Raw genomic sequence first — 243,793 nt, forward strand, 5'->3', positions numbered from 1 at the left:
CACGGCATAATTGAAATTTTAAATGATTTTTTTTCACATTGACATCTCATAAGCGCTAATACAGTAACAGAACTGACACATGACTGACAATCGCCCGTGGTGAAGGTGAGTGAAGCCAAAGATAGATACTTATAACTCCGTAATAGATGGATACAGTCTAAGGAAAAACCGGCCAAGTGCGAGTCGGACTCGCGCACCGAGGGTTCCGTACATTGCATAATTTTAACAATGTATTTTTTATGTGAAACGTGAGTGAAACCGCAATTTACGGTTTAAAATTTATGACGTATTAAAAAAAAACTACTTACCAGATCTTGTTCAAACTAATTTCCGGTGGAAGTTTGCATGGTAATGTAACATCATATATTTTTTTCAGTTTAATCATTCTCTTATTTTAGAAGTTACAGGGCGGGACACACATTTTACCACTTTGGAAGTGTCTCTCGCGCAAACTGTTCAGTTTAGAAAAAAAATATATTAGAAACCTCAATATCATTTTTGAAGACCTACCCCACACGAAACACACGGGTTTGATGAAAAAAAAATTTTTGAGTTTCAGTTCCAAGTATGGGGAATCCCCAAAATTTATTGTTTTTTTTTTTCTATTTTTGTGTGAAAATCTTAATGTGGTTCACAGAATAAAGGGTTCCGTTTTTTGCCATTTGGCTACGGAACCCTAAAAACGTGCCTCGAAAATAAAGAAAATTTGATTCTCGATCAGGTGGCGCCACTACCTTTGGCCTACTCTCGGATAATGAAAATGAAAATGAAATTTTATTGATAACAATCGTTACAGGTCTGTTTATGTTTTATACATATTAAACCTACAATCTACATACATCGATAGATGGCGGTACCGGTTTCGTTTGTTATTCCTTGAAGTAGCAGGAACCGCCTCGCGGACAAGAAAATCGATACCCCACACGAGAGACAATAAAGCTAAATTTAATGATGTTTAAGCATAATTATGCAGGGTTTAAGGGTAGCTTTAGGTACGCTGCCTCAAAAATATGGAACAATATACCACCACCGATTAGATATAAACGTTGTTTGATTACATTTAAAAAACACTGCAAACGCTTAATATTTAATAAACAACTGGAAACGGCAAATCTGCGTACCTAGGTAAAAATAAAATAAATAAATAAATAAAAATAGATGAGTAGTCTTAGAGATTTTCAGCACTTTGTTATTTATATAAATTGAAGTTTGAGATTTGGCTAAGTGAGAATTGTATTTGTGTTGTGTAGTTAAATACGGAGCTAATTTAACTTATTTTAATTGGTATCTTGGTCTGGGCTGAAAAACAGCGCTGCAGTGTCACTCACGCTGAGTTGATGCTGGCAGCATTATGCTGACGCCCAAACCATTTGTCACAGCAAATGTTTAGTTATTAAGTTACAGATATTAGGTTAAGATTATAGGTTATAGATATAATGTTTATAGGTTAAGTAACTTTTTGATTTTGTTTTCTGTATTCGCTGTTGTGATAATAAATACATATTCATTCATTCAATTAACGTCATTTAAATTTGGAATGTGATTAATTAAAATAAAATCGAAATTCCTTCAACTCAAAAATGACGTATGCCACTTGAAAGGATATTTAACTATTTTAACGCATATCAGTGAAAGAACATGGGTCAAAATCATATAAAAATAATAAATGCAAATAAAAAAATCATTTATCCATATATATATATATATATGATGGATTTAATGGTATTTACTGCGGCTACAAAATTTACTATGACGGTACCGCTCTATCCTATTATATCCTCTTTGGTGAAGCTAATCATAATGATGCCACACGCTTTACACGTACGTTTCATTTCTATTACTTCTTTGTTTTGTGGTCGTGCCCAGTCTACAAGTTTCAAATACAACAATGGGGTTGGCAACTGTCAAAGGTTTGCAGAGATGGCGCCATCATAGCTTGCCCCTTTTTCTATGAGATTTGGCTTAGAGCCACATTCGGAATTTTGATTATTGATTAACTTCAAATTAATATCAAATCGAGTTGAGCTTTTTAAAGTATACTCGTAAGTATACCCAATTCTAGAAAAGCTAAAGGGACCAATTAGGGGTATGCGATAAATCTAGCTTTCCCGCGAACATAGGGCCTTGAAAATAAGAATATGTTTACTATCTGTCCAGATGTGTCACTAATTAGCATCTACAAACGTCACGGAACAGTTACAGTTACCAGCGATGGACAAAGTCAATTATAATGTCGATGTCCTGCGCGACTAAGCCAGTCTCGCACGCCATTCAAAACACCGCTGCCGATGCGCCAACCGCGTCAAATATTCCAAAAACAAAAATCGATTTGGGATCCATCGCGTTTCGGAGTCCGGGCACGCACAGCGCCCTAGGCCGGCCGCCGCGACGCGCCACTGACACATTTCTGCGGTTACGCGCGCCGTTTGAATTTAGAATCACGCTTTTAGTTTTCGAATTGTTTATTTTTTATCGGTGAAGTGCCTGTGAGTTTGGTTTTTGGTGTTTTTTTTTGCGAGGTAAGTAGATATAGTTAATCAAACCAAATTGGCAGTAAATAAGAACAAAAAAAACTATACTCATCCTTTTCTTTCGGGTGCTAGTACTAGTGTAAGATAAGATAGTATGATTCTCTCTGTCTATGTTTGAAATAAGACAGTCCTTTGACAAACTATATTTGTGTGTATTCTTCTAATGAAACGTAGTGTATTACTGTATTTTTTTGGAAATACCTAATCACAAGGTTTAAGTGATATTTAGAGCAAGTTTTTAGTGTGCCAATTTCTCAATTTCATTTTCTTACATATTTTATTTTAGCTTAGAATATATAGTTGGTTAAAGTAAATTGTCAGTAAATAAGACAAAAAAAAAACTATACTCATCCTTTTTTTGGGTGATAGTACTAGTGTAAGACAAAGATAGTATGATTCTCTCTGTTTATGTTTGAAATGAGTCTTTTGACAAACTATACCTAATTACAAGGTTTAATTTTTTTTTCACAAGGTAAGTGATATTTAGAGCAAGTATTTAGTGTGCCAATTTCCCAATTTCATTTTCATACATATTTTATTTTAGTTTAGAATAAGTATATATATTTTTTTATACCTGTGATAAATTTCAGTGATAATTTTCCATTTTACAAGAATTTCGAGCAAATTAAGCAAAATATTCTGTAACTTCAGCTTGGCGGCTAAAATGCGTTTATTTTTGTAGGATGTGTTGTACGATAAATAGCTTTAAAAATACTTTAGCCGACAAGTACACGTCATTAACGCATCTTATCAAAGCTTTTAAAAATTTTGCTGGCATTTACGCTACATCTAGGCAGAGACCACAGGCCGAGTTAAGGCTTACAGACGTTGCAACGCTTGCAACAAATGGCATGAATATTTAGATAATTGCTGGCTAAGTAGGAGCAACGAATTCAATCCATCGAGCAAATACTACAATGTATTGCAAATCGCATGCGATTATCGCTGACAGTTTGAGAGGCCTTAATGCTCTTGTAGAGTATAAAGGCGGTTCATGTTATGTTTACTGCGTAAATGTGACGTTTTCAACCAAAAGGTACCACATTGTCGCTTGTCGATAAGGTTGATTTCTAATTGAAGCTGTATGGAAATAGCGCCTTACTCACAAGCGACAATAAGTACCCTTTTGATTGAAAATGGCACAAATATATACTTGTCGTCGAGAAAGCTAATAGTCTGTGCGGAAACAGAAGAGTGAAATATACTCGTACGGGAACCAATACATTTTATTACTTATATTTTCTTTTCGGACAAATTCTAAACCACATTAGCAACTTTGAATACCTAACCAAATAGACGAAATAGGAAGTGTCATTATAAATAATCAATAAACACTCAAACCGGTTAATAAAATAGTTTATAGTCTGTGACATTTTCAATTAAAAACCGGACTAGTGCGAGTCGGACTCGCCCACCGAGGGTTCCGTACTTTTTTGTATTTGTTGTTATAGCGGCAACAGAAATACATCATCTGTAAAAGTTTCAACTGTCTATTGTTTATAACGCAAAAACCGGCCAAGTGTGAGTCGGACTCGTGCACGTTTGTTGTATGGGAGCCCCACTTAAATATTTATTTTATTCTGTTTTTAGTATTTGTTGTTATAGCGGCAACAGAAATACATCTGTGAAAATTTCAACTGTCTAGCTATCACGGTTCATGAGATACAGTCTGGTGACAGAGAGAGGGACAGTGGAGTCTTAGTAATAGGGTCCCATTTTTGGGTAATTTTTACCCAAGTTTTGAAATTTTCACAGATGTATATTTTTCTGTTGCGGCTTGTTGTTGTTTCTGGGTTTTGGGTACGGAACCCTAAAAAAGATCAAGTAGCGGGGAGAGTGGCAGACGGTCTACGCTTTATAAAATGTAAAATACGATTACCTTGACTGTCAGTATATTAAATTTGTATGATGTTATTGCGGCTATTATTTAATAAATGCACATAAAAAGCTCTCATAGCCTGATGCTGATGACAGTGATGACTTTTCCATTAAATAAAATTGAGCCCTGTCAACTCTTCATGCATACATTTTGAATTGGAAGAAGATTACCGGATCGAAGGCCGATCTTCCAAAAGGTTAACGTCTACCCGCTGTGATAGGCAACACAAAAAAGAACCATGAAATTTACATTGTTGATATTCACGCTATACATCAAAAATCACTTGCGTTTCTATGTGTGAACGGCACGTCTGTTTCTGTACACGCGGCATGCGTCATTGTGTGAGTAAGTTGCTTAAAAATAGTACTGAGCGGCCGGCAAACGGCCGTCAATCTGCTGTTGCGGGGCGAGGTAATTCGAGTCGGGGCGGGGCGGTGCGTGGCCGTTCTGTATGATAATACTATTACTTATTGTGGTATCACTAGACTAAATTATGCTAAGGCGCATCACACTAAGGGGATCCTATGCCCCAATCTTTCTTCAATATTTCTTGTAATGGTAATTACAAGATGTTAAAGTTTGTAAAAAGTATCTCATGGACCCGGAACGGGTATGGCAGTTAAAATGGTATGATAGTTAAATCTAGGAGGTACTGGATTTAACCAAACGGAGTAGCCATTAACCGGCGTTCCCCTCTGTCGAAAATAGTCGGCCAATGGTCATACACAATGTACGGACTGACGTTTAATCTGACATGGCTATTTTGACGTTACGTATACATTTGACGTTCCCCTCCTCGCCAAAAATTGGCAGACTTTTTTGTACAGCAAATTACGGAGCGTTCCCCTCTGTCGAAAATAGTCGGCCAGTGGTCATACACAATGTACGGACTGACGTTTATCTGACATGGCTATTTTGACGTTACGTATAAACATAGAGTAACTTATACTAGAGCGGTACTGTCATAGTAAATTTTGTAACCCCAGTAAATTCACTGCCATCTGTCGACACACTTTAAAACTAAAAATAAATATTTATAAAAATACGATAAAATGTATTTAAATATGGATAAATGATTTTTTTTATTTGCATTAATTATTTTTATGATTTTGACCCATTTTCTTTCACTGATATGCGTTAAAATTATAAATAACAAACGAAACCGTCAACGCCCTCTATACGAGTGTAGGCCAAAACTAGTGGCGCCCTCTGATCGAGAATCAAATTTTCGTGATTTTCGAGGCACGTTTTTTTCCTTAGACTGTATCCATCTATTACGGAGTTATATCTATCTTTGGTATAAATTTGACGTTCCTCTCCCCCTCAAAAATTGGCAGACTTTTTTGTACAGCAAATTACGTAGCGTTCCCCTTTGTCGAAAATAGTCAGCCAATGGTCATACACAATGTATGGACTGACGTTTATCAGACATGGCTATCTTGACGTTACTACATTTGACGTTCCCCTCCCCCGCAAAAATTGGCAGACTTTTTTGTACAGCAAATTAGAGACGTGGCGGCTCCGTTGGTTGTATCCTCCTAGGATATACTAGACATATATCATTTGTGTAGGTATTTGACTAAATTAAGTGCTACTTAGTTTTTTTTTTCAACTTTGTACCTATTTAGCATACTTTTTTTTACATTCAGGATGTGTCAATATTTCTCTTATTGTTATTATTTACGCGTTCAAAAAACTAAACTTAGGGAAAGTGTAGTTAGGTACGAAAATATAAATATAAGCCTCTTATAACTGACTAAAATTAAAACGATATAATATGAATAGAAAAACTATAAAAAACTATAAAAATAACAAAATGAAGATAACGGTAGATTTCGGCCGCCGATCTTGGAGGCCGATTTTGATATAACAATATGTTACAGTTTTGTTCGTTTTGATAAGATCTTTAAGATCTCTCACGTTGGTGGATGCGAAATTAAATGAACGAGATGCGCACCAATCAGCACGACGCTGGTCAAGATTGTATCAAAATAAAATCAAAACCTTCACAAATTCTTGAATCAGAATCAGTCACACATTAACAAGTTAATCACCCCAAACATAAATATGAATGAAGCCATACAAAATATATACATTATTAAATATTTATTGAAGTAATAAATCCTTTCTTTATACATGAACACGGGTTGTCATAATCAGAAGTATCGAAATGGAATATAAAACATCTTTTATTGCGTGCGAAATGCCACAGCCCTTGTTTGCGATCTTGAATAACGGGATTTAATTTAACTACCTGTAGGCAGTGATATTACAACTAGAGATGCCACGAATATTCGACAACTATTCGATATTCGGCCACTTTGCCGAATTTCGGTATTCGGCCGAATACCTAATATCTGTTACACCTACCTAAAAAGTAAAATTACACAATAAAAATAACCAAACACTAGGTTTATATAATTTAATATTCAAAATGTATTCTTGGAAAGTTGTTAAAAACGAGATTTTTTGAGCATTCGTTTATTACAAAATATTTTATTTATATCATGGGTCTTATTTGATTGGCTCTAACTACATTCATAAATTTTGTTCAACAAAAAATTGTATTATATGGCAATCGAAATTTTCCATTTCCAAATGAAACTTTCCTTAAATTCCTATTAAAGTTATCTGATATTTCCAAAAAGTTTTAAACTTTCCACAAGGTGCATATCTGTAGATTCTTATCTCCCTTTTTTCCCAGTCTATGAAAATATTTTGCTTCGGAATTGCGACATTCATATAATATTCACACCTGAATGAAGATATTCTTCATATTTTAGTTCATTTTGGACCATAACTTAGGAGCTTTTGGACTATAGTTTGTGGGTTTTACACATAGAAATAGTATATACAAGTAGTTATAGACGCGCCACCGAGCGACCGGGGGTAAGAGAAAGAAGTGGGTGGTTTGAAAATGTGATGTCTACCTCGAACTTTAAATGCACTTTTCGTGGGGTAGCCACACAAATCTCTGTTTTGACATTTTGCTGGGACGTCAGTTAGCCGCGACCACGACCAGTGAAACCTGTGTCGAAACGTCGGTAAATAAAGGTAAAAAAATAAATTCGCGATAGACCCGTTTCTAAATGTGATTTAATAAGAGAAAGAATATTCATATAAAATTTGGCCAGCATAGGATTTTTTCTCTTTCACTCTTATAAATTTCGGTATTTCGCCATCGCCTGCTACCTATGATGCCACCCGGTCGGTGATAAGGACAAAGCACGGCACTATTTTCTCTTTCCTCTTATAGGAATCGCATAAGACTATCTTTCTCTATTAAAGAGTGTCAGGCCCTTGAGGATAGAAGAAGAAGGCCCTAGGTTTTACAGTATATATTTTCTAAAATCTGACACATTTAAAAACAATGTTGTTTGTCATACAGAGCAGCATATAAACAAAATAGGATGATCTTGAATAGGATGATCTTGAGAAAGTGTCCATGCTAACAGCATTCCTTCTAGCTGGCTGATGATTATAATAATTATCATTTACACCTTCACTGCGGTAGGGGGTCTAAAAGACCTTTTATGAAGTGTGGTTAATTACGAGCTAAGCTAATTGCCGCTGCGAAGGTCTTAGCATTGAAGAAGATATGGAAAGACGGCGTATCAGAAATATGTTGGAAGACCTCGCGTTTTGAAGAAAATTATACATGTCGACTATGGTGGGTCTAGGTGGGTTTGTGAAAGATATTGCCCTATTTATTTTATTTATAGGGCTCTACAGTCCCTGCAAGACATCGAACGCCATTTCTATACATTGATCGTTCGATTGAATTCATTACACCTGCGTAGTTGGTAATGTTATCAATATCTTACGATTTGTCACAAAATCGTAAATCATACTAATTTGAAAATTAACAAAAAGTGTTTCCTTTATAATGGTTTTTTTGCCCTACACTACACACAAAACACACATAACATAAACATATCCTCAAATAATAAACAATCTATTAGATTATTTTAAATCGGGTCACTCACGTATTATTAAGTCGAATAGCTCGACATGTTGCGGTCCAATTCGGTTTGAGTGACCCGATTTAAAATAATCTAATATGTTTGAGTCTCACGGGAGTTTTATAGTTAAAATAAACAATCTGGTCTCAATTAAGGATTACTCACGGTAGACACTTCTTTTTCTATGACAGGTGACGGTGATCATATGATGCTTTATAGGAAACTGAAGTGTCGGACGCCCCGGCGCGGGCCCGAACCGTTGTAGAGTGAGTCAACCTAATGCCTCTATCAGACATGAGCACGAAATAAATAATAGTACTACCGTACAGAAAGGAAACTTCCTACAAAACCGAAGTTTGACAGCGGTTCAGGGTCGAATCATGCTGTCCCTTTCTAATTTATGGCTTTATCCCTTTTCTGCTACTTCGGGTTATCAACAACAACCAGCAACATGCTGAGGTGAGACCATTTTGTGGCACTTTTTCTATTTGTGTGTGCTAACGAATAAATTATTTCTATTCTATTCTATTCAAAATTCAAGTCATTATCTTATCTGTGGTCGTGCACGCAAAGGGAAGTCAAGTTGTGCCAAACCTAATTGCTCGGAGCAATGCTGAGCCGAACGGGGCCGAAGCGAGGAGTTTCGCACCCCTGCCATGAGCTTAAATTTCAATAAAAAAGTTGAAGTTTTTTAAACCATAAATCTGTTTCGACATGACGTCACGCAGGATTTACGGTTGTTTCCGTGTAACTTAATAGCCGAAAGTAATAGTTTTAAAGACGCAAATACCAAGGGATCGAATTAACTCGCACGACGAGCAATACGGGATATTTATAAGTTGTTAACCGACTACTAAATTTAAAAAAGGTTCTGAAATCGGTTAAAAATTTGAACGAAATTGCTTATCGTTTTTTTATAACCACTTATTTCTCTGTACCCAGGATCATTTAGGTAATCAGACCGCATTTTTTTATAATCATGGCCTGGATACAACTCCTTTAAGCCAAGATCTTAAGTAAGTTACTAAATATTCTTATATTGCTCCAATAACAATATATTTTACATGTAAATTTACAATGAAAATCTTATTGTTATACGTTAAAAAGTATTCCAACTCTTCATTCTATTCATACTTATTTTTCTATAGTAAGTTATTGGTCTTGTTAAAAAAAAACTTTTTCACCTCAGCAGCTCGAACAAGCCTACTTTCACTCCCTGGAGTGCGACTTTCCTCACTCCAGGGAGTGAAACAATGTAGCTTTTTAATTTAGTGAAGGCCATGAACTTCATACTTTTACTACATTTTTTTATGGTATGGTACGGTACGGTACGGTACGGTCCGGTCCCGTACCGTATCGTATCGTATCGTACATATTATAATACTTTTTTTTTCTGTTTATTCTGTGTAATTCGAAATACATTTTAACCTTTAATATGTTCTCACTACTGAGGTGAAAAATTATGTGTGCAACACGAGAGCAAAGTTATTTTACATCTCGTGTTTTTGAGTCCCTCGCTACGCTCAAGATTCTACCTTAGAATCTCTCGCATTCTCGGGACTCAAAATAAACACTCGCAAGAAAAAGCAACTTTCCTCTCTTGTTGCACAAATAACTATATATATAGAGTTTTGAGGTGAAGATGATTTCAATATGTCTCCAGAATAAGCAGTGTCCTTAAAAATAAAAATAAATAAAAATTATACCTGTATACAATTTTAAAGAAGTCTTATTTACTGGCAATATGATGGTAATGTAGTCTAAAGACTTTAAAGGGATCGTATATTGTGCTTGAAGCTATTATAATGTTCCTGCTCGTCTTTAGTTCAAGGGAATGCATAACAGAGGCCGCTTGTTGAATCACGGTTGGCAGTTGACATATTGTTGTTGACGGAACTTGATCTCTCTATCGCTCTTGCATATTCGAGCGATAGAGAGGAAAATAACGAAATAGTTACCCCATTTAACATTTTGTTAACATCTGTGAAGCCGCTGTAATCGAACCGAACAACGTTACCTTCCCTTCTGTACTTGGCCATATTGAGCTATAATAATTTTTCAAACTCGGTAGGATGACGCGTCATCTAATCTCGTAAGAGCTCTCGTCACTATAAGTGACGTTTTCAACCAAAAGGTACCACATTGTCGGTTGTCGATAAGGTTAATTGATTTTAAGGTTAAGGTTGAAGCTATATGGAAATAGCGCCTTACTGATAAGCGACAATAAGTACCCTTTTGATTGAAAATGGCACATAAGCTTTCATAGAGAGTAGGTACTTAGTAACGTTCTTGTTTTTTGCAAGCATCCGAATCCTACAACAGCCTTCAACTTTTATTTATGAAGATGCCAGTTTATAGCATAATCACTCGAACAATTACGTAATTATACAATTAAATTGTAAAGGGAACATATTACTTAAGGAATACCTATAAAATTAAGGAAATATCAACACGAAAACAGTTTTTTTTATTAAATTTCGTTAACGTGAATAATTTCGCCAAATTGACGATGTTCCGTTGACAGGTTAAATTGTATAGCTCAGACCGAAGGCACAGCATCCATTGATGTTTTAACTTTAAGCCTAATGTTCCTGTTTTTAGAAAAGCATCAATGTATGACGTGTTTTTTCAATTTACCTTCACCCTGGGAGGTCCAATGTCTGTAATTTGGTAATAACCGTGTTCAAAACGCAATGTAAATGTTTAAATAGACAACATAATTCGAGTCTTGTTTGATATATAAATTATGCCACTTGTTTGACTTGAAAATTGAATTCGCTTTAAAAAAGTCAGGAAGAGCAGGCGCTTTATTAATTTGTCTCGTCTGAACAAGTAGGTAAAGTAACAAACATCGAGCAAGTAGGGACTCAAGAATTTTGTAATTTTCGTACAGTCGCTCTCAGATATATCGGAGCGACCAAGGTGCTTACAAATATCACGCCTCTACTGTCAAGACGTTAGAGCGGTTAGAGTGCGGTTTCAGATATTTTTGAGCACATTGGCAGCTCCGATATATTTATCTGATGGCGATTGTACAAAAAATACTTAGCGATTCCTTTTCATTTTGCATATGAAATATATATATTATTGTTTCTAAACTAAATAGATACATAATTAAGAGGCCGGTGTCGATTTTAGTCGCAAAAATGTAAAGTTGATAGATTTAGTCGGTGAAATTGTACACCTTTTATTACCTATGAAATAACAAGTACTGGTTTCTATTAGCACGTCTTCTTATCTTACCTTTTATCAGATCAATTTTTTTTAAAACAGAAAGTACTAAGTACACTAGTAATGTTTGCTTTTCTGATGGACGTTTAGGTAAACGCGCGTAAAGTACTGATTTTTTCGCTCTTATTTGTAAATTTCGTAAAGTTTGGATGGCTAAACATGGTAATTTTGTATTACACATATCCTGTACTTGACGTTTATCAGACTACATTTTTATTATTATGACTTTGAAGTAGTGTAAATGAAAGTTAGACGAAATCAATTTTCATCAGAAATTACTTCAAAACAAGTGACAATTTCTCTGAAAATCGACTTAATTTCAACGTAATTTTGATACTTAAATAATCTACAACATTTGCTAAAACTATTCTTATATATTAATTTGTATAATTTACCACCATAAATTTTTGATGAATTTTTAAAAACTGTCCCTTCTTTTCATATTTTACCGGTGACGCACCCTTGCGACCTCATTATTAAAAGGCAAGATGAGAAGACGTGCTAATAGAAACCAATACTTGTTATTTAGATATTACGTAACAAAACGTGTATAATTTCAACGACTAAATCTATCAATTTTAAATTTTTGCTCCAAAATCGACTGCGGCCTCTTAATGTCATTAAGATTAACGCGATTAAATTTCATTATTTTACTTTTTTCTTCCGACGTTAAAAGAAAAAGAAAGGTAAAATAATGAAATTTAGCCGCGTTGTACGTGTTGTAGAAGTGCCAATAATAACATTAATTATGGGTACAAAACGCGAGAGTTTAGTGTTAAATAGATACCTACATCTAGTAATAAGAAAGAGTAAGACACAACTTAGAAATATACTCTATGACTCTACTAGTCTACTAGCTTTTGACTTCGTGGTGGAATGATGATGATTATTGTAAAAAAAACTATCCTATGGCCTTCCCCGGGCCTGAAATTATCTGTTATCGTGATGTAAAATGAATTAATAATCAATCTATGCAGATGAAAAAATATTTTCACATAAATGAAATAAATAGGTACCGCTGCTGGAGAGACGAAGTGCAGAAAGAACTTGGCGAACTCGGCTTTGGACAGAGTAGCATCATGGCGGTCTTTGGTGTCGGAGGCCAAGATTCACTTCGGGTCGTCGCGCCACAGCAGCAGAAATGAAATAAAATTTAATATAACCTCAAAGAGGAATTTCAGTGTCAGCTATTCTTTAAAGGATTTCCGCAATTTGTCAACATCAGGATACTTTATGAACAATTAGCTATTAATTTACCATGTACGAGTAACAGTAAGCATTAAAAAGTTAATTACGCAATTATAATTTATTAATTGAGACATTTAGTTCTTTTCTGACCCAGTAATTAAACTAATTAACTCATTAAATCGTGAAACGCCGCAGAGCCAGTGCAAAATTATTCTTATGGACCACATTTTATTATGTGTATTATTTATTATGACATTTTAAGATCATATATTGAAACCGTTCGTCTTCTGTCTGGGATTTTTTAAAGTTGTATGTTAAATCGACCGAGCGAATTGTAGTCTTATATGAACATAGTGACTACTTCACGGCACTTCAAACTTCAACATTTGGGGCATTTTCTATGAAAAGGGACCTTATTGTCGATGGCGCTTACGCCGCACAGCGTCGCGCGGCATTGTATTTATATCGGAGCATCGTTAATAATGGCGTAAGCGCCATCGACAATAAGGTCCCTTTTTATAGAAAATACCACATTTATTCAGCGAATAGGCCACAAGGTCACTTTCACACTTCAACATGGAATTAACATACAAAGAAAAAAAAAAAAACTACAAAAAAAAAAAAAAACTACAAAACACTTTTCACGATATACTAGTACTGATGTTCATGAAATTTGGCAGTCACAAACTTAGCATTTTTAGGGTTCCGTACCTAGGTTTAGAGACTATAGCTTAAACTCTGTATCCATATAGAGCAGCATATGATGAAGTTTTGAGTCTAGAAGAGGAAAGTGTACCTATAGGCTGATGATGCTTACATAAGTATACGGTGAATTTAAACAAACTTATACAATACGGTAAGTATATATGGTACACAAGTTCAAAAAGTACTTAATTAAGTATCGATACTAATGTTATTTTTAGTTATGTATGAGTGTTTATTTCCATTTGTAAAACTAATTTGACTTACAGCTTAAAACCGACGGACAGAGTCGCACGTATAAGGGTTCCTTTTATACCTTTTTGCTACGGAACCCTAAAATCAAACACTCCTCTGTCCGTCTGTCCGTCTGTCTGTCATGAACCGTGATAGCTAGACAGTTGAAATTTTCACAGATGATGTATTTATGTTGCCGCTATAACAACAAATACTAAAAAGTACGGAACCCTTGGTGGGCGAGTCCGACTCGCACTTGTCAGGTTTTTAATTGTTTACTCTCAATTGCTCAAAGGTTGACTGGAAGAGATCCCTTACAGAGATAAGTTCGCCTTCGTACATTGTATATTTTCTGTTTAATTCTATATCTTAACCTGTCTTATGTGCAATAAAGTGTTTACATACATACATACATACATATTAGAGTTAAATTTGGACCATAGTTCGGAGCTTTTGGACTATAGAGTGTCCATGGGCGGCGGTAATCGCTTACCATCAGGTGATCCGTCTGCTCGTTTGCCTCCTATATCATAAAAACAAAAAAATATGTGGGAGGTTTTACGGTAAGTACCTAATGAGTTTTAATGTCGAGAAACAAGTAGGTAACAAAATATGTATAATGAGATAATTGTTTATCAATTTCAATTTCAATGAATTGTTCGTTTATCGTACATATACCTATAACTTCTTGTTCTCACTGGTTTGAACTTAATGAAATCCTACTTGAACCATACATTACACACAACTAAAAGCTCTTTGCCGTATAATTGTTTAAATTTAATACTTAATTGTAGTCATCTTCCTGCTATAACACGCTACACGTTACGACTTAAAACGGGGGCGGGCTATTAAAAAAACTGTTCTTGTAAGGTAATAAAATAATACGTTTTAAAATGTTCGTTATGGCTAAAGAGTAAGGTTTTAATTCCTCTGACAAATAGGTTTATAGATCTGTCAAGTAAAATGTGAACTAAAATGCTTGTGGTAGAAGAGCCGGCAGTAAAGTTTCGAACCAACGTGATACCGCGATGAGATGCACAATGGTTTCCCATAAAACTGATGCTAAGTCCGAATTTGATAGTCTGCCACGGCGGAACTAGCCGAAAGTACAAAAAAAATAGCCACTTCCGGTGCGAAAAAGGGGGGGTCATTTAACCCATCTGATACTGCAATAAAAGCTATGGCATCAGTTAGAAATTTACTGGTAGATACAGGAAAGCGAAATCTGCCAGTATGATTCCTGCCGGAAGTGCTTGGCATACGCTCTCAAAGGTGACCATCGGGACCCCTAAATTAACCCATCTGATACCAGCATGAAACCAATTCCAGTCGGTAGATATGAACCTTCTCTTCAGGAATATATAAGTCTGCCAGGGCGCTTTCAGCCGAAACACCTTGACATACGAGATTATGTGAGCAACATCCGTGGAACCCGTATTTTGGAATTGTACAGATTACAGACATTTTAATTATTGCAGGCTTATGATTTATTACCTAATGCTTATATTTGTATATTTTTATGCCATTAATAACATATATTTCAAATTTATTAATATACACAATATAATTTGGGCATTAATTTAATACCTGCTCACGGCTTTGTACTTCTTTGTTTGCCTTATAAAGGTACTAACAAATTAGCTACCGATATCTTTACAGTTGATAGTACTCGGCTCCTGAAGTATATGTAAGTATGAAACATTATAGGTTTTATGATATTATTTTGAGAAAATTGGAAAACAAATTTGCTTTGTAAAAAAACTCTGTTAATGAGATAATTAAATGAGACCTCATTGAACAGATTCTAAAACCTCTTTTAAATATAAAACTTAACTGGCCACTTCACGCTGATAAATCAAATGACACGTTGACAATGACATTTAAGACAAACAAGCAGTTAAATACATAATGATTATTTTTTAGATAGAATTATAGTTTATTTATTTTGTTCGGTAAATAAAACAAAAATTATGAGAAACTTTCTTAATTTCTATTAAAAGTTAATTGTTCTAGTGTAAAGTACCAACCATCTCGTAAAATTTCTGTAGCTAATTTGTTAGCACCTTATATATAAATAATACAATAATTTCAAATTACAATATCCTTTATTTACCAAAATGAACAAAATTATTATTATTACATACTTATTGTAAACGGGTGTAAAAAGACAGGATTTTCAACGTCAAGGACGATTTTTACCAATAATCCAAATATGAACATTTTAAATCATTTTTAGGGTTCCGTACCCAAAGGGTAAAAACGGGACCCTATTACTAAGACTCCAATAGATTATATTCTGTTTTTTATTCCGTAATCCGTAGACTAAAATGACATTTCATGTGGTACTAAGAAATGTCATGTCTTACATATGAAACGTCATTTTAGTCTACGGAATAAAAAAACAGACCTTAGTTATCTCAATTTGTAGTGTTATAAAACAACACCCTGAATGTTAAACTACGTCAGTTTTGCGTCAACGTCAAGAAATATAGGGGAGAGGTTGGCATGACGGGATACTTAACGTTTCAAGTCCAATAAAACTGAAAATGCTATTTTTTAAGTTTTTGTTATTTTTATTTTTATCTTTGGTAATCAGTCTTTCATAATCAACACTTACTAGGAACTCTCTAGTTAGATAATAAAATTAAAAATAAATTAAAATGGCCAAAAGTGCCTTCTCTCCATCTTGCCCCCCAAGTATGGTAAGATGGGGAACCCCTACGGGACAAGATAAGAATGATTCATATAAATACTATATTTAGGGCCTAAACAAAACTTAAATTTTTGGCTTTTGGGTCCATCGTCTGATAACTTCTCACGAACTGTTTTACTTTTATTTCTTAAGTCGTCTGAGAGACAGAAAATGTGTTTACAGCTAACATGTACCCCATCTTCCCTTGTTAATTTTATTGTTTGTTGGGTTAATTTTATTGTTTGTAAAAATTGACATGTAAAAGTGCCCCTGTGGCCTATTTGCTGAATAAATGTTTGAATGTTTGTTGATGTTGAAGAATAAATAAATTCAAATCCGCAATTCTTCATCAGTTTATCACTTTAAAACTACGACCGTCAAGATGTACCCCATCTTGCCCCACGTGCCTAATGAAATTCGAAAGTTTTTTGTAAAATAAACCGTACTTGAAACCAAACAAGTCCTTAGCTGTTGGCGTGATTGCTGGGCCATAGGAATAAATTAACAGTATATATGTGCTGGTGATAATAAGGAAACAAACGCAAACCAAATAAAACACAAAAACCGGCCAAGTGCGAGTCGGACTCGCGCACGTAAGGTTCCGTACCATAATACCATTACGCAAAAAATGGCAAAAAAGTCACGTTTGTTGTATGGGAACCCCAGTTAAATATTTATTTTATAATGTTTTTAGAATCATTTATTCATCAATTGTGCATTACAGGTAATGAATACAGGTGTTATAAACAATTAGTTATAGTTTGTTATAACGGCAACAGAAATACATCATCTGTGAAAATTTCATCTGTCTAGCTATCACGGTTGATGAGATACAGCCTGGTGACAGACGGACAGACAGACAGACAGACAGAAAGCGGAGTCTTAGTTATAGGGTCCCGTTTTTACCCTTTGGGTACGGAACCCTAAAAATAACAAGGAATATGGCAAAAACAGTTTTTTTGCAAATAAATAATTAACGACACCATTTGTCTAGCCGGTCACTGTGCGAACTGATTGCTATGATGGCGACGCATCGTCATGCGTTAACGGGATTCTGATGGTTGGTCAGTCGTGTCGCCATATAAAGCCGCTACCCCGTCTTACTCGTCTTGCCCCTCTCTCCCCTACATAAGATAGTGATTAGATACACCAAATAGGTGAAAAAACGCCTCAAGCGTAAAAGAAACCACCAAAAATCATTTTATGTCGCATTACAAGCTTGATTTAGCTATGAATACTAATACCCCCTTATTCCTAAAACTTTACGAGCCTGAATTAGTTAAATTATGTTTTATCCTTTTCTTACAAATACATAAGTCAAAATGACAGACAAAGACAAACGATTCATATAGCTAATTCAATGACTATTAATCATATTAATCACATTATTTAATTTATTTTAACTTAATTTATTATAAATATGTGTTATTAATAACGCAATAATATACAAATATAAGCATAGAGTAATAAATTAATAAGCCTGCAGTATTTGAAATGTCCGTAATATGTACAATTCCAAAATACGGGTTATACGGGTACCACGGATGTTGCGCCACATAATCTCGTATGTCAAGGTGTTTCGGCTGAAAGCGCCCTGGCAGACTTATATATTCCTGAAGAGAAGGTTCATATCTACCGACTGGAATTGGTTTCATGCTGGTATCAGATGGGTTAATTTAGGGGTCCTGATGGTCACCTTTGAGAGCGTATGCCAAGCACTTCCGGCAGGAATCATACTGGCAGATTTCGCTTTTCTGTATCTACCAGTAAATTTCTAACTGATGCCATAGCTTTTATTGCAGTATCAGATGGGTTAAATGACCCCCCCTTTTTCGCACCGGAAGTGGCTATTTTTTTGTACTTTCGGCTAGTTCCGCCGTGGCAGACTATCAAATTCGGACTTAGCATCAGTTTTATGGGAAACCATTGTGCATCTCATCGCGGTATCACGTTGGTTCGAAACTTTACTGCCGGCTCTCCAACCATTGCTCCAATGCAATGAACATTCTTGTTCGCACATTGATTTGTGTTTTTAGGGTTCCGTACCCAAAAAAACGGGACCCTATTACTAAGACTCCGCTATCCGTCTGTCCGGCTGTCCTTCTCTTCGTCTGTCTGTCACCAGGCTGTATCTCATGAACCGTGATAGCTAGACAGCTGAAATTTTCACAGATGATGTATTTCTGTTGCCGCTACAACAACAAATACTAAAAAGTACGGAACCCTCGGTGGGCGAGTCCGACTCGCACTTGGCCTGTTTTTTAAAGTTTATAAAACAAAAAAAAAAAACTGCTACCGGGTGTATCTTCAAATAGTAACGAAAATTCTTTACTGTCGTAAGATTAAAAGCTGTATTGAATTGGAAAGGTCAATTTATTACGATGTATAATTACGTAATTACAATTCCGCGCTTCGGACGATTTAGTTAGTGGGTAAGAATGGTAAGATAATTTATAGACATAAGATATTCTATATTTTGAAAATGATCCATAAATTTATTTATTCCATATTGTTGATATACATAGTTACAAAATCTATATAATCTGCTCACAAAATTTCACAAATGCGACCTGTAGAGGAGAACAACCGCACATATGATAGTCATTTTTGCTCAAACTGAAATGTAGACGTTCGGTACGCTCGGTCAATAAAACAATAATATTATTCTCAAAACTTTCTTGAGATAAAATTACTTTCTAGAATTAAAAAAAAAACCGGCCAAGTGCGAGTCGGACTGCGCACGAAGGGTTCCGTACCATTACGAAAAAAAAACAGCAAAAAAAATCACGTTGGTTGTATGGGAGCCCCATTTAAATATTTATATTATTCCGTTTTTAGTATTTGTTGTTATAGCGGCAACAGAAATACATCATCTGTGAAAATTTCAACTGTCTAGCTATCACGGTTCATGAGATACAGCCTGGTGACAGACGTCTGTCTGACAGACAGACGGACAGACGGACGGACGGACAGACGGACAGCGGAGTCTTAGTAATAGGGTCCCGTTTTTACCCTTTGGGTACGGAACTCTAAAAAGCACTGACGGGACATACATTATTTTTAGACACATTAATTTAAATTATTTAGAATTCATTACCGACCATGAATCTAAATGAAATAATCGCTTATTTTAAAGTTAATATGCAGGCATAATGCTTCGATTATATAATAATTATTTTGTCAAATTATTCTTAAAAAATCACTTTCAGATTTCAATCGCAACGAAAACAATTATTTACGAACTTGTCTATGTATGCCATTTCGGTTTAAAGAAACTTTATTGTCTAAGAAATTACAGAAATTTCACGTATAACCTTAGACAACTTATAAATAGCTAACTTCCAGTAATTATTTACAACATTATTTACATTTTATCGCGATATGTTAATTTTGCCACTTAGTTACAATTAAGAGTTTTTCAAAAGGTGTATGACTAAATGCCAGTTGATATGATATTTAGAATTATTATTAATGATGAAGTTGTGAGATGGGAATGATGGGATCAAGTGGCAGGGTCAATAAATCAGTAATGTAGGCATACTTAGCACTTAAAGTGATAACCTTTTTATATTACAAAAAGTAAATAAATGTATTAAATGCTAAAAGTGTTGTGTTAAATGTTCCCAAAGAATTGTTGTTTTCAATTTGAAACAAAATATCTTGTGAGAAAGAAAGATGAAAAAAAAAAACCGGCCTAAGTGCGAGTTCGACTCGCGCACGAAGGGCTCCGTACTATTACGAAAAAAAAACAGCACAAAAATCACGTTTGTTGTATGGGAGCCCCATTTAAATATTTATATTATTCTGTTTTTAGTATTTGTTGTTATAGCGGCAACAGAAATACATCATCTGTGAAAATTTCAACTATCTAGCTATCACGGTTCATGAGATACAGCCTGGTGACAGACAGACGGACAGACGGACAGACGGACGGACAGATGGACAGACGGACAGCGGAGTCTTAGTAATAGGGCCCGTTTTTACCCTAAAAAGATCAAAAATTATGTCATGTGTCATGTATAATTAAAGCCTGACCAGTAATATATGATTATTGTCAAGAGGGCGCTGTTATTCTCATGTATAGGATGACAGTTCAGTATAGTATGAAAAAATTAGTTCCAGTGAAGTTCCGCAACATGGCGCGTGATCATATATTCCTGGTCAGGCTTTAACCTATTGCGAATTAGGGACACTTGCGCGTTCCAGGCTGTAATTGCCAGGGTTAGCCAACTAACTCGGAGTTAACCGTTTTATACAGTAGCTATACAGTTTAACCACGTATAAACGTTTAACTCAAAGTTAGTTGGCTAGCCCTAGAACGCGCAAGAGGCCCTTACAATAGTTATTTGTTATACAAGGGTGCAAAGTTGTATTTTACCCGCGAGTGTAGAATTGAAACACGAGCAAGCGAAAGGATTCTATAGGTGAACCACGAGCGAAGCGAGTGGTTCTAAAATAGAATCCTGAGCGTAGCGAGTGTTTCAACACACGAGAAGTAAAATACATTTGCGCCCGTGTGTAACAAAAAACTTTTCACCTCACTATAGCGAGGAAAGTGCAACATCCACAGGCGTTAGATCATCTTCATCACTGGAATCACTCATTTCTTTACGATATTATAACAGAAAACTCTGGAAGTTGTGTATTTTTACGCGAGTCGGTAAGAAAAGGTTTTAAGTAAAAAATTTGTTGACAATGTTGACATTTCTGACGTATGAAATGTCAACGATGCGTTTTGAAATTGCATCGACTCAACTTGTGCGTTCAGAATTATATTTAACATCATTATAAAATAAAAAAAATAAACGTTTCTTATGGAGTTTTAAGGTTTATGACTTAAAATCATTAAATAAAGCTAAATTTGGTATTTTTTATTAGATTCTCAAACCATTTATTTAATGATAATTAATATCGAACGAACCATTATCATGAGCGTTTTACGTTTTGTTATCTGTCAAGCTACTTAAACACGCACCATCCAAGGTCAAATTACTTTCCCCACTAGTGGATAAAACGCGTTTTTCCCCGCTTGTATTGATGGATAAACGACAACTTTCCGAGCTAGTGAGGGGAAAAGGACTTTTTACGTAAGTACTATGTTCGAATCCTAGACTATACACTATTTATCATATAAAAACAACATTTTTGCGTTAAGGACAACATAACACTCTGATGATGATGTATTATAGGTATTCTCTGTTTACTTCTCTGCTTGTAAACGGTTTCAAGATAAGCAAAGTTTTAAGTATTAATCAATTTGAACAGAAGTCGAAATAAAACCCGCATATGACATTATCCGATTGCAACATAATAAATAATGCTCGTACTCGTGTCTCGATCCCTTTATTAACTTTATTTATTGCGTTCGCGCATGCTATCCAAAGGTTCACAACACATATCATATCCACTATAAGATGGAGGATATAAAGCATGACTTACTCTAGAACGGTTCGGGTCCGGGTCGAGGCGTCCGACACTTCAGTTTAAGAAAGCATCACGTGATCATCGATCGCCCATCAATCATCATAGAAAACGAAGTGTCGAAAGGCTCGGCTCAGACCGGGAGCGTTCTAATAGAGTCACTCATCCTTTATATTGAAGATAGATATAACTCCGTAATAGATGGATACAGTCTAAGGAAAAAACGTGGCTCGAAAATCAAGAAAATTTGATTATCTATGAGATGGCCTTTGGCCTACTCTCCCCATTTTACGTATATCAGTGAAAGAACATGGGTCAAAATAATATATAAATCGTTAATGCAAATTAAATAAATCATTTATCCATATATAAATATATTTTTTTGATATTTTTATTTTTAATCGTGTGTCGATAGATGGCAGTGAATTTACTGTGGCTACAAAATTTACTATAACTACCACTCTATCCTATTATATTATCCTCTTTGTTTATATCCTCCATCTTATAGTGGATATGATATGTGTTGTGAATTGTGAACCTTTGGATAGCATGCGCGAACGCAATAAATAAAGTTAGTAAAGGGTCTAACTTGAGTCATCACACATAGGCGCTGTAATACTGGTTCAGTATAGAAGCGTGACGGCTTATTTCAGAAGAGCTAGCAATGATAACAATCTTTGATAGAAAATGCCAATCACAACTTAAATAATGGAAATTATTAGTACTTTTGGCATAAATTGTATGAAAATGGGTCCCAGCGCGCACAAGTTTTCAGAAGTCGCGAAGTGTCTGGTTGACGTAACGGTGACCGAAGAGCTGGCGGTTTCCTCGCACAACGTATCAGCATTGCGATACAACGAAGAAATGCCGCCAGCATCCTTGGTAAAATGCCTCAAGGGCTCAAGAGCCTATTTTAGATTTCAGCTAGTTATTAATTAAGTTTAGTAGTAAGTACCACTGTATATATAAAACAAGTCTGGTGGCTACCTACCTATATCTACGTAACCACGAGTAGGTATGAATTATCCATTCGTATTCAAGAAATTACCCTACTCCATTGATCCAGAATTTATCGATAGTGGATCAATTAAATAGTGAGGTCAATAACAATAGCGCTTTCATATCATTATTGAATGAATCATTGTCACGTTTCATAGCAACGGGCGAGGAAAAAATCATTAACGAAATGCCGAGAATTTAAAGAAGGTCAGTCCATCGTCCATCATCAATTTATCGTAGTCTGGCAAATCCAATACGAGCAAAATAAGCAGAAAATATATACTCATCCCTTTCTTTCGGGTGCTAGTACTAGCGTAAAGACAAAGACAGTATGATTATGTCTATGTTTGAAATGAAATGTCTCTGATAAAAAAGTGACTTCCTCAGAATGTGGTGTTCTCAGAAAGTGACGTAACTACTCAGAATGTGACGAACTCAGAAAGTGACAAACTCAGAATGTGACGTCCTCAGAAAGTGACCTAACGAAAGTGACCTAACTCGAAAATGACCTCCTAAGAATGTGACATACTCCGCCTCAGCCGTCGAAAAGCAGTTTTAATTAAATGCATTGGCAATAGCAACACGTTTTGTCAGTCCAAAATGCTGCAGTGCAATAAAAATGCACTGTTATTGTGTGTTGGGTGATCGATAACGGTGCATTTTACGCAGTGTTGTTGGTTGTAGAAGAGGAGTACAGTATGCGCGGTCACGAATGCTGATTAAAACAAAATACGTATCGATGTCGTCTCTCCTAGTCTCCTCTTGTCTCTGTCAATAATTTCTAATAGATGGCGCTAGTCGAACTACTTCTATACAAACTCTTTGGGGGGTCGCTATAGTGGGGGGCAGGGGGGGGGGGGCAGCTTCTTTAGCTTTTAGGTACCTACACCTCTTTTACTATATAACTGTTTGACTCTAAAGCAGTCGCTTTATGAGCGTGCATACTAATTGTTGACCTGTTTGCTTTGTATCTGTACCACCATACTTGGCGGAAATGTGAATTGAATATTTTCGTCCAAAAGCCCGATTCAGACATAAAAACTTGTTATGGTTTTGATCTTATTTTGCGCGCCGATTACGAAGATGATCGTCAAGTTCGTATCAAAACCATAACATATTATAAACTGAAATAGATGTCATATATTAAAGAAAAAGTGACGAAGCCGAGCAGTACGCGCTTGCACCTCCTATACGAGTAAGGAATTCGTAGAGGAGGTGCAAAGCATGTACTGATTGCTCTTAGAGTTGGTCAAAGACGCCTAGTCTAAGGCACGTATAGCGTCACGCCGGACGCGACCTACGGCGTTTGTTGCAGACCGGCCTTAGACTATCGTATCAAAACCATAACATATTGTCAATTCTCTAGACCAGCCTAAGGTGCAGGCGGTGGTTAGAACTTTGTCCATTTGTGCATTATTTACTGGACACCTGTAGTTATGAGTCACCTTACTAACCAATGGATTTAACCGAAAGCAGGTAAAGGCTATAAACGCGTACAATCGAGAGTACCCTACGCTCGCCGCATGTTAATGACATTACGACATTGTTACGGCATTTTAAGTCTTCTTCTATCCTCAAGGGCCTGACACTTTGATAGAGAAAGATAGTCTTATTGCGATTCCTATAAGAGGAAAGAGAAAATAGTGCCATGCTTTGTCTTTATCACCGACCGGGCATTTTTTCATAGTCGGGTTATGGCATCATAGCATATGGCATGAAATACCGAAATTTAAAAGAGTGAATGAGAAAAAGGATTATGCCGCCATACATGAAACTGGCAATACATGAATATGTCTTTCTCTTACCCCTGGTCGCTCAGTTTCATGTCTTTAACTACTTGTATATACTATGTCAATGTCCATCCTCCTAAGGCCCAAGGTTCTACCTATAGTACCTCTTCAGTTTGATGAAATTTAAATCCTATACAATTGGAACAGTCGCTTTTGCTTTGTTCTGAGATTCAGCCTGGTGACAGACGGACGGACAGACAGACAGCGGCTTTATAATAGGGTCCCGTTTTTACCCTAACCCTAAAAATCTAACGAAGCAAAGGGCAGGCGTCAACCGTACTTTTTTTATCAACATACCTATAATCTATTATTAAAATGAACTAAAACCCCCTAATCAGTTTGCGGTTGCGCGTGAGTGACACCTACGATAGTACCAAATGCCAGCTAAACTGGCCGGCGACCGTGACATTATGTGTTGTTCCGCAAGCTAATACTGCAACTGTCATTACTAATATGAATAACGATTGTAGATCATGCCTTTGTTTTCGAAGTTTCATTTATCTCTACTATCTAGTAATATTATAATTATAATAACACTTTAAAAAAAATTAAATTTAATCTGTTTATTTCATTAAAACGACATGCAATATTTACAGAACTTAACTACTAATCTAAAATTAAAAATTATTACATTTTTTTTAATTAAATTATTCTCTCATTTTAAGCATATGTTTCTTTATAATGTATCTAGCTTGCCCACATGTTTTACCTTCTAGTGAGCTTATTAGTTCATTTGGAAATCTATTCAATATACACGGTACAATGCATTTCCATATTCTTCGACCGTATTCATTGTTTGTAACGTAACCGTAAGGGTCGCGTTTTTTTGTCTAAGTACTTTACTTGAAGCCACCTAAACAATTACAAACTGTGGTACTACGTTAAATCTAAAATAGGCCCTTGAGGCATTGTACCAAGGACGCTGGCGGCATTTCCTCGCTGTATCGCAATGCTGATACGTTGTGCGAGGAAGCCGCCAGCTCTTCGGTCACCAGTTACGTCAACCAGACGCTTCGCGATTTCTCCAAATAACTTGTGCGCGCTGGGACCCCATGGACCTAGAATTTCAACAACAACAATTACAAACTATATGCGTTTATTGATTAAATATTAGCGATTTACGATTCCTAGTCGACTTAGAACTTTTAAGAACTTCTAAATACACCGCCGTGCCACGCGGCTGAGCGATGCCACGCCGCTTTGCCGTGGGTTCTTCGCCTATTAAGTGAAAAAAAAAAGCCAAGTGCGAGTCGGACTCGCGCACGAAGGGTTCCGTACCATTACGCAAAAAACGGCAAAAAAATCACGTTGATTGTATGGGAGCCCCCCTTAAATATTTCTTTTATTCTGTTTTTAGTATTTGTTGTTATAGCGGCAACAGAAATACATCATCTGTGAAAATTTCAACTGTCTAGCTATCAATTCAATATACTCTATGCTAGCTATCATGGTTCATGAGATACAGCCTGGTGACAGACGGACAGACAGACAGACAGCGAAGTCTTAGTAATAGGGTCCCGTTTTTACCCTTTGGGTACGGAACCATAAAAATACGCCTCAAGTGTAATTTGTAGTCTCTTATCTCTAGGTGTAGGTAGATAAGTAGGTAGAGTCTTAACGATTCGCGTGTACGCATTTATGATATTGACATTTACCCGCAATAAACTAGAAAAGTATATTGTACTTAACATTATAAAAACATGTATACAAATATTAACCTTATTCCACAGTTATAAGCATCAAAATGTATACGTATTTACAGAACTGAATTTATTTAAGACCTTTTAAATGCAGTTTGGTTGCGCATTAACATTTTAGTATCGATTTTGGCCACTTTTTTTGTATTAAGGACAGTGTTTTAATAACAGTCTAAAATTATAGATTTTCCGCTTCTATTTAGTAGTATCAGTAGCATAAAGTTACAACTTGTGACAACTGCACACCGAATGATAACCGCGAAAGCCATGAATCGAAATTTCGTTAGGTATCTGCCTCTATCGCTCTTGCATATTCAAGCGATAGAGAGGCAGATAATGAAACGTGTCCTGGCCCAGCCTCAGCAAGTTGTAAGGATTTGGACTCTTAAATATAAATTAAGTAAATATAATAATGATTAGAACTAAACTAATAGAGTTCAAGTTCTTTATTTGCATTCATGTTGTACGTACATATGGGTATCAAATAACAAATGAGTGGTTTCGAACATAAGCCCTGCAAGGGAATAGCAATATTACTTAACCTAACTTATACCTAATACAAATAAAAAATTTAAATTGTAATCTTATTACATCTTAAAACTTATCATTTAAATATTCGTCGACAGTGTAATAACTCTTGTTAATAAGGGTTTCTTTTAATTTTCTTACAAATAGATGTTCTGTCTTTTCTTCCTTTATATTGTGTGGTAGTTTATTATATATCTTTATAGACGTTGATAATGGGCCAGACGAATGTAGTTTTAATCGGGAGGTGGGTGGCATTAACTTTGATTTGTTTCTTAGTGTATAGGTTAGCTGTACATCTTCACGTTTGATATATAATTCTGAATAATAAGTATTATTACTAAACATCTAACCCTAGTTTATTATTTTTATTTACAAAGTATAAAAACTAATTGAAATTCAATAAAAGGAAGCTGTACGAAAACAATGCTGCTCGTAAGGCAAAGGCTGATTTTGGTTCTCAGTTCCTTTTAGGCTTAGAATAAATTTAAAAGTGGTAAAAATACTACCTTGGGTGAGACTCACGGCCTCTGGATCGATACTCTAGGTGCTCTGCCAACTGAGCCACCAAGACCTCATCCATAGTCAGCAAATCTTCCCACTATATGGGTATCATCTACCGTAAGACCGGAGTTCCGAGTCATATCGGAAATTCACCAGTTACGATGTATGTGCTACCCATTATAAATTATTTTTTAACAAAACCTTCATCATCATCATTTCCATTCCCTTTTGCCATTGCCGCTACAACAACAAATACTAAAAAGTACAAAACCCTCGGTGGGAGAGTCCGACTCGCACTTGGCCGGTTTTTTGATATGCTCCGCTTATTATTTGAAGCAATCAATTTTATTGAAGCCAGTAATGAAATCGGTTCGAAGGACCATTATATTATTTATTGACACCGACTTATACAGATAAAATTGTATAATTTTGACAACTACGACACATTGGCCATTTACATCAGTTTATGGCTTTACGTATACAATAAAATATATCCTTATATTATTGACGTTTCAATTGAATATTACAGACGAACTGCTTAAAACTTTTAAGCAAAGTTAAAAGTGCATATTTAATTTAAAAGTGGTGTAGGTACATACAAAAAAATGCGCACGAAGGGTTCCGTACCATTACACAAAAAAACGGCAAAAAAATCACGATTGTTGTATGGGAGCCCACTTAAATATTCATTTTATTCTGTTTTTAGTATTTGTTGTTATAGCGGCAGCGCAACAGACATCATCTGCAAAAATTTCAACTGTCTAGCTATCACAGTTCATGAGATACAGCCTAGTGACAGACAGACGGATAGGCGGACAGTGGTCTTAGTAATAGGGTCCCGTTTTTACCCTTTGGGTACGGAACCCTAAAGAAGACATTGGAAATGTCGCATTGTGTGTCAAACACTGGTTTGGATTACCAATTTTCCTTAAGCACAATACAAGACAAAAACTACATTTGCACTCGCCAGCCTGTTATCTTTGCAAAGTGTTTATAACCTGACCAAATTGAGAAGGCCCGCATTTTTTGGCTTCACATCCTTATGGAGCAATATTTTGGCTGAATTCATTATTTTTTACTTAAATCCGACATGTCAGATTGGTTGAAAGTTGAAACGTCGGATTTAAGGTAAAAATAAGATAATTAAAGAGAATATTTATTAAGTTAAGATTAAAAACGCCTAAATGGAATAATTTAACGATTTTTTTTTAAATCCGAATGAAAATTTCATTTGCATCGTGGTTTTATAAAACCACCCAATTACTTTTTTAAATTAAGTAGTCTTAAACTCTTAATTACTGCCGTTAGTATACTAGTAAATACAGTCACCAATAAGCAAAGCGTGTGCGATTGCAGCATGGATGTAAGATGGAATCATCATTGGCAATGTCAGTTACACAGTTGAACGACTTTTTCAATGCAATGGATTTAATTTATGTTGAGTAGCGGGCATTGAGTTATTATACTTCAATATAGAGAAGCCATACTAAATTGCAATCACAACCTGTAGGCGAGGGGAGGGAGGCATGAACCACGCGACCAAAACCTCGTAAGCGCTGTGAAATTCATGTCGCTTACGCGTTTAGGACGCGAGATTCACGCTCCGCTTCCATAGTTTGTTGCCGGCCGGCAGCAACTCATGGCGCAAAATACTGGTTCTCTGTGCCGGTTCTCTACGTAGTAATACTAGTTCAATCAAGGGCCTGACAGCCTGACACTCTTTGATAGAGAAAGATAGTCTTGCTTTGTCTTTATCACCGACCGGGCATTTTTTCATGGTCGGGTTATGGCATCATAGCAAGGAGGCGATGGCGAAATAAGTGAAAGAGAAAAAGGATTATGCTGCCATACATGAAACTGTCAATACATGAATATGTCTTTCTCTTACCCGGTCGCTCGGTTTCATGTCTATAACTGCTTGTTTAAACTATGTCTATGAGTTCAATGGTTGCGGGGCAGTATATTCATGCAAATTTGGTCGGGTTACATCCGTAGCAGAATTCGTGGAGTTCGTGAATCACCACGGAGACAAGTCACGAGCGTCACTCACCTTGCAGCGAAGGTGTTTGATTTACGTGCGCCGCGCATTTGTCAATTGTTCGGGGTGAGGTTTCAGTGCTGGCGGAAACCTGGACAAATATTTTGTAGTAATTGCACTACTATAAAATTAAGTTAAGTACATATGTAACTAGAGACTGATGACCCCACAGTCAAACTCATTATTGAGTTTTGCGGGGCTATGATTATTGTATGAATACTCTGTATTTTATTAAATAAATAAATAAATAAAATAAATAAAATAAAGGCCCCGCAGCAAACATAGGGAAAAAGTGGTTTCAGTCAGATCTCACGGAATTTTAGTATGATCTAAATTCATGGCTTTCGAAATTTTTTTGCGTGGACACTCTCAGAAGTATACTTTCATAAATAATCAATGTAGTTGTTTCATACAAACTATAATTATGCTGGTTTTCGTAAACCATAACATCAGCAACTGTCAGTAATCCACATCACACTAAAATTAAGTGAGATTTGACTGAAACCACTTTTTCCCTATGTTTGTTGCGGGGTCAGGAAATTACTAAGTTCATTTACATTTACATAATTCATAATTCAACGTTAGAACTGTGGATGATTTATTTGACGAGTACCTAAAGGCAAATAAGGGCATGTCAATTACTCCTCGAAATTTTTATGAGAAAGGCAACATCTTTTTAGGCGTTGGTCCCCTATTTTATAAACTAAGTATAAAATAAATCTTGCAGAGTAGGGTATGAACTATAGAATAAATATTGCAGAGTAGGGTTAGAAATACTATGAACTGTAGACTTGCAGACTCTCTTCATTCAAACGAGCAATGTGTCACAAAGATAATTATAATCATTACGTTCACACTTAATAATAAAAAGGATGAACAAATTTGCTGAAGTCAAGTTTCAAAACGGCCTACCGAACCGACCTTCAAACACCGAAGTTCGCATCGGGCATCTTTCTCTATTACTCCAATAAAGACGTAATTAGAGGGACAGAGATACTTGCTCGAAATTTATTAACTTCGTTTTTCGTGGTTATAAATATAATAGCCCTGTTATCATTGTGAATAATGGATTTTTTATTCGAAAATGACGTATGCGTCAAATTGTTGCCAAGAAATTAATCTCTATGTTGGCGCTTTGAGAAATGAAGCGCTATACACTTGTTTTGTTTGACCGAGCGTTAGCGAAGGTCTCCGTTTCAGCTTGGGCAAAAATGCTTTCACATGTCCGGATGTTCTCTGCAGGTCACAATTCTCAACTGATTTTCGTGAAATTTTGTAAGAGTTATATAGATTATTTCTGTCGTTTCATTTTGTAAAATATTCTAAATGGAGGAAATTGGCATAAAGGGCTTAAGCGCCAGTTCTCTGACTCAATGAAGTAAGTATTTTTATTATTACATTTTTTAAGTTTATCTCGAGAACTACAGCACACAGAGCCACTGATGTGTCTTCTTCTTGGTCATTCCCTCACTGCTGAGTATCGTGACTCCTTATGATCATGTTGACCAGTTGTCGCCATCGGTTACGTTCAGTCGCCTGGTGTAGTGCAGTGCTGACGGTCATATTCAGCTGTTGGGATATCTGGTCTGACCATCGAATGGGATTGCGGCCTCGAGGTCTTTAACCCTCGTATTTCCCTCTGACCATAAGTTTTTCAAGGTCATCCGCGCCCCTGCGCCTCAGATGGTATGGTCACGTCATGCGGCGACCAGCTGACCACATGACACAGAAAGTGCTGCACATTTACCCACCGCCGTCGGCGAGGCGAGGAAGACCCCGATAAACATGGATGGCCATTATAAATAGGGACTTTAAGAAGGCAAAAATACCAGCCCAGACGACCCGGGACAGAGAGTCCAGGCAAAGAATTACTAGGAGAGCCGACCCCAAATGAGGCTTAGGAAAATAAGAAGATCCGCGCCCCTGCGCGCAATATGGCCGAAATATCTAACAACGCGCTGCAAGCAGGCAGAAGACAGACGCGGCATGGTTTCCAATTTGAGCTCCTTCAGAACAGAGCCGTTTGTGCGATGGGCTGTACACACGACACCCACACCTACACGATATCCTCTATCTATCAATATTAAAAGGGCCCGGCCTTCTGTCGCTGCAGCATTTTCCATTCCAGCCTATTCTGGGCTTTTGTTTTCACCTCCTGTTATGAATGGCTACAGCACCATTCTTTTATCCGTGTCATGTATGATATTCTAGGTCTTCCTCTTTCTCTTCCTTTATCAATTCTACCCTCCAGTATAATTTTGTTTAGCCCTTCGTGTCGGAGTATGTGACCATACTATACCATCGGTATACACGGTATCCTCACTGATGTGTAATGTAAGAAAAATTATACGAGTCGTGTGTGACACGGAAGTCAAGTCAAACTTTTAACACTTGCTGACACTGGACCGCACACTGTCAAGCGTTGACTACTGAATGGTTTATTGGTCAATCCAAACGTGTTTTTCTTGTTTTGAACAATGAGGCTTCTCGCAAGGACCGTTTAAATCAAAATACGCCTGAGATCGACCACTTATCTACTTAACATATTTTAAAGCTGGGCTCCTGTGTTATTTCACTTGGATCCTCGACTTTTTTTTGTGGGTGCATTTTGTAAATGCGCGTGCGCGGAGACGAAACCAACACGTAAGGCCCTTTTGACACTTTAATGACATTGTTAGTAGTCTCTTATAAAATCACGGGCATCTATATACATCCCGGTTATTTGATAGGCGTGCGTGGGGATACAGATCCAACACGTAGTAGCCCTTTGGAGAAGTTTGCTGTTATGTAATACACCTGCGAGAACCCATTCACGGGTACGAATAGATACCCGTAAATCGGTCCCAATAATCGTAGGGGCTATTGCAAATTTAGTGGAGAAAACTGCTGATACTGGTTATGGTGTTGAATTTTGGCTGGCCATCTTTTATTATTATTATGTTGTGGTATGTTGATACCACATGTTATGGCAATTTAAATTTTAAAGTAAATCATTACTTCTATTATATGTTGTATTGTAACACTTAAATGAGGTAATATAGTTTTATATATATGATAACTGTTGGAGCACTTGGAGCACAATAACCTGTGGGGAGCCAAAGGCACATAAAATGTAATGTAATATTTAAGTAGGTACTAAAGCTTATTTGCACTGATTCGTTAATTGACTAGGTACTTAAACATGCATTACGTAATTTCCGTAGCTCGTGCAAAAGTTTAATGCACTTAAAAATGCCTGTTAATTTTTAGCTTTACACCTTTGTGATTTTGAGGCGTAATCTGATTGAATTTATATTCTCCTTGCTTATAGGTACCTATGATACCTTTAAAACTTCATTTTCCTTAAATTTGTATGACGAAATCTTAGAAAAATGTAGGTATCCAAATCGTTAACTTTCCTAATCTCCACAGCAAAGACGCCAGTTTTTCCGAACGTTTTTGACTTGTAAAAGGGTTAATCATTGGGTTCGTTCTCACACTTCCCACTACGTTCGAGCGTCAAAAACAACGCGTATACCGATAGCGCCGAGTTTCTGGCAAAAAAACACTTTACAGGGTGGAGGGGTTTAGTCCGTAGGCGGCTAAATCTCCAGAGCAGCCGAGTCGGGCATGCTGCCGTATACCGGGCTGCCAGTATCCAATGAGGATTACCTCCACCTCTGACAAAAAAAAACTACCTCGACAGAAATAGGTGCCTTCCATCCCTTGGTTAACAATCTACTATTTCTATAGTTTTATATAATTTGTCATATGGGCGTCGTAGGCCCTCCTCACTTTAAAATTTAAAAATATACAAAAACAAATGATTAAGTATTTTCATCTTTAAGTATTAGCATTTCCTAAAGTAAACATGTTTTGTTATCACAATCCCAATTTGAATATTTAAATTTTAATAATATATTCGGGTATCTGGTTCGGCCAACTCCTTTATGTGTCGTCCTTGGCAGGCCAATATCCGAACTTGTATGTATGTATGTATGCATGTATGTATGTATGCATGGAGCAGAATTGTTTGCAAAACGGTCAATGGCCTGTCTTTACAAATATTAGCTCGCTATGCTGTTTATTTATAGATTTTTATTTGTATTTGTTTTGACGGATTATTCGTTAATTTGCGTTTCATTAAGTTTAACGATTGTAGATACCTACGAAATTAGTTTGATATTCTTTCTGATTAAAATTTTCCAAGCTTAGAAAACGAAAGGAAGCTGGCAGCTTCCTCGCCCAACGCTTGAGCATAGCGATCCAGCGAGGAAATAGCAGCATCCTCGGCATCATGCCACGGGGGCCCATTTTAGATTTAGATTTTTAGTTTTATAGTAGTTTTAGTTTAGTTAATTGTACTTTAATTTTCAAAAAGTAAAAGTAGATCACTAAATACGGTAATCATTGTAATTTTAAAGCTTATTTTAATAAGATACGATCATAAATAAGTTTTTGGCAAAATATTAATTTTTGGTACAAGCTTTTATCGCTGACTGTACTTTTCTTTCCACAGGCAACTAATACTCATCGAGACAATTTTAAGACCCCCACACACAATTAGCTTGCGTTGTTTTATCTCTAGAGTTCCCATGGCCACCGCCTGTCTCCATCATTAGATCAGCTCCATGTCATCATAATATTACATTGTCATCACAACAACGTTATTGTGTTACATATGTATGCAAAATTTTAGCTTAATCGGAATTTAGAAAGTGGGCAAATATTTTATAGCTTTCAGGATTTGACCCACCCCACTCTAAAATTCTAACAGGGCAAGCCAAATAAAAGTTTGTAAAGATTTTTTGAAGAATTGGCTACAACAAATTGGCTATAATATATTTCGTATACGAATTAAATAGTAGTTTATGCAACGGATACATAATAAGAGGCCTTAAAACGTGAGGATGGTTTTATAACACGAGCAAAGCGAGTTTCAAAATACGATAACACGAGTTTTTTAAAGCCGAATTTAATATGCGTAACTTGCATACATACAATAATTCTTTTTTTACATCAGAAAAATAATATTATTTTTACATATAAGTGGTGGCAGAATACCTCCTTCAGAAATAAAATAAAAACGTATTTTTAACTTAATACTACTTATCCAATTTGCTGGTAGGTAGATACTATTAGCAAAACAACAAAAAAACATTCAACTTATGGATCTAACTGTTAGATTAATAAACTCAATCTTTATAAATAAAATTCCTATTTATAAACAGAAACGAAATCCTTCCTTCCTCCAAATTTAAATGGATAATAAAATACCACAGATGTTGAAAAACACGCAACATTTTTGTATCATGTTATTTCATCCTAAACAGTTTGAGGAGGGTTCGGTGACTTCGGCTACGAGCTACGAGAAATGGCTTCTTATATTTCTTTCACATGTCTGAATGTCTCAAATGTCTGAATGTGTCATGTCGTCTGGATTACAAATTCGAAACTCCGTTTGTTTCTTTTATCTCTTTTCAACATAACTTTAATTACAATTTAATCATTTTAATCAAATCAATCTAAGAAAAACGGGACGACATTACAGTGTTGCCGCTTTTTAATTTCTACTCATTTTTGCCAGACTGTAGCCGTACAAGCCATTTTAATAGATACGTTAGGTGTTAAAATTCAACAATCGTAACATCGATTAAGAGATAGCAAAATCATTGAGACCACGCTTTTGACATGCGTAGGAGTTCACTCATCCATAGCAGATCTTAATCTACTACATCACTATTATCGCTTATGCTAATCGGGGATTGTCTTTGAACCCATCTGTTTTTTATTCGTTCTTGGATTCAATGATTGGATACGTTATCAGTAGGATTGGGTTTCGGAGACTTGAGATTAAAGATAAAACCAATTCAAAGTTAATGCAATGTAATTTTAATACAGCCTCAAATTGAAATGAGGCGCTAGGTTTTAGTGTTATGAAACGATTTAGAAAGAAAATTTCGTTTAGCTTAAACTGAGTGCAATTAATTTTTGAAATTTTTTCGAACGGTGTATTGAATAGGGTTGGCAACTGTCAAAGGTTTGCAGAGATGGCGCCATCATAGCTTGCCCCTTTTTCTATGAGATTTGGCTTAGAGGGCTGGCATCCAGGGCATGAAAAAAACAAAATTTGACACAATTTTAGGGATTGACAGGGCAAGCTATGCTAGCGCCATCTGCTAATTATTTCGACCGGCCAACCCCATTGAATATAACCATACCCCGGGGTTTTAGGTGCGGGTCCAAGATCTATCGTCAAATTTATAAATACCTACATACATGAAATCATTCCCGCATTTAAAACCCCGGAGTATGCTTATATTATAACAGTTGTAACGTCGCGTGCGCGTCAGTCGCACCGTGTGGCGTATGAAAAAACAAAGTGATACATTAATTGCTTAATTATTTTATAAAGAAAATAAAAGTGGTAATGTTTTCGTAAAACAAATGAAAGTAATTTCACTGGAGCATATACTAATTAAGAGAGTTTGTGGACGTATCAAAAATACCTATACCTACGCTGTATAGAGTCTGTGCGAAAAGAGAAGATCGCGAGTCATATAATGTATTCATGCCCTTATATTCCACAACTCTTTTCTTTCCGAACACTCTAGGTACAACTATTATCATACTTAAGATATGATAATTGTAAGTCCGCTTAACCTTACGATGCGCACGTGAACATTATTTCTGTCTTAATTACGCGTGTTCGATTAAGGCTAAATTTATTGATAAAAACATTTCAGCGCAACGGCCACATAGATAGCCATATAAGGAAGGATATTAACGTACCGATTAAAATAAGAGCAAGTTAGTAACCAGTTGTAAACTGTTTGCTCCAGCTTAACACAGAGTTGGGAATGTTGTAGAAATACCAATAAATTAACTTGGTCTTTATTAGTGAGTACTTTTATTTTATTTATTTTGTAAAAAAACCTGCGGGCTTGCAATGATGAGGGTTTTATGATGTTTTCGTGTTTCAGAAATAGACTGGATGATGATTTTTCTTATTTAGAAGTTCCTTGGTGCTACAAAGTTGTTTCATTGGTAGAAAAATTTACATATTCATAAAAGGTTCCAGATATTTAACAGTTTATTGTAGGTAGTTAAAAATTTATTAAACATATACCGTAAAATGGGGTGAGTTGGAGCAAAACTGACATTCAAACCTCGATAACATTTTATTTTTACATATGCAAACTGAATGGTGTATATAATAAGTGTTCCGGACGTTTGTATTTTAGTTTTTATTTTATTTTGGGTAGTTCCATTTCATAACTTTGACGATAAATAGGAAAAACCACCTCACCCCGTAGTCCCTCGTAATTGGGGCGAGATGGGTTTCCATACAAAGGTGATTTTAGAAGATTGTTGGATTTTTTTATTTATTATGAGTATTACTATAGCTCCATTTTAAATTGAAATACATTATTTTTGTAGCAGTAGCCCTAAAAACCCACCTCACCGCCCTTTAGAACCTTCGCTCCCCATTCATAACCCAACTCTCCCCGCGAAACCTACTCACCCCATTTTAAGGTAATAGGTATTTGAATACCTAGCTCCACAATTTACTTGCACTTTTGCGCGCTGTCATTTTTTTTCTGCGGCATATAGTTGATAATTTAAATTAACGTTTGCGTTTATGTATTAAGGCCAAAAGAGAATATTTTGAAGATAATTAATGCGTTTGTTAGGGTTCCGTAGGGTAAAAAGGTTTCGGGACCCTATTACTAAGACTCCACACTGTCCGTCTGTCCGTCTGTCTGTCCGTCCGTCTGTCACCAGGCTGTATATATCTCAGTTGAAATTTTCACAGATGATGTATTTCTATTGCCGCTATAACAACAAATACTAAAAAGTGCGGGACCCTCGGTGGGCGAGTCCAACTCGCACTGAATTTTGTTAAATGATTGTAATTTGATTTATATTTTAATGATATTTGTATAAAAGACGTGAAAATATTTCTAAAATTTTTCCACCTTTGCCAACTTGTACTTAGATCGCAACTGTTTAATTAAAAGCGCCAGGTCTATTGCCTCTTAGCACCTGCCCCGAGAACGAGAGACGAGCCCCCGGTCTGTTAACTTGAAAACTGAATGTCACGGACGGTTCAGTGCGCTAAACTGGACGCGCTAATTGTTCTAAATACTTTTCGCTTGCGTCCGCGTTAAGGCATAGGAGGTAGCGGGCGCTTTCAAAATAAAGTACTCACAGGCCGATTCGGACGTACACTGACATAATGCCATCTGAGTGATGTTATTTAGTTATCTTGCGTCTTACCAAGTACGAGTGAAAGGCAGGATAACTTAATGACATCAGTTAGATATCCTGATGTCAGTGTACGTTCGGATGGGCCTGCTATACGGTTAACACACCGCTGTGGATATGTAGGTACAGGTACATATAGCTATCTAATGATGATAATGATTTCCCGTACGCACAACGGAGCGGCGTGACGACCGCATCTTATGGGCCATCTACAAATTCGGCTAACGTAGGCCAAGCTATGCGGTGGAATGAGATAGCAATATCACTTGCTCCCTCTAACGCATGAATGCGTCCCTTAAATTGGCCTACGTTGGCCCAATATGTGGACTCGGCATAATGTGACGCCGGCTGTACGCAATCGTCGACAGACCCCGAGAGAGGCTCTCGCAGCCGGCGTGAAGATCACTTTACCGGGCCTTGCGGATGGGAGGTAAATTGGCTAAGCGCGAATTAAAGGGCTAACTTAAATTTTATGACCCATGAACTTAGTGCGCTAAGATTGGTTGAGTATCAATCAATCAGCGACTGGATAGTAAAAATGTTGTACAATAAAAACATTTTTAAAAGTAGAAAAATTACTGCCTTGGGTGAGACTTGAAGATCGATACTCCAGCGCTCTGCCGACTGACCCACCTCACCAAGACCTCATCCATAGTCACCAAAATTTTCCATTATATGGGTCTAGGGGACCCTAGCGACATCTACCGTAAGAGGCCGTGAGTTCAAGTCTCACCCAAGGCAGTAATTTTTCCACCTTTAAACTTATTCTAAGCTTAACAGCATTGTTCGCAGACATTTCTACTTGTTAAAAATTAATTAAAATATTGTTGGACTGTTAGTTCAGGTGTGCCACTAAGCGCTACTTTCTAGTCTTCATTGTTAAGTTGATAGCGTTTAGATTTCTCTTTTAACCGGCTTCGTTTCTAAGCTTTCAATCGCTCACCGCTCATTCCTCACGCTCTGTTATTATATGCTCAACCAAAACAGATACCTACATGATAAATAATCAGATCCTCCGAGGGCGTATCGGGTTTAGTTTAACTTTAGTAGAATATGGACTATTGTGACTGTACGCTCGAGGCACATACGACTTTGTTCTACTGACGTTCTCAAGATGCATAATGAGACAAAAACTCGTAATTGTATTGTTTATAGACCTTGTGAAGGTTGCATTCCATTCAATCGGCCTGTTTGATTCAAACAATGTTGTGTAGGAAATTAAAAAAACAGTCAGCGACAAAGACGTCAACAATTTATTTGGGAGCGGTGGACAAAAAGGCCTATTTTCAGTGTAAAGCGAGGTTTAGACTAGCAAGAACTTGCATGTAATTTACGTTACATTGCTGACTACTAAGGTAAACTGCATTCAAAATGTTTATCAGATACCGTACTGTAATGAGAATTGCATGCACGTTCTTGCTAGTCTAAACCTCGCTTAAGATATAGTAAACTTGCATGTAAACTAAAATTATCCCAAGAGCACGTTTATGGATGGTATAGAAAGGATGCCAATCTCTTATGGCAGAATTGTTGCAAAGGTCACCGCTTTCAGCTTTAAGTAAATAATAGTTCCTAATCTCTCCTCTCCGCCTAATTACTGTTTTTTGATGGATACCTACTTTTCATACATAGAGATTTGGCTCCTTTATATAGTCTCCATGAGCACGTTGTTAATAGGGAGTATTACTGCAATGTTCTGCCGCCAGAGTGCAGCACTAGTGCACATACTAAACCATAGACTTACTTATAGGTCATACTGGGCCTTACACATTTTTTTGAGAAGTTTTCACTATGGCGTTGATGCACCAAGGCGGTTTGTTTAGGTGGCCTACCGCGAAACGCAATAATCGACTTTTCGTTATCTGCCTCTCTATCGATCGAATAGGCAAGTGATAGAGAGGCAGAAACCGAACTTTCGAGTTTCCTGTTTTTCGGCCCTAGCCTGTGATTGTGAGATTAACGCCCTCTACGCAGAGTTTTGCGTAATATTCCCTATTAGCTAAGATCTTAAAGTCAAGTTGAAGTTTCCGGTTTAGTCCAACTTGAAAGGGTGCGGCAGTCAGCGTCAAAAGTAGCGGATTAGACACGCGTCAAAAGTATCTACCTTTTAACGGATAGTCTGATCCACTAAAACATTCGATGCTGGGAAAAGCTGGACTTCGAAGCCAGTACCTCCGGCTTAGAGCGTTTTCATATTGACCGATCCGATATCGGATGTAGGATCCTACATCCCCGTAGTATAGTAAGGCCGCGGGGGCGCGCCCGGGCGCCGTCTTTAGCGGTCACGCGTCACGCACACTACAATAAACATTATGTCTACACATACGCACACAAATAATATTGGTCCGACAGCTGACGGGGGGCTCCGACATGGCTGAATTTATCGAAAGCGCCTTTCCGATATCGGATGTCAGAAGGCGCCTATGAGAAAAACAGCTGCAGGAGAATGCCATATGGAATCAAGTCCGCCTTTTTTGCATTATCTATCGTTTTTTAGTAATAAGTATTTATTAAATGAATAAATAAATACAGAAATACACATATGTCTCACATTTTACTTTCATCCGATATCCGATATCGGATCGGGCAATGTGAAAACGCTCTTAGAACTATGGCTTATCGCTCTGCTACCACTACCAGTGCTACCACAGCGCTGGTAGCAGAACGACAATCAAACTAATTTATTTAAGGGTTCCGGCATGCTCGGTTCTCCATACAAACGTAGTTTCGCTCTCATTTTAAAACGACTAGCTAGATTGCTCTGAAATTTTGTACTTACAATAGGATAAGGTATGTCTATGTCTGTAATTAGTTTATGTAGCTTCAAATATCATACTTCAAAAAATACAGCAAATTTATTTTTTTATAAAAAACTTGTTTTTGCTCTATTTCGTTTGTTTTATAAACTGGAGTTCTATAAACTAATTACAGACCTAGATATACCTCATGTCATTGTATGTGCAAAATTTCATTGCAATCCAACACGTAGTTTTAAAATGAGAGCGGAACTACGTTTGTATGAAAAGGTGCAATTCGGCCGAGCTTGCGTTTTGCTAATTTTGCGTTTTAAGTACGTTCTGATCGTTATCACGCGAGGCTATAAACAAGTGCTTGTCGGTGATCTCTTTCTGGTTCATTTATAGTTCTCAACCTTTACAACAACATCAGATGCCCCGGTACCTAGTACAGGTCCGCAAATGTGGCAAAAAGTCGTGATCGTATTTTATGGTACTTGAGAAGGTTGCATTCTCGCGAGTTTGATGGGCCAGTTTAATTACAGGAGAATGCCTAATGGCATTAAGCTAGATCACACACACACACACACACACACACATAGATCTACAATGTACCTACATAGTACCTACAATATCTAAAATGTCAAAATGCGACCAAAATCGGAATGATGTCAAGTGTCATTGAAAGTATTGAATTCAGAAATACTTAGAATGTGGTAATTATACTTATGTAATATTCCAATATATAATTACCCACTGTATCTCTTGGATGTAGTCTCCTGTTTTTAGGGTTCCGTACCCAAAGGGTAAAAACGGGACCCTATTACTAAGACTCCGCTGTCTGTCACCAGACTGTATCTCAATCTCATGAACCGTGATAGCTAGACTGTAGCCGCTATAACAACAAATACTAAAAACAAAATAAAATAAATATTTAAGTGGGGCTCCCATACAACAAACGTGATTTTTTTGCTGTTTTTTGCGTAATGGTACGGAACCCTTCGTACGCGAGTCCGACTCGCACTTGGCCGGTTTTTTTTGTATTTTTCAGTCCGTTAGCCTTACGTTTTGGTATATTTAAATTGGCCGCTGGCGGCTGCTATGAAGCTCAAAAATGGCTAAGATATTTTTCATTTGTAGTCTTTTTTCGCACTCATGAAATGTTCATATCCGTGACGGATTCGCTTTTACAGACTTTAATTATCGTAACGTAAACGTCATTGAAGATATGTGCTTTACACTTATGTAAAGAGAGGTAGGTAATGTCAAACACAAGTTTTTCAGATCTTAGTGACATCTCATAAAATAAAGCACATCCCTCGTCCCTTTCACCGATCTTGCGCAGACGCACAAGGCCGCGAAATATCGATCACCTATGGAGATCATCTGCATACACTTTAAATTCTAAAAAAAAAATGACAAACACGATTATGGAAGCCATTTCTGTATTGTCGATTTGATAAGGTATTCATATTATTTTGATACGATTTTGAGTTGTATCGTCAGTAGTGTTCGACTGAAGTTTCGATTTCGGCAGGTTTCGGCATAAAAATCATGTTCGGCCAAAGGTTCGGTTTCGACCAAAAACTGCCGAACCTTTCGGCGGCGCCGAGACTGTATTTTCACTATTTACGGTAATAGTGTCCGGACGAAGTTTCGGTTTTGGCTAGTTTCGACATAAAAATCATGTTCGGCCAAAGGTTCAGTTTCGGTCGAGACTAGAGCAAACCCGAGCCTTCGGTTTTTCCGTTTCGGTGCGAGTGAGATAGCGTGAATCGAGAGTCGTCTTAAAAGAGATGTCGTTCGCACTTATTCGCACATGACATGCTGCGGGCCTAACCAAAATGTCAATCGTTGATTTTAAAAAACGCTAATCGAAACTTTAATGTTGTTGTCCTAGGGCACCTCGGAGGTACATAGGGCCTCCCACAGACATAAATATACCGTAGAAGACGCAAATGCATCTACTTCGCGTGTCCAAACCCCGACCAAGCGTCGAGGTTGACCGTCGCTCTTTACAGTCCACGGACGTCTGTAAAAACTTAAAAAATGCTTCTTTGCATGATAATTAACTGCAACAGCCCAAAAATTGCGAGCACCCAAAGGCAAGAACATATTTCCTATCACAGATAAATAATTTTAAAATTATATTATGGGTAAATTTTGTATGAAAACGCACGCTTGGTTTCAATACAAATCGTGGTATTTGTTTCATCTAGCGTATATGTATATTAAATCTGTGGGGCCTCCACAAGATCCTTTCTTCTCGAGCTTTCTGTCTCGAGCAACCGTCTTGGCCTCGTTACAGCTCAGTCCTACGGCTTGCAGCTTGTGCTCTACGCTCCGCCTCCAGGTGCGTACGGGGCGTTTGTGGGCTCGTTTTCCGTCCTGAGGCCGCCACTCAAACGCAATGCAGCCGGACTAGCACATGATTGGCGCGAGAGTATCTCGCCGCGACATAGACTACCCGTCCCTCTTTAATTCATACAGCTAGTAAAAGACGGGTAGTCTATCTCGCGGCGAGATACTGTCGCGCCAATCATGTGCTCGGCCTACTGGAGTTCGCAGCTCGTTTTCGAAGGGTATATCCGATCCATCTCCATTTCCGCAGCGCTACTTCTTGGGCAATCGGAAGATCGAACGTGACTTTTCGTAGCATCTGTCATCCAGATACATTTTTTCATTTCGTTTGGCTTTTATTGGTGCACGATTGTGATCTTCCCCCTGATGAGACGTCTCAATGTCATATCAAAATACTTAAGGTGAAAACCATGTCAAATCGTTAAAACACAATCGGCTTCGCGGTAGTCAACTTTGAACATACATGCGAATTTGAATCTTGTTCCTCAGATATAAGTTTTAAAATGTGCATACAATAATGTGGGAAACTATTGATGCGTGTGCGCAGCAGATGGGATGCGACTGCTGGCATTTAGCTTCTGAAGATGTCGGAAGCTCTTGTTTCTCGTTTGACAGAATTAACTGCACTCGTCTAGATTGCTTATTTAAAATAAAAATAAATAAAAAACAGTCGAATTTTAATATCGTATTTCCGCGTTTAATATAGTCATAATCTGTTTTTTTTTTACCTAAGTATATAATATAAAGTACCTACTACGCCATACATTTTCTATACACGAAACATATGAGCGTTTCACACTATTTCTAACGGGCAAAACTTTTAGTTAAAATCATAGAGTAATACTAGAGCGGTACTGTCATAGTAAATTTTGTAACCCCAGTAAATTCACTGCCATCTGTCGACACACTTTAAAACTAAAAATGAAGATTTATAAAAATACGATAAATGTATTTAAATATAGATACATGATTTTTTTTATTTGCATTAATTATTTTTATGATTTTGACCCATGTTCTTTCACTGATATGCGTTAAAATTGTTAAATAACAAACGAAACCGTCAACGCCATCTATTCGACTGTAGGCCAAAACTAGTAGCGCCCTCTGAACGAGAATCAAATTTTCTTGATTTTCGAGCCACGTTTTTTCCTTAGACTGTATCTATCTATTACGGAGTTATATCTATCTTTGGTTAAAATTAAAGACTATATACATAATACATTACCTAGAGTTATAGACCTAAGTAGGTATATTAAATATGAAATTTTCAAAGGAAAAATAAATATTGGTGAAACCTATTATAAATAGTATTAAATGAATATATGTACCTTCTTTACCGCAGTTACTTCATTCACACAAAGTTAGAATCACCCAAAATTGTAAATACTGCTAAAATCTAATTTTAAACTGAAACTTGTAAACAAACATTGTAATTTTCTCTTCGCATTTGTCACCGTTCCTCATCATGTAATGTCATGCTCATGCTCATGTTTCCTTAACGACTGAATTGCAAATCGACCAATCTGTACAACATTAATCCTCTGACGTCTCCCGATTCTAAATTGCTACATGCTTCTTAATTGTGTCCAAAAACGGCAAAAATGCTCGGAATCCTTGACATTCAGTGGCAATCAGCGCATCTTGAGATACGCCCCTATCCGTTTCAGATGCGACTAATAAATCGCATCAGATTTATAGTCGGATAGCGGATGCTCAAATATTGCGGATTCTCGAAGATATTTTTTGTCGCTGGCGCGCGCGCATTGTTTGTTATTCGTCGAGAAACGCAGCAGAATAATAAAAATGCGTTTTGTAAAACTTTTTGAAAAGCAACCACCAGAATGTAGGTAGTTAAATCACACGAACGAATCATACCATATGGAAGTTGTAACTGTTGTAAGGTTTGTGTTTTTAATATTTAGGTAATTACTAGTATCTAAATTTTGTACTTTAGGTTTATCAACTAGTAGCTACTACGGTCAAACTGAGCATGCAACATGAATTTCATACAAAACTTCTGTCAAAACCTTCCAAAACAGCAACCGAATCTGAAACTTCGGTTGGAAACCCTATAAGATCCCTATAAGACAGGTTTACCTAGTTTAGGGCTCAGGACACTATTCCTAGGCTGTCTAACAATAGAAATACTCCTAAAAATGTAATTCTACTATGTAATAAGCTGCGTTTTTGATACACAAATAAATCATTTTTCATTTTTATTTTTCATTTTCAAACTAGTAAAAAAACCGGCCAAGTGCGAGTCGGACTCGCGCACCGAGGGTTCCGTACTTTTTAGTATTTGTTGTTATAGCGGCAACAGAAATACATCATCTGTGAAAATTTCAACTGTCTAGTTATCACGGTTCATGTGATACAGCCTGGTGACAGACAGACGGACAGCGAAGTCTTAGTAATAGGGTCCCGTTTTTGCCCTTTGGGTACGGAACCCTGAAAAGCAATACATGTTCATGTATAATGTGTATCAATTGTAAACGTTGACCACAGAAGGCTCTGCTATAATGGGTTGTCGTACTTGTCGTACAAGCCAGGTTTGTTAAGGGCTCAATAAAACTTAAGCACTCTCTTAACAAGTGTTCTTCGGTGTTAACACGTCGCTTATTATGGGAGAGAATTAAATATGAGAGCACTCGTTGACCAGACATGATACTAAATTCTTTTTTGTGGCTTTTATTGGATTGAGCACCCTATGCGAGGAGGTACTTAAGAAGAAGGTTTCAATATCTAATAACGGTTACCAAAGATAGATATAACTCCGTAATCGATGGATACAGTCTAAAGGGTCCCACTGACTATCAGTCCGCCGGGCGATATTGGCCTGTCAGTTAGAACAACAATTTGACAGTTCCGAACAACTGACAGGCCGATATCGTCCGGCGGACTGATAGTCAGTGGGCCCCTTAAGGAAAAAACGTGCCTCGAAAATCACGAAAATTTGATTCTCAATCAGATGGCGCCGCTACCTTTAGCCTACTCTCGTATAGAGGGCGTTGACGGTTTCGTTTGTTATTTAACAATTTTAACGAATATCAGTGTAAGAACATGGGTCAAAATCATAAAAATAAAATTATTTATCCATATTTTAATACATTTTATCGTATTTTTATATTTATAAAGAGATGATGATTTCATCATTTTTAGTTTTAAAGTGTGTCGATAGAAGGCAGTGAATTTACTGTGGTTACAAAATTTACTATGACAGTACCGCTCTATCCTATTATAACCTCTTTGGTGAAAGGTAAAATAATGAAATTTAATCGCGTTAGACCCGTTAATGAAATTAATTGTTTGGTTTCTTTCGCGTTTTGTACACATAACAAACCGCGAGAGTTTAAAGTTATATATTTTGTAATTTGTATCGGGATCAACATTATAGTTTAATAGTAGTGTAGTGAGTATCTATCCTAAGTAGGGTAAAATATAAAAAAAACTATATTTTTACATGTACAGATTAGGTATCTGTTAAAAAATTCATACGGGTTGTTGATGTCTTTTACTCTATTATTTTGTTATGTCTTGTGCCGACGTACGTGAAAATTTCAACTGTCTAGCTATCACGGTTTATGAGATACAGCCTGGTGACAGACAGACGGACAGTGGAGTCTTCGTAATAGGGTCCCGTTTTTAGCCTTTGGGTACGGAACCCTAAAAATTTGATTTTTCTTGCTATACATGATCAGAATGTCAGTTGGAATTCAACGCATTGTCTTAAATTTCATCCAACGCCGCAATACATTCTCGTTTAAAACCAATTACATACGCGAATCATTAATAACTGTTAATTTATATCTGATATCTTTATCAAGGCTGGCAGGGGTTGAGTGTGATTGTAATTTTATTGTCCTTAATTAGTAATTTAGTACCTGTACACACCTCAACCATTATTGCATGCTTTTTGCGTTACATTGCGGCATTTGATCAATCGATGAAATTCGTTGCACCTACTTAACGGGCATTATCTTGAATCACATGCATTTGTTGCAAGTTCCCTGAAACATTGCGGTCAGGTGATTAGGTGATATTAATATAGTAGATTGTTAACCAAGGGATGAAAGGCACTTATTTCTGCCGAGGTATTTCTCTCTCCTCTCACTGCGGCTGTGTTCGAGCGCCAATAGTCTAATTATATCCTCTTTGATCCGAGGCAGAAATTACCTTTCATACCAAACACTCTACTAAACACTCTACTTTTATTAAAATAACCATGCTTAAAAAAAGGAAGTGCTTACTGCTTAACTTACTATTCACATCACTACGAAAATGGCAATCTTTCGGTTAAACTCAGATTAAAGAGACCACATACCACATTACAAGCTTATTTACCGCCCGCAAAGTCATTATAATACAAACTTCTTACTTTCCTTAACAAGAAGAGTAAAAAAACGACTGACATAAATATGAATTAAATCAGAAACCAATGAGGATATCTTTGGTGACAAGAATTGAAAATGGTACCTGATATTCTTCGGATTAATTCTGCATTAATGTATGTCGCTTGTCCTTTCTACCGAACAAAGTTTAACGAAAATGTCAACGTAAAGATGATCTGGACATAAACATGCGCACTTGATAAGATTGAACAGTAGGAACACATCCAAAGTCCGGTTTATTGGGGGCAAAAACGTACCTTCTTCTTTTGGTGCCATGCCCATCTAATGGGCGTCGGCGGTCAGCATGGCATTCAGCTTCCTGGTCTTTGCTAACCTCTTGAGAGTGGCTGCGTCTTTTATAAGTGTACCACTGCTAGTTATTTATAAATCAACTGAAGTGCTATCGATGTCGTTAGGGGGTCCCTTTGTTTGATATAATTATTGAAAGTCATAATGTAATGATTGTCTATTATCATTAGTCATGATTCTGAAACCGTTAACTTTTCAGGACTTTCCTCGGGTTATCTGTTATGTGACTCATCCTTGAAGTAAACAATATTTAATTAAGAATTTTAGTTCCTTTATTATCTATTTGCAAAGCTCTATATTTTTTTATATTGCAATGCAACATTGAGTTATTATTACTATAGAGACGCCATAACAAACAATCAAACTGTCGCAATCACAACCTGTACCATGCGACCAAAACGTCGGAAGCGCCATAAAAATTCATGGCGTTTACGTGTTTAGGTCGCGAGATTCACGCTCCGCTTATATGGTTTGTTGTCAAAACAACATCAACTCATGGCACAAAATACTAGTTCTCTGTGCCGTTTCTAAACGTTAGTAATAATAGTTCAATGTATTACAACTGTAAATATATCTGACATCTGATATTGACTCTAGCTTGTCATTCTTTTTAATAAAAATAGTTTTAAATACTAAAACAATACGACAAGAAATTCATTGAAAACGTCGCACTTACTGACGCGATGTCACAATTCTGTCACAACTGTCACAAGTGATGACTTGTTCAATTCTGTAACATATTATTGCAGGTGACTGCACGCAATACATTGCCGCTCGAATTTTATTCATAAATTACACTGTTAGTTAAAGCTAAATTAAAAATATATTTTATAATCGTTCCATAGCAAATAAACCTACGCCTCGTTTCAATTTGCGGTTGTATTAAAAATACACGCCGTATATAGCGATGGTACTTAAATTTCATTCATACATAATCGTTAAACCAGAGAGCTACGATTTTAAAACTCGTAAACAATGTCTTATATTAAATAACTACGCTTTGTGTTAAAATTACACGTTTTCAGACTTTATTGTTGATTGCTGATGTAAGATTGCAAGGCGTTTATTTCGGTGCCTCGGTAATGGGCCAAATTTAATAAATTATGAAATTGGGACACCGGAGCTGTCAAAGTCAAATCAGATATAGGCTTCAGGGCTTCTGTTTGACTTGAGTAAGGGGACTTCCGGTTCGAACGCCATCTTGATAGTAGCCTCGTGATTAATTCCTTTATTTTTGCTCATTAATATTGTTTAAAGTGTCATTAATATTGTTAAAAGCTTTATTATACAGTAATCTAATGTGGTAGTGTGCAGTGAAAGGAGAATTTCAAAGCGTGTTTAACCACCATTTTGGAGTCAACGGCAGGTAGTCCACTTGCTTCTCGTAAAATCAAGTTATCGGTTTTACGAGACAACTGCACTACCACCGAACAACGTCGTGCTCTAAGAGCATTTGGTATTTCTACCTCTAACCGTGTCTGGCTAGAGCCCTAGAGGCCCATAATTTTATTTGTAATCAAGAAACATTAATTCGGTCCCACGTGGATCTCACTTTGACGTTGGCGAAACCATCGACAGTATCGATGGAGCCATTCTACCTAAAGATTGATTGATTGATTGACTTAAGAAAGTGACTACCAACTATTGGTTGTTGTATTTGTAAATGTTGCTATGTTATTTTCATGTCACTATATGATGTCACTGTAAATGTTGTCTTGAATTGTTAAAGAGCCATTGAGGCCTACTTATAGAATCAATTTTTGAATTTTGGCTATTGTATAGCTACTTTGATAATACATAAGTAGTGATGAATGAGCTCCCTGCCGAGGTTTTCCCGAGGGGCTACAGTATGGGGTTCTTCAAAAAAGGAGTGTACAGGTTTTTAAAGGGTCGGCAACGCGCGTGTAATATCTCCGGTGTTGCAGGCGTCCATAGGCTACGGTAACTGCGTGGTATAAAAAAGTGATGTTTTAGTCGAATTGTTAAAATTTGTCAGACAACTATAAGGAGATATATCAAATTACAAAAATATCGCCTCCCTGACTCCGCCATTGACGTTCATAAGCGCATTGTAATATGCCTACTTGAATAATAAACTATCTTTATCTTTATTATAAATATCGCTTATTTCATCCATTTATCCCAGTGATGTCTCGTGTCATGTAATTATCACTGCAAAGAACAATCTTCCTGTCACTTAACTGCTTATTTACTACAGTTAAATTCGTTCCCAAACTGAAAGAACAATGAATCCCCCAAGTCTTTAATTGAGGACTAAATCGTGCTTGAATAATAAATTGTTCCGGCTCTTTATGGTTGGAATTTCATGCCTCGAATTTACATAACTTCTAATTTTGTACACCGATGGCTTACAAACTGGGTTTTATAACAGTTGCTTGCAGGACTTGAATGCATGGGCCGACCAAGTTCACCGGTTTTCGATTTTGAATTTCATATTTGTTATAAGTAGTTTGATGTTGAAGGAATTTTAATGTTAATGTAAACCCAAAAACTATACATGTACTATGGTCCACATATTTAAAAACTAATTAAGTATTAATAATACGTACCGATTCGTTTTGGTTTTGTCTGGAATTACTGTTTTTTTCTTCTTTTTATAAAAATATTCTGTGTTAATACTAATGCTAATAAAAACTGTAAGTATTTGTTACGGATGTCGAATTCATCTTAAACTGGATTGTTTACGTAAACAATGGCAATACTCGACATTCTAGAAACAATTTAAAAAGTAATAATCGCCCACAGTATTGTCCAAGATACAAGATCAAGACATATATCAACTTTAAAGGCTGCTACGACACGACATCCCGCTTTTGGCAAAAAATTATAAGCATATCTGAAATCATAATTGCTATCAAAAAGATAGCGAGGGCGCAAATTATCTCGCAAATTACAGTGTTGTGACGTCATATCTTTGACATATTTGTCGAAGACATGGGTGATGAATGCTTTTTAAATTGTGCTTTTTAATGTGCGTAATTTAGTGAATTTTCGTATAAAATCGAACGCATCTTTAAGAGGATGTGTAATTATGTTAAACAAGGGTTTTCGGACAAATGGGCTCGATTATAATTGTTTATAAGCGATATTTTATGCCCATACTAAGAAGAAACGTGTGTAGTTTAATATTCTGGACGAGGAGTCTTTGCAGCAGGTCTTCCTGTTATAAAACTGGTATGTGTTGGTATCTACCCGTACAAATGATACTTCCGTGCGAGATTTTAATTGAGAATGATTTAAAAACTGCGTATCTATATCTATACATATAATAAAGCGGAAGAGGGTCGAAAGTCTGTACATGGAAGATATTCGAAAAAAAATTGGCTGGGGATACTTAGAATCGATAACAGAACACGTTCCAACAGTTTTCAGAATTTTTGTCTGTTTGTCTGTTTATCTGTTTGTCTGTTTATCTGTTTATCTGTTTGTCTGTTTATTTGACCGCGCATAAAATGAAAACGGCTGAACGGATTTTGATGCAAACTTTACTAATCTGTCGAAAAAATCCACGGCCAGGTTATAGGCTATAAAAATTTAAGAAATTTCACCCCTGAGGGGGTTAAAAAGGGGATGAAAGTTTGTAAGCGGTTCAAGATTTATTTTAAGCTAGCAATTTGAAACTTCGTAAAAAGATATATTATTGAATTACAAGAAAACTAATTTCAAAGTTTTTGAAAATTCATTCCCTAAGGAGGTGAAATTAAGGTTGAAAGTTTGTATGGAGATCAAATTTTTTTTCGAGTGCGTTACTTGAAACTTTGTATATGGGCATATTATTATAATACAGAAAAAGTGATTACAGCGTTTTCAAAAATTCGTCCCATAACGGGGTTAAACGGGGGTTGAAAGTTTGAGTTTGTATTGTATTGGACAAATGCTTTGAAACTTCTTAGGAAGGCATAATAGACGATTACAAAAAAAGTAAAATCAACGTTTTTGGAAATTTAACCCCTTAGGGGGTTGAAAAGGGGATGTAAGTTTGTCTTGGGGTGCAAATTTTATTTTAAGCTAGGAACTTGAAACTTTGCTAAAAGGTATTATATTAAAAATCAAGAAAACCACTTTCAGCGCTTTTAAAAATTCATCCCTTAAGGTGGTAAAAAAGGGGTTAAAAGTTTGTATGGTGGTCAAACATTTTTTGAGTGCGGAACTTGAATCTTTATATAAAGACACAACGACGACTGGTCACCACAAAAGTACCCAATACCCTACTCAGAAGCCGAAGGGCTTCTTGCTGCAGAGGAAATAATGGGGCCGCCTCAACAGAATCCGCACAGGTCATGGCAGGTGCAATTATATGCAAATGGGGATGGAAAGAGAGCCCGTCGTATGACTGCGGCCTTGAAGACCAAACTACCCAGCACATTGTTGAACGATGCCAAAATAGACATTTTCAAGGCAACCCGGAGGACCTCTATACCTACCAATTGGACACCTGACCAAAGAATATAATACTCACTAGGAGAAGAACGATAACTCCATTCAAAAAAATGTCCCTTTCAAAAGTTATTTTATACGGGAACACCCAAATATTCCGAAATACGTTTTTCCGATTTTTATAACCACGATGGAATAAAATCACGGATGTGCTATTTCCGAAAACTTAAAATCCGATTGTCATTTTGACCGAAAGTTCCGATTATACACTTTCCGAAAATATTTTTTTCCGAATTCTTAAATTCCGAAAAATCATTGTCCGATCGGAAGTAAAATAATTCTGTATTCAGAAATTCGGTCTTTTGTAAGGTCGGAAAAATGAAATTAGTGATATTCAAATAAAGACTCACGTTTTAGTAATTCGGTATTCAAAAATTCGGTTTTTTGTAAGGTCGAAAAAATTCAATCCGTGATATTCAAATGAAAACTCACGTTTTAGTAATTATTACGGGTGCCTGTCGTGCCGCATCATGTTAAATTCGGCATAAAATATTTTTGGCATTAAAATTCGGCATCAATAAATTAGGCAGAACTGCGACCCCGCGAACCCGAACTGTTGCCAGAAGTGGGTTAGGTTAGGTTAGAACTGCGACCCCCAAGAGAACGAACTGTTGCCAGAAGTGGGTTAGGTTAGGTTAGGTTAGAACTACGATTCCCCCTGGGTAAAAAAAAAAAAAAGGTTAGAACTACGACCCCCAAGAAAACGAACCGTTGCCAGAAAAGTGGATTAGGTTAGGTTAGAACTGCGACCCTCAAGAAAACGAACTTTAACAATATATTCGGAATATCGTTATAGGAACCACGTCAATTCGGAATAAGGGCAATTCAGAATTCGTGATTTTGAAAATCGTAAATGTTAAATTCGGCGTTTGTCACTGTCGGAATTGTTATAATCGGGATAATTATGTGGTTCGGAATTTAAAATTTTGGAATAATGGCAATTCGGAATTCGTGATTTCAAAAATCGTAATCGTAATCGTACCTAATGCCGAATTAATTTATGATATCAAAATGATACCATTCCGAAATAAAAACCCAAAAAATATGAAAAAAAAAATATTAAGTTTCGCCTCCAGGGGAGAGGGAGAGAAATTAGGGGTGAATTAGCCGCTTACTGACACAGACCGAATTCCACGCGGGCGGAGCCGCGGGCACAGCTAGTTTATAATAAATCTGTAGCGTTTGTTTTATTTTTATAATAATTTTATACAGCACTAGAAGTCGTGAGTCTTTTGGACTCCTTGTTTCACCGACGGCAAACGGCTACAGGCGCCTTTCATGTTATTTTTAGTCACAAAGAGATAGTCAGCTGCAGAGATAGTTGACCCCCTGCAAACAAATTTCTATGCAGGGTCAGTGATCGCTGCAGTTTACTGTACATACATACAAAGTTAACCGGTAGACATCTCCATACAAATGTAAAAGTCAATACAATTTTCGACAGATCAGCAGGACACTATAACTTTCCCACTTTTAATGATATCGCATCGTAATAAAAAACCCGTCCAATATTTCAGCGCGTCTTCCGCATACAACCATACTAACTTCTGACTATATTATATACTTTAAGTCCTTGTAATAAGGTTTAAAATTAGGCTGTGAGGATGGCACACGCGTTCGTTCGCGCGCGCCATTAACATGCGGGTAGTTATTAATTTTACGGTCGGTACCGTCAGCGGCAAATATTTATGCATATTTTTATTAACAATTACGTTTTCTGATACAAACCAATGTTGGATTCGCGTGAAGAAGATAACTGTAGAAGACGCAACAAATAAGATGGTTATACAAATTTAGATACCTAGGTGTTTTCTAGGAAACCTCGAAATGAAAATCTATTAAATCTCTCTCAGCTATTCTTGATCGACGAAAGCTACATTTTTATTTATGAAGCGTAATCTAAAAGATCAAAATGATTTAACGCACTAGAGCTCTGAGTGACGAATATAATCATAAAAGAGAGCTAAAGCCACAAGTTGGAAAAATTTATATGTCTTTGCCAGTACTTTAACAAATGTACCTATAGTCATCCATTTATGACGTCTCATAGAGCTGACAGACATGGAGACTATATAAAGGAGACTATATCTCTATGTTTGAAAAGTGTCCATCAAAAAACAGTAATTAGGCGGCGCCACCATACACCGAAATACTACCAAAAACAACCTACGTAATTTGGTCGGGTTATTTGTTGCCTTATATGGTTCATGTTATACTCATGTCCCAGAGCCTAACTAGCGCCACCGGAGAGATTAGGAACTATTATTTAAAGCTCGGCGGCGGTCAGCATCTGCGTTATAAGGACGTGCTCAAACGACACCTGAACGCTTGCAACATCGTTCCTGAGCGTTGGGAGGAGCTTGCTACAGACAGGTCATCTTGGCGGTCGACCATCTTTAACCGCATCAAATTATTTGAAGAAAACTGCCTCAATACCTTAGAGAAACGCCAACAACGTAAAGAGAGACCGAAGCCCTCGTACGCGTATACGTATAACGCGTCTGGCCAACTCTATTGTAGCACCTGCAATAGAGTCTTTAAGACCAAGTTCGGCCTGGCCAGCCACATTCGAGCCCATAATAGGCGTAATCCATAATTGCTGAGGTCGCCGTCATCGAAACCGATGAGGAGGACTATATACCATCCATAGCTGACAGAGCTAGATTGACGGTGATTGACATGTAACATGTAACCATTGTAACGCACGGACACTAAAAGCGTTAAGGTGCCTTATTGTTGCAATTGCCTTAGTAAAGTTTTAGCAACCAAATCTGTACCTATATAATGGTAATTAAATTTAAATTGACGGTAGCTACCGGCAGCGTATGGACCATGAACTGGAAGCTCTGATTAAACGAGAGACCATTGTTAGGTTCTGCAAATCCGAGCGGCTGAGATGGGCGGGTCACCTCGAAAAAATGCCCGGTTTGAGAGCGCCAAAAATTATGACAAGGTGGACGCCACAACAGAAAAGAGCTAGTGGTAAGCCTAAGAAAAGATGGCTGGACTGCGTGGAAGAAGATTTTAGGATGAGGAAATATACCAGCTGGAGAAAGATTGCCAAGGATCGCGACAACTGGAGAAAGACAGTGGAGGAGGCCAAGACCCACAAAGGGTTGAAGCGCCATCGGAAGTAAGTAAGTAAATTTAAATTCGTTCCCAACTGTACGTGATTTAGTGGCAAAATTATTGCCAACGGCTCCGCTATCGGCGACAATTAATTTTGTTTGTTAGCTGCCGCATTTATTTATCCCTTTAAGTACTCTTTTTTATATCATTGGACATGAATTTTTTACAAGATATTTCTTTGGTAACAATATCTTGGGTTTGTTACTTCATTAATTGTTTCGCACGATACGAGACAATTTATGTCTGATATGTTTTGTATCATATTTATAAATGCAACAGTGATCAATAAATACTTTTTTTATCACGACCAAATATCATTCCTGAAGATGGCGGTTGAACAAATTGAAAATATATAAGTAATATATAGTATCGATTCTTACGAGTTATCTATATTATACACGTATAATATAAATTGAGTTATTAATACTATAGAGACGACATACCAAACAATTAAATTGTCGCAATCACAACCTGTACCACGCGACCAAAACGTCGTAAGCGCCGTAAAATTCATGGCGCTTACGCGTTTAGGTCGCGAGATTCACGCTCCGCTTCTATGGTTTGATGTCAGAACTGCAGCAACTCATGGCGCAAGATACTGGTTCTCTGTGCCGGTTCAATACGTTAGTAATAATAGTTCAATGATATACTGAATTTATATTTTTTATAATATAATTTTAAAATGTTGAATTGAATTCAAGATTTTTATTTTTAGGCATTCAACGTCAAATAAATCATAATCGTTGTTATAACTCTTCTATATTAAATTAATATCGATAAATCTCACCAGTTTTACAGTCATTAACCTCGATAGGTAGTTATTTTGATACCTACTGTCATTAATACGGCTCCAAAGTGTAGAAATATGATACGCTACATAATTTGGCTTTGAAAATACAAGATTATATTACTTTGTAAAGACGGGCCTTACGGGCGCTAAGAATGGTGCCACTGGTGCGGCAATCGTTCGGTCTAACACCTCAACGCGTTTGGTTGATGAGTTTAAGATTGGTCGCAACTAGTTGCGTTAGACTGCACGATTAACTCGAATTCGTGAGTGATACCGCTATTATATTATACTGGCACCATTCTTAGTGCCCGTAAGGCCCGTCTTTATATATAGGGTAGAACTGGAACAATCACATCAACAAACGTATAGACAAGGCGGGAGTTGTCTTCTGGCAATGCAGAAGGATGATTGGTAAGAGGTGGGGACTCAACCCAAAAATTACTCTCTGGCTCTATAAGACAATAATCCGCCCCTTACTCTGTTACGGTGCTCTGGTTTGGTGGCCAAGAACAAACCTAGGCAACGTACGAGACAAGCTACAAAGACTCCAAAGGCTCGCATGCGCGGCCACCACTGGCTGTACGAGGTCCACACCGACTGCAGCCATGGAGGTCATGTTAAGCCTTCCACCGCTGCACCTACACATACAACAAGAGGCCAGTCTCTCAGCGGTAAGGCTGCGAGCCCTTAATATATGGTCCAACATCATAGGAGCTCTTCACACAACTTGCCTGGCTAAGGTATATGACGAATTTCCAGTGCTCAATTCGGGCACGGATCGGATTCATAAACAAGCTATCTTCGACAAAAGGTACAAAATACAGTTATACGAGGACGACAATTACGAAGGACTCAATCCTCGGGAGCTCAGAATCTTCACTGATGGGTCCAAAACAGACAGCGGATCGGGCTCTGGAACCTTCTCAGAAGACCTGAACATGTCAATTACCACTCCGCTAGGAGCCCATAACTCGGTATTCCAGGCTGAGTGCATGGGCATCATAAACGCGGCGGCTGCCATCACTGCAAGGAAGGTAGTAGGATCCTCCATCCGCATACTCTCCGACAGTAGAGCAGTCTTGATGGCTCTAAAAAGCCATATAGTCACATCCAAACTTATACACGAATGCCACGAACGACTAATGGAGGTATGTCATAACAATAAGATCACCCTACAATGGATCAAAGGACACAGCGGATCCCGGGGTAACGATGCTGCGGACGAGCTTGCCAGGCAAGGATCGAGTGCGGGAGCGATTGGCCCAGAACCGATCCTCCCGATACCGTTTAGCAAGGTACGCTCAATGCTGCTGGCACGTACAGGGAAACTACACACAGAACATTGGCTAAACCAGACTGGATGCAGACAGGCCAAACAAGCCATGCCTGGCATCAGCGGAAAGCTCACAAGGGTGCTCCTTCAATTAGGAAAGACCCGACTGAGCATGGTGACCAGTGTCATAACAGGTCATGGACTATTTAACAAACATCTTTTTATAACAGGTGTCACAGACAGTCCCCTATGCAGAGGATGCATGGAGACAGAAGAAACAGCCTCTCACGTGGTGCTGGAGTGCAGCGGAGTGGCCCCATACAGGGCAAAACATCTCGGATCCCCGAGAGACCTCCCCGAGGTCCTACTCAACATCAAAGGTTTGATAGGTTTCCTCGAGGAGCTGGGCTGGCAGGACTAGCCCACCCCCATGTCACGCAAAATAGGCGCCAGTCGTCGAGTTGCGGAAAATCGCCCGAACTACAATACAATACAATACAATTGGGCATGGATATATATAATAGGGTAGAAAACATTAATGGGCCCTGGAGGGAAAGTGTCTTAAAACTTTAAGTTAGCTCATTTTACTTAAAGGAAACATTCTTTTATTTTTAAAAAGAAACATAACTGCATTCACCTTACGTTAAACGTCAAACTTCTATAAAATTATGACGTATAAATAACGCTCGCACTGCGTGTGCTATCAAAATCGTTGCAGACTCTATCATTATTCTGACAAATATAAAATCCGTAAAATGTAAAATCACAAAATAAAAGATGACAAATCCAATCAGCATATTCATTTAACGACCGTGGTGGGCGACAGGTTGACAGCTAGCTGTCATGTTCCGCGATGACTAATCGCTTAATCAGCGAGTGACATGTCATCGCACTGTCAAGGTCAGATGTTGACACGCCCACCGTGCAAGTTTGACGTGTGGGTTAAGCCATAGGATTACTTCAAACATTTATTAATAAGTTTGTTTTTTTGGAGTTATAATGGATAGGTTGATATGATATGATATGATAATATGACAGTGACACTATTTTTTTTAGAACAATTTTTTCTGCTCTACCTCACAACCGAGATTTGAACCAACGATTTTAGACCAGTGTGCAACTCCTTTTTACCGGTTAAATCTGGAGTTACCATGGTTACCAGTACAATTTGACACTGGGTTAACGGTTTAACCGGTTAACCCCGGGTTAGTTCAAATGCTGTGACGCAGTAGGTTAAACAAAATACCGTTTTTTAGGACTAAATTTTAAAGGTTAAGTACCTTTTGAATAAAACGTTGCATATGTTTTTTGACACTTATTTAGGACCCTTGTAGAATTTAAAATATGAGTCGTATTCTTCAATTTTTTTTTAATAATGAGAAACGTTAATGGTTTCGCTCGTTTTTTCAGCTGTTTTATTTTTATTTTTATTTTATTTATTAGGCACACAAAACAGATGACATTTATTGCATGAAATAATTATTTTCAGTACAGGTTTTGGTTGGAAATGCCATCTAAAGCATGTATGCGCATCATGAAATACATACTAAAGAGCGAAAACTATAACTATACTATTACTAAGGCTAATACTATACAACTAGCTTAATTAGGGCCACTTGCACCATCCCATTAACCCGGGTTTAACCGCTTAACCCCGGGTTAGTGCGATGGTGCAAGTGGGCCTTACAAAATAAAACAATTTTGGACACAAAACATAATTCATAATGTTTCTTGTAATATAGGAATGTTTAAAATAATTCTGTAAGTGCCGGATTGCATAATAAAATACAAACTAATACTATTAGTGATTTTACATACAAAATCACTAAAGACTACGCGGCGCGAAGCCGCGAGCGCGAGTGGAGTCGATTTCATTATTAGCGAACAATACCTATTTATATATTTTATTTATCACTAGTCTTTAGACTAGCAAAAGATGGGTGTAACTTTATAGTTAATTAAATCTCTGGTAAATTGTCTACCATTCTATGCAAATACATGGCAGAAGTGCAATAGGTATGCTAATAATAGCTTGAGTGAGCAATTTGAATACCTATTTGGTTCTATAAGTAGTAATAAATATCTTGTAGGTACTTATAGATGTAGGTAGAGAATTTGCTATTGAATTTTCTGTCTAATTGATCTTAAATAGTAGATATTAGGTATTAAGTAAACAAATTTTGCACATAAATTGATTATTTCTATTGTATTTAAACTGTAAGTTAAATAGATATGTTTTCAGACAAATGTTATAAATATACTGTAGAAAAGTATTGAGGGCGCCACTTCCTACGTAACTGTCACATTTTTGACGTAAAATGCTTAATAAACATGGTAACAGTTTAGTATGGATTTTTTTTAGTTCCATTTTATTTTATTTGCACTATTTTACAGTCCGGCAAAAAAAATTAGAAATTAAAAAGTGGCAACACTAAGTGTCGTTCCTTTCAAATCAATCTAAGCATGGAGACTATATAAAGGAGCCAAATCTCTATATATGAAAAGTGTCCATAAAAAAACAGTAATTAGGCGGCGCCACCATACACCAAAATACTACCAAAAACAACCTACGTAATTTGGTCGGGTTATTTGTTGCCTTATATGGTTCATGTTATACTCATGTCCCAGAGCCTAACTAGCGCCACCGGAGAGATTAGGAACTATTATTTAAAGCTGAAAGCGGTCACTTTTGCAACAATTCTGCCATAAGAGATTGGCATCCTTTCTATACCATCCATAAATCTAAGAAAAACGGGACGACACTACAGTGTTGCCACTTTTTAAATTCTACTCTTTTTTGCCAGATTGTATGTCGCACTATAAAATAATTATTACAGCGGAAGAAGAAAATGAAACCTTTTACTATCCTTTTAGGTTTACGTTTTTAAATCAAATGTGGTATTTTCTATAAAAAGGGACTTTATTGTCGATGGCGCTTACGCCATTATAAACGATGCTCCGATATAAATACAATGCTGCGCGACGCTGTGCGGCGTAAGCGCCATCGACAATAAGGTCCCTTTTCATAGAAAATGCCCCAAATAGCTGTTCATTTTATATTACCTAAAATACTTCAAGACAAATTGCTCTTGATGTTAAAAATCATCCGGAAAATAGCAGTTCAACAATATTCCACATCGCATTATCTTAAATGCTTTGATAATCAAATAAAAATAAATTTCGCGTATGCGTCGCGTTAAGGTGACATTAATGTTGGTTGTGTCCATGAATCTAGTATAACTGGATCGGTCATGAGGAGTGGGGGAAAATGACCGAACGGGATAGTCTTATGTATCTTTCAGTAGGAGTAGCAGAGAAAGCGCTGTTATTGTTTGTCCTTGTCATAGTTTCACTTTTCCACCGCTGCCACAACCGAGGTTGTGGCAAACAAATAAGTACGTGACATGTCATGTTTGTTCGTTGCTTGTTTAATTATCGTTGTTTTGTATGAAATTGTGCTTTCTCTTATAAAATATAGTGATGGTTAGCGTTTTGAATGCTTGAACTTTGATAAAATACTGGTGAATTGTTCTGTAATCGGCTGTAATAGCCGCTCTGAGCAAAAATATGAGATCATAACCTATCACACGTAAGTACGGTATTTTACACCTTCCTCTTAACGCAATATGTGAGAATAACATCGTAAAATTACGTTACATTAAAAGCAATGTAGAATCAAACGATTTCAATAAAAATATCACAATTATTTACGCAAATTAACAAAACATTATTTGTAAAATTATCCGCCCAAATTACGTAGGTAGGTAGGAGTCTGAGGTCAGCCATTTTTAAACTTCTTCTTAATTTAGCTGCATAACAATCATGTTAGGGATACCAGATGAAAATATCATAATTTTATGGGTAATTTTGACCTCGAAGTTTTTTCGTACTTCTAAAATTCCAAAAAATAGTTCAAGTTCTTTATTTGCATTCATGTTGAACGTACATATGGGTATCAAATAACAATGAGTGGTTTCAAACATGAGCCCTGCAAGGGCATAGCAATATTACTTAACCTAACTTATACCTAATACAAATAAAAATGTTAAATTGTAATCTTATTACATCTTAAAACTTATCATTTAAATATTCGTCGACAGTGTAATAGCTCTTGTTAATAAGGGTTTCTTTTAATTTTCTTACAAATAGATGTTCTGTCTTTTCTTCCTTTATATTGTATAAATAAACAAATGTTGTGAAGATTAAATGTGGTGTACATTAATTGGTGTGATTGCGATTTGTGATTTCTTTAAATTAAAACCCATAATACATTTTATTTTACGTTTTATTTACTAAACATGTTTAGTTTTGTACCACCTGCGCGAATTATAGGAGGTATTTCATTGTTTATACGCCTAAAAAGAACGGCCCATTGACATTTTATTTAACATTTTTTTAATACCGTCAAACAAGCTAACTTTGCCTCCAGGGTAATCGCCCCAACGTGATATCAAATATTGGGGTAATTTTTACCAATATGGTATCCCCACGTTTATGACGTCATCTATGTCTATCCCTTACGGGCGCACGCGTATAGCTGGTCTATGTAATGCTAGGTCTATGGTTGTGTCGATAAGATCAGTGTTTATGATCGATTCGAATTAACTTAGTCTTTGGCGTTATCGAATTTCGATAGTACCGTTTGCAAGTGGTAATATATGGTCTATAGAACACTGAACTTTGAACTTTGACTGTTCTAACTAGGGCCTGACACTCTTTGATAGAGAAAGATAGTCGTATTGTGATTCCTATAAGAGGAAAGAGAAAATAGTGCCCTGCTTTGTCCTTTTTCACCGACCGGGTGGCATCATAGGTAGGAGGCGATGGCGAAAAACCGAAATTTATAAGAGTGAAAGAAAAAAAATCCTATGCTGCCCAAATTTTATATGAATATTCTTTCTCTTACCCCCAGTCGCTCGGTGGCGCGTCTACAACTACTTGTATATACTATGTCTATGAGTTATCCAGACGCCACGTCACCGAAGTGTCAAAACTGCATTTGAACTTAATGCATATGCATGTAGGTCTATGTTGCTCTGTGGTCTGTGACCGATTAATCGGTCTTTGGCGTTGAACCTACGGTGCGTGTATATCGGTCATTGTTGTCCAAAAGGCACCAATGACCGATTGGTGGTTGATGATGATTGGTGTCACGATTACAAGATGGAATTAACGACAGGGTTACTAGATAGTCTTTCTCATGACTGAGGATCGAGGGCATCGGTGGATGTGGATGCTCTACACCTAGTTTTTATGATCACTACTACCTACTATTAGTACTACTAATTAATGATAATTAATTGTTTCAGATGGAGTTACGATTTAAGTCCGGGATGTCGTTTCTCACCTACTGGATCTTTGTTTTACAAGTGAGTAATACCTATAATCTTATACCTTTAAACGAGCAATTCTTGTATATATATTCATATTCATATTTATTAATAAGATACACATACATTACACGTCAAAAAATAAAATACAATTACAATTACAATTAGTGGAATAACAATTAAAATTTCAATTTATTTCAACATCGAAACAATAAAAGTAAAATTATTTACACATGTTCAAAAATGTAATTAACAAATAAATACTATCATATAATATTATATTCTACATTTCCATTATATTTATATATTTCGGGGATGTTGGAAACAGCTCTAACGATTTCGATGAAATTCGTTATGTGGGGGTTTTCGGGGGGCGAAAAATCGATCTAGCTATATCTTATCTCTTGGAAAACGCGAATTTTGAGTTTTTATATGTTTTCCGAGCAAAGCTCGGTCTTAAGCGGCCCACTGACTACCAGTCCGCCTGCAGTCTCAGATGTTATCGGGCGGCCTGCAGTCCTAGACCAATAACGTCCACACACATAAGTGATTATTGCCTGCCGGCTATGGCCTGCTACCACCTCTGCGACTACAGACTAGCAGTTGAGAGTCGTCAGTTTTCCGCCGTACGGCCGCCCACCGGCAACCGTCTGATATAAGTTTGACAGGTCCATACAAATTGACAGTTCGCCGGACGATATCGCTTGTCAGTTAATCGCAACAGGCCACACATTAACAGTTCTATTTTAGATTTCGGACTGACGATGGACTGACGACTATTCGCACTGACGACTCTTCGATTCCGGTCAGCGTCGACAGATATCTGCCGAACAGTCCGTGGCCTGCAAGCCAGTTATACACACACTATCAGATAGCCGGCCGGCGGCCTGTTGACCGTCATCTCGTGTCAGTCGAGCGCCTTCAGTTTTATGCTTTTCAACTTGTTTAATTTTTTCAGCAAAATGGACCGCAAACCTCATTTTGTCTACTACAGTGAATCCTGGTTAATTGGTTACCTCGATAAATGGAAAACCTCAATAATTGCAACCAAAGCTCTGGTACCGGTCCCTTCTAACCAAAGGGCCTCTTATAATTGAAATTATGAAACCTTTTAGTTACATGAAATTTTATTTTATTTTATTTATCTTATTTTTGTCTCCGTACGCATAAAATCCATACTAATATTATAAATGCGAAAGTGTCTGTCTGTCTGTTACCTCTTCACGCTTAAACCGCTGAACCGATTTTGTTGAAATTTGTTATAGGGGTAGTTGGAGTCCCGGGAAAGGGCATAGGAAAGAGGCTGGCTCAACTAAACTCGGCTGAAAGAGCTGGAAGTATCGGCTCAGGATCGCGATCGCCACTAATGGAAAATTCTTCTACGAGCCCTATGTCCCTAGTCCCTAATGAGAGATAACGGGATTATACGGAAAGAACATGTCTAGTCACTAGTAATATTTTGAGTAATCGCGGTTTTAAAATTTGGAACCATGTCAAAATGTATGGCAGTTCCGTGACCAGGTTTTTTTTAACTAAAAAAAAGTTGTGTTACATATATTATACAGTCCCAGGTAGCAAAATGACGTAAAATGACGTCAGCGACGTCATAATGACGGCATTATTACGTCATTATGACGTCGCTGACGTCATTTGACGTCATTTTGCTACCTGGGAGTGGTAGCAAAAAATATTACTAATAGTTCATTAAGATCTCAAATTTTTGAAATGAAAATCTCATTTTCTGAAAAAAGTGACTAGACATGTTCTTTCTGTGTTCCTTCATATTATCATTATAAGGTGGATGTTGGAATATCGGTTGGAGGCCGTTAATCATTATTGTAATGATGTTTTAGATGCTGGGGAGCCCATACCGCGGTGCGCAAGGCCACGGCAGACTAATGGACCCGCCTGCGCGCAACTCAATGTGGCGGTTCGGTTTCCCCAACCCTGTCAACTACAACGACAATGAACTATTCTGCGGGGGCTACGCCGGTCAGTATCATCATCATATTGTCACATCATTATCAGCATCAGATGCTGGGCAAGTCAATGTGGCGGTTCGGCTTCCCCAACCCTGTGAACTACAACGACAATGAACTATTCTGCGGGGGCTACGCCGGTCAGTATCATCATCATATTGTCACATCATTATCAGCATCAGATGCTGGGCAACTCAATGTGGCGGTTCGGCTACCCCAACCCTGTCAACTACAACGACAATTAACTATTCTGCGGGGGCTACGCCGGTCAGTATCATCATCAATATTGTCATGTGACAGATGATGTCATTATCAACATCAGATGCTGGGCAACTCTATGTGGCGGTTCGGCTTCCCCAACCCTGTCAACTACAACGACAATGAACTATTGTGCGGGGGCTACGCCGGTCTGTATGATACACCATGAATATTGTTATGATCACCAATATGGCAGCACATATAGGTACTGCAGCGCCGAAGGCCACAGCCACAGCAGGCATGGACCCGGACCCACCGGCGAGCCCCATTCCGCCTGTCAGCTGGTCCAAACTTGCCAAAAATGCTTGCGGCGGCGGCGCTGCCGCGTTGCATAGTATGCAATATTTTCTTGACCAGGTAAGAGCCGGAACGGAGGTCGCAGCCCCTATCCCTCTGCCCCAAACGATTAGAACTTTACCTATTTGTAACAACAGGTAAAGTTGTCAATACCTATTGTTACATGAGTAAATGAAACTGTGGTGAAACGTAAAAGTTTCTTTATCGTCTAATGTTGGCCCGGCTCTTTATTGGAAATAAATATCTCCAATGAAAAGCATCAACTTTTTAGTTTTTTTCAGATCAACTAAAGAAAAGTCTTTGTTATTACCTGGTAAGGATATCAGGAACTACAGACTCGTTCGCTCTACACCACCCAATTACAGAAAAGGTCTCATCATGTTAACAAATCGTTGGTTTTTAAGTCTTTTTCTTCTAGATGGACATCAATATTATTTTATTTTTATGATTCGAGCTGTCTCGGCTTATTTACCGAACTCGCGACCTTTAGAGAATCCGCACTAGTTTTTAATGAAAAATAAAACACGTTAATAGACGTTTTTATACAGTTTATGTGGCGATGGGTCGTAAAATGATGATAATCTGCAGCGATGCAGTAAACTTTAGAGTTCCTTTTATGGAATATGAGGTACGTACCATATACATAAAGCTGTCCCTTTTTAGCCCTGGATAGTAAATTTGTCCTGAATAACCATCGACAAATAAATATACACATGACGGATAAAAGGACGGCTTTAGAATGTTCTAGTTAATTTGTATTTTTATAATAGATGTAAGTACAGTCGCCATCAGACATATTGGAGCGGCCGAGGTGCTCACAAATATATGAAAACCTCTCAATTGCCAAGGCGTTAGAGTGCGTAACGTATCAGTAGCTAGCGCATATAAAACGGGATGTAATTTTATTTTACCCTTTTTGAAGTCGGTTTTTGTATGAAAAAACAGTATAGTGATATGATCATCATTGACCTATATATTACTTCGTAAAGACGGGCCTTACGGGCTTACTTTTATTTAATTCGTAGTTGCGTTAAGACTGCACGAATGACACCAATGTTGAACCACTACGTTTCACCCGTAAGGCCCGTCTTTACGAAGTAGGAATATTACTATATTAAATTAAGCCAATGGATATGATATGCAGAACTGACACTTCACCAACTACGTCCGTAACTTACATTATCATTAACATAATATAAAGTAGGTATATTCCCATAATTTAAGTATGTGAACTATTCAAGGATGCAGCATAAACAATTTTTTGTTGGCCTGTTTGTCTCATCTCATTTTTAGTGATGGCAACGATCTCTCAATATGAGGGTCATTGAACTTATACCTATTATTCACAGACCATAGATTGAACTAGATGTTGCTCAGTTGTAGCAATTATGTAACTAGCATTTTTGGTTGTAACTAGCAAGTAGCCACCAGCATATTTTTTTTTTTGAGATCCAACAGCTGTGACATTAACATAGAACTTATAGTAAATACAGGGAGCCAATTACAGGAACTCACAGGTAGTGACATGATACTAAACTAATATGTACTATACTAAGGTTGCGCACTATCGCAGCCACATGTGAACAGGGGCCCGTTTATCAAAAGCTTGTAGCTTGTAATACAAGTGGTAGTCCCTTTTTGATAGCTTTTGTTAGAAAGGGACTTCCACTTGTTGTTTACAAGCTTTTGATAAACGGGCCCCAGAGCGTATACAAATGATTTTGGCAGTATGAAAGCATGGAACAAGAGCGCGACGGGATAACTATATGTAGAATCCGTTTATTATGACTCCACTTATTCTGACCAACCGCTTACTATGACGTAACTAGTAATTACTGTATGAAGTTTAGTTTTCATATAAAATTCTTTGTGACAGTCGGATAAGATGACTTCGCTTATAGTGACAAATCGCTTACTACGTATAAATCCTATTTACATAAAATTATGTCCGGTTATACTGACACATTCGCTGGTTTTCGTTGCCGTTCCCAAGTCTTTCCCTGCGAGGACGTTTTGTGCGTGCGTGGCGTGTATTTTGTTTTAGTTTTGATTCTCAGTGACAACCTGATAATATAATAAGGTTAATAAAACTTATCTCACAAAGGAATTTGAGATTAATTTGGAAAAGTTAACAAAAATTGAGAAGGTAATCCACTATGCTTTATATGACATCCGCTTAGTATGTCGTTTTTGTCACTTCCCTTCGATGTCAATATGCGGATTCTACTGTACGAGCATTTGCTGTGTCTAGTTCAATATAGATCTGTGCTATACTGAGGACAAAAACTGAACAATATGGATCAAGGATTACATAGCAATAATCAATTTGGTACATCAATATGTTACAAAAACCGCGATCATCAATTGCCGCGAGTGTGGGCTCAAATAACTAGTTAGGTATATTGAGATTTTAACGAGCAAAAACATCAATACGGGTAATTTTTAAAGATAGCCGTCTATGGGTATAATGGAGGTTTTATGCTTGTGGTGATTATTGAAGCCATTGTGGTTTTTTATGAGCAAATCTGTGATAACTCGGGGCACATTCTAGGGATTTGATATCGATAAAAAAGATGTCGATATATATTTTGCATCCGTCAGCCGCCCATTAGTCAAAATAGTTCTGATAAAGAACTCCTTTCAGGCATATTTTACAAAATAAATAAGGTTTGTCTCGAAATGGTTGTAAAAATAAAAATAAAAATACCATTATGTACATATTGTAGGTATTTTTATGACTAAAGGTAAATTTTACTTTTTATGTACTTTTAGCAATAAATGGAGATGGAGTAATGTTTAAGAAATACTAAATAACGATATAAAATGATTAGAATAAAACATTTAGTGCCAATGTCGAAATACTGATAGTTTAAAAATAAAATAAATTCTTGGAAAAAACACCTTTTTAGAATTTAAGAAGCGATTTTGTATAAATATATTTATTTTGTAGAACATTTAGATGTTGACAGTAACATCGATATATTTAATTGTCGATAAAATATTTTGCTACGTCACTTTAGTATGTGCCCCGAGTTATCCCAGGTTTGTGTATGAGTAGGTACTTATAGGTATTTTTTATGAGTAGGTACTTAATAGGTAATTTTTATACCTATTTGCTTTATGAAAAAATAATTAATTGTTCATCATTTTCTCTACTATATTATACCTATAGATATAACATTGTTTCACGGTCAGTAAGTAGACAGCGGATACAATAGAGTCAAGCCAAGTTAACTCTGCATTGCATTTTACAATGTCAAAATGTGTCAATTAATGTCATATTTCTATGAAAATATGACATTTATAATTTATAGTGATACACTCACTCTTTGTTTCGTTCAAGTACAAAACTTAGACGGACTTTATTAATTTCATTACGTACATCCATGACCTTTATACATGTGTTTAAAGGTACACCACCTCGGTACTTGGCGAAGATGCATGTTCTTATCTGGCTAACGTCCAGCACAATAGTAAGGTCACTATTAAGGTGTAAGTAACCCTTAAACTAATCATAGAAAACCTCGTGCAACCTTACCTAGTTACCTACCTTACCTTTACCTAGTTATTTTACCTAGTTACCATCATTAAATCGAAACTAACTGCTCAAGTGCTGTATGGGTGCGCGGGAGTACCCACGGCATTTTAGCCCATAAGAGCAGCCAAGCTAGATTGTCCTGTTATGTGGAAAATGAACCAGAGGACCAAATCACTTTTACGAGTATATGTTCATGAATGAATGGACACAGGAGGTGGCTATAGGGAGTCTGTGATAAATAAAACAACGCTACATAATCATGTTTGGGTTTGTCTCGATAAATATTATATTGCCTTTTAAAAAAGTCTACGATAAAAGCTTGCATCAAAAAAATTTTTTTTTGCCAAAATCTCAATAGCCATTCAAGCAAATTATCAAGCTCGAAGATAACATAACTACCTAACTGCATATATTTTGATACTAACATGATTTGTATGTTTACTGTTCAGTCCAGTGGGAGCAAAACTCCGGTCAATGCGGGGTGTGCGGCGACGCACATCATCTCTCCGAACCCAGGCCTCATGAGGCCGGAGGCATGTTTGGAAAAGGGATCATCACGAAACATTACAGTGTGGGACAGGTAAGTCGGTGTTGTTATAAAATGATTAGTCTACTGTAGAAACATCACCTGAACGAACCGAGAGCTCTGACCGTTAAGGTGTTTGCGGTGACGCGCATCATCTCTCCGAACCCAGGCCTCATGAGGCCGGAGGCATGTTTGGAAAAGGGATCATCACGAAACATAACAGTGTGGGATAGGTAAGTCGGTGTTGTTATAAAATGATTAGTCTAGTGTAGAAACATCACCTGAACGAACCGAGAGCTCTGACCGTTAAGGTGTGTGCAGTGACGCGCATCATCTCTCCGAACCCAGGCCTCATGAGGCCGGAGGAATGTTTGGAAAAGGGATCATCACGAAACATTACAGTGTGGGACAGGTAAATCGTTGTTGTCATAAATGATTAGTCTAGTGTAGGGAACATCATCTTATCGAACCGAGAGCTCTGACCGTTAAGGTGTGTGCAGTGACGCGCATCATCTCTCCGAACCCAGGCCTCATGAGGCCGGAGGAATGTTTGGAAAAGGGATCATCACGAAACATTACAGTGTGGGACAGGTAAGTCGGTGTTGTTATAAAATGATTAGTCTACTGTAGAAACATCACCTGAACGAACCGAGAGCTCTGACCGTTAAGGTGTTTGCGGTGACGCGCATCATCTCTCCGAACCCAGGCCTCATGAAGCCGGAGGAATGTTTGGAAAAGGGATCATCACGAAACATTAGTGTGGGACAGGTAAGTCGGTATTGTTATAAATGATTAGTCTAGTGTAGGAAACATCATCTTATCGAACCGAGAGCTCTGACCGTTAAGGTATTTGCGGGGACGCGCATCATCTCTCCGAACCCAGGCCTCATAAGGCCGGAGGCATGTTTGGAAAAGGGATCATCACGAAACATTACAGTGTGGGACAGGTAAGTCGGTGTTGTTATAAAACTTATAAATGATTAGTCTAGTGTAGGAAACATCATTTGAACGAACCGAGTGCTCTGACGGCTCTGACCGTTGAGGTGTGTGCGGCGACGCACATCATCTCTCCGAACCCAGGCCTCATGAGGCCGGAGGCATGTTTGGAAAAGGGATCATCACGAAACATTACAGTGTTGGACAGGTGTGTTGGTCTTGTGATATGATTAGCCTAGTGTAGGAACTCGGACTGGTACGGCAACATCGAACTAGGGTTGCCATACGTCAGGAATTCTCCTGATATGTCAGGATTTTTGGTCCTTTGTCAGGATGGCGGGGGAACTTGTCTCTGGTTTTTTTACAAACTTAAGTAACTTCAACTAACGTTACTTATGCTTCAACTACGGACCAAGTATCGCGGCGCGTTAGGGGGACAGTGGCCTGCCAAATGTTCTGGAATAAGGGATGAAATAAAACAATGACATATTTTAATAAAACAACACTACACGCTTGAGCACGATTTCCACTGAAGCCGATTTTAGCTTCGAAAACATACCTAAAGTGTGTGGTTTAAAATTAAAAACTTCGATTTACAGAGTTTTAAAGGTGGAGACATTAAAATTTTGGACAAACAAAATAGGAGGAGAACAGAAAATAGAAAAACCTATAAACATATATATATATATATAATGTTTCACTGATTTTCAGGAAATTGAAGTGGAGATCGAACTAACGGCCAATCACCTGGGCACATTCGTGATGAAACTCTGTCCAAACAACAACCCGAATCAGGAAGCTACGCAGGAATGTTTTGACAGGTAAAGTATGCTTATTAGCTTATTCCACGCAATAAAACTCTTTTACTACATTTTCACGACTGTTCACCCATCTTGCACCCATATCGCTGAAGGCTGGTGACCTATTACTTTCTAAATTTCTAGGATTTTTTTATGTTTTTTTTTATGAAACTGTGTGTGTTTGAAGCAATCATAAATGTCTTATCTATCTATCTAACTATCTATAAAAGGACAAACAAATTGTAGCCATTGTAAGTGTGCTTGTCGTAGTATAAGGGGGTTCTTCACAAAATATTGTAAACTACATTTGGGTAATGCCGAATTACTTCCGAACGTCGAATGGGATGGAATCAAGGATATAATTATGGGTGATTAGATTAGGTATATGTACATACACCATACAGAAAGTAGTATTAAATTCATCCATATTCAATACTTACAAAACATTGACATTGCAAACAACATCCATATTTCAGGTACCCCCTCGTAGTATCCGGTACCCGGGAGGACCGCTTTCTGATTCCCCTGGACACGGCCAAGAAGGAGGTCTTCCGGTACCGCGTCGGCCTGCCCGCTTACGTCACATGCACACAGTGTGTAATGCAGTGGACTTATTATACTGGTAAGGGCCATATCCCACCGGAACACCACACACAGGCTAATAGGCACTGCATAACACTTGTACTTTTTATTCGTCATTTTAGCTCATGTACGTAATATCTTTTAGAAAGAGATAAAATTAAATACCTACTATTTGATCTACGCTGTGACTGACAGTTTGCCAGCAGTTTGTTTATTTATCACATCGTGACGTCATCAAGATCACGTGACAGCTTGGAGCGTTTTTGCACGAAATTAAAACACTAAACCATACTAAACTAATTAAACTCCATATTTTATTTAAAATCAATGAATAAAAATTTTAAACATATTTTTTGTAATAATTACGTGTCTATCTATAAATCAAAACAGTTCTAAAAAATTGTCAACATCCCTATTGTCTTAGTCATGGTCCATACTTGTTCCTTTACTCCATCATCCGAGTCTATAGTGGTTTCTTGTTCCTTTACTCCATAATCGGAGCCTATAGTGCTCACTTGTTCCTTTACTCCATCATCCGAGCCTATAGTGCTTACTTGTTCCTTTACTCCATCATCCGAGCCTATAGTGCTTACTTGTTCCTTTACTCCATCATCCGAGCCTATAGTTCTTACTTGTTCCTTTACTCCATCATTCAAGCCTATATTAGTGCTTACTTGTTCCTTTACTCCATCATCCGAGCCTATAGTGCTTACTTGTTCCTTTACTCCATCATCCGAGCCTATAGTGCTTACTTGTTCCTTAACTCCATCATCCGAGCTTATAGTGCTTAAATGTAATTTTAATCGTAAAGTTAGCTCATTGCATCAAAAATTCCAGGCAATATGTGGGGCATCTGCCCCAACGGCACGGAGGCCGTGGGCTGCGGGCGCTCCGAGACTTTCCGGAACTGCGCCGACATCAGCATCATAACGAGTACCGGAGGCCTGCCACCGGCCTTCGCTGGCGACCTCCGGAGGGACAACCCCTTCCTGCTGTATTATAGGGACGCGTACCGGCCACAGAACCTGTACCCGTTGGTTGTCAGGTAACAAAACAAAACGTAAACTTGTTTTGAGATGATACTTCGATATTGGTAAGCGGATACAAGGAAGCTTTTTGGAAGGTTTTTGTAATAGTACAGCCCTAGCTGAGTTGTAGGTACCTGAAATAATATATTTTACAGTACATATGGTGCTACTTTACTTCACTAGTGCGATAATTAGCACATTAAGTAACTATTAGAGTTTTGAATGATTCACGGTTAGGTTCACTAGATTTATATTGACCGGGATATAGACCGTGATTACCTTTTGTATTATGTAACTGCGTCGAAATATCGGGAGCTCACAAATAATACAAAAGGTAATCACGGTCTATATCCCGGGCAATATAAATCTATTAAGTAACTATGTCGAAAATTTAAAGGGCCATATGTGCTGTAAAACGTTGTACGATACATGTGCGAATAGGTTTTGCGGAACTCGTGTCGAGATAAAACACTCCCTTCAGTCGTGTTTTAATTTATCGCCACTCGTTGCGAATTTTCTATTTTGGGTTCATCCACGTTTAGGGGGGGGGGGGGGGGGCGGGAAAGGGGGTCAAGAAATTGTGACATGTTGTGACAAGGGGGAGGGGGGAGTCACAAACTTTGTGACGTCACTTTAACTTATTTAAATTATTTTATTCGCTGTAAGTACAGTTAAATAACAAGTTTTTGGAACGATAATCGTTTTAATCGTTTAATTTTCTTTCCTAATCTGTTTTGGGTTATAAAATTACTGATATTTCTTCTGTCAAAAATATTTTAATAAAATATGAATAATACTTAATTCGATTTGCCAATTTCATTGAAAAAATGTGACGTCACACCAGGGGGGGAGGGATTTGACAAATGTGCCCAAGTGTGACAAGGAGATGAACCCTTTTCGCAATGTAAATCGTAATGTACTATTGACACACAATCTTATTTGTAAAGCCAAAAGTAAGTAGGTATTTTGAATGAAAAGCTATCAACCAGCAATCATGGGTGTAATGGAAGTTTGGTGCCTCTCATATGCTTCTGCTGCCTCCATGATTATTTAACTATAAAAAATACACTTAACTATAAAAATATAAATGATATTCGGAATATATGCAGGGTTTTTGATGCCTTTGGTAGAAACATAAAAAATCATACAGCTCATAAATTAAGTAAGGGAACCCGGGGCATTATAGGCACCCGGGGTGATATGGGCACTCATTCTCCTGTCCACACTATGATAGTTTATTTTGCTCTATGAAGCGCCCAGAAATAATTCGTGGAGCCATGAAAACATGTACCTATATTATTTGTTTGTTTTTGCTCGCTTTTTAGGGTTCCGTACCTCAAAAGCAAAAAACGGAACCCTTATAGGATCACTCGTGCGTCTGTCTGTCCGTCTGTCACAGCCTATTTTCTCCGAAACTACTGGACCAATTAAGTTGAAATTTGGTATACAAATGTATGTTTGTGACCCACAGACGGACATGTAATGTAAACAAATGAATTTTAAACATGGGGGCCACTTTTGGGGGGTAAATGAGAAAATAAAAAAATAAAGTTTTTTAAACTGTATTGTGTTACATATCAAATGAAAGAGCTCATTATGAGGATCTCAAATATTTTTTATTTTAGGATAAACAGTTTAGAAGTTATTCAAGAAAATATCCAAAAAATGACCATTCCCCCCTTTATCTCCGAAACTACTGAATCAAAAATTTTGAAAAAATACACTAAATAGTTCTTTACCTATAGATCACAGGAAAACCTATTAGAAATGTGCAGTCAAGCGTGAGTCGGATTCAATTACTTACTTTTTGATCCGACCCCTACGGGTTTTTAAAGGCAATTCATTCACGTTTCACATAAAAAATACATTGTTTAAATTGTGTTATGTACGGAACCCTTGGAACGCGAGTCCGACTCGCACTTGGCCGGTTTTTTGCACAAGATGCAGGTCATGCAGGTGAGTGTATTTAGTGGAAAAAAATGGTTGTCTGTAAAGTCGGTTTACGGACGACAATTTTGCGTGATAACGTGTTGTAGGGAGCCCGCATTGCTCGAAGCGTTATCACGTCAAAATATGTAAATATTGTAAGTAGTTAGTTCTTTTATCAATTTTAGCACCACTAATCATAAAAGCTGATGCATCTTATTTCTTTCTATTGTAATACATATTTATGCACATTTATTGTATTAGGTATTTCATCACCCGCTTGCGCATGCTTTTTTCAGGGAAGAAAGAAACTATGAGGAATCGTTACAACTTAGGTAAACCTTTTCACTACGTACATAAAGTTCTTTCCACCGTGTCTTTGTTAATAACGACTGTATCATATGAATTTTCTTTCAGCAACGATATTTCGGATAGCGACGAAGATTTCGTCCCGCAAGTTATTAGGTACAAACAGTTTGTTTTGGACCTTCGGTTTGGGAAAATTTGTACATACCTGTGTGTAAATAATTTCTAATCTTTGTGTTTTTCAGACCGTTACGTTTTGTTCTACCAAAGAATAGATAATTATGATAGATGAGTTCTATAAAACACTGTGTTGCGAAGACATCAGTTTTATCGGGTGCCTGTGCTAATTGCTAATTTTTAAAATAAGTGTTTAACTAATAAAATGTTGAAAAGTTCTACATGTACCATCACGCTCCGCAATTGTTATGCCATTTAGGGTCCTAGTTAAATTGGTTGTTAAATTCTTGTGCTATGGAAGGTCAATTTAGCTAGAACCCTAAATGACTCTACAATCACGGACTGTGGCTGTACCAGGTACCTAGTACTCAACTGAAACCTACAGGTTTTTCAACTAACATCGGTGCTCGTGATCTGCATCCATTCTTGTCTAAAACTGTAAATATATACCTATACATTTTAACTTCACCTTGACAATTAATTGTTAACCATATACGAATTGCTTAATACGCTTCAACATATTTGATGGCAAGGAATTAGACCGGCTCCCTGCCGACACCGGCTCACTGAGTAGCTACGGACCTCCCATGCCTCCCTTGCCGAACCTAATTTAAATATCTTGATTACTTATAGATAACTACTTTATTCCACTGTTAAGATTCTAAAAACTGATATCGCTATATGTACCTATCTATCTAAGCTACCTGCTTCAGAATCAGCCCGATATAATTAGAGTTTTGAATGATTCACGGTTAGTTTCACTAGACTTATATTGACCGGGATATAGACCGACCAATATGCGACCGTTGGTAACGTTGAAAGTGAACGCAGCCGACGCGCAAGAATGAGGGTAGACAGAGCGCTGTCTACACAACTTTGACACCCACCCGCTATCTTCAGTCACCCGTGAACATGATGCATGTAACTGCGTCGAAATATCGGGAGCTCACAAATAATACAAAAGGTAATCACGGTCTATATCCCGGTCAATATAAGTCTAGTGAGCCCGATATAATGTTGTATTCTTCACGTCACAGTTTTTTTAGCACTATTTTAGTTATCTTGCTGGGTCTCTATGGAATGTCCGTAGTCCGTACCTACTTGTTTATGGAATGCCCGTACCTACTTGTCTGTGTTGTAACTAATCTTCGTCTTTTTGTTTTCAAATTCTCAACTGGGGCAAGGAAAATGATGATCGATTATTGACAAATGCACATCGAAAACCAAAAATGTATCGGGCTGACAGATGCGACGAAAAAGTCTCATCATTTCCCTGCATTATTTTAGTTTTGATTGGCATTTTCTATAAGCGATTGTGACTTATGCCTACAGCGGCGGTATCATGGTCGCATTTTTATCTTGTCATGTCATGCGTCACTTTCGCACTTACATACTTGTTAGAAAGTGACAGATGATAAAAAGGCTCTACTGATGTGCAAGTTGCGGATAGTTATCAAAGAGTTGTAAAAGTTCTCGGTTTGAGGAAAATTTCACAGGGAATGAAGGAAACTCATTTATCTAATTTTTTTATTTGTATTTATCTATATAGGTAAGTACGTATACCCACACCCACCTACCCACCTACCTACCCATACCTAGTACCCATAGTACAAGCTTTGCTTAGTTTGGGGCTAGGTTGATCTGTGTAAGATTGTCCCCAGATATCTATTTAATTTATTTATTTTATTTTAAAAAGAAATGGAAAACTTCGATAACACTATGAACTATGAGTACTGTCCGCGCGCTAATTCCGTGCACGGCTGAGGAATGTCAGGAATGTTGGGCGTCATGACAGAGTGATGGTGACGGGTGTCATTTTGTACGTATCCCCCCCCCCCCCCACTTCGTCGACCTCCGAATGCACGGAATTGGCGCGAGAACAGCAATTTCCGGAATTTTTCTATTTCAAAATTTCGCAATTTTAGGATCTTTCCGACGACACATCAGTGGCTATATTCATTATATGCCTGTGCTGTAGTGCTAAGAGATATGACAAGTGCTCTAATAGACCTTCATAGCACCAGTAAAATAGGTTGGCAATTATGCACTAGCATTTTATACTTTAAATACTAATTTTCTGTAGCATGTTATCGGTGTTTATAGGAATGCCTGTGTTTTAATGTCTATGTCTTGTGCTACAAACTAATATGGAATGTAACTCCTAAGGGCCCATTCGCACGAATCCTACGCCTAAAATCCACAGTACAGTCAGTAACACATACCTATCCTATCTACGTAAATCCTGTCCCGACTCGCATATCGACCTATGTTACACGTCATCGACATCACGATCAAAAGGGCATGGCGAATTTATCAATGAATTTATTCTTAATTTCTCTACATGTAAATAAAAAATTTCACCTTATTGCAATGGATTGAAGAAAGGGTGCGTTGGGGTAAGATTGAACGGGTTTTTCATGAGGGCTAAGACAAAAATTGTCCGTATGCCGAAGCATTACGGGTGACTTTTCATCTTACCCCGCATGGAAAACCCGTTCAATCTTAACATTCTTAACCCAACGCACGTCCTACAGCATTTTAGCATTTACAGAATCTACCTATTCTGTAAATGCTAAAATAAGGGCAGATCAAAAATAAAATTCTCTGCAACCAACATAATTATTTCAATTAGAGTTTTGAATGATTCACGGTTAGTTTCACTAGACTTATATTGACCGGGATATAGACCGTGATTACCTTTTGTATTATTTATGAGATTTATGAATAATACAATAGGTAATTTATATCCCGGTCAATATATAAGTCTAATAATTATTTCATTTTCGTTGACGAACTTACCCGTTTAGGTATTTACGCCAGTTACTGACTGTACGTTAGTAGTTAATCGCACGGCATGTACCTACTTATATACCATGTAAACGTTGTAATACTCCTTCAAAACGTGTAACATTATTTCAAGCGATTTGATTTTGACCTCTACTTCAATGGTTACAGGGGCCAAGTCTGCGTGCCCTCGCCTGCGTACCGAGTGCTGCCCGGTATGCACAATTGGTGTCAGACCAACTGTCTTCGGTATCCCCCTAATTGTCCCGAAGCGCTATGTTCATGCCCGTAAGTTGAATTACTTTTACTTTCTGTCTTAACCATCTTGTCGCAAATTACACAATACGAGTACCTACAATCGTATAAAATAGAAAAGTGTACACTGATATTCACGATTTTTACACATTATTATTTACGAAAATTCAAGCTTTTAAATTGCATCTGAGCCTTTTTTCCCCAAAGTGTAAGTTTTCACGGACCTCGCATTAAATCTATAGGTAGGCACCTAGGTTACGATTGATAGGTAACTTCAGATGCCCGAAGGGCAAACCGCCCAGAAATCTTCGCGGGGTTCTCCGTCTAGTTAAGTTGTGGGTTTTAAGTTTTTTTAAGCCATGGTCACCCTAACGAAACCCGCAACGTTTGACGTTGACGCTATTAAGCGCACTAACAATTTGCTTTCGGCAATTTGCAAACCGCTTCGCGTTTGTAAAATGACGGCGCCGTGTAAAAGGCGGATTCTTACAAAATGCCTGCGACAGATCGACTGAATTTATTATACTTTGTAGTTAGCAATGTATCGAACATTGCATGCAAGTTCTCGAGCCGTCTAAGTTCTAATACTTCCAATTACTTGGACGCCGACAAGCCCCTCGGACCGCGTGGCCTTAGTCTGGACGGACCGTGTAGACAGTTGCTTCCAACAAAATTTCATACAAACATTACCAAGGTCAGACGGTCTGAAGGCTTGTCAGCGACCGTCTAGCAAGGGCTTAAAATAAACTATTCTCATTTCCAGACAAACCTGCGAAGCCATCGGGGAGCTGGAAGGGAGAGAGGGCGCTGACGTCTACTGCCTGGACCAATGCATCGTCTACCCGTCGCGCTGCCCCGCCGACAGATGTAGCTGTTATTAACCTGACAACCGTTTAAGGCCATGACAGACATATTATTTTGGCGCCCTCTTTAGCATATGTGATATAGTTTTATTTTACTTACTTTTGACTTTATCACCTAAACGTGAAAATGTGGCCACTATTTGCCGTTCAGTTGATAAAGCAAAAAAATAAGCAAAATAAAACTATGTAACACGGACCGAAAGTTGGGGAATCAGTAGGACAAGAAATATACTAATTTATTCAGAAATTAATTGGTTTATTAGAAAACACAATCCCCCAAATACGGTCGATAGCCTCTTAAGAGGAAAGTGAACGACCACTTATCCATATAAACGTGGTCCCCATTCCAAAATCCGATTTTTGGAGTTACCATGGTTACCAGTACAATTTAACACTGGGTTAACGGTTTAACCGGTTATCTCCAGGTTAGTGGGATGGTCCCAGGTAGCAAAATGACGTAAAATGACGTCAGCGACGTCATAATAAAGGCATTATTACGTCATTACGCCTGGCCTAATAATGTTAGTATTTTCTACAAGTTAAGATACGTATCGATAGCAGTTATGTCAATGTTTCATTTAGTCCCTTAGAACTTATTCTGTCATAATCCCTCGATTGTGGCAGAATAAGTTTTAGAGTCGGACCAAGCTCTGCAATGATAAAGTGTGGCGTGTCAAATTTCTATGAAAATATGCCGTTTGTAATAACAGTTCCTCACTTCTCACGCGGGAACTTTGAAGTTGTGCGTTCGGAAATCTGATACAAAATTGTGAATTCTCATTGATTTTTTTTTGTTTTTGCTTTAAAAGTCATGATTGAAGGCTACATGAAAGCGCCTACTACAAGTTATTTTACATCATTGAAGAAATTTGTGCAGCGTAATAATAATTAGATTTATTAGTCCACGAACTGGGGCCCGTTTCTCAAAAGCTTGTAACTTGTAATACAAGCGGATGTCACTTTTTGACAACTTTTGTTAGAACGGGCCCCTGTCAAGTTGTATAGAGGTTACCATGGCAACACACTAATAATACTAAACTAATACCGTTCGAGAAATGGGCCCCAGGGGCCCGTTTCTTAAAAGCTTGTAACTTGTAATACAAGCGGATGTCACTTTTTGACAGCTTTAGACTTCCACTAAGACTTGTCTTTCAAGCTTTTGAGAAACGGGCCCCAGGTATACACTACAGCCTGAACATAATACTACGTATAATATGAACGTTATTAAGTGAGTGCGTAATTTCGTTGGCTCAATATTTCACACAATTTTACATAATATCAAAAAACGAATGTGATCATGAGCCACCGAGTGAGTCCCAAAGTGAGGCACATAACCGATAACTGCCTGGAGTTAAATAAAAACGTTACTTAACTTTTGCTGTTTAATTTTGTCAGGCGTTATGTACCAAAATGCTAAGATATATGGCTAGAAAATCTTTGTAGTAGATATACACAAACCTCTTTCATACGTAGGTACTTAGTACCGGAATTAAGGTGCCCTATATTAAAACCTTAGTCAAAGCAAGCCAATTGAAAGACATGGCATAGTATGAATTATCTCAGATGATTTTTACGGGCTCAGGCCTTAATCTGTTTAACAAAAGGTAGGTATTGTTTTCTTTATGCAGTGGTTACATGGCTATATTAAAACCTTAGTCAAAGCAAGCCAATTGAAGGACATAATGGCATAGTATGAATTATCTCAGATGATTTTTACGGGCTCAGGCCTTAATCTGTTTAACAAAAGGTAGGTATTGTTTTCTTTATGCAGTGGTTACATGGCTATATTAAAACCTTTAGTCAAAGCAAGCCAATTGAAAGACATAATGGCATAGTATGAATTATCTCAGATGATTTTTACGGGCTCAGGCCTTAATCTGTTTAACAAAAGGTATTGTTTTCTTACAGCCCGAAAAAAATCATCTGAGATAATTCATACTATATAAACTGAATTACGAGTTGGTATCTAAATGGCCATAGCAATAGCGAATTAAGGATGACTCACAGTAGACCGAGCCGGAGCTTCTGGCGCTTCGTTTTCTATGGAAAGCATCAGCCGTCATAGAAAATGACGTGTCGGACGCATCGGCCCGGGCCCGGCCCGGTCTAGCGCGAGTCATCCTTTAACAAACTAAACCTAAAGGTCGAATTTAAACTGTTGTGAGACATACTAACATTAGCATAAGGCCATAATCCTTAAGGTTCCAAATGTATTAGTTCCATAATTTTTTAACTTTTAGTTCTAATTCTAAGTACAAATTGTGATTTACAAAATCCAGATTTTTATTGATTTGTAAAATCGGTTTCATTTTTGTGTTGTCACTGTAAAATAGACGTAAAGGGCCGCAAGAAAGAAAAAAAAACTGCCCAAACTATTTATGGGTTAGGTAATGACATTTGTAAAAAAAAAAATATATGTGGCTGAGATATGTGGTTAAGAATATTTAGTGTTTCATTTCTTAAGTGCTTAACATCTGATGTTCTATTATAATATTTTTCTAATGCAGCTTCGTTTAATTTTATAGTCGGTCAAGCCAAAGGGCAATACACAACGGAACCCTTAAGGCTCCTCTCCACGATGGCCCAACGTAGGCCAATCTAAGGAACGCATTTATGCAGGGAGCAAGTGATATTGCTAATATTGCTATCTCATTCCACCGCATAGCTGCGTCCCTTAGATTGATCTACGTTGGGCCGTCGTGTAGAGGAGCCATTAGAGGATATAACCAAATATGGATAAGACCCCCACACTCGTGCGCGAAACGCGACGCGAAGCCGCGACCGCGAGCATGGAGTCTAGTTCGCTAATCAGCGAAATCGACTCCACACTCGCATTCGTGGCTTCGCGCCACGTAGTCTGGAGCGCGCTTTATAGAATATTCTCTAGGCCCCATTAGCACGAGAGCTTTTGCGCTTGAATCTGCCCGCACGCTAAATTGGATTTAAAGACCAAGACTTAAAGTTGAAAATCCAACAACGCTTGATAAAAGCGCTACCGCCATCGTGTGAATAAATACACACGTTTCCATTTTTGTTATTCAAACGCTTTTTTAACGCGCGTTGAAAAAGCTCTCGTGCGTATGGGGCCTTAGACTGAACCGACTGAACCTCCCTCTGATATTATACTACTCTTTGCCTCTGGGGCTCTGGGGTATACATTTTGAGCCCGCTACAGACTACGCGGCGCGAAGCCGCAAACGCGAGTGTGGAGTCGATTTCGCTGATTAGCTAACTAGACTCCACACTAGCGTTCGCGGTTGGTTCGCGGCCTCGCGCCGCGATTCGCGCATGAGTGTGGAGCCTTAAGGTTTAAAAATATGTGCAGAAACCGCAGTAAGTGAACCATAGACATAGTATATACAAGTAGTTATAGACGCGCCACCGAGCGACCGGGGGTAAGAGAAAGAATATTCATATAAAATTTGTGCAGCATACGATTTTCTCTTTCACTTATAAATTTCGATATTTCGCCATCGCCTCCTACCTATGATGCCAACCCAAGACAAAGTGTGATGATAAGGACAAAGCATGGCACTATTTTCTCTTTCCTCTTATAGGAACGCAGCCGTAACTTGACGTTTCTTCCGTAGTGATCTTTGAAATATTTTATTTCCCAAACTATAAAACATGACAAATCAAATTACATCTTACTGCAACGGAATAAATCGCTATTTACTTCGAAGTTTGTCTCATTAAATAATAAGAATTACTGTATTTGCGCATAGTGTATCTGCCATAATTTGACGTTAGTCTTATCGCGGTCGATTATTGAATTTACGAAATTACGCTTTACAAATTATAAGCAAACATGAGCGACTTGCTTGACGACGATTTGGAGTTCCGTGGCGGTACGCTGCAGTTGTCTTCAGAGAATAACGCTGAAGAGCAAGGCGGTAGTAGTAATACACTGGGTGTAAACATAAGTAAGCCCTCAATATTGTCTGGTGCGGACTCTTTGCCGTCGAATTCATCTACATCTTCCCTTGCCGGTAAGTAACAGTGAAAACAATGATCATAATTCATAAGCTTTTGTGCTTACAGTTTTTCTATTAAAATATCAGTTCAAATCAACTCATACACATTGTTCTGTACTTAATCTACTCTATCATAAATATGGATTGATAAGTTTGTGTAGGTAAAGCTAATTGAGAAGTATTTCAATTTAGAATATACTGTTATTGTCATTAACGGGTCAAACGGAATTAAAATTCATCATTTTAACCTTTTTTTATTATGTGTACAAAACGCGAGAGTTAGAGTTATAGGTTCTATTATTTTGACAATGTTGGAGATTTAAATTAGTAGGTAGTGTTTTGATGATGTTTCGAGCTTTTACAAGTATACTCGGTAGAAAACTCATGAAAAAATGTCATACACAATTCAACAATAAAAAACCTCAGTAGTAAATTACTGGCAATAACAATATTGTCAAGCAAGGCAAGGTCATTTAGAAATGTAAACATTACTCATAGAAATAATAATAATCAAAGACTTGAACTAATCAATACTGATTTAATCAGTTCTGTTGTAATTCAGCATACAGCAGTACTGATAATCGCAAAATTTTATTGCTTTATTATTATTGATACCTACTGTATACTAGAGATGCCACAAATATTCGCCTATTCGGCCACTTTGCCGAATGTTGCCTGCTATTCAGCCGAATACCGAATATCTGTTGCACCTAACTAAAAAGAAAGATTACTTAATAAAAGTCATCATTTAAGGGGGTAAAAACGGAGGTGTTGAAGTTTGTATGATTGATAAAAAGCAGATTGGAATAAAAATAAGCTACCCTAATTACTAACTCCACGCAGACAAAGTCGCGGGCAAAAGCTAGTTTCAAATGATTATTTTATGTTGTTTACATTTAACCCGGTGGTTTACATTGGACCCGGGTATGTCCTTAAACTGCGTCCGGACCCGGATATGTCCTTAAACTACGTCCAAAAGAGGGGTATGGGCACTGTGAATGACATCTCGCTTTGTGTGATAGGGCACAGGACAGCGGATGTCATTCCAGGTCTAGAGCAGAGCCCAACTGGGGAAGTACCTCCACCTTACAGAAAACCGCAGCCAAATAACACTAGACCCTACTCATAGTGTTGTGTTTCTGCCGGTAAGTAAGGTTGCCAGAGCTCAACGAGGGAGAGGAGTGTTAGGGTCGGCAACGCGCGTGTAATATCTCCGGTGTTGCAGGCATTCTTAGGCTACGGTAACTGCTTACCATCAGGCGGGCTGTATGCTTGATTGCCACCGACGTGGTATAATTACACAACAAATTTTACAGAAGGAAGGCCACAAGAAGCCAACGCCTCTGCAGCGCCACCTGAACAACAAACTGTGTACCCCCGCTACGATGTACCATTCAACCGAGAGAACATTCAGGACTTCTTCACATTCCGGAAGGGAGTTGTCGAGAGTGCCATACAAGAGTGTATCACAGTGCTGCTGTTTCCTGAGGATGGGGAGTACCTTGGTTCATGGTTATTGACAGAGTGAGTATACTATTTTGATTTGGATTTAACAACCCGTCTGCCCTAGTGGGTAGTAGCCCTGCCTATGAAGCCTATGGTCCCGGGTTCAAATCCTGGTAAGGGCATTTATTTGTTTGATGAACACAGATATTTGTTCCTGAATCATGGTGTTTTGTATGTATATAAGAATGTATTTATATTTATCTATATACGTATATATATCGTCGCCTATTACCCATAGTACAAGCTTTGCTTAGTTTGGGGCTAGATTGATCTGTGTAAGATTGTCCCCAAATATTTATTTATTATCTATTTACTACGAAATATCCCCTAGCAGCATTTTAACATTTTTAACCTAGCAGAATTTGAAATCAATTGTGAAGGAAATACCTAGGTATGGTTGAATTTGAAGAAATGGAAGTCTGTTCCAAGTTGTCATTCTTTGTTGAAAATTACTACTAAGGCACAGAATATATAATAGTACTTGGTACAGAAGATTCACTCCCTAACGAAACGCGTCTACTACGCGCAAGGCGGCGCGAGCACGTGCAGGCTTCCGTTCCATAGCGGTGTGCGGCAATTACTATGGCAAAACATCAAAATTGAGGCGGCCGCAGGTACTTGTAGCGACGCGACGAAATCGCGAAGTGAGACACGCCTGACTAAGGGTAGGACCACGGTTCTTCCTTTATCTCCCTTACGAGGTTTTTTTAGGGTTCCGTACCCAAAGGGTAAAAACGGGACCCTATTACTAAGACTTCACTGTCCGTCTGTCCGTCTGTCACCAGGCTGTATCTCAAAAACCGTGATAGCTAGACAGTTGAAATTTTCACAGCTAGATGATGTATTTCTGTTGCCGCTATAACAACAAATACTAAAAACAGTATAATAAAAATATTTAAATGGGGCTCCCATACAACAAACGTGATTTTTTTTGCTGTTTTTTTCCGTAATGGTACGGAACCCTTCGTGCGTGAGTCCGACTCGCACTTGGCCAGTTTTTTTTAATTTGAATTTAGTGTGTTTGCGATATCACTATACCACAGAACACTAAACTAATTAGGCTGCTTTTACCCTAAAGTGGACATGAGAGGAATCAACCAATAGGATTTGTGTAATCCACATTTCTTCGCTACTTGTCTACGTCTCAGTAGAAAACCAGCCTTAAACATGAGGTTACAATATCATTAAATCACTGATCAAACTTTCCAGAATAACTCTGTGGGACAACGAGAAGGAGCGAATAGTTCTGCTGACATCCCGGCTGGTGATGACCATAAAGTATGACTTCATCGCCATGAAGCAACTGGACTTCAAGAAGACATACCTCGACGATCTGGACACCATCGTTATTGGGGAGCTTGTGTACCCACCCTCCTCTTTAGTTCCGTGAGTACTTGCTTATCCATTTAAGACTAAGAAAAATACACGATTAAAGCCTCATTGTCTCTCCATCAAGTCAACATAAGAAAAAAACCGGCCAAGTGCGAGTCGGACTCGCCCACCGAGGGTTTTTAGTATTTGTTGTTATAGCGGCAACAGAAATACATCATCTGTGAAAATTTCAACTGTCTAGCTATCACGGTTCATGAGATACAGCCTGGTGACAGACAGACGGACAGCGGAGTCTTAGTAAAAGGGTCCCGTTCTTACCCTTTGGGTACGGAACCCTAAAAATACGAAAATAGCTAGTTGGCGCGGGTACACGGAAATAATACTATACTACAACTGCGCCAGCTAGCGGACGCCCTTAGTTTGCCCTTAAAGGGGTATATCAGGAAAATGCCGGAATCGGCTGCGAGCGTAGCGTTGCGAAAAGTTTGACAGTGAATGTTTTATTCCCTAACAATTCAGTTTTTAGTAAATAGAAGATACAAGTAGGTAAAGAACGCGACAGGTGTAAAGGGTATCATTGTTGTTAGTGTTCGTCTTATTTGTTCTTTTACTGCATTTGTTTTGGGATAAATGTGCTTAATGTGTAAGAAGAAGAGTCATATTCTTCTACACATGTTTATATGTACAGATAACATTTTTCTCTTATGTGCTAAAATGACAATATCTATTCTAACAACAATAAAAACAATGTTCAATCTTATTCATATGAATTTAAGGTCAAATTTAAAGCACACGACACCGGCGCCCTAGTGGGTGTGGGACATATTGCTTATTTGACATTTGACAGCTGCCAAATAGTATATAGATGGTGTCCCAGGAAAAGTTCATATTTTCACCACGTCGTGCGTTGGCGTCACGTCTGTTTCCCCCACCACCAACTTCTCACATAGCCAGTACGTAGTACACGTAATAAATACATAATTATATGACACTTGACAAATGTGAAGCCCACGAAAATTCTCGTTTCAGCCACGTCGAGCGTAAACATCTATTATTTATCCCATACCACTCACTTCCAGTCAACAATACAAAGGAGCTTTAACTATAGCTATTTATGCAACAAGTGCGGAAATCATCTTTACGCACGTGTATCATACAATGTTTTACTATGCATTGTGCGAGTAAATATTAAAAGGAGTGTTTTAAATCGACACGAGTAGCGAATTACCTATTCGCACGTGTATCGTACAACGTTTTACAGTACATATGGCCCTTTAAACTTTCGACATATGCACGAAAAGTGCTCTTTTCCGTACTAGTGCGAGAAAGTAGCACCATATGTACTGTAAAAAAAAATTGAAAACAAAAAGCACAAGTGCGGAAAAGTAGTACTTTCCGCATGATATGGCTCCGTAGGAAACGCACTTTTCGATGTGTGTGCATTGTAAAGTTTTTTACCTATAACAGACATACTTTCTGACAGTAGTTACCATCTATTCGATTTGTAGCTGGCCCCGAACGGCTTATCCTTTGTCTAAATTATTGTTAAGTAAAACCGCAAGTTCTACTACCTGGATAAAAAATGGTTCAGTCACTAACCGGGTTATTACAACTTCTATAAAATTGCAATTAGATTGAAAATGAACAAATGGAAAAATAATTTGCCATTTTTCGTGTGGTCCCTCTACGGTTACCGAGTGCCGGCGAGTCGAACGCTACAGAACCAGTCTAAAATGTGTCATCGAGATGCGTAACAAAGGCGCGTTATCGGAGAGCGCACTTACACTGGTTTATTGAGCGTTGGACACAGCACGCAGAATTACACGACCCTTTTTTTGCAGGTAGTGCCACGTGCGGTTTTACTTAACAATAGACAAAGGATTAGCCATTCGGGGCCAGCTACAAATCGAACGACTTATACATACCTATCATAATCTCAAATTGTCATCCTCAACAACGTATTCTAGTCATGCATAAACCCTATAAATAAGCGATTAAGGTCGAATTTAGAGCACAGGCATGGCCAGTGTTATCAGTTTGTGGGTTGCCGTCCCGAGGCCTTTTTACGGCCCGGCCACGACATCGCGCGGCAGCGGCGAGCGGCGGCCATAGGTGGGAACGAAAGGTCCGATCGCTGTGTCTCGCTCCAACCTATGGCCGCCGCTCGCCGCTGTCGCCGCCGCGCGATGTCGTGACCGAGCCGTAAGCGTTGCGTGTAGTCGCTAAAATACAGGAATACAGTGTATTCCTGTATTTTGTAAGAATCTTAATACAGTCATACAATAAAACTATGAAAACGGATTATATCGCGTATATTGAATTTATAATACATCCCGACGTTTCGAACTCTTTACAGCGTTCGTGGTCAACGGGTGACTGAGGAAAAATTACAAAGTGCAAAAATACCCACATACCAAAATAATGAACAATCATAGACTACAAACTTTAAGGCTGGTTGTACATGCAAAAACGGTTCATAAGGCTAGTTATACACTACAATTATTTTCAAGTAAAGATATATATATATACGCGATAAAAAACTACGCCGGCTCCAACCCTACACCACGGACCCGAGAAGATTTAATTCCCTCTTAAATTGTAGGAGGGTATCCCAATATGGGACCGGCAACAAACTCGGCGGGACACATCTTTTCAAAACATCAGAATGTCCAGCATCATCCAACACTAAGGTCTCATAGTCTATGACTCGCTTGCTCCTTTATCAGATGGACTACAGGATCCCAAGCTGGTGGTAAAGAAAAGCCATCTTCCCTATTAATGTTTGGATATTTCTTAATCTCAATGGCCTCGCGCAGCATTCTGGGTATGCAACGCTTCTCCTTGGCAAGAACCAGAGGCTTATCAAACTTGATTGAGTGATTGGCTTTATCCATGACATGCTCACAGACAGCAGACCTAGGTCGACGGTGCTTGACATCAGCTATGTGTTCCTTCACCCGAGTGGAAATGCTCCGTGTTTTTTAGTATGTGGGTATTTTTGCACTTTGTAATTTTTCCTCAGTCACCCGTTGACCACGAACGCTGTAAAGAGTTCGAAACGTCGGGATGTATTATAAATTCAATATACGCGATATAATCCGTTTTCATAGTTTTATTTCATGAGTAACTATCGCGGTAACCGAAGACAATATTACAGTCATACAATCTATTACTACAGTCGGTTGAACGGCATAGCGACGGGCGTGACTACGGTGGTGAAAGACGTCGTGATTGACCGTCTGTGCCGGCGGCCGAGCGACGACGGGGACGCCAAACTCTTCGATTACAAGTATTTTGAACCTAGGTACTTTGAGTTGCGGTAGTTTTCAGTTATTTTGCTAGCTTGTTTAACAAATAGCAATAATGTAAGGTTCAGATTTTTGAGGTTGGAAATTTGAATTTTATATACAATAGTTATATTCCATTATTTACGTAGCAGCGCTACGATGAAACGTACGCACCGCACGTGACTGATAACCATTGGTGCTGCCATTTAAATATGGACTGTAAGTATTAAATAAATTCACGGTTTAGACTCACTTGTTTTAGTCACTCGCGCGACATGTTTCGGAGAGCCTAGGTCTCCTTTCTCAAGCAATACACGGTCGTCGTGAACGCTGCTCGCACTATTAGTGCTTGACAAAGGAGACCTAGGCTCTCCGAAACATGTCGCGCGAGTGACTAAAACACGTGAGTCTAAACCGTGAAATGTTAGTATGTCTCACAACAGTTTAAATTCGATTATGGACTGTAAGTACTGTGTGTGACGCTCAAAATCCTTTGACAGTAGTATTATGCGCCCTGCAAGAAGCATTTTTTTAATAGCGCGTTCATACTATATGGATGTTTGGGATATCAGGAAACATTTGTGAATTAACAAGCGCTGTGCTAATAAAACATTTGACGATTAACTTTTTTACAAATCGATAAATAACAGTGAATCTTTTATAAACTGAAATAAATATCATTCACTAAAGAAAAAGTGACCAAGTCCACCTTCTCTCTTTCTTTAGTGTATGATATCCATTTTAGTTTATAATTTATGTATAGTAGTGTGACTACTTTAAAAATAAACAAATAAAAATAAAAAATTCATAAAATAATCTGATTTGTTCCCTAATTGGAGTGAATCTTTTATTTTAAAACCCTTTAATACTTTTGAATGATTTATTATAACTCAAGATATGTTATAGGCGTTCCAAAATTGAAGCCCTTACCTTGTGACAAATTGTACAAGTTGCCTTTAGTCGCACCGGGGCAAGCGAGCAATGTGCACGTGCTAACGAGCTCCTGCTCACCGAAAGAGAAAGAGACAAGCTCATGTTTAACAACGAGTATAACAAAGATGAATGGAATTCGAAAATTTATCAAAAATAACAGATTTTTTCGTAGGTATTTTTTGTAAAGTATTTTTTGTGATCCTTATGTATGAGTATGACATATCTATAGCTATATGATATCATTGATACTTTTGAGTTCTCGACTAGTTTGTGCTAGATTTACTTTGCTTTCTTAGGCTAATTTTTTTCTGTAATTTCTGGCGTTTTATTTTACGTATTTTTGACTAGTTTTATACTAAAGAAGGTTTCATTATACGAGACTTTTTGGGCATACACATTGACATTATCATGTTTTTACTTATATTAGGAACTAGCGACCCGCCCCGGCTTCGCACGGGTAGTTCAACTAATTTACACAAAACCTTTACAAATTATACATATAAACCTTCCTCTTGAATCACTCTATCTATACACTTTAAACTCTCGCGTCACTCTATCTATTACAATAAACCGCATCAAAATCCGTTGCGTAGTTTTAAAGATCTAAGCATACATAGGGACAGACATACCTACAGACAGCGGAAAGCGACTTTGTTTTATACTATGTAGTGATTAGTGATGTGTTTGTTAAGAGCCAGTAGAATACTGTCCAACAAAGTTGCGCTGAGCGAGGCTAGGTAAATGAAGTGATACTATTGGATCTTAACGAACACATCACTCGCTACGCATTCACGCACATCTCTCCTGAAAACGAAGCCTAAATCTCGTATTGGGTATTGCTGCTGTGTTACTGTCAAGTATGCATTTTTTTATAAGTATTTAGAACTTAGATTATAGGTTCTTCTAATATTTTTCTAAAGCTTTTTAACTGTGTTACATAACACTAACGCTTTATTAACGAAATTATTTGAACTGGCTGAAATGCAATGAAATAATTCATTAAATTAATAATTTTATTTATATATACGCTTCTGTTGTTACAGCTTTTTACTGGTTTGGGTTTATTTCTAGATCGGTTTTTGCTTGTAATGACTTGACTGAAATTACTTCTTAAATAAGTAAGCAATTGTTTGAAGACTAAAATATAGTGTGCGTAAATGTACAAAAGTTTTCTATTCGTATTTACAATTTATTAAATATATTCATAGATTTTTGCCAAAAAAACATAACAGCTTACAGCTTACCTCACATTGATTCGAGTAAGTAGCACTTTTTACAGTTAAATACTTACTTATGTGTTTTTAAAACCGTATAACAAAACAACTTTGCTGCACTGCTATTTGGAATTACTAGTGTTACAACATGTGTACCTTATAGTGTACCTTATACCGAAGATTGATTGAATGCATTAGATGTGTGGTCTAAGATAAATCCTTGGTTCAAATTTGTGACAGATAATGCAGACGACGCTGTAGGGCTCATTATGCGTTGTCGTTTGACAATTTAGTTACCACTAAATGTATGTATTAGTGTAAATGTATACAGCTAGTATGGCAACGTGGGTACTTATGTAAGTTAGGGGACTTACATATCAACATATTCTTCAGTTGTCGCGCGGGGCACGAACCCGCACGATTTTATTCTTACACATCTTATACAATCAATTAATCTTTACTTATACGTTGTGTACCTTATTGAATATCTTATTTTCTTACAGAGAACGTAACCTACGCGGAGTCCGACTGATGTGGAACAAAGGGGAGCCGCTACCACTGAAAATGGCGTGGAACCCTTTTAGTCAGGACGTCCCTTTTATAACATTCGCATCGCATCCGATTTACTGGCATAAAGGTATGAAATGAAAAACTATCTGTTTTGCCCAAAGGTAAAATGTAGTATAGCATTAAGTCCGCCTTTTTTACGGTTTATTCTCTTTGTGCGATCAAGATCAAAATAATTACAGTATACAAAGATAAACTCCACAGGGCGGACACGCTATACATCAAAAATCACTTGCGTTTCTATGTGTGAACGGCACGTCTGTACACGCGGCATGCGTCATTGTGTAAGTTGCTTAAAAACAGTACTGAGCGGTCGGCAAACGGCCGTCAATCTGCTGTCGCGGGGCATTCGAGTCGGGGCGGGGCGGGGCGTGGCCGTTCTGTATAATACTATCTCCATTGGCCACTATAAGCGAGAATCCTGTCTTTAATTACTATCCGTTATTTATGATACTTTCTAACTTTCATGGAACTAACGCCCACGTGGTGCATCTGACCATGTTTTTTATTGTTTATAAAAAGGGTTTATCTACTTTTTTTATCCTTTTGAGAAAAACAAATGTGCATCATGAACGGATATTTTCGATAAAACTTGCTCAGTGCCTACGTATTGATTGTGTTGTTTAGCATGGTTGAATACATTCTAGGAATTTCTTAATGAAAAAAAGGCGTTAACTATAAAAATTGCAATCTCTTTCGAGAACGGGAAATCACGAAAACAAAATTCACAGTAAATTTGGTTTTTTAAATATTAGCTGAATCGAATAAGTAATTTTAGTGATAGAACATATCACTGCGACTTTTTTGTCAAACCTGCCTAAGTAAACAAATAAACAAATAAGTGAGAAATCTCCGATCCCTTACCTCTAAGAGTGAGAAACTCTGATTATAGAAAAACCTCTATGAGCGAGAAAAATATTCTGGCCCCTTGAGCTCTCGCTTATACAGGTTTGACTGTATCTAAGTATGTCTACTATTAAACTATACCTGTCTGGTAAGCGTTGGACGCTGGTTCGATTCCAGCTCAGGACACTGGAGGCTTTGGTAATTTTTCTTCGTAATGATATTTATTTCGGTTTAGAGTATAAGGTTTACGTACAAAACTTTTACTCGCTCTGTTGGTAGCCAAGTTTCATGTCATTTAATCATGTCGGTTCAAAACGAGAGCGTTACTTGGAGCGGCTTTTTGCCGGTGCGTTCATGTGACTCTTAACCTTCGAGCAATTAAGCGAAAAATAGAGGCAGACAAACCAATTTTACTCAACTCATACAAAAACTTGTATTTCCAGATGACGAAGTCGAAGAGCGTTCCACGTACGACATGGAAATTTTCGCCCAGAAGTTACAGAGGGCCGTCGAAGCTATGGCCTCATCATCCTGCTGTATACACCACGCACCTATAGTCATACAGAGTTACGTAGGTGTGACGTCAATGCTACATAATAAGACAAGCATGGGCTTCTTCAAGGTCAGAGGGAAGTTTAGTTTCTAATTACTAAGGCCTGTGGATTATAGAAATTAGTAACCATGACATAGGGAAGTGGTTCCCATGGTCATACAAAGTTACGTAGATGTGAAGTCATTGATTTACAATAATACCAGTATGGGATTTTTCAAGGTCAGAGGGAAGTTTAGTTTAATCACTAAGGCCTGTGGGTTAAAGAAATTAGTAACCATGACATAGGGTTATGGGAAGTGGTTCCCTTGGTCATACAAAGTTACGTAGATGTGAAGTCATTGATTCACAATAATACCAGTATGGGATTTTTCAAGGTCAAAGGGAAGTTTAGTTTCTAATCACTAAGGCCTGTGGGTTATAGAAATTAGTAACCATGACATAGGGTTATGGGAAGTGGTTCCCATGGTCATACAAAGTTATGTAGATGTGAAGTCATTGATTCACAATAATACCAGTATGGGATTTTTCAAGGTCAAAGGGAAGTTTAGTTTCTAATCACTAAGGCCTGTGGGTTATAGAAATTAGTAACCATGACATAGGGTTATGGGAAGTGGTTCCCATGGTCATACAAAGTTACGTAGATGTGAAGTCATTGATTCACAATAATACCAGTATGGGATTTTTCAAGGTCAAAGGGAAGTTTAGTTTCTAATCACTAAGGCCTGTGGGTTATAGAAATTAGTAACCATGACATAGGGTTATGGGAAGTGGTTCCCATGGTCATACAAAGTTATGTAGATGTGAAGTCATTGATTCACAATAATACCATTATGGGATTTTTCAAGATCAGAGGGAAGTTACGGCCTATGAGTTACGGAGGTTAATAATTAGTATATAATTAACGTGACATAACATTTGATGGACGAGATTTCGAAATGTGAGCATTAAGATCTAGACGCGCCTAAAGTTGTACTTGAAGTTTAGATTCTAATAGGGGAGTTTCATCTATTAAAATTAAATTATGAAAGTATGTTATTCATATAGTTATTACCATTAAAATAGGAGTTTAATACTATATATTTTATTTGAAATTTAAACTTATAAATAATGTATAAAATGAAGTTGAAATAGGGATTATTACGCGAAACTCTGCGTAGGGGGCGCCAGGGGCCACTACCACAATCTGTGGGTCTATCGTGAAACAAGAAAATTTCTTTATCTTACATCTCTGTTATTCTTGCATATTCAGAATTCAGAGATTCAGGCAGATAGCGAATTTTCGGATTCGCGTTTCCCGGTAGGTCCTCTGTAAGCAACCGGCTTGATGCATCAATGTCATATTTTATTATCTCTGAAAACTTGTCAAAAACCCGTTAAAGGTACAGTATGTATAAGTTACTCTATGGTTTACTAAAAAGGCTAGTCCTGCACTCTGGTGGCAGAACATTGCAGTAATATACCCTATTGGTTTGGGTGAAAATTGAACGAAACAAAACAAATGCGACTATTCCGATTAAACATGATTTAATTGGGCGTGATTCTCAACAGCCGGACAACCTCACCTGATTGCGCTCAGGTTACAATTTTGGTGAAATCTACCCTATCTATGTACCATATCGGAAATTTCATCGAGCTATAAGTACTGTGAGACCGTGAACCTCACGACAGTGTTGGCCGAACGTTAATTGCAATTAACCATTAACCAGTACAAATTGAACCGTAAACCGTAACGGACGGTTACAGTTTACGGTTCAATTTGTACTGGTTAATTGTTAATTGCATTAACGTTTCGGCCAACACTGCCTCACGATGTTAAACTATATCAAGTTACTTAAATAAAATCCATACTAATCCATATTAATATTATAAATGCGAAAGTCTGTTTGTCTGTCTGTCTGTCTGTGCGTTCCCTCTTCATGCTTAAACTGCTGAATCGATTTAGATGAAATTTGGCATAGAGATAGGTTGAGTCCCTGAGAAGGACATAGGATAGTGTTTATCCCGAAAATCATCCCTTAAGAAAGTAAAAAGCGGGGTGGAATTGAGATAATTAATGAAGTGTCTGCTAATTTGTGTACAAAATATGCTCAAATTGAATAATTGCTATGAATTTTTTTCCAGGCGCTATGCTTGCTTTAGCTGATGTTAGTAAGTCTGCGCAGACGAAGTCGCGGGCAAAAGCTAGTTTATTATATTTTTTTATTCGACATAAGGATTTGACATTTAAATCACAAATAATTTAGGCAATGTTACTGTGCTTATCTTTTGGTACCTAACTTACTTATCGCAATGTTTGCTATTTAAATATTTTTATTTAGCATTCATTTTGCGGTTTTCATGTTACTAAGCAGCATAGAGTAACTTATACTAGAGCGGTACTGTCATATTAAATTTTGTAACCCCAGTAAAATCACTGCCATCTGTCGACACACTTTAAAACTAAAAATGAAGATTTATAAAAATACGATAGAATGTATTTAAATATAGATAAATGTTTTTTTTAATTTGCATTAATTATTTTTATGATTTTGACCCATGTTCTTTCACTGATATGCGTTAAAATTGTTAAATAACAAACGAAACCGTCAACTCCATCTATACGACTGTAGGCCGAAACTAGTAGCGCCCTCTGAACGAGAATCAAAATTTCTTGATTTTCGAGGCACGTTTTTTCCTTAGACTGTATCCATCTATTACGGAGTTATATCTATCTTTGCTAAGCAGCAATACCTAAGATTTACTAGCAATTATAATGTTTATTCATTATTTTCTAGTAGGTTTTTAGAAAAGTCAAGCGAGTTATCTTTTCAAAATGTTCCTTTTTTTAGGGTTCCGTACCGAAAGGGTAAAAACGGAACCCTATTACTAAGACTCCGCTGTCCGTTTGTCACCAGGCTGTATCTCATGAACCGTGACAGCTAGACAGTTGAAATTTTCACAGATGATGTATTTCTGTTGCCGCTATAACAACAAATACTAAAAACAGAAAATAAATATTTCAGTGGGGCTCCCATACAACAAACGTGATTTTTTTGCTGTTTTTTTGCGTAATGGTACGGAACCCTTCGTGCGCGAGTCCGACTCGCACTTAGCCAGTTTTTTTTAATTAAAAATTTTCTAACCTTAAAAGTAGTGGTACCTAATTAACTTTCTCTTCCGAAATGTTAGGGTTCCTGTGATACCTAATATTGCGGTACAATGATATGTAAACGACACTATAATACAGTGGATAGTTACTCAGATTTAATTTTGGAGGAAATAACTTTTGAATGATTAGTTTAGGTTACTTTTGGTTTTGAATGGTTTGTTAAATTGTATAACCTCAAAATCAAAAGTAGTGACTTTTGAGGTGATAAAATTTCTAATCTGAAAAAAAAACGGACTATAGAAAGTGACAGCCACGATGACAGGCGATAAAATGGCAACCAACTTAGTATGGATGGTATAGAAAGGATGCCAATCTCTTATGGCAGAATTGTTGCAAAAGTGACCGCTTTCAGCTTTAAATAATAGTTCCTAATCTCTCCGGTGGCGCTAGGTAGGCTCTGAGACCAAAGAGTATTGTAATATATAGCAGACTCTATGACATGAACCATAGAGGTATAATAATGTAGAGATGAAATGGGGGAGGGGCAGCAAATAACCCGACCAAATTACGTAGGTTGTTTATGGTATGTTGTCAGGAATGTTAAAACGTGTTTTTAATTTAATCGCATTGCGTATGTTCTATCCCTCACGGTCGCACGCGTGCACATCTATATAAAATACTAGGTGTATGGTCTAGGTACTTCAGTGTATGGTGGCGACGCCTATTTATTTACTGTTTTTTACGGTCACTTATTGATACATGAAGATTCATTTCCTTACCTCTACCTTCCATACAACTTAGGCCCGCTGGATTGACATAGAACTAAATATAAAGTAACGGTTAAAATACCTTTTTAATAAGTTTCTACGCAAGTATGCGGTGTTGTTAGTAGTCTGTATTAAAACATATTGTTACATCATGAAAATATTTATTAGTGATCGTAGCTTTTGCATCAAATCGGTGATAATCTAGATTATTGTATTACGACCATGGCCGCTAGGCAATATTACGGTGATCTGTTTAAAATTAGTATATATTAATGGCGTTGAGGTCTCCTGAACGTTAGATAATAAGTTTGGTTTGCTAAATACATTTGTGAGCTCGTATTATCATGTATATCCTGTATAAACGAGTTGCTTTTTATAACAGACCAAACTAGCAGAATTTCTTAGTTTTTTTAGTATAATTGAATCTAGAGGGGTGGGGGGGGGGGGGGGGAATTATCTTTTTCATAAAGGGGAGGCTTGAAACAAAAATGGTGAGGAACCCCTGCTTACTATAAGGCCCCATTCGCACGAGAGCTTAAAAATTGTTGCGTGTGTGACGCACCCATAAGTAAGAGCGAGAAAGAGATATCGCTTTCTCGCTCTTACTTATGGGTGCGTCGCACAAGCAACGCCTTTTAAGCTCTCGTGCGAATGGGGCCTAATGGATGAACTATAGAATCTAAGGGGCGCACAAATGTACTGTACTATTGGTAGCTATAGTGATGCGAATAATGTGCTCTTAAAAATCACTACCAAAATTTGTGTTGTGTTATGCTAGTCATAATAAAAGAAACCTTCGACATCTAACATTTTACATTAAAGTAAGGACGCAAAGCACGAATAATTTTGTACAATGACCCGCCTGTTTCTCTCTATCCTCCTAAGGCCCAGCCATACAAATGAAAAACACGAAATTTGCCACTGAAAATTAAACCTATAGTGCAGGGAATAGAGTTGATATTTATTTGTTTGAAAATTCAACGAATCAAAAGAAATGTAACTGTTCCAATTGAATTATGGTAAATTTCATCGAACTGAATAAGTTTTATAGGACCTTGGGCCTTAGGAGGATGTAGAACGGGCATAAAGATGTCAAGGATGCCACCAGCGGTCAATACCACTGTGCGAAAGGGACAGCAATATTATTGTGCGCGTGCGATAGAGATAGGAAATGGCGGGTTATAGTACGACATTTTTCGTCCTTAGCGTCCTTACTTTTGTCATATACGCTTGCTTATGGGCGCTTTGAGGACTGATTTCATTTTTATTGACATTTTGGTTGAAAAAAATATGAAATGAAGTAATTTTAGCAATAATGTGCTGCTATGCCAAAGTTTTTGTATTTGCTCTTACATATTATAGTTGTGTTTGTTTGTGATATTGATATTGTAAACTAATATTTTTTAGTTTAGCGATATTTATTATTTTGAAGATTATTATTGTTGTCAAATGGGCCTCATAGTTGGTAATATTTTAACCCGTGATAAAATCACTAGTATAATAGAGTCATATTTATTATATGTTGAGTTATACAATTTAGATAGGTAGTTATTAAAGATACATTTGCTTTGTTGTTTAAATATAAGGTGTTTATTGGTTACAGATACTGTAAATAATTATGACAGAATTTCGACTTCGATACTGTGAAATGTCTTGAATAAAGAAAAATCTCAAGATAATTAAATTTAAATATTACTGACATTTTTATTGACAGTGTCTGACCACCTTTGAGTCTTGTCATTACAATTATGTCTAATGTCTTTAACTATTACAAATTAAAAACTACTGAATTAAACTATTAGTATTATTCAAATATTGAAATCTAAATCATCCCATGTACCCGGTAGTTGATAATTGTCCCAAAAGTTATCTTGAAGTAAGGTTAGCGATGGGTCATATTCGCTAGGGCTTACTTCCCTAACAAACCTTAGATTTTCAACCCACGATAGATCATTTTCGACGTTTTCATTGTATATTTCATTAACTTTTTTGCGATTCTTGGGTTTTTGGACAGTTTTTGGTTTATTTTCTTTATCATTATAATGAATAGTAACATGTTTAGAGTTCACAGCATTATCTAGACAAAGCGTTGCATTATCTACTTTTAGTTCTTTATTTTTTTTGGTTCTCAGTCTTTTGAGTTTGTTATTATTTTTCTTTGTTACTTTCTTTCCTTTATCAGTGTTTTCTATGAAATCAGGTTGATGCATTGGTTTCCTATTTACATCTACATTTTTTGGTTGACTTACCATAAATTTTGGACCTGCAATCTTAGTATTAGAAACCATAGCTGCCAAAGGAGTTTTTATTTGATAATGTTTATTAACATTATTAGTAATGCCAGTTTTAGCATTAATTTCACTATGAAAAACCATTTCAACTCCTTTGTTTCTATCTTTCTCTTCAGATACTTCATTTGTAATATAATTGTCATAATTATCTAAGATACTCTGAGAACAAATATTATCGTCACACTGAGTTAGACTGCCATCTTTCTCTTGTAATGTCATTGTTGATACTTCAGTATTCACATGTTCAATAGAAATTTTATGTAGGTTAATTTTTGAAACATTTTGAATACCTTGTTCAATCTCACTGTCATTAGTAATATCGATTACTTCAGTATCTATAGTATTTTGATTGTAAGTCAAATCAGTTATATCCACCGTTTTAATATGTTCACTACGAATATCCGTGTCATTATCAGTAGCAACATTATCTGTAACATTAGTTATATACATTTCTTTGTGAGTAACATCACCATCTGTAACATTAGTTACATTTACATCCTCGATATCGTTTTGCCCTGTAATATTAAAATTCCTGTCTTCATCAGGTAAAGAATAAACGGGCGATGCGGATCCTGCGAACTCATACATCATTTGAAGAGATTGATTAAGCGAGCTGCTGGTATAACCATATTCTTCGTTTAGAATAAGAGTCATGAATAGAGATAGTTTTTCGATTACCTGAAATGAGAGAACATTTTTTTATATGGTAATATATTTTTTTTCCTTTTTTATTATGGGACGTACCACATTATTACAATCTATAAATTGTATATACAATTGTCAATCACAATTAAAAAATCAACGATGATCAACTCTGGTCAACGTGGGACTCGAAACCACATCCTTGGATTGCCGGTCCAATGCGTTACCAATTACACCAGCTGACCATCCATGATTTTTTTTATTATTTTAAATCGCAAAGTTTTTAGGGTTCCGTACCGTACGTCCGAGCGTGTACAAGCTGGTTGTTGTATGTGGTCGTCCATCTTACGGTACTAGGGATGACCAGCATAAGAAGATTACCTGCAACGCTCGGACATTCGTGGGTAGACACCGCAGCTTCAGAGCAGCTATCTCTTGGAGGTAGTTTGCCGCCTCCGAGCGTGTTACAAGCTGGTTGTGGTAAATGTGATCGTCCATCCTCATGCTGATTTGTATTAATCTCGTTGTTAGCGCGCTCTGAAATAGCAGAAGGAGGTACCAACAATAACGGATAAATATTTTCGTTTTAATCTGAGATGTAGCTTCAGAGTAGTAAGTAGGTACAGTCTAAGGCAAAAATATCGATCCAGACAAATGGCTCAAAAATATGTGACCACGACTTTGTTGTCTAAGGTATCAAGGAGCGAGTGTACACATATTTTTGAAACTGGGAATGTATATATATTTATGCCCTTGACTGTACGTGAAACGTTTTATATGGGCTAGTTAAGGATGCCTTACGCTTGAACGGTCCGAGTCCGGGCCGAGGCTTCCGACACTTCGTTTACTATGACGGGTGTCGGTTGATCACGTGATGCTTTCTGTACAAAACAGAAGTGTCAGACGCCTTAACCCGGAACCGGACTGTTCTAGAGCAGCGCTAGTTAGTGCTCTGAAATAAGATATTAAAATAATGCAAGTGTGTACAATGGCAGCAGAAATGCAAGCGACTGTCGTTCAACACCTCGAGTCCCAGGCATAGATAATTTCACAGATCTCGAAGTCCCAATGGTTCCAAGGGTTTTTAATTTTCATATATTTTATATAGAATAGAGGTAACTGATCGCCGACGCGATGTCGCCGTGGCTTCACTAGTGTAGGTACCTAAGTGTAAATGGCACGTAACAAAAAAAAGTAAGAATCTAGTCAGTAAGTGTATAATTATAGCCTTGCTGATGTAGTTTATATGTAAAAGTTTAATAATAAAAACGACTAAGCTCCAAAACATCTAGTTACAGTAGTTACACACCTAGTCAATGTCAATAAAATAAAAAATATCACACTATCTATAACAACATCAAATTATATTTTAAACTTATAGTGACGTAATTTATTTATTTATTTATTTACAAAAACATGTCCGGCTCACAGCGGAGGCCAAACGCCATGACATTAATTGACATTCATAGACTTGTAATTTACCTTATTTGAGTTGAATTTATTTTTCGTGCCTTTTCCCCGTGGCATATTGTTAATTATGCAATTGCAAACTTTCAAAATACTAGAATAAGCTAAACTGGGTAGCATATAAATACTTATCAAATGTACCTACAAGCTTATAAGCAATTTTTTTTCTACTTTGCTTTAGTACCAAACGTCAAATTTTTTTTAAACGCATTCCGCGCCATTTTCCAATTTTAACCATGACATTGAGTATACAGCCAAGTTTTTTTTAGGCTCCGTCACATTGACGCGTCGGCGTATCGAGGGCGGATTGAACGCGGTGCCCCGCTTCGGCAATGTGAATGTGGCATAGCTCATAAAGTTCTGTGCATTCCCAGTTGCGCGGTACCGCGCGCAATCCGCGTCGGTTCCGCTACCGCGTCAATGTGACGGAGCCTTTAATGATGCGATAGGTATAGTTTGGCATGAGTCCTTTGTCAGTGGAGCATAGGCAGTGAAAATGAAAATCATACCAACTCTTATTTTTTGCTAGTGGATATCTTATTATAACTTCAAAAATACGGCCAAGAGCATGTCGGGCCATGCTCAGTGTAGGGTTCCGTAACTTCCGTAGTTACCATTCTGACGGAATAGGCTAAACGGGGGCTATTAGTAAGAATCATCCACATTACAAGCATAACGGAGTACCTTCGCATCACTTTGTACGTCTTTTTACTAAGAAGAGAAGACTTTTTTGCAATAACGGCTGGGTGGCCAATCATGTTCTCCGTAGTTTCATTGAAAGTTTTTATTAAACTTTTATTTTAAGATTTTTTATATTATTTGGGGGGGGGGGGCACGTATATTTTTTTTCTTTTGCGAGCGATTATTTCCGAAAATAATAAAAATAATAACACCAGAATAAGTAATAGTATGCGAAACTATTCGCATCCCTTTTTAGGGTTCCGTAGTCAACTAGGAACCCTAAACCGGGATGCGTTTAGTTATACTTAGTACCCACCTATAGTTTTTTTATTCTACTATAACTGCCAAAATTGGTTTGTCAGACTATATGTATATTTGTATGAGTTACACGTGTGCTCGTGCTAAATTTAGATGAATATATCTTACCAACCAGCTCAAATCCTGTTTTCAGCGATAAATCTGCTTTATCACAAGGATGACATCCCGTTTTATATAATAGGAGATAATGTAATACATAAAGTTCCGATTTAAAATCAGTTCAGTCTGAGGCATTCGTGCCAACGACTGTTATTAGGTATTTTCGTAAATGAACTTTTCTGATTTTTAAAGATGTATTTAGTTACTCACGCAATTGTTCTTCTACTGGGAATATGGTTGTGTGATGCAGGCTACGGCTTGTCTGAACAAGATGCGTAAGTATACCTTAGTCTTTTTACATAAATTTAGGAGTTTGTTTTCAAAAAGGCTTATTTTTTATGGTTTTTATAGAGAAATAAGCCCTTTTGAAAAGACACTCCTTAATTGTACAAGCTTACTTATATTAGAATTTAATTAATAAAAGACGTCCAAGAGCATGTCTCGACATGTTTAGTGTAGGGTTCCGTTTTTTAACCACTAACATTTATTGAGCTATATCTATTGTTGACCATGATTAATCAAAGATGGACAAAGATTTACCAGAAGATTTAAGAATTATAAATAAGGAGTGAAAATTCCCGATAAAAAAAGCTTGAAACCCTCAAAACTTATATGCATTTGATATTTTGAAAGAACTCCATCTACACTAGCGCCCCTAGCGGCGAAAATAAACGCGGTAGCCCTCCTTGCCTTAGGGCCTGTTTACGTATTGATCGGTGTTTATGAGTTAAGTAATACATGCTTATTAGCCATATCCCGAAGTTAACGAAATGAAAAAAAACTATATGTTTAAACTTTGGTAAAATATACCAACCCATACTTGATTTTTAGTGCATCGCACATAAGGACAAACGAATTCCTGTATAATGAAAATTTTACAGTGCAGTTTACAGTTGTTTTCATTTGTCATGCTCTGAAAGAGGGTCGTTGTGCTAAAAGGTGTGCAGAAAATGATACGTGTCTGCACTAGAGCATTTTACATTCGAAATAGAGAAAGAAAGAAAGAAAAAGCATTTATTAGCACAACATAACAAGACTAAAACTAGAAATAATTAAACAGAATGAGGTTGCGCTAAATGGTCCTTACTCAGCTTGGTGTCACGGTGTGAGCCAACATGGCACACTCTGCGACGCTGATTTTCAGTAAGGCCCAGTAGATGGACTAGTAAACACAATGTAAAAAATAAATAAGGGAAAGCTTAAATACAAATAACAATCAAATTACTTAATTAAAATTAGCCTATACCTAAGTCTTATGAATGTTTGTGTGTATGTATGTATGTAAGTGTCTATGCGATTTGTGTGTGAGTGACTGAGTGTGCACGGTTGCCTAAGTGTTGCATTTTTGCTTAGCCAGTATGAATTTACGGAGGTGTATTTTAAAGGAATTTTAAATACGTTTTTTTTATTTTATTTTTACGTTAAGCAATTGAAATTTGAGTTTAAATGGATTTGTTATACAATTTCCAGTCTGAAGTTTGACTCTCCATTCCATAAATAACGATACTTTTGCCTAAATTGTTAATTGAAAGTACCCTCAAGAAATAGTATAAAAATGTATACTTAGTCATGTTTAAAAAAAACACATTTATTTTACTTTCCTCGTATTCGAAATGAAAAGCAGAGTGTTTAAAGGATGACTCACGTTAGACCGGGCCGTGTCCGGACCGGAGCTTCCGGCGCTTACTTTTCTATGACATGACAGGTGATCACGTGATGCCTTCCATAGAAAACGAAGCGCCGGAAGCTCCGGCCCGGACACGTCCCGGTCTAACGTGAGTCATCCTTAACTCGGGTGAAAGGCATCATTTCAGCCTCTGAATGAGTGCCTTTCATCCCTTGGTTAACAATCTACTATTTAAGCTTTTTGGCACGAAAGCTCGGAATCAATTATGGAATTCTTTGGCGTCTCTAGTTTAAATAAAATATACCAATGCGGCATTTTAACATGTTCTTTTTTCAGCCTTTCCGACGTAGAAGCCCCTGCCTACGTTCCAGCTTACGCGAAAAACAAACAATTTGGCACAAAAACCGGATATGGTGCAAGAACTGGTTACGGTACCAAAACTGGTTATGGTACAAAAACGGGTTATGGTACAAAAACGGGTTATGGTACAAAAACTGGTTACGGTACAAAAACTGGTTACGGTACAAAAACTGGTTACGGTACAAAAACCGGACATTCAGGATATTCGGAGTCTAAAACTTGGAACTCGCAGTCTGGATCAGCGTGAGTGTTATTATTTATTTATTGTGTTATTTTATTTAGTATGGCCAACCCTTTTCTGTTACTAAATAAGGCAATTAAATATTTGATTTGAATTTAAATTTGTATGGCAGACCGATTTTTCGCGCCTTCTTTTTTCTGCCGCCTTTTTCTACTGCATAATAACGAGAAATAAAAACTTGTTTCTTATTACCTACTGTCCTTAAGACGCTTACCTAATTCTGACTTTATGACGACCGGTCTGGCTGTGTCGGTAAATGACCTTGCCTATGAAGCCGACGGTCCTGGGTTCGAATCCCGGTAAGGGCATTTATTTGTGTGATGAACAGTTGAACACAGATATTTGTTCCTGAGTCAAGAGTGTTTTCTAATTTAAGTATTTGTATATTGTCTGAGTGTGGTCTGAGTACACAACACAATCCGTCTTGAGCTTACCGTGGGGCTTAGTCAATTTGTGTAAGGATGTCTTGCAATGTTTATTGTTTGATGATACTAAAGCGCTGGTTTAGCGGTAAAGAGCGTGCGACTTTCAATCCGGAGGACGCGGGCTCAAACCCCGGCTCGTACCAATGAGTTTTTCGGAACTTATGGACGAAATATGTGGTATTTTCTATAAAAACGGACCCTATTGTCGATGGCGCTTACGCCATTATTAAGGATGCTCCGATATAAATACAATACCGCGCGACGCTGCGCGGCGTAAGCGCCATCGACAATAAGGTCCCTTTTCATAGAAAATGCCCCATATAATTTGATATTTACCAGTTGCTTTTCGCTGAAGGAAAACATCGTGAGGAAACCGGACTAATCCCAATAAGGCCTAATTTCCCCTCTGGGTGAAAAGGTCAGATGGCAGTCGCTTTCATAAAACCAGTGCCTACGTCAATTGAGATTAGTTGTCAAGCGGACCCCAGGCTCCCATAAGCCGTGGCAAAAATGCCGGGATAACGCGAGGAAGAAGATTGTTTTATGATACTTCCTGAAGAAGTGTCTTTTGTTTCAGCCCCACATACCAGGAATTGCAGAACAGTGCCAACCAGATATTTGCAGGTCAGTAATTATTTAATTAATATTTATGTGTAGTGGGAGTGGGTGGTTTGAAAATGTGTTGTCTACCCAAAAACCTTTTCATACACTTTTTGTCGAGTAGTCACACAAATCTCTGTTTTGACATTTTGCTGGGACGTCAGTTAGCCGACGACCAGCAAAACCTGTGTCGAAACGTCGGTAAATAAAGATAACAAAATAAATTCGCGATAGACCCGATTGTATTCACCGGCCAATTGTCTTCATAAAGCACGTGCCTTCCTAAACCAGGGTTGATAAAAATCATGATTTTTATAAAAAAAATCATAATAATCCGATTTAAATCGGATTTGTTTGATTAAAATCAGATTTTTTTGATTTATTCATTTTCTTGCTTTTTTTTATCGAAATAAACCCACACAGTATCTTTTTTTCTTCCAGACATCTTTTTATTGTATTCACTCTTTCACTAGTCAATTACGAATGACCGGGCGAAAAGCGAAATGCGTCTCGTGTTTTAGTTTCGGGGAATCCTGGAACTGTTTCGGTACCATGCCTCTCGTATTATAGTTTCGGGGTTTCCCCGAAACTGTTACGCTATGACTCGCTTGCACATGTGTGCGACTGTGCGTGCCGTAGTGGTCCGAGGAATTCCCTAAACAATTTTGGGCCGATTTGGTTGTAGTAAAAATTTAACGATTTAAAGCAATGATTTTTTTGAAAAAATCCCTTGATTAAAATCATATCAACCCTGTCCTAAACCTTGACATTGGCGGAATCATCGACAATATCGATGGAGCCATAATACCCAAAGATTGATGTGGATTTGCCAGAGTAAATGTATATCGAGCTTTTTATAAGTACTTACCTAACTAAGTACATGCTTCATGCTAGTTTACGGATATCAACGCAGTTAATATAGATTCCACGAATTCAGCCAATAACAACTGAACTTAACGTTTATCTCCAGCGTGGGTGACCGGCGGAAACCAAAATCCCAGCAATAGTAAATAGGGCTGATAATATACTGTGCCACTGTCAAATGCAGTTTGCTGCAAATGCATTTGGGGCAAGGACGAGCGGAAATAGATGGTTCGATAGATAATGCAGTTGGAATGAAGTCAATGGTACAATCGCCATCAGGAACCCACACGTTTCGATATTATCATAATGTCAAGTTGAAGTGCTTATAATATAAATACCTATTATTATTTTGACAATTGGTTTAAGTCACCAGTGCAAGTCTCCCGGACTTCCCCTGCATAAAGTACGTCTCAAAACAAATATAAATTATTTTAATACCATTTTAAACTATTATAAAAAAATTCGTGCGCTTCTGTTAGGCTTTCTTAGCTCAGGTGGTTAAGAGCGATTCACGGATTGCAGAGGTCGCGGGTTCAAGTCCTGCCGGAAGCGGTTTTTCTTTCTCCATTTTTCCTTTAATAACATTTGTAGTAGGTATCGCTCGCAGACGTATCTGCTTGATAATAAATTGATTCATACGTAAAACCCTAAAATAGGGTATTTGTCATTTTTTTATTAATAGTAGATATCTGGGTTCGTTTTGAGGATCAAATGTCTGTATGGGACCCATTGTCTTAAAGCAATACAAAAGTCACAAATGATGGTTAAAGTCTGGCACCCGCACTTTACTAACGAAACGCTTCTAACAAAATGGCTATACATCGTGACGTCACCATGTAACGTCGCTATTGCTTAGAAACCGTTTTGACGTATGGAAAACAAGGCAATTGTGATTATGTCGGTGAAATATTGCGTTTATGTATATTTTTGCCATACAATATTTTTTTTAATAAAATGTAAGGAATCGAATGGTACCATGATTTTTTTCTTATTTGTAAGTTAAAAAAAATATTAAACTTCGTGGTCTTGTATTTTTATTATTATTCCCGTATATTTTTAAAGTTTCCAATTTATTGTTATAAATTATATATTGCTCATTTTCTATCTATTTAACTAGATATAGTTATAAAATTCAACATGTGTGTACAACCCTATTAGCTTAAAGTTAGTATTAGCATAGAGTAACTTATACTAGAGCGGTACTGTCATAGTAAATTTTGTAACCCCATTAAATTCACTGCCATCTGTTGACACACTTTAAAACTAAAAATGAAGATTTATAAAAATACGATAGAATGTATTTAAATATAGATTATAGTTTTTTTTTATTTGCATTAATTATTTTTATGATTTTGACCCATGTTCTTTCACTGATATGCGTTAAAATTGTTAAATAACAAACGAAACCGTCAACGCCATCTATACGACTGTAGGCCAAAACTAGTAGCGCCCTCTGAACGAGAATCAAATTTTCTTGATTTTCGAGGCACGTTTTTTCCTTAGACTGTATCCATCTATTACGGAGTTATATCTATCTTTGGTATTAGTTATGACTCACGATAGTTAAAACTCGATGAATGTATTACAGGTCCGAAATGCGAGCCCACCTGCAAGAACAACGGCATCTGCATCGACACCAACACCTGCCACTGCCCGGCCAACTTCCAAGGGAAATGGTGCGAGTTCGAGAAGAAACCCTGCCTGACGTATCCACCTCTACCCATGAATTCCATGAGGAAGTGCAATGATGAGTACGTACTAGGGATGTACCGACTAGTCGCCGACTAGTTGGGAAAGCCGACTATCCGCCCACATTTGTAGTCGGCGATTAGTCGGCGACTAGTCGGCCAAAATGGCCGATTAGTCGGCCTTTTATTAGTTACAGAAAAACAGGACAAACTAAATAAACAGCAAATACATTTGATAAAATTTCCATTTTATTCAATGAAGTTAATTATACTTTATACCTGTTAAGGATGCATACGAATATTGTTATTCATATTATTATATTAAATTCATGTGTAGGGAGTAAATAGATAGATTTATTTGTTTCTTAAAGAAAAAGACACAGTACTTTATACAAATAGATAAAACAAAATGCTTTCACGAAAAGATCTTCAACTTAAAATTGAAAGAGCAAAAATAACAACTTATGAAGTAAAATATGAAATAAAAGATAAAATGTTACAAATAAACAATGTGATGTGACTCACAAAAAGAGGTATTGCCGAAATATGAAACAAGTATGTATGTCGTCGCAGTCCATTCAATATTATGTAGTTGGTTGCAATTACAAACGTTTTATTACAGTGCCTATGTAATTTTTATTATTTGAGGCGCGCGGGTCTCTTAAGGAAAGTCTATTTTGCTCAAAATGCTCAAATGGCAATTGGCTTATCTATGCATAAAGCTTGTATTTCAAGGAAATATTTTTTATTCGAATATTTAATTTTGATGCCGTAATATCTTGTAGCATATGCATATGCACATGTTCACATGAACATGCGGGTCTCATAAGGAAAGTCTATTTTGCTCAAAATGCTCAAATGGCAATTGACTTATTTATGCATAAAGCTTGTATTTGAAGGAAATATTTTTTATTCAAATATTTAATTTTGATGCCGTAATATCTTGTAGCATATGCATATGCACATGTTCACATGAACATTTTCCTTGGTTAAATTGTCATTTAATTGCTTAAAATGTGAAATAAAATGCATTAAAATTACGCGCAAAAAGCTAAAACGACGAAAGGAACAAGAAAATTGTTTTACAAATGCATCCTAACTTAGACATAGCTGCTGCAGTGACCATCTGAATGTAAACTTTAAAGAGAAATAATGATTTATGAATTTGGCCGACTAGCCGACTAGTCGGCCGACTAATCGGCCATCGGAGCGCCGACTAGTCGGCTAGTCGGTTAGTCGGCCAAATCAATAGTCGGTACATCACTAGTACGTACCTTACTGACTATTGTAGACCGTACCTAGTTCTCACGCCCCATCCTGCGTCCTTGTAAGGTCACTGGTTCAACTTGTGATAAATCTGCCCACTCTTTAGATATATTCGTGTTATTAAATGTTAATGAAGTAGCATTTAGTTGGTTGCTTAATTATTCTACCTGGGAGACCACACGAAAAAATTTTAAAACTAAAAAATGCGCGTTTTCCCAGAGATAAGACCTAGCTATATCGATTTTTCGCCCCCGAAAACCCCCTAATAGCAAATTTCATTGAAATCGTTAGTGCCGTTTCCGAGATCCCCGAAATATATAAATATACAAGAATTGGTCGTTTATACGAATTTAGGCATTAAAAAAAATTATACATATATACTATACCTTCTCGTTGTTTTCCACACAGAGTGTGCCTACAGAAATAGAAAACACGGCTGTTTTATTCGATTATGTTGAACACCTTCGTATGACTATAGTTGTGAACCTTAACTATTTTCAAGTCCTCCCTAGTGCTAATAATGCCCTAATACTAACAACCATTCTGCTATTTTAATTGTGTTGGGAGCATCTACGCTGTAAGGAGGGACGAAGCCCGACATTCAGATGACATACAGGGCACCTTCACATTGTACTACACAGTATAGGTACTATTGTTCTGTGTCTGAGCACTAACCTCTTGGACGCTTCGGGCCTTCGGCCCTACGCCGAGCTCGGCCTTCGCAATTAAGACACTTGTATTATATGTACCTACTATTGTTCTGTTGGAGCAATAAGCTCCCGAAAACGAACACATGGTGAGATACCCATTTCGTGTCTTCACGCGCTCCCCTTTTGTCCATATTTTAACCTGTATTTTAACTATTTTTATTTAATAAATGTACCTATTTCTACTAATTTCCCTATCTTTCAATCATTTTCCTTTCTCACTTCCAGATTGTGTACAATAACTTGCGCCGAAGGCCACAAATTCATCGACGGGACAACGGTAGCGAATATGCGTTGTGTGGACGGCCAATGGCAACCGACTCGAGCAGATTTCTCGTCCATACCCGACTGCGAACCGGAGTGCAACCCGCCCTGTCTGAACGGCGGCGTATGTCTGTCAGTCAATACTTGTCAGTGTCCGCAGGAGTACAGGGGGCCGCAGTGTCAGTACTGTAAGTATTTTTTCATCCCATTTGCTCATAAAGCATGGTATTTAACGCAGCTTTAACGGGAGTTCTAACCCATTTTATTCTCTTGGGACTTGTGGATTTCTTTTTAATAATGTTCACCTACAATTATAGGTGACAGTTACAATACTGTAATTGCATGTTAGTATAAGCTACAAGTAATTTTACGTGTTTAGTGTAAAAGATCTTCTTCATTTTTAAACTTATATGGTGCTGTAGAGTTTCTGCAATAAACGTTTTCTATTCTATTCTTGACGCGATCGCTCGGATTCGAAATATGGGTTGATGATGTATCCCGATGCTATCTTTATTTAGCTAAAAAGCGCCTATAAAGCATGAGGAGAACCGATCATAGCCTTCCTACACAATACACATTCAAATAATGCATTCTCTTATACGAGTAGCTTATAGTTTAACTATATAGGTAGGTTATGTAGTGTAATATTTTCGATACAAGATAAAAATACATTAAAAGTGGAAAAATGACTGTCTTGGGTGGGCCTTGAACCCACGACCAATATTCGCTGTAATGGGTAAGGTCTTGGTAGCTCAGAGAGAAGACAGAAGAGCACCGGCCTAGCGATCCGGTGGTCGTGGGTTCAAGTCCCACCCAAGACAGTGAATTTTTCCACTTTTAATTTGTTTCTTAGATTAATGTTTGCAGACGTTTATGCTTGATACAAAATTAATAAAGAATGCATAATTAGGTACCTATGTCATTTTTTAGGGTTCCGTACCCCTTACCCAAAGGGTAAAGCGGGACCCTATTACTAAGAATCCGCTGTCTGTCTGTCAGTCCGTCTGCCACCAGGCCTGTATCTCACGAACCGTGATGGCTAGACAGTTAAAATTTTCAGAGATGATGTATTTCTGTTGCCGCTATAGTTAACAACAAGTATACTAAAAACAGAGTAGGATATTAGGTATTTAAGTGGGGCTCCCATACAACAAACGTGATTTTTTTGTCGTTTTTTTTGCGTAATGGTACGGAACCCTTCGTGCGCGAGTCCAACTCGCACTTGGCCGGTTTTTTTTCATTCCAGCGACATCGGCCTGCGATTTCCGCAAGCTAGCATTCAACGGCAACTACAAATGCAAAGGCAACGACGAAGAATTTTCCTGCCGCCTCAGCTGCCCGGTCGGTGCCACGGCTTCTTCCGCTTTTGCTGAACAGTATACATGTCTGTATTCTACGGGGATGTACTCGCCTCAACCGATCCCGCATTGTGTTTTCAGTAAGTATAAATCCAGATAATAAAGTCGCATAAATACGCCCCAGTTGCCCGGCCGGTGCCACGGCTTCTTCCGCTTTTGCTGAACAGTATACATGTCTGTATTCTACGGGGATGTACTCGCCTCAACCGATCCCGCATTGTGTATTCAGTAAGTAAACAAAGATATTTTAAACCTTGTATCTTTGAAATAAGATCGCTTATGTACGCCCCAGTTGCCCTGCTGGTGCCACGGATTCTTCCACTTTTGTTGAACAGTATACTTGTCTGTATTCTGCGGGGATGTACTCGCCTGAACCGATCCCGCATTGCGTCTTTATTGAGTATAAAGCAAGACATTTTAAACCTTGTCTCAATGAAATAAGATCGCTTATGTACGCCCCAGTTGCCCTGCTGGTGCCACGGCTTCTTCCACTTTTGTTGAACAGTATACTTGTCTGTATTCTACGGGGATGTACTCGCCTCAACCGATCCCGCATTGCGTCTTTAGTGAGTATAAAGCAAGACATTTTAAACCTTGTCTCAATGAAATAAGATCGCTTATGTACGCCCCAGTTGCCCTGCTGGTGCCACGGCTTCTTCCACTTTTGTTGAACAGTATACTTGTCTGTATTCTACGGGGATGTACTCGCCTCAACCGATCCCGCATTGCGTCTTTAGTGAGTATTAAGCAAGACATTTTAAACCTTGTCTCAATGAAATAAGATCGCTTATGTACGCCCCAGTTGCCCTGCTGGTGCCACGGCTTCTTCCACTTTTGTTGAACAGTATACTTGTCTGTATTCTACGGGGATGTACTCGCCTCAACCGATCCCGCATTGCGTCTTTACTGAGTATAAAGCAAGACATTTTAAACCTTGTCTCAATGAAATAAGATCGCTTATGTACGCCCCAGTTGCCCTGCTGGTGCCACGGCTTCTTTCACTTTTGTTGAACAGTATACTTGTTTGTATTCTGCGGGGATGTACTCGCCTCAACCGATCCCGCATTGTGTTTTCAGTAAGTATAAATATACATTTTAGATGTTATCTCCATAGAATAAGGTCGCATAAATACGACACAGTTGCCCTGCTGGTGCCGTCGCTTCTTCTACTTTTGCTGATCAGTATACTTTTCCTTCCATTACCCAACTATCGATATCGATAAAAAATAGTTTCTAACTAGCAAGATTGCGACAGTCTTTTGTTTTGCCGCGAAAATTCCGGGGTCTGATTATTAGTTGTAGGTACATGTTTATTATTATTATTATTAATTAGTTAGCTTGCTACAATTGTTGAATTTTTTCACAGCCGAAGTCGTTGTTGTCACGCCCAGCAACTACCATTCTGGATACAGCAGTGTAAGTATTCCTTTAAGTAGTCCTTCAAGGTCATATCAAAACCGTAACAAATTGTGAAATCTGAATCTCCTGAATGATATTAGGACCCTATTACTAAGACTCCACTGTCCGTTTGTCTGTCTGTCTATATGTCTGTCTGTCTATATGTCTGTCTGTCTGTCCGTCTGTCTATTGAAATATTCACAGATGATGTTTTTCGTTTGCCGCTATAACAACAAATACTAAACACAGAATAAAATAAATATTTAAGTGGGGCTCCCGTACAACAAACGTGATTATTTTGCCGTTTTTTGCGTAATGGTACTTGCGTGCTTCGTGCGCGAGTCCGACTCGCACTTGGCCGTTTTTTTTTGTTTCAGAACTACTACGAAACCTACTACCACAATGGCAGCGAAAGCCAAAGCCACAGCAAAACCGGCTACGGGTACGGAAAACACGGTGGCTACCAGACCAGCCATGGTTCAGAAACAGTGGAATACGGCAAGCAGGGAGGCGGCACTAAGGGCACTAATGTGCATATCGTTGTGCAGGACTTTACGCCCAAGGGCGGTACCTGTTTGACGTGGGCTGGGGTGCATTATAAGACGTTTGATGGGAAAATTTATAGGTAAGAGTTGAAGTGTCTAGTGTTACAAAGTAAGAGATGCTTTAATATAATGACCATTTTAAACCTTATTAACCGACTTCAAAATCTCAAAAGGAGGAGGTTATCAATTCGGTTGTGTTTTTTGTAATGTTTGTCATTCTATATCTCCGTCATTTATGGACCAATTTTGAAAATTATTTTTTTGATTGTAAGCATATACGTACAGATTGGTCCCGTTTTTATTAATAAAACGCAGTTCTGATGATGGGGTCCATGAGGAATCGAGGGAACTCCTCAAATGTTAAAGGCATACATATAGTGATTTAAGTATTTTCATCAACAAATCAAGCATTTAGATTTAAAAAAGTGACTGATGAAGTGGAACTGCTGATGATGATCAGAATGGAACTCTTCAACGACGCATAGTTCACGTTTGGCGATGTGTCCTCTTCAATATAAGCAAGTTAAGTTTTTAAGACACATTTTTGTCAAGCTCGAGTTCTGATGATGGGATCCATGAGGAATCTACGGTACTCCTCAAATCTTAAAGGCATACGTATAGAGTCTATTAAAGATTATCATTATCACCATTCTCCTGGGAATCTGAATGGGAATCTAGATCTCTCCCTGGCGACGTCTTCAAGCCTAATACCAAGACTCGACCTGCTGGCTTTGAGGAGCCCCGACGCGTCTGGTGCATGCTGAATCGGATAAGGACCGGAGTTGGGAACTGTGCTTACTTTTATGGCACAAATGGAACTGGTGCGAGTCACCAGTATGCCGATGTGGAGCACCCGAGCAGACCGTACACCACACGGTATTTGATTGTCCTCTAACCAGATACCATGGGCAGGTGGAGGACTTTACCACCTTAACCAAGGAAGCGGTACAATATCTACAAACTGTAAATCTCTGAAGTAGAGTAACACAAAAAGCCATACGAAAAAAAAAATATCACCATTTATTTTCCGTATCGTAATATTTTTACAATAACAAATTGTAATAATTAACTTACCTTTCAGCTTCGCGTCCCCATGTCAACACATTCTAGTGCAAGACGCGAAGGAGCACGAATTCACGGTGGCGGTGAAGCAGGGGACATGTAAGAGGCGAGACTACTGTCCCTTGGAGCTGACCATCTACTTAGAAGAGAAGCCCTACGTGTTGTCTGCAGGAGGTTAGTATTTACTGATATGCAGAAGTAGGAAGAGTGGGTGTGAAGAATGGGTGTTATCTATGTATTTATATATTATATATATCGTTGTCTGAGTACCCATAACAAAAGCCTTCTTGGGCTTACTGTGGGACTTAGTCAATCTGTCAATCAAGAATATCTTATAATATTTATTTATTTTAACTATGTCATCTTCCTTATTGATTTTTTCAGAAGAAGAAGGCACTGTGGTGTTCCGTAGTACACGCCGGCTGATTCCGATCCCCGCCTCGCTGCCGGGCATTCGCGTCTCCATGCCGGGCGACTACGTCGTTGTGAATTTGGACGCTGTCGGTGTTGTCATCAAATGGGACACTAATGTAAGCTATACTACTCTGTCACTCTAATCACGCCTTAATTGGAGTAAAAGGGAAAGACGCCCGCAATTTGCGAACTTCACTGTTCGCGGTCTCTGACGCCGATCCTTACTTCACTGCTGGACATTCGCATCTCCTTGCTGGAAGTCGTCAAGGTCACACAAGCTACTTACTTGACGTTACTTTTTGTTATAAAGAATGTCTATAAAAATAAATATTGTATCGCTACTCCCATTATTTTGATTACAGAACGTAGTACTCGTAGAAGGCTCAGTTCTTCTATGGAACAACACCCAAGGTCTCTGCGGCCGACTGGACGGTAATCCAGAGAACGACTTTACAACGAAAGAAGGCACCATCGCTAAGACTAAAGCCGTGCTGGCTTCGTCTTGGCAGATCAAGAAGATCGGGGGTGAGTTTCAATGAAGGCACAGAATAAATACTACCATCGGGGGCGTAGCTAGAGGATATGGCGCCCGGGGCAGTCACCAAATTGGCGCCCCCTGACGACTGACAAAAGTTTCCCTGCTGCTGCCTTTTACCCATTTTGGCGCCCCCCCTTGGATGGCGCTCGGGGCACTTGCCCCCCTGCCCTCCCCCCCTAGTTACGCCACTGCTACCATACAGAAATGATACTTCCTACAAACCCGACGTTTGACAGCCATTCAGGTTACTATCCCTTTCGGTTATTTAGGGTTGTCAAAAAAAGTCATTATCTGTGGTCGTGCACGCAAAGGGACGTTATGTTGTGTCAACCCTAATAATTGCTCGGAGCAATGCTGAGCTGAAAGGAGCCGAGTTTGCCCGAAAGGTGAAGTGTATTTCGTTCGAGTTCAAGGCAAAAGGAACCTTTCTTACACTACTGACTCCAAATCCAACTTCTCTTGTATGATAGACCTTAAGAGGATAAAACTAATAGTTGCATTGATTTACAGATATATGCGACAGTTCGCCCTCGGAGCCAAACGCGTGCGCGACCAAAACTCAAGAGGAGTTGAGGAAAGCACAGCTGTTCTGCACCAACGTGTTCGTCAAGGAAAAGTTCAGGAAATGCTCTAGCGTAAGTTCCTGATCTATCTACAGCTGTTGAAGTAGCTAAGCGGTGAGATGTTCAAAATTATCATCACACTCTCTTATTCTTTGAATAATAAAGTCTTTTTCTGATCATTTTGAACACCTATAATCTGTTTTTTATTCCGTAGACTAAAATGACAATCACAAATGTCAAACGTAGAAATAATGTGACCAGCTTAAAACAAACAGTGCTGATCTTTGATTTCGGTTTGTGATAACCGATAAATATTAAATTAATTTTAGAATTAAAATAAAAAATAAATGACGCATCGCCGACCTGACGCAACGCCATTTTGGTATTTTTGGTTTACGTATTACTTCGCTCGTATAATGATCGGATGTATTCAGTGCGTTTTCTCTCGTCATCATGAACAAATATAGGTACCTCCCAATAGTTTATTTTCGGTTAGTACCGGTTGTAGCACATCACAATTTATAAGACGTAAAAACTAGCAACACATGAAATGTCATTTTAGTCTACGGAATAAAATAACAGACTATAGCCACAGATTAATAAATAGTTACTACGTAACAGATACATCATTCCCATACAAAAGCGAAAATACCTACGCTATAATAGCCTACAAAATCTTAATAATAATACCTGCTTCTCAGGACGAGAAAAAATGTACCATAAGTACGCGCACAAAGAGTCGAGACGGTGTTGCCCGCCGTGCGAGTCACGTGCCAACGCGTCATCGTAAGAATGCGCTAGGGTTGTACCTATGATGATTATTGTAATAAAACGAATGTCAACCACATTTTTCATTAGTCAATCAAATATTTAAAAACAACACTTATAATACCTGACTCGTAAAACTCCTTAATTTACGATTTACCTACTTATGTTCAAAGAAATAAATGTTGACAAAATTCAAAAAGATAGATTTAAAATTAGTATTTTCACCTTTCTTCGTCTCTCGGCAATGAAAAAAACGACAAACTTTCCTTTGTTTTTTGACTACAGAACAATAATTACGTGGTTTTGGCATTTCGAAGCGTAAGCGCGGGAAACGTTCCGCGGCCCTCTGTCGGTTGTATCGTCGACGATACGCCGAGCGGTAGGCATATAGCGTGTGGCCTTGAGCGAGTGACGGAGGCCTGCTATAGCCCATTTTGCAACTTTCTGTTGCTGGCCGCTGTAAAGTGAAGTCACGTGCTCGTGTTTCATATAAATTCCATAGTCGCAAAATCGTTTTGACTGTTCGAAAACAAAAACTGATTTGACTATATTCCCTCCTCAATTCCTCAATAGGGTAGTCAAATACCCTATTGAGTAATTGAGGAGGGACTTAAATCTTAGGCGGAGGTGTAGGGTGTAGGGTTAGAGCCGATGTAGCTTTATTTGACGTTCATTAGGATCATAAGCGCATTACACATTATATTATGCGCTTATTTATTTAATCGCATACGATTAAATACGATTAAATAAATAAGCGCATTGTAATATGCCTATTTGCAAAATAAACTATCTTTATCTTTAATTTTAAACCAAATTTCAATAACAAAACTTCAATAACAAAACTTCCGTGAGACACAGACATATTAAATATATTGATAACGGGTCACTCACGTGTTTTAAGTCGAAAACGCTCGACATGTTTCACTCCGTACCGAGGAGCGTCATCAGGAGCTTGCGTCGACGGTGACGGACCGGCGCAGACTGCGGGCCGCAGCTCTCCGCGCCCCGACCCCCGCACCCCACCGCCGCGCGCAGTCGGGGGTTTTCGACTTAAAACACGTGAGTGACCCGTTATGTATATACATACATACATATAATCACGCCTATTTCCCGGAGGGGTAGGCAGAGACCACGGATTTCCACTTGCTACGATCCTGACATACCTCTTTCGCTTCAATATATTTAATAAACGTTTCGTTATCAATATAATTAATAAACCAAATTTCCTTCATTACTGCGTATTCACACACATTTCTTGAAAAAAAAAAACACGGATGATTATTGTAAATTTAAAATTTGTTTAGGTCATGGACGTAACTCAGTTGCTCGAAACATGCGTGTGGGACTACTGCGCCTGCACATCCGGCTTAAGTAAGTTGACTACATAGACTTGTATTTTTTTTTTAATTGGTAGACTATGGACGGTATAGAAAGGATGACAATCTCTTATGGCAGAACTGTTGTAAAGTGACCAACTTTCAGCTTTAAATAATAGTAGATAGTAATCTCTCCGGTGGCGCTAGGTAGTCTCATGGATATGACATGAACCATAGAGGTATTATAATATAGAGATGAAATGGAGGAGGGGCAACCAATAACCCGACCAAATTACGTAGGTTGTTTTTATGTTGTCAGGAATGTTAAAACGTGTTTTTAATTTTGTCGCATTGCGTATGTTCTGTTCCTCACGGTCGCACGGGCGATCTATATAAAATACTAGGTCTATGACGTTTAATTGCGGTGTATGGTGGCGCCGCCTGTTTAATGTTTTTTGATGGACACTTTTCATACATAGAGATTTTGCTCCTTTATATATGGTCTCTATGCATTAAACTACGTAAAATCAGTATAGTATATTTCTCTTATACACGATTGAATTTGATTTATTCATATAACGTATATTTTTAAATAGGTCCGGAGGAGTGCGCTTGCAACACGGTGTCCGTTTACGCGAAGGAGTGCCAACGACTGGGTGTCAAGGAGATGAAGGACTGGAGGGACGCTGAGACATGCCGTTAGTTATTTTATTTAACAAAATATTATCATACTTAAGCCAGGCCGTGAAGCGTCATAAGCAGTGCAATTTAATGTAGCAAAATAATCAAAATATTTAGATCATTACGGTTTCATTCACTTTTATTTTTGGTCGCTTTTGGCGACATGTTTCGGAGTTTTCGGGAGTCCTTCCTCAGGCACGAGTAGAGCTGCCGCGGACACTCGTGCGTGAGGAAATACTCCCGAAGAGTCCGAAACATGTCGCCAAAATGAATAAAAATAATAGTGAGTGAAAGCGTAGTGATCTAAATATTTTGAAATATGTTTCACGATAGTTTAATTTTGATTATAGCAATGTCAAAAAATGAAAGACGTTTTGAAAGCTTAATTTTTCTTTAAACACTTCTTGAATATCTACGATCCACTTAAAACTCAAAACATTTGTAAAAATCTTCCTTACAGCAATGAAATGCGCGGAAGGCAAGCTCTACAAATCCTGCGGTCCCGACGTTCAGCCCAGCTGCCTGTTCCCCAACCCCTCCCCACCCGACGCTAAAACCTGCGTGGAGGGCTGCTTCTGTCCTGAAGGTCTACTTCTAGAAGCTGGCAAGTGTGTGCCTAAAGAACAGTGCCCTTGTCGGCTGAGGAATAAGAGCTTTAAGCCTGGGAAGACGGTGAAAAAGGATTGCAATACTTGGTGAGTCAAGTCTAATCAAACTTCTTTGTTTTATCATGTGACGTCACAATCGAATTACCTACTCTTTATAGTTATATAAGGGCATAGAGTAACTTATACTAGAGCGGTACTGTCATAGTAAATTTTGTAACCCCAGTAAATTCACTGCCATCTGTCGACACAGTTTAAAACTAAAAATGAAGATTTACATGAATCTAGTATAACTGGATCGGTCATGAGGGGTGGGGGAAAATGACCGAACGGGATAGTCTTATGTATCTTTCAGTAGGAGTAGCAGAGAAAGCGCTGTTATTGTTTGTCCTTGTCATAGTTTCACTTTTCCACCGCTGCCACAACCGAGGTTGTGGCAAACAAATAAGTACGTGACATGTCATGTTTGTTCGTTGCTTGTTTAATTATCGTTGTTTTGTATGAAATTGTGCTTTCTCTTATGAAATATAGTGATGGTTAGCGTTTTGAATGCTTAAACTTTGATAAAATACTGGTGAATTGTTCTGTAATAGCCGCTCTGAGCAAAAATATGAGATCATAACCTTTCACACGTAAGTACGGTATTTTACACCTTCCTCTTAACGCAATATGTGAGAATAACATCGTAAAATTACGTTACACTCAAAGCAATGTAGAATCAAACGATTTCAATAAAAATATCACAATTATTTACGCAAATTAACAAAACATTATTTGTAAAATTATCCGCCCAAATTACGTAGGTAGGTAGGAGTCTGAGGTCAGCCATTTTTAAACTTCTTCTTAATTTAGCTGCATAACAATCATGTTAGGGATACCAGATGAAAATATCATAATTTTATGGGTAATTTTGACCTCGAAGTTTTTTCGTACTTCTAATTCCAAAAAATAAATAAACAAATGTTGTGAAGATTAAATGTAGTGTACATTAATTGGTGTGATTGCGATTTGTGATTTCTTTAAATTAAAACCCATAATACATTTTATTTTACGTTTTATTTACTAAACATGTTTAGTTTTGTACCACCTGCGCGAATTATAGGAGGTATTTCATTGTTTATACGCCTAAAAAGAACGGCCCATTGACATTTTATTTAACAATTTTTTAATACCGTCAAACAAGCTAACTTTGCCTCCAGGGTAATCGCCCCAACGTGATATCAAATATTGGGGTAATTTTTACCAATATGGTACCCCCACGTTTATGACGTCATCTATGTCTATCCCTTACGGGCGCACGCGTATAGCTGGTCTATGTAATGCTAGGTCTATGAAGATTTATAAAAATACGATAGAATGTATTTAAATATAGATAAATGATTTTTTTTATTTGCATTAATTATTTTTATGATTTTGACCCATGTTCTTTCACTGATATGCGTTAAAATTGTTAAATAACAAACGAAACCGTCAACGCCATCTATACGACTGTAGGCCAAAACTAGTAGCGCCCTCTGAACGAGAATCAAATTTTCTTGATTTTCGAGGCACGTTTTTTCCTTAGACTGTATCCATCTATTACGGAGTTATATCTATCTTTGATAAGGGTTTTAAAATACAAATTGTGTCTAAAAATAACTGTCTACGTTTCTCTATTAATCTTATGGTGCTTTATTTCATGCATGGTGTAAAATAATTTATTTTAAATACATTTAAATATCCTATTTAATGTATTTAATTTTTCAGCACGTGCCAAGCCGGCGAATGGACCTGTACTGCGGTCCCGTGCGGCGCCCGCTGCGGCGCCGTCGGGGACCCGCACTACACCACCTTTGACGGACTACGATACGATTTCATGGGGCACTGCACTTATACGTTGCTGCAGACCAAAAATGTGACGGTTGAAGTGGAGAATGTGGCGTGTTCTGGCAGTATTAGTGAGGTAAAGAGCATCATTCCACGTAAACCAGGATCTCAATTTATAAAGCTCTATTGAAGCTGTAAACGTAGGTACACTCAGCGTCAAATAGGGTATTTGACTGTATAATATTGTCTTCGGTTACCGCGATAGTTACTCATGAAATAAAACTATGAAAACGGATTATGACGCTGAGTGTACAATGCGTGAGTCACCGCCTCACAAGTAGTCCTAATGGTACAACCACAAATTCGTAGTTACCCTTCATGGAAGATGAAACACTGTATTCATTTTAATATTTCCGTACACATTCCGGTTTTTATTTTCTTGTCAGTATTACATGCATTCATCATAATAATTGTCCACAGGAAATGAACCTAACTCCTTTCAAGGGCGAAGGCAAGCCGTCATGCACGAAAGCCGTTAATCTCAAGTACCACGGACTGGACCTGCACCTGAAACAAGGAGGCTTGGTGCTGGTCAACGGGAAGGAAGTGGCAACGTTACCGGTGCACGTTGGAGATGTGTTGATTAGGGCTGCCTCGTCGCTTTTCCTTATTGGTATGTTTTACGGTGACACAATTATATATTACACGAAACTCTGCGCAGGTGGCGCCACTACCACGATCTATCGTAAAACAAGAAAATCGAAATTTCATTATCTAACATCTCTCCGCATATTAAATCACATTTAGAAACGGGTCTATCGCGAATTTATTTATTTATTTAGTTAGCCGCGACCACGACCAGTGAAACCTGTGTCGAAACGTCGGTAAATAAAGGTAACAAAATAAATTCGCGATAGACCCGTTTCTAAATGTGATTTAATGTGTTCAAACCGCGAAAGTTTTAAATGTTATATCTCTCCGCATATTCGATAAAGAGGCAGATAGCGAAATTTCGGATTCGCGTTTCCCGGTAGGTTCTCTCAAAACAAAACGCCTTGGTGCATCAATGTCATATTTTATTATCTCTGAAAACTTGTCAATCAGTCAGTCATTGCAGTAATACCCCCTTCACTTCAAGATTTTGCAGACGATGGGTCGTGTATGTATAAGTTAATAATATTTGATTGTAACTAGTTTATTCAATAATAAATAAAAAATACCTTGTGTGTACTTAAATGTAAGTATGAATTGTCAGTTGACACTTGTTGACACTTTTTGTGTCCGAAGTTTTTATAGTATTTTCTAAATCACTATTGTTCGCTTTAACGATCTACCTAAGTAATCCTGCCGTAATGATAGATACAAAAATATGATTTGAGACAATCTTTTGTTGTCTAGTAAAAAAACTGTTTTTTTTTTTTTCAGTGCAACTTCCGAACGGAATAGATCTGTGGTGGGATGGCAACACCAGAGTTTTTGTCGATGTGCCACCAGCGTTCCACGACAAAACTAAGGTATAGTCTAGTTTTCAAGCTGGCCCTCACGGCTAACTCAGTGTCTATTATTTTTCCTTCATTGATGACATACTTTAGACGATATTATACCGATAACTTATTAAAAATAATATTTTTATCACTCAGGGTCTCTGCGGAACCTTCAACCTGAACCAAAAAGACGACTTCCTCACGCCAGAGGGCGACGTTGAGCAGACCGCTCTCGCGTTCGCCAACAAATGGAAGACCAGGGAACTTTGTACAGATGTAGACGTGAAGGAACCAGAGCATCCGTGCAAGACTAATGTCCAGAATAAAGAGTTTGCTGAGAAGTATTGTAGCAAGTTGAAGAGCAAGTTATTTGAACGTAAGTAATCAAATGTATTGAGGCGTACAGGATTCTATAGGCTCACCTGTGTGCAATATATTAGACGGGTGGATCAAATATTTCTTGTTGTTTTTCTGTCATGTTAGCCGTGAGACAATGGGGTTGGCCGGTCGAAATAATTAGCAGATGGCGCCTGCATAGCTTGCCCTGTCAATCCCTAGCATTGTGTCAAATTTTTGTTTTTTTAATGCCCTGGATTCCAGCCCTTTAAGCCAAATCTCATAGAAAAAGGGGCAAGCTATGATGGCGCCATCTCTGCAAACCTTTGACAGTTGCCAACCCCATTGTAGCAGTTTTTTGAAGAAATGTACCACATTCTACTTACATGCTTAAAGATGGCTTATTATGTAGAGGGTTTATAACTACCACAAAAAGCATGTATGTAGATTTGTAATATCATAAAACCAGGATTTTGAGTGACCCAAGATAATGTAACCATATCAACGAATAAAAAGAAAAGATTCACCCAGATAATAATTATGAATGTCGAAACATTTAGGAATTACAAGCAAGAAAAAAAATATATGTTGAGGCGAAATAAGTGCATAATACCTTAGTAAAATAATTTAACAGAAAGTTTTCACCGATATTTTCCAGTTTTCCAATATCACGAAAAATGTGCAATAAATATTTCACGCAATTTTTTGTTACAGCCTGCCACTGGCACGTCTCAGTAGACCCGTACTACGACGAATGCGTGTACGATATGTGCGCGTGCGCCGGCGACGCGTCCAAATGTCTTTGCCCTATCCTCGGTGATTATGCTATGGCGTGCGCCAAAAGCGGAGTGGAGATACAGTGGAGATACAACGTCAAAGAATGTGGTACGTACTTGTCAATACGTATGTTGGTCCTTAAGTGGTAATGGACACCTAATATGATGAATGCGTGTACGATATGTGTACCGCAGCCAGAGAAGGCTCCGAACAGGGTCTCTATTGTTTCCCATATAGTTTTAAGTCATAATGTATTGTTTGTCCACATTTTCGTTAGTCATAATTTGGTATTTCTCAGAAACGCGTAACTTTGCAGGATTGCCATAAAACAAACCTTTTTTTTTTTTTAAGAGGGGAAAATGCTTTACGCATACCACCCGGCGCGGGGACGGGCCGGGATGGTTATGTGGTACTCCCTGTTGTGGGCTAATGAGGCCCCAGGTGTACCCACTAAAAACCCCTCTATTGGCCGCCTCGAGGCTATAAGGCGGGGCACGGGGAACGACCGAGATCACGCTTCCGAAACCCCGCCAGCCGCTGTCCGAATTGCGGACTCATCCTCGGAGGAAGTACTCCTCTTCAGCTTGGAGTACGCCCTTATTTGGCGTACTAACCATCCCCGGGACCCTCGTGTAGGCGGCAGACGTCCCCGAGCCTGCCGCCCACGGGTACCGTTAAGGGGGAAGTCGACGGACGCACGCCAAACGCCTCCGTCCTACGCGCTTGCGGCGCATCGGATGGGAGGCCGGGTCTTCTTCCCTTTCTCTTTCCGCGGTCTCTTTTCTTGCCATTACGGCTTCGCAGAAAGAGACCACCGCTTTCCATGATCTGTCGCTGTCTGCCATAGTTTTCACCACGGCAGGCAGGGAGAGATCGCGCCCCACTACTGCCACGAGTGTGGCCCGCTGTTCTGTCCAAGCTGGGCATACAGCCAGAGTATGTTGTGAAGTGTCTTCGGCAGCACCACACTCGTGGCATATTGCCGTCGGTTCTCGGCCCAATCTGTTGCACAGATATCGACCGAAACACCCGTGTCCTGAGAGGACCTGCGTCACCCGGAAAGTCATGGAGCCATGTTTCCGGTCAAGCCATTGTTTAAGGACCGGACGTATTGCCTCTATGGTACGGTGGCCAGCAATTTCATAGTTCCCTACTCAAGGGAGAGGTCAATAAAGTGGTAAACACTGATTGCTTTGTCCGATATAGGCTCTGCCAACCAACAATTGATCTGTCCATTGTGCATGGAGCCCAGACTACCAAAAAATCTTTTTCTCAAGTCCGAATTCCGGACGCATTCCAACAACACGTGAGACAAGTCATCAGTCGGTCGATAATTTAACCATATTATTAACGCTTGTGTTTTTTATAAAATAGAACTGTCGTGTACTGGCGGGCAAGAATACACCGTGTGTGCTGACAGCTGTCAGCGAACTTGCTCGGACGTGGCGCTGTCGGCGCGTGGACAATGCAAGCCATGTTGCGTGGAGGGTTGCGCCTGCCCCGTTGGTCAGGTATGTGGTGGTTTATCAAGCAAATACCTTAGGGTAGAATACACATTGGTTGCTGACAATACACGTGTACAAATGACGCACTGTCGCGAGGCAATTTCAACCTTGAGTTGAAGGTTGAAGGCTGCGCTTGTCTCGTTTATCAGGTATGTTGACATGGTATAGCAAGAATACACCGTATGTGCTGACTGTCAAGTGTCAACGCACGTGGGACGTTGCCTTGTCGTAATCGGAATGCAAACAATATAAACCACCCTGTATTAAAGCCGTTCCATCGGTTTGCCGCTATCACTGTCACATCTCGCAAGAAAGAACGGGAAAGACCTTGCGCGCCAAGTGTCAATTTTGATCGAATTTTGTCGATTTTTATTTATTTTAAAAACGTTGCCTTACAATATCGAAATTCGAAAGCTGTCAAATTACTATTTAAGTTAAGATTGTTTTTTCTTCTTTTTTTGTTTATACTGTCACATAATAAATAACCGAGTAAAGTTTGATTAAAAGTCCGAGATAGAGGTTTTTTTGGGAATTAATTGTATCGAGCGAAGTGTCATAATTCGTGTATCGGAAGCTATGAAATTAAAGATAATATAGTCAAGTACTACATATATTTTTTCCACGACTACGAATATCAACGCCTCTTAGAAAAATCATATAAGGAGATTTTTCGCCTTTTGGCTCAGGGAACTGCCTTAAGGTATTTGTTAAAAATGTCTCTATCCTTAATGGTGTTAAACTAAAGTTTACACCGAATTAAATGTTTCTTATCCTCTGTTAAGGCGGTTCCCTGAGCCAGAAGGCGAAAAATCTCTTTATATGATCATGTTTTTCTAAGAGGCGTTGATATTCGTAGACGTGGAAAAAATATATGTAGTTCTTGACTTTTTTTTTTATACTACGTCGGTGGCAAACAAGCATACGGCCCTCCTGATGTTAAGCAGTCTCCGTAGCCTATGTACGCCTGCAACTCCAGAGGAGTTACATGCGCGTTGCCGACCCTAACACTCCTCACCCTCGAGCTCTGGCAACCTTACTCACCGGTAGGAACCCAACACTATTAGTAGGGTCTAGTGTTATTTGGCTGCGGTTTTCTGTAAGGTGGAGGTACCTCCCCAGTTGGGCTCTGCTCTAGATCTGGAATGACATCCGCTGTCCTGTGCCCTACCACACAAAGCGAGATGTCATTCACAGTGCCCATACCTCTCTTTTGGACGTAGTTTAAGGACATACCCGGATCTACGGACTCCGGGACTATTATCTTTAATAACACAGTTTCCGATACACGACTTCGCTCGATACAATTAATTCCCAAAGTAACCTCTAACTCGGACTTTTAACCAAACTTTACACGGTTATTTATTATGTGATACTATAAACAAAAAAGAAGAAAAAACAATCTTAACTTAAATAGTAATTCCATAGCTTTCGAATTTCGATATTGTAACGTTTTTAAAATAAATAAAAATCGACAAAATTCGATCAAAATTGACACTTGGCGCGCATGATTTTTCCCGTTCTTTCTTGCGAAATGTGACAGTGACAGCGGCAAACCGATGGAACGGCCTTAAATGTTCTATTTATGTCGTGCAGGTGTTGGACAGCAACAATGTTTGTGTGCCAGTGGGCCTATGTCCCTGCTTCCATAAGGGTATGCAGTTCGATCCCGCATACAAAGAAGTCAGAGCTGGACGCAGAGAGAGGGAACTTTGGTAAGATTTTTATACGCAAACGTAAATGTCATTACTTTTACAGTTACTAACCGTTTTCAACGTTATACGGATCAGTTTTTTACATTTTTTCTGATTTACTTAACCGTTTAACCGACCAGATTTAAAATTGCCGCCCGACAAGGGCCTGACACTCTTTGATAGAGAAAGATAGTCTTATTGCTATTCCTATAAGAGGAAACAGAAAATAGTGCCATGCTTTGTCCTTATCACCGACCGGGTGGCATCATAGGTAGGAGGCGATGGCGAAATACCGAAATTTATAAAAGTGAAGGAGAAAAAATCCTATGCTGCCAAAATTTTATAAGAATATTCTTTCTCTTAACTCGGTGGCGCGTCTATAACTACTTGTATATACTATGTCTATGCCGCCCGAGGATGAAGAAAATACAAAAACATGATTTTTATAGGGACTTTAAATTTTTTTAGCACATGCGTTGGGGCGCGCTGGGAATGCGTGCCAGCCACACCGTACGATATACAGAACTACCCGCCTGCTGAAGACTTGCGAAGCAATTGCTCAGCTGCCAACCACATGGAATTTACTACTTGTGAAGTCGCTGAGCCGCTAACCTGCAAGGTAAATAGAGTTTTACTGCCAAGGACATGAGTTCAGACTCCATGACTGCCTACTAAATACATCGAGTTCACTACTTGAAAGATGCAACGTGAAATGTGATTTAGGTCTTAAATGGTAAACGTTACTTTTTTTTATACTACGTCGGTGGCAAACAAGCATACGGCCCGCCTGATGTTAAGCAGTCTCCGTAGCCTATGTACGCCTGCAACTCCAGAGGAGTTACATGCGCGTTGCCGACCCTAACACTCCTCTCCCTCGAGCTCTGGCAACCTTACTCACCGGCAGGAACACAACATTATTAATAGGGTCTAGTGTTATTTGGCTGCGGTTTTCTGTAAGGTGGAGGTACCTCCCCAGTTGGGCTCTGCTCTAGATCTGGAATGACATCCGCTGTCCTGTGCCCTACCACACAAAGCGAGATGTCATTCACAGTGCCCATACCTCTCTTTTGGACGTAGTTTAAGGACATACCCGGGTCCAAAAAGGTCCGGGTACTTTAAGACCTAAATAAGTAATAGACCTAATAACCTCCGCAGTGCGCAGCAAATACATAATGCCTACGCCAGCCACTCACGTTTACGGTAAATTGTGCTTTATGTACATTGTTTAGGAACTCAAAGTTGCCTTGCATTACCGCGCTGTTTCTGGTATTCTTGTTTTATTTTAATTAAATTTGCCTTGCACTACCTGTTGACTTTTGATATGAGTTATTTATTATTTTACGCTACCCAAGGTTGTCTGGAAGAGATCGCTTTTTAGCGATAAGACCGCCTGTTACCTTGACCTTGAAGACCTTGTTATAAATTTCTTCTAAATAACTTTGTAATTTTACATGCAAAATGTACAGTGTACCTATTGTTATTGGAGCAATCAAGAATAAATACTTTATAATTACTTTTCCACGTATTGTTTATTTAGAGTAATACTCGTACATAAATTTATATGACATTTGCCTGTTTGCTTTCAGAACATGCACCTACCTCCCTCCACAACGACCAAAGAGTGTCGGCCAGGTTGCCAATGCAAGAAGGGTTATGTGTTAGACGCTAGCAGCAACAAATGTGTGCTGGCTACGGAATGCCCCTGCCACCACGGCGGGCGCAGCTTTCTTGACGGACATGAGATGCAGGAGGAATGCAACAAATGGTAAGTTGTATTTCGTCGCTATACTTACTGAACCTCATATCTGCAACAATCATTTGATGGAAATGTCGCTTTTCTTTCATTAGGAATACGGGTGTTTTTGTCATCAAATGAGTGTTGCAGATACGATGTTGAGTAAGTATAGCGGCGATTTTAGTGTTCCAAATAGTCTGAGGTTTTCTACACTTTTTTCCTTACATCACCCCGTTACGCTCAAAATTCTAAACTAGAATCACTTGCTACGCTCAAGATTCGAAATTTGAATAACAAGATACTAAAACAACAATGCTGTGGTATTTGGGAAATTGGGATTTGTTCTACCAATTTGTCATTTTAATAAAAAATTGGGACAAAAACAGTAGGATTGGGATTATACATTAAAATTGGCCAGTTGAACTGTTCATTGGGTGTCTGAGTCTAATTAATTATTTGTTTAATTTATTTTGTTAAACAGATGTTTCACATATAGTCACATATAGGGTAAATAATATTAATAGGGTTAATGTTGTATAATTTTAATTTTTAATTTTTATCAATGTTATTTTATATTTTTGTAATGTGGTAAAATATGGGTTTTAAGACCTGAAATAAATTATTTTTATTTATTTATTTATTTATAGTGAGATTTGGTGATCACCTGAGGATGTAATAATTTTGTTATTTAAAAAAAAACAAAACGTTAACCCTTTGGAGGCGCGGGGTATCGATCCCCGTACCTCTCGCATGCTAAGCGAGCGCTCTACCATCTGAGCTACGCCCCCGTTGAAATCTCGCTCGAAAAAACGCACCACTATACTACCATTCACACTTTCTTGCATAAAATACTCCATATATACAAGTAAAATGATCTTCCTAAAGTTTTTGAATAATAGATCTTATGTTATTTGAATGTGTGGTGTAAGTGCAATGAAGCGAATGGTGACTTGAAACCTTTTGGAGCTGAACGAGAAATGCTCCTTGGAATATTTATGTGCGTAACGTAGTACCTTTCACTTTTGCACTGGTTGTAATGCGTTGTATGTATATTTGTTGTATGTATGTATGTTGTTTTGTTTATCAATAGATACAAGTTACTGCTTTAGATCAAGTCTGTAAAACAAAATGGTGTCTCGTTATTCCATTTTTAGGGTTCCGTACCCAAAGGGTAAAAACGGGACCCTATTACTAAGACTCCGCTGTCCGTCTGTCTGTCAGCAGGCTGTATCTCATGAACCGCGATAGCTAGACAGTTGAAATTTTCACAGATGATGTATTTCTGTTGCTGCTATAACAACAAATACTAAAAAGTACGGAACCCTCGGTGGGCGAGTCCGACTCGCACTTGGCCGGTTTTTCTATCTATTTTTCATGTGTCTAACCTTTAAATGAAATAGACCTATTACAAATCAGTCAGTCAGTTTATTTACTGACACACATACATTTATAAAGAGGATTTTTTTTATTGTTTTAATGAAATTACATTTCATTACGTTTTTATCTTATAAATGATGATAAACCATTATTAGATAAGTTGTTAAACAGGTCCCTGCCACAATCTCTAACGTTGTTTTAGATAGTGTTGTCAGTTGTTATGTTTACTCGCAGATTTTTCTGTCTGCTCCTTTATCTAAGTCGTAAATTATATATTTAAATACCTATACCTAAAAAACAAAGTCTGATATTTAAATTGTAATTGGTTCCCCGCGATATAGGCACTGCCTAGTGCGGAGACCCCTGGAATGTCTGTAACCTTTAGCTGAAAATAAATGATCTTTATTCTTATTCTTTATTCTTATTATTTATTCTTTATTCTTATTCTTTATTCTTATTCTTTATTCTTATTCTTTATTCTTATTCTTTATTCTTATTCTTTATTCTTATTCTTTATTCTTATTCTTTATTCTTATTCTTATTCTTTATTCTTATTCTTTATTCTTATTCTTTATTATTATAATGTAAATCTGGAACCGTTTTACGTATCTATATCTAATAGTCATATAAACAGTCGTAGGTATATTAAATATATACGGCGATAACTTTTTGGGATATTTTTGTGTTTATACAGTTGACTATTGAAAGCTAATCATAATTTGCTACCTATTGTATTTAGTGAAATGACTCAATGTATTTTACGTCACAAAACTAACTACGTTAAAACGGGGTGGCTTTAGGACAATTTGGGGTTACTTTGATAGTTTAAAAATAGCCATAAAATTACCATTATTCATTAATCATAATAAATAAATAAAATAAATAAAAAAATAAATATTATAGGACATTCTTACACAGATTGACTAAGACCCACGGTAAGCCCAAGGAGGCTTGTGTTATGGGTACTCAGACAACGATATATATAATATATAAATACTTAAATACATAGAAAACACCCATGACTCAGGAACAAATATCTGTGCTCATCACACAAATAAATGCCCTTACCGGGATTCGAACCCAGGACCATCGGCTTCACAGGCAGGGTCACTACCCACTAGGCCAGACCGGTCGTCATAATCATAATCATAATCATATTTATTGGTAATATCATATTACATGTCAAAATAAATTTTACACTTAAGTACATATGTACATAATGTAGATAATTACGTATTTACAATTTAACACCAAAAATACAGTACAACAGTAAATATTTCTCTTATTCTACATCAAAGCGACAAAATAGCTCGTTATGATTGTAGAAAGCCTGCCGGGCTAGCACATGATTGGCGCGAGAGGATCTCGCCGCGACATAGACTACCCGTCCCTCTTTAATTCATACAGTTAGTAAAAGACGGGTAGTCTATCTCGCGGCGAGATACTGTCGCGCCAATCATGTGCTCGGCCTACAGCTTGACAAGCCAGTTTTTCAGTTTTATTCTAAATCCTGACGCACTAGGAGCAGCAATTACTTCGCTTGGAAGGTGATTATAAGCCTTATGTACTGAAACTGTTCATGGAACTAGATAGATTACTTAATATTGATATTCACCTACTGTAAAAAATCCCGCTTAAAAATATATTATGACTTAAAAGCTGAAATTTCAAAGTCACCCCGGCATTTCAAAGCCACCTCGTTTTACGGTACCATAGAGTAATTTATACTAGCGGTATTGTCATAGTAAATTTTGTAACCCCAGTAAATTCACTGCCATCTGTCGACACACTTTAAAACTAAAAATAAAGATTTATAAAAATACGATAGAATGTATTTAAATATAGATAAATGATTTTTTTTATTTGCATTAATTATTTTTATGATTTTGACCCATGTTCTTTCACTGATATGCGTTAAAATTGTTAAATAACAAACGAAACCGTCAACGCCATCTATACGACTGTAGGCCAAAACTAGTAGCGCCCTCTGAACGAGAATCAAATTTTCTTGATTTTCGAGGCACGTTTTTTCCTTAGACTGTATCCATCTATTACGGAGTTATATCTATCTTTGACGGTACCTAAGGTATATTGACTTGTTACAAGACGTCATCATGTCATTAATATATGCATTTAGGTAGGGTAGGGTAGGAAACAGTGGCTCGGCTCGAACAGTGGCTCAGTCGCCCCAATATCGCCTCTATCATGTTTGAATTAGGTTGAGTGAGCCACTGTACCCGACTATTTCTTTCCGAGCCACTGTTTCCCACCCTACCCTACCTATATCAATTAGGTATTAGGTAGATCAACTAAATATTAGTTAACAGTTCGTTTTTAATCCATTTCACAGTAAATGCACGAACGGCAATTGGATCTGCACCGAACTGCAGTGCCCGGGCATCTGCTCCGCGTGGGGCGACTCGCATGTGACCACCTTCGACGGCACGGAGTACGAGTTCGAGGGGGTGTGCACGTATCTGCTGGCTAAGGGCAGTGCTGACGCGAGTGACGGTTTTGAAGTGCAGATACAAGTGAGATAGAAATGTGGCCATAGGTCTATCACTGGTTAATCGTCGAAACTAAATGATATACTATAGTAGACCCAAACCAAACGGATGACTGGGATCATATCTCTGTCTCTCTCACCCTACTTTTGACCATGCGAGCGTGAATGAGAAGTTTTACGACCCCGGTCGTCCGTTTGGTTTGGGTCTACTATAGTGTGTGAAGTTAGCATATCACTTTGTAAACATCCACAGATAATTTAGTGATGATACTTGGAAGTTTATTTTAAATTCCCTTTTCGTGTTTAGAATGCCCCATGCGGCACAACTGGCGCGACCTGCTCTAAAACTGTCACCCTAAAAGTTGGCAACGGGAAGAACGAGGAAATCGTTGAGCTTACCAAGGATGCACCTCTACCCGACTTTTCTAAACTAGAAAGGTAAGTTTTTATTAAAATACCTATGTAGTTTACCAAAAAATAATAACTACACACAAGCGCTATTAAATAATGCCAACGGAGTAGTAGAGCCAAAGGTTCATTATTTGTGTAAGACATTTAAGCCTAATAAGACAATTTAGTGTTTAAAATTTGATAGCTAAACGAGATGGCGCTGTACGGCTCCTTACATTTTGCGTTAACATAAAACATATGGCAGTACGACGCCATCTGTTTCGGCTGTCAAACTAGGGGTATCTTTATTTTTCAGACTTTATATATCTATTATCTAACTGGTCGCCCAAGATACAGGCTATGCCTAGTTTGGGGACCCCTGTTCATACTGTTATAAATGTACCGCTGTATGCGCGCAACCTCATGTATACTCCATCTGCAAATTCCCATGTTTGTGTGCAAAATAAATATATTTTTATATTTTTTTTTTTCATTATAATCGAACTCTTTTTATGCACACTTGCTTTACTCGGTTTTGCGTATGGTTCGGTCACGGTTAACACAACGCGTTTCTCGTCGCTTCGCTCGTCGTCGCACCTACCTTTAACTCTGTCAAATGCATAATCAGCGGTGGCAGCATTATTGCATTTTTATCACCTGTCAATATACCTGTAACTTTCGCACTTACATACTTATTGCTAGAACGTGACAGGCATAGTGGCAGGCGATAAAAATGCGACCGTGCTCAGCCCGCAGAACAGTTATTTTGTCATTCTTGAAATGTTTTTTATTTTCTGTTCAGAATAAAGCTGCGTATCGCCGGTATTTACGTGTTCCTAGATGTGCCGAGCTTGGGAATGAGCCTTCAGTGGGATCGCGGCATGCGTGTCTACGTTAAAGTGGACTCTATGTGGCGTAGCAGAGTAAGTATAACTAAAATATCCTTATTTATTCTAAAATACATATTGTATTGTATTATGTAATTACATATTGTAAATAGTTTTAAGACCTCTGTAACCCATATTGACAAATAAATTATCAATCAATGAATCAAATAACGTTTATTTAAAAAAGTATATTGATCATAATAGACCAATTTCTCTTGAAATCACTACATAGTATAAAACAAAGTCGCTTTCGCCTCTGTATGTATGTCTGTCCCTATGTATGCTTAGATCTTTGAAACTAGGCAACGGATTTTGATGCGGTTTTTTTTAATAGATAGAGTGATTCAAGAGGAAGGTTTATATGTATAATTTGTAAAGGTTTTGTGTAAATTAGTTGAACTACCCGTGCGAAGCCGGGGCGGGTCGCTAGTTGTTGATAAATAATAACCTGCACCAACCTATAACCCAATTGCTACAAATTTTACGATATCTGTTGATTCTTTGAACGATCCGGCTATTGAATGAACTTCCTAACGAAGTTCTTTAAATAAGCTTAGAATAAATTTAAAAGTGGAAAAATTACTGCCTTGGGTGAGACTTGAACTCACGGCCTCTGGATCGATACTCCAGCGCTCTGCCAACTGAGCCACCAAGCTTAATAGCATCGATCGCAGACGTTTCTGCTTGTTAAAAATTAATTCTTTAAATAAGATGCATACCTGCAGGTTTTAACGGGTCGGCATGTGAATGTGACACGCCTGGAGCCGCAATCGTAAACTACGGTAACTGCCTATCTTCAAGCGGGCTTTACGCCGTTTGCTACCAACTAATGTGGTATAAAAAATGACACTTGTTTCTCAGGTGAAAGGTCTGTGCGGCAACTACAACTCGGATTCCCGTGACGACTTCGAAAAGCCGGAGGGCGGCATTGCTGAGTCGTCTGTGCTGATCTTTGCTGACTCTTGGAAGCTAAAACCAACTTGCCCCAAGCCTGTGGAAGTCGAGGTATGTATCTCCTCGGGACACATTAATTAAGGTTACGAACGAAGTGATCAATTGTTTCTGTCAGTCAGCAGCTGAGCATAGTGAAAATTAGTGCTAGAAAAGTCTAATTTGGCATTCGATATAAGTGCACAAAGTAGAAAGGAAACCACTAGACCGTGTTGCTTCTGATTGTGTGGTATTCTACATGTACCTTATGAACCTATCCCAGTTAAAATCGCGGTTTTACAGATTACACGCCGGCTTTAAATGCTGGCGTAAAATAAAATTGAGACATTGTTACGCAAGATGACCGCCACTCAGCTTCGTAACTTTATAGGCAGCGCTGGTCTTCCGTTGGACTTTCTCAATGATACCATGATAAAACATTAATAATGGTCTTCCAATCGCAGGACCACTGCCGCCAACGTCCCGAACGTAAAGACTGGGCCACCAGCTCCTGCGGCGCGCTCAAACGCCACCCCTTCACCCTCTGCCACACCGAGGTCCCCCCTACCCCCTACATCGAGCAGTGCGAGCGAGACGCCTGCGCTTGTGATTCGGGAGATGATTGCACGTGTGTGTGTACTGCACTGGCAGCTTACGCGCATAGGTGTGCGAATAGAGGGGTAGTTTTTAAGTGGAGGACTAAGGATAGATGCCGTGAGTACCTCATAATATAGTACCGTAGGATAACAATTAGCTAAACTAGGCATAATATTTTGCATCACATGTATGTCTATATTGCGGTGGCAGCGTATGCACATAGGTATGCAAATAGAGGAGTCGTTTTCAAATAGAGGACGAAAGATAGATGCCGCGTGAGTACTCCATAGTATAGTGCCGTAGCATAACATTCAGCTGAACCAGGCATAATATTCTTCATCACATGTTAATGATTGTGCGTGTGTCTGTATTGTGTTAGCGGCATATGCTCATCGGTGTGCGAATAGAGGAGTTGTGGACTAAGGATAGATGTCGTAAGTACCCCAAATTATAGTGCCGTACGAGAATATCGAGGTTATGTACACGTAATGCTATACGTCACATTGGACTATTATGATACAGTGTGCATTTCAATGAGGATAAACGCTCAAAGCTTAACGCAGATAGCGCTGCAATAATATAAAAAAAAAGCAGAAGCATAAACCACAGACTACTTTTTCTTGGGTTCCTGATATTTGGCATCATTCAAAATCTTTGGATTTTTAAACTCATACTTTTTGTGTTTGTGTTTATGATGACGACACAATCTGTTATTAATGTTATTATAATATTCTTATAATATTTTTTCTATTAACAGCAATACAATGCGACGAAACTTGTGCCACCTACGACCCGTGCATATCGCCATGTCCCGAGGAAACCTGCGAGAACACTTACTACTACAAGGAAATACTGCCTATCTGCCAACGAGACACTTGCGTTGAAGGTAAGAATACAATACAAAAGTTTAAGCAGATATAGACAGAAGATAGATACACAGAAAGATAGATAGATAGAAACAGAAGTCGTCACCTATTAGCTGTGTCTAAAACACCCACTATGTCTCATGGCAAATCACCACTTGTCTACAATATATTAACGCGCTCCTCGCATCAGCACCGGAATTTGATGTATTTGCAAGTAGTTGGATGGATCTGTGTAAATAATGTATGAAGTATTGTGAGTTTTGTATTCTTATCTGTTTGTCCTTTCTAGATTGTATCATGTACCTAGTTTGTATAAATACTGTCTATTATTAAATTTCACAGTGTATTAGTTCCCTGTAATACTGTATAAATTTTTTGAATCAATAAATTAAAAATAAAATAAATAAATAGGTAATCTAATACCTATACTAGAGTCTAGCCTGCTTAATGATGACTGCTGTCAAAATTCTGAGCCCACGAGCAAAATTCTGAGTCAAGTGTTTAAAGCAATAGTGCTTTAAACACTTGACCACTCTGCAAAGATTTGTTCAAGTCATTCCACCATCTCTTTGCCTCGGTAGCCATCGTACGAAACCCAATCAATAGCAATTTTGATCTACCTTTCAGGATGTATATCATATATCCATCCGATCTAGCCCCACTTCAGTTTATTAGCGATCTTGACATTATATTCAAAATGCGAGTTTTCGACTTTTTTGTTTCGATCACTCCTGCGAACACTTAATATATTGCGCTTTACCTTTAATTCTCGTCTTTTGAACTTCAGTCATCGATAACAGATACAAGAAAAACTTAGCTATAGTTTGTCAAATGACGGTCTCATTTCAATTATATCTTTGTCTTACACTAGTACTAGCACCCAATATAAAAGCATGAGTATATAATATTGTCTTCGGTTACCGCGATAGTTACTCATGAAATAAAACTATGAAAACGGATTATATCGCGTATATTGAATTTATAATCAGTCACCCGTTGACCACGAACGCTGTAAAGAGTTCGAAACGTCGGGATGTATTATAAATTCAATATACGCGATATAATCCGTTTTCATAGTTTTATTTCATGAGCATGAGTATAGTTTTTTTGTTCTTATTTACTGACAATTTGGTTTGACCAAATATATATGTGGTATTTTCTATAAAAAGGGACCTTATTGTCGATGGCGCTTACGCCATTATTAACGATGCTCCGTTATAAATACAATGCCGCGCGACGTTGTGCGGCGTAAGCGCCATCGACAATAAGGTCCCTTTTGATAGAAAATGCCCCATATTAGTTTCAAATATTGTTAACAGGTTGCAAACCAAAGCCAGAAGAAAAGAAACAGTGTCCAGAGGGACAAATTTCCTTCAACATCACCTCAAACGAGTGCGTATCTCGCGGCCGCTGTAAGCCCGTCTGCATGACGTTACCGGACGGAACTCAAATTTTGGAGGGCGAGGTGTTGGAGCAGGATGCTTGTCATACTTGCCGCTGCTCTAAGAAAGAAAGGATCTGCACTGGCCAGCCCTGTTCTACTGAGGTGAGTTATTCGGGTAATAACAATCTCAAACCAAGATCACTCTCAACAGTCTCAACTGGCCCCGTAGACAACATGCCAATCGCTAACGCTCCGTAGCGAACGAAACGCAACTGTCACTGTTACACTAATATGGAAGAGCGATAGAGAGACACAAAGCGATTCGATGGCGAAGCGATAGCGATTGTCACCTTGGCTAGGCCGCCAGGTTCTTTCTATGCGCGTCGTGCGCGCCGGGCGGGGTACTCGCCCTTTCTACATTCAAGTTATGAGATATCGACACGGGCAAAGTGCCTAAATATGTTATTGACGACTTTATTGCCCATACATTAATATAAACGAAGCCAAGCAGAGCCAAGTGAATGCAGTGGAAATGAGAGCGTTGAGAAGTGTGTGTGGTGTGAGATTACAAGATAAAATTAGGAACAGTGTGATAAGGGAAAAGTGTGGACTGAGCGAAGATGTAGTGACAAAAATTGAGAAAGGTATGTTGAGATGATTTGGACACGTGGAAAGAATGAGTGAAAGAAGGCTAACAAAGAGAGTATATAAGGGAGAGGTAGAAACGGGAGTTGGAAGGGGCAGACCTTGGCGGACTTTCTCTGATCAGATCGGGGAAATCCTGAAGAAAGGCCAGGTCAAGAGCACCCTAAACCGGCGAGCGTGTATGAGGAATGTTATGAAAGTGAAGGAAGCGAAAGAGGTATGTCAGGATCGTAGCAAGTGGAAATCCGTGGTCTCTGCATACCCCTCCGGGAAATAGGCGTGATTATATGTATGTATGTACATTAATATTAAAAAAAAAACAAAAAAGTTCGAAAAATCGCGGGGCACTTTTGGATGAGACTAGTCCAGGACCGGGATAAGTGGCGTATACACAAGAGAGGCCTATGCTCAGCAGTGGGCGACTGAAGGCTAAGAATGATGATGATGATGACATTAAGATAGTGATCATATTTTTTTGTCGTGTCGATATTTTATACCTTGATAATACGCGACGCGCCTTCAACGTAAACCGGTCCTCAAAACATGTACGTGATACGAGAAATCTTAAAACAGATCTAATATGAGTTATTATTACATAATATTACTGTTTTATTTACGTATTTAGTACTTTTAGTAGGTATTACCACAGAATAAATAATAGTACTATCGTACAGAAAGGAAACTTCCTACAAAACCGAAGTTTGACAACGGTTCAGGGTCGAATCATGATGTCCCTTTCTAATATATGGCACTATCCCTTTCGGCAATTTAGGGTTGTCAAAATTCAGGTCATTATCTTATCTGTGGTCGTGCACGCAAAGGGACGTCAAGTTGTGCCAACCCTAATAATTCCTCGGAGCAATGCTGAGCCGAATGGAGCCGAGTTTGCCCGAAGCGAGGAGTTTCGCACCCCCGGTATTACTTCACGACTTATTATCACGGAGAGTACCTATGGGTCTACATTTTAGTACTTACTTAGACTGGTGTGGACTATATTTTTTGAAACATTGGACACAGTTTAATCGCGAGTTATAATTTTGACGTTTTTACAAAACCAACATGTTGACATGTTTACAGGCCACTCCCCCGCCAATAGTGATAACAACTCCTCACGACGAAGGCCTGAAGTGCGTCACGGGCTGGACGCCCTGGATCAACCGCGGTCCACCAGAGACAACTGCGGATGGACATTCAGTCGAGAAGGAACCTCTACCCAAGTTCAATGAAATGGTAAGTACTGTAGGGTTTGAAGGAGTGTGTATACAGCCAAAAAAATAAGCTAGATACTATACATCAAAAGCGCAGTGTAGTCATGTAGTCTATTAAATTTATTTTTCTCAAACATGCAATGAAATGTCGTCCTTACGTGCGTTATAACAGGCTTCAAAGTATCACGTTTCGGGCGGAACAACTCGAGAGAACTGTAAAGGAATTTCATACAAAATTGAAGGCCTAGGTCGGGATCTTTTTTTTTTATGTAAACAAGGCGTCTGTGTTCATGAACAGGCTAAACAGCAAATTTTTTTTCATCGTCATAGGGCTGTATCTCCTAAACCGTTCGTCGTAGCCCAAAACTAATCTAATTTTCTTTCCCCTGTATGACTCTACGTTCGGCCGTCTATTCTATTCGGCCGGCAACCCCTTACTTCACGGCCTCTGTAGTAATGTACTATTTTGTCAAACATGTGTGGAAAATATCAACACTACTTCCTACTAATGTAAACATTAAGAATTTTGTACATTGACCCGCCATTTCCTATCTCTATCGCACGCGCGTAATTATATTTCTGTCTCGCCCATGATGCGAGTGGTCAATCCAACTGTACAAGCGGGTCAATGTGCTAAATTGTTCGTGCTTAGCCTCCTTACTTTAATAGACTGCGGTCTGCTAATATCGTGGTGCGCGCGCTTAAGCGCAGCACGCTGGCAATGTGTTCTCACACAAAATTGCTGGCCTACGCCTGCAAGCAACATTAAATTGAACTTTTTGGATACCACAGATTTTTTGGATTTTCCAAGCATTTTTTAAAAGAACCAAGTCCCTATTTCCGGGCATTTGTAGTGTATGTGTAACCTATTGCATTGTAATGCTTACCTATATCTTTTTACCTCTCATACAGCAAATCGGGCAGCCAATGTGCGGGAAACAGAACATGACTCGCATCAAATGCCGCACTACAGTGAATCACCAGACTCCCAAAGACACCGGTTTAAACGTAGAGTGCAGTTTAGAGAAGGGTCTAGTGTGCAATGAGATCGGGACCACGTGCCCGGACTTCGAGATACAAGTGTGGTGCCAATGCGAAGGGGAGGATGATGAAAGAGGTACTGTGTCATCGGCTATACCCCGTTTTTTTAGCATTAGAAAAGACTTCACGATCTTGACGTGTCTATTTTTATTGTAAAACGCTTTAAAAAATAGTAACTATTACTTATGAAACCAAAATAATGTAAATGAACATATATGCTATATAATTGTGATTTGTGACATTTGTGACTTATTTTTCAAAAGTGTTTTTCAATAAAGAGACGTGTCTCTTACCTCGTTTTTGTAGCATTAGAATGCTAAAACAACGAGATACATATACACTAATCTTTCATATGCGTTTGGTGGTAGAAAATCTTGGGTTCAAACCTCGGTTATGCTGTATAGAATAGAAAAAAAAATACAAAAACATAACTAAAATTCGATCAGGATCCTTATACTTAATACACAGACAAGGGTCACCATCAAAATAGTATACGCCTTTACTGCAAAGTAACAGATCAGAATTCTAGAACAAAGCTATCTTAGCCTAGCAGACGCTATATCTAGAGGCAGCGCAGCGTCTTAACAGGTTTGACTACTAGGTCAGAATTAAATCCCAGTCAAAATCCTATAGTTTTGATCTAAAACTAGCTTATTATGTGTTAAACGTGAATTTTCCACCAGGTCGCTCCCTCCCCGAACCCACAAAACCGCAAAACGAGGAAGAAGGAGGGGAAGTCTTCCAATGCCTAAACTCCAACCACCCGAACTACCCTCACCCCAGCGACTGCAATAAATTCTACGAGTGCACCCCAGATATGCTGAACCCTTCGAAACCTCACGCGGTTCTCAAGTCATGCCCTCCAGGGCTCATGTATAGTAAGAAGCTGATGGTCTGCGATTGGCCCGCCAATGTGATTGTGGATAGGCCCGAATGTGGTTCAGGTGAGTTTTTGAGCAACTAATAACATTAGAAATATTGATCATATGTAAATCAAAAACCATAAACTACCCAGTGTTGCCTCACATAAGAACCATTCTGTCCCGTACAAATGCAATATTTCACGTATATTACATTTTATTAAGCGTTTTAAATCGGAGACGTATTTTTTCTTTGAGTGTGTGTCTATAGTTAGTACTTACAATATCTGTAAAATTCGCTTTTGTACGGGACACACGGTAAGAAATTGTATAAAATCATAAGCGACTGTAATAATAATAAATTCTACGAGTGCACCCTAAATGCACTGAACCCTTCGAAACCCCACGCGGTTCTTAAAACGTGCCCTCCAAGGCTCATGTAGAAGCTGATGGTCTTTGATTGACCCGCTAGCACAAGAAATTTAATCAAAAACAGCTGTAATGGCCTTACATAACCGACTACACCAAATTACAAAGATCGAAGAAATTCATGAAAAATTTCTCAGGAAGTAAAGGATCTTGGATAGTCATTCAAAATAATTTTTGAGTAATTGAGTAGGTAGATAAATATACAACGTTTTTTCTTCAGGGGGGACAAACATGACATGTGCATTTTGAATTCTTACTTATTCATAACATTTAAAATCTTACGAACGTGAAAGAAACTACAAGAAATAAATTTAGATAACATTTTCATTGACGTCTCGGAATTACAATTTCAGAAATTCGTCAATTTTTTTATTAAATTTTCGATAGCGTTTTTGGGTTTTATTTAAAAATATACGTTTTACCACAGCTACGTCAGCCACAACACACACTGCACCTACCACACCATCCACGCCGACAACGCCGAGCCTCTGCCCTCCAGGACAGGTGTTCAAGAAGTGCGCGTACCCGTGCGACAGCCTCTGCGACCACTTCAAGATGGCCGTCGTGAAGAAAGGACAGTGCAAGTTTGGAGAGGTAACAATTCCTTATTCATAAAATTCTACAACACTAGCCACGACAACGCCGAGCGTCTGCCCTCCAGAACAGAAGTGCGCGTACCCGTGCGACAGCCTCTGCGACCACTTCAAGATGGCCGTCGTGAAGAAAGGACAGTGCAAGTTTGGAGAGGTAACAATTCCTTATTCATAAACATCTACAACACTAGCCACGACAACGCCGAGCGTCTGCCCTCCAGAACAGAAGTGCGCGTACCCGTGCGACAGCCTCTGCGATCACTTCAAGATGGCCGTCGTGAAGAAAGGACAGTGCAAGTTTGGAGAGGTAAAACACAAATCCTTAATTTTTGGACCAGGGGCCCGTTTCCCAAATCTTGTAACTTGTAATACAAGCGGGTGTCACTTTTTGACAGCTTTTATTAGAAAGGGACTTCCACTTGTAATACAAGCTTTAAGCCTTTGAGAAACGGGCCCCAGGTAATCATTGTACTTTGTCCGAGTAAAAGTCATCAAACTGTCCGTGCCCCATTCCTTTTTAATTACAATCGTGGGTTGTACGATCGTTGAAAGGTGAAACAGGAGTTGAAAGTGAAAGATTTTAATGTACAATTCCTAAATGATAAGTAAGTAATATTTGTGCTAAGTAGGTCATTACACAGATTTAGCAAGAGGAGGTGCCTCTAAATCGTATTTATATCAAAACAGGTTCACGTTTGAATTAAAATATGCCCAGTTTACCTTTATAAAATAAACCTCACGCCGAAAAGTTTGGGAATTGTGAACAACTAAAACTGTTTTTTTTTTATATTTGCAGAAATGCATTGAAGGTTGCGTGGACCAGTCGGTTGCTAATATAAAATGCGAGTTTTCCTCGCGCTGGCGCGACGAGAAGACGTGTGTTCCGCTCAAAGATTGCACTTGCGATTATGAAGGACAAGTTATAAAGGTACGTTCTAAAAATATTTAAGATATGGTGCGGTAAAAATATATTTGGGATAACATTGAAAAGGTGACTTAAAAGAATGATCTGTAAAAATACATACAATTTTTTGTAAGCATCCTGGTCACGGCACCAATACAATAGGTTTCTTATACTACGTAGGTGGCAAGCGATTGCTGGATTTGTTGATGAAAATACAAAAAAAATCACTATATATGTATTCATACAATATGCTTGAATAATTTTCTTCAATGTTGCAATTTGTATCATTCTTTTGCGAAACTATCTAAAAATAATGATCCCCACTACAAGTTTAACTAAGCAAAGTAGATAAACAGATAGCCATAATACAAGCATTTATCATTACAGCCGGGTGGTGTAGTAGATGAGCAATGCAAGAAATGCCAATGCCTCGACAACGCCCTCCACTGTGACACCAGCGAATGCGTCTCCGTCGCTCTACCCCCCGGGCCCTCGCACCTGCCCATGATATTCCCGACGCCCGCCACTCGACCTACTGCAGTTACTACGACGGTGGCGCCTTTGATTGTGAAGACCACGGTGTCGCCGCCGCCTGAATGTAGCCCAGAGAGGTTCGATTCATATATTATATATATCGTTGTCTGAGTATCCATAACACAAGCCTCCTTGGGCTTACCGTGGGACTTAGTCAATTTGTGTAAGAATGTCCTATTATATTTATTTATTATTTATTATAATATTTATTTTGTTAAATTCTTCGTCAGACGATCACTCCGTATTTAAACAAAAATAAAACTATAGAATTTTATAAGATTAATACCAAACCCCTGCCGCCTAACCCCCCCTATTAACGCCTGCCTATTCATCATAAAAAAAAAACATTGCGACGCGCTTCAGTCGGTCACTTTTGCTGCCTGGACAACAAACACATTACATAAATTCGGATCTAGCTAAATCTCAATGACTGAGTCTGGCGATGTCATAATTAGTATTAAATAACTATGTTTATAATGACACCATCACTTTATTTCTATTTAAATCGGTTCAAAGTTAGCTTAGCGCCACTTCTGCAACAGATTTAACCGCTTAACCCCGGGTTAGGGGGATGGTGCAAGTGGGCCTTAGAGGGACTACTTACTTACACAAAGAAGAACACTTCAATTAAAAAAAAAAAAACAATTTGCACAATGCGCAAGTATGGCCTGCTTGGCCATGTATTTTTATTTTAAACCTTCTCAAATGATTTTTACTCCTAAGACCCTAATCTTTTAAACAAAAGCCATTGTTTCTTTTGTGCGAGCGCTGAGACACAATGGCCACGCGCTCAGACAGAATGGGCGACCGCTCGCACAAAAGAAACAATGGCTTTTGTTTAACAGATTAGGGTCTTAGACGTTACGCAGTCGAATGCTGATAGTGATACTGCGGCGCTCCTGTACAAGGCGGAGTCGGCATTCGTTGGTGGTTTTAGACGGTATACCTACCACTGGTTAGTCCATCATCGCTCCTGGCTCCCCCGGGCCCGGTGGCATGCATAAACGCATTTCCCCAACGTACAAAAAAAAGGCATAAAAATCATTTGAGAAGATTCAAACAATACATCATAATTTATGGTTTGGTATCCAGATACAAGAATCTACTGTGGCAAGGCGAGCCGCTGCCTGCCTCATCTTTCATCGCCAGTTCGGTCGCCAGCCAGCATTTCGCACCGCAATACGCCAAGCTCAACGGAAAGCCTGAAGGGGATTCTGGTAAGCGTTTAAACGAATGGAACTAATGAATGATGAATACATCTGTCACACTTACGTACGAATTTACAAGTGTGTAAGAGAGGCAACACGTCGAACGTGGTTCGGGGTAGGCCCTCTGGGGGCTTAGCCAAGACGACAATAGTTTGCGCTACGACTGCGAAACTCTATCGCACTTATATTGAAGAGTAATACAGACATTTTATAATCTTCAAACCATTGTTTGTCCACGGACAACTGACGGAGTTTTGAGCATTCCATCGTTACGTAAGGGACATTCGGACCCATTTTTTCTACTTTTGGAGCCTGGTTCTTTTTTGGCTTGCCTTTTTATAGTGTAATATTGGTATCATCTTAAAGCTGCTTGTTTTCTTAATAAACTGTTTAATTCACTTTTACTATAATACACAAGTTGACAAAGTAATTCGGAATTAAAGCAAATATTTCGTAAGCGATTCGCATGCAAAATAAGCCAATACTTTGTCCTACACGTAGACATTGCATACATTAGCATAAATAAAGAATTTTATTTAAAAAAACTAGATGAAAAACTTTCCGTTTTCATGGAATGCTCCCCGTGTTCATCTGTCCACTTAACATAAAACAATCTTTTAGGCCAAGTTTGGGAACAAATCAAATTATTTTATTAAATATTTTGATTTGTGTTTTTTAAGTAGTCACACTACTATATATAAATTAAAGACTGTAATAGATGTCATATATTAAAGAAAAAGTGACGAAGCCTCGTCACTTTTAACAAGAGCAAGAGCAAGAGCAAGAGCTTTTATATATGACATCTATTACAGTTTTTAATCTTTTAGGCCCTTTACCCCGCCCTACAAACATGTTTCCTCCCCAGGAGGAAGCTGGCTCGCAGCCAACCAAGACACAGACCAGTTCATCCAAGTGGAACTGCCCACCGCCCAACCGATATACGGCGTGATCTTACAAGGCAGTCCGATGAATGACCAATACGTGACCAGTTATGAGGTCATGTATGGCGATGACGGACACGTGTTCTCGTATGCGGAGGGACCTAAGGGTGACCGACAGGTAAATCTATCCATACTAATATTATAAATGCGAAAGTCTGTCTGTCTGTCTGTCTGTCAGTGTGTCCCCTCTTCACGCTTAAACCGCTGAATCGATTTAGATGAAATTTGGCATAGAGATAGGTCCCTGAGAAGGACATAGGATAGTTTTTATCCCGTAAATCATCCCTTAAGAAAGTAAAAAGCGGGGTGGAATTGAGATAATTAATGAAGTGCCTGCTAATTTGTGTGCATAATATGCTGAAATTGAATGATTGCTATGAGAATTTTCCCAGGCGCTATACTTACTTTAGCTGCTGTTACTAAGTCCACGCAGAACAAGTCGCGGCAAAAGCTAGTATTAGATGAAGTAATTTTAATGGTTTCCATCCTAAGTAGAATATAGCTCCATCATGCAGAAAGCATGAAACTTGGCAAGTTGTAAAGTGCTTGTTGCTCCTTTTTTTAGGGTTCCGTATACCCAAAGGGTAAAAACGGGACCCTATTACTGAGACTCCTCTGTCCGTCTGTCTGTCACCAGGCTGTATCTCATGAACCGTGATAGCTAGACAGTTGAAATTTTCACGGATGATGTATTTCTGATGCCGCTATAACAACAAATACTAAAAAGTACGGAACCCTCGGTGGGCGAGTCCGACTCGCACTTGTCCGGTTTTTTTGTATGTGTTAAGGCTACATGCCACGTTTCACGCATTCTTCCGGACACGACCATATTTTGAACTAGGGACACGTACAGCTTTAGTTATCTTAATATTTTATTTTATTCAATTAAGAAACTAGCTTTAAACTACATATTTTAAAAAGTAAATCATTAGGCACCCTTGACTATAAAAATCTACTGTTGAATTTTACTACGTATTTTATTGCGTACGCAATACACGGTCGTCGTGAACGCTGCTCGCACTATTAGTGCTTGAGAAAGGAGACCTAGGCTCTCCGAAACATGTCGCGCGAGTGACTAAAACAAGTGAGTCTAAACCGTAAAATGATTTAATGTTAGTATGTCTCACAACAGTTTAAATTCGATTACTGTTGAATTATTCATAAATTGTTGATTGTCATTGGAAAACCAGGAAAATATGACCTTATACTGTCTGTCCCATGTCAATATTTGATAATTAGTCTTAAGTATTCTTCAGGAAAGTCTACATAAGAAAACGTCACAATAATCCAACTACAAATTACGACGACCAACAGTATTTGTAGTGTAAATCGCTCTTCATATGTCGACACCACGTTGACACATTATCGTGATGCATTTCGATCTAGGCAATTTTCGCATTAACAATATCCACAACCGTATAATTTTCCCAGGTATTCCGCGGCCCAGTGGACCACATCGGCGCAGTAAAACAGATGTTCACACCCCCCATCGAAGCGAAGTTTGTCCGCATCAGGCCTCTGACCTGGCACGATAACATCGCTGTACGCTTCGAGCTGATTGGCTGTGGAGAAATTACCACAACCACTACTACTACTGTTGCTACCACGGTGAGTCACAAATTTACCACAAAGTGAGAGATAAAAAAAACTCAGAAAAATATTGTTTATAATTCAAAACTAAATCTGGGATCAGTATTGGTAAATCAATTAATCAAATTTTATTTATTGTGTTATTATCTGTTAGAGATTTTACTGAAGTTCTATCTATGTGTGTGCATATTACTTAAAGCTTTTAGTTTTATTCTGATTCAACTACTTTTGGTTACCTTTAAATAAGTTTTCGTCGGGTCCTCTGAAAATGCTGGAGGCCTATTTTATGAAAGCGAGTAACATATCAAAAATGGAAGTTTCTTTTTTAAAAGGAGTCAGAGCTTGCGCTCAAAGTCTAAGATTTGTAGTCAATTCGCAACTGTCGTACTAATATAAAACAACAGCCCTGAATACTAAAGGCCTTGGCCACTTTTTCTTTCGTATACACCTATTTGAAAGTTTGTATAAAACAATTGCGAAAAAACAAGTTCGTACGTCGTTTCTTTGACATAAAATAATTTTTCATCCTACCGACTGCGCCAATTCAAGCACTGTGATTTTTTTTTTCCAGCTCGAGCCTTTACAATGCACGGAACCTCTTGGACTGGCAGCCGACCTGCCCACTGACAGCATCGAAGTGAGCTCCAACAGCGAGGACAGGAAGTACTTCGCATTGACTGGACAGAGGGGATGGCGGCCGTTGTATAGCACACCTGGGGAATGGATTATGGTGAGTAGACAAGCAAGCAAGTGACAGCAATGAGCAACAATATAACGGACGTCAAGTTATGAGATGTCTAGTCTCATGACGTCCGTCTTAGGAAACTAATGAGGGCTAACGCGTATGAATTCGCCGCTAGGGGCGCTAGTGTAGATGGTGGTCTTTTCCATAGTTCGAAATGTCAAATGTCACTTGTCACTTCAATGACTGACAGCTGTTCTTTAGTCTTTTGGACCACCATCAATAGAGGCGCCAACTGGTGAGCAAAAAACGATAGCCCTCATTGATTAGCACAGAAAGTACCAACAATATAAGGCCGCTCTCTGCGTTCCGATATGCCCATGGAAAGTTACAGTTCTGGACACTTCCCGCCTGCGCCTTTAAGCGCAGAGGACGCCCTTCCATATGAACGAATCTCAGAATTATGTCAATTTTTTTATTGGAAAGTTTGCCTAGAAAGAAACACTTTAAACTCTCGTTTTGTACACATTAATTAATGTCATTACCTAGTCTTACGCGATTAAATTTCATTATTTTACCTCTTTTTTTACGTTTCAACTAGGTTGCACTAGCTGTTGTCACGGAAGCTAGTGCAACCTAGTTGAAACGTCGGAAAAAATTTAAAATAATGAACTTTAATCGCGTTGACATTAATTATGAAGAAAGAAACCTATTTTCATTCATGTGAAATTTTCGAGATCTTTTCCAACTTTTGGGCAACTTTTGCAATTTAGACATCTGGTCATCTGCTCTCCGCACAATAAGATCGAGCGCAGTCGTATTTACAGAGCGCGCTATGCAAGTTTAAATAGTCAGACACAAAATAAAATCGGGTGCTGGCTGGTACAGAAGAGCGCCTTACACGTTTACTAAAGACGACAACTTATACCGACAGTATCTGCTGTAGCATTTATTTAGGAAATCGACAATCATATTTTTTTTACATTAATTACCAGTTCGACTTTACTGCCCCGCGCAACATAACGGGCATCAAGACTAAAGGCGGCATCAACGGCTGGGTGACGGCCTACACAGTCATGTACACGTCCGACTTGTCCACTTTCCACCCGGTAGTGGACTCGTCCGGTGCGCCTGCGATCTTCCCTGCCAACTTCGACAGGTAACCTTAAGAATTTCAATTCAAACTGTGTCCACCCAGGACACCCCACTACAAATCATTTGTACACCTAAACTTACGTAAGTCTACATGTTCAAAATATTATTCTAAATAAACTCGTTATTCCAAATAAATTTAAAAAAAATCGTATATCTACTATCATTTGTGACATTTTCAACCAAATGGTACCACATTGTCGCTAGTCAATAAGGTTGTTATTCAATTGAAGCTATATGGAAATAGCGCCTTATTGACAACCGACAATAAGTACCCTTTTGATTGAGAATGGCACATGGCACACAAACGTTGAGGTTTGAACGATATGGCCGGTAGTCGCTAGTCAGATCGTGAAATGGCGGCGTTTCATGATATGCCTAGGAATATCTCGATATGCCCGGTTTTACGATCTGCCGCCGACATATACATATAGATAGTGACTTCCAAAGTGGCAAAATATATTCAGTATTCGTCTTTATTTGCAAATATCGACATAAGCCATGCAAAAACATTAATAACATGTTACATTAACACTAATCATGCACATAATTAACAATAAAATCATAAAAATAAATAAACAGACAAACAAACAAAAAGGAGTCCTAGAAGTAACACATTACAGACAATAGGCTATTTGACTAATTTTTGAAAATGGTTTTAATTTATTGTTTATGACTTAATAATTACACTACATTGATATTTCCGTGAAATTTCCTGTTTTAAATATAAAAAAGCAATGTTAAAGTTTATTTATTTTGAACGCGCCTTAAACGCTGTTTTTGCAAAGGGGCTAATCACGTGACACGTGTGACGTCACGCGCAAGTAAACTCAGTCAATGACCTTAGTTAATCTTATGGTTTATGTGCATTGAATTAATTATTTCACTGTAAAATGGTATATAAATGGTGTATAGTGCCGCAATGATTAAGTACGCCTATAAAAATCCAGACAAATCGTTTGTTTCCATTTCAACGAATCCCAAAAAAAGAAAAATGTGTTTAAAACTAGCGCGAAGAGACCCAAAGAGCATTTTAGCGCATATAAATGTTTTTATGTGTGAAGACCACTTCGATGTAAGTAATATTTAACTGTAAACAAATATGGTAATTAAAGCAGCGGATTTTGTTATTTAACGAAACAAGATCTAGATCTACATAACCTCATAACATAGCTCTTTCAGCATTAGTAGGTAGTTAGTAGCATACTTTTTCTTTCAAACTAAAATGCAGTATGGAGATATTATTCTCGTCATCGTATTCTATATATATATATATATCGTCGTCGTATTCGTATCATCGAAATCGAAATGTTCTTAAAATAAACAATTTCTACGTATACTCACACAGCTATTTTTACATTTCTAAGTTCCGCAGCATAGTAATCCGGATTATCTTTAAAGAAAAGTGCAACCATTAATGCGTCTGTCTGGTAGGTTGCGCTATCAGCTTTCACATATTTCGGCTCCATTTTGAGATTCTTATGAATATTTACCTACTAGATATACGGATAAATCGGAATATATCAGAAAACTGTGGAACAATAACTAAAATTAAGTAAATATAGGTACAAATAAAACAGTTAAAACACTCAAGGCAATCCAGAATTTTTACCCGCGTGTGACGTTATCCGAGCGTTGACCAATCACAGAGCGTTCACGTCCCTGATGAAATTTCAAAAAATATTAAATTTTCTTTCGTTTATTTTCCAAAAAATAAACATAATTTACATTCAAATATAGTGAAATATACTTTATTAGTTTATTATCTTTCAGGATGACAGCAATTCGTTATATATTTTTAATGTTGTCAAATACCCTATTAAAAAAATAAATTAGATCGGAACACATTATTTCTATAGTAACAAAAGGTGTTACGATAGCCTGTATATTTGTCCACTGGCCACTGACTGATTTGTCGTAAGTACCTGAGTACTATAAACAGTTCTAAAAAACTACACTCGGTACTATATTATTTCAACAGAGACAGTGTGGTTACCGCGGAGTTCCGTCCGCCCATACACGCGCGGTACTTGAAGGTGCTACCTGCCAAGTGGAAGGACAACATTGAGATGAGAGTAGAGCCTATAGGCTGCTTTGAGCCTTATCGTGAGTAGTTTTCTTAAGGTTTTCTCTATACAGGGTGGCTAAAAAATAAGTGCATTCCCGTTGCCAGGGAGCAACTTTTACTATGGGACCAACCACGAAGTCGCAAAAAAAAGTACCCTCCCATAGAAAATGGACCAGCCAAAATGTATGAAACACCCAAATTTTTTTCCGATTTTGGGGTTAGTTTCATAGTAAAAGTTGCTCAGTATAATCCCAAAACCTCCTTGCAACGGCCACCGTGTATAATAAAAACAACAATATTGCTTTGGTGTTTCGCGTGCGGTGGGGTCTACCGCTTACAGAGGCACTGAGCTTATTTATTCGCGATTAGGCCCAGTTTTAGTGAACTAGTTTTAGTTTAGCTTTTTGAGCTGTAGTCCTCGCGAACCCCTATGGAAAATCCACATAATTATCGAACAAGCTCACAATATTCTCTGCTCACTGAGAAATGGGACCTGTAGCTAGAGAAGATCAGCCGGACATATTAAAGCGTTTTTGCCCAGCTGAAAGGGAGATACGCTTCGCGCTCGCTCCGTCAAATATATATTTTCATTTTCATTTATTTATTGCATTCCATATGTTATTACAGATGATATCCTAAACTAAATTGTCACAACATGGACCCTGAATAGGGTATAGCAAGTTTACCTTAATAGCTAAATACTTAAAATTACCTTATAATATATATTACCTATTGCTTAATATCTAAATTTACCACGTATACTTTCAAAATAATTTAAATATAAAAAAATAATAGTTTATTTGGTAATATTCTTGTTGACTTATAACGAACGAAGCATGTTTTCTCATGTTTTCCAACAGCGGTAACTACGACCACGCTCGCGCCCCTCCAGTGCACGGAACCCCTCGGGCTAGCAGCTGACCTCCCCATTGAGAGCATCGAAGTGAGCTCCAAAAACGAGGACAGGAAGTACTTCGCACTGTCGGGCCAGAGAGGATGGAGGCCATTATACAGCACGCCTGGAGAATGGATCATGGTGAGTCGACGGGACCCAAGGGCCTGACACTTGGAGAGAGAAAGATAGTCTTATTGCGATTCCTATAAGAGGAAAGAGAAAATAGTGCCATGCTTTGTCCTTATAACCGACCGGGTGGCATGATAGATAGGAGGCGATGGCGAAATAATAAATTTATAAGAGTGAAAGAGAAAAAATCCTATGCTGCCCAAATTTTATATGAATATTGTTTCTCTTACCCCCGGTCGCTCGGAAGCGCGTCTATAACTACTTGTATATACTATGTCTATAACGGGACCCTTCCTTGTTCGCCAAACGTAGGAAATGTCGCTAGAAATTTAAATAGGCTAAATTCTACCTCATTGACTTGATTGAATATTACACTTGTCACGATTCCCAGTTAGCTTTCGAACAAGAAGATCTGGCTTCGTACGTCTTTGGAATGTGGCGCCGTAATCATTAGGGTTCCGTACCCAAAGGGTAAAAACGGGACCCTATTACTAAGACTCCGCTGTCCGTCTGTCTGTCTGTCACCAGGCTGTATCTCATGAACCGTGATAGCTAGACAGTTAAAATTTTCACAGATGATGTATTTCTGTTGCCGCTATAACAACAAATACTAAAAACAGAATAATATAAATATTTAAATGGGGCTCCCATACAACAAACGTGATTTTTTTGCTGTTTTTTTTTCCGTAATGGTACGGAACGTACGGAACCCTTCGTGCGCGAGTCCGACTCGCACTTGTCCGGTTTTTTTTCAGTTACTATGGCCGCGAGTGGATACTATTGCGGTCGGGGATAAGCCGATACATAAAGAGTGCTCTTCGCGTTACTAACTGCAGGGCTGGCATTCTTGTCTGTACATATACTTTTTTAATAGGGATGTTGACATGAATCGCGAATATATAAAATGTTACGTTTTACCATAGCAGGGAATATTAGAATGCTGAAAATCATATTTTGTAAGTGTTAATATGCGTAATAAATTAATTAAAAATAATTAAAAGTATTTAAAATAATGCCTAGTATCACGTGACTGCAAACGCAAATCGGAGCACGTGACGTCACGGCGTGAGAAACACGCACAGACAAGTTGACAAACTGGTGGTCCTCTGGCACTGACAGCAGTTTGTTTATCACATCGTTACGTCATCCAGATCACGTGACAGCTTGGAGCGTTTTTGCGCGAAATTTAAACACTAAACTAATTAAAGTATTAAGTTTATATTATAAATTAATGAATATTTTTTTTTGCAATAAGTACGTGGCTATCTATAAAATGAAAACAGTTCTAAAAAATTGTCAACATCCGTATTATTTGTTTTAATGACTATACCTACTTCTGTCGCCAGTTCGACTTCACTGCCCCGCGCAACATAACCGGCGTCAAGACCAAAGGCGGCGTCAACGGCTGGGTCACCGCCTACAACGTCATGTATACGTCCGATTTGAGCACCTTCAACCCAGTAGTGGACGATACCGGCGCAATTAAACTGTTTCCCGCTAACTTTGACAGGTAAACAAATTAAACCGTATAGATTGTACTCCTCAAACGATGACTTCCTATTTTTCATACAAATGAAATATTATCTTTAATGTACGCCATTATCATTGTAATTGACGTTGCTTGTCTCGCCTTAAACATAACAAAAACCTAAACTTAAAGTGTACCCACTAAAAATCAAAACACAAGTTACTTTTAAAAGTCGCTGAACAAATGTTGGTCAGTTTGAGAAGTAGAGCCTACAGTTTTATTTTTTGCTTTTGTGTTACAGGCCACACCCGGTATTAACATACTATTAAAATGGGCATTTACCATAGTGATTCGCAGAGTGACCGAAATGTAATCATGCATCACAAAAATGATTACTTAAAAGTCTGTTTACACATTTATTAGTTTTTAGTGCGAGTACTTTTGGTACTTGCGTTTAGTGGCGAATGTCTAAAGTCGCACTAAACACTAATCAATGTGTAAAAAGGCCCTTAAGTAGCAGTTAATGACAACAGACTTGTGGCATTCATGGGTCGATAATTCACCTTATTGTATTGTTTTAACAGAGATAGCGTTGTCACCGCGGAGTTCCGACCGCCTATACACGCGCGGTACTTGAAGGTGTTACCGGCCAAGTGGAAGGATAACATTGAGATGAGAGTCGAACCTATAGGATGCTTCGAACCTTATCGTAAGTAAAATTGTATAATTGCCTCTAAGTCCTGTGTAAATTTGAACAAACGCAATATCCCTCAGTGTAAAATTGCCTCAAAGTCCTGCAAACGCAATATCAGTTCATCACTCAGAAAACATATAAAGTCAAAAACGGCGGCGTTAGACATTTTTAAGTGTTTTGAATTGAGGGTTTTAACACTGCTTCGCAAAAACCAAAGATTCTCTCGGCTCTACTCAAATGTCTTTCAACGGCCCACGTCGCTCTGAAAGTTTGAACGTTGCCTTTTCTGATATATTTTTTTTAAGTGTTTGAGAAGTACCTAACAATTTTAATAATGTAACTACCTATTTGTTTGCTTGTTAAAATTTTATAATTGTTGTGACATATCTTGTAAATATTAATATGCACTTACCCAATTCCTGACATGTAAAATATTGCTTTTATCAATAAACGTTCTGATTCTGAAGTAACTGCTTGGAATCATTAAGGGCAATAGTATTGGGTTTAGGGTTTCATCGTAAAAGTTTTACCGAGTTTCTAGCGTAAATAAAAACACGGTCAGACGTGACTCACTCCGCGATATCATCGCGCCGCTACAAGTACATGCGGCCGCCCCCAGTTCTGAGGTCTAGGCCATAGTTATTGCCGCGCACCGCTACGAAACGGACGCCTATTCGCGCATGCGCCACCTAGCGGTCATACTCATATCTCTCGTAATAAACGCGTTTTGTTAGAGAGTGAATCTTCTGTACCTAGTGCGATTATTTATTCTGTGACACGGTGTCGATTGACAGTGTTGCTACCACTTTTGCTTTTAAAAACAACCCTTCCTTAACACATATTCTTTTCTCCAGCGGCAACATCTCCCAAACCCACGCTATCACCATTGATCCCCACCACGGAGGCCTGCGTGCTCTGCCCTGGAATACAGTCGGCCACTTGCGAATGTCACAACGGTACTGCCAAGTATTTCGACGGCGATGGTTGTGTGACGCGTGACCAGTGCCCGTGTGTGGAAGGGTTTATGACGTAAGTACTAAACGACATGTATTATGACCCAGATGACCCTTTTACAGTGAAGTGGAACTGCCAAATATTTCACGCAACCCCCTTTCTGCCCTGGAATACAGTCAGTCACTTGTGAATGTCACAACGGTACTGCTAAGTAATTAAAGTTATAAGGTATGTCTGTGTGATTTTATGACGTGAGTACCACTTGTTGTGATCTTTCTAACATGCAATCATTTTATAGCTTTGGGGTCGTCCAGAAATCATGTGATCATATTAGGCCTATTTGCCACAAGATCACGTGTAAATTATGAGGGTACCCTTAGACGCTAAGCAAGTCTAATGTCGGTTCTACTGTATTGCGCATATGTTCAAGTTGCTATCTCTCAAAAACAGGCATCGTAAAAATCTGCTTATCACTTATATACATACTTTCATATGTATTCATTCGTTTTTAATAGCAATGGCGGATGATTGCATATTTTGGACATCTACATAGACATGAAAAGTATAATCTGCTGAAAGTTATAATAGAAGGAAAAATAGAGGGAAAACGGGGAAGGGGAAGAAGGAGGATGAACTGGCTCGATAACATCAAACAATGGACGAACATCAAGGACGCGGCCACGCTAACAAGACTGGCCAAGAGTAGAAACGACTTTGCAAAGGTGGCCACCGACGCCCGCTAGGGCATGGTAGCAGAAGAAGAAGAAGGCGGATGATTGAGGAAAAACGTCTCATAGCTCCCGCAAATTGTGACATTTCTATTTTTCCCGCTTACAAATCACATTTTTAGTACATATATCCTACATTACCCCCCCCCCCCCCACCCCCCACCCCCCAAGTATGATCAGACATAATGCAATATTAACCACTAATTGTTGTTCCTGCCAGGTACGCCGTTGGTTCCTCATTCCGGGGCACTAACTGCGACGAGTGTGTTTGCAAACTTGGTGGCGTGACGGACTGCAAGCCTGTCAAGGAGTGCAAGTGTGCTTCGGTAAGTTATGAGGACTCCGACCGTCAAAATTGTAATAGTTTCCAACTGGCGCCTATTTCACCAGCTTGACAGTTAACCTTACATTGTTGGTCCAACAAGTAATGATTACCAATGCTGGGAACACCCAATAATTCCGAAATATGTTTTTCCGAATTTCATAAGCACGATTTTCATAATTCCGATTTTTTATAAGTCCGAAATATCAAAATTACGATTTTCACTGTCGGAATTGTTATAATCGGAATTATGTGGTTCGGAATTTGAAATTTCGGAATAATGGCAATTCGGAATTCGTGATTGTCAAATTTGGTATTTGTCACCATCGGAATTGTTATAATCGGAATTATGTGGTTCGGAATTTACAAAATTCGGCTTTTCGGCTTTTCGGAATTATAAATCTTCGTGATTTTCATCATTCGTAATTAAGACAGTCGGAATTTTGACAGGTCGAGCATTTAAAAATCGGAATAATAAAATTCGATATTCTGAAATTCGGCATAATGTTTTTCGGAATTATGTAGTGTACCCACCAAGGCTATATAACGTTGTTACCGAGCCAGAAAAATACAGGAAACTGTTAGTGTCAGGTGTCAGTGGTCAAGTTGGTGAAACAGGGGTTTGATGTCTGAAGCTACCTATACCCAAAGGCGATCCGATCACTTTCGAAACCTAGCTTGTGTTAGATTTGCGGACTCTTTCGTTCCCCCATACCTCAATGGACGCTTTTATACTTTAAGGTGAAAGTCCCTTGCTTTATCATGACGATAAAATTGTATAGTTACTGTCGACGACCAATAGGCCTAGCACATGATTGGCGCGACAGTATCTCGCGGTGAGATAGACTACCCGTCCTTTTCTAACTATGTTAATTAAAGAGAGACGGATAGTCTACGAGTATTTCGCCGCGAGATACTGTCGCGCCAATCATGTGCTAACCCGGCTGATCATTGCATTAAATGTGTACGGCACGTCTTTTATTTATCACAACTTCTTTTGGCAATTTCATGATATTCTTCCTGTTATATAATCTTAGTGAAATTATTATTCACAGGACCTAGTCCCAAAACTGACATCCACCTGCGAATGTATCTGCGAGCCCTGTCCTGTTGGCACCAAGATCTGCCCAACAAGCAAGTTCTGTCTGGACGTCAAGAAGTGGTGCGATAGTCTCCAAGACTGCCCTGATGATGAGAGGGGTTGTTCCACCACTGCACCTTGGGTGATGACAACAGTTGAACCTCCAGTGGTGACTACCATTGTGGCAACTGTAGCTGCTACTCTACCTACCACTACCACCGTTAAACGTGAGTGTGAGGATGGTCAATAAGATACTTTAAGGATTGGACTTTGTTCTAGTGATGAAAGGGATTGCACGATTATTACCTCCTTAGTGGTGACTATGCTCATGACCGGTGATAATAATTTAATAATAACATCGTGTAAACATATTTTTTTCCGAGGATACTTAACAGTCATGTTGTCTATGTAAATAACTGCTAAATCCAATTCATCTATTATTTTTCAAATCAAATATGTATGTCTAGTCAACAGAGAAATAAAACATGAATCGGCCCGGCCGAAATCCTGCTTATTACACCTATCAGATTTAAACTGTTGTCAGACATACTAACATAAAATAATTTTACGGTTTAGACTCACTTGTTTTAGTCACTCGCGCGACACGGTCGTCGTGAACGCTGCTCGCACTGTTAGTGCTTGAGAAAGGAGACCTAGGCTATCCGAAACATTTCGCGCGAGTGACTAAAACAAGTGAGGCTAAACCGTGAAATTATTTAATACACCTCATCATCTTCCTCGCGTTATCCCGGCATTTTGCCACGGCTCATGGGAGCCTCGGGTCCGCTTGACAACTAATCCTAAGAATTGGCGTAGGCACTAGTTTTTACGAAAGCGATTGCCATCTGACCTTCCAACCCAGAGGGGGAAACTAGGCCTTGTTAGGATTAGTCCGGTTTCCTCACGATGTTTTCCTTCACCGAAAAGCGACTGGTATAAATATCAAATGATATTCCGTACATAAGTTCCGAAAAACTCATTGGTACGAGCCGGGGGTTTGAACCCGCGACCTCCGGATTGAAAGTCGCACGCTCTTACCGCTAGGCCACCAGCGCTTATTTAATACACCTATCAGCTTATTTATCACATCGAATTGTGTTATGTACTTTTTTTTTTTTTTTTTTACCAGCTATCGAATGCGAAGAAGTAAAATGCCCGCCCGGTTACCTAGTCCGCCTAATCGCCTCCCGCTACACCACTTCATCCACCTCCGATCTGCCCCCACCACGTCCCCGACAGTCTTACAGGCGATATCAAACTGGATATGCTAAGGGAGGTTCTAGAGGTGGATACGCGAAGGGTGGATATGCGAAAGGCGGATTTACGAAGGGTGGATACACGAAAGGTGGATATGGTGGCGGTGAGTTGTACAAAGTTCCTGACGATCTTACGATATTTCTTTTTTTTTGTGCCCTTTTCAAGACCAGTGCTGACGAGGCAACTTAAATTTTTCTGTTTGTATGACCCATTAACTTTTGTCTGTTTCTTGCGCTTATTGATAACCACAATTTATGTTAGATCTACTGTTTGGATTTATAAAGAATGAAGGATCATTTTTATGGAACACTTGTTACGTACCTGATTATGTGCGGTGGATTGCAAATATATATCCTAATACTCTCTTTAAAAGTTATCTCCGAATTAGATATATATATACAGATATATCCAATTAATTATAAATAGTGTTTTGATTTTTTGGTACTTTTGTCTCTCTAATTGTTTATAATCACCATGCACAACAAAGTTTATAGAGTTAGACCAAGAAAAGTCTGCAGAGATTTTGACACCACACGCAGTGCAGGTGTTATTTTAAACGTCAAACTTCAATAAAATTATGACGTATAAATAACACTGGCACTGCGTGTGCTGTCAAAATCTCTGCAGACTTTTCTTGGTCTAACTCTATCTAACTATCTGTGTATCCCTCTGTCCACAGGTTCTTCACAATCCCAAAGCTTCACCCTCGACAAGGCGACCCTGCCAACGTCTGCACCCAACACCACCAAAGAATGCCAACAGTTCCGATGCATTCCGAAACTACCTGCCCTCCGCCCCGGCGTCACCCGCGCCCCGCACATCTGCTCCACCCCCGTCTGTCCGCCGGGATACTCGCTGAGATTGGAGGCTGTTGCTGTAGCCAACGAATGCCCTCAGTAAGTTACATTTCCTGCGTACATACCAGATATACTAATGGACTCTGTTTAAAGCTCAGGCATCTGTATGTCACCAATTCCAGTCGATTTTCGGTTCATTGCCACCTACAGAGATACAACGAATCGATCAAATGCCACAATGTGTCAAAAATCACATGCGTTATCGAGCTTCGTAAAGCCAAAACCCCAGTTTCACCCTCGACAAGGCGACCCTGCCAAGCGTTTTCCACTTATTGAGTCACTTGGATATAATCTTGAACAGATCCTGGAAACCTTTAAAAAATTCCGTTGGGAAACTTTCAAATTGTATTTGTGTACTAATAAAAAGTAATAAGCATTTCGTCGGGTGACAAGCAATAGTCACTAAGTACCACCACAAGTGCATAGCCCTAGTGAACCGTATTATTATCCGAATTGATTCCGGTTGATTTTTGTTTAATTATTTATCAGTAATTAGTGAGTTTTGCTTGGTTGACGATTTATACCTACTATTTAATTATCTAACTTAACAGATACGGCTGCGTGCCTCCTCCAGAACGTCCCGTATTTTGCAACGTTACGGGACGCACGTTCACCACCTTCGACGGCTCCGAGTACAAATACGATATATGCTACCACATGCTGGCCCGCGAGACTACCTTCGGGGACTGGACTATCATCCGTGAGTATTTTATAAGTGTGCGGCCTCGATGCAGATTCGGTCGGCCTTTCAAGGGATTTGAACAGCTTGCCATGAAGAATAAATTAGAACGATGGTCGCATTGCTTTGACATTTTTTTATCCATTAGACGCTAGGAGGATATAAACAAACGGAGTAGCCAATACAGGCGTTCACCTCTGTCGAAAATAGTCGGCCAACAACATGTATGGACTGACGTTTATCTGACTATTTTGATACGTATACATTTGACGTTTTCCTGCCCCGAAAAATCGGCAGACTTTTTTGTGCAGAAAATAACAGACGTGGCGTCTCCGTTTGGTTCTATCCTCATAGATTAGATGCCGTGCCGCACGCTCAGCTGGTTGCCCTTCTCGAGCATCCACTTAGTTTGAACACCCTGTTTTTTTGTACAAATATCTATGGTGATTGCGAGTTGCGATGTGGTAATGAAACGAAATTATCTTCCGTGACTTCTTGTCAAGACGGCGTCAAATCTTTTGCTTTATCAATCGAACACCTACGTTTGACTTTTTTCGATTTCGAAAAACAGATTTCATACAGATTTTTAAATGGTCCTAACTCTTATAATAATTAAAAATTCAAAAAATTTAAAGTAGGGGCATAGCTGTGATATACAACAAATTGTGTCTAAATATTTTCAATAATGTTAATATCCAGAGAGGAAAATGTGGAGTACGTTTGTATGAAAAAGCGATTTCGCACTGGTCCTCCACTTTCGTCTTAAAGGACTAGGAGTTGTGTATTTATAACACGTATATAAATGTACGAATAGGCTAGATGACAAATTTTCATTAATGGTATCAATCGATCAGGTTTATTTTTAGAATCAATTTTCTATATGGGACCCATTGCATTAAAGCAATACAAAAGTCAGAAATAATAGTCAAAGTCCGACAGTCGTACTTCACTCGCGAAACGCTTCTAATAAAATGATAAATGAACGTGACGTCAAGTTCACTGAGAGCCTATTTTGAATGTATGGACAAAATAAGAAAATTGCGTTTTTGTCGGTGAAATATTGCGTTTATGTATATAGTTTTTCGATTCCTTAATCGAACGTTACCCTTACTTTTTTCCTTTTTGGAAGTTGAAAAATTACTTAAATTTTGAAACTTTCAAGTCCTGTATTTTTGTATTATTTCCATATATCATTTTTATGTCTACATTATTGTGATAAATTACTCATTTGCTATCTATGTTACTAGATTTTGTTATAAAATTCAACATGTGTCATCATCCCTATTTTAGTTTCGTTTCAATTTTTTCCCTAGTTCGCAAGAAATGCCGCGTCGACGGTTGCTCCAACCACCTCCTAGTCAGCCAAGACGACCAGCTCATCCTCGTGAAGCCCAACCTCATGATAGAGTATGACAACTTCGAGTACACCGTCGAGCAAACCAACGAGATATGCTTCCAGAAGAACAGCTTTGATATCAGCAAGTTGGGGAATGGTTTGGCGATCAAGAGCAGGAAATATAATTTTGTGGTGCTGTATAATACTGATGGGGATGTTAAAGTTGGGGTGAGTGACAATGAGAATTTGAGACAGTTTTATAAAAAAAAAGTTTATTTCAGACTTCATAATGATTCATAATTAATATTGTCTTCGGTTACCGCGATAGTTACTCATGAAATAAAACTATGAAAACGGATTATATCGCGTATATTGAATTTATAATACATCCCGACGTTTCGAACTCTTTACTTTTTTTTTTTTTTTTTTTTTTTTTTTTTTTTTTTTTTTTTTTTTTTTTATCGCGTATATATATATATATATCTTTACTTGAAAAATAATTATAGTGTATAACTAGCCTTATGAACCGATTTTGCATGTACAACCAGCCTTAAAGTTTGTAGTCTATGATTGTTCATTATTTTAGTATGTGGGTATTTTTGCATTTTGTAATTTTTCCTCAGTCACCCGTTGACCACGAACGCTGTAAAGAGTTCGAAACGTCGGGATGTATTATAAATTCAATATACGCGATATAATCCGTTTTCATAGTTTTATTTCATTCATAATTAAATTAAATTTATTTAAGAACAAGTTTGGGAACAAAGATGGCAGCACCAGTCTCTCTCGCTACAACGTAAATCCGTAAGGAGTTCGTTTAGGAGGTGCAAGCGCGCACTGCTTGCCCTTAGAGCTGGTCAAAGACGCCTAGTCTTACTAAGATGGCATATAGTCGAGAAATTCGGACGGGCACCGCCGTGGCGGGGTGGCTTAGGGGTTCATGGCGTTAGCCGCGATAGCTAAAGGCGCCGGTTCGAATCCGGCCTTCACCACTGGAGGGCTTCGTCACTTTTTATATCGTTATAAAATACATAAACCCGATAAGTTTCCCGTTACCTCTGTTAGGCTCTGTTCGTGTCTGTTTACCCCAATGCAAGGCGTATCGTCTGTGGAGGCCTTAATTTGTGCTCCATGTGGTGGATGGTTCGATATGTTCGATCACTCTTCATACTTGAGAGAGGAGCGTAACGACGTTTACGTAAAAATAAATTACGTCTTACGAGTATATAGTTTGTCAAAATACTGTCTCATTTCAAACATAGACAGAGAGAATCATACTATCTTTGTCTTACACTAGTACTAGCACCGAAAAGAAAAGGATGAGTATAGTTTTTTTTGTTCTTATTTACTGCCAATCTGGTTTGACCAACTATATCTAATAAATTATCGGTAACAATGTGCTGCCCATATAAAAAATAATAATTCACTGGGTTCGAAAAAGCTTCGGTAGCTTATTTGGGTAGAGCAACTGAACAGTGTTCCAGTAGCACTTAGAATTTCGCATTATTCTATTTTTAAAAATGTATTTTTGTTAGCATACGGTTTTGCTGTGAAAATTAATCCTCATTCTTCATCAGGTTTACAAATCCCACCTGAACCACGTAGACGGTCTCTGCGGCTTCTACGACGGTATCGCCTCCAACGATCGCCGAATGCCCAACGGTGGGCAAGCGTCCAGTGTGGACGAGTTTGGACGAAGCTGGGCTAAACCCGGACTATCACCAAAGGCTTGTGAGACTAAAGTCATCCCGCCTGAGAAGCAGAAGCGAGCCTGGGACTTGTGTGACGTCATTACGTAAGTGACAAGAAAAAATAACCTATAATGCTTTTATTCAATGCATTATGCACGCGCGGGGGAAATCTGCTTTTGATCCCGCCCCATACTACCGCTAAAGCCAAGAAATCCGTCTATGTCTTAGGAGTCAAGCTATTCAACGCGTTACCTGCCGACATCAGAGATGGCCCTAGTGACGTCACATTTGCTAATAAAATTAAAAAAAAAATGCTATTAGAAATGACCTGCTACACCGTCGACGAATTTTTCGATAAAATGTCATCGACACAATATAAATATGTAAAGTACATGTGTACGCTAGATATTATACATGTGAATTTTATGTTTACCATTATTTTTTTGTAAAATTCTATTAAATTTATTATGATTGACATTTGTATTGTACGGATAATTTACATTTAGTTAAATGTAATCAAATATTATGTACCTAATCTTGACGTGTAAACAATTACCTTTATCAATAAATTATGAATATGAATATTAGAACTCAAGAGGGTAACTAAACGATACTTTCCTCAACAGCAAAGAACCTCTCTCGAAATGTGCAAAGGTCCTCAACCTGGACTTATGGCGCAACATCTGCCTGGAGAAGCTCTGCAAATGCACAGAACTGATGGTTGACGGCAAACAACGTACTGAGGAGGAGTGCCGGTGTCTCCTGGTTGAGAAAATGGTGGCGGAGTGTCTAGCAGCTGATAAGGACTTGGATATTGCGGCGTGGAGGATGAATTTGAACTGTCGTACGTATGTCATACTACTAGTTCTAAGCTCCGAAAATGCACAGAGCCCATAATCGACGGCAGGCAACGTACAGATGAAGAGTGCAGGTGTCTCCTGGTGGAGAAGATGGTGGCTGAATGTCTAGCAGCTGATAGACTTGGATCCAGCAGTTTGAAGAGTATCAGGTCTTTTCCAAAATTATGTAAGACATTTCTGTCATGAAATAGTTTTCAGGGTTCCGTACCCAAAGGGTAAAAACGGGACCCTATTACTAAGACTCCGCTGTCCGTCTGTCTGTCTGTCATCAGGCTGTATCTCATGAACCGTGATAGCTAGACAGTTGAAATTTTCACAGATGATGTATTTCTGTTGCCGCTATAACAACAAATACTAAAAAGTACGGAACCCTCGGTGCGCGAGTCCGACTCGCACTTGCCCGGTTTTTTAGCATATAGCGTAAGGGGTTTTTAAAAATTTTAATTTAATAGTTATGTGTCATTTCTACCCGTTCTTGTTTCAGCCGCTGACTGCCCAGCTCCTCTTGTCCACTACGACTGCTACAGCAAGACCTGCGAGCCAACATGCTCGACGAGCAGCAACCGACAAACATGCTCCTCGCAGCCCGGACAATGCTTCCCTGGTTGTTACTGCCCTCAAGGAAAACTCAGAAAGGGGGATAAGTGTGTTACACCACAGGAGTGTTTGGACTGTGAGTACTTAGCCAACATGTTAGATAAACAGCAACAGTCAAGCATGCTCCACGCAGCCCGGACAATGCTTCCCTGGTTGTTACTGCCCTCAAGGAAAACTCAGAAAGGGGGATAAGTGTGTTACACCACAGGAGTGTTTGGACTGTGAGTACTTAGCCAACATGTTAGATAGACAGCAACAGTCAAGCATGCTCCACGCAGCCTGGACAATGCTTCCCTGGTTGTTACTGCCCTCAAGGAAAACTCAGAAAGGGGGATAAGTGTGTTACACCACAGGAGTGTTTGGACTGTGAGTACTTAGCCAACATGTTAGATAGACAGCAACAGTCAAGCATGCTCCACGCAGCCTGGACAATGCTTCCCTGGTTGTTACTGCCCTCAAGGAAAACTCAGAAAGGGGGATAAGTGTGTTACACCACAGGAGTGTTTGGACTGTGAGTACTTAGCCAACATGTTAGATAAACAGCAACAGTCAAGCATTCCCCACGCAGCCTGGACAATGCTTCCCTGGTTGTTACTGCCCTCAAGGAAAACTCAGAAAGGGGGATAAGTGTGTTACACCACAGGAGTGTTTGGACTGTGAGTACTTAGCCAACATGTTAGATAAACAGCAACAGTCAAGCATGCTCCACGCAGCCTGGACAATGCTTCCCTGGTTGTTACTGCCCTCAAGGAAAACTCAGAAAGGGGGATAAGTGTGTTACACCACAGGAGTGTTTGGACTGTGAGTACTTAGCCAACATGTTAGATAAACAGCAACAGTCAAGCATGCTCCACGCAGCCTGGACAATGCTTCCCTGGTTGTTACTGCCCTCAAGGAAAACTCAGAAAGGGGGATAAGTGTGTTACACCACAGGAGTGTTTGGACTGTGAGTACTTAGCCAACATGTTAGATAGACAGCAACAGTCAAGCATGCTCCACGCAGCCTGGACAATGCTTCCCTGGTTGTTACTGCCCTCAAGGAAAACTCAGAAAGGGGGATAAGTGTGTTACACCACAGGAGTGTTTGGACTGTGAGTACTTAGCCAACATGTTAGATAGACAGCAACAGTCAAGCATGCTCCACGCAGCCTGGACAATGCTTCCCTGGTTGTTACTGCCCTCAAGGAAAACTCAGAAAGGGGGATAAGTGTGTTACACCACAGGAGTGTTTGGACTGTGAGTACTTAGCCAACATGTTAGATAAACAGCAACAGTCAAGCATTCCCCACGCAGCCTGGACAATGCTTCCCTGGTTGTTACTGCCCTCAAGGAAAACTCAGAAAGGGGGATAAGTGTGTTACACCACAGGAGTGTTTGGACTGTGAGTACTTAGCCAACATGTTAGATAAACAGCAACAGTCAAGCATGCTCCACGCAGCCTGGACAATGCTTCCCTGGTTGTTACTGCCCTCAAGGAAAACTCAGAAAGGGGGATAAGTGTGTTACACCACAGGAGTGTTTGGACTGTGAGTACTTAGCCAACATGTTAGATGAACAGCAACAGTCAAGCATTCCCCACGCAGCCTGGACAATGCTTCCTTGGTTGTTACTGCCCTCAAGGAAAACTCAGAAAGGGGGATAAGTGTGTTACACCCACGGAGTAGGATGGAGATGGCAAGTGGGCGTTCCCGTCTATCCGACAGTTAGTAGCGACCGACTCACTTTATGCACAGACTATGCTCAGTTGTTGTGTAAACTTCATGCTCGAATGACATTCACGTCGTACGTACGCTCGTCTAACAAAAATTGATAATTAAATTTAAAATGCCGTATTGTGCAGTATTAAGCTGCAGAAATCACAGCGGTTTAAAAAATCTTTCACGTGGAGGTATTTCCTATCACCGGTGGTTATTTATTTAAATATAATCCGATAAATACGAAAAATCTGTTTCTATTGCATTATTTACGAATGTTCGTTAAGTAAATCTATATTTTATCAGTTAGAACTTAGAGTTCACAATCCTTTGTCACTATTCTTTACGTTTATCTGGAATATTCGCTATCCTAAATGTCAAATAACTTCGCTACTCAGATGCTGCGCAATGTCGATATTTATATCGATAAAGTTAGTTACGATATTTCAAGTTTGATGTTTGGTAGTTCGGTAATAAATTATTATTTTAGACACGTTTCTAATTATTATTTGGGATAATCAATGTCTTAGTAAATATGGCAGCTCTGGTCATCAAGCACTAAGTTAAGTCGGGGTCATTTCATGGCAACCTTTCAAACCTTCGTATTCCTTTACATACGTTTTTGTTTTTTACACCCATCATATTTTCATCGTTAATATAATTAGACTAGGTACTTAATGCACTTATGCGTACAATGCATGCGATGTGCCATGAATAAACGTTTTATATTTTCTATTTCTTTATTATTAATTATTGTAGGTTACCACAAGATGCCGATATTAAAAATAAATGGGTCAATGCTACTGGGCAAGAAAATTAGTTTCCGCAAAAATATAGCACCATTTGCTAGGAGCATTTCTTAGAGAAAGATTTCTGGGGATAAAATTGCCATACATCTCATCTAGCGTCCACACGCCTAAAACTTAGTTACTAATTTAGTAATTATTAGTGACATTCGGGCTCACTTAATTAATAAAAAGTGTTCCGTACCACGCAAACTAGCGTGAAATATTGGAATTTTGCCGCCCCCCTTCCTGATTTGATAGGTCACAATCTTACAATCAAATCAAGTGGGATCTATGAGCCAGTTTCATGTATGCTTTCACACCATACAATTAATTTGACAATTTAATCAGGTTGTCCCGTCTAGATTGGCCTTAAATGCTGCTACAAGTAAATATATTGTTAAAGACGAATACTTACCTATGTAAGCAGGGACCGGACAACCCTTTCCGCGATAAAACCCTTTCAATGGGCGACACTTAAACACGGCTAACACATTGAAAGACTGTCCCTTTTGAACTGCAAGCCCATTCATACCCTTACCTTTGACTAACCCTTACCGAAAAGCTAATAAGGGTTACCCTTATCTTTAAGCGCTTTTTATAAAGGTTTCCCTTTGCGTGAAAGAGACAGGATTAGTATATATCTACGGTAGTGTATGAAAAGGAAAGAAAATACGTGCCTAGTCAAAGAACGCCGCCGTCGCCGCCGACGATCGCTCGGATTCGAAGTAATGTGTGCTTTATGAACAAGGTAGACGACTTAAATTAGCACGCTTATTTACTAAAATGGAAGCCCTTTATAAGGCTAACCCTTATAAGCAATATGCAAGGTGTTGGTGAGCGGATGATAAGGGTTTTGTAAGGGTATTGGGCTACCGATTACTCAAATGTGGTAGTTTTATATAAGGGTTTTTAAAAGCAAAACAAAGGGTTTCGTCTGGCAAAGGGTATGGTGAGTTAAGCCTTATGCAATACCCTTATAAAACCCCGATAAGGGATAGCGGGCCGGTCCCTGTATGTAAGTAATTGCAGATTTGTGATCACAAAATAACAGCAATACCGAGTTAATAAACCTTTAAAGAACTATGATTTTATCTGTTTGACTTTAAGATATATTTAATGTTCACATTAACAACCTAGTTGGTCAATTAATAAGAAACAAATTTCTAGTTAGATATTTGTTGTACTGTACTACATATTATTTTTCATACAATCACGATTATCACTACCTATATTATAATCATAAATAAAGTATCATCTAAATGTGTTAAAACATACGGTAATGAAATATCAATACCTAACTGAACACACACATATCGATAAAACACTCCGATTACACTGTCCCCTCCCTATATCGTCGAATGGAAAGAAGTTCCAACGGTTAGCTACTCGCAGGCGTGTAGAGGTCTCGAAAACACCAGTGTAACGTGACCGTGAGATCCGTAACAAACCATGCGTAATTAGACCTTACTTATACTGTTTTTTTAGCCCTTTTCTCGCCTGTTAAGTAAGTGATTTTAAAATTATATAAAATAACGCCATCTGGTGTTGAGTAGTTGTATTAGGTGAACGTTGAGCGAGCTTTTGTGAGATGAATGAGATAATGAAAGAGTCGTATGTCATATAGCTTTGACATTATAATTTAAACCGTCACTCATGTAGCCTACAGTTGATATTCGTTCGAGAAATGTCCACCGGTAATAACTTTTTGGTATGGAAAGTTGCTACGAATCAGAGCAATTTTGTAAGTGTGTGACGTATTTTAACGTGGCTATGAATGTGTGAGTTTAGCGACACTGGTTTTCATACTAAATAGGAGTCATTTCACATCCACTAGTTTATTAATTCGTGGTTACACCACAGGAGTGTTTGGACTGTGAGTACTTAGCCAACATGTTAGATAAACAGCAACAGTCAAGCATTCCCCACGCAGCCTGGACAATGCTTCCCTGGTTGTTACTGCCCTCAAGGAAAACTCAGAAAGGGGGATAAGTGTGTTACACCACAGGAGTGTTTGGACTGTGAGTACTTAGCCAACATGTTAGATAAACAGCAACAGTCAAGCATGCTCCACGCAGCCTGGACAATGCTTCCCTGGTTGTTACTGCCCTCAAGGAAAACTCAGAAAGGGGGATAAGTGTGTTACACCACAGGAGTGTTTGGACTGTGAGTACTTAGCCAACATGTTAGATAAACAGCAACAGTCAAGCATGCTCCACGCAGCCCGGACAATGCTTCCCTGGTTGTTACTGCCCTCAAGGAAAACTCAGAAAGGGGGATAAGTGTGTTGCACCACAGGAGTGTTTGGACTGTGAGTACTTAGCCAACATGTTAGATAAACAGCAACAGTCAAGCATTCCCCACGCAGCCTGGACAATGCTTCCCTGGTTGTTACTGCCCTCAAGGAAAACTCAGAAAGGGGGATAAGTGTGTTACACCACAGGAGTGTTTGGACTGTGAGTACTTAGCCAACATGTTAGATAAACAGCAACAGTCAAGCATGCTCCACGCAGCCTGGACAATGCTTCCCTGGTTGTTATTGCCCTCAAGGAAAACTCAGAAAGGGGGATAAGTGTGTTACACCACAGGAGTGTTTGGACTGTGAGTACTTAGCCAACATGTTAGATAAACAGCAACAGTCAAGCATTCCCCACGCAGCCTGGACAATGCTTCCTTGGTTGTTACTGCCCTCAAGGAAAACTCAGAAAGGGGGATAAGTGTGTTACACCACAGGAGTGTTTGGACTGTGAGTACTTAGCCAACATGTTAGATAAACAGCAACAGTCAAGCATTCCCCACGCAGCCTGGACAATGCTTCCCTGGTTGTTACTGCCCTCAAGGAAAACTCAGAAAGGGGGATAAGTGTGTTACACCACAGGAGTGTTTGGACTGTGAGTACTTAGCCAACATGTTAGATAAACAGCAACAGTCAAGCATGCTCCACGCAGCCTGGACAATGCTTCCCTGGTTGTTACTGCCCTCAAGGAAAACTCAGAAAGGGGGATAAGTGTGTTACACCACAGGAGTGTTTGGACTGTGAGTACTTAGCCAACATGTTAGATAAACAGCAACAGTCAAGCATGCTCCACGCAGCCCGGACAATGCTTCCCTGGTTGTTACTGCCCTCAAGGAAAACTCAGAAAGGGGGATAAGTGTGTTACACCACAGGAGTGTTTGGACTGTGAGTACTTAGCCAACATGTTAGATAAACAGCAACAGTCAAGCATGCTCCACGCAGCCCGGACAATGCTTCCCTGGTTGTTACTGCCCTCAAGGAAAACTCAGAAAGGGGGATAAGTGTGTTACACCACAGGAGTGTTTGGACTGTGAGTACTTAGCCAACATGTTAGATAAACAGCAACAGTCAAGCATGCTCCACGCAGCCCGGACAATGCTTCCCTGGTTGCTATTGTCCTAAGGGAAAACTGAAAAAAGGGGGATAAGTGTGTAGATGACAAGTAGCACTCGACAGACATGATCGATGCTCAGACAATGCTTCTATTAAATGTAAAATCAAAAATCTATATTTATTACCAAAGTCTGTAGTCAAATCTTCTCATGTGCTGATTCGAAATCGCGAAGCTTCCCACTTAAAAAAACTCTATAATTTCTCAAAATTCCTATGGTACTCGTAACTTCATTGGTTTCTTTGAAATCTTGTAGTAAATAGTAATACTTGAGAACATATTAAATCACATTTACAATCGGGTCTATCGCGAATAAAAATCAATTCGCGATAGACCCGATTGTAAATGTGATTTAATATGCGTTCAAAACGCGAAAGTTTTAAATGTTATAATACTTGAGAACTTTTCCATCCTTTTGGAAATAATCTGCAATTTGACAAGTTCTGTAGTCAAATCTCGTGTACGTAAATTAAAGGCAAGATTTTCATTCTATTTTTTTTTTCTAGGTAACTGCCATGGTTTAGGCTCACCGGCCCAATACACCACGTTCGAGGGAGACGACATGCCCTGCCTCGGCAACTGCACTTATCTCGCTTCTAGAGATAGGAACGAAACGGGACAACATAAGTACGAGGTGGGTCCTTTCTCGAGTTCCGGACTATTTTGACTAAAAATACCCTACACCGTTCGTTTTGTGGTAACTGAATTGTCAAACGTCAACTTTTGACAACCAGCGTTGCCGCATAATGGACAGAGCCATACAGCGCCAATAGGGAATATTACGCGAAACTCTGCGTAGGGGGCGCCACTACCACAATCTGAGGGTCTATTGTGAAACAAGAAGATTTCTTTATCTAACATATATCTCTGTCACTCTTGCATATTCGAGCGATAAAGAGGCAATTTTCGGATTCGCGTTTCCCGGTAGGTCCTCTGCAAACAAACCGCCTTGATGCATCAATGTCATATTTTATTATCTCTGAAAACTTGTCAAAAACCTGTTAAAGGTACAGTATGTATAAGTTACTCTATTTACTAAAAAGGCTAGTCCTGCACTCTGGTGGCAGAACATTGCAGTAATATCCCCTATTCCATCAGCTTTCAAATTAGAAGCACAAATTATCTTCTATCATATCATCTAATCTAATCTATCTCTTTGGTTAAAAGCATTGGCTCCAGTCATAGACATAGTATAGGTATAGTAGTATAGCTTAGTATACCTATAGACATGAAACCGAGCGAGTGATGTAAGAGAAAGACATATTCATGTATTGACAGGTTAATGTATAGCAGCATAATCCTTTTTCTCTTTCACTCTTTTAAATTTCGGTATTTCGCCATCGCCTCCTACCTATGCTGCCATAACCCGACCATGAAAAAAAACCCGGTCGGTGATTAGGACAAAGCATGGCACTATTTTCTCTTTCCTCTTATAGGAATCGCAATAAGACTATCTTTCTCTATCAAAGAGTGTCAGGCCCTTGGCTCCAGTGGAGCCGCTGTGGCGGGTCCAATCCCACGTGGGTCATATAGTTTTTATTTATTTTTTGTTTTCTTAAAAAACCTCTTTTGTATTTTTGGAAGGTTTACGCTACTAACGGACCTTGCGAAGGAAAAGCCACCGCTACCTGCACCAAATCAGTGCACGTCATTTATGAAAAGAACGTCATCCATGTCACCAAGGATCCTGTCACTAACAAGGTAACTCTCGTCTGCTAACATTTACCAGTATGACAACAGGAGGGTGTTTTAATAATTCATTTTTTTATGTTCTTCTGTGGTAACCCCTCGGTATCGCTAGTCACTAAAAAACCGGCTGAGAAATAAGATAAATACGAAAAATAAGCACATTTAAAAGATTCATCATTTCGGTTACTTAGCCCATAGCTTAATAATTTTAGCCCCGGTTATACGTAACGATGAGAGTACGAGAGACACAGAGTCAATTATTAATGTCAGTATTTTTAAGTGTATCGTCGATATTTGTGTTTAAATAATAACAAACTAGACTTATATTGACCGGGATATAGACCGTGATTACCTTTTGTATTATTCTAGTGAAACTAACCGTGAATCATTCAAAACTCTAATAACAAACTAATATGAAGTTTTAAAAAGTTCTACTAAACTAGCAGTATGCGTTTTAAGAGGAATTTCCTCCCGCGGGCGCTCCGGCTGTGGAATGAGCTCCCTGCCGAAGGTGTTCCTGAGGGGCTACAGTATGGGCTCTAAAAACAGAGTGCTCCTAATGTTAAGCAGTTATATTATAGCGGCCCGTATGTTTGTGTGCCACCGATGTGGTATAAAATAAACCGGTCAAGTGCGAGTCGGACTCGCCCACCGAGGGTTCCGTACTTTTTAGTATTTATTGTTATAGCGGCAACAGAAATACATCATCTGTGAAAACTTCAACTGTCTAGCTATCACGGCTCATGAGATACAGCCTGGTGACAGACAGACGGACAGCGTCTTAGTAATAGGGTCCCGTTTTTACCCTTTGGGTACGGAACCCTAAAAAACTTTGCATCTTTAATCGATGTTGTATTTGCAGCTGGTGACCAGTTTCGGCAACAGTGTAATATTCAAGTACCCCGTGATAAAAGAGTGGGTGACCGTCAGCATTATCAACAAACAAGACGTTGTTGTGAAGCTACACGACGCGTTTATGGAGGTAAATTTATCTTACGCCCGTTTCTAACTTCTCAGTGTTGAATCCGTGCAATTCGCTCGGCACACGATTAGGTACTCCGAGCATTAAAATCTTTTCACCTGATGGTCTCATCAGAAAACGAGTGTGTGAGTCGACTGAGATGGTTTAGACAAGTAAAAAGAAGACCTGATTACATCATGTTGCTATGGATCTGAACATTGCTGGGTCCAGAGGAAGAGGAAGACTGAAGATGATCTCATCCTCTTCCTCTCTTGCTATGGGCAGATACCATAGCAAAAGACATGAGGGCCTGCGATGTTTCGGTAGGCGACACGGCCGATCGTGCGAAGTGGAGAGAAAGGACAAGAAAAGCAGATCCCACAATCAGATGGGAATAATAATGCTAAGGAGAGAGAGAGAGGTCTCCTCAGAAAACGAAACGCTTTCATTTCCATACATTAATTATGTTTATCTTAGTTACATTAATTTCGTTTTCTGCAAACGATTGTTATCTTAGACCCTCAGTGCTGTAAGGCGCTAGCATCATGCTGAGATGAGACCATTTCGTGGCACTTTCTATGTATAGTTTTTCTTCTGTTTTCGTGTTTTTGAATGAAGTACCCATTTCTTATTCTCAAATTCTAGTGTTTTTTATTAAATCGTTTTTTTTTTAGCTAATGGTGTTGAATGCCAAGATGGAGTTTGGCATCCGCGTGCCTTCACACGTGTACGCGAATGCTACGGAGGGCCTGTGTGGTGTCTGCGCTGGCTACCAGGAAGCATTAGTCACTAGCAACGGCACTCTTACAGGCGATTTTGAACTGGTGAGTATAGTAATATTGCGTAAACTCTTGGGCAGGACCCACTATTTATTTTTCTTCTTCTTTTGGTGCCATGCCCATCTAATGGGCGTCGGCGGTCAGCATGGCATTCAGCTTTCTGGTCTTTGCTAATCTCCTGAGAGTGGCTGCGTCTTTTGTAAGTGTCCAGTCCTTAATGTTATCTATCCATTTATATCTAGGTCTACCTCTCCCTCTTCTTCCCTCGAATTTTCCCTCGATAATTGTTTGTAATGTTTGTAACACTACTTATTGGCGATTATAAAAGGCAATTTGCCAATTCCAATTAAGGCAACAGGTTAGCAGATAACACACAATGGAGTCTATGTGATTGTATACGATGACACAGGGGCCCACGTTTGTGTTTATATTGATGTGAAGTGTCATTTATTTATTTTAAACTTTATTGCACAAGAACAAGTAAAGAGTACAAAAGGCGGACTTAATGCCTTGAGGTATTCTCTACCAGTCAACCACTGGGCCAAACAGAAATTAGTTAAGGTGGGTGCAGTGCGATGTGAAAAAAAATGTTCTAAATGTAAATTCTAGTACTAACGCCAATATACAAACTAGTAAAAGACATGAGTGTAAAACTCCAAATTAGTTTACAATAGATTATTTATTTTGAGTTTTCTATAATTAAAACAATACAAATCTCTTATCCAACAACTTGCGTTTTTCTCTGTGTCTTAACTTAATCTCCTGTCCATGTCATTATTGTCCAAAACCGCGGCTAAACCATCTGTCACTTGTCAGATATTTAAAAATAAAACTAAAAGACCGTTTGAGATATCCTCAACATCTAACACTAGTAATATTTATATACTATAATACCTCATCTACTTTAATTCCGATTGAGGCCAGAACGTATCAGATTAACTTATGTGAAATCAACTATTGTCATTCCACTTTTAAATCTGTCCTTATTTTCAGTACGGCAAGAGTTGGCAAGCCACCCCGACCGCCCTCTCTACCCTGGGCATGTCACCGCAAGACCAGTGCGACCAGCCACCGCCACCAGAACCCGAGTGTGTACCGCCACCAGCCGACCAGAACGTCTGCTACAATCTGTTCGACAAGGACAAGTTTGGACAGGTAAGTTAGGGCAGCAAACTATCCTGACGGTTCTGGCTACCCTAGATCTATCGGTGACAGATGGACTACCACTAGCATCGAAAAATCGAAAATCTTTTACTTCGTCTCTTCTCTTTTGCATATTCGAACGATAGAGAGGCAGATAGAGTTAGACCAAGAAAGGTGTTATTTTAAACGTCAAACTTCTATGAAATTATGACGTATAAATAACACTGGCACTGCGTGTGCTGACAAAATCTCTGCAGGCTTTTCTTGGTTTAACTAGATATTATAAATTTTTCGATGTTGGCGGTAAGCCGTCAGAGTCCAGACACCGCCGAAAGATGGTTACCCATAGAAATCGTTGAGTCAGTCCTAGCTAATTGCCTCGGGAAAAACATAATAGAGACAACAATAGGGAAAAGTGGGGGAATTAGGAACCGAGGTAAGCATGGAATTTCCTGGGTTGAAGAATCCATTTTTGTTATATTGTATGTTGTTTCTTTAATATAAAACATTTATTTCAGTTTAAAATCTTGTATGTTGTTATAGTCTTGCTTGTATGTCTGAAGTTAGAAGGCGAAAAATCTCCTTATATGATCATGTTTACCTAAGAGGCGTTGATATTCGTAGACGTGGAAAAAATATATGTAGTTCTTGACTATATTATCTTAAACAACACAGCTTCCGATACACGAACTATGACACTTCGCTCGATACAATTAATTCCCAAAGTCTTCTCTAACTCGGACTTAATCCTACTTTACTCGGTTATTTATTATGTGATAAACAAAAAAAGAAGAAAAAACAATCTTAACATAAATAGTGATTTCATAGGTTTAGAATTTCGATATTGTAAGGTAACGTTTTTAAAATAAATAAAAACCGACAAAATTCGATCAAAATTGACACTTGGCGCGTATGTTCTTTCCCGTTCTTTCTTGCGAAATGTGACAAAGACAGCGGCAAACCGATGGAACGGCCTTAAACTTACTGCTTGGTGCTTAACAATAATTGAACGTCTTACGTCTTGATAACAGGCTGTGATTATATATTTTTGTGAACTTTGACCACTCCGATATATCTGATGGCAAGTGTACCAGTAAAATCTTTCTTCTACAGTGTCATGCGTTAGTGGATCCACAGCCGTTCTTAGATGCATGCGAAAAGGACATCTGCGAAAATGCCACAGACCTATGTTCAACACTGGAGAACTATGCCAGCGCCTGTCGCAGACAGGGAGTATGTCTTGACTGGAGAGGTACACTCTGTCCCAGCACTTGGTAAGATTTCTATTATTCCTCTGATTTTTATAGTAGATAATTTAATTCTGCAGTGGCCTTCGGTGGGCCAACGCTGGGGCAGAAATCTTCCTACTGACAAAATGTCTGCAAAATAACTCGACTACATAATTAACTAAATAGTTGGTCATTCACAAGGAAAGATTTCAAAAGTAAAGATAGGCCCGTTCATATAAAGCCTGACCAGGAATATATCACGCGCCATGTTGCGGAATTTCACTGGAACTAATTTTTTCATACTATACTGAACTGTCACCCTATACGGGAATAACAGCGCCCCCTTGACAATGATCATATATTACTGGTCAGGCTTTAATTCCGACCGAATATTCTCGTTTGGTGTGCCTCAGTGGAATGTTACAACGCGATTGGTTGATGAGTTCGTATCACGCGCGCGATTGTTCGCAACCGGTTGCACTGGACTGCACGCTTGATGCACAGCACACCGCTGTCACTGTGCACTTCCGCTGTGCTGGCACCATTTTTGGTGACCGGAAGGTCCTTCTTTACGAAGTAATATATACGTCAATGTGAACATTGATCACAAGCTTCACATTTCGACTCTGCTCAAAACGTGTCAACCGTACCTCTTTATTTACGATATAAGTAACTGTAAAGAAAAAAAGAAAGAAAATACATTTATTTAACGCCGCAACATAGTACATAAAAAAGAAAGGCATGCAGAGAAAAAAAAAACATTTGGACGCTAAAAAGGATCCCCACTCAGTAATGCCGTGGCAAACCGTGGCGAACGAACGAACGGCTGTACGAACACAGTTAGTTAGTTAGCTAGTTTTGCTGGGCATTTTCCGCAACTCGACATCCAATGTGCCTATTTTGCGTGAAACGAGGTAGCGCTACTCTAACCACCCCAGCTCCTCCACGAAGCCTAGCAAAGTCTTCAGGTTGTTAGTTGCCTCCTTTAGTGACCATGGATTCCCTAGGTATTTGCTCCTATATACTTCTTGTACGAACACATATTTAAACATCGTGTTCTTTCAGCCAAGAACCGTTCGTGTACCGCCCGTGCGTGGATTGCGAACGCACTTGCGAAAATCATGACGAATTTAAAAAAGATCCCAAGAAATGCGACAAGAAACCTGTGGAAGGCTGCTTCTGCCCTGAAGGCAAGGTAATGTGGACTTTATGTTCTTCTGGTAAAGTTGATTGTTAATTATACAGTGAGCCACCGTTCGTGTAACGGTTATGTGAACACAGAAAGACATCTGCGAGAACCATGATGAGTTAGTAAAGACTAAAGATCCCCAAGACATGCGATAATAAGCTCGTTTTTTTTTTATTAATATTGTCTTCGGTTACCGCGATAGTTACTCATGAAATAAAACTATGAAAACGGACTATATCGCGTATATTGAATTTATAATACATCCCGACGTTTCGAACCCTTTACAGCGTTCGTGGTCAACGGGTGACTGAGGAAAAATTTAGGAGGGAATTAAATCTTCTCGGGTCCGTGGTGTAGCGTTTTATCGCGTATATATATATATATATCTTTACTTGAAAATAATTGTAGTGTATAACTAGCCTTATGAACCGATTTTGCATGTACAACCAGCCTTAAAGTTTGTAGTCTATGATTGTTCATTATTTTAGTATATGGGTATTTTTGCACTTTGTAATTTTTCCTCAGTCACCCGTTGACCACGAACGCTGTAAAGGGTTCGAAACGTCGGGATGTATTATAAATTCAATATACGCGATATAATCCGTTTTCATAGTTTTTTTTATTTTTATTGTTATATAAAGAGAACATACATTAATTTCGTTACAAAAATTTCGCCAAACTGTGTAACAGTTTGTTGGTGGTACGCTCTTATTATTATTTTATCTTACCTAATACGTACTTATTGATTACTGTGATTAAAATTACAACATTAAAAGTTAGTTTTATGCATAACAGATGCAATGCGCATGCATCCCTGGAGTGCATACTAGTATGTACCTAAATCTAAAACAAGCTCCCACAGAAGTGGCCAGAAAGTAGATGATTGCTTCTGTGATGAAAGAATTAAGCTATAGTTTGTCAAAGGACTGTCTCATTTCAAACATAGACAGAGAGAATCATACTATATTAGCATATATCCCAGGTAGCAAAATGACGTAAAATGACGTCAGCGACGTCACAATGACGGCATTATTACGTCATTATGACGTCGCTGACGTCATTTGACGTCATTTTGCTACCTGGGATTAGTCTTACACTAGTACTAGCACCCAAAAGAAAAGGATGAGTATAGTTTTTTTTTACTGACAATTTGGTTTGACCAACTTAAACCTTGAAAGCGTGAAGCGTTATTATGATACACTATGACGCTTTTAAGCCAGGGCTCGGAACCGGTATTTTTTAAAAACCCCGAAATAGCCCAATATTTTGAATTTTTTTATGCTCATTACGTAGGACTGAATGATGTATTTAGGAAACAATTTTGCATTATTAAAACGTCCCATTAAAAATGAAATTATAAACAAAAGAACGAAAAAGAACGTAATAATACCGGTATTTTTGTATGGAGCAAATACCGGTTTCCGACCCCTGTTTTAAGCATTATTTGTGTTCAAAGGGTTAAGCACCTTCATAGACTTAGACTACATTTTATACCTACTACTAGCGACCCGCCCCGGCTTCGCACGGGTAGTTAAACTAATTTACATAAAACCTTTACAAATTATACATATAAACCTTCCTCTTGAATCACTCTATCTATTAAAAAAACCGCATAAATCCGTTGCCTAGTTTTATAGATCTTAGCATACATAGGGACAGACATACATACAGAGCGGAAAGCTACTTTGTTACCCGACTGCCAAAGGAGGAGGGTAATGTTTTTTTTATACTATATAGTGATAAGTATGTGAATTATAACTAAATTGTGTACTTGTTTTATCAGGTTCGAGTAGAGAACAGTTGTATAGAGCCAACGAAATGTTTCCCTTGTGATGCCAACAAGGAACACTACGCAGGAGACGAGTGGCAAGTAAGTAAACAAAAATAGGTAGAAGCTTTTTTTCAATATCGTAATAGTTTTGAAGTTTATAACTTTTTAATGATATAAGAGGTCGCCCATGGATATCTGCAACACCAGAGGATTTGTAAGTGCGTTGCCGTCCCGTTTTCTTGAAGATGACAACAGGTTAACTGTGCGAGGCAGGAAGTTTCTGCAGAAACACGCAATTTAGGACTGCCGACCATCTAAATGGTGAAGGTGGAAATGAAATCGCGTAGAGGGATGGCGAAACGAAACGGCAGGGAATAAACCGAACAATAGGGTATTAACCTGTATTTAAAATAAATGATTTCACACCATACATGAAATAAAACACCAGAGAATTATTAGAAAAACATAGATAGCAGTTATTTTTAAACACAATTTCTATTTAACCAATAGGATGAACTGAAAATAATTATAATAAATAAAATTACAATATTATAAAATTAAAACTAACCTATTAAACCTAAACTGTATACACTTAGTATATAAAAACTTATTAATCACAAACTAGTCCCGTCAAAAATTTCCTTTTAAGTCCCGAACTGTTCCCTACCTGGCCCAAATGTTCCAAATATGCCAGCTGCGTTGCCACGCTGAATGGCTAATAGGACCAATAGGATTGAAGTAAGAAAAGTAGGTGAGTTGACCGTGATGTCATTGTGTAACATTGTTAAAAAGAAACTGATTTGACTAGTAAGACAATACCCTATTCCTAACTAATTTGCAATTTCAGGAAGACGCGTGCAGTAAATGCACATGCAGCAAGCTGGAGGGCGAGCGCGTCGCGCACGTGTCGTGCACGAAAATGACGTGCTCCGTGCCCGTGTGCGCGCAAGGAGAAGAACTCCTCACTACACCACGACCTGGCGCTTGCTGTCCGGAGTACTTGTGCGGTGAGTTTACACAATTGTCCGTTAGATGGCGCTGTAGCGAGCGAGTCAATTGCTACATCGCGCTAACGGTGTGCTGACGTAGAATCTATAAGTAGCACGCTCATTGTGTAGTGCGCATGAATAGTTTCGTGCCCGTGTGCGCGCATGAAGGGGAGGAACTTCTTCTTCTTACCACATCTCACAGCCTGGCGCTTGCTATCCCGGAGTACTTGTGTGGCGAGTTTACCAGACTGTCCGTTAGATGGCGCTGTAGAGGGTGATTTAATTAATACATAGCTAACAGCGTCTCTGCATATATTTCACTGTTAATCTTTTGTTTTTGATTCACAGATGCTTGATGCATTTGTTCCATACCACAAGCCAGGGCCCTATATCAAAAAAGTTACAGTTACAAGACTGTAGATTTAACAAGTTTGTGTACCAGAAAACATAATAAGCGACAAATTAGTATTATTTATTTTCAACAAAATTATAGAAATAAATCTAAATTTGACATAAGCACCATGTTTTTTGTTACGCGTTTTTAAGTGTGATTTTTTTGTACATTGTTAACTTGTAGATCTGATATGTATGTAATTATTGTGCATGTAATACATTCTCTACAACGTGACAATATTGTCGACTTGTACACTTGTAGTTTTTTTTTATAAGGCCCGGGTGTATCTGTGTTTTAATATTTGTTATATTCTTTACAGTACAAAAACCTCAAGCATTGTGTGAGGAGCCTAAGAAGATGGAATGTGGATACGGCCAAATACTTAAGCAGAAAACTACGCCTAGCGGATGCAAGGAGTTTGCCTGTGGTATGTTGTCTTATAAACTATAGAGATAGATGGGAGAAAATTTTTTTTCGTCTAAGATTATGTAAAAATCCTCAGAATTGTTTGGGATGGGAATCTGTTGTACCTACAATCGAAATAGTCGATATTTTCCAATATCAGAGGTCAAAGACAGTACTTACTTTAGTTACATATAAATAAGTACCGTTAATTCATACTTAGATATCCCTGAAACTTAATTGGGATCATAAGTTTTGTTGACCAAGATATTTTGCAAGCTAAATGTACATAAATATTTTGAAACAACAGGTTGAAATACTTTTTTCACTTATCATGCTCGTAAAGTTCGACTTTAAGTCGTGCGTAGACGACATAAAGTTGCTTATTATGTTCTAGAGCATAAAGTAAAATCATCTATTACGACCCTTATTGACTTAGCAATAAAGTCCTGCATCTCTCACCGACCGGCGTGCCCCGCGCTTCTGACACAACCGAGTACAATTTACTTTAGTCTTGAATAAATACGCTAAAATAACCTAAAAAATTGGATATTTTTTTTGTATATTTTACTCACAGTCGAAGTGAAAAGCAGTGTATAACTCAGGCATAAATGTTCATTTTTATCCTCGACTATATTGGTCCTCACTGCGCTCGAACCAATAAATTGCCTCGGATAAAAATGGATCGCTTTATGCCCTTGTTGTACAATCTACTATTGTTTTTAGAATGTAAGCCGGCGAGCGAATGCGAACACATCCCAACTGACAGCGAGGTGGAAATCATGCCGGGCATGCAACGCATCATTGACAATTCTGGGTGTTGTCCGAAAGCACAACTACTCTGTCGGCCGGACACGTGCCCCGCGCCCGTGTCGTGCCCGCCGCACCACACACGTCGTGTCGTTAATATAACGGGAGGTTGCTGTCCGGATTACAAATGTGGTAAGTTAGTCGGTGAAGCATGGGCATCGTTTTTTAGGTTTTTTGGCTTTTTTTTGTAAAGCGTGCTATCGACCTCTTTATATTGTGTGCCATAGAGCTTATCGCGCAATCATGACAAAACTTTTTTTGCCAGCAAACTTTCATAAACATACAACATATTTCATGAGAATGAACTGATTAGTGGTTACAAAAGTTAAAGGATTCAATTTCACGTATTTTTTAAATGTTTGAAAATGAGTTTTTAGAGGCGAAAGAATCAGCAGGGCAAGTGTTAACCCCACTGCCAAAAGAGGGTTCTAATGTAATATCTTTTCACAGAACTGCCCGCGTACAAATGCTTGGTGACTCTAGAGTGGGAGGCGGCACCCAAAGGGGGAGAAAAGCCACGTTCTACACCGCAAACTATGCTGAAAGATGTAAGTTTAAGTTTTCACATTTCAAAATATTCTTTTCCCCTCACTAGCTCGGAAAGTTGTCTTTTATCCTTCAATACAAGCGGGGAAAAACGCGTTTTATCCACTAGTGGGGAAAGTAATTTGACCTTGGATGGAGCGTGTTTAAGTAGCTTGACAGATAACAAAACGTAAATCGTTTATGATAATGATTCGTTCGATATTAATTATCTTTAAATAAATGGTTTGAGAATCTAATTAAAAAAACCAAATTTAGCTTTATTTAATGATTTTAAGTCATAAACCTTAAAATTCCATAAGAAACGTTTGTTTTTATAAGATGATAAATATAATTCTGAACGCACAAGTTGAGTCGATGCAATTTCAAAACGCATCGTTGACATTTCATACGTCAGAAATGTCAACATTGTCAACACATTTTTTACTAAAAAACTTTTCTCACCGACTCGCGTAAAAATACACAACTTCCAGAGTTTTCTGTTGTAATATCGTAAAGAAATGAGTGATTCCAGTGATGAAGATGATCTAACGCCTGTGGATGTTGCATTTTCCTCGCTATAGTGAGGTGAAAAGTTTTGTGTTATACACGGGCGCAAATGTATTTTACTTCTCGTGTGTTGAAACACTCGCTACGCTCAGGATTCTATTTTAGAACCACTCGCTTCGCTCGTGGTTCACCTATAGAATCCTTTCGCTAGCTTGTGTTTCAATTCTACACTCGCGGGTAAAATACAACTTTGCACCCTTGTATAACAAATAACTATTTCATCTCTCCTGTTCGGAAAGTTCACCTTTCATAGGTTGATAGCCGGGTGGAAAATTGCTTTTCCCACCCTAGGGTGGAAAGTAATTCTAATATAAATATACATGTCAAAACTTTTAATTTTTCGAATTGTTCAAATTTTACCGTAATCTTCAACTAATTTAATTTCATTTTTATTATGTGGTTTACCTATAATTTGTTTCAAAGAAATATACTTACCAATAATAAACAATTTGTTTAATAATTTGTTCTAAAGAGATGTATGTACTTACGAATAATAAACCTACATTTCTTGTGTTTGACTTTCCTCATAGTCGAAATGAAAAGTAGGGTGTTTAACTCGGGTAAAAGTAACCATCTCACAATCATAATTTCAAATTCAATTTCAATTTTCATGGGTGTGAAATGGTTCACTTTCCACACCCTTGGTTAACAATCTACTATTCTATACAGATCTTAAAAGAATTTTTCACCTCAGCAACTCGAACAAGCCTACTTTCTTTACTGCCTGGAGTGAGGAAAGTGCGACTTTCCTCACTCCAGGGAGTGAAACAAAGTAGCTTTTTAATTTAGTGAAGGCCATGAACTGCCACTTCATACTTGTGTTACATTTTTTTTCTGTATTATTTTGTGTAATTCGAAATACATACTCACTACTGAGGTGAAAAATTATGTGTGCAACAAGAGAGGAAAGTTGGTTTTTCTTGCGAGTGTTTATTTTGAGTCCCGAGAAAGCGAAAGATTCTATAATTGAATCACGAGCGAAGCGAGTGATTCTAAGTTAGAATCATGAGCGTAGCGAGGGACTCAAAAACACGAGATGTAAAATAACTTTGCTCTCGTAAAATAATAAACTATAGGTATCACGAATTAGAAGTTTTGTTTCTTCAAGTCCGTTTTACTGACTCAAACTTTGTAGCTGGAGTCAGTTTGGCTCGACGGCCCGTGCCGCTCGTGCCGCTGCGAGCCGTCCCGCTCCCCCTCCCCCTCCCCCGCCGCCCCCGCCCCGCGCTGCGCGGTGACGGAGTGCCCGCCGCTGGGCGCGGGCGCCGGCGACGTGTTCGTGCTGGAGCCGCGCCCCGTGCCCTTCGCGTGCTGCCCCGTCTCCGCGCAAGTCGCGTGTCGGGCCGGTGACACCGTCTATAGAGTGAGTACGCGACAAACTAGGGTACGTCTTAAGGTGGATTCCCACGGCCCGTTGTTTCACAGATCTGACCGCGCCTCAGATCGTGGGAACGGTCGCATCCAATGAGGCCTGTGGTCGCCTGTCGTCACCCACTCCCGACGGTTAGCCGCACAGGCATCCACAGGCGTGCCTGACCTGTAATAACACGGGCCGTGGGAACCCACCTTTATGTTAATACACATTGAACGAATATTTATAGTACATTGTGCAACATGGGGCGTAAGTTAAATATTGCAAACGAGAGTATAGTTAAATCGCGACGGCTTGCCGGAGCGATTTATAGACTCGAGTTTGCAATATTTAACTTACGCCTAAAAATTGGAATTGTCTCAACTGACCCCACAAGACAGGCCTAGCCTAGTGTGGAGATTATAGGTTAATAAAACTATGTATAATTTTTTGGTAAATAAACTATTTTTTTTTATTGTTACGCCCCGAGTTACACATAATGTTTTTCATCACAATTGCGATACAAAAATGAAGTATAGAGACAAGAAACTGTTAATTATAATACTAGAAACTTCATAACTCCCTAGGGAAAACGCTTTTTCTATAATTCCCGTTCCCGCTAAGCCTGCTTGCAATTCCACATTGTGTGATGAAAATGATAATAATATAAACGAGAATAACGAAATAATATCGAACGAATAATTAATATTAAGTAATTATATCACTTTCTAAGGTACTTCTAGCAGACCCACGAGTACCATTTTTCATTTTAAAAGTTTGAGTTTGTTATTTTAGTTGTTAAGTTCTAAATATATTTTTCTATAGGTGGGCGAAAACTGGACGAACCCGCACGACGTATGCGAGTCATATCAGTGCGTACAAATAGAGGATGGCAAATTAGAGAAGGTCACAACCGTGCAGACCTGCCCTACTGATTGCGAACCGGTAAGATGTTTTCAACGTTGCAAATCGACAGGTTCTGTATTATATATATATATATGTATGTATATATATATATATATGTATGTATATATATATATATGTGGATTCATGTGGTACACAACGTTTTTATACACTGGTATTTCATATTTAAATGGTGCCGTAATCCTGGTCACGGCACCACAAAGGAAGTATTTATGATATTTTATGATTAAAACTAGTTTTTTCAAAGAAATATTAGTTTAGGTAGTAGATACTGTCGCGACGCACTCTTTTTGATTCTGAAGGTACTTTTTAGGGTTCCGTACCCAAAGGGGACCCTATTACTAAGACTCCGCTGTACGTCTGTCACCAGGCTGTATCTCATGAACCCTGATAGCTAGACAGTTGAAATTTTCACAGATGATGTATTTCTGTTGCCGTTATAACAACAAATACTAAAAACATAATAAAATAAATATTTAAGTGGGGCTCCCATACAACAAACGTGATTTTCTTGCCGTTTTTTTGCGCAGTGGTACGGAACCCTTCGTGCGCGAGCCCGACTCGCACTTGGCCGGTTTTTTATTTACTTCTGGGCCAACGACTATTTTTACAAGCGACTTCGGATAATTTTAATCTTATTTTCTATGTTTTTTGCTAAATCCGATGTTTTAACCAACAATGTTTCTTCCAGGGTTGGAAGTACTTCCCCGCCGAGCCTTCAAGCGGACAGTGTTGCGGCAAGTGCAAGCCAGTAGCTTGCGTGTGTACTGGCGTTGAACGGCCTATCGGTACGACGTGGCAGTCTCCGGACCTGTGTACTAACTATACTTGTGTGTTGGCTGACGGCAACGTAAGTATTACCTACAACACAAATAAAAAGTCCAACCTAACCCAACCATATCACGAATCATAAATTCTAATATACCGACCGGTTTGAGGACCGGTCTGGCCTAGTGGGTGACCCTGCCTGTGAAGCCGATGGTCCTGAGTTCGAATCCCGGTAAGGGCATTTATTTGTGTGATGAACACTGATATTAGTTCCTGAGTCTTGAGTGTTTTCTATGTATTTGTATATTATATATAACGTTGTCTGAGTACCCATAACACAAGCCTTATTGAGCTTACTGTGGGACTTAGTCAATCTGTGTAAGAATGTCTATAATATTTATTTATTTATTTATTTAATATATAGCACTTCATAAAATGACCAAAATCTAAATTCCAGCAGTCAGATTCAATATTGCACTAGTATATCACTTTTATAGACCTTAAAGGTCACGACTGATACTGCTACAGGTCTACTATGTCACTGAACGGCTGAATTACTGCGCCAAATCGGCTTTATACAACCTGCTTAGGTATTTTATAGAACCATTAGGTGGTATTTGAGATACGTTCTCTCGACTGCTATAGAACCACAGATTGTTACTTGGGCTATGACGACTCTTTTAGAGCAGTCTTGTATCTTCCAGCTGCAAGTCCAAACGTCAAATGAGACCTGCCCAGAGGTCCCCGTGGCCTTGAGGAAGCAGTTCGTCCTGAAAGAGGAGAAGCCGGCGGGCAAGTGCTGCAAGACACAGGAGCCTGTTGCTTGCCGAGTGGGAAATGACATTTATCAGGTATGTCCATATGAGGGGTACACGGAAAGAACGTGTCGTCACTTTTTTTTGGAAAGTGAGATTTTCATCTCAAAATGTTATATATCTGCAATTTTAAATAGGTATAACTCCTTTTTTTAGGGTTCCGTACCCAAAGGGTAAAAACGGGACCCTATTACTAAGACTCCGCTGTCCGTCTGTCTGTCTGTCACCAGGCTGTATCTCATGAACCGTGATAGCTAGACAGTTGAAATTTTCACAGATGATGTTGCCGCTATAACAACAAATACTAAAAGCAGAATAATATAAATATTTAAATGGGGCTCCCATACAACAAACGTGATTTTTTGCTGTTTTTTTCCGTAATGGTACGGAACCCTTCGTGCGCGAGTCCGACTCGCACTTGGCCGGTTTTTTCTCACTAAAAACAGTTGTATAGGTATACACGAAAATAATATAAACTAAAATATATATCATACACTAAAGAAAAGGTGACCAAGTCGACCGGTGGCCGAGGCGGGAATCGAACCTTCAGCTTACGCGGCTAACGTCCTGACTACTAGACCACCCGGCCACGGCGGTACCCGTCCCAAATTCTCAGGTGTATGCTATTACCTAAATACAATACAAAATAAAAAGTCATACATGCGAGTGGACATATCCTGCGTTGATAATTAAGTAATTTGCACTTTTTTAACATTCGTCCGATTAATGGCACGATAGTATTCTTTACCTATAAGACAATTTGCCTCAGTTTTCTAATTACTGCCTACGTTTTATATTTCAGGAGGGTCAAACATGGCAGTCTCCAGACCCGTGCAAGAACTTCACATGCGCACGTGACGGTACTGGCAGACTGGCGCACTCGCCCAATGTAGAGACTTGCACGACGACATGCAAGCGAGGCTGGAAATATGTGAAGCCAGCGCCTGGCGTCTGCTGCGGCCATTGTAAACAGGAGCAGTGTGTGGTGGAAGATGAGTTGAAGGACGCAGGTATGCTAGTAGATAACGTTCAAGGGCGTGTGTTTTGTCAGGATGGTCAAATGCTGAAAACTATATTTGTTCGTGATAGTGCTGAGACTGTTGTGATTGGCGCACTCGCCCAATGTAGAGAATGAGGGCTAACGCGTATGAATTCGCCGCTAGGGGCGCTAGTGTAGATGGTGGTCTTTTCCATAGTTCGAAATGTCAAATGTCACTTGTCACTTCAATGACTGACCGCTGTTCTATAGTCTTTTGGACCACCACCAACAGAGGCGCCAACTGGTGAGCAAAAAAACGATAGCCCTCATTGCATGTCGACGTGTAAACGAGGTTTGAAATATATGAAGCCAGCCCCTGCTGGCGTCTCTTGCGGACATGGTAGATGGGAGCAGTGTGTGATTTAAGATTGTCTACGCCTCCTACCGGCAAAGACGATAGGTGTATTATTTATTCTGTGACCTGGGTGACAACACTTCAAAGTGCCTTCTGACTTTTATCTAGTAAGCATTAAAAATATCTCAGTAAAATAATTTAGGTTTTTTTCGGTACTTTCTGTGGCATGGAAAAATAGCAAATAGTTCTTACAATGATTACTCATTATTCACTTCAATATTACCGCATAAAGTATTTGATTTCAAACCAACTCCTACGTCGCGCAGTCTTTCTGATCCTAAAAAAGTATTCCGTTTGCGAGTGCAACTACGGTATATCATTTTTAGGGTTCCGTACCCAAAGGGTAAAAACGGGACCCTATTACTAAGACTCCAATGTCCGTCTGTCTGTCACCAGGCTGTGTGTTGAAATTTTCACAGATGATGTATTTATTTTCCGCTATAACAACAAATACTAAAAATTATTAGTGAAGACGTGTCGTGTCTCCGTGAAGACGGTCCTCGCAAATTTGGACCCAAACATGTCGAGCTATTCGACTTAATAATACGTGAGTGACCCGGTTTAAAATAATCAAATACTAAAAATTCATTATTATTTACAACGACGGGACTTAATCGCGTAAAATAAGTTTTTTTAATAGGTCTCCGAGACCACGGGGACAACGCCGTCCTCGAAACGTCGGAGGTAAATTTAAAACTTATTTTACATTAAGTCCCGTCGTTGTAAATAATAATGAGTAAAAATCGTGAAAGTTTAAATCGGTGAAATACTAAAAAGTTCGGAACCGTCGGTGGGCGATTCCGACTCGCACTTGTCCGGTTTTTTCTTTCGTAATGTCCTATTGAAAGACTCTAAACTCATTTATATCTATTAACTCATTTACATTTATGCCTCAAGGGCCTATTTTAGATTTAAGCTAGTTATTAATTTCGTTTACGTAGTACCACTGTATATATCTTGTATGTAAATAAATTTGTTTATATCTATTGAAGGTTCAGTCTGGAAGTCCGCTGACAACTGCACAACGTACACCTGCGAGCGCAGCGGCGACGACCTGCTGATGACGTCATCGCGCGCGCCGTGCCCCGACGTGACGTCATGCGCGCCGGAAGACCTACTCGACGAGACCTGCTGCACGGTGTGCAAGGAAAAACCCGCTGCACTTAGTAAGTTAACTACTGCCACAGGGCGGACACGCTATATATCAACAGAGATAGATATAACTCCGTAATAGATGGATACAGTCTAAGGAAAAAACGTGCCTCGAAAATCACGACTATTTGATCAGAGGGCGCCACTAGTTTTGGCCTACACTCGTATAGAGGGCGTTGACTGTTTCGTTTGTTATTTATAATTTTAACGCATATCAGTGAAAGGACATGGGTCAAAATCATAAAAATAATTATTGCAAATAAAAAAAATCATTTATCCATATTTAAATACATTTTATCGTATTTTTATAAATATTTATTTTTAGTTTTGAAGTGTGTCGACAGATGGCAGTGAATTTACTGGGGTTACAAAATTTACTATGACAGTACCGCTCTAGTATAAGTTACTCTATGATATCAATAATCACTTGCGTTTCTATGTGTGAACGGCACGTCTGTAAACGCGTCATGCGTCATTGTGTGAGTTGCTTAAAAACAGTACTGAGCGGTCGGCAAAAGGTCAATCTGCTGTCGCGGGGCGAGGGCATTCGAGTCGGGGCGGGGCGGGGCGTGGCCGTTCTGTATGATAATACTATTACTTATTCTGTGCTAGTGTTTTCTTTTCTTTTTATATTTCACTCTTTCCCGCATGTATTCTCAAGAAGCTGTGGATCCGCTTTAACTTTGAGGACAAAGGTTGACCCATAACAAATGGCACCAGGACTAGCGGAATTTAGAAGATAGTCGGTTTTTTAACTTACTGTATATTATTTTATTGCAGAAACATGCTACCCGGAGGAAATACCCCAATCGGAGACAGTGGGCCTGATCCGCGTGACACTGCGACCCCATGGCGCGTGCGCAAACGCTGCTCCCGTGCCAGGCTTCCGAGAATGCCGCGGGTCATGCCAATCCGGCACACTGTACAACAACCGTAAGTCAGCTAGACTACATATATCGCCATAGTATGGTTTCCCTATTCGTGGGTCCGTTTCCACGTGAATACTGCTACCGTGCCAGGTTTCCGCTAGTGCCGCGGGTCATGCCAATCCGGCACTCTTAGGGCTAGGAAACAGTGGCTCGGAAAAAAATTGCCGGGTACAGTGGCTCACTCAACCTAACTAAAGAGTCGCAATTGCAGGTCCAAAGAGCCGCAGCGCCTCACGAGCTGCCGTTTGCTGACCCATGTCCTAGGCTGTTCTGGGATATTAAGAACTAGTTTTATGGGATGAGTTTCTTCATGTTTCATGTCTCAATGTATTTAAAAATTAAATTAAATTAATTTAAGACAAACAACAATTTTACAAGCTTTTATTTACTTTCACCTGTCCCGTTGTCTGTCTGTAATCAAATCTTGCAAGTTAAATTTTACTCGCTTCTTGGTTTCCGATGAAGCTGAAAATTTGCATACATGTAAGTCATGCAATATTATGGTACATACCATCGAGCTGATCTGATTGAGATAGGAGATGGCCATAGGAACTCTGTGATAAAACAACGCATTTTTGGGGTTGTTAGAATTGTCTTGATGACTGCCTGTGGAAAGAAAAGTACAGTCAACGACAAAAGCTTGTGCCAAAAATATTTGTTTTGTTAAAAACTTACGCTTTTTTTTTACTACATATTAATTTCCAGAGACCGGCAGCCACGACTCCCAGTGCGAATGTTGCCAGGCGACAAAATACACCAAAGTGACGGCAACTTTGAACTGCGAGGACGGCAGCACGCAGCCCCACGTCGTCGCGTCGCCGCTGCAGTGCGGGTGTCGCGCGTGCGGGACTAGCGTCGCCAACTACCCTAACACCGGTTTGTAAAAATTTTACTATTTATTTAAACTATTGCACAACAGAAACAACATGAGCCAAACAGAAACTTGTAGTGACAGTATTTTTCAAACTCTATGGGTAGGGTCACAGAGCGGACACGATCAAAAATCACTTGCGTTTCTGTGTGAACGGCACGTCTGTACACGCGTCATAGTGTGGGTAAGTTGCTTAAAAATAGTACTGAGAGTACGCCAGAAGTCCGCCAGATTTCTGTCGCGGGGCGAGGTAATTCGAGTCGGGGCGGGGCGTTGCGTGGCCGTTCTGTATGATAATACTATTACTTATTCTGTGGTAGGGCGACATAGCTAGTAGTATCATCTCCATGTAATTTATAACCTAAAATCGTCAAATCTCGCAAAATTGTATTGAAATGACATCTGCCAGCATACACATCGAGTTTTAAAAATACTATAGTGCAGATTGTAGAAATCGAGATGAAATATGATACCCAAATTAAATTATTGTAAGCAATAAAACATTAAGCTTAGAATAAATTTAAAAGTGGAAAAATTACTGCCTTGGGTGAGACTTGAACTCACGGCCTCTGGATAGATACTCCAGCGCTCTGCCAACTGAGCCACCAAGACCTCATCCATAGGCCGTGAGTTCAGGTCTCACCCAAGGCAGTAATTTTTCCACTTTTAAATTTATTCTAAGCTTAATAGCTTCGATGGCAGACGTTTCTGCTTGTTAAAAATCAATAAAACATTGTTCTAATATACACTTACACATATAAAAATATCGTAAATAGTGGTATTTTCTATAAAAAGGGACCTTATTATCGATGGCGCTTACGCCATTATAAACGGTGCTCCGATATAAATACAATGCCGCGCAACGCTGTGCGGCGTAAGCGCCATCGACAATAAGGTCCCTTTTCATAGAAAATGCCCCATATACTATCTACTATTGAAGAAAGCAGGGGAAGAACGATAAATTATTTTTTTATAGAATTTGTCAACTAGGTATGTTACTACAACTGCTAATGGCGTTATTCATAAACGCGTTACTGGTCTGAATTAGCTATGAATCGTTTGTCTTTATCTGTCATTTTGACTTATGTATTTGTAAGAAAGGGATAAAACATAATTTAACCAAATTAGGCCCGTAAAGTTTTATGAATAAGGGGGTTAATGTTGCGCTTTCAAGTATGGAAACAGAGTAGAGTCTTGGCACCTTGAAATCACTAAGGTCTATCTTAGAGGTATTAATAGGGAATATTACGCGAAACTCTGCGTAGGTGGCGCCACTACCACAATCTGAGGGTCTATCGCGAGGCAAGAAAATCGAGATTTCGTTATCTAACATCTCTGTCACTCTTGCATATTCGAGCGAAAAGGGGCGGATAGCGAGGTTTCGGATTCGCGTTTCCCGGTAGGTCCTTGTAAACAAACCGCCTTGATGCGTCAATGTCATATTTTAGTAATTTGAAAACTTGTGAAAAACCTGTTAAAGGTACAGTATGTATAAGTTACTCTATGGTTTACTAAAAAGGCTAGAGCTGCACTCTGGTGACAAAACATTGCAGTAATATCCCCTGTTCACGTAATGACAGTAATATTATCATTCAAATATTCTGTCGCACAGTGGCAGCTCGTTAAGCTAATTCAGGCATCGTCTCGAGAGAAATTCGTTAGGTGCTGACATTATAGAAGGTAGAGGTAAGGAAATGAATCTTCATGTATCAAAAAGTGACCGTAAAAAACAGTAAATAGGCGGCGCCACCATACACTGAAGTACCTAGACCATACACCTAGTATTGTATATAGATGTGCACCCTTGCGACCGTGAGGGACAGAGCATACGCAATGCGACAAAATTAAAAACACCTTTTAACATTCCTGACAACATACCAGAAACAACCTACGTAATTTGGTCGGGTTATTTGCTGCCCCTCCCCCATTTCATCTCTACATTATTATACCTCTATGGTTCATGTCATAGTCTCCTATATATTACCATACTCTTTGGTCTCAGAGCCTACCTAGCGCCACCGGAGAAATTAGGAATTATTATTTAAAGCTGAAAGCGATCACTTTTGCAACAATCTGCCATAAGAGATACCATCCATAGCTGACATGATCCCTGACCCGTTGTAAAGTGTAAGCAATGTGTATTATTCCAGGGTATGGAGTCAAAAACGGAGTTAAAACGACGCAAAATCGCGATGAGTACGACTACGATATCCCAGAGATCTACGCGAGAATGGCGCCCGAGTCTCGCAGATAGATACCACGCCGAGAATCAGAGAATCACACTAGAATGAGGGCTATCGTTTTTTTTGCTCACCAGTTGGCGCCTCTGTTGATGGTGGTCCAAAATACTAAAGAACAGCTGTCAGTCATTGAAGTGACAAGTGACATTTCGAACTGCGAAGACCACCATCCACACTAGCGCCCCTAGAGGCGAATTCATACGCGTTAGCCCTCATTCCCTGCCAGCCGAGAATTATCAGGGAATGAGAAATGATAAACAAAGGTTTAATAACAATTTATATTTAAGTGACAGATATTGATCACATGTATTTTTGTAAATAAAACATTTAATTTTATATTAATTGGTTTCAATAACATTAACAGGAAGAACGTTTTAGATTTATTTATTTGGCTGAAGTCTCAAACCTGCCATTTTTGATCAAATGGGTACTTATTGTCGGTTGTCAATAAGGCGCTATTTCCATACAGCTTCAATTTGAAATCAACCTTATTGACAAGCGACAATGTGGTACCTTTTGGTTGAAAATGTCAGTAGGTAGGCAAACTATAATTATAATCTAAAGTAAAATATAGGCCATGACCTAAATACTCGTATGATGAATATTTTATTATAGAAAAATTTACACACTTGATATGACATAATAAGAATATTGTAGCAAAGAAACAAAAATTAGATTTTTTTCCAAGAATTAATCCCCAGCAAGCTAGAAATCGTGTTAAATACCTTCATTCGGTGCTACATACTAATGAGTTTGCGCAATGCCCTGGGATTGCGCAAACTATGATTACAAGTATGATATTTGAGATAAAAATTATCTTATATCCTGTCTCGGGACTTGTCACATTTACTTCCTAAAGAAATGTTCTCATAGATCTTCAAGAGCGGGAGGCAGTTTATATAACTTTCTCACTCTGGCACATGGTTGCTTTCCTCTCGTGCAGAACCCCTGACGAGCGTTCGCGTTTGCGTTATGTCTATTTTTGTATGGGATTTTGAACAGCGCGCCAAGCGGGGCGTTTTGGAAACTCAAAATCCCATACAACGCAAACGCGTACTTACGTCACGTAACGCTATCGAATGAAATTTACACTAGAGGTACTGCCGGGCTAGCACACGCTTGGCGCGAGAGTATCTCGCCGCGACATAGATCACCCGTCCCCATTTAATTCATACAGTTAGTAAAAGACGGGTAGTCTATCTCGCGGCGAGATACTATCACTAACTAATGACTAACACAAAGCCGCAAGTTTAACAATTTAACAAGGAAACTTAGAGAAAATCAGCAATGCTGGAATATTAAAACAAGATTTAGTTTACGTGGTCGTCCGTACGTATTTTAAATAAGTAGGAGGCAGCCGGTTTTTGTCGGCATTAGTAAAATAACAAACAACTAAAGTTCATAGTCAAATTAATTGATATATGTCAAACTGTAAAAAAATTAAAAGTATACAGACTTCGATACAGTATTATTTACAAGATCGGCTGGGCTAGCACATGATTGGCGCGAGAGTATCTCGCCGCGACATAGACTATCCGTCCCTCTTTAATTCATACAGTTAGTAAAAGACGGGTAGTCTATCTCGCGGCGAGATACTGTCGCGTCAATCATGTGCTCGGCCTACAGGGCTGACGTAAAGTAATCGTCCTTTTTTAAGTGCGATAAAGACGATAGAGTTAGACCAAGATAAGTCTGCAACGATTTTGATAGCACACGCAGTGCAAGTGTTATGTTAAACGTCAAACTTCTATGAAATTATGACTTATAAATATCAAAAGCGGTGCAGACTTATCTTGGCCTAACTTTTACCATGGTTTGTTATTTTAGGTACCTATTCAATAATATGACAAACTAACAAAACCGTATGACTAGGTAATTGACAGGAGAAATGTCATTGACACAAAAATGTCTTTATGATTTACTAACTTTATAATAACCAAAGATAGATATAACTCCGTAATAGATGGATACAGTCTAAGGAAAAAACGTACCTCGAAAATCAAGAAAATTTGATTCTCGTTCAGAGGGCGCTACTAGTTTTGGCCTACAGTCGTATAGATGGCGTTGACGGTTTCGTTTGTTATTTAACAATTTTAACGCATATCAGTGAAAGAACATGGGTCAAAATCATAAAAATAATTAATGCAAATAAAAAAAATCATTTATCTATATTTAAATACATTCTATCGTATTTTTATAAATTTTCATTTTTAGTTTTAAAGTGTGTCGACAGATGGCAGTGAATTTACTGGGGTTACAAAATTTACTATGACAGTAACGCTCTAGTATCAGTTACTCTACGTAATAACTTATATTGAATAAGCAATAAAATAATATTAGATTAATAATATTACAAGATGCAATACGTTTAGAAAATGTTGTGTGCAGATGGCTCATTATTCAAATAAGTTACGTGGTTTTGTTTTATGTATAACATTCTTGTAAGTACCTAAAATAACAGATGCTTACATTGGCAATTAACAATTCAACAAACTATTATTTCTATCCTATAATTGGAGTAAAATCCTGCCGCTTCATAATGACACTTAAGTCAATGGTAAAGAGATCAATTTCCAAAAGCTAATTCGTTACGACTCCTCGTTCTGCCCGTCTGTGTCGCTCTGTTCTCCGTTCTCCTCTCTTAGTCTATCTTCTTCTTCTTTCTGTTTCTGCTTTCTTAGCGTTTCTGATAGATATTTACACCTCTGCATACATTCCTCCTGAAAATAAGATAAAACATAATGAATGAATGCAGTAGTTATAGTGATAAAAACCGGCCAAGTGCGAGTCGGACTGGCGCACGAAGGGTTCCGTACCATTACGGAAAAAAACAGCAAAAAAATCAGGTTTGTTATATGGGAGCCCCATTTAAATATTTATATTATTCTGTTTTTAGTATTTGTTGTTATAGCGGCAACAGAAATACATCATCTGTGAAAATTTCAACAGTCTAGCTATCACGGTTCATGAGATACAGCCTGGTGACAGACGGACAGCGGAGTCTTAGTAATAGGGTCCCGTTTTTACCCTTTGGGTACGGAACCCTAAAAAGTATCCTGATGTCCTTTCCTAAAACTCAAATTATCTCCATACCAAATTACATCTAAATCGGTTTAGCAGTTTAAAGGTGACGAGGTAACAGATAGACTTAATTTCGCATTTGTAATACATATTAGGGGATACTTAGGAATTATTTACCCTAAATCAGTCTTACTTGCTATATCCTCTACCCGCCCTCGCCCAGACATCAAAACATGGCAAGACGAATACATCTTCCTCGCGTTATCCCGGCAATTTTGCCACGGCTCATGGAAGCCTGGGGTCAGCTTGACAACTAATCCCAAGAATTGGCGTAGGCACTAGTTTTTACGAAAGCGACTGCCATCTGACCTTCCAACCCAGATTATACCCAAATATATATTATTATTATACCCGAATATATTCAGATACTTGCAACAGACATTTTTAGGGTTCCGTACCCAAAGGGTAAAAACGGGACCCTATTACTAAGACTCCACTGTCCGTCTGTCTGTCACCGGGCTGTATCTCATAAACCGTGATAACTAGACAGTTGAAATTTTCACAGATGATGTATTTCTGTTGCCGCTATAACAACAAATACTAAAAAGTACGGAACCCTTGGTGGGCGAGTCCGACTCGCACTTGTCCGGTTTTTTATTTTCATGTATTCGTACCAAAGATAGATATAACTCCGTAATAGATGGATCTAAGGAATAAGGATCTAATCTAAGGAGAAAACGTGCCTCGAAAATCACGAAAATTTGATTCTCGATCAGATGGCACCACTAGTTTTGGCCTACTCTCGTATAGAGGGCGTTGACGGTTTTGTTTGTTATATATAAATTTTTTTTTTTTTTCAGTGAAAGAACATGGGTCAAATCATATAAAAATAATTAATGCAAATCAAAAAATAATTTATCCATATTTAAATACATTTTAACGTATTTTTATAAATCTTCATTTTTAGTTTTAAAGTATGTCGATAGATGGCAGTGAATTTAATGAAAATGAAAATGAAATGAAAAAATGTTTATTGGTTCCTTACAAGTAGTTTACAGCATGGGATGGGATCTTCTTTTAAGCATTAGATATGCTTGTGACAGAAAACCCCGCTCTTCCGAAATCGCTAGTGTATAAACCATTATGTTTGTGTCTTTTTGTAATTTTATGTCTGTGATAATTGACAGTATACCGTTCTATCTTATTATATCCTCTTTGATTCGTACGAATAGTAGACAATACATTAGTTTTTATCGCATACGAAACGAACGCAGTCATATAACACGAACCCGAACCAAATAATTAAAAAAACAAGAAAATATTAACTCTTTATACATCATCCAACTGTGTTACTACGTCAAGATTGACTCGTTCTATATAGAATCTCACTGAAGATACCTTAATACGAGGTGTCCTAGGGTCAATTTTCATAGACAACAACAAATTTTAATTTCTCATGCTCTGAATGAGGGTCATTGTTGTTCTTTAGAACAACAACTTTTAAGTTGTGCAGAAAATGATACGTTTCTGCACTAGAGCATTTTCCGTTACAAGTACGATTTTTTAAATTTATTTTACGATAAACAATTGAAATTTGGGTTTAAAGCATCATTCGCATTTGGAAACATGTCGCGCAAGTGCATAAAAAAACCCGTGTGTCTAAACCGTAAAATTATTTTAATGTTACATAATATTTAGTCAGTTGGTGTGCAGTCACGCCGAACGCTTTAGATAGGTACACTTTCATTTCTGTTTGTAAACTATTTCGTGGCTCAATTGATTGAGTAATGAAAGAGGATAGTAGTTGTACAACGAGAGCAAATAACACAAATTTGACCAACTTTCCGGTTGCAGATTGAGCTAAAATTTGGTATACCTTTGCAAGTAAAGGTGATCTGGTGCTGATGATGAGACTATATTGATGTTTGGCTTATTAGATTTCGTCGTGATGGACAACTATAAGTCGTCCATCACGACGAAACCTGCAAAATATAGCAATTTGAAACTTTAATAATGACAAAAACGTGTTAAAACGAAACGGAACTGACCGGAACGGAACGGAACTGTGTCGAAACGTCGGTAAATAAAGGTAACAAAATAAATTCGCGATAGACCCGATTTTAAATATGATTTAAAACGTGTTAAAAGATTAAGTGAATGCAATAATTTATTTTCCAAAACACCTTGAGTACTTATCTCCTTTAAAACTGAAATACTAGTTAATTTGAAATGAGAGTATTTGCGGTAGAAACCCTAGTGCCGTGGAGCTGCGACGCCCTTGACCTTTTTCACGAATTAAAAAAAAAAACTACTGGAGACCTCGGGTGACCCTAGGGCTGGCTCATTCCTTGGGCAAAGAATAGGCATAGCCATCCAGCGGGGTAATGTAGCCAGCCTCATGGGCACCCTTCCGCAGGGGACAGACTTGGGGGACCTTTCATAGGTGGGTATTTATCTATATTACTTTAATTTTTAAGTAGTTTTATTTTAATATTAGTTTAGTTTTAATTCGTAGTGATATAATTTTATTTACTGCCTAAAGTTTCCGAATATAAATGAGAGTTACATTGTGCGAAAACATTATCGAAAACCGGCTCCTAGTTTGAACAAGTGTGACTATAAATTGCTAATTGTCGTCACTAACAATCGAATTGTTACCAATACGTGACGTTATAACTTTGTTAAATATTCACGTTTGATCGTAACTATAGTTTACTAAAGATTGCATAATTTTTACAGGAATTTCAACTGTATATCTCACACATAAGTCTCGGATTTAAATTTCCTGAAGATATTGTTTACGTCGCTTTGGTATTTACGTAACGATTTGTCTGAAGAAAATGAATGAGACTTACAACTGATGTTTTATAATTAGACTATTGAAAATATATGAAGATGAAGGCGTTATTGTTGGATATCTGGCAATATAATATAGGTATAGGTAAATACCAAATGACAATGCCAAAAGGGTGCTAAATATTGGCCAATGGGCTAAATTAAGGCGGATGGCAATGGACTGGGTCCATATCAAGGAATATTTGAAACGCACAAATGACACCTATTGACGTTATATTATCAACTAATCCGCAAATAACAGGCTTGGACTACTTAAACATACGGTAATCGTGTCGTGCAAAGTGCATGTCCTGGGCATCACAAAGTCTGTTATATATGTCAAATCCTGAGTCAGAAATGAAAGTCTAGTATATTACGAGTAGCATGATAGACTATAATATCTTCAATTATAATCTATATGTCGCAGCCGGTTTACTGATGTATTGCCAGAAATCGTTTCCCAAAGTATTACTTCCCAAACTATTTTACGCAAATTATCATTTGGCAAAAAAACATTTCGCAAATTTTCATAATCCAACCTAACCTAACCCAACCTAGTACGTCATTTTCATTTCGCAAGTATGGGGTTGGGAAATGAAATGGTTGCGAAGTAAAAAACTTGCTAAAATTTCATTTGGGAAATGAAACTGATGCCATAAGTTTGTTGGGAAGTGAAATTTGGCGAAAAATATTTTGGCTAAACGGCGGTATCCCATCGGAGCCGGTAACTCTACAAAGGCATCAGGGGACCAGGCATCGGCTCCATGGTGGGCGGAAACAGTGGGCATATCAATATCACGCACACAAGTCCAATACAATGTTAATACAATAAACCCACTGACCCTAGTAACTACGTATAGATTCCGAATGACACTAAATCACGCTGACAATTAAGTTCCAAATCACAAAGAAATCACACCAAGTCAATCAAAGCTTTTACACCACGAAGTTATCAAGAAACGGAAACGAATCCGTGGGTTAAGTGGTACAAGTATGTAGGTACTTAAAGCACACGATTACGGGACGGCGCGCGTCCCAACTCAACCATGGCCCAAATCTTAATGCTCGCTTGGCATTCAAAGCTAAGCTCAGAACAAAGAACTAATATCAAATTTCATTCACATACCAGACCCACGGCTACGTTCGGCAGTGTTTACAATAACCGCCCCGCTTCAAGGAACAACGACGTACTCTGTGACAATCACGCATCACGCCTAATACTGTTAATGTAAACATGTGACTAGGAATGCGGGCCACCTTCCCGGGCTCCGGCCATTATAAGACAGGTGCCTTGCGCCGACATATATATATTTCGCTTCAGGAGACCTTATAATTTATATTTATTTGTAATTTTATGTGCCCACGTTTTGGCGTGTTCAAGCTCTAAAAATCACTGAATCGAGTAATATTATCGATAATAAAACCTTGCCTTATCCGATAAGAGTTAACTTAGTATGGTAATCAGTAAAGTGATTACAGAGTTTCGCGTATAAAGATTTAGCCTATTGTTGTTAATATTACGCACGCTAAATTAGTAGTAGCACTTTATCATGCGTAGAATTAACAGTAATATTTCTAACTGGCATTTGATATGTCTTATTACACACACTCACACGCTTATTACTGAAGTACATGTCACATAGCCCCCGCGGCCTGACTACGCAGATTTTATTTTTTATTCATTTATTTTTCAAAGGCACATGATCAATTTCAAAATTACTCGCCAAACTGTTTATGCAGTTTGTTGGCAAGAAAACGCTCTTTTTTACAATTTTATGCACCTACTTAAGTTGCTATCTTACTATGCTTACCCTAAGTTTGACATTAAAGTTAGTCTTAGAAAAAAATATACCTATATAATAAAGTATGTCGGATTCTACATCCGATATCGGATCGGAAAATGTGAAAACGCTCTAACGCCTCGCATTTAAAAGGAACTCTTACCTTGGTCTTGTCGGGCACGGCGGCCGCGATCTTCTGCCAGCGGTCGCCGGCGCCGCCTTTAGGATGCCTGGCCAGCGCCGCCTCCAGCGCCTTCTGCTGCTGCTGCGACCAGTTGCCACTGCACACTTCTTCCGCTTTACGTGTCTTCACCTACGAACAAACACAAGTTGTTATACCTTGACTTACGAACTAACAAATTAACTTACGAAATGTTTTTTTTTTATGTGATAGCAAACGAGCAGACGAGCCGCCTGATGAGAAGCAGTCATCGTCGCCCATGGACATAAGCAACATCACAGGAGCCACTTAAGCATTGCCGACCCTTGAGAACCCTAAATACCCGCTTCTTGAAGAATCCCATGTCGTAGCGCAAAGGAAATACCTCAGGAGGCAACTCATTCCACATTCTGCACGTTCTGGGAAGAAACGAGCGAGATGCCCGCTTATTCTTGGTGTGCCATGTGTAAACTAAACTGTTTTTACATGACGATCTTAGGTTTAGTAAATAATTAGACCTAAACAAGCGGCTTTTATTCCGAATTTAGTACTCACTACGTCGATTTCAATCAAAATAGTGCTAAACCCGTACACTGTAGACTTACGATCAACGAAGGAAGTTAGCGTTTAAAAAAAACTTTAGAAGTCTAACCCGAAGAAGGCCTGTTAATAATATAAATGCAGTTGCAAAGCAAAAGGTTGGTTAAATCTCACAAACATCTGGAAGATTTCCAAAGAAACAGTGATTCCATTTTGAAAAGTTCTTCAAAGCTTTACAAAGTGAAAGATTTCGCAATTTTCCACGTTCACATGATTTACCTTCTTGGGCACTTCGACCGGCGGCGGCTCCGGCTCTTGGCCCGGTATCTTGTAGCAGTTGTCCTTGAGCTTGGCCGCCATGTGCGTGACCTCGGACACGGAGCGGCACATGGCGTCCGCGATGCGCTCCCAGCGCTCAGCGGAACCTCCGGGGTGCTTCTTCACTAGACGGATTAGCTCGGCTAGGTCGTCGTCTGTCCAGAGACCGCCGGTTATCACTGGCGCCTGGCCAAAAAAAACAGACTAATAAGTATAAAGGGCATCCTAAATACAATGTTTGTTTGCTGTTCCTGCAGGTATCATTTTATTTATTTATTTATTTTAAACTTTATTGCACAATTAAAACACGTACAAATAGCGGACTTAATGCCTCAAGGCATTCTCTACCAGTCAACCATAGGGCAAAACAGAAATTCTCGAATGTGGGTGCAGTGTGAAAAATAATTATAATAATTTTTCACAAACATTTTCATTTTATTATTTCTTACAAATAATTGCATAATTACGTGAAGTAATTATTAGTCGTTCGTTATCGCTCTCGGTGCAAAAATGCCCATAATGCTCACGGCATTACCCCGCTGGATGGCTATGGACAGCTTCTGCACCAGGAACGATTCGGAGCGGCGGTCTTCTCCCTTTTGTCTAATTCGACGGCCTATGTCACGCACAAATTGCTTCGCGTCAGCACCCCAGCAGCCCGCCGTTTCCACCGCAAAAGGGACGAAAATATACCCCGAGCCGATAATTTTTTTATGTTTTTTTTTTATTTGCTAATCTAGTCAACCGAAGTTTTTAATTTAGCTTAGGTAGTAAGCTACTAACCGGTTTGACGGGTACCGGCACAGGGGTATCATCTTCAGCCGACACGGGGTCTAAAAGACATTCCCGTTCTGCGGGCACGAAGCCGCGCCGTTTGCGCGCGCCCTTAGCTTTGGCCTCCTCCATGGCGGCCGCTTCGCGTTCCGCACGCGCTTTTTCTTCTACTTCCCTGTTTAACAAAATCCAGATTTAGAAAGTAGGACAAGGTTGGAAAAAAAGTAAATATAAAGCCTGGGGAAAAACTACGAGAGCCCATTTTTTCCAAATTAATATTTATGGTGATTCTTTAAAGCTCTCGGGAAATACGCTTGCTTATAGGAAAACATTTTTATTTTAATTAGGCATTTTGCAATGCACTTACTACCGCCGGTTGAAAAAGCTGTGACCCTTAATTTTTTTTTTTTTTTCAAAACAGTACCAAAAAATCACTTACAATTTACATCAATAAAATTACACATTTCGTTACATATTGAATGACAATTGCTAAAAGATTAGAAACTTTATGTAGAAGTCACCGGTTTGTAATATTAATTTCCTAACTGCTATTTGTTACTGATTGGCGTAACAAACTGTCTAGTTAAGGCTTATGTAAGCCTTCGTCGTCTATAAAAAGTAAAATGACGATCGTTTCCTCAATACAAGGATGATAACTTGATAAGTATTTGATTCATACGTCTTTTTCTGCCTTTTAGCTTCTTCCTCCCGTTCCTTCATCTGTCTTCTCAACTCCATGATCCCTCGCGGTATACCAACTATGCTCCACCACCACCACACTAGCCTCGGTAGTTGGAAGGGCAGGGTGTCTTATATCTTAAATATAAGATTGATAAATATTTAATGCTTACCTATTCTTCTGCCTCTTAACTTCCTCCTCCCGTTCCTTCATCTGTCTTCTCACGCTTCATCTGTCAACTCCATGATCCCTCGCCCTGTACCAACTATGCTCTACTATACCAGCGTCGGTATTTGGAAGGGCAGCGTGTCCTTGATGCTGGGTTTGGTAACATTTTACCTTACCCAGTGACTTACTGTCGCACACTGCACAGTGTTGCTCCATGGTTGCTCAACAAAAGTTGCAATCATTGCACCTAAACGACAGTTGTGTCTTCAATACAAGATTGATAAAAATAGTGTATTCCCAAGTGACCGTCTGTATACCTACATAAGCCGGCGAGAAATGGAAATACATCATAAAAATTTAATTCATACCTCTTTTTCTGCCTCTTAGCTTCCTCCTCCTGTTCCTTCATCTGCCTCCTAAGTTCCATGATTCCTCGTGGTATACCCAATATGCTCCACCATATCAGCCTCGGTATCTGGAAGGGCAGGGTGTCCTTGATGCTGGGTTTGGGCAGTTGTTCCAGGATCTCGGCCAGTCCAGTGTCGAAACCGGACTTCTTTGAGTGCCTCTTGCCTCTGCTGTTTAAGATTTGCTCCTGGAGACAAAATTATCACCCTTGATACATAAAATTAATTACTTGGAATTCATCAAATAGATATTTTTAAGAGATCATTTTTGTTAAAAAAAAAACAAAAAAAAAGTATTTCTGTGATGTACACCAGAAATTACATTTTAGTTGGGACTACCCACTTACCCAGTAAGTATTATGATAACATCCCATCAAAAACATTACATGTAAAAAGATGCAAGTCTCGCAACGCAGTTCTTCTACTACAAAAAAGTTTTAAGATGTAATGTGAAACCAAGTTGGTTATTTTAAATAGTCAGTGCCAAGGGGTGTTAAAAGGCTGCGTTTCGACCAGAGATGTGCGAGGTAGCTAAGCGGCGCGAGGCTGTGTAACGAGGAGGTGTAACGGTGTGAGTGTTTCCATCAAAGATGTGCGAGGCGGCTGAGCGGCGCGAGGCTGTGTAACGAGGAGGTGACAGAGGCTACGAGCGGTGCGAGGATGTGTTGGCCGACGGACACGAGCGTAGTCACTGGACAGTCTCAGAGGTAGATAGATGTGTAGCATGGATCAGCGGAGAAAAATACTTTTATATTTATCAATTTGCGATGAAGAAATGGAGGCAGAGAATACAGAATTTATTTCTACTCTTTTGACACACAGAAGACGTCACAGATTTTGGATACGAAACCATATAAAATTTCATCGACAACATGGAGAATTTTTTACTTTTTTCGCCACGGCTGATGATGAAACATTCGAAAATTCTTATCGGGTGTCTAGAAATACCTTTGAAATATTATTCAATTTAATTGAGAATATTATCAAGAAGAATGACACCCACTTCAGAGACTGTATATCAGCTAAGGAAAGGATAGCAATATGTTTGAAGTAAGTAAAAACGTTTTATTTTTAAATTCGTTTGTTTTTATTAAATCGTAGTAATTAGTACAAAAAATAATCATTTATTATAATAGAAGATGTAATCAATTATATTCTTCACGGGAAATGGTTTTTTTCTGATCCCAGTGGTGTTGGTTTTGGCAGCATGCTAGTAGCTTCAGATTCCGACGGTGTTTCCATCTGGCCTACCACGTTATTAGTCAATTCAGATTCCAGTTGTAACGACGGTGTTTCCATCCGGCCTATCATGTTATTTGTATCGCTACCAGAGCAAGTAGAATAACCACCATTATAACCACCATTTGGATTATACCATGACATTACGTAAGATTCCTCAGTTTCGGATATAATATTAAAAAGTTTCCTTTTTAAAGGAACTTGTAGATAATCAGGTAGTTTTTTATATGTTTTTGCCATTGAAAGAAAGAACAAATCAATATCATCGTGATCCGTTGGTTTTAAGAATTCTTTTAATTCTTGTCTTTCTTTTCGAAAATTTTCCTGATTTTCTAGATGTCTATTCAATATGCATGATAAATCATCTTCTTTTTTCTTCTTTGATGAGGATGAAACATCGGACGTTGACGCTATTTTAGTTCGCAGACTTAAATCATCGTTGCTTTTATTGGAATTTTGAGACGCTATTTCACTTCGCAGACTTAAATCATCGTTGCTTTTATTGGAAGTTTGAGAACTTGAATCATCTGTTTTTTGTGATAGAATAGTATTCTCCAAACTTGAGTCCCTCTCTCTATTTGACATGTACGGCAAAAGGTATTCCATGATCTTTTGATACTTCCATTCACGTATTTTTCGTGGAGACTGTCCGCTTTTTTTTGTTTTCTGCCTCTTAAGGGCGTCGCGATGGCTGTCCCGTAGCTGTTTCCAACGAGATTTTGCGCTTTGAACTGAAACAACAAAACGTATGATTGGTAATCAATACGTGTATTGACTTGTTATAAACACATATTTTATCATTATCACCAGAAATCGGATAAAATTGCGACATTGCTATCAATAATATGGACATAAGTCCAAATATGAATAAATTAATTAATCGATCAATCAAAATTTAAAAAAAACTGCAACAGATTATAATAAATACTAACACAAGTAGCTTTATTACCCTCGACTTGAAAATTAATTAAAACAGGTTTTTTTAAATTATGATTGAATGATTAATTTATTTATTCAAATTTGGAGTCATGTCCATATTATTGATAGCAATGTCGCAATTTTATCGGAACCCTGATTATCACCTATATTTTTAACACGTTCGTTTTTTTTTCAGGTATTTATCAACGGGTCTGTCATTTCATAGATTGGCAGAAAATTTTAGAATTGGAGTCTCAACTGTGTCGAGGATTGTAGTCGAAGTTTGTGATGCCCTTTGGCTGGTACTACAACCTCTTGTCATACCAAAACCCACTGAAGATGATTGGAAACGAATTGCAAAAGAGTTTGGAGAGCTATGGCAGTTTAAAAACTGTTTGGGAGCTCTAGATGGTAAACATGTTTATGTCAAGTGTCCTGCAAATTCTGGATCATGTTTTTTTAATTATAAACATCGATTTTCTATAGTGTTAATGTGCTTAGCTGATGCAAAAAGAAAGATTATAATGGTTGATGTAGGATCCCAGGGAAGATTCAGTGATGCTGGAATTTTCGATGATAGTGTTTTCGGAAGATTGTTAAGAGAGAAACAATTAAATATTCCGCAACCTGAACCCTTATATGAAGGAGGAGAACCAGTACCGTTTGTGTTTGTTGGAGATGAGGCTTTCCCTTTATTGGAAAATTTTATGCGCCCATACCCGCGGGTTCAGTTAAATGAACAAAAACGTATATTTAACTATAGACTGTCGAGGGCACGTCGCATTGTGGAAACCACTTTTGGAGTATTGGCTCGAAAATGGTATGTTTACCGTAAAGACTTTGAATGCAACGTAAAAACAGTAGACAAAGTCGTAAAAGCCACTTGTGTGTTGCATAATTTTTTAATAGAAAGACAGCCCGATTATTTCTCTACCATCGAAACAACAATTCCAACGGGTACTCTTAGACCCATTACTGACAATCCAATCATCGTTGAGACAAGTGATGGTAATCAAGTTAGAGAAAAATACTGTTCCTATTTTAATAATGAAGGAAAAGTGTCGTGGCAAGATACTCGTATTTCGTCACGAATTCATCCGGCACGTGTACAATAAGATATTCTTTGAAAAAAAAACAGTTTTTCTACTTACCGTCTTTAAACTTTATTTGTTCCACAATTTCACCCCATGCAGCATCCTTTGTTTCGTTACATTTGTAATATTTTGAAGAAATGTCCCATAAACATGGATAATTTTTAACCGCTTCAATTAATTTCTCGTCCATAACTACGCTGATTACGCACACCGATCGATGATGGAAACCGGGAGCCAACTGAACTCAGCGGCCAGTATCGCGTGCGCTCCGCTCTCGCCTCACCGCACCCCGCTCGCCCGGAATCCTCGCTACGCATCCTCGCACCGCTTAGCTACCTCGCACGACGCCGCCTCGCAACACATTCCTCGCACACATCTTTCCCTTCGTTTGTATGTACAAAAACCTCGCTTCTCTGAGCTGTTTCCACCAGAGCTAAGCTAAGCGAGGATAGGTAAATGAAGCGTTTCTATTGGTTAATGACAAACACATCCCTCGCAACGCATCCTCGCACATCTCTGGTCGAAACGCAGCCTAAAACCGTAACAATATTAGTTTTAATCGAATTTAAACTATCGTGAGACATATTAACTTAACTAACTTAGCGGTTACACTTATGTCGCGCGAGTGACTAAAAGCACGTGAGTGTAACCGCTAAGTTAGTTAAATATTAGTTTTTTTATACTTATAAAGGAAAATCGAGTTTTTTTTTCTAAAAATTAAATTTCCTTTTGGGTCGTTTAATCGTCATAGTGTCGTACAACTAAATTGTATTCAGTTACTAAAAATAAACAAATATAAAACTGATTCCTGTTCATTCTGTTCAAAAGACCGAACTAGTTTTTTGACCGACCGACTTTGAACCCCAAGAGCATAGTTATGTATAAGTTACTGACGACTTACCGCTGTGAATCTTTTCTCAGCATAAGCTGCCCATCCAACAGCGTACTGCCCAAAGGTTATGATGACAAATAAGATAAATGAGCCCTCGGCCAGACCCATCTTACGGACGTGACGGTAATAGTATATTGCTGAACGCCAGTTAGGCAGACCATTCTTGAGCACCTCGTTATACCTGAAAGGAAAGTTAGATTCAGACACAGATTCAAAGTTGTAAATAATAACATGAGTGTGTGTTTTGGTTTTTTTACCAATAAATATAATACGGAACGGAAACTATGTAACTACTCTGTCTTTTGCAAGGATAATTTAAATTTTTGTCCAAGACAACTACTGTCATACATACTTTTCTCTCTTTCCAGGGTCCTTGAGTATGTTGTGTACGGACACCAGGTTCCTGAACTGGACATCTGCGTCCGGAGCATCATTCTTGTCTGGGTGTAGTTTGAGTGTCAACTTTTTGAACGCTGACTTGATTTCTGACGGTGTAGCTTCCTGCAGCAAAATTAAATTCAATTTCAATATTCTTATTGCACATGTTTATTGTCAGAAAAGTGAAAGATGAAAGACCTCACGGCCCCACCAACTAGATGGTCCGGCCAAGTTAAAAAGGCCATGGTATTATGAATAAGCTATGGGTAAGGTACAGAGCCACTAGTTACAATAATTATATATATTGGAAACAACTGAAATTTCACAGCTCAGGATAAATATATGTGATGATCGACAAATAAATACTTACTGGGATTCGAACATCAACACAGCATAGTAATAAGTATAGCAATTTAATTGTGAATAAATTGATGATAAATATCTCATATAGCTACACATATTTTTTTTTTTGCTGTGTGTGAACACAACATTGATAAGGTTTCCGCCGACAACATTACCTGTGTAACTCCGAGCAACTCGTAGAAATTCTGATTCACTTCTTCGACCACGTCAAACACTTCCAAATCGCCATCATCCCAGGCCGCGGCGCCCAGAGCCAGCGACAATAACAGGAACGCACACAGCCGCATCACGCACGAATATAATTAACAAAGAATTAATTTATAGAATTTGCATTATTGTAGAAAAAAAAGTTTGTTAAAAAATTTACATTTCGCCAGCCCTGCTGTGCTGCCTCTGGTTGTGCTTTGAGTTTGAGATGTGATGTGATGATGACTGGAGAAGTGAAGTGTTGCCTGTGATACCGATAACAAATAAAAAGAGCGTAAAAAAACATATTTTATTATTTTATGAGATAGGTATGAAGTAAACAATATTACTTAGGTCTCATTATAAAATAAGAAATGAAACGAAAAGAAATAAGAGAAGCTATTGTATTAAATTTATAAATTATAAATCACTAAAATTCTTGAATCTTTTTTGTTGGGGTATCACTTGACTAACATGAAGTTAGCAAAGAATAAAATGACAATTTTATTGTTTACTGTCTAATGTCATGTCAGTGATGTCAAATTGTACTTGTTAGTTGTTAATATTGTGGTTTTTTAGTGAATTTGTGCACGTAAGTAGTTTATTTATAAGCCAAAACATTCATGGTATACATTTGAGTTCTAATTTACAACTCAATTCGTAAGATGGGGCGAATGGAAAACATGGGGTACATTGAATCGGAGAATGGGGTTAATAGAGATTGTCGTTATTATAGGTGTGCCTAAGTAATATAGAATGCTATCGCGATATCATTCTTTATAAGCATATTACTTGATGTTACGATTGTTTTATAGTTAAGTTTGAAAGCAGACATTTCAATTTTTATGACAAAATCAATATGTACTTACCTACACGGTACACCCAGCCGCAAAAGTGCAAAAGCGCAATTTAGCAGCTCGCTGTACAGGTCTTTTATCACTTGATCATCGTTTGCGAGTTCCTTTTCTTCATCCTAGATGTCGCTTTTTATGGGGGGCCATCAAGTCACCGTCTGGCGGATATAAAATTGTATACCATTTTATTAGGCAGGGCAGGCGTCCGATTTTTAGGGTTCCGTACCAAAAAGGTACAATAGGAGCCGTTTGGAACGACTCCGTCCGTCCATCCATCGGTCACATCGCTAAATATCTCGATAGGGGTAGACTGGGGACAATTGAAACAATTTATGTTTGATGGCCTGTAACTGGCCTGAGGACGATTGAAACGCCCTAATATTTTCGGCAAAATGAATGTTTAATTATTATTTCTAATCTATTTTTAATAACGTTCACTGTATTCCACGAGATCAATCAGAGTTCGCAAACATATTAATAAAAAAAAAAAACAATTTATCGACATCTGAAAATTTTGATCAATGAATGTGAACGAAAATAAAATCGTGAGACTTCTTAACTTATTTAATGCGATTACCTTATACATATAACTTAATCAAATCAAACTAGTTTTAATGCAATAATATGATATACGAATAATATGATATGCGAATTTTAACAGAAATGCATACTTGTGTTTCATACTAAAGCTAGTTTCAATTATAGCAATGTTTCAACCATAACTAAAACATATACTATACTATAGGATACAAATACTACCATACATTCAGCCGGTTATATGTGGGGACGATTTGAAATGCTCCCCGCGTTTCAATCGTTTTAAGTGCGTTGTTTCTACCGTCCCCACATCGCAAGTTTTCACATAATTCCCATCCAAGACACCAAACTAATTCAAGTAATCAAAATACATAAGTAAAAAATAAATAAACGAAAAAGTTTGCGAACACAGGTACTTGACTTTATACCGCGAAATTTTTGAACGAATCCTCTACACTCGCGTTGCTCGCGTGCTCGAGCGCTATTGGTATTGGTTTTGGTCCAGGATTGAAGAATAACCTACCGCATAGACTGAGTACTGCGTCACATGCATAGGTGTTGTAGTTTTCAAGAAATTTGGCTCGTTTCAATCATAACGTGTTTCAATTGTCGCCGTTCTACCCTACTTAAGCTATCGATACGAAATTCAGAACAGTCATGAACAACGCTAACCCAGACATATTGAACGGGTTCATTTTTTATTTAATTTTTAGTAACTATGGAAAATTTTCAAAATTTCAAAGTCTAGTTACTAAAGCAGAGACGCTTTTCAGATAGATTTTTGTACATTCACCCGCCTGTTGCTGTCTATTGCACTCGCATAATTAGGTATATTGCTGTCCCGCCCCATAATGCCGGTTGTCAATGTCACTGTGTGAGTTGGCTGTATATGTGTACGCGTGCAATAGAGATAGGAACAGGCGGGTCAGTGTACGAAAATCTATTTGGAAATCGTCTCTTATTTGGTCCGTACCCCGTACCCAAAGAGTAAAAACGGGACCCTATTACTACGACTCCGCTGTCCGTCTGTCTGTCTGTCTGTCCTTTGTTGTCGTCTGTTGCCGCTATAACCACAAATACTAAAAAGTACGGAACCGTCGGTGGGCGAGTCCGACTCGCTCTTGTCCGGTTTTTCTAGAGTCCGGTCATATTACTTTTTAAATAGTTACAGCCCCACCCGTGTGTTAATCCCCATTATTTTATTACCCTGTTTTTGCTTTGCAGATTCACACTATTAAATCCAACTATGGTGCGTAATTATAAACCAAAGCCTGGGTCCAGGCAATATAGAAAATATGACCCAGAAATAATGAAGAAGGCATATAAAGAGTTTCTTAATGGTGAAGGCTCGTTGTGTAGTATTGCAAGGAAATATAACATAACCAAGTCATGTCTATATGGCCGCATCCATTATAATAGAACTAATGAAACTGGAGGACGAAAAGCTTTTACTTTAGAGAGAGAAGAACATATTATAAAATACATACACGCTTGCGCACCGTGGCAATACCATCTGCAGTTTTGGGATTTAAGATTGCTTATAAAATTTTATCTGGACAGACGTCCGGTGATTGCTAAACGGAAATTAGAGAATAATTTACCAGGACAAGAACTCGTGACGAAATTGATAAAAAGACAAGAAGACACCATATCACAGAAAGTCATTCAAAAGATTAACGATAACGGCGCAGTCACAGCCGAAGCTGTTCTCAGTTATTTTCATGAACTGAAAATGTTGATCAATGATCTGGATCCGCAAAATATCGTTTGCTATAATGATATTTTTATTATCGATGAAGTTGAAGATAATAAAATAAAAGAAAGTGAAAATTTCAAAGTAAACAATATGCTTGTAATGCTGGCAGCTTCAGCCGCAGGAGAGGTCTTAGATCCTCTCATTTCGTATAAAGAGAAACCTTGTTATGAGAAAACTCCAAGAAGGTCTATAATGTCCAAGCATTTACATGAAGAACGAAAACGGCTGAATACAAGTATTTTCGAAGATTGGTTCAAATCTATCATTGTCCCTTACTATGAAGGAAAATCAGGAAAAAAGTGCTTAATAGGCGGTTTCTTTTCGTCGCGTATTACTAAAGATATACTTGAAATGTGCAAAGAACACGATATACATTTTGTATTTTTGCCAGATAACTCTAGTAACTTGACGCAACCTCTCTACAACCTATCGCAACTGATTCAAAAGACATGGAGTGGTATACTTCCTCAGGTAAAAATAGACAGCAGTCAATACACAATCCCGAAACAAAGTTTTTTTGAAATGACACAAAATATCATTGCTAATGCAACTGATACAGTTTTAGAAGGTTTTGAAAAAACTGGAATAAAGCCATTCAATCCGGAAGAAGTATTAAAACAATTGCCTGGATATAATGAAACAATTGAAGATGTGGTTGAAGACTTTGAAAAGCGTGAAGCGGAAGCGCAAGAAATAGCAATTCAAGTGAAAACAGAAATAGAATATAGTGACCAATATAGTGACGATGACTACGACGACGACATTTCAAGTAATTACATAGGGAAAAATAACGCTAAAGAAGAAAAGCAAAACACTGACAGCTTATCCGAAACTAAACAGCATGATGATGACATGCCTGAAGATAAAATTAATTTAAAACTATCACCTGTAGATTTTCAAGAGGATATGGCATGTGAAGATTATACGCCAAAAAATATGATGGTGAACATAGACTATGTTCCAAGGTCATCCAGAGGCCGTAAACTAAAACTGAAAAGAAAAGAAGATTTATATTCAGATTCGGATTACGAACCGGTAAGTTAAAAATACAAGTTAAGTAACCTAAAGCCCGGTTCAGATTTTATCAATTCGTTACGGTTTTGATCTTATTTTGATACGACCTTGACAATCGCTTACGCTGAGTGGTACAACCCGGTGAACCGGTTAGAAAATGTTTACCCCGATCCTTACGAGCGAGCTAAACTCCGCCTCCCATAGAGATAACCAATTACGATGCATTTACGATTCCTTATCTTAATAATCAAAAGGGTAAAAGCAGGTAATGAGACAAACAATAGGTAGCAAGGACAGTTTGTTATTTGTTGTTGTTGCTAAGCTTCGCCTCGCCATAAAGATAACCAATTAGGATGTATTTTGGATGCCTTATCTTAATTTGCAAATGCCGGCCGTCACAGAGACAATGGACGGCAATAAACTTTACCTGAGCTAACCTTTTTTTTCAACACCCACATTTTTAAGTGCCATGCTATTAGTTATCACTTTTATGATATCGCCTGACCGTCTGCAAGACGTTTAAACGATTTTTGCCCTTAAGGTGGTTCACCGGGAATGTCCTCGATTGTACATGTATCGAACGACATGTAATATGAATTATTATGAATATACAAATATGAAATATGAATATGAAATATACATTCGAAATGAAGTGGAGTGCGTAACATGCGCGCCAATTAAAACCAGTTAAAAAGCATAACAAATTGTTTAATTAGAATCAACCTCGTCGAGGATAACTACTGACTATGTGACGTTTTCAAGCAAAAGGTACCACTTTGTCGCTTACCATAAGGACGAAATTTGCTTGTGTCTTTATACGAATGACTCGTCCGAATGTCCTTATGGCAAGTGACAATTTGGTACCTTTTACTTGAGAATTACACATTTACGAACTATTATGATATTTTCTGATTGGATAAACAAATTGAAAAACACATTTTCTATATATATTATGTAGATGTCTTTAATCGCTCTAATCTTATTTATATTGTTTGCCTTCATGGGCTTCATGTGAGTACGGTTGTAAATATTCGTCCGTATTGGATTAACACACTGTACGAATATATTTCAATTTTAATATAAATGTTTCATCCATATTAATATAAATAAATACGCGAACATAAATAGCGTAGTGAACTGGTGTCATTATACCTTATCATTCATTTACAGACAGACAAACCCGCTCCAAAAAAACGCGCGGTCAACAAACAACAATCGACAGGGAGAAGGAACACCAAAGTGAGTTTTTCACTACAATATTTCTATGTAATTACATAAAAAAAATATACGTCCTGCGTAAGTTTGCTCTTAATAGGGAATATTACGCGAAACTCTACGTAGGTGGCGCCACTACTACAATCTGAGGGTCTATTGCGAAACAAGAAAATTGAAATTTCGTTATCTAACATCTCTGTCACTCTTGCCAATTCGAGCGATAAAGAGGCAGATGGCGAAATTTCGGATTCGCGTTTCCCGGCAGGTCCTCTGTAAACAAACCGCCTTGATGCATCAATGTCATATTTTATTCTCTGAAAACTTGTCAAAAACCTGTTAAAGATACAGTATGTATAAGTTACTCTATGGTTTACTAAAAGGCTAGTGCTTCACTCTGGTTGCAGAACATTGCAGTAATATCCCCTATTATTGTTTTATTTTATCCGCAGGTTTCTACCGACGGTACAGAGGTGGATCCACTATCGAGCGGTCAGAGTGGCACCTACTTGCAAGTTAATGAAAATCAACTTGAAAATGGTAGGTAATAATTAAATCGTTATAAACACGGAAGCCTATTCAACGTGTAATGTAAACATTAATCTCATTGACTTTTTTACATTCCGCTCGCACTTTTATATATGATATTGGTGCGAGCGAGAAACCCAAATAAAATAAATTTAATAAATTTGTCATGTTGTTCAAATAGGCCTTCGTTCCACAATATTATAAAAAAAAACATTTGATAGTGGTTTATTTCCGATAGTCGATTAACCCCTAAATGCATGATTTTTTCTTTTTGAGTTTTGAATGATTCACGGTTAGTTTCACTAGATTTATATTGACCGGGATATAGACCGTGATTACCTTTTGTATTATTTGTGAGCTCCCGATATTCCGACGCAGTTACATGCATCATGTTCACGGGTGACTGAAGATAGCGGGTGGGTGTCAAAGTTGTGTAGACAGCGCTCTGTCTACCCTCATTCTTGCGCGTCGGCTGCGTTCACTTTCAACGTTACCAACGGTCGCATTCACACTTGTTGGTCCGGTCGCGTTCACACTCGTTGGTCTGTCCAAACACACTACACTCACGGTGTCACTACGCGTGTTTGATTCGGATATCACTGGTTTTTTACACAAACAAATCACAGGATTCCACACATTTGACAGTTTAAACCCATCTTCACGATTGAAATTTTTGTATTTGTGAATTTCAACGGCTTCTCTTACCAATCTTGGTATATAGTGGCGTTCTGTCGAAATGACCTTGGGACTATGCAACTCGATCCAGTGATTTGTACCCGACTCAAGGAGATGCTGGGCAATAGCTGACTTGCGAACGTCATTGTTCTTGACCGCAGCAATGTGTTCTTTAATTCTGCAGGCAATAGTGCGTTTGGTCTGCCCAATGTACGAACTACCACAGCTGCACTCAACTTTGTATACACCAGGTTTTTCCAGGGGAAAATTGTCTTTAGGCGACCGCAGAAATTGTGAAATTTTCCTGTGCGGGGTGAAGATAGTTTTTACAGAGTAGTTATTTAGTATTTTTGATATCTTGTCTGTCGCACCCTTGCCGTACGGCATAAACGCTGGCTGTCTCTCAACGCGATGAGTGAGGCGCTTGGTTTTTGTGTCCCGCTTGTCAATGTTAACTCTGTAGCCATTCATCCTCAGGACACTCTGAACATGGTTCAGCTCCTGGTTTAGATGTAGCGAGTCACACAGAGCGTGTGCTCGATTAGTCAGTGATGCCACAACCGAGTTTAACTGTCTAGGATGATGTTTTTTTCTTTTTGCCTGAAATTAGTATATGTTACATAATTATTTACTGATTCTGAAAAAAAACATCGATTTTCACTGTGATGTGTTAGAATTTACATAGGGTAAATCATAATTTATGCAAATATACAATTATTGGTAATATGTAAAATCTTACTACCGTTGGAAATTTACACTGTTTGTCGATCTATAATAAAGATTTTAAATATAAAATAATTGCAAACCACGAAAAAAAAATCCGCCTAAATTACATACTAAAAATCATCACCTTTTCCAAATTTTCCGCCATTTTGTCTTAAAACAAATGTATTGTTAAATACTGCGCAAATTTGAATTAAACATCGAAAAGTGTATTAATTTACGATCAAAATATTTATACAGGAATCGTAACGTTTAATAAACTGTTTCCTTGCTTGTTTTTTTTTTCGTCTTTGGCGGCCAAAGAGTTAATATTTTACATTAATGTATGTCAGATTCATAAATTGCATGTTGTTGTTGGTATTATTACCAACATTAAATAAAAATATAACATTTAAAACTTTCGCGTTTTGAACACATATTAATCACATTTAAAATCGGGTCTATTGCGAATTTATTTTGTTACCTTTATTTACCGACGTTTCGACACAGGTTTTACTGGTCGTGGTCGCGATGATGTCCCAGCAAAATGTCAACCTCATGTCAATGTCAGTGAAACCTGTGTCGAAACGTCGGTAAATAAAGGTAACAAAATAAATTCGCGATAGACCCGATTTTAAATGTGATTAATATGTATAAAATAAAAATACACCTAAATATGTTACTTATATATGCAGGTACTTCGGTCTCGCAAACACAGCTGCTAGAAGCGATCCTATCAACTGTAACTCGTCAAGAGAAGCTGCAAGAACGCGCCACGATAGCCATAGAAACGCAGGCTTCAGCGCTGTCCAAAATCTCTATGTTATTGGAGCGATTGGCGAATAGTAACTTTAAGCCCTGAATATAATTTAGTTAATACCTCAGTGCCACTTGCACCATCCCACTTACCCGGGATTAGCCCGTTAAACCGTTAACACATACAGTGGGATGGTGCAAGTGGCGCTAAGTGACGGTAACCGTAAAACGGGGTTACTTTGATTCGTGGGGTAATATTGATCAAAGATTTTAATGTTATAAAGTGCTGGTTTCTGGTTTATTACTACATAATAATACTTTCAACTGTATCTAATTAATGTGTGATGCCTCTCGCTCTTATATATGTGTATCATCATCATCTTCCTCGCGTTATCCCGGCTTTTTTGCCACGGCTCGTTGCAGCCTGGGGTCCGCTTGACAACTAATCTCAAGAATTGGCGTTTGTTTAAATAAATAAATGTCAGCGACATTTTGAATTACAAATTCTGTCTTGTTTCCATATATTTTATTTATCACAGGTATACATAAGGGTAAAAACTGTAGCGTAAACGTATAATAAATTAATAAAAATGATGGATGTATCGCCATTGAAAAGATGTGAGAGTCATTGAACTACAAAAAAAAGTAAGAAGGTAATTATTTTGATTGTAAAAATAGAAGTCAATGTTTAAAAAGATATGTATAAAATCTTCAATTTTATCATATTGCTCTCCGTGCTGTATAAAAAGAGTAGGTATATGTATAAATGTATATGTAGTGTATGTGTGTAAAAGGTTTCTATTTTCTACCTATCTTATCTAAGGTCGCGTGTTTGATGACTTCTTTAATAAAAGGTTAATTCAAAGAAAGATCTTTTTTATTTCATATTAACAGTGCTACACCCTTGCAGGGTGACTATGTACCAAATATATATGTAACACCTTTAATAACCATGGTTTTTGCATGAAATAAATGATAAAAAAACAAATTCACTACCAACGCGGGCTACGCGCTACAAGCGTATCCGATGTCCAGGGAAATACAGAAGATGATGGCAGTGAATGTGATAAAAAATTAAGATACGAACCCAGTAACCCCAAAATCAAGTCACCCCGTTTTTGACAATTTGAAAATATAGTAAAAGAGTGTAAAACGTTGTCTTAAAAGTCCTGTCAAAAATACTGTCGCTCAGTCCTGCTAATTAATGCGCTAATAAGCTGCTAGTTCTAGGACAGAGGTTTGCTAAAAGTAGCCCATTGCTCTTTTACGGTAAGTATGTAGTTAATAAACTTGTTGTATATTGCTTTAGAATAGTTATTTGTTATACAAGGGTGCAAAGTTGTATTTTACCCGCGAGTGTTTCAACACACGAGAAGTAAATTACATTTGCGCCCGTGTGTAACACAAAACTTTTCACCTCACTATAGCGAGGAAAGTGCAACATCCACAGGCGTTAGGTCACCGTCATCACTGGAATCACTCATTTCTTTACGATATTATAACAGAAAACTCTGGAAGTTGTGTATTTTTACGCGAGTCGGTGAGAAAAGGTTTTAAGTAAAAAAATTGTTGACAATGTTGACATTTCTGATGTATAAAATGTCAACGATACGTTTTGAAATTGCATCGACTCAACTTGTGAGTTCAGAATTATATTTAACATCATTATAAAAAAACAAACGTACAACAAATTATTAATAGTTATCATAAAATTCATAAACAATTAAATCATTTCGCATTATCCAGACTTTCATCATTAAAAAATTCATCCATTGAATAGTAACATTTTTCTAATAACATTTCCTTTAACTGTTTCTTAAATAATTTATCGCTAACTTCTAGATTCAGAAAACCAAGAACTTTGTTCATTACACGCACACATCGACAGTAAGGGCCGTTTCTTACCATAGCTAATTTGGAGGGTGGCAATAATAGTTGGGGAACGACAGGTTTGCGATTTGGTCTTGACAGTTTTTTTATCTATTCCCATTTATGCAATTACTTTAAACTATGGTAAATATTTAGCAATATAAAATAAAAAATAAAATAAATAAAATATAATATTGAACTAACAAAAGTTTTAATAGAGGCTAAATAGTTATTTGTGCAACAAGAGAGGAAAGTTGGTTTTTCTTGCGAGTGTTTATTTTGAGTCCCGAGAAAGCGAAAGATTCTATAATTGAATCACGAGCGAAGCGAGTGATTCTAAGGTAGAATCTTGAGCGTAGCGAGGGACTCAAAAACACGAGATGTAAAATAACTTTGCTCTCGTGTTGCACACATAATTTTTCACCTCAGTAGTGAGAACATATTAAAGGTTAAAATGTATTTTGAATTACACAGAATAAACAGAAAAAAAAGTATTATAATATGTACGATACGATACGAGACCGGACCGGACCGGACCGTTCCGTACCGTACCGTAAGTATGAAGTTCATGGCCTTCACTAAATTAAAAAGCTACATTGTTTCACTCCCTGGAGTGAGGAAAGTCTTGATGGCTCTAAAAAGCCATATAGTCACATCCAAACTTATACACGAATGCCACGAACGACTAATGGAGGTATGTCATAACAATAAGATCACCCTACAATGGATCAAAGGACACAGCGGATCCCGGGGTAACGATGCTGCGGACGAGCTTGCCAGGCAAGGATCGAGTGCGGGAGCGATTGGCCCAGAACCGATCCTCCCGATACCGTTTAGCAAGGTACGCTCAATGCTGCTGGCACGTACAGGGAAACTACACACAGAACATTGGCTAAACCAGACTGGATGCAGACAGGCCAAACAAGCCATGCCTGGCATCAGCGGAAAGCTCACAAGGGTGCTCCTTCAATTAGGAAAGACCCGACTGAGCATGGTGACCAGTGTCATAACAGGTCATGGACTATTTAACAAACATCTTTTTATAACAGGTGTCACAGACAGTCCCCTATGCAGAGGATGCATGGAGACAGAAGAAACAGCCTCTCACGTGGTGCTGGAGTGCAGCGGAGTGGCCCCATACAGGGCAAAACATCTCGGATCCCCGAGAGACCTCCCCGAGGTCCTACTCAACATCAAAGGTTTGATAGGTTTCCTCGAGGAGCTGGGCTGGCAGGACTAGCCCACCCCCATGTCACGCAAAATAGGCGCCAGTCGTCGAGTTGCGGAAAATCGCCCGAACTACAATACAATACAATACAATGATAATTAATATCGAACGAACCATTATCATGAGCGTTTTACGGTTTGTTATCTGTCAAGCTACTTAAACACGCTCCATCCAAGGTCAAATTACTTTCCCCACTAGTGGATAAAACGCGTTTTTCCCCGCTTGTATTGAAGGATAAACGACAACTTTCCGAGCTAGTGAGGGGAAAAATAAGCTAACATGAGAAGGCGGAGGAGAGGAAAACTAGGCCTTATATGATCACATGTTTCTGGGCGATTACTAAGAATAAATGAGTAAGCTAAATTAAGTGGCACAGAATAAAATGAGGTCACTTATCAGATGTCGTAGCGCTCGCTACGGCGCCTACGAGCTACGGCGTAGACGGCGCGGCGCCGGCTGTTATGTAGGTACAAGATTTCGTTTAAGTCCCCGGCAAGCTCGGTTCTCCGTACAAACGTTAGTTAAGCTCTCAGTTTAAAGATTGCTTGTACTTACAATAGGATAAGGTATATCTAGATTTGTAATTAGTTTATGTAGGTTCAGATACAATAGTAAAAAAAATACAAAAAGTCGTTTTAAAATGAAAACGTTATAACTACCTACGTTTGTGGAGAACCGAGCTTGCTAGGGACTCTTAAATTATTTGGATCACATACATGTATATATATATGAGTATGTATTGTTTTTTCCCGGCTGCTGGAGGAAAGTAGTAAGTCTTTATTACATCAATATCAACATGGTAAGTAGATGTAAAATTACAACGAAAATTTAGCAGAAAATTAAAACTAGGTAGGAAACAATTAACATACGGTCATATCGCTAAAAAGCGATTTCTTTCAACCTTTGGGTAGCCAAAAGCCTTTAGGAGGTTAAGGAAGTTTAGGTGGGCTTTGGGTTCTTAGGTTTGGGTGGGCTTTGGGTTCTTGGGTTTGGGTGGGCTTTGGGTTCTTGGGTTTGGGTGGGCTTTGGGTTCTTGGGTTTGGGTGGGCTTTGGGTTCTTGGGTTTGGGTGGGCTTTGGGTTCTTGGGTTTGGGTGGGCTTTGGATTTGGGGAAATGAAGAACTTATATCAAAAGTCAACAGGTAGTGCAAGGAGCTAAACATAGAGAATGTTAACATACAAGCAAACATTAATAATACAATATAAAACAAATACATAAGTATAGGTATATTAAATAAAACTTTAATACATAATTAGAGTAATCCAATACAAAAAAGAGATATGCAAACACATGAAGGGTAGGTTATGATTTTAGCGATGTATTGAGAGATTTTAGCTTTAATTTAAAAAGAGGCAGATTATAAAGGTATACGTATTTACGTTCGTGTTGTCAATTTCCTATACACAAGCATTTCGAATGTCTAGCCGGCGAGTATATCTGCAGCAATGTTTAATAAATAATATCCTGCTGGCATGTCGTTGCGCCAAATTGAATCGGCCAAGGCTAGACTTAGCTGGACGCCATCATAGATTATACTTAGTCCAGTCAGGGAGGTACTTCACTGTAATTGAAATGCCCCAATGATTATGATCGTCGATTCAACCGAGCTCTGATTCTCATAGTTTCGAATTTAACTGGGGGCATTCATGTGTCGGGTAGGTACGTGACATTTTTTTTAACACTTCTGATCAAGCTAAGTTGCTGATAATTGGCATGATAACGTTGGATAACAGCTTTAAATTCAACGGCATATATAATACAGATTTCTGCAGGTTTTTAAAGTAGCTACCATACGCGTCACTTCCTCGACAAAAAATACAAATACATCTGTTTATTTCTTAGAACCTTAGAAAGTAGACCTTTTTGTGTAATGCCCCCTTTTTCAACCTGTATATTGTTACGGGGGCCAAGTACATCTAAAACTAATGTTTTATGATCTCAGAGATGTACTCTACAGCAACTATATGGAAGCCAATCAGAAGAGAATTTGATAAATTAAGACCTTAGATTTAGACTAGTACGATACCTATTAACAGTCATTTTTATGCCTATAAATGTGCTTCGTATTCATAGTGCGTACCCCCATTTGTTTTATTTAATTTCTTACCTAGGTATCTCAGTTATTTATTATACTATTCTCTTGTATACAGATAGTATATTTAAATAACGAAATTACTCAGTACAACGTAAACTATGTACTACTAAAACGTGTCCATATATCGCTCCACTAAAGGGGCCCACTGACTATCAGTCCGCCGGACGATATCGGCCTGTCAGTTAGAACAAAAATTTGACAGTTCCGAACAACTGACAGGCCGATATCGTCCGGCGGACTGATAGTCAGTGGGCCCCTTAAGACTGCTCTAGTTTTGACACGTAGTGCTCGTAAGGAACAATAAAACGTCTTTATTTCCTTCCTTCTATTACGAACAGCAACATTGTGGAAAAGTATCCACCATTAGGTAAGGAACCACTTCGATTCCCTTCCACGTCGCACTACGAATAAACCACGTGAATTTACCACCCGCGCGCCCTATAAAAACAACGTTTGATAACGCTCCCAATAACTTATCTGCTTATATTATGTACATTTTACCAACCTATTCACCGTCCCCCAACAGCATTTCACTACGATTTTGAACCCTGTTACAATCGAAGAAGAGCTTAGAAGGCAAAAACGAAGAGCATTTATAATTTTGTAGACGCGTGAACGCACTGACTAGTATAAAAAGATCCCTAGCTATTTGCGGAAGAACGACCGTTTTGCGAATCACAACGCGAGTGAGGGCAACCCAGAGGGTCTTATAAAATTGGTTAGAGGAGGCTTGCCTCAGTAAGACCCGTGCAAGCAGAGGGGTAGGGCGCAAACGATGCTCCCTAAACCCTGACCGCTGGTGCAACTGCACCAGACTCCATGGAACCCCATGTCTCCCTGTCTGAAGCCTGTTTTGATATTAGCCATGATTTTCACCGCTGCTGCCTTCACGATACTTGGAATTTTTATTTTCAGCCCTATACAAGTGAGTGTTGTGTTTTTTAGAGATTTATATTTTAGTGTAGTGTTTTTAAAAGGTTTTGTGACGGACTAAGGGGGTTCGTCTAGCTTGTATCACATACTCTAAGTATTTAAATATACAAAACGTAAGTAGCATTGCCTTTAATCATTTTTAATTATTTGAAAAATCTGTACCTATGCAGACTAATTTAGCCTTAAAGTAGACCTGTCTAGGTCTTACTTAAGAAAATGCTTTTTTCTGTATTTCTTACTTTATTCTAAGTATTAAGTGTATTAACATAAAATTAAAACAAATACTACTGGCAATTTTTGAAGCGTTAATACTAACAAAACCTAAATATTTACTAAACTAAAATAAATTATCTAGCTACGTTTTTGAATGTATAATTCACCCTTTTATATAAACCTGTCATTATCATTATAAAATAACGTTAAGAACGTTTTTAAAACTGTCATTCATATACTCATTTTCCTGCATTAATATCCCTATTTTATCATCATATCGTCTCATTTTTATATCACAGGCAGTTTCTTTAAAAAAATATATGACAAAATAGCCTGTTTCTTCTATGATAAACCGACTTTGCGTGGATGTTTGACAGTTATATCGATCGCGCGTCGCGTCTGCGCTTTGTACAGCACTCTTTGCCGAGCACTCGCCTTTGAAAAACCAGTGTAAAAATATCCTCTAGGTCTGTATTAAACATGGGTGACGGGAGATCAAGCTTTTATGGTTGTTAGAGATGCGCGTCAATGGGTATGACAGCTCTGTGAGCTTTCTCAGGATATTTCCCGCGCAAACTTTTGATATCTCTGCGATCAGAGCGGAGAATATTCTGATGCTCTAGATTCTAGGTAGTGTCTGATAAAATTGTTTAATTTTGAAGACCACAGTTTTTAGGGTTCCGTACCCAAAGGGTAAAAACGGGACCCTATTATTCAGACTATACTGTCCGTCTGTCCGTCATCTCATGAACCGTGATAGCTAGAACAGTTGAAAATTTCACAGATGATGCGTTTCTGTTGCCGCAATAACAACAAAGAAAAATTCGATATTAACTATAGTTCAATCAACATGTGCCATTTTCAACCAAAAGGGTACTTATTGTCGGTTGTCAATAACGCGCTATTTCCATATAGCTTCAATTAGAAATCAACCTTATCGACAAGCGACAATGTGGTATCTTTTGGTTGAAAACGTCACGTATGTCGGAACCGTTACGGCTGAGGTGTTCAAAATTATGCCCTGTAGTCAATCATAATCATCATTCTACGCAGACGAAGTCATTTTTTTCTGTTTAAAAAAACACTTATTACTCATGAAAAAAAACCTACATTTTATTAAATATAAAATTCGATGACCCGTAATCATCAAGATTCACCTGTATAGGCGGCAGCGACAACCTATCGATTTGAGCACTAGGTTAATGGGCGACGTAGACGACCTGTAGTCTAAGCCTGTTAGTGTTACCAAAGATAATATATAGGATAGAGGGGTAATGTCATAGTAAATTTTGTAGTCACAGTAAATTTAATGCAATAATCTATCGACACACGATTAAAACTAAAAATATAAAAAAATGTATACAGGGTGGCTAAAAAATAAGTGCATTCCCGTTGCAAGGGAGGTTTCGGGATTATACTGAGCAACTTTTACTATGGGACCAACCACGAAGGCAAATTTTTTTTCGCGATTTCGGGGTTGGTCCCATAGTAAAAGTTGCTCAGTATAATCCCAAACCTCCCTAGCAATGGATATGGATAAATGATTTTTTATTTGTATTTATTATTTTTATATGATTTTGACCCATGTTCTTTCACTAATATGTGTTAAAATTGTTAAAATAACAAACGAAACCGTCAACGCCATCTAGCCGAGAATAGGCCAAAGGTAGCGCCATCTGCGAGAATGTGGCGAGAATAAAATTTTCTTGATTTCCGAGGCACGTTTTTTCCTTAGACTTTATTCATCTTATACGGAGTTATATTAGGTCTTTGCTGTTACCCAGTCTGTGCTAAGCCGTCTGGAAACGTATCTAGGTAACCTGATTTACCTACTGACTGAAAATAAAACTAGCTACTATATTGGTTGGCCCATGTACTTTGACAAAGATTTTTTAGAAAAAAAATTCATACTGCCACGTCTTTTACAATCATTGACGTGTATATACTCGTAATACAAAAATATAAAAATGAATTAAACTATGCCTAATATAAAAATTTGAACTACAATCATTTTAACCGGGTCTCTATTGTTTGACATAATTATTGAAAGTCATAACGTAATGATTGTCATATTATCATTAGTCATAATTTGGTTTTTCTCAGAAACGCATAACTTTTCAGGATTGCCATAAAACCAATCTTTTTTTTTTTAACCAGGGGAAATCCGTCAGGGATCCCACCCGGTCCGGGAGAGGCCGAGTGGGTATGTCCGACTCGCACGGACTAAAACCCCTGGGGTGTTCCGACGCTCGCTTTTGGGCGGGGTTACGGGAACAACTTTGCAGACCTCCGAGACCCCGCCGGCGTTGAGACCCGCCCGGCGTTGGCCATAAAACCAACCTAACCTAACCTAACCTATCTATAGGATAACCCGAGGAAAATCCTGAAAAATTAACTGTTTCAGATTTATGACTAATGATAATATGACAATCATTACATTATGACTTTCAATAATTATGTCAAACAAAGGGACCCTTATTTTGACCAAAACTAAACGTATTAACTTTAAAATATTATCCATAAGCTTTGATACACACACGGAAACGTACGTTAACGCTGCGTACTACGCAGGCGAACAACACGCGCACGCGAAGCGCAGCGATGCGGCGCGGGGTGAATCAATTCTTTGATTTGATACCTATAGAAGTGTCCTATGTGGGCGATCTCGTTGCGAACGCGAACGCCGTGAGTCCGCCGCGCCGCTTCGCGTTCGCGAGTTGTTCGCATAAGTAAGACGCTGTGTAAAATTATCATATTATATCATATCATATTACTGTTTAAAAAAAAACCGGCCAAGTGCAAATCGGACTCGCGCACTAAGGGTTCCGTACCATTACGCAAAAAACGGCACAAAAATCACGTTTGTTGTATGGGACATGGGACCACTTAAAATTCATATTGTGCAGAATCGTAAATAGGAAGAAACAAGATTGTGAAGACATAATGACAGTGAAGAATAACGCCTGTTGTAAAATTCGACTGCGTGGAATTCATATTGTGTAGAATCGCGAATAGGAAGAAACAAGATTGTGAGGACATAATGACAGTGAAGAATAACGCATGAGATAAAATTCAGCTGTGTGGAATTCATATTGTGTGGAATCGTGAAAAGGAAGAAACAGGCTTATTTCTCTATGGGTTATAATTATCACAAAACTAGTAGCGAAAGATATATCATAGGCTTTTTGGGTTCCAGTTAGAAACACTATTAATTTTTGGGGTTTGAACCTCGGTTGCTAGTAACTATAAACGTGACGAGAATAAACAGGAAAACGAGAAGCTTACGTGATTGGGTCAACAAGAGCGAAACTAAATCCCTCGGAAAACCCACTCGAGCTGTCTGAGCCAAAGAGAATTAAGTAGACATAGAGTGCTCACGCAAAGGGCAATGGAGAGAGTTATGCTCGGGGTTTCTCTGCGTGATAGAGTCAGAAATGATGATATCCGCAGTAGAACTAGGTTCACTGATATATCTCGCAGAATTGCAAACCTTAAGTGGCAGTGGGCGGGGCACATTGCCCGGTGGCCGGTGGGGCCGGAAGGTTCTGGAGTGGCGTCCGCGTACCGGAAGACGAACTGCCGGTAGGCCTCCAACGAGATGGAGCGATGACCTGGTGAAGGTCGCGGGAATTCGGTGGATGCGAGCGGCACAGGATCGGTCGGAGTGGCGAGCCTTGGGGGAGGCCTATGTCCAGCAGTGGACGTCTATCGGCTGACATGATAATGATGAGTGTGCTCACTCCATACATCAGTTCTGTTACCAAAGAGACTATCTATTATTTTCGTAGTCGACGACATCTAGCGTCAAGTAGCGGAATAATCAGCACTACTACTCGACACTAGATGTCACTTGTGTCGCGACTGACGAAAAGTGTTGTACTGCTACTCGACAATAGATGTCGCGGCGAACGTAAAGTCTAATGCTCAACGATTTTCAGCTAATATTATAACCGGATGAACCGGAAGTCTATTTTCAACTCCTTCTGCTTATAATATTGGTTGTAAATTGTTGAGCATTAGACTTTTCGTTTGCCGCGGCATTTAATATTGTCGAGTAGCAGTACTGATAATTACGCTACGTGACGCTAGATGTCGACTAAAAAAATACTTAATAGCCTTTTTGGTAACAAAATTGTGTATGGTGTATGGAGTGAGCACTCTGTCTACTTAATTATCTTTGTCTGAGCTTAGCATTAATCATCTCTGGCTGTGACGTAAGCGCTGGAAGCTGCGCTGTTATGACAAAGTTTAGTATTTAACTATTCATTATGTAGCAGTCACATAAACTACTATTATCTATTCCCATTTATGCAATTACTTTAAACTATGGTAAATATTTAGCAATATAAAATAAAAAATAAAATAAATAAAATATAATATTGAACTAACAAAAGTTTTAATAGAGGCTAAATAGTTATTTGTGCAACAAGAGAGGAAAGTTGGTTTTTCTTGCGAGTGTTTATGTTAAAACACGAGATGTAAAATAACTTTGCTCTCGTGTTGCACACATAATTTTTCACCTCAGTAGTGAGAACATATTAAAGGTTAAAATGTATTTCGAATTACACAGAATAAACAGAAAAAAAAAGTATTATAATATGTACGATACGATAAGATACGATACGATACGAGACGAGACGAGACCGGACCGGACCCTACCGGACCGTACCGTACCGTACCGTACCGTACCATTAAAAAAATGTAATAAAAGTATGAAGTTCATGGCCTTCACTAAATTAAAAAGCTACATTGTTGACGAAAGTAGGCTTGTTCGAGCTGCTGAGGTGAAAATAAAATTATATACTACCTATGTACTTTTAGGCAATGCTCTCAAATGGGTGTATTACTATAACATAACTTTAAGCGAGGTTTAGACTAGCAAGAACTTGCATGCAATTTACGTTACATTGCCGACTACTAAGGTAAACTGCATTCAAAATGATTATCAGATACCGCAATGTAATGAGAATTGCATGCAAGTTCTTGCTAGTCTAAACCCCGCTTTAGTCCTGTCCTATATTTTATATGCCATGTGTACTATTCCTAAAGTTAACGATTTCTGGTTTCTAAACATACAGAACCGCCGCTTTAAGCCCGTTTTCTCTAAGCACTTGTTTACGAAAGCCAACCTCATTTTCTACGTGAATAGCCAGACATACATATATTATTATACTCTTTGAGCCAGACAGCCAAGCAGCATATAAGCGTGAATGTAAAAGGTGTATTTCGCGAACTTACGTATTCAGTGGGCTTGTGTGTTTTAATGGTGTTTTTGGACGAATTAATTAGACCTGGGGAGCCGACCCTTTCACCCCCCCCCCCCCCCCCCTTTTTGAGAGGTATGCACGGTACGAAAATCTGAGGGCCTACCGCGAAAACCGAATTACGCAAATTGCGGGGATCTTTCTCTTTTACTCCAATGAAGGCGTAATTAGAGTGACAAAGAAAGATGCCATCAATTTGCGAATTTCGATTTTCGCGGTTATAGTGCTTTGTTTGACCTAAGGAACAATCGTGCCAAGCGGCATCGCCTGAGCTGAGACAAAAGTGCATACTCAAGGCGCTTACTTACCCTACTATAGCGTAGCAAAATAAGTGCTACGCCGCATCGTAGCTCGTAGCACGTTTCAATATGTAACCACAGTCGTCCTACACACAATCATAGAGGATATAACCAAACGGATAGTGCCCTTCCCCTCTGTCGAAAATAGTCGGCCAATGGTCATACACAATGTATGGACTGACGTTTATGTGACATGGCTATTTTTACGTTACGTATTTGACGTTCCCCTCCCCCGCAAAAATCGGCAGACTTTTTTCTACAGAAAAGTACAGACAAGGCGTCTCCGTTTGGTTATATCCTCTAAGCACACAATACGCGCAAGAGGCATAGGTACACATTGCTTCGAGCAACGCGGGCTCCCTACGACCTTGACAATCGCTCTCGCTGATTGGTCCACGCACGCGCGCGTCAGTACGCGCCGAGTCAAGGTTGTATCATTGAGATCATGACAAGATCGAAACTATAACAAATTTTTACTTTAGAATCGGAATTGGGAAATATCCACTTTGGAAGAGGCTAACAAGAGCGCATTGGAATCGTCGAGTTTTCATATTTCACTGCGGAACCCTAAAGAGTATGAAATGAACGTTTTAGTAAAAGCCCTTTGATATCGCATTCAGATGTTTAATTAAATTATTTCGCCAGATGAAACGGATTTGCTCGGATAACGCTGATTAAGCATATTGACTGGCTTTTTACTATATTCTTTAATTTATGTCGAGATTTTTTTAATATTAGAATTTCTTTGCGTTTTAACCGTCATTATTGTTATTAGGCGTAACCAACTAACCCTCCCTCTGCCAATCTTTTTTAGTTTCGAATCGTTTATTTCTGGTTAAACCCATATTACACCACATAAAAAAATAAAAAATAAAATAACACAAATTAACTTAAATAAATAGCACTCAAAATAATTACGATCAATATTACGACAAGCTATAGTTAGTCAAACCAAATTGGCAGTAAATAAGAACAAAAAAAACTCATCCTCTTCTTTTGGGTGCTAGTACTAGTGTAAGACAAAGATAGTATGATTATCTCTGTCTATGTTTGAAATGAGACAGTCCTTTGACAAACTATAAATCAAATCTTTGGTTTTTCAGAAGGTAGCGTCCGAGACACCCTGCCCTGACGGCCGGTTCTGCCCGCCTCACTGGTTGTGCTGCGAGGCAGGGTGCTGCGCCCCAGCCACAGCGCCGCCCAGGCGGGAGCAGGAGGTTAAGGAGGTCTACCGGTATCCCTGGTATGCGCAATGGTAAGTACGAGATAAAAACACGGAAACAAAAACAATATACCATGTAGACCGTACAAATAATAAATATTATTCTTCAAATTCCAGGCCAGTTCTCTTCCTCCTCGGCACACTAGGCGGCATCCTGATCTGCTGCGTGTGGTGCCTAGTCTTCAAGCGGAGTTCACACCGCGTGTACATGTGTTCACTGTCGTGTTGCACACGCCGGCCTGCATCGGACCATGATTCTGCGGGCTCAGTGTATCCACCGCCTAGGTATAGCCGATGCGGCTCGTTTCATCAGGCTCCTCCGCCGTATTCAGAGGTATGTGCTAGGAAACATAGACCGCTTAACGTTAAGGATGACTCACGGTAGAACGGTCCGGGCCCGGGACAAGGCTTCCGACACTTCTTTTTCTATGATAGGTGATCTGTGATCACGTAATGCTTTCATAGAAAACTGAAGTGTCGGGCGAAAAAAGTGAAGAGCAGCTGCGGATTTACGGGTCTGGCGAAAAGTTTCAAAAAGATTGTAAATATTCTCGCCAATTTCATTAACAAGAAGTTAAGGAAGGTAAGGAAAGTTTCCGATTGGAAACGGTCAATTTCTAAAACCATGAGTGAATATTTTCAATGTGGAAATTTCGCAATTTGAAACTTTCTGACGGCACAGCAGTAGGTACGAGTAGGTAGTTGCGGGAATTAAGCTTGTTTGTTCGCCTGCTCGTCTGCTCTCTGTCGTGACCAGGGGCCCGTTTCTCAAACGGCATTAGACTAATATTATTAGTCTACGAACTGTCAAATCGTATGGGTTTCCATGACAACACACTAATTATATTGCCCTAATACTGTTTGAGAAATGGGCCCCTAGAGATATGGGTTAAAATATTGTTGATTTGAAAAATGCCCACTAGAAGGTCACAGGTCAAATAAATAAAAGCCTTTAAAATAAAATGACAGTCTGTCGATCTCCCATAACTTGAGCAAAGATTCATCTTGTTTAATTTATAGGTATTTATACTCCTAAAGGGGCCTACTGATTATCAGTCCGTCGGACGATATCAGCCTGTCAGTAAGAACAAAAATTTCACAGTTCCTAAAAACTAACAGGCCGACATCGTCCGACGGACTGGTAATCAGTGGGCCCCTTAAGCGGTAAGTACGTTAAACCAACGTTTTCCAACAGGTGACAAGCAAACCCGACTTATTTCCATTGGTCATAACATGTGAAGAAGGCGACGGCAAGTCCGGAGGAAATTACCTGATGCTCCATTACTTTAGGAACTACGTCATTCGGGCGCCAGGTAAGGTCTTATTATGACTACCTACCTTAAAAAAATCTGTTCAAACCCTAGCTGGGTCCCCTCAATGTAATTAATTGATTCGAGGATCGAATCCTAAACCTAAGCAATAAAGTTTATATTGCAGCAACTGTTTAATTCATACAACAAACTAATCCCATTTGAGGACACTCAAAGCGAATAATCAAATTACACAGTCTCAAGCCGGTTCATTCTTAGTCTGACTGAGGTGACGTGTGGCCATATCGACTCCATTAAAGTTTTCTTCGACGACCGGTTTTTTCGTGCGTTGCGTCCTGTTGACTCCAGTGAAAAAAGTGATAGCAACACGAGGGAGTTGAATTTGACTACTGTTATTATTGTTTAGTTACTACCTAGACTTTTGCCCAATTCTCACTGGGCTAGCGTAAGAATAGCCCAGACCAGTACCGAAAAAAAAATACATTTTGACGGCCTGAGCATTTTTAGACTTTGATCCCCTCTCTCCCTTCGGGATTATTCATCTGATTCGTCCTGAGATCTTGATGTACCTCTAAGCCACCGAAGCTAAGCTAGATAGAGAATGCCTTAAGCACTCACCCAAACCTTCCTTGGTGGGACTTACTTGAAATAAGCTATATGCTTGACTAGACTTATTGTTTTTTTGGATATTCTGACCTATTCGTGTGATAGATATCAATGAAATAATAATAACATCTTGCCGAATTTTGTAGGTATCAGTCTGACGAAAAAAGGCATTTAGCCTAAATTATTTCTATCGCAGTTGAAAATTGAAATTTTATGGTCATAATTATTTGCTAGTCGGTAGGTATGTCGTACATAGGCCCCATAAAACGCGAAGCGGTATTTAGCCAACTAAAGTGACGTTTATTTCAGGTTCTTTATCAGCGACGAGTACTGCCGAATCTCTCAACTCCAGTTTCATATGCAACGCAGCAAATGAAGTAAGTAGCACATTTGTATTTAACCTTTCACGTGTAAAGTAAGCATTCAATTTCTCAGATGGTTTTTGCTTCGACTGTATTTACTTATAAAGCAGACATTAAATATTTGCGTCATTAATTCCAGTCAATATTCCTTTCGCAATGTTAGATCAAGTGTAGAGGCGTGTAAGGAATTATCACAAGTCTTGAAAACTAAAAAAAAGTACAGTAGGTACATATATAAGCCAGTGTTCACTGTCCATCAGGTGTGCCATACATAACTTATTAACCGTCGTGTCAAACAAAAATTTCCCCATATCTTAAGTTACTTTAACTATCGTTAAGTAAATAAAACATCAATAATGTTGTAAAAGGTCTCCGTGTAACCTTCCAGGCAAATACGGTCGTCCCGCCTCCGTATTCCACGGACTTCGAGTCGTTCACCGGCTGCGGCCTGCTACGTTCGCTGTCCTCGCTAACAGAGAGAGAACCCCGTGCTCCTCCGAGATCCCGCACCGTCCCCGAACCCGCACCCAGAGAAACTACAGCTTTCAGGGAAAATCTGGTTACATCACCCGTTCAACCCATGGTTAGTTCTTTTACTACTTGGCATCGAATACCACCCTAAACTTTGTCGTTATTACTATACCACTAGAAACCATATCAGCCTTTGAGAGAAAAATCTTGTCACCTTGAGCCTATGGTACCTAAATCAAAGCACGCAGAAGATATTTAAGTGCTCTTGTTAGAAGCATCACAGGCAACTGCCACTCCAAGCATTCTTGTAAGTTTACACCTTTCCGTTGAAAGTTCTGGACAACAGAGAAAACCTCATGCTGCTTCAATATCCCGCACTGTTTCCGAACCCGCCTTCAACAGCTTTCAGGGAAATGAAATACGTAATACCCATAGATCCTATCCCTTGAATTAAAAATACATCCGATCAAGGTTACATACATACCTAAAATAGGTACATTAACACTATTGATTAACTGATACCTATTCAAAATAACGAATTTTGTTTCTTTACAGCAGGATCCCTCCTTCGATTTAGAACTGGAGCTGATAGACTGCGAAATGTACTGCGACGGCGCCTGCAAGCCGCGGCTCGGCGCCTCGCCCCCCGCGCACCGCTCCCCCGCCCGCGACGACAACTACGAGCACGAGGCCTACGGCCTCCGCCACCTCTTCACCTGCCCCTCCACAGAGCTAGCCGGCGCCTGCGAATCCCCCCCACAGCCAACAAGCCCTACACAATCCAGAGATTCCACCCTAAGGAGACCTAGCGACGAAAGAAGGCACCGGAGGATAGACAGTTTGAAAAAGACTCCGAAGGCCAGGAAGACGAGCTTATATATGCCTTTGTCAGTGGCTTATCCCGTTAGGACTTCGAGAGTGTCGCCCGGGTCTAGAGTTTCGTCTAGGTCCGCGCCCGCCACGCCCTGTGGGGCTTTAGTGCCGAATTTGCTTCACTTCAGCCAAAGAGTGTCGGCGACGAGGCATGGCTCCCGCTCGTCTAGATGTGATGAAGAGAATGATCCACTCTTGGACGCTGAGACTGAGACGCGCACAGATCACAAGTTTTAATTTGACACGCTACGCTGCTAGACACTTTTTTACTTTTTAACCCAGTAGCTCGGTTAATCGATATACGTGGAAGTTTTAAACGTGTGGCCTGACGGATCCCCGACTGTTTTATAACGCAGTTTAATTGCGACCACTCTCTTCAGGCTCCTCTACACTGGCCCAGCGCGGAACCAGCGAGATGGCCATGCGATGGTTATGGCTCCTCTACACGATGGCCCAGCGAGATGGCCATGCATTGGTTGAGAGCCATACTATGGAATGGGCCACGTGTAGATGCATACGCACCATCGCTGGCCCACTACCTTTAATGTGCGGGCGAAAAACCGACATATCGTGGCCATCTCGCCTCGCCATAAGCTATCCGACACCACTACCATCTCTAAACGCTGACCCATCTTAGTGGGCCAGTATGATGGCCCATCGTGTAGAGTAACCATTCCACGTCAGTCCCTTTCGTTCGATACTATCGCCAAACATACATTAAACGAAATAGATTGACGCCGATGAGAAATCATTGCGATTAGGCTGGCGGTCTCCGTGTGACAAAGTCCCACATTCTCAATGTTGTGAATGTCAATTTTATGCTCATTATTACCGTAGAGCGTTCTACGCAACTGTGTAGTTAGTTTAAATGTTATTCGAGAATTATGATATTATTATTGCATTTAAATTTAAGAAAAAGAGCTTGATGGACCATTGTTCACATGCCTTCTAAATAAGAACCTAATAATGCGTCTGTTTCGTTTTATTACAAACTTCCTTTCTGATTGTCCTATCTCCTACAAAAAAAAAACCTTCCCAACTCTTCCAGTAGCAAAAGTAGACATTAGATATTTCAAATTCAGATATTTTTTGACGATGACTATGCTATAAATGTTTTAATTAAAGGAAAAAAACTTTATAGAAGTTAGACCAAGATAAGTCTGTAACGAATTTCATAGCACACGCAGTGCAAGTGTTATTATTTATACGTCATAATTTCATAAAAGTTTGACGTTTAAACTAACACTTGCACTGCGTGTGCTATCAAAATCGATGCAGACTTATCTTGGTCTAACATTAATTCATTAGATAGATGAAAGGTACATTTTTGGTAGTCTCTTCGGAAAGAGAAGAGTAGTGAAATGAATTGGGCCCCATACATTCCACGACCCTTCTCTTTCCGCACAGACTCTAATTATATATATATAGTGGCTAACGATGGGCCATGCCAAGCCACTGCCATGGGCCACTGTGTGAACACCACAGGCCACACTACGCCACGATTCCCATACGATTCCTTTGAAGGAAGTGTCAAAAAAAACCGACAACTTCCCGATTCCGCACCACGATAGACAACCGATGGCCAGTCGTCGCCATTGCCCCCTGTACGCAATAGCGATGGCTGGTCATGGATAAATCTTGACCACTGTGTAGTGGGGCCTTTATGCCAAACCGCGGTCGGTTTGATAAGGCATAGCCAAATATTTAATGTCCAACCGGATAGTTTTTCGTTCAAAATTTGAGATTGATTCATCTAGTGTTCCGAACGTTCCCTAAAGTTGTCAAATTGACATTGACAGCTTGCTTTTAAGGTTAGGTTTGATGCGATAGTTTGTAATTTGTTTATTTTGCATTAAATATCTTTCCGAAAACTAATAATACAATGAGTCTACCGACAGACTTCGGACCGGATTCAGGTGGACGAATAAAGGTAAGTCTGCTTTTTCTCCAGTTTCCTAAATTCAAAATTTTTCAAACCGATATAATTTTCAGGGTCTTACAATCATCAAACCAATAGTCTACGGTAACATAGCAAGGTATTTCGGCAAGAAGCGAGAAGAGGACGGGCATACGCATCAATGGACGGTGTATGTAAAGCCTTATGCCAACGAAGACATGTCGAATTACATCAAGAAAGTGAACTTTAAGTTGCACGAGAGTTACGCGAATCCGAACCGGATTGTGACGAAGCCGCCTTACGAGCTCACGGAGACCGGTTGGGGTGAGTTCGAGATCGTCATCAAGCTGCATTTCCATGATCCAAATGAGAGACCTGTAAGTTTAAACTTTTCTACCATATATCATCATACCCCGGGGTTTTGGGTGCGGGAATGCTCTATACTAGCCAATTAATAGGTAAATACCGTAAAAACAAACTATTTCAACATTTCTAAGGACATTTTGGAGCTTGATACCTATTTTTAATACATAGTTTGGTAATTTATTTGTATATATTAATTTTGTTAAAAAGTCAGAACTGTTATGTCGTACTTTTATCTATTTTGTACTTACATTTTTATAAATTTATTTATTTCTATTTAGAAACAAGGGTATTGTTCATGAATTTTAAGCGCGCGGTTGTTTTATGCGATAAACGCAGCGTTAAACGCATTGCGTTTGCCATACATCATTTTACATCAGGTAATCTAATGACCATTGTTTTACGCAGTAAACACAGCTATAAGCGCATTGTCATTTTTCCTACATGCCGTTGATCGCATGCATTTATTGTAACACATTCAAATGTACAACAAACATCTTCAGGTAACCCTCTACCACATCCTCAAGCTCTTCCAGTCACCAGCATCCGAGGGTGCTCCCCCGACAGTCGGCCGGGCGCTTGTCAGCGAGTCCTATGAAGAGATCGTGTTTCAGGAGCCGACACAGCTGATGCAGCACTTGCTGACCACAGTCAAACCTGTCACCAATGGACCTTGGACTCATGACACTAACTGTAAGTGTCCTAGATAATCCTGTTGTGGATATTCTTAGCATTATATTATGCGAAACTCTGCGTAGAGGGCGCCAGGGCTTTACTACCACAATCTGAGGGTCTATATATAAACAAGAAAATGGAAATTTCGTTATCTCTGTCACTCTTGCATATTCGAGCGATAAAGAGGCAGATAGCGAAATTTCGTATTCGCGTTTCCTGGTAGGTCCTCTGTAAACAAACCGCCTTGATGCATCAATGTCATATTTTATTATCTCCGAAAACTTGTCAAAAACCTGTTAAAGGTACAGTATGTATAAGTTACTCTATGGTTTACTAAAGAGGCTAGTCCTGCACTCTGGTGGCAGAACATTGCAGTAATATCCCCTATTAAACAGCATGTGATAAATTATATCACATGTTTTCATAAGTTGTCATGTTATTTATGAAAATACGAATTTCAAAATGACTGTGAACTTCTGACCGCGATTTGTCATGATATGACACACCATACAATATGTCACACACACAAACGACATTGGTTTGATGGTGTGTAAACTTAAAAGCATTGTTGGTACTATGGGCACATAAATTAGTGATGCCTGTATGTATTTCTAAATTTAGAACTACATAAAATCATTTTTATCCTGTTCAATTTATTAACAGTCAGTTTGCAAATCAGCTAATAAGTTTGTCTGAAAATATTTTGCACAGTCGCCTTCAGATATATCGGAGCGGCCGAGGTGCTCACAAATATCAAGTCAAGGCGTTAGAGTGCGTGTTCAGATATTTTGAGCACATTGGGCGCTCTGATATATCTGATGGCGACTGTACTATCAAAAAAGCATTTAAAGTATATAAACAGATAAGTTTGTAATTACATTATTTTCCCTGTAGGTACCCTTAATTTAAAATTTCATTCTAAATACAAAGTCAAACTATCAACTTTCCTTTTCATTTCAGTTGAAGAAAAGAAAGAAAAAACTTTAGAAAAGATCATAGCAGCACAAACCAAGGTGCGCAGCGAGATAGCCGAGCTGAAGGAAAAGTTGCAGCTAGCCAAGGAAACGGGAGCCAAGTTTAAGGATGAAATTGCCAAGCTGCAGAACAGTTCTTCCGGCTTGCTCTCCGTTATATAGGGAATAGGGATCATACATACGCAGAAAATTAAAAATTGTCTCTACTCTTTCCAACTGTTAACTCTTTGACTGCCATAGATGTCCACGTACGCGCAAGTTTACGGTTTAATATTAACCTTTGTGCATTCCAAAATTGGTGGCGCGTTTTTAGGGTTCCGTACCAAAAAGGCACAAAAGGAACCCTTATGGTGTGACTGTCTATCCGTCTGTCTGTCACATTGTTAAATATCTCGAGAACTACTTAAGCTATCGATTAGAAATTTGGAATAATCATGAATAAGGCTAACCCAGACGCATTAAAAATGTATTTTTTTTTATAATAGGCGTCGCATTAAAAGGGTTATAGAGTCTAACGGAGGCCCCCAGGTCCTCAGACCACATTTTTGGAGGCTATTCCACGCTGCGTCGGTATTTAACCATTATTTCAAAAAGAATTATATGTAATAATAAATTTAAGTAGGTATAGTTAGTGTTTTAGGTATTAACTTAAGACTGCATTATGTAAGAAAGCATGAAATAAAACTTTTTATATTGTATCTCTCTATCTTTGTTCATAACGTGGAATTTGGACACTGTCATTTTTGCAACAAAAAAAATCCTTGCTGCATTTCGTATTGATTGACGTCTTCCGTTAAAATGCATTTATCATTGGCCCACCCTATAGTAGTGTGACTACTTAAAACACAACGTCTTCCGTTAAAATGCATTTATCATTGGCCCACCCTATAGTAGTGTGACTACTTAAAACACAAATCAAAAATATTTAATAAAATAATTAGATTTATTCCCAACGTTGTATGAAGATAGACAGGCTAACAATGTCGATTTGTCATGTTAGATATGACTATACCAATTATTTGTAGTCACCTTCAAACGCCAATTACTTTCCGTAATTGCCATGTAATTACTCCACATTGTCACGCAAAACAAGACCTTAAAACGTCGTTATACGTCTCTAATTAGCAAAGTTTCCGAGCATAGACAATCGGACTATTCTTCGATAGTAAAGTTATGGATCGATCATGGAACCCCTAGTTTCATTCTATTAGCGTGAGAGCGTGACGTGCGTTCGCGTCTGCGTTAGGTAAGTATGTCTATTTTTGTATGGGATTTTGAACAGCGCGCCAAGCGGGACGTTTTGGAAACTCTAAAATCACATACAAAATGACACTTAACGCAAACGCGTAAGTCACGTCACGCATTTGAATGAAATTTACACTAGGGGTACTGGAGGCCTACCGCAAACACAAAACCGGCCAAGTGCGAGTCGGACTCGCCCACCGAGGCTTCCGTACTTTTTAGTATTTGTTGTTATAGCGGCAACAGAAATACATTATCTGTGAAAGTTTCAACTGTCTAGCTATCACGGTTCATGAGATACATCCTGGTGACAGACGGACAGCGGAGTCTTAGTAATAGGGTCCCGTTTTTACCCTTTGGGTACGGAACCCTAAAAATTGAAATTTCGTTATCTGCCTTTATCACTCTTGCATATTCGAGCGATAAAGAGGCAGATAACGAAATTTCGCGTTTTGCGGTAGGCCTCATCATGATGTCTAAAAATAATGACTGACCTTAGAATTGCTACTCTGTCAACGTTTTAAGGAAAATTGAAATAGTTATTGAATTGACCAAAGAAAAGGTTTGTTCTTGACAATGTGAATAGATTTCCGGTGAACATAAGTCCAAGGCGAAATAGTTTTTTAACAAACGCATATACGGCGAGGTCAGAAAACCGTATTTAAACCATTGAACTATTATTACTAACGTATAGAACCGGCACAGAGAACCAGTGTTTTGCATATACGTTTTGCACCATGACTTGCTGTCGTTTTGACAACTAACCATAGAAGCGGAGCGTGAATCTCGCGATAAACGCGTAAACGCCATGAATTTTATGGCGCTTACGACGTTTTGGTCGCGTGGTACAGGTTGCGATTACGACAATTTCATTGTTTAGTATGGTCTCTCTATAAATAACTCAAGTACTCAGAAAAGCGCAAAAGAAATGTATATTCTGCAGCTGATACTTTTTTAACAGTCATCAAAATGTTGAATTGCTCTTTTGTTCTCTATCTTCGGAGGCACTGTTTCCCGATTTTTCGAAGATGGCTGGCGCTGGATTTTGTCTGTTTGAAACGTTGGTCTTGCTCACGTCTCATGAATCACCCTGTATATCTATCTATAATCCTCTAGGTACTTGAATAGACACCAGCACGGTTCCCACGAGTTGGCATTGGACATTTACGGTAGTAACTGCGTGACATCGACCTCATTCCCTCTATCCAAAGATAGATATAACTCCGTAATAGATGTTTACAGTCTAAGGAAAAAACGTGCCTCGAAAATCAAGAAAATTTGATTCTCGTTCAGAGGGCGCCACTAGTTTTGGCCCACTGTCGTATAGATGGCGTTGACTGTTTCGTTTGTTATTTAACAAATTTAACGCATATCAGTGAAGAACATGGGTCAAAATCATAAAAATAATTAATACATTAAAAAAAAAAATTTATCTATATTTGAATACATTTTATCGTATTTTTATAAATCTTAATTTTTAGTTTTAAAGTGTGTCGACAGATGGCAGTGAATTTACTGGGGTTACAAAATTTACTATGACAGTACCCCTCTAGTATAAGTTACTCTATGCTCTATCGCACTAATTACATCAGTGTGCTCAGTGCGAGCGAAATGGACTGCGATCGTTTACGCATTCGCTAACGTAAACGTCAAGTGTCAACTCAAGGTACTGCTACCGGTCAAGATCCCCGTATGTAGGTCGAGGAAGGATTTGAAAGCCTAATGGTAGTATTTGAAAGTGATCGACATCGCGTGCCATGTGTTAAAACATTCAATTCAAACGTCAATTTGAACCGTATTACCATGGAATAAGATCCAATGTTTATCTAAGTCTAGACGGATGTAGTTAGGACCTTTTGTTTAACGAGTTTGAAGCCCATTGAGGATTGTTTACCTTTGGAAAAGTGCTTTACTCATTTGTTAACTTTCAGGTCTTATCAAGAGAAAAACCGGGCAAGTGCGAGTCGGCCTCGCCCACCGATTACGTACAGTCGAGTTCATAAATATGTGTACATTTCTTCACAATAATCCATTGCAATAAGGTGAAAAAATGTATACATATTTATGAACTCGACTGTACTTTTTAGTATTTGTTGTTATAGGTAGCGGCAACAGAAATACATCATCTGTGGAAATTTTAACTGTCTAGCTATCACGGTTCATGAGATACAGACAAACAGACAGACAGTGATGGAGTCTTAGTAATAGGGTCCCGTTTGTACCCTTTGGGTACGGAACCCTAAAAAAAAGGAAGAAAAATAATTGTTGAATTTGTTGATATAGGTTGAAGAGACTGAATTTGTAGTACATTATAATATAAAATATATACAATGTTCTCAAAGTTAAACTACATACTAGGAGGATATAACCAATTTAAACGGAGCCGACACGTCTGTAATTTGCTGTACAAAAAAGTCTTGTCAATTTTTGCGGCGGAGAGGAACGTCAAATGTATACGTAACGTCAAAATAGCCATGTCAGATAAACGTCGGTCCATACATTGTGTATGACCATTGGCAGACTATTTTCGACAGAGGGGAATGCCTGATAATCGCTACTCCGTTTGTTTATATCCTTCTAGCGTCTTAATGAATCGATACACGTGTCGATAGGTACCACAGGTACTAAAGCTTTACGGAGAGATAAGCCAAGCTGATTTCAAAGTATTTATGACTAGATTTTTTATCATCTTCCTTTCGGGATTTCCATGTTTAGGGTTCCGTACCCAAAGGGTAAAAACGGGACCCTATTACTAAGACCGCTGTCCGTCCGTCCGTCTGTCACCACTGTCATCAGGCTGTATCTCATGAACCGTGATAGCTAGACAGTTGAAATTTTCACAGATCAATTTCTGTTGCCGCTATAACAACAAATACTAAAAAACAGAATAAAATAAAATATTTAAGTGGGGCTCCCATACAACAATCGTGATTTTTTGCCGTTTTCTATGTAATAGTACGGAACCCTTCGTGCGTGAGTCAGACTCGCCCTTGGCCGGTTTTTTAATCTATTCATCTTATTTAATCTCTTCTTATTGACGAAACGCCTCTACGAAGCATTTTCGCTACATACCTGGAGGTCCATTCTAATTTAACAATTTGCTATGGTTTTGATACGACGTTGACGATCGTGTTGGTGAATGGCGCGCCTCTCACGCACGACTTTCACAAGTTTCACTTCATATCACATCACACATGCACCAATCATCTTGAATTTCATATCAAAATATCATCAAAACCTTAGAGTGGGGGGGAAGCTCGGTTCTCCATACAAACGTAGTTACGCTCTCATTTTAATACGACTAGCTAGATTGGTCTGAAACTTTGTACTTACAATAGGATAAGGTATTCTATGTCTGTAATTATTTTTTCATCTCAGGAGCTCGAACAAGCCTACTTTCGTCACTCACTGGAGTAAGGAAAGTGCGATTTACCTCACTCCAGGGAGTGAAGAAAGTGCGACTTTCCTCACTCCAGGGAGTGACGAAAGTAGGCTTGTTAATTTAGTGAAGGCCATGAACTGCCACTTCATACTTTTATTCTTTTTTTTCTCTGTATTATTCTGTTTAATTCGAAATACATTTTAACCTTTAATATGTTCTCACTACTGAGGTGAAAAATTGTGTGCAACACGAGAGCAAAGTTATTTTACATCTCGTGTTTTTGAGTCCCTCGCTTCGCTCGTGATTCAATTATAGAATCTTTTACTTTCTCGGGACTCAAAATAAACACTCGCAAGAAAAACCAACTTTCCTCTCTTTTTGCACAAATAACTATATGTAGCTTTAGATACAATAGTAAAAAAAAAAATAAGTACAGCGAATTTAAGTTTTTCATACAAAACTTGTTTTTGCTCTATTTTTTTTTGTTTTATAAACTAGAGCTATACATATAAACTGTAGTTGGTCAAGCAAATCATGTCAGTAGAAAAAGGCGCGAAATTCAAATTGACGATAACCCTTCGCGCCTACATTTTTTAAATTTGCCGCCTTTTTCTACTGACAAGATTTGCTTGACCAACTATAGTTGCAGACCTAGATATACCTCATGTCATTGTATGTGCATTTCATTACGATCCAACACGTAGTTTTAAATTAAAATGAGAACGAAACTCCGTTTGTATGGGAAGGTGAAAATCGGCCGAGCTTGTCGGGGACTCTTAATAAGTTAAATC

The 243,793-nt window shown here is 38.7% G+C and overlaps 9 protein-coding genes and 2 non-coding genes across 14 annotated transcripts; 8 read left to right on the forward strand and 3 right to left on the reverse strand.

Annotated features, from left to right (window-relative positions):
• The first annotated feature begins 54,836 nt into the window (after positions 1–54,836).
• Positions 54,837–78,848, forward strand: LOC134742292 (uncharacterized). Its single transcript, XM_063675343.1, has 11 exons — positions 54,837–55,024; positions 62,393–62,452; positions 63,372–63,471; positions 64,267–64,405; positions 68,935–69,065; positions 70,659–70,768; positions 71,224–71,369; positions 72,167–72,374; positions 74,701–74,748; positions 77,722–77,838; positions 78,569–78,848. The coding sequence occupies exons 1-11, from the start codon at positions 54,837–54,839 to the stop codon at positions 78,684–78,686; spliced, it is 1,365 nt and encodes a 454-aa protein (XP_063531413.1). The 3' UTR covers positions 78,687–78,848.
• Positions 78,849–82,414: 3,566 nt separating this feature from the next.
• LOC134741953 (tumor protein p63-regulated gene 1-like protein) lies at positions 82,415–93,673 on the forward strand. Of its 3 annotated transcripts, none has more exons than XM_063674849.1 (6): positions 82,415–82,657; positions 83,959–84,166; positions 85,358–85,534; positions 88,659–88,769; positions 91,418–91,551; positions 92,771–93,673. In XM_063674849.1, exons 1-6 carry the CDS (start codon positions 82,477–82,479, stop codon positions 92,971–92,973), a joined length of 1,014 nt encoding a protein of 337 aa, XP_063530919.1. In that variant the 5' UTR covers positions 82,415–82,476; the 3' UTR covers positions 92,974–93,673. The 3 variants fall into 3 exon arrangements, with proteins under 3 accessions (XP_063530919.1, XP_063530918.1, XP_063530920.1); XM_063674848.1 differs by having other exon boundaries at positions 88,659–88,784; positions 92,771–93,672; XM_063674850.1 differs by lacking the exon at positions 88,659–88,769 and having other exon boundaries at positions 92,771–93,671.
• An 8,679-nt stretch (positions 93,674–102,352) lies between these two features.
• LOC134741963 (hemocytin) lies at positions 102,353–194,311 on the forward strand. Its single transcript, XM_063674862.1, has 77 exons — positions 102,353–102,508; positions 104,197–104,463; positions 105,464–105,510; positions 107,939–108,101; positions 110,240–110,463; positions 111,522–111,713; positions 113,000–113,049; positions 113,409–113,656; positions 114,658–114,812; positions 115,023–115,168; positions 115,415–115,577; positions 116,101–116,225; positions 118,226–118,292; positions 118,834–118,935; positions 119,379–119,613; positions 121,270–121,465; positions 121,810–122,002; positions 122,755–122,843; positions 122,970–123,189; positions 123,864–124,034; positions 125,301–125,437; positions 127,025–127,143; positions 127,591–127,741; positions 128,709–128,887; positions 132,585–132,765; positions 133,048–133,178; positions 133,933–134,053; positions 134,879–135,022; positions 135,412–135,661; positions 136,302–136,430; positions 137,730–137,956; positions 139,517–139,669; positions 140,560–140,764; positions 141,372–141,632; positions 142,405–142,571; positions 143,367–143,498; positions 143,862–144,085; positions 145,101–145,225; positions 146,082–146,275; positions 147,589–147,765; positions 148,319–148,477; positions 149,425–149,588; positions 151,563–151,687; positions 152,510–152,685; positions 154,020–154,183; positions 154,726–154,850; positions 155,690–155,864; positions 156,738–156,843; positions 157,895–158,147; positions 159,050–159,280; positions 159,857–160,073; positions 160,586–160,734; positions 162,027–162,277; positions 163,627–163,844; positions 164,367–164,584; positions 165,085–165,273; positions 171,590–171,717; positions 172,668–172,784; positions 173,635–173,754; positions 174,408–174,557; positions 175,506–175,667; positions 176,769–176,929; positions 177,950–178,079; positions 179,857–179,943; positions 180,692–180,851; positions 181,547–181,654; positions 182,356–182,571; positions 182,890–182,987; positions 184,667–184,894; positions 185,708–185,827; positions 186,498–186,656; positions 187,279–187,425; positions 188,192–188,399; positions 189,776–189,949; positions 190,716–190,868; positions 191,570–191,740; positions 193,886–194,311. Exons 1-77 carry the CDS (start codon positions 102,426–102,428, stop codon positions 193,987–193,989), a joined length of 12,564 nt encoding a protein of 4,187 aa, XP_063530932.1. The 5' UTR covers positions 102,353–102,425; the 3' UTR covers positions 193,990–194,311.
• On the forward strand, positions 111,017–111,096 carry Trnaa-agc (transfer RNA alanine (anticodon AGC)). The gene has a single exon. It is a non-coding gene; the product is annotated as a tRNA-Ala (tRNA).
• Trnaa-agc (transfer RNA alanine (anticodon AGC)) lies at positions 129,573–129,645 on the reverse strand. Its single transcript has one exon. It is a non-coding gene; the product is annotated as a tRNA-Ala (tRNA).
• On the reverse strand, positions 194,240–209,952 carry LOC134741949 (uncharacterized protein F54F2.9). The gene is made up of 8 exons (XM_063674843.1): positions 209,698–209,952; positions 209,154–209,302; positions 208,811–208,982; positions 204,620–204,846; positions 203,414–203,579; positions 202,592–202,816; positions 201,776–201,925; positions 194,240–196,695 (listed from the first exon to the last, which is right to left on the reverse strand). The coding sequence occupies exons 1-8, from the start codon at positions 209,827–209,829 to the stop codon at positions 196,564–196,566; spliced, it is 1,353 nt and encodes a 450-aa protein (XP_063530913.1). The 5' UTR covers positions 209,830–209,952; the 3' UTR covers positions 194,240–196,563.
• LOC134741951 (uncharacterized) lies at positions 205,184–208,312 on the forward strand. Of its 2 annotated transcripts, XM_063674846.1 has the most exons (3): positions 205,184–205,365; positions 205,481–205,708; positions 207,012–208,312. In XM_063674846.1, exons 1-3 carry the CDS (start codon positions 205,319–205,321, stop codon positions 207,928–207,930), a joined length of 1,194 nt encoding a protein of 397 aa, XP_063530916.1. In that variant the 5' UTR covers positions 205,184–205,318; the 3' UTR covers positions 207,931–208,312. The 2 variants fall into 2 exon arrangements, with proteins under 2 accessions (XP_063530916.1, XP_063530915.1); XM_063674845.1 differs by having other exon boundaries at positions 205,225–205,708.
• On the reverse strand, positions 205,736–208,297 carry LOC134741955 (uncharacterized). The gene is made up of 2 exons (XM_063674851.1): positions 207,967–208,297; positions 205,736–206,628 (listed from the first exon to the last, which is right to left on the reverse strand). Exons 1-2 carry the CDS (start codon positions 208,097–208,099, stop codon positions 205,817–205,819), a joined length of 945 nt encoding a protein of 314 aa, XP_063530921.1. The 5' UTR covers positions 208,100–208,297; the 3' UTR covers positions 205,736–205,816.
• Positions 209,953–210,232: 280 nt separating the features above from the next.
• On the forward strand, positions 210,233–218,622 carry LOC134741926 (uncharacterized). Its single transcript, XM_063674794.1, has 5 exons — positions 210,233–210,320; positions 212,344–213,910; positions 215,060–215,128; positions 215,554–215,641; positions 217,702–218,622. Exons 2-5 carry the CDS (start codon positions 212,366–212,368, stop codon positions 217,866–217,868), a joined length of 1,869 nt encoding a protein of 622 aa, XP_063530864.1. The 5' UTR covers positions 210,233–210,320; positions 212,344–212,365; the 3' UTR covers positions 217,869–218,622.
• Positions 218,623–223,687: 5,065 nt separating this feature from the next.
• LOC134741928 (uncharacterized) lies at positions 223,688–235,439 on the forward strand. The gene is made up of 7 exons (XM_063674795.1): positions 223,688–223,880; positions 230,768–230,919; positions 231,004–231,220; positions 232,082–232,199; positions 233,073–233,140; positions 233,514–233,708; positions 234,152–235,439. The coding sequence occupies exons 1-7, from the start codon at positions 223,785–223,787 to the stop codon at positions 234,704–234,706; spliced, it is 1,401 nt and encodes a 466-aa protein (XP_063530865.1). The 5' UTR covers positions 223,688–223,784; the 3' UTR covers positions 234,707–235,439.
• Positions 235,440–236,246: 807 nt separating this feature from the next.
• Positions 236,247–239,009, forward strand: LOC134742523 (YEATS domain-containing protein 4). Its single transcript, XM_063675741.1, has 4 exons — positions 236,247–236,399; positions 236,462–236,743; positions 237,233–237,422; positions 238,365–239,009. Exons 1-4 carry the CDS (start codon positions 236,352–236,354, stop codon positions 238,538–238,540), a joined length of 696 nt encoding a protein of 231 aa, XP_063531811.1. The 5' UTR covers positions 236,247–236,351; the 3' UTR covers positions 238,541–239,009.
• Positions 239,010–243,793: the final 4,784 nt, after the last annotated feature.

The sequence above is a fragment of the Cydia strobilella genome, chromosome 6 (assembly GCF_947568885.1).
Source record: "Cydia strobilella chromosome 6, ilCydStro3.1, whole genome shotgun sequence".
Lineage (NCBI taxonomy): Eukaryota > Metazoa > Arthropoda > Insecta > Lepidoptera > Tortricidae > Cydia > Cydia strobilella.

Excerpts from the sequence above, each read along its gene's own strand:
- LOC134741949 (XM_063674843.1), bottom strand. The coding sequence starts at position 209,829 with ATGCGGCTGTGTGCGTTCCTGTTATTGTCGCTGGCTCTGGGCGCCGCG. Across the intron at positions 209,303-209,697 it reads AGTTGCTCGGAGTTACACAG|GAAGCTACACCGTCAGAAAT; the intron begins GTAATGTTGTCG and ends ATTTTGCTGCAG. Across the intron at positions 201,926-202,591 it reads CGGTCGAAGTGCCCAAGAAG|GTGAAGACACGTAAAGCGGA; the intron begins GTAAATCATGTG and ends GTTTGTTCGTAG.
- LOC134741928 (XM_063674795.1), top strand. The coding sequence starts at position 223,785 with ATGTCTCCCTGTCTGAAGCCTGTTTTGATATTAGCCATGATTTTCACC. Across the intron at positions 223,881-230,767 it reads TTATTTTCAGCCCTATACAA|AAGGTAGCGTCCGAGACACC; the intron begins GTGAGTGTTGTG and ends TTGGTTTTTCAG. Across the intron at positions 231,221-232,081 it reads CTCCTCCGCCGTATTCAGAG|GTGACAAGCAAACCCGACTT; the intron begins GTATGTGCTAGG and ends GTTTTCCAACAG.
- LOC134741926 (XM_063674794.1), top strand. The coding sequence starts at position 212,366 with ATGGTGCGTAATTATAAACCAAAGCCTGGGTCCAGGCAATATAGAAAA. Across the intron at positions 213,911-215,059 it reads CAGATTCGGATTACGAACCG|ACAGACAAACCCGCTCCAAA; the intron begins GTAAGTTAAAAA and ends ATTCATTTACAG. Across the intron at positions 215,129-215,553 it reads CAGGGAGAAGGAACACCAAA|GTTTCTACCGACGGTACAGA; the intron begins GTGAGTTTTTCA and ends TTTTATCCGCAG.
- LOC134741953 (XM_063674848.1), top strand. The coding sequence starts at position 82,477 with ATGAGCGACTTGCTTGACGACGATTTGGAGTTCCGTGGCGGTACGCTG. Across the intron at positions 82,658-83,958 it reads ATCTACATCTTCCCTTGCCG|AAGGAAGGCCACAAGAAGCC; the intron begins GTAAGTAACAGT and ends CAAATTTTACAG. Across the intron at positions 88,785-91,417 it reads TACAAGTATTTTGAACCTAG|AGAACGTAACCTACGCGGAG; the intron begins GTACTTTGAGTT and ends ATTTTCTTACAG.
- LOC134741951 (XM_063674845.1), top strand. The coding sequence starts at position 205,374 with ATGTGTAGCATGGATCAGCGGAGAAAAATACTTTTATATTTATCAATT. Across the intron at positions 205,709-207,011 it reads AGGATAGCAATATGTTTGAA|GTATTTATCAACGGGTCTGT; the intron begins GTAAGTAAAAAC and ends TTTTTTTTTCAG.
- LOC134742292 (XM_063675343.1), top strand. The coding sequence starts at position 54,837 with ATGACAAGGTGGACGCCACAACAGAAAAGAGCTAGTGGTAAGCCTAAG. Across the intron at positions 63,472-64,266 it reads TAATTGCAACCAAAGCTCTG|ATGCTGGGGAGCCCATACCG; the intron begins GTACCGGTCCCT and ends ATGATGTTTTAG. Across the intron at positions 77,839-78,568 it reads GAAGCGCTATGTTCATGCCC|ACAAACCTGCGAAGCCATCG; the intron begins GTAAGTTGAATT and ends TCTCATTTCCAG.
- LOC134742523 (XM_063675741.1), top strand. The coding sequence starts at position 236,352 with ATGAGTCTACCGACAGACTTCGGACCGGATTCAGGTGGACGAATAAAG. Across the intron at positions 236,400-236,461 it reads ATTCAGGTGGACGAATAAAG|GGTCTTACAATCATCAAACC; the intron begins GTAAGTCTGCTT and ends TATAATTTTCAG. Across the intron at positions 237,423-238,364 it reads TTGGACTCATGACACTAACT|TTGAAGAAAAGAAAGAAAAA; the intron begins GTAAGTGTCCTA and ends TTTTCATTTCAG.
- LOC134741963 (XM_063674862.1), top strand. The coding sequence starts at position 102,426 with ATGTATTTAGTTACTCACGCAATTGTTCTTCTACTGGGAATATGGTTG. Across the intron at positions 182,988-184,666 it reads CGCAAACTATGCTGAAAGAT|CTGGAGTCAGTTTGGCTCGA; the intron begins GTAAGTTTAAGT and ends CAAACTTTGTAG. Across the intron at positions 191,741-193,885 it reads CGCCAACTACCCTAACACCG|GGTATGGAGTCAAAAACGGA; the intron begins GTTTGTAAAAAT and ends GTATTATTCCAG.
- LOC134741955 (XM_063674851.1), bottom strand. The coding sequence starts at position 208,099 with ATGGACGAGAAATTAATTGAAGCGGTTAAAAATTATCCATGTTTATGG. Across the intron at positions 206,629-207,966 it reads ACAAATAAAGTTTAAAGACG|TTCAAAGCGCAAAATCTCGT; the intron begins GTAAGTAGAAAA and ends TTGTTGTTTCAG.